The sequence below is a fragment of the Rhinoraja longicauda genome, chromosome 15, assembly GCF_053455715.1.
Source record: "Rhinoraja longicauda isolate Sanriku21f chromosome 15, sRhiLon1.1, whole genome shotgun sequence".
In the NCBI taxonomy this organism is placed as follows: domain Eukaryota; kingdom Metazoa; phylum Chordata; class Chondrichthyes; order Rajiformes; family Arhynchobatidae; genus Rhinoraja; species Rhinoraja longicauda.
Window position 1 is genome coordinate 28,814,784 of NC_135967.1, and position 288,358 is coordinate 29,103,141.

At 41.6% G+C, this 288,358-nt stretch overlaps 2 protein-coding genes across 8 annotated transcripts; one reads left to right on the plus strand and one right to left on the minus strand.

Moving 5' to 3' along the window:
* Positions 1 to 33,844: 33,844 nt before the first annotated feature.
* On the plus strand, positions 33,845 to 181,722 carry klf8 (Kruppel like factor 8). Of its 4 annotated transcripts, none has more exons than XM_078412387.1 (8): positions 33,845 to 34,113; positions 54,185 to 54,256; positions 82,316 to 82,417; positions 136,381 to 136,948; positions 157,064 to 157,196; positions 157,885 to 157,938; positions 171,545 to 171,696; positions 179,140 to 181,722. In XM_078412387.1, the coding sequence occupies exons 1-8, from the start codon at positions 34,093 to 34,095 to the stop codon at positions 179,319 to 179,321; spliced, it is 1,284 nt and encodes a 427-aa protein (XP_078268513.1). In that variant the 5' UTR covers positions 33,845 to 34,092; the 3' UTR covers positions 179,322 to 181,722. The 4 variants fall into 4 exon arrangements, with proteins under 4 accessions (XP_078268513.1, XP_078268514.1, XP_078268515.1 ...); XM_078412388.1 differs by lacking the exon at positions 33,845 to 34,113 and adding an exon at positions 44,472 to 44,571; XM_078412389.1 differs by lacking the exons at positions 33,845 to 34,113; positions 54,185 to 54,256 and adding an exon at positions 82,086 to 82,170.
* A 43,664-nt stretch (positions 181,723 to 225,386) lies between these two features.
* On the minus strand, positions 225,387 to 273,223 carry klf5l (Kruppel like factor 5 like). 4 transcript variants are annotated; one of them, XM_078411967.1, is made up of 5 exons: positions 273,056 to 273,223; positions 259,193 to 259,288; positions 254,392 to 255,262; positions 250,739 to 250,798; positions 225,387 to 225,645 (listed from the first exon to the last, which is right to left on the minus strand). In XM_078411967.1, the coding sequence occupies exons 1-5, from the start codon at positions 273,221 to 273,223 to the stop codon at positions 225,467 to 225,469; spliced, it is 1,374 nt and encodes a 457-aa protein (XP_078268093.1). In that variant the 3' UTR covers positions 225,387 to 225,466. The 4 variants fall into 4 exon arrangements, with proteins under 4 accessions (XP_078268093.1, XP_078268096.1, XP_078268095.1 ...); XM_078411970.1 differs by lacking the exon at positions 259,193 to 259,288 and adding an exon at positions 267,478 to 267,480 and having other exon boundaries at positions 273,056 to 273,208; XM_078411969.1 differs by lacking the exon at positions 259,193 to 259,288.
* Positions 273,224 to 288,358: the final 15,135 nt, after the last annotated feature.

The window sequence follows — 288,358 nt, forward strand, 5'->3', positions numbered from 1 at the left end:
GCCGGGATGGTTTCGTTCTATCACCGCTTCCTGCCGTCGGTAGCCGGAACTATGCGCCCACTCTTCCACCTCATGGCTGGTCGCCGCAAGGAGGTTGAGTGGGACGACGAAGCAGGAGCGGTGTTTGAGCAGGCTAAGGAGGCCCTGGCCAGGGCCACGATGCTCGTCCATCCCAAGGAGGATGCCCCAACCACCCTGACCGTGGACGCTTCTGAGGTGGCGGTCGGTGCGGTGCTAGAGCAGCACATCGACGGGTGTTGGCGGCCACTCGCCTTCTTTAGCAGGCACCTCAGCGGGGCCCAACGGCGTTACAGCGCGTTCGACCGGGAGCTCCTCGCCCTCTACCTCGCGGTACGCCGCTTTCGGTACTTCCTGGAGGGGAGACCCTTCACCGCGTTCACAGACCACAAGCCACTCACCTTTGCTTTCGCCAAGGTTTCGGATCCGTGGTCTGCGTGGCAACAAAGACAAAGGCATATGTGTCGGAGTACACCACCTCAATTCGGTTCGTGGAGGGAAAAAACAACAGGGTGGCCGATGCCCTGTCTAGACCCGCGATCCACGCCGTCCTACAAATGGCCGGGGGGATCGACTATTCCGCCCTAGCAGCCGCACAGCTGGGGGACGAGGAGATGGCCACCTATCGTACAGCCGTGTCCGACCTGCAGCTGGAGGACATTGTCTGTGGCCCCGGGGATACAACGCTGTTGTGCGACACCTCCACTGGCCTGCCGCGGCCCATCGTCCCTGTCGTCTGGCGTCGCAGGGTATTCGAGGTGCTCCACGGGCTGTCTCACCCTCTATTCGGGCGACGGTGGCCCTCGTAGCCTCCCGCTTCATGTGGCACGGGCTGCGTAAGCAGGTCGCACACTGGGCACGCACCTGCATCCCGTGCCAAACTGCAAAAATCCAGCAACACGTGTGTGCGCCTCTGCAGGAGTTTCGTGTCCCTCGGCAGCGCTTCGACCACATTCATGTGGACATCGTGGGGCCGCTGCCGCCGTCCCGGGGCATTACCCACCTCTTCACCGTGGTCGATCGCTTCACGCGGTGGCCGGAGGCCATTCCGCTGGCGGACACCTCGACGGCCACCTGCGAGCGGGCCTTGGCGGTGCACTGGATCGCCTGGTTCGGGGTTCCACTGGACATTACATCCGACCGGGGGCCACAGTTCACTTCGGAACTGTGGTCGGCCATGGCACGACTCTTGGGTGTCCGCCTACACCACACTACGGCGTACCATCCACAGTCGAACGGGTTGGTGGAACGCTTTCACCGCCAGCTGAAGGCTGCCCTGAAGGCTCGGCTCACGGGCCCAGACTGGGTGGACACCCTGCCGTGGGTTTTGCTGGGGATCCGCACCGCACCCAAGGAGGACTTGGCCTCCTCCTCCGCCGAGTTGGTGTACGGGGCCCCCTTGACGGTTCCCAGGGAGTTCATCCCACCGGCGCAGGGTCGAGTGGAGCAGCCTTCTGACGCCCTGCAACGTCTTCGGCAGACGGTGGGCAGGCTGGCACCTGTGCCCACGTCACGTCATGGGACCTTCCAGCCACACGTCCCTGCCGCTCTGGAGGACTGCCAGTTTGTGTTCCTGCGCAGGGACGCACACCGATTACCTCTCCAGCCGCCGTACGAGGGCCCCTTCCGGGTCCTGCAACACGGCTCGGCCACATTCGTTCTGGACATGGGGGGTCGCAGAGAGACTGTTTCGGTCGCACGGCTGAAGCCGGCACACGTGGACATTGATCGGCCGGTGCCGGTTGCGCAGCCCCACCCGCGCGGTCGCCCCCCGTCCACGTTACCCCCGCCAGTGTCTGCTACGACCCCTCCACCTGTCGGTCAGTCGCCGGTCCCTGCGCCGGTCATGGTGCGCACCCGGGCTGGTCGCCCTCCTATCCGTTTTGTACCTCCGGTTCTTGGAGGGGGGGGGGGGTCCTGTGGCGGATCAGGCCACTCCTTGGGTCAGCCCCCTCGTTACGTGACGGACAGGCGTAAGGGGTTAAAAGCCAGCCCATGGGGAGGCGTGGCTCATCCCTAGGTGGACTACGCTGTGGGCAGGAGCTCACAGCCTAATAAAGAACCTTACTTAAAACTGCCCGGCGTCTTGCCTTTTCTCTGGCCTCCGCCAGGCCACTACAATAACTTAATACTTGGCAACTGAACCATCACAGTACCAAACTGAAGAATGTAGTGTAACCAAAAAAAGTCCATGGTCGGTTGCTGAGGTAATGTTGTGGTTAGTGTTGTGCAGTATTCATGAGTCTGTAGGGCAGAAGTTGTTCTTGCACTCGGAGGTCACCATTTTCAGGGACTTGTACCTTCTTCATGAAGACTGTAGCTAGGTGAAAGCAGGATGGGATCAATTGATAGTAATCATTTAATATTTTACCTAATTTCACCCTCTAATACAGTGGTATCGACAGGGGTTAAATGTAAAATCTGCTTGGCTCAGCTTCTATGAACTCACTTTGCTATCAGATGAGGCAAGCAGCTTTTATTTATTATTATACCATTCCATTTCAGCAGCTTGGCTTGTATCCAAGTGGATTTGCTGGTCCTAGCCAGCAACATGCAGTGCCGTCAAAAATCCTGCAGAATATTGAAAAATACTACTCTTCAATGGTTCAGCAATTATTCAGCAATTATTCAGCCCAATGAATTAAAATTGTAAGAACTTCTAACGTTCAATAGTTTACACGTTTTGGAAAAAAAAAGTAACAGCACAAATTAACTACTCTGTTTCAAAGAAGTCCCCATGTAAAGTCAGGATGTGGCCAGGGATGGGCATTTCGTCTTTGGAAAAATAGATTGCTCTTATTAGTTGGGCCAAGCAGATATGAATTCACTGACAACAAGTGTTTTCATACTCACAAATCCTTAATTTTTCACTTGGAAACCAAATGCTTGAAATAAATTAATGAAAACAAAGCTTTGGTTAAGGGTATTGTATGCTCTTCTGGTTATTCCATTGCAGGAAAGACGTGGAGACTTTGTAAAGTGTGCAGAAGAGGTTTACCAGAATGCTGCCTGAATTAGAGGGTCTCAGCTAAAAAAGATAGGTTGGACAAACTTGGATTGTTTTCTCTGAAGAGTGAGAGGAGACCTGATAGAAGTGTATCAAATTATGTGAGGCGTAGATAGGATAGACAGTCAGAACATTTTTTCTAGGGTGGAAATATCCAAAGACCAGAGGAATTAGATTTAAGGTGAGGGGGCAAAATTTAAAGGAGACTAGACCTCCCTCCCTCCCCTCCTTCCTCCCCATCCCTCCTTCCTCCCCTCCCCTCCTTCCTCCCCTCCCCTCCCTCCCTCCCTCCCTCTGGCTGTAGTTCAGGAACAAGTGAACAAACGAGAGTTTTAGTATATCGATGTGTGGGGCAAGTTTTTTTTACACAGAGTGGTGGGTGCCTGGAATGCACTGTCAGGGGTGGTGGTCGAGGCAGATACAAAAGTGGCATTTAAGAGGATTTTAGATTGACACATGGGTATGCAAGGATTGGAGGATATGGATCACATACAGGCAGATGGGACGAGTTTAATCTGGCATAATTTTCAGCATGGACTTCTTGGGCCAAAGAGCCTGTTTCTCTACTGTACTGTTAGTTTTTTGTTTGTTTTGTTTTAGAGATACAGCACGGAAACAGGCCCTTCGGCCCACCGAGTCCGCACCAACCAGCGATCCCCACGCATTAACACTGTCCTACACACACTAGGGAGAATTTACAATTATACCAAACCAATTAACCAACAATTAACCTGTATGTCTTCGGAGTGTGGGAGGAAACCGAAGATCTCGGAGAAAACCTACACGATCAGGGGAAGAACGTACAAACTCCATACAGATAGCACCTGTGGTCAAGATCGAACCCGGGTCTCAGGTGCTGCAAGTGCTGTAAGGCAGTAACTCTACCGCTGCACCACCATGCTGCCCAGGGTGTTCTAATATCTGTGTTCTAAAGCAACTATTAAAGCCAGCTCTTCTCTGCAGAACACCAATTACATTTTTGTGTTGATACTCAACACTACAATTTACAAAGTTCTTGAAACATTGGGAGCAAGATAGTTAATTCAGGCTGTTATGTAAACAATGGAAACCCTTCATTTCACCTGCCTCATATGTGTGAATGGATGTTGCAGGGTGGCACATTGGTGCAGCTGGTAAAGTTGCTGCCTCACAGCTCCAGGGACCTGGATTCGAGCCTGACCTATGGAGTTTACATTTTCTCCCTTTGACCGTGTGGGTTTCCTCTGGGTCCTCTAGTTTCCTCCCACATCCTAAAGATGTGTGGGTTTGAAGGTTAATTGGCCTCTGAAAAATTGTCCCTGGTATGTATTGGATAAGAAAGTGAGATAACACAGAACTATATGGGTGATTGACAGTCGTCATGGACTTGGTGGAGCAAAAGGCCTGTTTCCCTGCTATATGTCTAACCTAAACACTGATCAGGGAGTAATTAGGTCTTATCTTTTGCCTGCGCTAAATTTTCTGACTTCATCTAAGAAACGATGGTGGTGAATAGCAGTCAACATCAGTAGCTTGCATGTTCACGGGTAAATGATATGATTCTTTTACAAATAGTGACATTAACTTGTATCATACCATACCCAGTTTCAAAGGTTTCAAAGGTCTTTTATTGTCACGTGTACCAATTAAGGTTCAGTGATATTCAAATTACCATGCAGTCATACTAATAAAAAGCAACAAGACACCCAACTACATAAAAGTTAACATAAACATCCACCACAGTGGATTCCCCACATTCCTCACTGTGATGGAAGACAATAAAGTCCAATCCTCTTCCCTCATTATTCTCTTGCGGTCGGGGCAGTCAAACCATCTGTCGGGATGATCGAAGCTCCCATAGGTGGCGGTTGAAGCTCCCGTGTTGGGGCGATAGAAGCTCCCGCATCAGGATGTTGAAGCTCCCGCGTCGCGGCCGTCGAAGCTCCTGCGGCTTCGAGCTCCCGAAGTCGGTCTCTAACCAGGGACCGCGAGCTCCACGATGTTAAGTCCCGCAGGCTCCCGCAGTTTGGAAATCCGAGGTCGATCCTTGGCAAAGGGACCGCCAGCTCCACGATGGTAGGTCCTGCAGGCTCCCGCAGTTGGAGCTCCCAAAATCGGTCTCCAGCAGATGCCTCCAGCTCCTCAATGATAGGCCGCAGTGCGGACGGGGATACAACGTGAATAAAAATCACATCTCCGTCGAGGTAAGAGATTAAAAAGGTTTCCCCCAAGCCCCCCACTTCCCCCCACATAAAACAAAGCTAAAGAACACTAAAAACATACATTAAACACATACTATTAAAACAACAAAAAAGGAAGGGACAGACAGTTTAAAATAAATTCAGCGGGAGAGTCACAAATAAGGAGATGTAGCTACAAAGTAAAGTATTAAAATTATTTCTTCTCTGAGAGGGAAGTGAATCTCTGGAATTCTCTGCCTTGCATGATGTTAGATATATTTAAAGCAGAGATAGATAATGATGTGAATGATTGAGGAATTGTTATGGGAAACTGACACAGAAGAATAGTCGATTCCATCATAGATCAGAAATTATCACCTTTAAAGGCGGAGAAGGCTGGAGGGGGCTGGTAGCTTGCTCTAGCCTTGTGTTCTTGTATGTGTTCAATCATTTTCTTCATGAAACGTTCACTGCATGCTCCAATCACCTGAATAGAGTGAAAATAAGAAATTGCAATACCAATGCATACAGGCTAAATGATTTGGAGATTTAAGTCTTGGCAAGATGCAGTTACTGTACAATATGAAACATTGAAACTGTCTGAAGTTAAAGGAAAACAAATCTGAAATCTTTCTGGCTCTTGGGGAGAACCTCAAATTGTCAAACTAAGAGATTTCATTCAGTGCTCTCAATGTGAAGTCAATGTCATGAAGATTAAACAATTTATTTTGATTATCCAGACAAACTTTGCAATTGAATGTAAATCCATCTCTGTGGCTGGAATGGAATAAACACATGAAATATCCTTACATCTTGTAATGTCCCGTCATATCTGTTAGTCTTGTGTCATGTTCTGTGTTTAGATTCTCATTTCAGGTCCCTTGACTTCCTGCCATTGTAATTGTCAGCCCCGCCTTGATTGTTTCCACCTGTGTGCCCTTACCTCATGTATATATAGTCCACGCCTCCCTTTGTCCTGTGCCAGTTCGTCTTGTGATTCATGTGCTCTGATTCATGTGCTCTCGGTCGTAGTATAGCTAGTAAGTAATTTTTGTAACTAATGTTTTTGTAGCTGAGTAAGTTTAGAGTTTTTGGTTCGAATCGCAGTGTTCTTTAATGTGAAAATTAAAGAACGCCTTTATTTTCTCCAAATTGACTCTTGTGGGTGAGTCGTGCGTTTGAGTCCAGTTCCTGTGTGCCCCAGAGCATAACAGAACAAACTGGCCATAATATGGACTCAGCCGACTCTAAGATTTGGAAATCAGCCCTTGCCAACCAGGGCACTAAGATCCAGCACCAGGAGGAGCAGCTGCGCTCAGTCAGTCACGGGGTGCGCGAGCTGAACGATAGACAAGGCGAGTTCCAGTCATCAGTGACGACCCAGATCAACCACCTCGCTGTACAACTCCATCAGGTTCTGGCTCGTCTCGACCCAACCTCGGCAGCTTCTCCACTGGCTCACGTTGAACCTTCAGCCGGCCATCCGCCTGCTGTTCCGGTCACGCCTGCGAACTCCACGCTGATTCTACGCCTGGCTTCACCAGATAAGTTCTCTGGAGGCTCGGAGAATTGTAGATCATTCCTTGTACAATGTGATCTCCACTTCAAGCATAACCCTGCACACTTCCCCTCAGACCAGGCCAGGGTAGCATTTATTGTGTCCCATTTGACGGGAGGAGCCGCAGCATGGGCCACTGCAGAGTGGTCTCGGGGCTCCACAGTCTGTCAGGATCTAGACCTCTTCCAAAGAACATTTAGCAGTATTTTTGATCACACTTCCTCTGCTAAGGAAGCTTCCCGAGTCTTACTGCAGCTAAAACAGAACACTCGCCCAGTGATAGACTATGCCATTGACTTCCGAACCCTTGCAACAGACAGTGGGTAGAATATGCCTGCACAAGTGGATGCATTCATGAATGGGTTGTCGGAGGCTATAAAGGACAGACTTTCACCTTTTGAGTTACCCAGTGATCTAGAGACATTAATTACCAGGGCTATTCGTGTCGATAACAGGATAAAGGAAAAGGAAAGACACCAGGCTGCTGATCGTCCTCCCAATCACCAGGGGCGCTCCTCCGGGTCCTTCACACCGAAGAAGTCATCATTCCCTGTCCATCGCTGGCCGGAGAAAACAGCGTTCTCTCAGCCGTCGGAGGAACCCATGCAGCTAGGATGAACCAGGCTGACTCCGGAGCAGCGACAGCGCCGCCTGAAGGACGGAGCCTGCTTTTACTGCGGTCAACAAGGACACCGTCTGGCCGACTGCTCGGTAAAAGGGGTGGCTCACCAGTGAAAAGGAGGACAATGGTGAGCCAATTCCCCGTTTCGGACTTACCTCCTCGACCACTAACACAGGCCACCCTCACTCTGAACCAGCAAATTGTGACTCGGGGGGTTTTGATCGACTCCGGAGCCGACGAGAGTCTCATGGACTGGACTCTAGCTCGATCGTGTAAGGTTAAATCTGTGCCCTTGTTGCAACCTATTGTGGCGAGCGCTTTAGATGGACGTCAGTTGTTTGAGATAACTTATCGTACAGAACCTGTCAAAGTCATGTTCAATGATAACCATGTGGAGATAATGTCTTTTCACTTGTTTGACTCAGCTCAACATCCCTTGGTCTTTGGTTTCCCTTGGCTGCAGAAACACAATCCTCAGATTGATTGGCGATCTGGTAAGATCAGACAATGGACGGTTGAGTGCACACAATCATGTCTTGTTGAACCAGTGAACAAAGGGGTGAGTTACGGGAAGATCGGGGCGGTTTTGGGAATAAATGTTCTTAAATCTGAAGAAATAAAGATTTCTAATGATGATGATGACTATCCCGATCTGTCGAAGGTTCCACCATGTTACCATGAACTGAAGGAGGTGTTCAACAAGTCCAGGGCCACCACCCTACCTCCTCATCGACCTTTCGACTGCGCTATCAACCTGCTGCCGGGGACCCCTATTCCCAAGGGGCGACTGTACTCCATATCCGGCCCCGAGAGGAAGGCGATGGATGAGTACATTGAGTCCTCCCTGAGGACGGGCATTATTCGCCCGTCCTCCTCGGCAGCAGGCGCGGGGTTTTTCTTTGTGGGCAAGAAAGATGGGTCACTTCGTCCCTGCATAGATTACAGCTTCCTAAACGAGATTACGATCAAGAATCGTTACCCACTTCCTTTGATGTCTTCTGCTTTTGAACTGTTGCACAAAGCCAAAGTATTCACTAAACTAGACTTAAGGAATGCATACCATCTAGTGAGAATCAGAGAGGGGGATGAGTGGAAAACTGGGTTTAACACCCCTAACGGGCACTACGAGTATTTGGTGATGCCGTTCGGGCTAACCAATGCCCCCGCAGTCTTCCAAGCTTTTATGAACGAGGTCCTCAGGGAATTTCTCAATGAGTGTGTTTTTGTCTACCTTGATGACATTCTTATCTTCTCTCCAGACATACAGTCTCATGAGCGTCATGTCAAGTGTGTGTTGCAGAAGCTCCTAGCTAACCGTCTGTATGTGAAGGCCGAGAAGTGCGACTTCCACGCAGACACAATGTCCTTTCTGGGCTACATTATATCGGCCGACCACATCCAGATGGACCCTGGTAAGGTCAGTGCGGTGGCCAATTGGCCCACCCCCACTAACAGAAAGAAGGTGCAACAGTTTCTCGGATTTGCAAACTTTTACAGACGTTTTATTAGAGACTTCAGTGCTGTTGCTGCTCCTCTGCACTCTCTCACGTCTTCCAAGACCCAGTTCCAGTGGAATCCTCAGGCCGAAGCCGCCTTCCAGCGCCTCAAAACATTGTTCACCAACGCTCCTGTTCTGACCATCCCAGATCCCCAGAGACAGTTCATTGTGGAGGTGGATGCCTCCAATGAGGGGATTGGGACGGTACTTTCCCAGAGAGCGGAGAAGGACAACCGGATTCATCCCTGCGCCTACCTGTCACGTAAGTTGACCCCCGCAGAAAAGAATTACGATGTCGGAAACAAAGAACTGCTGGCGGTCAGAGCCGCATTGGGGGAGTGGAGGCACTGGCTGGAGGGGGCCGAGCAGCCTTTTCTGGTATGGACAGATCACAAGAACCTGGAATACATCCGTAAAGCCAAGAGACTCAACTCACGTCAGGCCAGATGGACTCTGTTTTTCAGTAGGTTCAACTTTTCTCTGTCTTACAGGCCCGGTTCCCAGAACACAAAACCAGACGCCCTGTCCCGACTTTATGACCCTGAACCTGATACCAGAGAACCTGAACCCATCCTGTCACTTAACCGTGTGGTAGGAGCGGTGTCTTGGCAGATCGAAACAGATATGAAGCAGGCTAATGATGAGACTCCAGCACCGAGTGGCTGTCCTACTAACTGTTTGTTTGTTCCTGTGACATTGCGCCCCCAGGTAATCCACTGGGCTCACACGTCCCTGCTCACATGCCATCCAGGTGCCAAGAGAACTGTTTTTGTGGTTAAACAGCGTTTTTGGTGGCCTTCACTTGAGAAGGATGTAGCTGAATATGTGGCCGCCTGCCCTGTCTGTGCAAGGAGCAAGCCCTCCAGACAAGCCCAAGCGGGCCTGCTGCACCCACTTTCAGTCCCTCAGAGGCCCTGGTCCCACATCTCTATTGACTTTGTTACTGGGTTGCCGGCCTCCAAAGGTAACACAACTGTCCTGACGGTGGTAGACTGATTTTCAAAGATGGTACATTTTATCGCTGTGGCCAAGCTCCCCTCTGCCAAAGAGACGGCAGAGGTAATGATGTCTCACATTTTCCGTATCCATGGTTTCCCTACAGACATTGTCTCGGACCGAGGCCCTCAGTTTGTGTCCAAGTTTTGGAGTGAGTTTTGTTCCCTCATAGGTGCCACCGTCAGCCTGTCTTCTGGTTACCATCCGCAATCCAATGGCCAGACTGAGCGGATGAACCAGGAGCTCGAGACCTGCTTGCGCTGTCTGATCGCGCAGAACCAGACCACCTGGAGCGACCATCTCATCTGGGTCGAGTACGCACGCAACACGCTTCCTTCGGCTGCCACGGGACTCACACCCTTCCAGTGTGCCTACGGCTATCAGCCCCCCTTGTTCTTGGCTTATGAGGGTGAGGTGACGGTGCCTTCTGCCCACGCCATGATCCGACGCTGTCGCCGAATCTGGGACGGAGCTCGGAGGGTTCTACTCCGGGGTCAGTCCCGGATGAAAGCGGCAGCCGACCGCCACCGCAGATCCGCTCCGCATTATCGCCCAGGCCAGAAGGTATGGCTGTCTAGAAAGGACTTGCCACTTCACGTCCACGCCAGAAAGCTGGCTCCAAGGTTCGTGGGTCCATTTCCCATTTCGAAAGTCATTAACCCTGTTTCGGTCCGTCTACAACTCCCCAGGTCATTAAGGGTTCACCCTACATTCCACGTCAGCAAAATAAAACCGGTCAAGGAAAGTGCACTTGTGCCCGCCTCCAAGCCCCCTCCACCCCCCCGGCTCGTCGACGGTGGTCCGGTCTACACAGTTAAGGCACTTCTTGCAGTCCGCAAGAGAGGTCGCGGTCGCCAGTTTCTGGTCGACTGGGAAGGCTACGGTCCTGAGGAGAGGTGCTGGATTCCTGCCAGCTTCATTTTGGACAAAACTTTGATCAAGGACTTTGACAAGACTCATCCTGACCAGCCTGGACCGTCAGGAGTCGGTCCTAAAGGGGGGGGTACTGTAATGTCCCGTCATATCTGTTAGTCTTGTGTCATGTTCTGTGTTTAGATTCTCATTTCAGGTCCCTTGACTTCCTGCCATTGTAATTGTCAGCCCCGCCTTGATTGTTTCCACCTGTGTGCCCTTACCTCATGTATATATAGTCCACGCCTCCCTTTGTCCTGTGCCAGTTTGTCTTGTGATTCATGTGCTCTGATTCATGTGCTCTCGGTCGTAGTATAGCTAGTAAGTAATTTTTGTAACTAATGTTTTTGTAGCTGAGTAAGTTTAGAGTTTTTGGTTCGAATCGCAGTGTTCTTTAATGTGAAAATTAAAGAACGCCTTTATTTTCTCCAAATTGACTCTTGTGTGTGAGTCGTGCATTTGAGTCCAGTTCCTGTGTGCCCCAGAGCATAACACATCTTCAAAACATTTGAAATGTGTTACATGAAAATCAGGAGCTGAAAGGTCTTCCTAGCCGGGAAACATTCTAATTGAAATAAGGGAGCAGAAGAGATAGGAAATCCAATATGATCGTGATAGATGTCATCTGGAGCGAGATGGCATTTAGTGCAACCCAGCCCAGTCTGGAGATTGTCATTTGCTGAATGAACAAATTGGTGAATTTACTCGATTTTATTTACATCAAGGCATTCTTGTGAATAAACGTCCTCTACCAACCTTATAGCCTTCACTTCCTTACTTCTCTTATTCTTCCAAATCTGAGGTGCATGAAAACATAGTTCTGCAAAGAAGTTTCCGTTCCACACAAAGAGCTATGTTCTGAACACAAAACCACTCTGGCACCCATATCACCCATGATAACGGTGTTAAATAGGAAGAGGAAGGAGAAATATTTACATGGTGCCCTTTAAATTTTTAGGATGTGCCAAATTCCTTTACAGCCAATCGCGTATGTAAAGTATAAGCAATCTGTGTGTGTTTTAACCTCTGATGGAGTCCATCATTGATTTTACTGAAGTAGATGTAAGACACAAGGAGCTGAGACACCTTCGCTCAGTCCGCCTGAACCTACCTGATCTCCCGGTTGCTGGACACTTTAATTCTCCTTCCCATTCCCACACAGACCTTTCTATCCTAGGTCTCCTCCATTGTCAGAGTGAGGCTGATTGCAAATTGGAGGAACAGCATCTGATATTTCGCTTGGGCAGCTTACAGCCCAGTGGTATGAATATTGATTTCTCTCACTCAAGGTAGCCCCGGCATTCCCTCTCTCTCTATCCCTCCCCCAGCCAAGTTACACTAGCTTCTCATTTTCACCCTACAAACAGCTAACAATGGCCTGTTTCCTTTATCATCGTTACTTTTTATGCATATCTTTCATTCAATGTTCTTTATACCTCCACATCATCGTCTATATCTCTCGTTTCCCTTATCCCTAACCAGTCTGAAGCAGGGTCCCAACCCAAAACATCACCCATTCCTTCTCTCCAGAGATGCTGCCTGACCCGCTGTTACTCCAGCATTTCTTGTCTATCTTCGAGCTGAGACAAGGTTTGGCTTGTTTATTCAAAGAAACGACCCTGTGCCACAATATGTAATAAATGTGGGTGATATATAATTATGTTTACCTTTCTACAGTGCTTTCCTTACTTTAAAAGAAAAGCCAAAAATAATGCAGCTTAATTACAAATTTAGTGAGTCAATATCTGTGATCCTTGAAGTGGTACTGGTGCTTATCTAACTCATCAGATATTGTTGAACTTGGATCCTCATCGGGGCTCAGGGCCGGCATGGCCAGGGTCATGATCAGCCATGATCACATTGAATGGTGGTGCTGGCTCGAAGGGCCGAATGGCGTACTCCTGCACCAATTGTCTATTTTCTATTAGGTCACGTTAGCACGAGTGACATGAAAGCAGGTCTGGCAGGAAACCACACTACCGATGTAATGCAAATCATTCAGCACGTGCATAGTTTTAGAGCAGCAAAATGCTCTAATTGTAAAAAGCAAAGGCACAAAGATTCAAGATGCAGGTCTAAACATAGCCAAAGCATTGACAGTTAAACACTCAAAGCAGCAGACACCAGAAAATAAAGAGGAAAACTGTCATGGGGAGACCAATAAGCCCAAGGATGGCAGGAGGAACACTGAGGACAAGGCAGGTTGTTTAGACTTGACACCTTGATTTCATCAGGAATCCCTACCTCCTGTAGCGTCTTATCCATCGATACCTGAATTATTTTTGGCAATAATTTTACCTCCCACTATATTTTAGTTTTTTTTGTTGTTTTTTTTAATTAAAATTTTTTAATTTAAGTTTTAACAGAACTCATACATTTTACATTTCATAGTAAGCAATAATAACTACATTATAAATTCGATTATACACGTATTGTTCTGTATTATCTCCCCTCCCACCCCTCCCACCCCCCCCTTCCCCCCACCCCCCAGTTAAAAAGAAGGAAAAAGAAAAAGAAAAAGAAAGAGAAAGAAAGAAACCTGGAGTCCAGAAGGAGACACTTCCAGGTAATTTCTTATTAAATTCTTATTAAAGGTATCAAAACAATCCTAAATTTAAATATTTCCAATTCTTAATCCTAGCTTAATCCTAGTTTTTATATGTATACCTGGTTGTGGGTGCTGAGTAATGTTTGCTTTCACTGCCTACATTAAGATAGACACATATGTGGTTGAGCTGACACTGACCGTATCCATAGTCTCTCCGTCTTTCCCTCCGCTCTTCCCTATGTCCCACCTTGATGCATACCCATTTCTTCCTTTCACCTTTCCCATATCCCTTTCCACCAAAATCCCTTCCTTGGTTTTACATTTCACAACTCTTCGATCCTTAACTCACACTATTTATCTTTTAATTGCTGGTGTTGTCCAACCATCTACAGATCAACAACCCCCCACCTCGCTCACCTGTATCAACCTATCACTTGCTGGACTTTGTCCCACCCTCACCTCACTTCAATATCGGGAGCCCGACCACCCCGACGTGGCAAGTTCAACAGCCTGACCGTGGGAGAAGACGGCAGGGAAGAGAAAGACATTCTGGCCTTCCATCACAGTAAGGAAGTGACTGGAGGAGACTCACTGTGATGGATGTTTCTTTTTTTTGTTTTCGTGTTGGTTTGTGATTGTGTGTGTTATTGCTTTATTTCTATTGTTCTTATTGTTGGGCTGTGGGTAACGGAATTTCATCCAAAAGACTTGTTTTTTTGGATGACAATAAAGGCTATTCTGATTCCAACTTTCACCCCCACACCTTATCCCCCCCCCCCCCCCCCCCACTACAATCAGCCTGAAGAAGGATCCCAATGTAAAACATCACCTATTCATGTTCTCCAGAGATGCTACCTGAGCTGCTGAGTTACTCCAGCACTTTGTGTCTTTTTTTGGTAAACCAACATCTGCAGTTCCTTGTGTCTCAATGTTCATATTGCTGTCTTGATTATGGCGCAAAGAATTGCAGATGCTGGAATCTTGAGTAAAAGACTTAGCTGCAAGACCTTAGCGGGTCAGGCAGCATCTGGCAGGGAAGTCACAGGAATCATTCCCCCCTCAGATATTGCCTGATCCATTGAATTCCCCCAGTACTTTGTGTTCTGCTGTCTTGATTTCTTATCGGTAATTTTGAAACAGCTGATTTTTTATATCACTGCCTGTGATACAAATGCTGATTAAATAGACTCCCTCATTGCTCATTCTCCTTATTATTATTATATGGTTTTCTCTGGTAACTGTTTCACTCCTGTTGGGACACTGATTGAGTGTTGACTTCTGCCATTGCTTTTTACAATCAAAACATCTTGCTGCTCTGAACCTGCACACGTGCTGAATGATTTAGGATTTCATGCAGGACCTGCTTTCATGCCCCACATGCTTAGATGACCCCGGCTTGATATTGGGTCTATGACCATTGCTCCTGTCAAGGGCCTGTATACTATGTTTATATGGGTGTTCTGTGCAAGCCAAAATGTCTTTGCATAGAAACAAAGACATAAAAAAAATGTGCAGCAGTAGGCCATTCAGCCCTTTGAACCAGCACCACCATCCAATATGATCACGGCTGACCATCCAAAATCAGTGCCCCGTTCCTGCTTTTTCCCCATATCCCTTGATTCTGTTAGCCATTTCCATAGATATAGTTGCCTTGCATGCCTATAAAGCATCAGATCTAACCTGTTTAGTAGCTTGGACTCAATTTGTTTTTCAATTAGTCCACACACAAACGCATTTCACAGTATGCATTTGAAGAACTCGCCCAAGTTGCAATGTTATGACAGATTTATTTAGAAAAGCTATGTAATCACTAATGTGTAGGAAAATCACTGCAAATGCTGGTGCAAATCGAAGGTATCACAAAAATCGAGTAACTCAGCGGGTCAGGCAGCATCTCAGGAGAGAAGGTGACGTTTCGGGTCGAGACCCTTCTTCAGACTGATGTCAGGGAGGGGGCGGGACAAAGAAAGGATATAGTTGGAGACAGGAAGACAGTGGGATCATCTTTTATTTTCCCTGATTCCAATCTAGGACTGGACTGATATTTTACACTCTCTGCCTTCTGATAGTTACTAGCTCGTCATCATATTTTCCAACATATTTAACAAATCTTGCAGTCACTGCCCATTAGTTGTTGTCAGCTTTAAGTCGGCACCTTAGATTTGCTGTGATTCATAGTGGGCATCTTCGACTCACTAACGATGCAGTCACGAGTCACTCAAATCCCTAGAGAATTTGTCACCTTTAATATCCTCAATTCTTTGGTATCACATGTCACTAATTAAGGTTGTGTGTTCTCATTGAGTTTTAATCTCCAACAAAAATCAATTGCAAAGTGTACAGACTGACACATGAGATGTAACAAGCTTAATAAAGTGATTCTAATTCATTCCAAACAAATTCTAAATTTACAGGGCTAATCATGACAATTTGTACCTTTTTCTATTTATTTTCTGTATCTTGCCATTGATGGCAGGCATAACATTCATTGCCCGTCTCTTACGACGCTCAATTAGATTGTGGTAAACTGACGCATTTTACTCCTGCAGTCCTTCAGGTGAAGATATTCCCACAGTGATGTACGATTAATGTTGGCCTTGTCCTTGGTGGTGGAGTCTGTGGATTTGGGAAATACTGCCGGAGTAGTCATGTTAAGTACTGCAGTTGAGCTTAGTACCTCGTTAAGTACTGAATGTTGTCGATGGTGCAAATTGCAACCACTATAACATAATACATCATAAATGATATTTTCATTTCTATCTATCTATATCTATATCTAACCGTCACGAGTAATCCCAGCTCGGCTAGACCACAGCCGCCGCCGCGCTGCCCGCCCGGGTTTCCGGGCCCGGAGGCAGTGCCGGGAGGACTGGCGCCCATCCGGGCGTGCCCTGCCCCTAACCTTTCTCCCGTGGTGCAGCGCAGCAGCAGAGAGAAGGTGAAAGAAGATAGCTGCCTTGCGGCTGCTCACCTGCTGCTGGTCCCCACGATGGCCACCTAGGGCCAGGGTGAGTGGCTCCCTCTCCCCTTTCCTCTCCCCCCTCACCCGCCCCCACTGTCACAACGGGCAGCCAATGTGTCGTCTAGTATACTATAAAGTTCCTTTCACAGAATCATAAAATGTCACAGAATGGAAGTAGGCCTTTTGGCCCATCATATCTGCACCAGATGTAATATTATAGCAATCCAACGTTTCCTATTTCCTCACCCTTATGCATGGCCGTGCAAATCGTGAATTAGATTTGCTGTTATAATGTAAGAAACTTTAGTTTAGAGATACAGCACGGAACCAGGCTCTTCGGCCCACCGGGTCCGCACCAACCAGCGATCCCCGCATATTAACACTCTCCAACACACACGAGAGACAATTTTCACATTTACCAAGTCAATTTACCTACATACCTGTATGTCTGGAGTGTGGGAGGAAATCGAAGATCTCGGAGAAAACCCACGCAGGTCATGGGGAGAACGTACAAACTCCATACAGACAGCGCCCGTAGTAGGGATCGAACCCGGGTCTCCAGCGCTGCAAGCGCTGTAAGGCAGCAACTCTTCCGCTGCGCCACCGTGCCGCCCTTGGGCAGCCAATCTCTGGCCTGGATATTCAATTTCTGTGTAATAAACTTCCTAAAGCAGTAATTTGGTAATGACATTATAATCTGTCTTCTTTCGTGATGTGTGATCGATAATAGTCAGGGGACATGGAATGCATCTCCTGATTTCTTTCAAAAATAACATTCTGGAATCTTTAAAGTCCAACAAAAAAGTTCACCTCAGAATTAAACGCCCTGCGAGTATTCACGTGGAGTTTCAGCCCTGATCTTTGTGCTTGAACCCAAACCTGCCCATGGCTCAGACACAGCAAACAAACACTTTAGATATTAGACTGACCAATTACATTGTACTCTACAGACGATAAGCAAAATTATACACAAACTGAAACAAATTAAAGCTGCCTGAAGTCCTCTGAAATTAATAGATAACAAGTGTTTGTAAAGAGATCAAGTGGGGTCAAGGAGTGACAAAAGGAGGAAAATATTTTAGACTCGGAAACAAATGGAAATATTCCATGGAACATAGACATGGAAAAGTACAGCACATGACTTTGAAGTACAGCACTGTACTGCAATGTTTGTGCAGAACATGATGCCAAGTTACACTGACCTCATCTGCCATGATCCATGTCCCTCTGTTCCCTTTACTTCCATATGTTTATATAAAAGCCTCTTAAATGCCGTGCTACCATATCTAATTCCACCACCCCTGGCAATATGTTCCAGGCCCCCACCACTCTCTGTGTACAAAAACATACCCCGCACATTCCATTAAACTTTTCCCCTTCTCACCTTATAGCTAGGCCCTCTTGTGTTGTACATTTCCATGCTGGGAAAAAGGTTCTGACTGTCTCCCCTATCTACGCCTTTCATAATTTCATATACTTCTATCGTCTCACTTCCATCTCTGACATTCCAGGGAAAACAATTCAAGTTGATCCAACTTCTCCTTGTTGCTGCAACCCTCTAATCCCAGTAAAACTCATTTGAACCTTCTCCAAAGCCTTCACATCCTTCCTGTAATGGGACGACCAGAACTGCACGCATACAATGATTATCTGTATATATCAGAAAATATCCTGATCCTGGAGCCCTCCATTCAGTGCAGGGGATTTGAACTATGAAGCTTCTATTTTGCATAATTTGTATGTAGGAATTACTAATCCAATTTAAAGACAATGTAGTAAATAAACAAACTTCACCGATTGTTGCATACATTCCATGATATTTGCTAGATTTTATCCGGGTTTGATTGTATCATAGGATGTAATGTTAACTCAAATGTTAACTTTTTGTATCGTTTTCAGAAACCTCAAAATCACTCCATAATGTCCCGAAAATGGAACATTCCAGAGGGAGGGGGGAACGGGGGAGAGGGAGGGGAGGAGGGAAAGGGGGAGGAGGGGGAGGGGAAGGGGGTAGAGGGAGGGAGGTAGGGAGGGAGGTGGAGGGGGAAGGGGCAGGGGAAGGGAGGGGGAGGAGGGAGGAAGTGGGGAAGGGGAAGGGGAAGGGGAGGGGGAGGGGAAGGGGAGGGGTGGGGGAAGGGGAGGGAGGGGAGGAAGGGGGTTAGGGGGAGGGGGGAAGGGAGAGGGGGAGGGTGCTGCACCAATGCAGGAGAGGTTTGTGTCCAACCAGTCCACTTGGTCTAGTTTAATATTAGAGTGCACTACTGTTGCCTAGCAATGAAAAACCTTTACCAAATGCGCACCAAAGCTAAAAATGATAGACCTGACAAATAGCATTGTGGAATTTATTTCACTTTCTATGTGAAAATGATAATCTTAATGCTGAGGCTGATCAGTGGACTGGCCTGCTCTTTCTGCCTGACCAGAACTGAAGCAACAAGCAATATGAAAATAGTGGATTTCTAGCTTGTCTCTGCAAATACATGGTTTAAATTTAAAGGCTTGGGTTCTTTCATAAAATAGCAAGTAAGTTAGCAAGGCAGATTCGTTATCCATGCACAGAATATTGGACTAGTACAGGCCAAAATACCTGGAAGAATTTGATTCCAAAATGTTGTAAAGCTCAGCTTGAAATTTCAGTAATGCAGGACTGACAAATCTTCAAGAGACCAGAGAGTTTTGTTGTCATATGTCCCAAAATGGAACAATGAATTCCTTACTTGCAGCAGCACAACAGATATGTAAACATAGCACTCTGTGAATGTTATTCCAATTCATACTCTAACATACTTTTAATTTAGTTTCTTTTTAGATTTTACATGTTGCAGTGGATTAATAAATTTATCACGGAATCTTATAAGTTTCAAGGGAAAGCGCTTGAGAATGAAAAACCATTGAGAATATGAATAAAAATCACAATGGGGAGTTAATCTTCGTTCATTGCATTTGGCACTGGATCAAACACTGTTGACTTCATTTGGAGATGGGTGTGTGCAGCCATTGGTAACCATCCTCTTGAGTATCTACACACATCATTCAGGATCAAAGACTGAGAGGCCAGCACCAGAGGCTGCCCGCTTCAACTGACAGAAAAACAGAAAATGCAGTAAAAAGCAAGTTAAGCACCATTTGTGGAAAGAGAAATCGAGTAAAACATTTCAGGACCTAGACTGTTGAGAATAAAAATAGTTTTCAGTAGCAGGGAAGATGGGAGAGGGATGGATAGAACAAATGGATAGGGTGAGACAAAATTAGTTAATTTGGCAGTTAAAAGTAATTTATACTTTATGGTATGTGTTGCTAAACCAAGGCAGTGGAGCAAGCCTGGCAGGCCAGATTATACTAAGAGAAAAAGAACTGTTGAGCAATGATCACAGATGGTTCACGTAGAGTCAGAAAGAATAAGTTCCCTAAATTCAGAGAATCGATAGTCAATTCAGAAAACTCCAATGTGCTCAGACAAAGAGGTGTTTTACCGTAAGCTTGCATTGAGTTTATTGTGAGGTGACAGACTGATAGGCAACTGTGAAAGTGGGACTAAAGTAACTGGCACAAGGAAGCTCAGGCCCTGCAGACTGAATGCTGGGGCTGCACAAAGTGTTTACCCAATCTGATGAAGGGTCTTGAGCCTAAATGTCAACCATCCCCTTGCCTTTACAGAAGCTGCTTGATCTGCTGACTTCTTCCAGTAGTCAGTATTTTGCACCAGATCCCATCAGCTACAGTCTCCTCTATCTCAATTTGGATACCCAAATGTGTACAATTTCTCCAATGGAGAGATGACCATGTCATGAACAACCATTGCAATACACCAGACTAGAAGAAGAGCAAGTGAATCACTATACCTGGCAAGACCATTAGGATACTTAAATAGGAAGGGAAGTAGAGAAACAACAGGTGTTTCATCTCCTGCAGTTGCCTAAAAACAATTCAACTGGATGTTTATGCAATAATTATTTTCTCTTTGGTCTGGGAGGGCGATAGAAGTGGAAACTGAATCCACATTTAGAATGTATCTGGATGAGCACTTGAAGAGCCATAACCAACAACCAATGGACCAAGAGCAGAGTGGGGAATTTAACCTAAGTAAATTAATTATTAGCTGACATGGACATTATGGGTTGAATACCTTCTTTCTATGAAGTAATTGTCATTATTCTACAGCCCCTCAAAGGGAAAGTCTGCTGTGGCTGTAAGTCTGTCAGTCAATCATTCCTTTATTTTGAAATGACAATCATGGAGGAATAGCCCAACATCAGAGAGAGAAGGATCCAATGTAATCCTGGGCTGCTCTGGATGCAATGGTGGAAAGATGTGCTCAATCCACAGAGCAGGGAACTCCTCCAAACAAACTCTGAGAAGTCAATAGTATCAGTTAGCCGGGGATATCAAATCCAAAATGCAGAGCACTGTAAGCTCAATTACATTTAGTCAATATCAGCGAATGCATCTACAAATGTCATATCCTAAAAATGGCAACAGTAGTAGTAGACACTGCTCAAACACCACATTCACACAATCATCTACCAATAAACTTTATCAATCAAGTGACATATTTAACAGTTAGAATTGTTGCAAGACTCTTCTCACCCTCACACATTTGTAACCACAACCGGTCTCACTGTCATATCTCACGACCTGCACACACACACACGGACTATTCAAATGTGTCAACTACATAATCTGAATACATTTCACAATGCTTACTGAAGCATTTTTGTCTTTCTTTTGCAGGAAAAGTGGGGACAACTGCAGGCAGTAGAGAAATGGCATGCCTGCATCATTCAAAGTGGTGGAGGAATTTAATGGATCAGGCAAAATCTGGGGAAATCAGTGACGTTTCAGGATAGGGCTCTGCTGGAGACTGGGCTGAAAAAGGATCCGAGCATCTGCATTAGTAGGTTAATTGGTTTCCTCCCATATCTGGATTGGTAGGTCAATTGGCCAATGTGCCCAGTGCATAGTAAAGTGAGAGTGGTAAAATCACAGGGGGGAGGGGGGAGGGGGGGGCTGGCTAATGAGAAGGTGGGAAAAATAAAATATAGGATTAATATAGGATTAGTGTAAATGAGAGGTTGGTGGTCACATATTTGTTTGGCCAATGGGCATGTTTCACGTACCGAAAGAAGCTTTTATTATCCTCCTTTATATTCTTGGCTAGCTTGCTTCGTACCTCATCTTTTTTCCCCGTATTGCCTTGTTAGTTATCTTCTGATGCTCTTTAAAAGAATCCCAATCCTCTGGCTTCCCACTCATCTTTGCTATGTTATACTTCTTCTCTTTTATTTTTATACTGTCCTTGTCTTCCCTTGTCAGCCACGGTCGCCTCTTACTCCCCTTATGAGTGATCAATGGCGTCTTACACCATCTGGAAGTTTGCAATTTATGTAAAGCCAAGTGTTTGCTTGACCTGCTTTTTCCTGCAAGAGGGAATGAATAGTTGGTTCTCTGAAATCAGAGCATCAGTTAGTCAATCTGTTGGTGAGGGTTCTGGAAGAAGAGTTAAGGCTGCAATAAGTAGAAACAAGAACTGCAGATGCTGGTTAATACACAAAAGGACGGGGGCGTGGCTAGACACACAATGGAGTAGATGCAACATCAGACAGCTCTGCATATAACCGATTTAAAACATAGGTGTTTTTTTTCACTTTCTGACCTAAATTCTTACACAATAGCTCCTAAATCTATAACTGAGAAAACTACACCGAAAGGGACAACAGCAGACTCCTGTTTGGACGACGAAAAGTTTGGTGAGCTAGCTACAACCCACGAGGCTAATCCTGCAACTGTGGAGACGGGCTCTGCAACATCATCAAACAAACCCTCGCCATCAGATCTGCTTCTTGCAATCACAAATTTGAATAACAACAATAAATTTGTCAATTTAACAACTCATATTCAAAAGTTCCAGTCAGATGTCACGGAGACCAGAGAACAGCTGCAGTCACTTGAAACTGGCGTAAACAATCACAACGGCCGGATCGATGAACGAGTCACTTTGCAGCTCCCTCAAGACTAACAATATATATATGAAAGCAAAGCTGGAGGACCTGGAATCCAGGTCCAGACGTCAAAACATCCGAATCGTCGGGATTCCCGAGGGTGCCGAGAGAGGACGACCTACCGAGTTCATCACGGAGCTGATACCCACTGTGCTGGGAATGGAATAGAGGATTTCAAAGTCGACCGCACTCACTGTTCCCTCGCTGCCAGGCCCAGTGAGGGTGCTCCCCCGAGACCATTCATCGCCAGGCTACACTATCCACAATCTTGGGACATCATCTTGAGACTGGCCAGTGAGAACCATCATGACAACAAAAGGATCTCCTTCTTTCCGGACCTGACCCAAGCGACTGGGCCCCTTACGTAAACTATTCGACTCCGTTCAAGAGAAATGTAAAGCGGTTAAAATCCGCTACGAGTTTTTCCATCCAGCTCGCTTCAGGATGACGGTGGATGGCTCGTCCCGCACATTCACCGACCCTACTGAGGCCGAACGTTTCCTTGCCTCACAGCGTGAGTCTCCACACCAGTAATAGACTGCGCCTATGTGCTTTCTGTCAGATAGAACGATTTACATTCTATGTCATTCCCATGTGAGGGAAGTCTAAGTTCGCAGTCGTGAAAGTTAGAAATACAATCTGTTATCACTTCCTGGGAACAATATAACACATATTTGTTGTTATACTTACCAAAATACTTCCTGGGACTGAAAGTTATCTGTGTAGCCACCGTGTGTTATACCGTTATGCGGAGCTGGTTTACTTTAGAGCTGGTCTCTCTAGATTACTAGTGTATTAGTCACCCTAAGATTGTTCGTGTGGTAAGGTACTACGTCTGGGATAGTTACCTAGTCATGCTGGGGCTGTTATTTTTTGTTCGTTTTTTGCTTGGTTTCTTTTTCTTTTTCTTTGGCAACTTGTTTTTTCTAAACAACATGCTTTGTGATGTCTGAAGAAGGGTCTCGACCCGAAACGTCACCCATTCCTTCTCTCCTGAGATGCTGCCTGACCTGCTGAGTTACTCCAGCATTTGGTGAATAAATACCTTCGATTTGTACCAGCATCTGCAGTTATTTTCTCACATAAGATGCCAGTAAGTTAAACACATTGGGAGGGGTATAAAGTGGTGAGCTGGAACGTGAGCGGTCTAGGCCATATAATGAAACGTGCCAAAGTTTTTTCACATTTAAAAACATTGTCAGCAGACATACTGTTTCTACAAGAATCACATGTGAAACATAAATTTAAGGATAAATTAAAGGTCAACTGGATAGAGCAGATATACCAGTCTAACTTTAGTGCCAAAGCAAGGGGAGTGGCAATATTGTTTAGGAAAAATGTCTCTTTTATTCATTCATCCATGATTTCTGACCATGAAGGAAGGTTTCTTATCGTATCTGGCTCTTTAAACTCTGTACCAATTACACTTGTGAATGTACGTGGCCCTAACTTTGACAACCCAATCTTTTTTCAAAAGGTTTTCAATGCCATACCAAACTTTTCTGATAATATTGTGATTAGTGGAGATTTTAATTGTACAATGGATCCTCTCTTGGATAAACAATTTTCAAAAACGCTTCAACAATCAAACTCCAGCATTTGCCTAAATACACTGATGGAAAGTTTAAACTTCGTAGACATATGGAGGCTCTCACATCTGACTGACAGAGATTTTTCATTTTTCACTCCAGTCCACAAAACCTATTCCCGTATAGATTACTTTCTGTTAGATTCCTAACTGATTTCAATAGTTGATAAAATAGTGTATCACCCCATTCTAATATCAGACCATGCCCCACCATCCATGATGCTAAGGTTAGGTGAACAGAGACGTAAGAATAGTCAATGGTTTGATGCAATGCTGTTAAAAGATATGGAGTTTAAAACTTACCTAGACAAATACATTTCCCACTTCTTTTCTGAGAATGACACTGGAGATGTTAATGATTCAATCCTATGGGAATCACTGAAGGTCGTTACTAGGGGTCATATAATATCATACACAGCTAATAAAAAGAAAGAAGAGAATAATCGTCTTAAAGAAATAAACCTGGATCTAACAAATCTTGAAAATTCATATAAAGCAAACCCTGCTGATGCAACTTTAGAGGCAATTACCAATTTGAAATTTGAACACAATACCACGTCGACAAAAGCATGTTGGCTCTATGCTCCACAAGACACAACAAAAATATTTTGAGTTTGGAGATAAGCCACATAACCTATTAGCAAAACAACTAAGACTTACACAAGCCTCCCGCGCCATCCACACAATTAGAGATAAGAATGGCAAGTCAACAACGTCCCCAGGTTAGATTAATGAATGCTTTCTACCAAGAATTATATCAATCGAAATGTAGTGTCGACTCAGAAACTATCATTGAATTTCTAGCGAACAGTAAGCTTCCTACGCTGGATACTGAGGCAGTACAGGCTCTAGATGCCGAGATAACCCTAGAACAGGTCAAGACTGCTATTATGCAATTCCCAAATAACAAAGCCCCAGGTCCAGATGGGTTTAGCATTGAATTTTATAAATCATATCTGTCCAATATTGCCCCACTACTCCTACGGATGCTAAAACATTGGAAAGAAACCTTGGTCCTGCCATACTCCCTCTACCAGGCAAATATAGCCATTATGCTGAAAAAAGACAGGAACCCTTTAAATATGTCTTCTTACCGCCCCATATCTTTGCTCCAGATGGAAATAAAGCTCCTGAGCAAAGTGCTGTCCAACAGGTTATGTAATTACATTCATAAATTAATACACCCTGACCAATCAGGGTTTGTACCTGGCTGCCATATTTACTCTAATCTACGCCGTCTTTTGAATATAATGTATCACGAGCACAAAGAGGTATGTGTGGTCATCCCTTAGAGGCAGAGAAGGCATTTGACCATATGGAATGGAAATTCATGTTAGCCACCTTAAACCACTTCGGTTTTGTTAATACGTTTATAAATTGGATTAATATCATTTACACTCAATCCCAAGCCTCCATTATTACCAATGGGGAGATATCACAGCCATTCTATCTACATAGAGGCGTTTGACAAGGCTGCCCTTGTTCACCGCATTTATTTAATTTATGTATCAAAGTGCTTGCCAGTCAAATTAGAGTAAACCCAGATTATAAGCTTATTCAAATACATGAAACAAACCACCACCTATCACCTTTTGAGGATGATATAACATTGTATTTATCGCACCCTAAAATGTCTCTTCCCCCTTTTTTGCGTTTAATTGAAACTTTTGGTAGCCTTTCAGGATACACTATTAATTGGGAAAAGTGCAAATTGCTTCCAATATCGGATAAGATAGACCAAGAGTTTCTACGCACAATGCCCTTTAAGATTGTAGATAAGCAAATTAAGAGTTTAGATATTACTGCTACGCGTAAATACGGTAATCTCTTAAGGTCTAACTGGTAAAGCAAGACCCAACAGTTGTGCCATAATATTGAATTCTGGAATACGTTACCAATCTCTCTAGTTGGCTGCATTAATACCGTAAAAATGGTTACGCTCCCTAGATTCCTGTACATGTTTCACTGCCTACCGGTCCATATAACATTTACTACTTCAAGAAATTGGATTCTATCATCTCAACATTTATTTGGAACAATAAAGTGGTCAGAATATCAAAAAAACATCTATATAAGGATAAGTTAAAAGGTGGTTTTGGCCTCCTTCGGTTTCAATTTTATTACTGGGCTGCAAACTTAAGAATTTTGTCCCTCTGGCACAAAAGCCTATCAGCAGACCCCACTCTAATAACCAGACCCCACTGTAATAACCAGACCCCACTGTAATAACCAGACCCCACTCTAATAACCAGACCCCACTCTAATAACCACACCCCACTCCAATAACCAGACCCCACTGTAATAACCAGACCCCACTCTAATAACCCGACCCCACTCTAATAACCAGACCCCACTCTAATAACCAGACCCCACTCTAATAACCCGACCTCACTCTAATAACCAGACCCCACTCTAATAACCAGACCCCACTGTAATAACCAGACCCCACTGTAATAACCAGACCCCACTCTAATAACCAGACCCCACTCTAATAACCATGGATTCTTGGCTTCAGATTGAACAGGCGTACTGCGGGTATACATCTCTTCCTGCTCTTTTGAATAATCCCATCAAGGTAAAAATTCCATCATACATAACCAGCCCTGTTATTTTAAACTTGTTCAGAACATGGAGGCAAATTCAATCTTTCCTGAATTTGCCCAAAGTTTACATGGATAGTCCTATCTGCAAAAACCATGCTTTCCCTCCAGGTTTAGATGATTCCGTTTTCTCCGCCTGGAAAAATAAAAACATAGTCACAATCGGAGACTTATATTTTGAGGGTAACCTGTCATCCTTCCAACAATTGCAACAATCCTACAGCCTACCATCAACACACTTTTTTAGATACCACATTATGAAAATATGCCTGAACATACCATACTTGACAGCCTTGTTTGCCATGATCCTAACATTAAGGGGTCAATCTCTTTTCTCTATTCATTCTTGCAAGCCCATGTTGTACTGTCTGATGCCAAATTAAGGAACATGTGGGTAGAAGAGCTGGGTACTGAAATCACTGACGATACATGGAAGGCAATTCTTATTAAGATATACAACAGTTCCATAAATGTTAGATATAGACTTATACAATTCAAGATTGTACACAGACTCCACTACACAAAACCGAGGCTCAATGCTATATATCCTAACGTCTCTCCCCTCTGCGATAAGTGTAAACAGGACTAAGGCACGCTCGCGCATCACCTGTGGCTTTGCCCCAAGGTCCACTCCTTCTGGTCTCTTATATTTGATTATATATCAAAGGCTTATAGTACAACAATAACACCGGACCCCTTTCTCACGATATTTGGGTTACCTGTGAACTCTGTCTTAGATAATCTTACTACTCAGGCCATCTCACTCTGCACTCTGCTAGCGAAACGTCTCATTTTACAACAATTGAATTCTGAGTCTCGCCCCACATTCCACCAATGGCTGAGGGAGCTCGGAAATGTAATTCACATGGAAGGCCGACAAGGAAAATGTCTTCCTGAAAATCTGGAAACCGCTTCTCGACAAATGGTCAATAACTCAGCAGAAATGAACTGACTCACATACCTCATGTGCTTGACAGGATGAGATAAGGTCCTATTCATGGTGTATCACATCCACATATCTTTGAGCCCACACTTGTTGCCAATGTTAGTTTTTGTTTTGTTTTGTCTTCTGTTTTTTGTTTATTTCCTTCATTTCCTGAATAATATTTAGCATTGTAAAAAAATGTAACTTTTATTTTTTTTCTTCTTTGTTTGCTGTTTGTTCTATTATACTTTCTTTCAATCCTTATGCTTTGTTTTAACTGGACATTACTTTATCTATGTTTAACACTGAATGCTGCCATTGTAATTGTACACACTACCTGTCAAAAAATTCAATAAAATAAAATAAGACTTAAAAACCCTCCCAAAAAACAAAAAAAAAACACAAAAGGACTTAAAGTGCTGGAGTATCTCAACAGGGTGCATAGTGGCACGGTTGTAGAGTTGCTGCCTTACAGCATCAGAGACCCAGGTTTGATCCTGACTATGGGTGTTTCTGTGTGGAGTTTATATGTTCTCCCTGTGACTGTGTATGTTTTCTCTGGGTGTTCCGGTTTCCTCCCACATTCCAAAGATGTGCAGGGTTGTAGGTTATGTGGTTTCAGTAAATTATCCCTAGTAAGTGGGATAGAACTAGTGTATGGGTGATCACTGGCTGGCGTGGAGTTGGTGGGCCGAAGTGCTTGTTTTTACGCTGTATCTCTAAACTGAACAGATCATTCCTATCTGAGGAAGGGTCTCGACCTGAAACATCCTTCTCTTCCCGTTGCCTGTCCCGTTGAGTTACTCCAGAATTTTGTGTCTATCTTCGGTGTAAGCCCGCATCCGCAATTCCTTCGCAAGCATTTCTGGAGAACATGGATAGATGACATTTCGGGTTGAGACCCTTCTTCAGAACTAATTTATCTAATGCCTGGGAGGGACAGATTGTGCGGAGACCTTGAACATGTTTATTAAGTTGCTGGACCTATATCTAGAGGTGTGAAATGGTGATGTATTCAAATACCACCATAGCAGTTACGGATATTAAGTTCCAGCAATTAATTTGGAATAAGAAAACCAATATTGCTATTTGTTGTAGGGTGCCACGGTGGCGCAGCGGTAGAGTTGCTGCCTCACAGCGAATGCAGCGCCGGAGACTCAGGTTCGATCCTGACTACAGGTGCCGTCTGTACCGAGTTTGTACATTCTCCCCGTGACCTGCGTGGGTTTTCTCCGAGATCTTCGGTTTCCTCCCACACTCCAAAGATGTACAGGTATGTAGGTTAATTGACTGGGTAAATGTAAAAATTGTCTCTAGTGTGTGTAGGATAGTGTTAATGTGCGGGGATCGCTGGGCGGCGCGGACTCGGTGGGCCGAAGGGCCTGTTTCCGCGCTGTATCTCTAAATCTAAATAAAACTCATCCTGGTTCACTATCTCTCTTCAAGTAGGGAAATATGCCACCTTACCCAGTCTGCATTGTGGCTCACTCTGAATATTGGTCTACAATAAGGATTATGCATTGATTGCCAGCTAGAGTTTGCCACTAGTGGGTGTTAGATACATACCTGATAATGTCTTCACTCATGCAGTATACAGTATACATGCGCATTGGATGCTATAACTCCAAAGCAGTACGAGTACAAAGATAAAGCAAAACTAATTTTGTGGTGATACATATTTTTAGTGAATGCTTAGAATATATAACCTAAATAAAAACAGATAAATAGGGAATGTAATAATCAATGTTTTGTGCTCACCATCCAATCACATAATGCCTGAAATATATAGTGTAAACACTTCCAATGGGAAATCCAATACTAAATCACCTTGGAATGGCACTAAGATGTTAAATGACAAATTCTCCCAGATTATTCAGAACTTCCACCAGTCTCATTACTGCACATTTCTCTAACCTGTTTGTATTTTTTTTTGTGTGTTTTACTATTTTAAACCCCTCCAAATTTTGTATGATTTGCACAGATTTATTTCTGTCTCCAATTACAAATCACTTATGCACATCTTTTTAAGCAGTGGTCTTTGTAATCAACCCTATAATATCCGCTTCATTCTCAACCACAATTTGAATACACTTGAATTGTCAGTGCAGAGGGCCATGAGATTACTATAGGTGAGTGCAATGATTGGCGTGGATTTGATAGGCCAACTCAATGACAACTCTGAGTTTCTCCATTTTTCCATCTATTTCCCCTTAAATCAATTCATCACCTTATCTCCTGTTCCAGACCTTCATAATGTGGCCTAATCACTTGTTAAAGGTTCAAATCTAAATATAATGCAGTCACTGAAATTCTTTTGACCCACCTCTCTTAAATCCATTATGACTTTTTCGTTTATTGTGCTGTACCTAACCTCATGCCTCCTAAGCTACAATTTACATTCCTTCAGCGGAATTTACTGGACTATCTATAAACCATTTTTCAAATGTGGCTATTATGTTCATTCCCAGCCATTCCTTGGAGACTCATCTTTTTTGAAACAGTTCCCTGAAGGTGAATAATGTGAGTGAAATACATATTTTTGACCCATTTGATATATTGGATCAGTGTTAGTAACTTCAAGTAAGCCGTTCTCAGACCATTACACTTTTGTAAATTTATGATCAAAACAGATTACTTTTCTGATATTCCTCACTAAGTAATGCTCACTCCCAGCCAATTTATTTTTTGTTAGTTTGATTTCATAATCACGATCATCAAACATTCACAATTGTTTTCTTAGTTTATTTTCAAGGTTAATAAGCTGTTATGTCCATTTTCCTTCAATATTTTTCTTTCTTGGTGATAGGCCTGTGTATTTAGTGGGATGTATTTCCAAACATAATTTACTTTTCTTTTGTACTTTTTCTTTCCATCTCCTTGCTCAAATATAATCCCTTAAAGGCTTGTTCTTCTGAACCTTAATATTTCTATTTTATTCATTTTTGCCTGTCATGAGCCAAGTGCAATCTGAAAATCAAGAGGAGGTGGAATATACTTCTATACTAACCAGGACTAGTGTAGCAACATCACGGTACTATCTAACTTCTGTTCCCCCAATCTAGAATCTTTCTTTATAAACTGTAAACCCTTTTATTCTCTGATGGAATTTACCTCTTTTATTCTTGCTGGAGTTTACATCCCCCCCCCAAGCCTGCGTACGTGAGGCGCAAACGCAACCCGCTGACCAGGTATTGAGGGCAGAGAGTGACTTCCCAGACTCCATGGTCATTGTTTTGGGGGACTTTAACAAGGATAACCTCAGTCGTGATCTCCCAAAGTACAGACTTCATGTTACCTGCCCTACCAGAGGGAAGAGAACACTTGATCACTGTTACACTTCAATCAAGAACGCATATCGCTCTGTTCCCCGGACGGCTCTGGGTCTCTCTGATCATTGTTTAGTTCACCTTATTCCGACCTTCGGGCAGAAACTAAAATCTGCTAAGCCTGTGGTCAGAATAACGAAAAGGTGGACATGATTGGAATGTGTTCAGGGAAGCAACCACAAGCTTCAAAGAGTATAGACACTGTGACATCCTATGTCAGCTTTTGTGAGGACAGTTGCATTCCCACTAAGACCCGGATCTGGTTCACCAATGACAAGCCCTGGTGCACAGCAGAACTCAGACAGCTCCGCCAGTCAAAAGATGAGGCCGACAGGAGCGGGGATGCAGACCTCTACAGGCAGGCCAGGTACAAGCTGAGAAGAGGAATCAGAGCTGCCAAGGAAAGATACTCTAAGAAGCTGAGGAGTAAGTTTTCAGCTAATGACTCTACTTCAGTTTGGAAGGGCTTGCAAGAAATCACCAGGTACAAGAGGAACCCCCCCCCACCCCCGCTCCTTGGATAATCATCAGCTGACCAACGACCTGAACAAGTTCTACTGCAGGTTCGAGAATCAGAAACATATCCCTGGGACCCCCCCCTCCCGGATGACACAACCCTGATTGGACTGATCCAGGATGAGGACGAATCTACCTAGACAGGAAGTGACCCTGCTGGCATCCTGGTGCCATCGCAACAACCTGGAGCTCAATACTCTTGAGACAGTGGAACTGATTATAGACATTAGGAGAGTTCCCCCTCCCCTCCCCCCACTCACCATCAACAACACCACAGTCACATCTGTGGAGTCATTTAAGTTCCTTGGAACTATCATCTCCAAGGACCTGAAATGCAGGGCGCCCATCGACTCCACAGTCAAAAAGGCCCAACAGAGGATGTACTTCTTGCAGCAGCTGGGGAAACACAATCTGCCACAGGCAATGATTGTCGAATTCTATACTGCCATCGTTGTGTCCGTCCTCACCTTCTCCATCATGGTCTGGTTTGGCTCAGCCACCAAGCATGACATCCGGAGGCTGCAACGAATCATTCAATCAGCTGAGAAGGTTGTTGGCTGCAACCTTCCCCCCATTGACGAACTGTACACTGCAAGGGCCAGGAAGCGAGCGGCCAAGATCACCTCTGACCCCTCTCACCCTGGCCACAAACTCTTTGAAGCACCAGGCACAGCCAGACATAAAAAGTTTTTTTCCGCGAATAGTAGCTCTACTCAATAACCAAAAGTCTGTAGCCTCTATTTACTCTGGTTTATTTCACTCACATGTTTAAACCGTAAAGATGTATTCTTAATGTTTTAATGTTTTATGCTTATTCTTATTTGTTTACTGTATGTTCGTATTGTTACTTGCGAGAGGAGCACCAATGCACATTCCTTGTATGTGTACATACTTGGCCAATAAACTTATTCATTCATTCATTCATTCAACATATTGCAATCACTGTTTTAAAGGGTTCTTTTTATTATTTGTTGTTTATGATTAAATATTAGGTTTTAATTTGAATTTTAATACTAAAGGTGATTGTCAGAAATACTGAACATTTGAAGATGGAAGAAACCAACCTGGGCCTGAGAGTGAAATGACAGAGAAATTCAATAAATGTATGAAAATAACTGCGGATGCTGGTTCAAATCAAAGGTATTTATTCACAAAATGCTGGAGTAAATCAGCAGGTCAGGCAGTTCAGTCTGAAGAAGGGTCTCGACCCGAAACGTCACCCATTCCTTCTCTCCTGAGATGCTGAGATCAGTCTGAAGAAGGGTCTCGACCCGAAACGTCATCCATTCCTTCTCTCCTGAGATGCTGCTTGACCTGCTGAGTTACTCCAGCATTTTGTGGAGAAATTCAGTAAGATATTTTGCAATTTTTAACCAAAAAGGATGGGAATATATAACTCAGTCATATAAATACGTACAATGCAGCTGTTGGGTGAAGCTACTTCACAGGACACTAGCAAAAACACAGGAAAGCATCATGAACAAATGTTTTGTGTTAACCAAGAAAGTAATCCTGTTGGGGAAGATATCAGGCAAAAGTGTTTGTGTTATGAGTAAATTGTTGGGGTTTGTAATATGTGATAAAGATATAAATGGAAGTCATGCATAATTTAATTAGATTTCCTATTGCAGAATTCACAATTTGTTAAGGAATATGTTCTGCAAATATTTTGAAAACTTTTGATATATCAGGTAAGTAGTTGGTAAGAATATTAAGGCACGTGTTCCAAATAAAATTTTGCCAAATCCAAAAACAGAGCAAGCCACCACAAATCTCAGTGCGCTCTGCCCTCTGGGCAGTCCTTGTCACAACAACACAGGAGAAGAGAAATGGGCAGATGGGTGGCAGATGTCAGTCATTACTGAGAAATACAAAGTCAGACATTCTTCCTCCTGCGTGGGGATTTTAAAGAACATCCATTTAAATCACTCACAACTTTTTGCAGCAACATAAAGGGGGAAAAAACAGCTCGATGAAAAATGTATGGTTTAAGAAATCCTTTCAATAGGAGAATAAAGGCGAGAAGTTTTAGAAAATTAATAGTAGCTACTGAGGGTGAAACTGTAACAATCTTAATGGGAACTGGCTTATTAAAGCATATCAGGGCGTATATTTTAAGAATATTAAGATGAGAGGCATGAGGAAAAGGGGATTGACATGGATTGGTTCACCATTTTCCTACTATGTTGTAATTTTAATGTATAGTAGTCTTCCACTGCATGATGATACTATAGCATTAAAACGTAGCCCTTTCTTCGGTTGGAGTAGGGTTTCGGCACGTTGTGGCGCACCCCACCCTGTGCTCGGCAGTCAACGCCTGCCGCGAATCTGAAGGATGAGGACAGGTTGCTCGTGTTCGATGCTACGCTGCAGATTGAATTCAACCAGGGTGGAAAGCAGGGGTATTTTTATTTGGTGGGCAAAATAGATTTCAACGTTGCCATTTAGTACCGAAAGGTGCATTGCAACATTGGCATGTAGGTTGGGTTAAGAGAGACTCATGGGATCAGTGGGAATCAGACTCCGGCGCTGCCGCTTTGAGGCGGTGCCCGAGTGCGTGGTGCTGCACACAGCGACGGGGCGTTGCCGCAAGGGTGTGGTTAGGGGCAGGCTGCTGGTACCGACAGGCAACCGGGCAAGGTCGGCCTTTTCATTTATATATATTATATATATATATATATTTATTTGTACATTAAATCGACCCCCTGCCCACCTCCCCGCGCAAACACACACACCCAGTCCACGAGAACAAGCTCCCGCCAGGAAGCACAGTGAGAGAGGCAGCGACCGAGGGAGGAGGAGGAAGGCAGCGAGGAGCGGCCGCGGGCAGCCGAGCGACGCCAGCCAGCAGCAGCACCATGCACTCGGAGGTGGAGAAAGTAAGTGAGCCGCAGGCAGGGAGGCTGAGGGAGGGAAGGAAGGAGGGAGGGAGGGAGACCAACCCAACCCAACCCAACCCGTTCGTAGCCTGACTCTAGTCCCGTTGCCGGCTGTCGTCGCCGACAGTCCGCCCTCTCCCGGAGCTGCCGCCCGGCCGGGTGTGGTGTGGAGCGGGCGCGGCGCGGGGTGGGTCCCGGGCCGAGGGGCGGCTGCCGCCAGCGCCCGCCTCCGTCTCCGCGCTCACAAAGGCACGAGCTGGGGCTGCTCGGCTCGCTCAGTCCCCGACTCCGCGCTCGCGCTCCGGGCTCGCAGCGTGTCTTCAACGCGGCGCTGCAGAGTTGCCCAATGTGCAGAGTGCGGGAATGCATTCAGTAGCGCCCCCCCAAAAATACACCATTTTATTTTTGTACCCGCCAGAGAGTGCTACTAATGCTGACAATGCACCATTTAACCCTTTAAACAATCTGCGCGGATGGGGTGCCACGGCATTTGAAATCGCAATTTTCCTCACAAAAGGTTTAAATAATGTTGATTTTATTTTTTCCCATTTCTTTTTTTTTTGCCGTCAGTTTTAATGAGAAAACATAGGTTTAAGAGTAAACCTCCACAGTTGTGAAAGAGAACCAACTAAAAGAGAATTGAATTATATAACGCCTCTCTAATAGCGTCCAAACGGGACTGTCCAGCTGAATCCAACTGAACAATGACAGGGCTCTATGTACAGTACACCCCAAGAAGCTATGTTTGAGCAGCAAGTTGAAAGTTTTTCACATTTACGAAGTTTTCACTTTTTAAAAGGCCCACAACTTTGAAACGGGGAACTCCTCTCTTGTGTATATAATGGATAACTTTTATTTACTGCCTCACATGATGTCCATATTCTACTGGATATGCTGCATACAACAATGTTTGAAGATTCACGTCAAATATGAACAAAAGATTGAAACAATGGCAAAACAGCCAAGACCGTCCCAATAATTTATGCTGCAAAAACTAAAAAAGTGCCAATATTTGGCAGAAAAGAGCAAGGAAAATTTACTGTAATTGATGGTTACATTCAAATTTTCTCTACTGTGAGTAAGTATTTTAGTGAATAATGCACTCATTAATATAGCCCACCCTCATCCAAAATTGATTACAGCATAAATCTGCACGATTTTGACAGTTTAAAAAAAACCTGTCGTAAAGTTCTACTCAAGTTTATTTACACAGACTTCTATTGGGTTGAATCTCTTTTCAAACATACTGATAATTACAATAGAATTTTGTGGCCATATTTTCACAGACGCTGCCTGACCAGCTGAGTTCATCCAACTCTTTATGCTCTGTTGTGTAGGGTGTATTTGAGTTGAATTGAGTAGCCTGATAATAATTGGCTTATCCAAGGCAAAAATTGTAATGTTAAAACAAAGAATGAGGATATCCAACCATTATGGCCGTGAGGGTGTTTAATGAGACCAGCCAGTTAGTGGAGACCTAAGAGACTTGGTTCTAGTCAGTTGTTACATGATCTTTCACTACAGCTCTGTAAAAAATTTTCCCCTTTGGGTTCCTTTTTGCAAAGTGCTGTCGAATGTGTGTCTGATATCCTTCTGACAGTGAGTTTCAGATGACAAGGTGCTAAATTTATCAACAAAATCTTCAACTTTCCTCTCTTTTACTAATCACTTCAAATCTGTTGCCTTTAATTACTGACCTTTTTATTGTTGGAATCAGTTTCTTATTTTAATGCATTAAAACTCTTCATGATGTTGCATACCCTCTTGGAATCTCTTTACTGTTTCTGCGCTGAAGACAATCCCAGCTTCTTTAGTGTCCCCATGTAATGGAAGTTGCCTATCTCAGGTCCCACCTGTTCTGCACTCTGCCCACGACCACCGTGTGCAGCAGCAATAAGACCTTAGGCTTGTTTGCGGGAGTTTGTGCATTCAATAGACAATAGGTGCAGGAGTAGGCCATTCAGCCCTTCGAGCCAGCACCGCCATTCAATGCGATCATGGCTGATCACTCTCAATCAGTACCCCGTTCCTGCCTTCTCCCCATACCCCCTAACTCCGCTATCCTTAAGAGCTCTATCCAGCTCTCTCTTGAAAGTATCCAACGAACTGGCCTCCACTGCCTTCTGAGGCAGAGAATTCCACACCTTCACCACCCTCTGACTGAAAAAGTTCTTCCTCATCTCCGTTCTAAATGGCCTACCCCTTATTCTTAAACTGTGGCCCCTTGTTCTGGACTCCCCCAACATTGGGAACATGTTATCTGCCTCTAATGTGTCCAATCCCCTAATTATCTTATATGTTTCAATAAGATCCCCCCTCATCCTTCTAAATTCCAGTGTATACAAGCCCAATCGCTCCAGCCTTTCAACATACGACAGTCCCGCCATTCCGGGAATTAACCTAGTGAACCTACGCTGCACGCCCTCCATAGCAAGAATATCCTTCCTCAAATTTGGAGACCAAAACTGCACAGTACTCCAGGTGCGGTCTCACCAGGCCCCGGTACAACTGTAGAAGGACCTCTTTGCTCCTATACTCAACTCCTCTTGTTACGAAGGCCAACATTCCATTGGCTTTCTTCACTGCCTGCTGTACCTGCATGCTTCCTTTCATTGACTGATGCACTAGGACACCCAGATCTCGTTGAACTCCCCCTCCTCCTAACTTGACACCATTCAGATAATAATCTGCCTTTCTATTCTTACTTCCAAAGTGAATAACCTCACACTTACCTACATTAAACTGCATCTGCCATGTATCCGCCCACTCACACAACCTGTCCAAGTCACCCTGCAGCCTTATTGCATCTTCCTCACAATTCACACTACCCCCCAACTTAGTATCATCTGCAAATTTGCTAATGGTACTTTTAATCCCTTCGTCTAAGTCATTAATGTATATCGTAAATAGCTGGGGTCCCAGCACCGAACCTTGCGGTACCCCACTGGTCACTGCCTGCCATTCCGAAAGGGACTCATTTATCCCCACTCTTTGCTTTCTGTCTGTCAACCAATTTTCTATCCATGTCAGTACCCTACCCCCAATACCATGTGCCCTAATTCACCCTGTAGCCATGCAGATTTCTCCCATGTCCCAAATATGTGCCGGTAGGTTAATCGGCTAATACAGTGCCCTCGGTAATGTTTGGGACATAGACCCATCATTTATTTATTTGCCTCTGTACTCCACAATTTGAGATTTGTAATAGACAAAATCACATGTGGTTAAAGTGCACATTGTCAGATTTTATTAAAAGGTATTTTTATACATTTTGGTTTCACCATGTAGAAATTACAGCATACATAGTCCCCCCATTTCAGGGCACCATCATGTTTGGGACACATGGCTTCACAGGTGTGTGTAATTGCTCAGGTGTGTTTAATTGCCTCCTTCATGCAGGTATAAGAGAACTCTCAGCACCTAGTCTTTCCTCCAATCTTTCCATCACCTTTGGAAACATTTATTGCTGTTTATCAACATGAGGACCAAAGTTGTGCCAATGAAAGTCAAAGAAGCCATTATGAGACTAAGAAACAAGAATAAAACTGTTAGAGACATCAGCAAACAGGCTTACCAAAATCAACTGTTTGGGACATAATTAAGAAAGAAAGCACTGGTGAGCTTACTAATTGCAATGGGACTGGCAGGCCAAGGAAGACCTCCGCAGCTGATGACAGAAGAATTCTCTCTGACAAAAAAAAATCCCCAAACACCTGTCCGACAGATCAGAAACACTCTTCAGGAATCAGGTGTGGATTTGTCAATGACCACTGTCTGCAGAAGATCTCATGACCAGAAATACAGAGGCTGCACTACAAGATGCAAACCACTGGTTAGCTGCAAAAATAGGTGGCCAGGTTACAGTTTGCCAAGAAGTACTTAAAATAGCAACCACAGTTCTGGCTAAAGGTCTTGTGGACAGATGAGATGAAGATTAACTTATGCCAAGAGTAAAGTGTGGAGGAGAGAAGGAACTGCCCAAGATCCAAAGCATACCACCTCATCTGTGAAACACGGTGGTGGGGGTGTTATGGGTTGGGCGTGTATGGCTGCTGAAGGTACTGGCTCACTTATCTTCATTGATGATACATCTGCTGATGGTAGTAGCATAATGAATTCTGAAGTTAGACACATCCTATCTGCTCAAGTTCAAACAAATGCCTCAAAACTTATTGGCCGGTGGTTCATTCTACAGCAAGACAATGATTCCAAACATACTGCTAAAGCAACAAAGGAGTTTTTCAAAGCTAGAAAATGGCCAATTCTTGAGTGGCCAAGTCAATCACCCAATCTGAACCGAATTGAGCATGCCTTTTATATGCTGAAGATAAAACTGAAGGGGACTAGCCCCCAAAACAAGCATAAGCTAAAGATGGCTGCAATACAGGCGTGGCAGAGCATCACCAGAGAAGACAACTGATGATTTTCATGGATCGCAGACTTCAAGCAGTCATGATTGCATGCAAAGGATATGTAACAAAATACTAAACATGACTACTTTCATTTACATGACATTGCTGTGTCCCAAACATTATGGTGCCCTGAAATGGGGGGACTATGTATAAACATTGCTGTAATTTCTACACGGTGAAACCAAAATGTATAAAAATACCCTTTATTAAAATCTGACAATGTGCACTTGTGATTTTGTTTCTATTACACATCTCAAATTGTGGAGTACAGAGGCAAATAAATAAATGATGGGTCTTGTCCCAATCATTATGGAGGGCACTATCAATTGTACCTAGTTCCCATGTGGTGGTGGTGGTGGTGGTGGGGTGGGGTGGGGTGGGGGGGGGGGGGCAAGGGGAAGAGTTGATGTGTATGTTCTAGAATAGATTGTAGGAAGCTAAAGGAGGGTTGGCATAAATTTGCTGATCCAGTTTGTCCCCTTTTGTGTTTGGAAATATGAACTGATGTATCGTGGCCAGAGTAAGGGGTGTCTATTTAAATAGAGATGAGGGAGAATTTATTATGATTCTTTGGAATTCTCTACCCCAGGGAATTTGGAGAACTGTGGAGGCTGAGTTGCTGTGTATGTTTTAGGCAGTTTTAAAAATGTCATGTTTTCCTATGTGTTGCTGGAGAACATTCAAGAATTCCAGGCTTCATCTTTGATGAATTGTGGAATAGGTTTGAGGATCCATTTGGCCTATTCCTGCTTTTATTTCCTTTTTGGAATGGAATATAATATTTCAGCTGAGGTCTAATCAGTTCCGCTGTAGTTTTTTTCATTTTTTTTCATATATATACAGCCGGAAACAGGCCTTTTCGGCCCTCCAAGTCCGTGCCGCCCAGCGATCCCCGCACATTAACACTATCCTACACCCACTAGGGACAATTTTTATATTTACCCAGCCAATTAACCTACATACCTGTACGTCTTTGGAGTTCCAACTTAATATTGCTTAGCTGATTTCGGGTGTCTATTATGTTAAGACTTAAGACGTCAAAATCATTGTGATCTGTGTCTGAGGAACACTCAATAATCCGGTTCCAGCATGTACGAATAAAATGCTGAAAAAAACATTGTGGTTGAGCAGCACCTATAGAGGGAAACAGAATTCAAGATTTGCATCGATTTGATGATTTTTTCATAGGCATTTTGACTGTATTTTAAGCAGGCTCTAAAATAATTGCAGATATAAAACAGCTTTACGGAAATATTGATAAATATTGCATGTACTCAGCAGGGTTTGAAAGAAGCAGTTCTTGGCAAAGATCACCATAATTTGATTCGATTTGATAGGATAGTTGTTTGTTCATTGGGAAATTTACTTCTGGAAGTTTTTCCAAGCTTAAAAAGTAAAAATTTTGGTGGATGTAGTTGTAGCTGGCTATTTAAAAACAAAATGTAAATAAACTGCACAGCAGTTGTAAAATGGGTAGTTTCAGGTGGGAATACACATTAAAATTAATGGGAAATCCTATCGTATTAAAATCTTGACGTATTGTTAAAATTACTTAAGTGATCTGCCTCTTAAGTTGCAATAAATAACAACAGAACAACAGAGAATCAATATTCAATACCGTTAATGATGAGCAGGTTGAACTGGGGTAGGCCAAAGATTTTAGTACTAATTCTGCTTCTGTAGCTATTATTCAGGGATGAAGCAATATCAGTGCACTTATTTCTCATGCTTAAGTGAGCAAAATAAGAATTTTGCATGTGGTTAATAAATGCTACATTTAATGGTTACTGATTCTGGAGGGCACACCAACATAATTCATCATTTTTGGATGGATGTGCCAAAATTAAATTATTTGTTTTCAATCCTTTTATGAATGTTTATCAGATGTACATATTCAATACCCAGTGGTGAGATTCAAGACAGCACGCCTTTCACACAAGCACACAGCTCCAAACACTTCCTAACATGCTAACCTATGTAGGAAAATAACTGCAGATGCTGGTACAAATCGAAGGTATCACAAAATGCTGGGGTAACTCAGCGGGTCAGGCAGCATCTCTGGAGAGACCCTTCTTCAGTTACCGGGAAATCAGGCTGATCTCCCGGTGGTTGAACACTTCAACTCCCCCTCCCACTACCAGTCTGACCTTTCTGTCATGGGCCTCCTCCAGTGTCATAGTGAGACCCATCGCAAATTGGAGGAACAGCACCTCATATTTCGCTTGGGCAACTTACAGCCCAGCGGTATGAACATTGACTTCTCTAACTTTAGATAGTTCATCTGTCCCTCTCTTCCCCTCCCCCTTCCCAGTTCTCCCACTATCTTCCTGTCACCATCTATAATCTTCCTTTGTCCCGCCCTCCCTGACATCAGTCTGAAGAAGAGTCTTGCAATACTATTGGATTTACAATTTTTGACCAATAGGAAGTGGGAAGAAACACCTGCTTGGGTTTAGCTCTTTGATTGGTGGATTCCAGTGTCCTTGGCTGGGAAGTGATGCAATGCAGAAGGTAGAAAATTAGGCAAGTCCAGCTAATTGGCTTGCGCATAGTAATTTCTCTTTGACAATGGCTTTATTGAGACACCAAATCTACAGGTACAGCATTGAAATTGCTGTTACTATTGCAAATTGAAATTGATTACAGTTTAGATTTTCATGTGATACCTATGTCATTCTCAAAAGTTGGTTGTTGAGCCTTGAATTTGGTAATATACAAGATGAAGTGGCAAATATTTAAATGAAGTATGTTTCACAAAATTGTTAGCTTCATCTGAATTGACATCACTTGGAGGCATTTTGTAAGAAAACCAACAGACTATTTTGCAGAAATTTCTCTAAAATAATTTGTGAAGAATTATGAAAATTATTATTGATCTTCAAAATTTGCAAAATAATACTAATAGATATTGAAATTGGTGCTTTCATGCATTTGCAAAGCAGTAGTGATTTAATTAACAATACTTACAAGACAATAAGAGTAAATGAAGTGTGAAACTAAGATGAGTGAATATTACGGTGATTAATTATTATTATTAGTTATTAGGAAATTATAAATATTCTATTACTGAGAAACATCAATTTATTTACAATTATAAAAATTGCATGATGGCATATGCAAATTGAAAGATTTGGGCTATTTGCCCATAATTGCATTTGGTTGTGATGGAATTTATTATGTGTTGGAACAAACGTCAGATGGAAGGAAGCAGCAGAGTAAATCCGTGATTGACAGCATTTTACAGAAGATGGAATTGTGATCTATCGACATATTCCATTGCACAAGATCAGTGCAGTTTGAAATGCATCAAGGCTACACAAATGATGAATAATGATGATCCCTGAAGTTCTAAACTTCTCCTTTAAGGGACAAGCTATGCATGAAATCCCGTACAATTTGGGTGCAGAATTGGCCCATCTATTGAACATCTATTGGAGTGTGTTTCAGCATTACATTTTTTGAGAATTATGGCCAGTAAGATAATAGGTTGTGTAGGATGTCCCTGATAATATTTGTTCTTGCTTTTTGACAGAACTCTTTCCGGGAAAATTTTAATATTAGCAAATGTGAAAGATGTGGGTGCATTTAGCAGTGACTAGCAATTTTGGTAAAAGTTAACTATACACTTGACTGGCTCTGGTCTTGCCCTCTAAATGTACTGATTAGAAGTTTCTTCCTGCCCTCTGTGTCAGACTCATTTTACAAACGCTATATCTGCTCACTCATTGCAGAAGCTAGACTCTATTGAGAGTAACCACATCTCCATTATTGTCACATGTTAATGCACTGAAAAGACGAGGATTTTTTTGCCGTGCTAAAGTTACTATATAAATGGCAATTGTTAGAGTTTTAGCATGTTGAAACCATGTATTTCTGCCTCCTACCATTCATGCTTGAATTGGGTTGAAGGAGGTGTGTTGTGTTCACCACTCTAGCAGTGAGCTGGACTGATTTCGGGACAGACAGGAAAGTGTTGCACCCAGATAGAAGCCTTAAGAATAGTTGGAGCTCTGCTTTGGAGTTTTGTTTTAATGTACTGAACTACACTTGTATCTGTTTAGTGAAATGCTGTCTTAGCCTGTGCAAGAAAAGAATAAGTTGCAGGTGTTGTCATTTGTTGTATGGTTGGAGGCGATTGTTTTTGCAGTTGTTCACCTTTTTATCACCTTGGCTATCACCAGGGGAAATCAAGGTGAATAGGAGTCCAATTTGAAGATTTCTGATATAAATTATCCTTCTGATGAGATCTTGCACGTTGACTTGCAAGTAAAGAGAAGGTGAGAAACGTCTTTGTGAATTTTATGACAGAGGTATCCCTTGGCTGAATTTCTTGAGTCGTCGTAAGAGATCAATGAGCAGATGAGATTGCAATAAAAGGGGTTAGAAGATGTCCCACAAGGATCTGTGAAATGTTATATTGAAATGGTACATGCAAAACTTTGTGTGCAAACAACAATGCAGGGAGGGATAGTGGTTTGGTTTCTTTAAATGATGAATCCTTAAAATCAGAGAAAAATCCTTGTACGCCAAAGAAATGTGAGTGTGTATTGAGAAAGTGAAAGAAAGAATGGGAAGGATAAGAAGTGTGATTGGATGTGAATCGTACATTCATTCGCATTCCTTAGGTGTGGAATGAACTTCAAGGTCAATGAAGTTCAGTCTCCATCAGTCTGAAGAAGGGTCTCGACCCGAATTCCTTCTCTCCAGAGATGCTGCCTGACCCGCTGAGTTACTCCATAACACCCCCACCACCGTGTTTCACAGCATTTTGTGTCTACCTTCAAGGTCAATGAATCTCTTTCTGACAATTCTGGTGATAGTTGAAAATACAATAGGAACCTGTTATTTTTCTTTTGCTAACTTGCACCATTCCCTTTGGGGTTTTGCCTGTCCTCTCTGGCCTGCAGACCTGTCAACCTGGAATCCACCAAGAATCTCTGTACTCATTGGAAAATCTGGTCTCTTCTGTCTGTCACTGACATTTTTATAAGTGTGAAAAGTGTTATAAATAATTCCTTGCTATTCTTTGATTGGTTGAAACCTATTAAGGACTATACAGTGTTGTATATTTTTTCTATTTGTGTTAAACCAAAAAGGAAGCACATTTTCTTAACTATCCTAATGAGCCTATTTTCCTATTATTGGGATATTAGGACCACCCAATTCGAAAGTCATCACTGAGGAAAATCCAGCCGCAGAATTCGAGTCTCAATGGTCTCCATAAGACTGCAGTGAAAATGATTGAGTAATTAAATGTATTTCTTTTTAGAGATTACAGTTTAGTTCTGGGAAATTTGACAAGTTAGTATCCTGTTCACTAAATATATTGGAGGATCTAAACTAAACCTTGTCGATTTCATGATAAGCAACTGGCCAAAAGTGAAATAATTAATATTAACATAGGGGAAAAAGCTGATTGATGAACGTGTTAAAATATAGTTCGTACAAGACTAAGGATCATTAACCAGAAAAACTGACATTGTAGCCTTGAATGATTGGAGGGATAGTGTGCAAAGGGTCATATAAGGGTCATCTGCTAATATGACATAATTGACCATTTTGAAAAAATGAAGGGGATTTTTTTGCCCCTTGTGACAGTGACCAAGCAATCATTCAGTGGACATTTGTGGAGGATTTTGAACTTTATTCCTCAAAGCAATTATATTCATTTAAAGAGCCGAACAGACACAAATGGTGGGCCAACCCCCTGGTACAGATTCTGTTTTTTTATTTGTACAATTCCAGCTTTATATTTCATTTCAATTGTCACTTGATGTTTTTGTGTCACGTTTGTAGTTAGTCACAAGCCCCCCATTTCTACTGGCTGCAGATTCTGGGCACACTGTGGTTTGAAGCAGAGGAGAGTATTGTCTTGCTTCAGGAGACGTCCCACCCACTGACCAGCAGTGCGGTAAAGTCTCTCACGTGATCAGTGACGAATGCTGACAAGTGCTGTGGGCGGAAGAATAGACTAGGCTCAGAAAACCAGCTATGCAAGAACTTTCCTTTCACTATAAAAAAAATCCTGGACTATGTAGAATAGCAGGTCAGTGGATTCTGTTTGCATGTAAATGATCAGTGCTGTGATAGCTTCCTATGTCAAACAAAGGCATAGGGTGGCAAGAGTTTAACACACTGACTTTAACTAAGATTTCTGCTAGGCCCTTGAGGTTAACTATTTCAGGAAATGGTGTAGTTTTTCACCAGGCTTCAACAGCGCACTGCTGTTATGTCTCAGCACTCGCATCATTTTTTACTTTGAGTGTTAAGATCAGTCTTGTTTTACAGTTTATTTTTGTTTAGTGAAAAACCTAATCGTTTCCCTCTAAATTCCTTTCTCTTTTCTGAGCTGTATCCTCAGGCTATCATGTTGATTTTGTCTTGGTGGGGCTGTGCTTGAATCACACTTCTGTTTGACTGAAAAGCTCACTTATGCAGAAGGGGCAAGAGACACCTGCCCTCTGGACACTGAGTCATAATATTGGGCCTGGTTAAATATCTGCCAGTCCACCTCTGACTTTTGAGGAGGAGCACAGTTTGTGTTTCTATTTATAACTGTCCCGAATTGGAAGTTGATGGAGTAGATTTTGGAGATGAGGCAATAATTTGGTGGATACCTATACAATTTGTGGCTGGCAGAAACTGCTTTAGCTTGGTTCACCATTTTAATTGGTAACGAGCAATGAGGTCAGATGCAAAACCTTATTCTTCTGGATGAGACCTCATTGTGCATATGGCCCACATGTTAGTAGAGGACACAAAGTTTGGATGTAAATGGCAATCATTATGCAGGTTTAGTTAAGATAGTGAGTCCTTAAAGGAGAAGTGGTATTTATGATTGCTACAACATCATTTCCTCAAATGAGCATGCTCCACTTTTGAATTTGTAGGCAATGTCTATGAGAGTGTTTATATAAAAAAAAAGTGGCTTGTATTAGATTTGGATTACTTGCAACTATTTCCAGAGGTACAGTGCCCTCCATAATGTTTGGGACAAAGACCCATCATTTATGTATTTGCCTCTGTACTCCACAATTTGAGATTTGTAATAGAAAAAAATCACATGTGGTTAAGATTTTAATAAAGGGTATTTTTATACATTTTGGTTTCACCATGTAGAAATTACAGCAGTATTTATACATTGTCCCCCCATTTCAGGGCACCATAATGTTTGGGACACAGCAATGTCATGTAAATGAAAGTAGTCATGTTTAGTATTTTATTGCATATCCTTTGTATGCAATGACTGCTTAAAGTCTGTGATTCATGGACATTACCAGTAGCTGGGTGTCTTCTCTGGTGATGCTCTGCCAGGCCTGTATTGCAGCCATCTTTGGCTTATGCTTGTTTTGGGGGCTAGTCCCCTTCAGTTTTCTCTTCAGCATATAAAAGGCATGCTCAATTGGGTTCAAATCAGGTGATTGACTTGGCCACTGAAGAATTTACAATTTTTTAGTTTTGAAAAACTCTTGCGTTAGCAGTATGTTTGGGATCATTGTCTTGCTGTAGATTGAACCGCCAGCCAATGAGTTTTGAGGCATTTGTTTGAACTTGAGCAGATAGGATGTGTCGATACACTTCAGAATTCATTATGCTACTACCATCATCAATGAAGTAAGTGAGCCAGTACCTTCAGCAGCCATACATGCTCAGGCCATAACACCCCCACCACTGTGTTTCAGAGATGTGGTGGTATGCTTTGGATCTTGGGCAGTTCCTTCTCTCCTCCATACTTTGCTCTTGCCATCACTCTGATATGTTAATCTTCGTCTTATCTGTCCACAAGACTTTTTTTCAGAACTGTGGTTGCTCTTTTAAGTACTTCTTCGCAAACTGTAACCTGGCCATCCTATTTTTGCATCTAACCAGTGGTTTGCATCTTGCGGTATAGCCTCTACTTCTGTTCATGAAGTCTTCTGCAGACAGTGGTCATTGACAAATCCACACCTGACTCCTGAAGAATGTTTCTGATCGATCGGACAGGTATTTGGGGATTTTTCTTTATTGTAGAGAGAATTCTTCTGTCATCAGCTGTGGAGGTCGTCCTTGGCCTGCCAGTCCCTTTGCGATTAGTAAGCTCACCAATGCTCTTTTTCTTTTTAATGATGTTCCAAACAGTTGATTTTGGTAAGTCTAAGGTTTGGCTGATGTCTCTAACAGTTTTATTCTTGTTTCTCAGTCTCATAATGGCTTCTTTGACTTTCATTGGCACAACTTTGGTTTACATGTTAATAAACAGCAATAAAAGTTTCCAAAGGTGATGGAAAGACTGGAGGAAGACTAGGTGCTGAGTGCTCTCTTATACCTGCATTAAGGAGGCAATTAAACACACCTGAGCAAGTAAAAACACCTGTGAAGCCATGTATCCGAAACATTTTAGTGCCCTGAAATGGGGGACTATGTATGAACACAGCTCTAATTTCTGCATGGTGAAACCAAAATGTATAAAATTGGCCTTTATTAAAATCTGACAATGTGCACTGTAACCACATGTGATTTTTTTCTATTACAAATCTCAAATTGTGGAGTACCGAGGCAAATAAATAAATGATGGGTCTTTGTCCCACACATTATGGAGGGCACTGTAAATACACCGAAATAAAAGCTTGGGTCCTTCAGGTGATTTGCATGCAATGAGACTGGACATACAACAGTGAGAATAATATAGTTAATCTGTTTGTGGCAGTGGTCGATAGTTAAATATTGATCAGGATACCAAGGTTATTCTTAGTTGAACAATAACATGATATTTTTGGACTTGGTTGAATATTCTAATACAAAGAGAGTTAGAAAGAGAGCACCTCTTAAGAATGCAGCACTTAATTTAAGAACATGTGTTGTTTCCATGTCTGGAGCAGCTCAAAACTATTGTCCCGAACTGATATTTTGAATGTCCTCGCTAATTAGAGAGGCAATGTGACATGTACTTCAAACTAACATGCAGATAATCTCATCGCAAGGAGAAAACCTGTTGGTAACCATCAAGATTGCCATTGTCTCTGAACACTTTTGCTACAGACTCCCTGCAATCCTGTAAATATTCACTGTATAAATATACTACACTGTTGCCCTGGAATGCCTGAGACTTGCCTCCAATTCTACATTCTGTGGTTGACATTTAAAGGCTGTGAATGACCCAGCAAGAAATCCATTTGGAAAAGTAGAACCGCCACAAACTAACAGTTGATAAGGAAAACTTGCCAATCCTCTCTGGCAGCAGTGGGAAGGCTACCTGTTTTTACAGCACTGATGGCATCGAGGCAACAAATATGTTTTGTGTGTTTATATGTAAAAGAGGACAACAAGCTGAAGGTTTTTTCTTACTCGAGCAAATACTTCTACAATTTTCCAAATATATCTGCTTACTTTATTATCTCAGGATAAAAATTATGTTTATATAGCACCTTTTCCAAAGTCAGAATGATTGTTCTCAAAAGTATTTGAGGGGCAGCAAGGTGGCGCAGCGGTAGAGTTGCTGCCTTATCGTGCCAGAGACCCAGGTTCAATCCTGACTAGAGGTATTGTCTGTATGGAGTTTGTACGTTCGCCTCGTGACCGAATGGGTTTACTCCCACATTCCAAAGACATACAGGTTTGTAGGTTAATTGGCTTCGGTAAAAATTGTAAAGTGTATGGGGATCGCTGGTCAGTATAGACATTGTGAGCTGAAGGGCCTTTTTCTGCGCTGTATCTCTAAACTAAACTAAAGAAAAATGCAGGAAGAGCAGTGCAAGCCAGGGGAGGGAGGAGATTTTCAAAACGGTGTCCAAAGTCTGGTGGAAAATGTATCTTTTTAAAGGGGAGGGGTCAAAAAGGGTTAGGGGGATGTGGCGTGTGGGGGGCTTTATGTGTATGAATTCTGTGAATTTACCCGTTTGCAATTCCAGCGGGCGTTTGGATGAATTAAGATGCGTCAAATTGCAGTCCCGAGGAACTGCAGATGCTGGAATCTTGTGTAGAACATAAAGTGCTAGGGTAACTCAGTGGGTCAGGCAACATCTCTGGAGGACATGGGTAGGTGACATTTTGGGTTTGGATCCTTCAGTATGTTAAGCTTTGCCAATCATGGTTTTTTCTTTATCTCGGCTTTCCTCCTTTTCCCAGATGGCATTCCTAGTTTTGAGGTTACTGACAGTTGTTTTACTCTGGTAATTTTGGAGTTGACACTCTACACTGCACGAATCTCCAAGGTCTCTGTTTGAAAAACAGTTTAGTTTAATTTAGAAATACAGCATGGAAACAGGCCCTTCGGCCCACTGAGTCAACACCGACCATTGATCAGCCGTCCACACTAGTTCTCTGTTATCCCACTTTCTTATCCACCCCAAATGCATTAGGAGCAATTTGCAGAGGCCAGTTAACCTACAAATCCAAAATTGTGTCAGCATGTTGCTTTGAACCCCACGCCCCATGTGGCCTCCCCCAGCCAGCGGCCACGTGCTCCCGCTCCACCAGGCGGCCGCCATTGGTGGGGATCGGGAGCACGTGGCCGCTGGATGGGTGGGGTCGCGTGGGGCGCGGGGCAGTGACGTCACATTGTCCCGTATTTGGGAGTGAGGAAGTTGGCAACCCTAGTGACTTGTCTCCAAAGACGTACAGGTATGTAGGTTAATTGACTTGGTAAATGTAAAAATTGTCCCTAGTGTGTGTAGGATAGTGTTAATAGTGCGGGGATCGCTGGGCGGCGTGGACTTGGTGGGCCGAAAAGGCCTGTTTCCGCGCTGTATATATGAAATGAAAAAATGAAATGAAACTTGAATATCACTTGTCTGGATTGGCCAATGGTGTTCAATTTATGCAATGAAATTTTCTTCAATTCAATTAAAGTCTTTTTTTATGATGTAATTATAATTCTTGAAATTTGTAGAGATTTACTGTCCTAAAAAAGAATTTAATAAAAATTTGCAGCAAAATAAACTCTTTCACATGCTTTGTTCAACGGTAAAAGTCATTCTGAAAGGAGTGAAAGAATCTTTATCAGGTCGTAGGACAACCTACACTTCTGATGAATTGAAGTGTCTCCTTTTCGAACCATATTATTAGCCTTTTAATCCAGATTATTAACTGAATTTAAATTCCACAGCATCGCAGTGTATTTGACATTGTGTCACTGGAGCTGATACATCAGCCATTCCTTCTCTCCAGAGATGCTGCCTGTCCCTCCTGAGTTATTCCAACATTTTGTGTCAATCTTCGATGAAAACAAGCTCTTCAGCCTACCGAGTCCACACCAACCATTGATCAGCCGTTCATACAGGTTCTATGTTATTTCACTTTCACATTAAAGGCATTTTACAGAGGCCAATCAGTGGTTCAATTCACCTACAAATCCACCTACATGTGTATTTGTCATGTGGGAAGGAACCCACACAGTTACAGGGAGACTGTGCAAACTCCACACAGAAAGCACATGAGGTCACTATTGAACCTGGGTTTCTGGGGTTTTGAGGCAGAAACTATTAGCTGTGCCACAGCTGCCTTCCAATCTAGTGCATTGCATTTCGTGTTCACAAGGTAGTCACTCTTACATTGGTAGAACCGCTTTGCTGTATTCCCGCGTTCAAACTGAAGGGATAATCCTTAACTTCCCATTGCCTCCCACTTTATTTTTCCATGCCCCTTTCACTCTGACCAAATCTGAGGATTGGTCTGAGGATTGTAGCCTTCTCCACAGACTAGAGAGTCCCAACGCAAGCTTGAAGAACGGCACCTGATTTTTCGATTTGGCCATGTGGCAGCCTTTGGGACTCAAATCAATTTACATGGTTGTAGAATTTAATATTATCAGTCTGTATCTGGCATCCATCTGTAATATTAACTCAGCTCGTTTTGTTTCTCCCTTTTTCTACTCTGGGAGTGGAGGATATGCCCAGTCTGACCTGCCTAGGTTCTTTTGTCTAGGTTCTCGCCTTCCTGTTCATTCTCTGATTAGATAACCTTGACTACAGCTTATCCCCATGGTCACTGTGGTTCCACCCTGTCAGATACACCCCCCACTTCCCTGCTACCATTCTCCCTGCAGCTTTACTGGCAACCTTTGTCTCCTTTTCAGTTCTGATGAAGGGTCTCCAACCCAAAATGTTGACTGCTTCTCTTCCCACCCTCGCTGCTTGACCTGCTGAGTATTGCCAGCGTTTTCTGTTTTAGATTTCCAGCAGTTTTTTAAAAACATTTTTCAAGGGCAATTAATGGTGGTGGCACCACAAACCCCAAAGAAATGAAACCTAGAAATTAACATTGTCAAATCATGGGTATTTTTGTTTGATGTAGCCTAACAACTTGATCATCCCCTCAATTCTGCTAATATGTAATAAAAATGAACTGCAGATGCTGGTTTATACCAAAGATAGACATAAAATGCTGGGTCAGGATGCATCTCTGGAGAAACTGGATAGGTGACATTTCCGGTTGGGGCCCTTTGTTAATCTGAAGCGTCACCTATCCATTTTCTCCAGACCTGCTGAGTTACTTCAGCATTTTGTGCTGACCCTCAATTCTGCTACAAAGTATTCTCAAAATAAACCAGTTGTTTCTCTTTCATTCATAAGGCAAAATATTTGCCTTTCACCTAGTTATTCAAACAAGACTGTTATGGTATTAACAAAGTGTGCTAATTATGTTTTGTATGTTTGGGTTAAGTGAGTGGTTCCAGTTTCCTGTTTGCGTTAGTAATCAAGATTCTAAATGGAAGTCCTTGCACGTGAATTTTGGCTGATTGAATTCTTGATTTATATCTGAGAGTTTTATTTCATGATTATGTCACTTTAGTGCACACTAACTGTTGTTGCATGTATATTGGTTATCTAAGAAAGTAGTATTGGGTCGTATCAGGTACCGTGTGTAATTGAGGAGAAACCAGAGTGCTAGAGTAACTCAGTGGCTCAGGCAGCATCTGTGGAGGAAAATGGACAAATTACCTTTTGGAGACACAAGGAACTACAGAGGCTAGAACCTTGAGCAAATCACAAGGTACTGGAGCAATGCAACAGGCCAGGCAGCATCCCGACTCCATAGACAACGTTTTGGGTCGTGACCTGTCTGTTTTCCTCCACAGATGGGGTGAGGCAGCATGCTTGGGGAAAATGCCATTTCTGGAGTAAGCAATTTTAAGTCGGGACTACATTGGTATTGAAGATCGATAAGCATTTGTGATCCCACATCTGAGACTTTGAGAACTTTTACCTATATTTAGCGTTATAACGGAAAACAAGTGATGTTTTTGTCTAGTGCTTCTCTCTAGGCACATTGATTTATTTTCCTCCGAATTTCTTGAGGTCAGCATAAATTTATGTTTGCATACCAATCAGCTTAGAATATAGATTTGGTATGGTTTGCAAATCAGCTTCCATGCGAAATTAATAGTGATTCAAAATCAGGAATGTCGTATGCATCACATTCCCCAGTGATGCTCATTTCTATGTAATTTAAAGGGATCTCTGAACAGGTTGGTGCTGCAAACCTGACTGAGTCCCCATGAAAGGTCTGTACTCAGTGGCTTCTTCTGTTGAGCCCTTGACAGAACATCTCCCAACCCACCTCTTCCCTGACTTGTCTGATTTCCTTTGCCCATCTTGCATTGGTGAAATGTGTGATGGAAAAACCCTGAGTCTACAAAGCCTGTGCAAAAGCATGGGCAAGTGTGCTACCAAATGTCCTAATGGTGGCCAATTACAGTACACTTGCTGGCCTGTATTAAACTGATTACTTAAAATAGCTTTACAAATGCTAACCAATTTTAAGGCAGTCAACTTTGCTCCTTCTCTGTGGAAGCTTTAGACAATAGACAATAGATGCAGGAGGAGGCCATTTGGCCCTTCGAGCCAGCACCGCCATTCAATGTGATCATGGCTGATCATTCTCAATCAGTACCCCGTTCCTGCCTTCTCCCCATACCCCCTGACTCCGCTATCCTTAAGAGCTCTATCCAGCTCTCTCTTGAATGCATTCAGAGAATTGGTCTCCACTGCCTTCTGAGGCAGAGAATTCCACAGATTCACAACTCTCTGACTGAAAAAGTTTTTCCTCATCTCAGTTCTAAATGGCCTACCCCTTATTCTTAAACTGTGGCCCCTTGTTCTGGACTCCCCCAACATTGGGAACATGTTTCCTGCCTCTAACGTGTCCAACCCCTTAATAATCTTATACGTTTCGATAAGATCCCCTCTCATCCTTCTAAATTCCAGTGTATACAAGCCTTCATTGTGCATATACTGTAAGATCAAAGCATAACCACATACCTATTCCCTTTTATGATTTAGACTGTGTGGTATTCACCATAGATGAATACCTGCAACACAAAACCTGCTTTCATGGTCACATCTTTACTTGGTGAATGGCTTCAGCTTTGTCTTAATCTATGTGAATTCCAACTGAAATTCTAACCCGCACATTTCAGATACTTTCCTACAGCCAGCACAACCTCCACCACATGTGTTACACAGTCACACCTGGCGATCACGTTCCCTTTTGTTCTCTTGGCCAATCTCCTTTTTCTTCGCCTGTTTAAACTTCTGTTTTGCATTTGTAAGTTTTTCTAGTTTTTATGAAGGGTCATTTATGTAGAATGTGTAGGAGGGAACTGCAGATGTTGGTTTGCACCAAAGATAGATACAAAATGCTGGAGTAACTCCGGGTCAGGCAGCATCTCTGGAGAAAAGGAATAGATGGCGTTTCGGGTCGAGACCCTTCCTCAGACTGAGAATCAGGGGAGAAGAAACTAGAGGTATGAAAAGGTACAAAACAAATAAAAGCCAGTATGAAAATGTGCAGAACAAATGAGCTGGAATAGTTTCCCTCTTCCCAAAGTACATGGCCAGTAATTCCACTTGGTCAAATGAAAATAATACTTTTGAACAGTGAACAAATCCTAATTCCCACGTGGTGTCCTCTATGGGAGAAAACTGCTGGTTAGAATTTGCCTTGCTATTAGATATTAATCTGTTTCCTGACTGTCATTTGACAGTACTCATTTTAGCTGTGCCTTTGAAGTGCTTGGAGGTAATAATGCAAATAAAGTGGTGAATTTTTCAATTGGAATAAAAAAAGACTTTCACATATGCGTCACATTGACATTTTTTCCCTCAACATTTCAGTGCTTCTGTGGAGAAAAGGAATGGGGGACGTTTCGGGCTGCCTGAAGAAGGATGTCGCCCCAAAACGTCACCTATTCCTTTTCTCCTGCCTGACCTGCTGAGTTACTCCAGCATTTTGTGTCTATATCTCCAGTGTAAACCAGCATCTGCAATTCTTTCCTACACATTTCAAAGTGCTTGACAGCCAAGAAAATCACTGTCATTCTGCTTCCTCAAACATTACTGTGATACCATTTAGACAGTCTGTTTAGAAATAATGATTGCGTTCTAAATACCAGCTGGTTTGGCTGTGGAAACTCCATTCTTTTAAGAAAATATGCAGTGCGATATCTTATGTCCACTTGCAGCATCCAGGGCCTTATTTTCTATTTCAGCTGTTGCAGTCATCACACTCTGCTGGAGTGTGGCTGAATTTTGTTTTCTGGTCCCTTGGGCACGAGAATGATGATGCAAAACTCAATCATTCTAAAAAGAAAACTTGGGCATATTGGGAAAGGATAGGAGCAAAAGCAATTGGAGATTTGAAATTGGCATTCATTTGTTAAATCATTTTCTATTTGTTTACAGTTTTCCACAAATTCAACATCTATTCTTGAGTTGTATCGTTCAAATGGAGAAAATCTGGAGGAAAAGAGTGAGGTAATAAAACGTCAATAATGCTTAAACAGAATTGCAATTTGCTGTATGATGCATAAATATTTTCCCATATTATTTTAATTGAAGTGGTAAGTTGATATAAAGAGGGAAAAAATGAATACAATTGATATTTACAATTTTGAGCTTATGCTCGCTGTTCCAATGCATTACTCTGTTCAAAAACTACCACCGCCCAAGTTACTCTGCAGTTTGTTTAGTATTTTGTATTTCAAATGTGACTTGCTGTTCCAATATCATATCTAATTGCTCTTTCCTTTAAATGGGAAAGGTTTAATCTGTGTTTTGACTTCCAAGCATGCTGACGTATTACCTTCATACTTGCGACATTTCATTTTAATGCCTGGTCCCATGGGCATTTGCAGTTACTCATAATGTTTCACTCTTATTAGCCTAGGCACCAGGTATTAGTGTACTGTGGTGAATCAGGACCTAAAACTGATTTACAAAGAAAATTATTTTTAATAGGAGTTGCTGCTGATTTTGCTTGGAGCAATAAAGCTAATTTAAATACATGACTGAGTTTAGACTTTAGGGATACAGCATGGAAAGAGGCCCTTTGGCCCACCGAGTCTGTGCTGAACAGCGATCACCCTGTGCACTAGCACTATACCACAAACTAGGGACAATTTACAATCAACAGCAGCCAATTAACCTGTACGTCTTTGGAGTGTGGGAGGAATTCAAAGCACCCAGAGAAAAGCCACATGGTCACGGAGAACATGCAAACTCTGTACAGACAGCACCCATGGTTAAGATTACACCCAGGTCACTGGCGCTGTAAGGCAGCAACTCCATCACTGGGCCGCCCCTTGTTTAACATGCGTGGAAAACTGTTTGGACTCTTTTTGGGAGTGGAAGTCTGTGGAGTTTATTTTTAAGGAAATGCCACTATGTCCTATCCATCCTGTTTGATATGGGCATGTTTTGGGCTTTCCGATTTTTCATTAATTACAGTAGATGTTGCTTGTAGCATCCACCTTTATTGCTCATTCCCAATTGCCTTTTCCATTCTGTGGCTTTGGAGGGTAGTTGAGAGTTGACCACATAGTGATGAGCACCGGTCGCCCATAGACGAGCATTGGAACATAGACATAGAAAGTAGAACAGTACAGCACAGGAATGGGCAGTCTAGCCAATAATATTTGTGGCCAACATGGGGCCAAATTAAACTGATCTCGCCTGTTTCTATATGATCCATATCCCTCTGTTCCTTGCGCTCCCATGTGCTTAACTAAAAGCCTCTTGAATGCCAGTATCGTATTTAAATGTTATATGTTAATCTACCTGTAAAGCTGCAGCAAGTAAGAATTTTATTCTTCGAGTCTCAGTGCATATGACAACAAAGCATTCTTGTCTCTTGTTAAGAATGCTAGTTTTTGTGCTGTCTGGAGTTATAGTGACCAGATGGGTTTGGTATGGCAATCTGGTAGACCATTGCTAATAGACAATAGGTGCAGGAGGAGGCCATTCGGTCTTCGAGCCAGCACCGCCATTCAATGTGATCATGGCTGATCATTCTCAATCAGTACCCCGTTCCTCCCCATACCCCCTGACTCTATCCCCTACCCCCTATCCTTAAGAGTTCTATCTAGCTCTCTCTTGAATGCATTCAGAGAATTGGCCTCCACTGCCTTCTGAGGCAGAGAATTCCACAGATTCACAACTCTGACTGAAAAAGTTTTTCCTCATCTCAGTTCTAAATGGCCTACCCCTTATTCTTAAACTGTGGCCCCTTGTTCTGGACTCCCCCAACATTGGGAACATGTTTCCTGCCTCTAACGTGTCCAACCCCTTAATAATCTTATACGTTTCAATAAGATCTCCTCTCATCCTTCTAAATTCCAGTGTATACAAGCCTAGTCGCTCCAGTCTTTCAACATATGACAGTCCCGCCATTCCGGGAATTAACCTAGTAAACCTACGCTGCACGCCCTCAATAGCAAGAATATCCTTCCTCAAATTTGGAGACCAAAACTGCACACAGTACTCCAGGTGCGGTCTCACTAGGGCCCTGTACAACTGCAGAAGGACCTCTTTGCTCCTATACTCAACTCCCCTTGTTATGAAGGCCAACATTCCATTGGCTTTCTTCACTGCCTGCCGTACCTGCATGTTTCCTTTCTGCACTAGGACACCCGGATCTCGTTGGCTAATGCCAGGCTACTTCCATAAGCAACTTCACGGGAAATATTCAAACATGGTTTGATCAGTGACAGATACAGTATGTGCCACGCGAGAGTTCAAACCGCCACCCCTGGCTATTCAGTGTCATTACTGTTACTAAGATACTGCCATAGACATCCTGGGGATGCCACCCTTGACGCAGATACTAAACTCGACTAGCTGCCAAATGCTGTGACTGCAAGAACAGATCAGGACTGATCATCCTGCCGTGATTGACTGACTGGTTTCCTGATATTTCCCCAAAGCTATATTGCCATCAATGGGATACAAGGCAAGAATTATTTGAAGACGGTCTGGATGCGCATCTCCAATTGCAAACAGTGCCAATCATTCTGCTTCATTGACAACCCATCCACCACTCTAATATCCACTCCCTCCAGTACTCGCACACTGCGGCTATTATGTATAGCATTTGCAAAAAGTCCCGTAATTGCTTGCTGATGCTACGTTCTCAGGACCTCCCAAATTCCTGACTTCTGCCACCTAGCTCGACATGAGAAGCAAATGCATAAGCACAACTACTTGCAAATTCCTCTCAGATTGTACACCACAAGGCGCATTGTTGTTTCTTTTCAGTGACTGGATGTAACTAATGGAACTTCCTACCCAAGAGTATTGTGGAGTGATTTCACATCTACTGTAGTTTTCCAGGAGGATGGTTCACGACAGCCTTCTCAAGGATCAATGGAGATGGGCAGTCAACTCCTCCAAGCTCAGGGAACTGGGTCTCGGTGTATCCCTTTGCAACAGGGGCACCTCAAGGCTATGTGCTCAATCCCTTGCTCTACTCGCTCGATACCATGACTGTGTGGCCAGACCAAGTACCAACTCCACTTTAAATTTGCAGGAAACACCGCTGTTGTCCCCAGCTGTGACAGAAAATGGGTATGGCGTCTGGTGCTTGTTGACCACGGTGGCAGTTCCTCCAGTGCTCGAAAAACACCTGCCTGGAGTGGGATGTTTACATGATAATGGAGTTTAATTCCCTTGGGAGGTAGTTGTGAAATGAGAGTGTGGCCAGAATGGCGTGGGTCGTTGACATTGGCTGACTTTTTGCAGCAGTCCCTTCTATAGAAAGTTCGATGATGGGAAGGCCAGTACCTGTGATGGACCATTCGTAAAACTTAAATAAATGATTAGTAAAGACAAGTGAGGGCCATTTTAGGAGTATATCGGAGCACAGTTTAATATCGTGAATTTTGGCTCTGTAGAAAGCCTTTTAAAGTACCCTTATTTTCCAGTGGGAGATACAAAATTACATGTACATTTAACCCCTTTATGATTTGTTCAATTTCGATGAGGATCTTAGCTTCCATTTCCGGGTATCTGAAAGTTGTGGATGATGAGCTATTTGAAAAAGCCCAAATGACAAATATTTATATTAAAACATTGATGGAGAGTATTGACAGGCAGTTATTCGGTAAAAGATACTGCAGTCCATTGAGATGTTGACCTTCGTTGTTAGAAGCAGGGATGGCTGCATGGAAAATAGTGGCAGCAATTTTGTTTTACCTTTATTTCTTAATCCAGAAAATAGCTGTTTTCAATACTCTTTCTACATTCTTCCATAAAAAATGAGTGCCATTTGCTATTCTTTGTGAGTTGCATTTCATGACTTAATAGGGTTTTCAAAAGCTTGGAAAAACAAGCCGTTCTGTTCCATTGAATGTTTTGAGGTTTGCTTTTATCCTCAAGGTCCTGTGGATATATTCAGTCTTTTTGCTGTATCTTTCATTCATTTGTTCTATAGTGCCCTCCATAATGTTTGGGACAAAGACCCATCATTTATTTATTTGCCTCTGTACTCCACAACTTGAGATTTGTAATAGAAAAAATCACATGCGGTTAAAGCGCACATTGTCAGATTTTAATAAAGGCCATCTTTATACATTTTGGTTTCACCATGTATAAATTACAGCTGTGTTTATACGTAGTCCCCCCATTTCAGGGCAGCGTAGTGATTGGGATACAGCAATGCCAGGTAAATGATAGTAGTCATGTTTAGTATTTTGTTGCATATCCTTTGCATGCAATGACTGCTTGAAGTCTGTGATTCATGGACATCACCAGTTGCTGGGTGTCTTCTCTGATGATGCTCTGCCAGGCCTGTATTGCAGCTATCTTTAGCTTATGCTTGTTTTGGGGGCTAGTCCCCTTCAGTTTTCTCTTCAGCATTTTAAAGGCATACTCAATTGGGTTCAGATCGGGTGATTGACTTACACTCAAGAATTGACCATTTCTTAGCTTTGAAAAACTCCTTTGTTGCTTTAGCAGTATGTTTGGGATCATTGTCTTGCTGTAGAATAAACTGCCAGCCAATGAGTTTTGAGTCATTTGTTTGAACTTGAGCAGATAGGATGTGTCTACACACTTCAGAATTCATTATGGTACTACCATCAGCAGTTGTATCATCTATGAAGATAAGTGAGCCAGTACCTTCAGTAGCCATACATGCCCAGGCCATAACACCCCACCACCATGTTTCACAGATGAGGTGGTATGCTTTGGATCTTGGCCAGTTCCTTTCCGCCTCCACACTTTGCTCTTGCCATCACTCTGATATAAGTTAATCTTCATCTTATCTGTCCACAAGACCTTTTTCCAGAACTGTGGTTGCTCTTTTAAGTACTTCTTGGCAAACTGTAACCTGGCCATCCTATTTTTGCGGCTAACCAGTAGTTTGCACCTTGCAGTGTAGCCTCTGTATATTTGTTCATGAAGTCTGCGGACATTGGTCATTGACAAATCCACACCTGATTCCTGAAGAATGTTTCTGATCTGTCGGACAGGTGTTTGGGGATTTTTCTTTATTATACAGAGAATTCTTCTGTCATCATCTGTGGATGTCTTCCTTGGCCTGCCAGTCCCTTTGCGATTAGTAAGCTCACCAGTGCTTTCTTTCTTCTTAATGATGTTCCAAACAGTTGATTTTGGTAAGCCTATTTGGCTGATGTCTCCAACAGTTTTATTCTTGTTTCTCAGTCTCATAATGGCTTCTCTGACTTTCATTGGCACAACTTTGGTCCTCATGTTGATAAACAGCAATAAAAGTTTCCAAAGGTGATGGAAAGACTGGAGGAAAGACGGTGCTGAGAGCTGAGAGACGGTGCTTATACCTGCATTAAGGAGGCAATTAAACACACCTGAGCAATTACAAACACCCGTGAAGCCATGTGTCCCAAACATTAAGGTGCCCTGAAATGGGGGGGACTATGTATCTACACAGCTGTAATTTCTACATGGTGAAACCAAAATGTATAAATGTGGCCTTTATTAAAATCTGACAATGTGCACCTTAACCACATGTGATGTTTTTCTATTAATAATCTCAAATTGTAGAGTACCGAGGCAAATAAATAAACAATGGGTCTTTGTCCCAAACATTATTGAGGGCATTGTATATCTCTCTATATATCACCATCTATATTTCTTGTTTCCCTTTCCCCTGACTCTCAGTCTGAAGAAGGGTCTCGACCCGAAATGCCACCTATTCCTTTTCTCCAGAGATGCTGCCTCCCCAGATACCTTCCCCTGCAGGAGATGCAACACCTGTCCCTATACCTACTCCCTCAACTTTGTCCAGGGACCCTGACAGTCCTTTCAGTTTAAGCAGAGGTTCACTTGCGCCTCCGCCAACCTCATCTACTGTATCAGTTGTTCAAGTTGTGGACTCTTAGACATTGGGGAGACCAAACGTAGACTGGGCGATCGTTTTGCTGAACACCTTTGCTCAGTCCGCATGGACCTATCTGATCTTCCGATTGCCAAACACTTTAATTCCCCTTCCCATTCCCACACTGACCTTTCTGTCTTAGGCCTCCTCCATTGTCTGAGTGAGGCTATTTGCAAATTGGAGAAACAGCATCTTGTATTTTGCTTGGGCAGATTTCAGCCCAGTATTATCCCAATTTTGATTTCTCTAACTTCAGGCAAACCTGCATTCTCTCCCTCGCCATCCCTCCCCCACCCAAGTCACACCAGCTTCTCGTTCTCACCTAGTAAACAGCTAACGATGGCCTGTTTTTTTTTCTTTATTATTGTTACTTTTTTGCATACCTTTCATTCATTTGTTTTCTATCTCTCTACATCACTGTCTATATCTCTCTTTTCCTTTTCCCCTGACTCTAGTCTGAAGAAAGGGCTGATCCCGAAACATCACCCATTCCTTCTCTCCAGAGATGCTGCCTGTCTCGCTGAGTTACTCCAGCATTTTGTGTCTATCTATGCTGTCTGACCTGCTGAGTTACTCCAGCTTTTTGTGCCTATCTTACCCCAGTGTCAGATCCTTTGCTTCCCTCAGGAAGTTGATTGCAAATGTTGAGTTATTCAAAAAGCCTTTATTTTTTGTCTCTATAAAGTAAAGTAAACATGCTTTGGGCAGAAATTACTCATTTTAAGCTTTCTTCAATTCTGTGGAAAATGTTCCCAAATATATTGAGGATTTGTGTGTTTCAGTTGCTTGCATACTAAAAGCCTATTGGCGTGGTCGATAAAAGTGTGAAATTATGTCTCCATTAATAGTTCAGTCTCTTAATCTTTCCTTAATCATAAGAAGTCTGGAGGTTTTTATAAAAATGTAAGTTCTGATTACATGGGAGCCAGAGAAAGGGCGATGTGACTAGAGTCAAGACATTGCATCCACTTTAGTGTCTCTGAAGTGGATTTTCAAAATAGTGCATTATATTCCCAAGAATGTTCTTGACTAATTTATAACAAAATCGTAGTTATAACTATTGCCCCCTTTCAGATATTTACACACTGTTTCTCTATATGTTCAGTGCATACATCTCGGGGAAAAAACATTGTGCTTTTCCAATATTTTCAATATGTCTTTTTCTGTTTCCTCATTTCATATTATATACACTGTTCATATTTCACTGTACAATACCTTGCATTTAATTTCCTAGTTGTTTTCCAAGTTGCATAACTTAATAGGGCGGCACGGTAGTGCAGCGGTAGAGTTGCTGCTTTACAGCGAATGCAGCGCCGGAGACTCAGGTTCGATCCTGACTATGGGTGCTGCACTGTAAGGAGTTTGTACGTTCTCCCCGTGACCTGCGTGGGTTTTCTCCGAGAACTTCGGTTTCCTCCCACACTCCAAAGACGTACAGGTATGTAGGTTAATTGGCTGGGTAAATGTAAAAATTGTCCCTAGTGTGTGTAGGATAGTGTTAATGTACGGGGATCGCTGGGCGGCACGGACTTGGTGGGCCGAAAAGGCCTGTTTCCGGCTGTATGTGTATGGTATGGTATGGTAATAGGCATGTATTTGGGGAATAACCCCTCTGAGCCTAATTCTCTCCCTAATTTTATTGCAAGCTGCAAATGTAAATCATTTATTGTGGGGATTCTTGCTATCCTTTTATTTTAACACTCTGCTTATCTAGCCCCAATTACTATTCCTGGATTTTCATGCTGTTCAGTTTTTTTACGAGTCTTTCATGTGGTTCCTAATCAAAGACCTTTGGAAAGTTTAAATAAATTACATAGGGAGTTCCACTCACATCTGACGTTTCATGGTTAAGCAAAACGTTTCTCAATTCAAATTGGCTGTTTCCTATTAAAAAGTATAAGATGTATGGTGGTTACTCCATCCAGCAATTCAATAGGATTGCATTTACTTTTCATAGTTAAGTAGTCCAGATTGTGCCCTAGTTTAGTTGTGGTATTTTGTTGGCTTGTCTCCAGTATTGTAGAGCGTTCCTAACGCCCAATACGTCTGTCGTATATTTCCCCATTCGTCTCTTCCAGTTCCCTAAAAATATGACAAAGAGCCCAAAGGATTTGCTGCTACTCAAAAAAAAAAAAGTGGATTTTCAGTTTTGTTTTCTTCGTGATGTTAACTATTCACATCAATATGTAAAAGAAGAACTGGTGGTATTTAATTTCCTTCCCTGTTTCCATGACTTTCACATTTTCCCTTGATTATACAGCCAGCTGAGAGTTCTGGCTGAGTTTAGCACGGCGGCAAAATGTTTATGGTCCCAGAGTAATGTTTTCTAGGGATCTTTACATGATATTGTGCAGAGCTGGAATTTGGCAACGCTCCAGTATTGGGTGTGGATGCTGTCCCAAAGATGATGTCAGCTTGGAAACAGATGGGTGTGTTGTATGGATTGCAGGTCCTTCCCTTGTTTTTCTGCAAATCCCTCCACCCTCCTTCTCCCACCCAGCCTCCTTGCACACCCCTGAGCAAATTAAATGTCATGCCACTTTGAAACATTGTCAATGCTTCAGTCAGAATGGGGATGATATCACTGTTACTGTTCACTGCCACCGTGCCTCAGCTGTACATACAAGCCAACATTTGGTTCCAACCCATTGGTTCCTTTGCTTTCATATACAATTTTTTTATACAGTTAGAGGGTATATTTTAGCTCGCCACAGTGATGGAGACCATTTGAAACAAACCTTTAAAATAGAAAGAAATAACTATTTCCCAAATTCCCCCCCGCCATCTTTTTTCTATTGTCTATTTACCTATATAGGGTATCTTCTACCTTGCAGGAACGGGGTACTGATTGAGAATGATCAGCCATGATCACATTGAATGGCGGTGCTGGCTCGAAGGGCCGAATGGCCTCCTCCTGCACCTATTGTCTATTATTGTCTATTGTCTAGTTTTAGTTAGAATACAGATTCCATATTGCTTTTACTGAAATAAACTTGTGCAAGTTCTTTCTTTTGATTTGTTCTTAAAGTAATTCTGAAATGGGTGACCCTTACCCTCTAATTCTAATCTCAGCATTTATTGCTCTATTGTGGTTGAGAGTTCCCCATATTATCTTGTGAATTCTGTTGTTATTTTTGATGGCTGACAAGCACAACTCTTGACATTTCTTTACTTGTTACCCCTATGTCCACTTCTGAACTTCTGCTAACTGTGTTCAGGCCTGCATAATACGTTGAGCAACCAGGAAAGCTGCTGCCTCACAGTTCCAGCAACGAGAGTTCAATCCTGCAATCTTCCACTGTGTGGAGTTTGCACATTGTCTCTGTGACTGCATGGATTTCTCTACGGTACTCTGGTTATCCCTAATTCCTGAAAGATATGCTAGTGAATGGGTTAATTGGCTACTATAAATCGCCCCTGGTGTAATTGGTAGATTCTTGGTGGTGGAGGTGGGCGGGATGTGAATGTGGGGAGAATAAAATGGGATTGGTGGAAATAGATGCTTAATTTCCACAATGGATTTAGTGTGCCAAAGGGCATATTTCCATGCTGTATATCTGTATGATTCTACAGTCATTATGCCAATCTCACCCTATCTGGATCCTGGAAATGTATCATGGCTGGGTCTAAATATTGGAGCTCCTCACAAAGAGAGTGAGCAGAAATGAAATTTCGCTGAGCTGATGAAGCCTTGATGGGCTGAAATAGCCCCATTTGGCTTTAACATGTTCAATTAGCTTCAGTATCTTCAATCCACTTCTGAGCTCGCCTGTCTGGTGTTGGCTTTTACCAGAGCACTACTGAAGGAAACAAAGGACACAAAGTATTGGAGTATCTCAGCCGATCAGGCAGCATCGTTGGAGAACATGGATAGGTGACGTTTTGTATCAGGACCCTCCTTCAGACTCAATCTATCCACCTTTCCATGTTCTCCAGAGATGCTACCTGACCCCCTGAGTTACTCCAGCACTTTGTGTCCTTTTATTTTGTAAACCAGCACCTGTGGATCCTTGTTGCGACACTATTGCAGGAAGTTGCTTAACGCTTGTTTTCTCCGTCTTTTATATTCTATATTAAGCAGGGAATCTCCAGCAGTGGTGTCTCATATTGCCTCTTCATTCTTTCATACACTTTGGAGTCACTAGCATGTTTGCCCTGGGTTGCTTTGTCTACGTTCAGCCTTGGAGCAGCAGTTGGTTTGTTTCCATGTGTGTGCCAATGACAAGTAACCCAGCCCCTGTCCTGAATTCCTTCATTTGAGGCAAGGGAATGGGGAGGGTGGTGAGATGGCGAAAAGGGCACAAATCCAAGCCTAGAAAATGAATTCCAACTCCCACCCACCCTCACCATATTCACCATATTTGTGCCCTAAGCATGTCTTGTATGCAGCGCTAATTCCTTATTGAGAGTCACCAAGATCGAAACATGATATTGGGACATTTGTCACTTTGAGAGTTCTGTTTCCTTTTCTCTCTTAAAATGCCTGTGTGTTCTCAGATGCTCAGCAAGCAACTGCCTTGTAATGAATGCATTGACCTATGCTGCGTCTGTTCCAATCTCCTCTCAATGGCTGATCCCTGATCCCACTCTCCCTTACCTGTGACAATAGTTAGGGTCAACTTTGTGTTGTGAGTGGCCCCCATCCATTGAGATCCATTCTCCTGTGCTTCATGCATGGCTAGTGGTTCAGGCAATTGCATTTTCATTAGAATGTAAAATGACTGGCTAGGTATTTTTAAGTCTAAAACAAATGAGCAGTAGGAACATTTTTTAAATTGTAAATAGGCAAATGTTGGAGTAACTCAGCAGGACAGGCAGCATCTCTGGAGAGAAGGAATGCGTGATGTTTTGGGTTGACACCCTTCTTTAGACTGAGAGTTGGGGAGTGAGAAACTGGAGGTATGGAAGGGTACAAAGAGCATGTAACGTGTGAAAGTTGCATCTTATTCCTGACTTTATGTGATTTATTTTTTCATTTAATTGTCTTGAGTGAAAAACAAATGTTCCAGTTCAGGACCTTTTGGAATGAGCTCTGCGCACATTTGTTAAGTCATCCATCTCGTGTGTGAAATGGAGCAGTGGAGTGATGCTAGCAATAGGATGAATCACATCAGGTGTTCATTCATTTTCCTGATGCCTGAAATGGATGCAATCATCATTTTTTTAAAAGCAATGCTTTTCAGTGCAAACCTATTTTCCTCTAATCCAATGTCTGATGCAGATCAAAATATCATGGGAACCCAGCAGCTTTGTTGTTGAACTCTGATAGCCTGCAACAGTGATAAACGTAATGGCACTTAGGGAAGGTTGTCGTGAACAAGTCCAGCGGAGGAAACCAGAGTAAAAATGGCTGCTCATGATAAGCGTGGAGGTGTAAGCATTGTTTGCCTAAAAATTGGATGAGGGTTTAAGGTCAAGGGTAAGGGAAAGAGTTTACATTTAACTGGTTTTGAAAAGGCAGGTATAGTGGGATAACTACAGTAGAAACCTCCAAACACTGAAGAAATTCTGCCAGTGTAAAATTCCTCAGATCCATTAGTTGGATTGGCAAACTAGTGTCTCTTCATTCTCCCAGACTTGCAATCCTAGTATCGAGGCCCTAATCACATTCAAGTGGCTCCAGGAGTTGGGCCACATTGTCTGCATGCCTGCGTCAGACTCCCAAAGTGTCCACTCCAAGCACCAAAGAGGCATTTGATTCCTTGAAGGAAACTGAAATTATTTAAAAAAAGTATCTTTGTGTGGATCCTGCACAGATCATTTCAATAACTTTAATATGATTAGAACGGTGGTGGAAGTGAGATATCTTCAACCTAAGGGGCTGTCTAAAATGCACTGGTAATATACACCGATGAGCCAAAACATTATGACCACTGACAGGTGAAGTGAATAACTTTGATTGTCTTGCTACAATGGCACTTGTCAAGGGGTGGGATATATTAGGCAGCAAGTGAACAGTCAGTTCTTGAAGTTGATGTGTTGGATGCAGGAGAAATGGGCAGGAGTAAAGACCTGAGCGACTTTGACAAGGGCCAAATTGTTTGGTCAGACGACTGGGTCAGAGCATCTGTGAAACGGTGAGGCTTGTGGGCTGCTCCCAGTCAGCAGTGGTGAGTACCTGCTGACAGTGTTCCGATGAGGGACAAACCACAAACTGGCGACAGGGTGTTGGGCGCCCAAGGCTCATCGATACGCGAGGGCAACGAAGGCTATCCGGTCTGGTCCGAACTGACAGAGGGTCCACTGTGGCACAAGTCACAGAAAATTTTAATGGTAGTCACGGGAGGAATGTGTCACAATACACAGTGCATCGCACCCTGCTGCATACGGGGCTGCGTAGCCCCAGACTGGTCAGAGTGCCCATGATGACCCCTGTCCACTGTCGAAAGTGCCTACATTGGGCAGGTGAGCGTCGGAACTGGACCTTGGAGCAGTGGAAGAAGGTCTCCTGGTCCGATGAGTCCCGTTTTCTTTTAGATCACATGGACGGCCGTGTACGTGTGCGCTATTTACCTGAGGAAGTGATGTTACCAGGATGCACTGTGGGAAGACGACAAGCTGGTGGAGGGAGTGTGATGCTCTGGGCAATGTTCAGCTGGGAAACCCTTGGCCCTGCCATTCATGTGGACGTCAATTTGACACGTGTCACCTACCTAAACATCGTTGCAGACCAGGTACACCCCTTCATGGCAATGGTATTCCCTGATTGCAGTGGCCTCCTTCAGCAGGACAATGCGCCTTGCCACACTGCACACATTGTTCGGGAATGGTTTGAGGAACATAAAGTGTTCACGGTGTTGCCCTGGCCTCCAAATTCTCTAATCTCAATCCGATTGAGCATCTGTGGGATGTGCTGGATCGACAAGTCCGATCCACGGCTCCACCATGCAACTTACAGGACGTGAAGGATCTGCTGCTAATGCTTTGGTGCCAAATATAGGACACCTTCGGGGTCTTCTGGAGTCCATGCCTCGGCGGGTCTATGCTGTTTTGGCGGCACATGGAGGACCAGCAGCATAATAGGCAGGTGGTCATAATGTTTTGGCTCATCAGTGTATACCAAAGATAGACAAAATGCTGGAATAACTTAGTGGAACAGGCAGCATCTCTGGATAGGGGGAATGGGTGGCGTTTCGTGTCGAGACCCTTCTTCAGACTGAAAGTCAGATGAGAGGGAGGCAGAGATAAGGATACCACTTGCACATAGTTTAAGTTGCAATAACAGAGAATGGGACATGGAACTTGAATCTTTCAGGAGGCTGGAGCTAAACTTTTCATTGGAATGAATCAGTAATATAGAGTTGAAACCTTCAGGATAGTTATTAGGGAAAAATATGTTTAATGTATTTCTGTTTGTTGATACTGGTCCACTTCAGTTAAAATATCAGCTGAACTGCTGCATCACTGTGACACTTGGTGGCCGGCATCAGCAATTGCATGCAAATATGGCCTGGCTTTTGAATATGCTTTTTCTGATTTATGTGAATCCAATTTAGGAAAATAATCCTATCTCAGCACCAACTGCATCCAAGCTTTAACTCTTTAACATAGGCTTTGTCATGGAGGGGTCCTGACTTAGTGTTTTTTTGAAAGGATTTTGGGGTACACCCGTGTGGTCACCTACAGTCGTGCTCCAAGGACGTAGGTCATCATTAAATATCTTGTGCTTTTTGATTTGCAGTAAAAAGCTTTTTCTAATAAAAGCTTTAATTTTTATTTTTTTTCAACCAAGATATCAGTGGTTTGAAAATAACTGTGATTGGTTCAAAGTATGAATGGGGGCTTGAGTACTTTCAGGAAGACTGTGCTTGAATGTTAACAGAGCAATCATTCTTTAATGCCCAGAATGGCAGTGTTCAGAATCCACAGTAATTCCACTCCTGTTAGGTTTTTGTTACAGAAGACCTGGTCACTCTGCCCCCTTGGAATGGGCAGGAGAGTGGAGCTGAAGCAATGATTTTTACTGAATGGTCGAGCGGCATTGAAAAGCCCTATGGCCTTTTCCTGCTACTTTTCTTTATCACAATTTAGCCTGATGTAAGCCTGTACATCATATGTCTGTGTATGCAGTTTCCAGCAGGAGATTATAAAACGCACAGGGTTTGCACATGTATATTGCACTGCGATCAAGATCCCTGAGTGATGGTACTTTTCCTACCCTCCCCAAATGGCCCTCTGGCTAGTTACTGTGCCTGCAACGTTGCAGCAGCTGATATCCACTAGTGGCAAGGAAGTGCTGGACTGTGAGACTTGCTGATTTGCATGGTTCACTAGACTGTCATCCATTAAAAAGACCAATTTTTATTACTGCCATGGAAAGCAGAATTAAGCCATGTTATTTTGTGAGACCAGAGTCGTTCAAGAGGAAGTTGTCCTCTCCTACTGCATATGTTGTTACTTGAATGGAAGTGAATCTATTTTAATAATTAGCATATGTGATTTCTGGACAATTGCATTTTATGGGAGGAAGAAAAAATAATGGCTTTACAGAAGCTGAATTGAAGGTTACTGCTGCAGCAGAATACTGATGGTTAAATATGTTTCTTTGAAACTAAATGTGGGTCCAAATCTACAGGTCATCTTTGCAGTACATGCGATTGTATTGGTGTTTCCTCTCATCCCAGGCACTCCTATTAAACCACACCCTTATCCTGCACAAACTGCTGCAGTCATACTGACCGCCATTGCATTCCTGACATTCGGGTGTGGTTAATATTGGTTTATGTATTTTAATTCAGAGTGAGCCACTCCCTGTCTCATGGAGCTTGTACAGAACACGTAGTCTATTTCGCATCCGTTAGAGTTGTGGCTTTTTCCCCAGTTTGGTTTGCAGGCAAATTTGTTTTCTTTTTAAAACACAAACTCATCACAGACCTTATTTTACACAGGATGGAAACATATCCATTGACTTTTTAAAATTTAACAAAGGTGCTTTTATGAAATCTAGAAAAATGAAAAAATATGACCTACAGTATTTTTTATTCATTATTGCTTCTAGAGTTGTGAACAAGGAGTGTTAGCTGGAGCAGATGGTACTTCCCAAAATCAGCTAGAAAAATGTGGTATCGGAGCTTTTCAAAGCATGTTGATCCTTAACATTTCAGAATCCTTCAAAGCCAGCTGATTTGAAGTCCAGTATATTTTATTTTGAATGTACCATTTATTAAAAACCTATATTGTTTCTGTCTCCATTACTTCCCAGTGTGGATGAGAGCCCTCAGAGGTCCCAATATTGACCTCTATCTGCCTGAGGGCTGATATTACAACTGAGAAGCTCTAACAATCTGGGGGAAAAAAGAGACTGCCTCTCTCCTCCAGAGAAGGTTAAGTGGTGAACCTGCTAGAAGTCTCCTTAAAATTTATGAAATTTTATGACTGGCATAAATAAAACAATATCGCCTACACTATGCAATTGAAGGCGAATTATCCCTACAAAATACAATATTCTAAATACAATAAAGATTTTGAAGGAAATATTTTCCTCTGTAAAAATGCTGCAGAATTGCAAACACAATTGATGAATGATAGTAATGCTAGATATAGGGCAATGCAATAGAAATATGTCTGCTGTGTAAGATGAAGGTTTGTTGATCTATTTTTGTTCTGTAATTATTTGTAAGCCAGGTGACAGAGTAGGGAGTTTGGAGGAGATTTGACAGCATTTCTGCTCGAGATTGCTTCGTGGGGATAGATATTATTGAGCTTTAGGTGGAATGAGCTTGATTCCCACGTTTCCCTCTTCCCCCACCCTTGCCCAGCCCACGGCTGAATTACTTGCTGCCACTCCCTGCCTTAACTCGCACGCGAAGAACGATCACTGGCACGTGTGCACATGCAGCCCGATGTGACTGTTCAGAAATGAAATGTCTTCCTCAAATCAAGGGCTGGCGTGTGGGTGAAGAATTAGAGGTGCATTGGGTAAATGGTAGGAAATAAAAAAGGCACTTGAAGCCCCTTGTTGACAACCAAAACCTTCCTGATTCAAGTTAGCTATGGGTTTTTAATTGGATACCCTGTGTTGCCATTGAAAATATTTGCCTTTGCGTCTTGGTTGGAATATTCATCTGCAACCTGTGTACATCCTCTGCATCTTGGACTAATTGTACCAAGCCGTAAAAGGTTCATCATTAATCAGAGGTTCTTAGAAATGAGTCATTGCTGTATTTGTAGGCAGTCATCTGTTGCACCCAGTCTCAATCTCTTTCCTCTCTAACTCCTCTTCCAGCACTGGTAGAATTTTGAATCCTGATATCTCACTTTTTCCCTGAACATTATCATGGAAACAGAACATTTGAAGAGGACTAATAGACAAATTAAGAATTGAATCTGGAATGTTGTGGCCCCATCTCAACCAATGCTTTGTCCTACCTGGGTCCTGGGAACTCTCAAAGTCAGATTTTTGTATCATGTTTAATATTGTTTGTAGTTGCCTTATTTATTTTGGTGTACCTTGACTTTTTATTACCCAAACTGTCCAATTGATAGAGCTGAACAAACCTCCTGTGGGTTTGTGTGGGTGATGGGTGAACTTTGTTAAAATGTTAGAAACAGGATTGTCTGGTATTGTGCAGAGAAGTCATAGAGTCATAGAGTGATACAGTGAGGAAACAGGCCCTTTGGCCCAACTCGCCAACAATGTCCCAGCTACCCTAGTCCCACTTGCCTGCACTTGGTCCATAACCCTCCAAACCTGTCCTATCCATGCACCTGCCCAACTGTTTCTTAAATGATGGGATAGTCCCAGCCTCAACTACCTCCTCTGGCAGCTTGTTCCTTACACCCACCACCTTTTGTGTGAAAAAGTTACCCCTCGGAATCCTATTAAATCTTTTCCCCTTCACCTTGAACCTTTGTCCTCTGGTCCTCGATCCCCCTACTTTGGGTAAAAGACTCTGTGCATGTACCCGAATTATTCCTCTCATGATTTTGTATACCTCTACAAGATCTCCCTTCATCCTCCTACGCTCCATGGAATTAAAGACCCAGCCTACCTACTCAACCTCTCCCTTTAGCTCACACCCTCTAGACCTGTCAACATCCTTGTAAATCCTCGTACAAGTAATTTCCAATTGAAATAAAAAGTGAAAAAGCACGGCAGGTCCATACTGGAAAAAAGTCTCAAACATAACCTTAATCACTTTTTCCTTGATAGCACTAGAGCTCTGGTATATTTGTACAATGTTATGGTTTATACCTAATGTCAGTGCAATGTTAATAAATTGAATCAACACCATTCGACTTTATCTTCTTTCAACATTGTTAGAGTCTCAAAGACTGGATTACCTTGTGGTAACTGGTTAAGGCCGACATTGTATTCTGCTCTTGTCATCCACTGGAGCTTAAATTTTATTGAGTCAAAAAGTTACTACCACTGTGAAAACGTTTTACTGGTCTCATCTTGGTTTACGATAGCCCTCTGACTCAGTTTGGATTGGCAATCTTGTGATCGAAGTATATAATTTGAGCGTAAGTGCCATACGTGGAATGCAGACCTACTGGGGATGATGTCTTTCCAATACGTAATTAATTCTTTTTTTATATTTGCTGTTTTGAGTGGACTTAATCCCATTGCATTCTTATGAAGAGCAGGGCACTTACCCCATTGTCCTGATGTATATTTATTCCTCAAACATTACTAATAATATTTGGTTAGGGCTGTGTATGGGAACTTGCAGTGCCAAAAGTTGTTTTAGGGCCTAAAGCCAATGAAATACTCTTCATACTAATGTAGTTTGGGATTTCTTGACCTTTTGAAATAATAAACTAATATCTTTCCTCAAGGTGATCTAAAATCATACCCTATATGCACCACAAAACGAATCAATTTTGGGATCCCACTACCGGCCACATCTTCCCCTCTCCACCCCTTTCTGCTTTCCGCAGAGATCGTTCCCTCCACAACTCCCTGGCCAACTCGTCCCTTCCCACTCAAACCACCCCCTCTCCAGGTACTTTCTCCTGCAACCACAGGAGATGCAACACCTGTCCCTTTACCTCCCCCCTTGACTCCATCCAAGGACCCCAACAGTTTTTTCAGGTGAGGCAGAGGTTCACTTGCACATCCTCCAACCTCATCTACTGTATCCGCTGTTCCAGGTGTCAACTTTTGTACATCGTGAGACTAAGCAAAGGCTCGTGATCGTTTCGCTGAACACCTCCGCTCAGTCTGTCTTAACCTACCTGATCTCCTGATTGCTCAGCACTTTAAATCCCCCTCCCATTCCCAATCTGACCTTTCTATCCTGGGCCTCCTCCATAGTCAGAGTGAGGCCCAGCGCAAATTGGAGGAACAGCGCCTCGTATTTAGCTTGGTATGAACATCTCTAACTTCAAATAGCCCTTGCTTTCTCTCTCTCTCTCTCTCCATCCCCTCCCCTTCCCAGTTCTCCCACCAGTGTCTTACTGTCTCCGATTACATTCTATCTCTGACCTGTCCACTGCCCTGACATCTGAAGAAGGGGCTCGACTCGAAACGTCACCCATTCCTTCTCCACAGAGATGCTGCCTGTCCTGCTGAGTTTCTCCAGCATTTTGTGTCTACCTTCAAGTTTGTTAATGTCCTCTTAGAGAAAGAAATCTGTTGCCTTCCCAAACTCGTCCATTCCTGACTGCCTCTGGAAATTACTCTGGTCCGAGTAAACAGGATGTGCGAAAAGTGTGATCTTGCCTGTGACACCCAAGTCCCATGAATGTATTAGAAATAAGTGGATATTCTTGATCCGGGCATCCACTGCATTCAATCAACCAGCTTTCATCCAAAATTATGGTTACTGAAGGCTCCTATTTTCCAGGGTCAGACTTTGGATGAGGTACTTGTATCTCCAGGTGCAGTGTGCCACTCATTTCCTCCCCTCTCCTTACCACCCAGCAAAATCCCCACTTCACAAAACTCATTCCAGACAGTTGAACAGTTCTGTCAGTGAGCAAATGGTGCTTGACAGCCTTGCCGAATTTATGGTCTCGCATTTTGATATCATGACGCATTGGAACAATGGGAAGGTAACTGGAAAGAATCTGAATGATCTGCCAAGAAAACAAAATCAATCAAAATGTCGAACTGAACTCCAATATAGCATCCCTGTTTATTCCACGCTATTTGTCAGTGCACAGTACTCTGTGCCATTACTGCTATGCCAGACTGATAGTGCATTATTTATAGAATGTGTGACTGACTGCTTCAATGGTGTGATATTGCATATGTGTCATTGGCTGCACTTTGGTTTTGCATTGATACTGTTTATGTCCAACTTTTAGAACATTGACTATGAAACAGATTTTTAGCCTCTCCAGATTTAGCAATTTACATTTCTTTTGGCAATACTTTGCTGTGCTGTCATCTGGCAATTCCCTGCATTTTGTTTGGGAAATGGTCAGCAGACTTGAAACAAAGGAAAACAAAAATTAATGGAAAACCAAAGAGTTGGGTTTCAGCCATTGATTTTCCTGTTAACAAGTTATGATGGAAAAGCTCATCCAAAATATTCATGTTGACTCCATTGAAGCTGACTAACCTGAGCATTTCCAGTAATTTTGTTGTTACTTCTGTTATTCACCTCTACCCTCTATATATGTGGAAAATGCAAATTATACCTTGCAGTTTTGACAGAATAAAATGTCCACAGTGCACTGGGGTTTAAAAGACTTTTTTAAAAAAAACAGGGTGTGGTGAAATTTCCCCAAGGGCTTTCTGGCTCACTGTAACTTTAAGAGAGCTTCAGAAACCTCAGATAATCCATGCACTTTAGCAGGGTTTTTGCAGCTTTGCAGCTGAATGTATGAGAGATAAACAGAAGCTCCTGAGAAAAACAGATCTCTGCAGTTGAATGGCCCTCCCTGCTCAAGTAAACATAGTGTGAAGGTTCACACTCCCACTTGATATGAACATTCTGATAATAACTTTAGATTTGTGTGGATTTTGTATGTTAATATCTGGCGGAAGTTGAAGGAATGTTTGAAATCTACAAAGAAGAATGGATAAATTCAGTAGCGTATCTAACATTAAATTCGACAGGCTTCTGTCTGGAGGAAGCTTCAATTAGTGCTGTAAATGGAAATGTGCTGCACTGTATCACAGAGGTTTTACCGGGCAGCAATTCTGAATTGAGTGCTGCTGGAAGGCCATTCTGAGCTCACTTCAATGTTTCTAGGCAACAGCTTTTACCAAAGAAATGCCTCTCCCACCATTTGTTTGCAACTTGTTGATAGCCTTATGCTCTTATCTGTGTTTGGCCAATGCAGCTGATGCACTGAGCAGGGGATATCAATGTCTCCTGATCTCTGCATTCCCAGTGCAAACAGCAATGGAGTTGCTTCACGTGCCAATCCACTGAAGAAAATCAAAAACTTCACTTGCTGGAAATTTGAAGTAAACCATTAAATCTGGACTTGATCATCTGTTCTCAATGGAAGTCTTTGACCCAAAACTGTACTTCTCTCTCCTCGGATGCCGTGTGAGCTTTTAAGTGTTTCCAGCATTTTTAAAATTTCAAGCATGTAGAACATAGAGTACAGCACGAGAACAGGCCCTTCGGCTCACAATGTCCATGCTGAACAAGATAATGACAAGGTAAACTACTCTGATCTGCCTACACATGATCCATACTCCATTCCTAGCATATCCCATGTGTCTAAAAGCTTTTAAAATGCCACAATCATATCTTGTCTCCATCACCACCTCTGGTAGCAATTATAGGCACAAACCATTCTGTGCAAAAAAAGAAGCTTGATCTGCGTGTCTCTTTTGAGTTTTACTCTTCTCTCCTTGTCTGAAGACATTGTCTACATGGACTTCAACAAGGAATTTGACAAGGTTCCGCATGGTAGGCTCCTCTGGAAGGTTGGACCGCACGGGATCCAGGGAGAGCTATCCGACTGGATGGAGAATTGGCTTCATGGAAAGAAGCAGAGGGTGATGGTGGAAGGTTGCTTTTCGGACTGGAGTCCAATGACCAGTGCGTGCATCAGGGCTACTTGTGGTTTATATCGATGATTTGGATGAGAATGTAGAAGGCATGATTAGTAAGTTTGTAGATGACAGCAGAATGGATGGTATCATAGATAGCGAAAATGGTTATCAAAAATTACTACAGAATCTTGATCAATTGGGCAAGTGGGAGGAGGAATGGTTAATGGAATTAAATGCAGATAAATATGAGGTGTTGCATTTTGGGAAGTCAAACCAGGGTCGGACCTTCACAGTGAATGGCAGGGCCCTGGGGATAAATGGTGACACCTTGAAAGTGGTGTTACAGGTAGATGGGGTGGTCAAGAAGGCTTTTGACACATTAGCCATCAGTCAGGGTATTGAGTATAGAGGTTAGGATGTTATGTTACAGTTATACGAGATATTGGTGAGAACACATTGGAGTATTTGGGCAACCTGCTATAGTAAGGAGTGCAGAGAAGATTTTGAGGATGTTGCCAGGACTTCAGGCCTGAGCTATAGAGGGAGGTTGGACAGGCTAGGACTTTAATAGAGTGAATGCAGAGAGTATTCTACCCAGAGTTAGTGAATCAAAAAATAGGATTTAAGGGAAACATTTATAAGGAACTTAAGGGACAACTTTTTCCACATAGAGGGTGATGGGTGAATCCTTTCATCTTTGAAAAAAATATAGGATTTCTTCAGGATTCATGAGAAAAATGGTTAGAGAAGCATTTGTTCTGCCTTTTATTGAAAAATCTTTATCCCCTCCTCCCTCAAATCCTGAGATTTTGAGTCTCCCCAAGTTCTCCAAATCTTAAGGGAAGGAAAGAAAGAGTGTTCTGCTTTGTTGTGGACAATGTGAACTGTTTGAGAATTATTGTTCTCTGCAGTCTCCAAGGTGAGATGTTGAGTCATCCATAGTGATGGAAATGGGTTTTAGGAACTAGGGGTACTCTAAGGTCAGTGAGGCTAAGGTTGAGAAGGAAGGGGGGGGGGATTTTTTTATTTGCGGTCATACCCATGTAAGAGTACAAGAATGCATAACTTGTTTATTGTGTATTTATAATATCGTTTATTGTGTATTATATGTCATAGCTGCTTTCTGGCATCGCTCTCTCTCTCTCTCTCTGTCTCTCTCTCTCTCTGTTTACATTACAAAATGTTCCATAATGGCATGTAATCTCCATTTTTTTTCTGTCACCACCTCTTTCTTTCTGCATGCTGTTTCTTCAGCACGCCTTCTGCCACTAAGAAGCCATGTTCTCACATATTCTTCGGGGTTGAATTTTGACAGAGGAGGTCCCACCAACTTAATAAATAGAAGAGTTGAGAGATGATCAGTTTGAAGTCTTGCATGTTGCGGTGACATGCATAAATTCTTGCCACTGAGGTTTCTTTCACATTCTGCTGTTGATACCGGAATTGTATTTACAGCCGTTACCAGCTGCTGAAAATCTGCAGAAACTATCTTCCCTTTAGATTCCTTGAATTCTCTAAAGGCTCTGACACAAAGCCGACCATTTAAGCCAAATTGTTCTGCCATTTCTTCTACATCATTATCCCCAAAGGTAAAAAGTGAATCTTCTGGAATATTGTTAATATCTAAATATTTTGACTTGTTAATTAACTTTTTACATTTATCATTGGAAGCTGTTGTAGATTCAAGCAGCCTGGATTTCATATTATTGACCAAACTCCTCAAAAACTGTTGTCTATGTATATATAGTAGGTACTTTACCAGCTCTCAAATTTATTCCATTAAATATCATCTGGCTTGTTGCTTTCTCCACTCGAGTATAAAATTTTCCTGTCTTCTCTATTTGACATTCAAGAACCCTTATAGTTTGTTTAATTTCCTCATGTGCTTTACTAAGTGTACAATTTCGGTTCTGCAGTTCAAGTGACAGTTCAGACAACTCTAGCAAACTGTCCATCAAGAAGCCCAAATTATTTACGAAAGCTGATGATTCTAATACGTTTTTCAGCTCTCTCTGCACTAGATCTTGAAGCATCACAACGTGCTTTTTCAAAATGCTCCCAAATAGCTTTATAAGACTGCCACATTGCCTTTACAGTTCGGTAAGACGATGCAACCCATCTCACACTGAAAACACGACCAATTTTCAACAGTTGACAGTGAAGAGCCTCAGCACATGCAGTTAACTCATCCTAATTCTTAGGAGACCTATGATATAAGGAATACAATTTATCACAAAATATCTGAAAATGATTCAAACCTGCAACTTAATTTATAGCATCACCTACACTGAGTTCAAGCCTGTGACTGGCACAGTGCCAAACAGTTGCATTAGGGAAATCATCAAGAAATAGTTTTGCAACCCCTGCATTTCGTCCTAACATTACTGATGCACCATCAGTTACAAGTGATATCACATTTTCTTTTAGGTACTGTATTGAAAAAACACCTCTTTGTAAGCAACTTAGAAGCCCATCATATATAGATTATATTTTCCACCAGTGTCTTTCGCATCTGGTTCCCTATGTGGTGAGAAACATCTGCACACGACTTACGAGAGTGTAGAACATACCCTAAGTCGATGCCGTTTCTTTCTTGCAGTTCAATATCAGAAGACATATCTGTGTAGGGCCTACCTTTGTGTTCAATATTATATACAGTTCTAAAAACTTGACCTGTTTTTGCTTCGTCCTTTTTCAGCGACATATACACAACATTTTCGATTGCTTTTTTTTCAGCTGTTTCATTGAATTTTTGGCATCTGATACGAGCTTCACTATTTTTGTGCTTAAAAATCTTTTTTTGTAAACTCATTAACTAACACTGCACCACTCATCAGATAAATGAACTCCTTGTGTTTGTTCAAGTCCAAGATGACACTTGCTGCATACACTACATCCTAGTTTTCTGTTTTTAACAATTAGCCAGGGATATTCTTTCTTTTTGTTTAAGTACATTTCTAGTGTCAAACAATCTGGAAGATCACATTTTTCAATATCTTTTGAAATGTCTTCACATGCAGCATCAGGTGAAACAGCTGCATCAGTTACATTATCATTTTCAAGTAATTTTGCCTTTTCTGGCTGAGTGTTTTCATTATCATTTATTTCTTCATCGATCTGAAGACGCTGTCTTTCAAAGTATGCTCATTTTCACAGGGGTACACAAAATCTGAAATTTATAGTGATTTGATAGTGATATATAATAAAATTTGATAGTGATATATAATAAAATATTTCCGCTTGGACTATTGTTTTGCTAAATAAAACCACCCACAATAAAATATTCACCACTCGCGATTTAGGCTGGAAAAAACTATTGGTACTACTTATTTAATTTTCTCCCCATCCATTCTAATTTAACTGAAACAACTGAGGCACAGCGGCAGAGCGGCAAATAAAATAACGTGGAATAATAAAATAACGTGACTTTACCTGAGCCCTGACAGTGAGTTTAAGAAATTCTCCCTTGAATTTTATTCAAAGGAACGCGGTGTCATTAATACATGGTCAAAACACAATTACATTTACTGAGGAATGTGGATCGATGTATTGATGACACATTGTATAACTACTACCTGTTAACTACTGCCTGTTAACAAGTGCTAACAGTGGCAGTTAACAAATAGTTTTCGTCTGAGTTGAATAAAGTGATAAACTACTCGAATCTTTCTGCAGTACTCATTAAACCCGAGCTGGAAATTGAAAACTAGGGGAACGCTGTCCCCCTGCGTACCCCCCCATTTCCATCACTGGTCATCCATCATTGTCCTGGCTTGAACTTTTTTTATGTTAGAGAATATTTTGAAGGAGTTTAAACTACACTAGAGCAGAGAGATTAGTTCCTGTCTTGGTTTTACAGCCATAATGCTGAAATGGTTGGTCCAGTTAAGAACCTGGTAATGGTGATTAGCAGATGATAAACATGAGCACACGCACCCACACACACAACTCCTCATAACTCTTGGGAAGTATCTAGTTGAGCACATGAGCAACCAATGCATGTTCCTCGGTTCTCGGAACAGAAGAAGGCAATTTGGCCCCTTAAAGTCTACTCTACCATTCAATCATGGCTGATTTATATTTCCCTCTCAACCCCATTCTCCTGTTTCACTCCATAACCCTTGACACTCTTGCCAATCAAGAATCTACACAGAAAGTCACAGAACAAAAGGTGGAAAATGGGATTAGTAGATGTGGGCACAAGTTATAGACATAGAATTAGGCCATTTGGCCCATTGAGTCCACTCTGCCATTCAATCATGGCTGATCTCTGCCTCCTAATCCCATTTTACTGCCTTTTCCCCATAACCCTTGACACCCGTTCTAATCAAGAATTTGTCTATCTCTGCCTTAGAAATCTCCACTGACTTGGCCTCCACAGCCCTCTGTGGCAATGTTTCACAAATTAACCCACCCTCTGACTAAATAAATTCCTCCTCACCTCCTTTCTAAAAGAGTGCCCTTTAATTCTGAAGCTGTGACCCTTGTTCTGAGACTCTCCAACCAGTGGAAACATCCTTTTCATATCCACACTCTGCCTTTCATTATTCTGTAAGTTTCAATGAGGTCCCCCCTCAACTTTATAAACTCCAGCGAGTAGAGGTCCAGTGCTGTCAAACGCTCATCATATGCTAACCCTCTCATTCCTGGAATCATTCTTGTAAACCTCCTCTAGACCCGCTCCAGAGCCAGCACATCCTTCCTCAGCTATGGTACATGATGGTTGGATAGACATGGTCGGTGGAAGGATCTGTTTTGTCAGTTATAGGAGTGGAATTACGCCATTCAGCCCATCAAGTCTACTCTGCCATTCAATCATGGCTGGTCTGTGTTTCCCTTTCAACCCCATTCACTTGCCTTCTCCCCATAACTCCTGACCCCCGCACTAATCAAGAACCTGGGCGATACGATTCTTGTAAGGCGTGAAAGCACAAATAATTAGCCTTTATTCTGAATGTGCACAAAATCTTGAATAATGTGCACAAAATGGCAGGAAGTGGGTGTGAGAGGAAATCCTTGCATTACACCCAGATCTCACCAGTCACTGATGCTTTTGCGGAAGATTGGTTGTAATTGGCAGTTATATCTAGCAAGAATTGGGTGATCCTGGTCTGTAGGTTTTGGAATTTGATATGCAGTTCTGCAGAAGTCTGAAAAGTTGAAGCATTTGAATAATCAAGCAGGCAACTTGCAGTAGTTTGTACTAAACTCGGCAACAGTTCAGAAAAATTAGTTCCAGTATTTGTTGGATAAGGAGAAAGAGATATGTCAGACAGGAAAAAGTTACAAGATGGTTGGTACACTGATATGTGCATTGTATGAGTAAGTATAAGAAAATAACTGCAGATGTTGGTACAAATCGAAGGTATTTATTCACAAAATGCTGGAGTAACTCAGCAGGTCAGGCAGCATCTCAGGAGAGAAGGAATGGGTGACGTTTCGGGTCGAGACCCTTCAGACTGATGTCAGGGGGGCGGGACAAAGGAAGGATATAGGTGGAGACAGGAAGATAGATGGAGATCTGGGAAGGGGGAGGGGAAGAGACGGACAGAGGAACTATCTAAAGTTGGAGAAGTCGATGTTCATACCACTGGGTATGAGTAAGTGGACTGTTAAGAGATACAGTCTGAATAAGGGTCCCAACCTGAAACATCACCTATCTATGTTCTTTAGAGATGCTGCCTGACCCGCAGTGTTACACCAACACTTTGTGTCTTTCCTTGAGTTGTGTATTACAGCAACATAGTATAACAGGCCAGAAGGGGAGTGTCTTTATGGGTTAGTTCAGAGCCTGTCCTTAATCTTAATCTAAATGTCATTGCAGGGTACCTTTGAGCATATTGTTCTTCCCAGCTGAGGCGGGCCTTTCTGACCAGAGGGGAATGCTTGGATAGATATTATGATTTAAACACACACTAACCTAGGAAGCCACAAGATCCTAAAATTCAGTGCCCAGATCTGAAACATTAACTGATTCTTTTTGCACAGTTGCTGCCTAACTTGCTGTGCGTTTCCAGCATTTTCTGTTTTAATGCAACAATATTTTGTGTTGCAAAATCTTCCATACTTGATACCTCAATGTTAAAGAAGGTCTGATCCAGTTTAATTCTTGGATCTTGTTTTAACATAGATTTATCTTGTGCTGCTTCTTTTGTTGCATTTTTACCACAATTGTTTAAATTCACAAGAAATTACTTTTACACTTGAATTTTCATGATTACATTTCCAAGTCCTGATTTTATGCGACATTCAAGAATCAAATCAAGTCAAGCCAGTACTTAATGAGCTTTCTTGCCAACAGCTTTGCCTGAGATTGCACTGTGGAAAGACCAAATCTCTAGCAATAAAGCAAAGAGTTAAATTTGAGAAACGGCATTGGAATTTCCTCCTGAAATTTATTTTCCAGTGCTGCCATTATGGGATATGATTCTACATTGTAGATTTCCAGGAAATCTTCTCTTCCTTGCAATGTTTGTGCATTCCATACATTTTGGAAACGGTAAGACACGTGTATTCAAAAACTGTCAACTGCTTCAGTGTGTTGCATTTAAAAACATTAAAAGACAGTAAGATGACTTCCATGAATGATGCAGTTACATTTCTGCTGCTAAATGACCAGAATATGTGTTTTGTCAGATAAGTTTGGACCATCAGTGTTTACTGGAGAAGAGTCCTGAGAAATGGGTGTCAACCAAAATAATTACAATGTCTTAAAAGCATCCTACTGACAGAATTTTAAAATTAGAGCTTGCATATCCTTATTTGGAAAGAGGGTGGGGCAGGAGGGTTGGGTTGGGGGGGGGAGGGGTAGGAATTCTACCTTTTTATTCATCCCTCATTGCCTGTGAACAACACAGCTTGAGGGAATGAGGCCTCCCTTTATTTCCACTCTGTTGGAGCACCAGTGTTCTGTTTGCACAGGGCAGGGAGGCAGCTCTTCCTAGCAATTTGTGTAACAGCTGGACCTCTTCTGCCCTGGAGTAGTAAATTAACTGCCTGCACTCCACCCTAAAGGAGGGTGGAGCCTGCAAACCTTCAGCGTCAACACCTAGGGTTTGGGAGCTGTTCTGTTTTTAAAAAAAAATCAGAATGGGCTGTGTATCAATTTGTGTGCTGTGAACTTCACAAGGAAAGGTATTCTTTTCATTTTTGTTTACCATTTATAACTTGCTATTTTCATCTTTGTTTCTGAGTGGAAGAAGCTGTTTGTGAGTTCAGGGAATAAAACTGTTCTGATGGCCTGTTTCTCACCCCTCCCCCCCATTCTCTCCCTCTGCAGAGCTCTGTAGGCACTGGCGATGTGGAGTACAGCAGTATGCTAATGCTTGAAGGAATGCCAGCTATACAAATCAAAATCGAGTCGGTGGAACCTGGGCAAGGGGTAAGTCCAACTCTCTAGACACTTCACTAATTGCTTCCAGACCTCAGGAATGTCAGGAACAAACCACCATCGTCTGAAGATGATGGAAGAAAAATATTTCTATCCTTGGAATAAAGCAACATTTTTAAGGCTTGTAAAACGCAGTCTCTAATGTCATCTTTTGTTTTACTTGCCTTTTTAGACAGTTTAATTATAATCATTCAATAATATGGCATACATTTAATTATTTTATAATTGACAGAGCTATTAACCTTTTGAAGTAAATAATTCTCACCTGTTTCTGATTTTTTTTGCTTTTCTAATTCACATTGTTTAAAATATCTATTTCCTAATGTAACCCCTTTCTTCACTTGAAAATGTGGTGAAATGGGGGCGGGGATAGGGTGGGGGTGGGAAGGGAGGAAATAGTCATAAGGACAACCTTCGGTGTTAGACTTGCATAGGAAGCTGAAAGATTAACTCCTTCTTTCACCCCGGTCGGTCGCAGATTGCTAGAAATCTGCATTAATACATAGGTTTCATGTTTCTAATTTTCTGGGACCTGAATTTCAATACCAGTTTTTTTTAGTTTAACTTAACGGTTTTTTTAAAGAGAGGTTGGTGGTAAAGACTCATTTATTTGAATGCACTTAACACAAACACAAGCTGATATATTTTTAAACCCCAGGTTGTCCCTGAAGATACAAGCCACAGCCCTGAACCACTCCCGGTTTTTTTCCCTCCAGTAGTTTCCACGTCACCAGTAACATAGATGGAACAGAAAATAAATCTAGCAGGTTTATAAAATTTAGGTGAATGCAATTTAGAGAGTGCTGATAATTTAAACCTTTCTGATTTATCGTGTTGTGGGGTAAGGTTTTTTGATTTCTTTATAAAATGTTCAAAAATGTGTGACTGTTTAGTTTTGAAATCTGAAAATTTTAATTTATTACTTGCTAAATGTAAATTTGAAAAAGCAGCTGAGTTAATTTCTTGTGACGATTGGTTTAGCACATTTGGTGTTTGTGCCTTTCAATGGGGGATGGGTGAGGGGGATGTTGATGGGGGGAAATGGAATTCATCAGAACCCTGGATCTTGAATGCTATCCAGAAACCACACTTCGAAAGTGGATGCATGGACAAGAACCAATAAACTCACTCATGTGATGCCATTAGGCAATATAACCCATCAAAATGCTTTGCTGCAGCTTTTCTTTCCTTTGTAAAAGTTTAGACAAGTTTAGACAATTTAATATCTCCTGTGTCTGTGGTGGGTGTTCTTTAGGTTCCAGGTGGAAGAACAAGGATGATAGTCAGGTGATATCGAAGGCTATTGTCTCGCATTGATGTCCATCCCATTCTCAACTGGAAGAGGATCAAAGCCATAGATAGACACAAAATGCTAGAGTAACTCAGAGGGTCAGACAGCATCTGGAGAAAAGGAGTAGGTAACATGTTGGGTCGAGACTCTTCATCAGCCTAAGAGTAAGGGAGGGCGACTCTGGAGATCTCAGAGCCATAGGATGTTTTGATAAATATCAGTCTGCAGCAGTCTTTCCAAAATAGGTGACTACTTGGTAGTTCCTTGACACGATCAATGGTAATTTGACATTAATGGTTGTGTCTCTTCATGAGATTTCTAGTCTTTGAAATTGGGTATGGTATTTTTATGGGATTGCAGGAGTTTCATCTCCAAGCAGAGAATCTTACAGCCCTTCGGCCCTACTTATTCTGGCTGACCAAGATGCCCCCATCAGAGCTAGTCCCATTTACTTGTGTTTGGCCCATATCCCTCTGATCTATTTTTAAAGGTGTAGCTGCCAGATGTTTCTTATTGTACTACCATTTCAACTACTACTACTGGCTGCTCGCTCTATATACCCACCACCCTCGGCGTGGAAAAAGCTGCCTCTCGGGTTCCTGACAATTATTTTTTTTCACCTCAAACCTAGTTCTTGATTCCCTTAGCCTAGGAAAAAGACACTCTAAATTCAACCTATCTACTCCCCTCCTGATTTTATACACTTCTGTAATGCCACCCCTAGCCTGCCCAACGTCTCTATAGCCCAAGCCCTCAAGTCCTGGCAACAAAATCTTCTCTTCTCTTGCCTTCAGGCTTTGGAGGTTGTGGGGAATATTCCTCTGCTCACTGTGTTATGGAATCATAGTGTTTTCATTGATCATATTGAGGAAGGTTCTGATATGTGGAGGCAAGATTTGTGCTGGATTTTAAAAAAAACAATTGCCAATGGCAGTTGAATGTCCCTGGTGGTATGTGTGTTGTGGGTCAAGAAGTATGGGATAACTACTTGTGAGCTTACACTGATTCAGAATTCAGCTGCAGAATGCTCCAAAAATATCTTTGTGGTTTGGAAGATCCAAGGATTGGAGCTTCTTAAAGGTTGCACCTGAAGAATGGTCACTTGGGTGGAGCATCAAAGGTGTGGTTAACCGATGCAGTCATGTTCCAACTCGCATAGACTGACGACGTGTTCGATTCAGTACTTTGTTCTTTCATATAATGGATGCCTCAAATGATTTGACTTGCTTTCGGGTTCAGATTTAATATTGTAGCCCTTGCTGTTTCTAAATTATTGAGGTGGCCGTATCAATTTTTTCCTCCGTGCTCTTCCATCTTTACTAAATTATTTTGTTATGGTGTGATTATATTGCTGTGATAATTCAATGGTTTGATGTGTTACTTTTTGCCCACATTTATTTGTTTGTAGTTTTCAAAGATTCATGTTCATCATAGTATTGCTTGCATAGCAGATGTTCTGATTAAAATCAAAGTGACCTTGCTATTGCAACACTGTTTAGAGTATTTCACTTGGAAGATAAAACTGTTTCATGAGAGTATCTTTTTGGTGAACTCATTTAAGTTTATAAATGAACGGGTCCTATAGAACAGCTGGGGTCGTGAGATGTAACCACTGAGATGGTGTTGAATGTGTTCAAATGATGGGTATTTAAAAAAAAAAACATAATTTCATTAAGGTCTCCAGAATCAATTTTGTTAAATGATTAACAGGTAACATTGAGTCAGAGTATAGGAGGGAGATTGAAAAGCTGATTGAATGTTGCCAACAAGATTCTTGTTCTTAACGTTAGCAAGACCATGTAGCTGATTTCAGGAGGGGAAAGCTGAGGATCCATGAACCTGTTTTTATTAACGGGATGCTGATGGAGAGAGCGAACAGCTTCAAGTTCTAAGGCATGTATACCTCTGAAGATCTGTCCTTCGATGATCTTTCTTTATAATTGCATCGAAGTATCTACCTCCTTTGGTATGTTGATGAGTACTTTCTTGAACGTCTACAGGTGTACGGTAGAGAGTATACTGATTTGCTGCATCACCACTTGGTTCATCAACTCAACGCTCAAGGGATAGGAGACAAAACAGAGTTGTAGATACGGCCCGATCCATCTTCAAAATGACCTCCCCTCCAAAAGGTGCTGTCTTGAAAAAGGGGATTATAAAGATGAGGAAAGATCGCCTTTGTCTTAAAGAGGCAACCAATATCATCAAAGAGCCATACCCACCCTGGCCCATTCTTATTTCGACACTACCACAAGATGGTACAAGTGCCTTCAAACTGTGACCTCCAGCTTCAAGAACAATTTCTTCCCAACATCAGTAAGACTCTTGAAAACTGCACAACAATAACTCAGCAACTATGATTTTCTATGGACTGTCTTTGGTTGCACTACAGACTTTTTTTTGCACAATTATGGGTACCTAGTATAATGGTTATTAATATATTGTATTTTTGATTATTATATGGTATGTGCTTTTGCAGTTACGGGCCTGTTGAGCTGCAACAAGTAAGAATTTCATTGTTCAGTTGGCAGTACTTATGACAATTAAACATTCTTGACTCTTGATTGTATGGAGATACAATAGCCATTGTGGGAGAGTCTCTGATGCTGAGTCGCATAGTGGTGCAACAGTTAGTACTGCTTCCTTGCGGCTGCAATGATTCAGGCTCAGTGTTGACCCCATGGACTGTTGTATGGAAGTCTACATCCTTCTTGTCAGTACATGGGTTTGCTCCAAAGGCCTTGTTTCAAGATTTCAAGTTACTCCAGCTTTTTGTGTCTATCCACATGAGAGAGAAAATGAGTGTGGAAATAGGATTGCTTTGGAAACTAGTGGTGGCTTGATGGGCTGTCATGAAGAATTATTCAGAAATATTACAACTTGAGGCAGGCGGTTATATTCAGCTGGGGAGTGCAAAAGAGATGTTGGTGGAGAATGATGTAGTGAATCATGTCAAAGACCACTGAGTGCTTCAAAGACAGATAAGTGGACAATAGGTGCAGGAGTAGGCCATTTGGCCCTTCGAGCCAGCACCATCATTCAATGTGATCATGGCTGATCATCCACAATCAGTACCCCATTCCTGCCTTCTCCACTTATCCCTTGATTCCGCTAGCCCTAAGAGCTCTATCTAACTCTCTTTTAAATGCTTCCAGTGAATCAGCCTCCACTGCCTTCTGTGGCAGAGAATTCCACAAATTCACAACTCTCTGTGTGAAAAAGGTTTTCCTCATCTCAGTTCTAAATGGCCTACCCCTTATTCTTAAACTGTGGCCTCTGGTTCTAGACTCCTCCAACATTGGGAACATGTTCCCTGCATCTAGCGTGTCCGATCCCTTAATGATTTTATGTTTCAATAAGATTCCCTCTCATCCTTCTAAATTCCAGTGAATACAAGCCCAGTCGCTCCATTCTTTCATCATATGACAGTTCCGCCATCCTAGGAATTAACCTCGTGAACCTACGCTGCACTCCCTCAATAGCAAGAATGTCCTTCCTCAAATTAGGAGACCAAAACTGCACACAATACAATATTCAACTGCAGAAGGACCTCTTTGCTCTTCTTCTCAGCTCCTCTCGTTATGAAGGCCAACATGTCATGAGCTTTCTTCATTGCCTGCTGTACCTGCAAGCTTACTTTCAGTGACTGATGTACAAGGACACCCAGGTCTCGTTGTACTTTCCCTTTTCCTCACATGACACCATTCAGGTAATAATCTGGCTTCCTGTTCTTGCCACTAAAGTGGATAACCTCACATTTATCCACACGATAGAAAATCATGGTCACAGACATACGGAAAGCCATTTGTGATGTTCTTTTTTAATGTACGTCCTTTCTATGATGTGGCATTGTGATAAATCCATTCAGAGGCTGAAACACCTGTGAGGCAAATAAGGTATAAATTGAGAAACTACACAATATACAAGAACTGAAGAAAGTTGAGGGAAAGGGGTGAGACAATAGAATCAAATGTCTTTTGAGGAAGTAGTGATGGTAATAGTTTTGAAAGGCAAGGTAGAAGCTGAGGTGGGGATGGGCAGTGAATATGGGTGCTAATTTAAAGCTAAATGTTTGTGACTTTCTGCAGTAGATGGAAGGAAGTGCACAATCACATGTTTGAAAGTCTATTTGCTTCGACTCAAGTTTGTATGATAGGACTATAACTGCAGCATTGGAGGAGTGCCATGCAATGGCAACTTAATGTATTATAACGTCTATGGTACATATCCTTAATTTCTCCTAACTGTGATCTGTAGAAGTAGGACATTGAGCCTTTGGCAATTAACGAGAGCAATTTGATTAATCTTATCACTTGCTTCTTTTCTCATAACCCAGTACAATTGTATGATCTTAAAATTATCCAGTATCCTCTCACTAACCTTGACTTTTCCTAGAGTAAGGCATCCAAATCTAGGCGCATTCAACCTGTCCATATGGTTTTATTATTATCCTCTTCTGTTGTGCTCTGTAGCTCAATTTATCAAATTTTGGATTTTACCATTTATTACAGGTTGTTGCGGTAATGTGTTTTTGATAAGATGCTGGATGTTGTTGTCAACTAATTTAAGACTTTTGTGTACGAGCACCTCTTAAAAACCCTTGAAATATGGCCTAACCACAATCCTTTTGATTAATGGTGTGCTGGAAATCAATATTATAAATAATAAATATCTTTGTTCCAACTGATGCACAAATGTTTTTTCTATCATTTATATCTGGCCAACGGCAGTGTATAATAACTCCCAATTCTAGTGCTAGGTGAAGTCCGAAACCAATATAGTCCAGAAGAGGCACAAGGAACTGCAGGTGCTGGAATTTTGAGCAAAACACAAGGTGCTGGAGGAACTCAGTGGGTCAGGCAGCATCTGTGGAGAGAATGGACAGAGGGCATTTAAGGTTGGGACCTTTCTTCAAACTGATTGGAGTTGGGGGAGTGAAGGTTGGAAAAGAGAAGTGGGGTCAGGACAAAGACTGGTCAGTAATGGGTGGTTACAGGTAGGAGAGGTGGTTGATTGACAGGTGGGTGGAGTTAATGGCAAAGGAGACAGAGACTTCAGTTGTTACTTCAGTATTTATCACAGCACAGAAAACCCCTAGTTTTAAGCTCCTTTGCTGTCGTGTCTGGGCTTGTGCATGAAGAATGGTCAGTTGCAGAGTGCTGCCATCAGTCTAACTCCCCAATAATTGCAGCATTCAGAAGAGTGTGGCCGGGGGTGGGGGGGGGGGGGGGGGGGGGGGAAGGAGAGACTGTTGTAACTGTAGAACATTTCTGTTGGATTATACTGTGTAAATTACATGAGGAAAGACTTTTTAACATCTATCTAAACTAGCTTTGTTCTATCGAAAATCAGACCACAGCAGATGCTTGGTTCAATGTTGAATAAGACCAATTATTTTATGCATCTGTGTTCAATTCTTTTGTCTGTAATGCCTTGAATCGTGTTGTTGCCTGTCCATTATAAATTCCTGTAGCCCGTGTGAATTTTCAATGTTGGAATTTAATTCTACCAGTACTGTGGTGCCTCACATTTGCGTTTTCCTATCGTTGACCCGAATGGCAGGAAAATTCCTCTGCTCTGGATTAGTGGGGCAGTAGCTAAGTGCTGCCTTGTCACTTCATGTAGTTTTGCTTTCTATGACGTGGGAATCAAAAAATTGCTATTTACTGATGAACCTTAAGTTGATTTTAATGTATTAAATATTTATTTGCTGTCCTAGCATTCTAGTTATAGAAACAAATGATCTAAAAAAAAAAAAAATCCTTGCATTGACCACTTGCCTGGTCTTTGCCACCAGTGAATTTGGGTCTTCTGATCATAATATGCAGTCTGTACTCTCAAGGACTGTGCAAAAGCTGTCAGAAAACTGGGTTCCAGTCATCTGATCATTTGTTACTAACAATACAGCAAGATAAAATCTCTCAAGAGTGACGTATATAATTTTATTTTCAGAGGAACACTATCTGGTCATTCATGGCACTAGTTCAGTTGGAAAATTGTTTTTGATATGTTTGCTGAATTTTTATTTATTCGTGTCATCACACAACTGTTTGCCAATAGCGAGCAAATTTTAGTGCCACGTCGTTGGCTTCTGCAAGATCCTTTACAGTGCATGTGTCATGCAGCATGTCACAGCTCAGTAGATGTTCCATAGTCTGGAGGCCCCGTCTGCACCCGTAGTCTGCCACATCTTCAGTATATCCCCACTTCAGCATGTTCGATTTGCTCCTCCCCATGCCTGTCCGCAGTCTGTTGAGACTGCGCCAGGTTATCCACGGTTGGATGGAACCTGGTGGGAGTTTCTCAGGGAGATCGATTGCCATGTGAATGTCTTCTGGAGATTAGTCTCTCTTCCCAGAGTTTGAGCCTTCTGGACGATGCACAGCAGTCCAGGGGATGGACAGAAGAGAGGAAACTTCTGTGTGATTTCAAATGCTGAGGTAGCAAAGGGGGGTCATTAGGGGGTGTCTTTCATCCTCTGATTGTCTGAGGCATTCTTTTTGACTGGCTACAGTTCTGATTCCAGGAGATGCAATGCCAGCGAGTACGTAGATGTTGTCAGTCTTGGTAGGTTTCATGCATCCACTGATGCAGCGACAGCTTGTGTTGAGCACAGGATCAATCTTCCTTGCATGAGCTGAGCGCTCCCATACTGCGCAGCCATACTCGGCAGTGGAGAAGCAGAGAGCCAGAGCTGTTGATCGAAAGGTTTTAGAATTTGCTCCCTATTTTGAGGTACTCGGCTTGCTAAGAAGAGCATTTCTGGAACTGACTTTTCCTTTAAGCTTGGTGATATGTGCTTTGTAGGTCAGAGATTGATCAAGAGCCACACCGAGATAGATTGGACTGTCACAGTGCTCCAAACTGTCTCCATTCCATATGATCTTCAACCTTCGATTTGCATACTTATTCTTCAAGTGGAAGGCGCAGACTTGGGTTTTAGATGGATTGGCTCTCAGGTGATTCTGTGGTATGAGGACAGGTTGACTAAAGCCTCACACAGAATAGCTTCTGCCTCAAGGAAGTCAGCACTTTGGGTTGTAATACAAAGGTCATCTGCATAAATGAAACTCCTGGTGTTGGGATGGATAGGCTGGTCGTTGGCATAGATATTGAACAAGCTGGGTGCCAGGACACTTCCTTGAGGGAGGCCGTTTTTCTGCCTGCGCCAGTGACTTTTCTTGCCTGACAGCTCGACAAAGAAGCGTCTGTTTTCGACCAGAGTCTTCACCAGGTTGGTTAGATGCAAGTTGTGTGTCAAATTAAGTACTTTGGGTAACAGTCGGCGATGGTTTACTGTATCATAAGTGGCTGAAAGGTCTACAAAAACAGCACCTATGATAACACCTTCCCGAAAGCCCTCTATGTTTTGGGTGAGATTGAGAAGCTGACCTGTGCAGGACTTCCCAGGCCGGATCCCTGCCTGCTCCTTTATTAGGGATGGCTCTATCACCTGGCTGAGACGAGTCAAGATGAGTCAGTCAAACAGCTTGTAGGTGTGACAAAGAAGTGATATTGGCCTGTAGCTCTTTGTTGCTGAAGGATTTTTGCCTGGCTTCAGCAATGCTATGACATGTGCGTGACGCCAGATCTTTGGGATATGACATCTCTCCATGCAGGTGTTAAACATGGCCAGCAACCACTGTTTTGCAGATAGTCCAAGGTGCTTGACCTGTTCAGTCATGACGTTATCCAGACCTGCAGCTTTACCTATTTTGGCTGTGCAGATAGCAGCATCTCGGTCTTTCACTTTGAAAGGCTGACACAGTTGTGGGTTATCAGAGTTACCTTCATAGCACTGCTGGGGTTTCAACTTTGTCACTGGTGAGTCAGCTTTGCCATTGAGTAGGAGTTGGTGTACTACTTGATTTATCATATCATATCATATCATATATATACAGCCGGAAACAGGCCTTTTCGGCCCTCCAAGTCCGTGCCGCCCAGCGATCCCCGTACATTAACACTATCCTACACCCACTAGGGACAATTTTTTACATTTACCCAGCCAATTAACCTACATACCTGTACGTCTTTGGAGTGTGGGAGGAAACCGAAGATCTCGGAGAAAACCCACGCAGGTCACGGGGAGAACGTACAAACTCCTTACAGTGCAGCACCCGTAGTCAGGATCGAACCTGAGTCTCCGGCGCTGCATTCGCTGTAAAGCAGCAACTCTACCGCTGCGCTACCGTGCCGCCCCAGATTTAGCAGTAGGCCGGTCAGTATGGAGTGACTTGGTCTTCTTTGGGTCCTTGTTAATCCGATTGAGTGTGGCCCAAGCCTTCTTGCTGCTGTGTGTCATATCCACGGATTCATCAGATCCTGCCACGACTTGCGCCGATCAGATGCGATAGCTGCAGTAAGAGCTTCCCCGGTGGCAATAGTATCAGCAGAAAAGGGGTTGGCTTCATACTTCTCTTTGTATAAGGCATATATGGCAGCAGAATCTGGGGAAAGGCCAGGTACATATTCCGTGCGGCCATAGCAGGAGCGTTCTCGTCATGGTCCCTGTCGGATTCTACAAGTATCTGCAAATCCTGCATTTCACACCACACACTGTATCCATCGCTACCAACTACTATTCCCCGATCCAAAGGCAATGTTTGCTGAATTGATATTCCTATTCATCCAGCTTTCTGTGTCTCTCTTCCAGCTTTCTCCCCTCCCCCACTATAATCAGCCTGAGGAAGGGTCCCAACCCAAAATGCCCCCTATCAATGTTTACCAGAGATGCTGCCTGGCCCACTAAGTTACTCCATTCATATTTTATAAACAAGTGTCTGCAGTTCCTTGTGTCTATATTTGGAAATCTTGATGGTTTGGCGTCTGGCAAGAAGGTGCTAGTTCCCTTACTTGCTCTAGACCTGCAGTCTACACTAGAAAATGTATTATTCTACTTTGTAATATATTAAAGTGAGCTAAAAGTCCTGGGGAATTAATAGAATTACATACAAAAGTCTAGAAAATATGCACCGAGGCTCAAGCATACCAGATTACTTCTTGTGTACTCAAAAGTTATGGAATCGGCAAATAAATTGATCAACCTTTGGAAAAATAGTTACTTGCATTGCAATTTATGTCAAAGTCCACCAAAAATGAGAATGGAATAGAATTCAATTAATAGATCCAGAGTATTCAGAAGTGAAGTGTTGTCATCAATTGAGAGCTTCAGACTTTTCCAAAACTGGAATTTCACTTGTGTCGCAATCCTCCTTTTACAGTTGCATTTCCGTGCTGTAGAAACATGTCCTTTTTGCCATTCATTGGTCCTGACCTCTTTCCCTGGCTCAGAGTCCAGCTTTGTTTGAGAACACATTTATACCAGATAATGTGATTTCAGCAACAACACATCTTGGGGGTCCCTAACTGTGTTCTCAAACAAAACATTTATAGATTGTTAGATTGTGTTCTCATAAAAGCATAAATGATAGTTATACCTATTTTAGGTATGAGCCCTTGATAATCAAGGTTTGCTGGGGCCAAATGCCATTAAGTAATATCCCCTAAGCAAGCAGCATAAGGTAAATGTCATCACGTGTTTTCAGAAATCATTGTCGATTGGCACTGACAAAAAAAAGGCATAAGGCACTTCGAACGTTGCAGGGATATGAGAGTAGTGCATGTTCAGATTACAGATGATGCTAATACTGAAATCTGTATGCTGATTTTGCTGTCGTTTGAGTTGGATGTTGGACGAGTGCAGGAGGCAGTAATGTTGACTTCTGTTGTGGGAAAATGTTCACCAACTTGTTGGGATATTCTTTGCCCATGCACTGTCTCTGTGCTGAAAGGTTGCATGTAAATGACAGACACCAAAAGAGCTTTGGTGCAGATTGTTAGAACTGCACCCTGGAATCTCCCATGTATGTGCAGATGCTCCGTTGCTGTTTTGCCTGCGTGATCTGCTGGTCTTACTGATAGAAATTCCCCTTTCTACCTTAAGTCCTTGTGCACTGATTTTGGGTGCAAATTTTGTTACAAAATGGATTCCAATAATCACAAGCAAATTTTCATCAGGAGTTGTATCAGATGCTACATGTGTGCTCACACATAGTTGGGGATGGGCAGTGAATGGAGGAAACCACAGATAGCCTTGGAAATATGGTCTGGGACTTTAAATCCCGCTTTTATAGACAATAGACAATAGGTGCAGGAGTAGGCCATTCAGCCCTTCGAGCCAGCACCGCCATTCAATGCGATCATGGCTGATCACTCTCAATCAGTACCCCGTTCCTGCCTTCTCCCCATACCCCCTCACTCCGCTATCCTTAAGAGCTCTATCCAGCTCTCTCGAACTGGCCTCCACTGCCTTCTGAGGCAGAGAATTCCACACCTTCACCACCCTCTGACTGAAAAAGTTCTTCCTCATCTCCGTTCTAAATGGCCTACCCCTTATTCTCAAACTGTGGCCCCTTGTTCTGGACTCCCCCAACATTGGGAACATGTTATCTGCCTCTAATGTGTCCAATCCCCTAATTATCTTATATGTTTCAATAAGATCCCCCCTCATCCTTCTAAATTCCAGTGTATACAAGCCCAATCGCTCCAGCCTTTCAACATACGACAGTCCCGCCATTCCGGGAATTAACCTAGTGAACCTACGCTGCACGCCCTCCATAGCAAGAATATCCTTCCTCAAATTTGGAGACCAAAACTGCACACAGTACTCCAGGTGCGGTCTCACCAGGGCCCGGTACAACTGTAGAAGGACCTCTTTGCTCCTATACTCAACTCCTCTTGTTACGAAGGGCAACATTCCATTGGCTTTCTTCACTGCCTGCTGAACCTGCATGCTTCCTTTCATTGACTGATGCACTAGGACACCCAGATCTCGTTGAACTCCCCCTCCTCCTAACTTGACACCATTCAGATAATAATCTGCCTTTCTATTCTTACTTCCAAAGTGAATAACCTCACACTTACCTACATTAAACTGCATCTGCCATGTATCCGCCCACTCACACAACCTGTCCAAGTCACCCTGCAGCCTTATTGCATCTTCCTCACAATTCACACTACCCCCCAACTTAGTATCATCTGCAAATTTGCTAATGGTACTTTTAATCCCTTCGTCTAAGTCATTAATGTATATCGTAAATAGCTGGGGTCCCAGCACCGAACCTTGCGGTACCCCACTGGTCACTGCCTGCCATTCCGAAAGGGACCCATTTTGAATGCACTAACTCAGAATTAACTGGCAGGAATCAATGTTGTACAGGCCCACTATGCTTCAGTCCTTGCAGACACCCAGTTATTTCAGCCTGATTTATTTCAGGCAATCCAAGCAATAATGTGACAATCAGTGGTTTAAAATGAATGGCTGGCAGTGGGTTCTAAGAATATTCTCGGGCCAGAGGGACAAATATGCTGCATGAAGAGGGTTTTCTTCAAAGCAAAAATGATTTTACCAGGAAAATTCCTAGCATTTTTTTGTGGTGGGCTGTAGTGGGAATTGGAGTTTATGTTAACCATCAATGTTAACCTTGAGTACATTTGCTATATTGTTTGTAATGGGATCGTATTTAGACCAAAACACTTTAATGTTCACTACTATATTACTCTTGATGACCCTGAATGACTACGATTACAAGTGACCAAATGACCAACATTTTACCTTATTGCTTAGCTTGAGACATATTCTGCAGACACACCCCAGTTATGAAAGGTTAGTGCTATCATTTGGTTTTGTCAAGTGTTTTTGTTTGAGTTTACTGTTTATAATATGAAGCTTTCCACATGAGCAATGATAGAGTTTATTGGAATTTGTGATTATTGGGTGTGTTTCCATCGATTGTTTGAAAGCAGTATTTCGTTATATAATGAAATTGAGGAGGTGTGATGAACAAGTCATATCACCTGTCAATGAGTCAATTGAATAAGCTGCCCAACACAGTTTGTATTCTAGAAGATAATACCACACAGTGAACACGTATCCTTATGGTGGTGCAGTGAGGAACTAGGGGAGCAAGGAAGTTAACTGCGGACGCTGAAATCTTGAGCAAAAAAAAACTGAACTGCTGTAGGAACTCAGGCAACAACCTCCCCCTCTAATGTTGAATAATCTGTCCTCTTTACCTATTGTATCCCTATGCCAACACCTCAAGGAGTTCTGAGCATATCATAATGTCAAGCTCTTTTTATTGCCTCCACCTCCATGCCTATTTCTGTGGCAAGGAGTCCTCTCCCCGACATCCATCCTCCCTCACCCCCAGTGACAACCTGTTCTCCTGTCTCCAACACTTCCTTCTCCTGGGCTGCTCGCATTGGTCTTCTACCTGCTCTCCACCTTCATCTCCAACTGCTGCTGCATCATCATCGATGCACTTGACCTCCCATCTCCTTATCCACTCCAATTTCACCCCCTCCAAGTGCGCAGCCCTTTGCTCACTCAGTAACTATCCTAATATTGTCATCAAACCCGCTGACCAGGGAGCATCTATTGTAGACTGACAGACTATGACTGCCCTGCTGAGGCCAGGTGTCGGCTCTCAAACATCTCCTTGTACCTATTCTTTGACCATTGGAGGTTGTTGTCAGAGAAGCTATGAAGTGTCTGTCAGTCTGAAGAAGGGTCTTGATCCAAAACGTCTTCTGTCCATTCTTTCCACAGATGCTGCCTGACCCGCTGTGTTCTTCCAGCAGTTTATTTTTTGCTAAAGCAAGGAAGGCTTGAGCATCCACATGCTCAACATGAAAAGCCAACGTTACTACATTTAATAATGTGTACGGTGTGCTTTTAAGCTGCAGTAACTTTATTGTTTGAAAACTATTGCCTGGCCTTGGCATTTATTTAAAAATTGATCATACTGAAAATTTATCTTAAAAAATGTAAACTAGCAATCTGTCAAATAATAACTGTGCACCATTTCTTGGAGGAGATAGATAGGCTAAGGATTTAGTGGGCTGGTAAGCCAAACATTAATCCTCCTTTCTACCAATACTGTGATAATCAACATGTAAATGTAGTCTTTCCATCAATCTATTTTGGAAATGTTTCTGAAACGATAACTGCTTGTGATTGTGACTCTCAGTCATACGGCGGATGATTTAAAAGAAAAAAAAAGATCTTGGTAAAATTAAATGCCATTTACTGTAGGTACGTCACCAATTGAATGACCAGTCCTGAATTCCCATGTGAAGTAATGTAGGTTGGAAATTGTACTGATTCCTATTTGGGGCTTCAAGATCAGGTTGAATTTCTAGCTGCAGCAGTAAGGCAGTCATTGGTTTCGGGCTGGGACAAGTTGAATGTTGAAAAAAGACTGCACACATGATTGCTAGTTTAAGGAGCATTGAAGAGCAGTTGTAAAAAGGTGTCTTGAGATTTGATAATACACTGCAGTGTAATTGAAAGTGGTCTTTCTTGGAGCAAAGCATGATAATGACAATTTCCAGGACATTTCATTTGGCTCTGGTAATTTGCCAAAGTCCTTTATGGCATGAGTTGAATCTGACACACATCATATGATGTTATCCTCTGTGCAACCCTTTTGGGAAATGAGTTCATATCATGGAATACTCCTGGGACTCCTAAATTAAATGTTGTGCTGGACTGGGACCTTATTACTATTATGCTTACTCTCATATGTACATCCTTTTCTGACCTCATCTCCCTGACTTATTTGATACCTTGGCCTTATTCTTTTTCCATTGCCACTTCCCCAAAACCCCACACTGTCTGCTGATCACTCGGATGCCACTTCACCCTTCAAGGTGCAAGTCTCTGGCCAGATGAACCTATGCCCTCACTGGATTCCCTTAGACAACAAAGTCCAATCAGGCCTCTAAATGCAAAAATACTCTGTCCACCACACATACCTCATCTAGACACAAAACCAGACTTCTACTTTTCCATCTACCCTGGGGAGCAAGGAACGGATCACAGATATTTACTGCCATGGCAGGCCTCTTTCTTGGCCATTACAGACTGTATTCAAAATATGTCTTTATTAGTGGGAAGGGACTGTGCTCTTGCAACAAGCATTTTGTGGCTGAGCATCAGGTGATTTTATTTTTTCAATTCTTCCCTCCACAGTATATATACATTGTAGGTGGTCTTGATTCCAGAATTGATCTGTGCATGTGACAGTGCATCACCATAAATCCCCTGCAACTGAGAATGCTGGCAATGTACCGCTTGACATCTGTACACGTTTGGTTACCACTGATTAAATGTATCAGAAGGATGAGGTCATGCTGAAGCAAAGGACACCCACTGCCACATTTACAGGAGAAGTGAATTCATTGAAGACTGAAATCTCCATGACTGTCTTATGATCGAGAATGTGCCTGATTGCAAATTTTAACCAAACATCTATGACATACATTGTATGCCACAGTAAGAGTTCTTATAATGTTATGAACCTTATGCTCGCTGAGTCTTGCATGGCGTGGCACAAGTGTCATTTAGGTATTGAACCCTTCATGATGTTTATAGGTGAATGGAATCTGAATGCATGTGCAATGTTGGTAACTGCACTAAAGATGATTGTATTGGATGGCATATGTGTCAAGATTTGTGCTGATGTGATTGTGCTGATACAGGATTATGGCACTTTCCCCTTGAAAGCCCAGTTCATTGTGAAGAGTGTAATGATAAATGAATCACTGCAGTGTTGCAATGTATAAAAATGTGATATTTAGAGTCCCCATTTGTTTAAATGAACTTCAGTGGACTTTAATGATAGCTGTGGAACACAGTTGGATAATTTAATATCCACGGATTCAATGTTGGACTGAGGTGTGAAGGCTCAAGTTTTTGAGAATGGTTGGAATTGAATTTTCTTAATGACAGAAAACTTTCTACAGCTAGAGACCACAATAAATCACATCTGGCTGATCTATTTTTTCTGCCGAGGTTTCATCTGCCCATGGACTCTCATCAAAATGCCAGCCTCCTCTATAAACTCTATGTAAGTTTAGATAATTCTTTGCCTGAACCGTCTCCACATACCCCTGCAAAATTGTTGCTTTCAGATTCTTACCTGTTAGCAAATTTGCAAATGATACAAAGCTGGGTGGCAGTGTGAACTGTGAGGAAGATGCTATGAGGTTGCAGGGTGACTTGGACAGGTTGTGTGAGTGGGCGGATGCTTGGCAGATGCAGTTTAATGTGGATAAGTGTGAGCTTATCCACTTTGGTGGTAAGAATAGGAAGGCAGATTATTATCTGAATGGTGTCAAGTTAGGAAAAGGGGACGTACAACGTGATCTGGGTGTCCTAGTGCATCAATCACTGAAAGGAAGCATGCGGGTACAGCAGGCAGTGAAGAAAGCCAATGGAATGTTGGCTCCATAAAGGGGCGTGGCTGTGTTCTGCAGCTGCGGCTCACCGGCAGTCTCTCCGTTTTTTTTTGGTGTTTTTTGTCATTGTTGATGTTAAATGTACGTTTTGTTTTATTTTTAATTCTGTGTATGTAGGGGGGTGGTGGGGGGGTTGGGGGAAACCTTTTTTAAAATCTCCTCCTCAACGGAGATGCGACCTTTACCGTGTCGTATCTCCGTTCGCGCAACGGCCTAACATCGTGGAGTCGGCGGCCTCCAGCTGGGATCGACCTTGAAGACTCCGGTCGCAGGGCCTGGACTTACCATCTCGGAGGCTTCGGCCGTGGGCCCTGCAGACCGCAACATCGGGAGTTCGCAGGTCCCTGGCTGGCGACCGGCTTTTGGGAGCTCCAGCCGTAGCAGCTTCGACCGCCCCGAAGCACGAGGCACGATCAACCCGCCCGCAGGCCCTTCATCACCCTGCGTGGCCTGGCCGCGGCACTTTACATCGTCCGGTGGGGGCTCAGGACTCTCATCGCCCTGCGTGGCTCGGCCGCGGCATTTTCCATCGCCCGGTGGGGGCTCAGGACTTTCTTCGGCCTGCTCGGCTCGACCCTGGGACTTTCCATCGCCCGGTGGGGGCTTCAAGGGGTTGGGAGCCTCGATCGCCTCGTGGCGCCACGGGAGAAGAACGAGGAGGAGATAAGACTTTGCCTTCCATCACAGTGAGGGTATGCCTAGAGCAATCACTGTGATGGCTGTTTTGTGTAAAAAATTGTATCTGTGTGTCTTGTGTTCTTTAATGTCTACTGCTGGACCCTGACGTGAGAGGACGCTGGCGTTGATTATTCGCCGCTTTTCCGTCAGGATAGTTTGTCTGTTTGTCTGTTTGTTTCTATGTTAATTGTATTTGTAAAGCGCTTTGTGCATGTGTTAAGGCGCTATATAAAATAAATATATTATTATTATTATTATTATAACTAGAGGAGTTGAGTATAGGAGCAAAGAGGTCCTTCTGCAGTTGTACAGGGCCCTAGTGAGACCGCACCTGGAGTACTGTGTGCAGTTTTGGTCTCCAAATTTATGGAAGGATATTCTTGCTATTGAGGGCATGCAGCGTAGGTTTACTAGGTTAATTCCCGGAATGGCGGGACTGTCATATGTTGAAAGACTGGAGCGACTAGGCTTGTATACATTGGAATCTAGAAGGATGAGAGGGGATCTTATCGAAACGTATAAGATTATTAAGAGGTTGGACACATTAGAGGCAGGAAACATGTTCCCAATGTTGGGGGAGTCCAGAACCAGGGGCCACAGTTTAAGAATAAGGGGTAGGCCATTTAGAACAGAGATGAGGAAAAACTTTTTCAGTCAGAGTTGTGAATCTGTAGAATTCTCTGCCTCAGAGGGCAGTGGAGGTCAATTCTCTGAATACATTCAAGAGAGAGCTAGATAGAGCTCTTAAGGATAGTGGAGTCAGGGGGTATGGGGAGAAAGCAGGAACGGGGTACTGATTGAGAATGATCAGCCATGATCATATTGAATGGCGGTGCTGGCTCGAAGGGCCGAATGGCCTCCTGCACCTATTGTCTATTGTCTATTGTTTCCTTTTGAAAATGAACACTACTACTGCTCCTGATGCTATACCAGATGCTAACTAATTACTGCATTATAAAAATATGTTCTTATTTGCCAATACGTTTCATATCTTTATTCTTGACCCATGTGCCTGTAGGAGCAGTTTATCTTGTCTATCTGAACCCTTCTGATTTTGCAAACCTCGATCAGATCCCTTTCCAATCTTCTCTGTTCCAAGGTAAGCAACTCCAGCTTTAACCTACCATGCTGAAGTTGTTGTCCAAACTTTCTCCTAGCATGGTATACAGTTGTGACTAAGCCAGTGTTTTAATAAAGTAATTGTGATCTCCTCACTCTTGTACTCTCTGGCACAATTTACACAACAAGGTGTGCTTTTTCAAACCACCTTTCAACCAACCCATCCACTATGTATGTATACCCCCTGATCTGTAAATTCTTGCAGCCCTTTTTAATCCATGCCCTCTGCTTCATTGTGCCTCCTCATAGTTTCATATTTTCTATATGACATGAAGGAATGCCATTTGCCAATTGAGATCCTGTCATTTCTTGGAGAAATCCCATTCACCCTCATTGTCCCTTAATCTCCATTCTCACACATGGCCATTGACATCATCCTTGGCAGGGGGGTGTAATCCAATGCAGTGGTGAGGCTGGTGGGAGGATGATATGGAAGCGAGTGACCGCAAGTTCATCAGACACAATTAGTAGGAGTACGGCAAGGAGCAAGAAAAGGGATTTAGATATAAATGTATTTATTTAAATGGTAGAGGCCTGACAGGTGAGTCACATGAACTCTGGGTGTGGACAGGTACGTGTGACACAGATATTATAACCTGAAAGCTTGGCTAAGGGAGGGACAGGACTGGCATCTTATTATTCCAGGGTGCAGATGCCACAGGCCAGATAGAGGTGGGGATAAAAGAGAAAGGGGAGTTACTTTAATGATTAAGGAGAACATCATGCAATGGTATGAGATGACATTACTAAAATATTGTCCAGTAATGTTATATGTGCAGAGCTGAGAAATAAAAAGAAATAAATTATCACATTGTTGGAATTGTGCTTTTGGGGCCCCAAATAGCCAGTGGGAATCAGAGGAACAAATATGCCACGTGTTTGAATATGGTTGCAAGACTAATAGGGTTGTCATTGTAGGGTATTTTAACTTGCTCAAAATAGACAAGGATATCCATAGTGCCGAGGGCTTAGATGAAGTGGAATTTGTCAAGTGTGTTGAGGAACATTTCCTGGGGCAATATGTAGAGGGCCATTCAAGGGAGATGACAAGGCATGATCTTCTCTTGGTGAATTGGTCGGGGCAAGTGACTGAAGAATCTGTGGGTGAGCCTTTTGGGGCCACTGATCACAGTCCTCCTATCAGCTGTAAGATGGCTATGGATAAAGACAAGGCTGGTCTTCAAGTTAAAGCTCTAAACTGGGGAAAGGCCAACTTTTATTGTATTGGACAAGAGCTTGCAAAAGTTGATTGCAATAGATTGTTCACGGGCAAAGGGGCAAACGAAAAGTGGGATGCTTTTAAAAGCATGATAGTGAGAGTTCAAGGTATGCTTGTTTCTGTTAGAATGAAGGGTAAGGCAGATAGGAATAATGAACCCATAATGACAAGAAAAATTGAGGCACTCGTTATGAAAATGTATGCGTGCGTCAGGTAGAGGCAGCTGGGATCAAATTTATCCCAGTATGGGGGATTGAGGAACAAACCTAAAGAGGAAATCAGAAGATTATAAAGGGAGCTTTAATTTGTTTACCTCTATCCACATTGTAATTTCCTCCAACAACAGAGGTCGGAATTGAATGCCACCTTTGGTAATCTGGTGCTGGGAAAGCGATACAGCCACTCCACTGTAGCTAGGTTTCTTCCTTTGTCTGAGTGAGCCCACACAACTTGGAGGAACAACACCTCGTATTTTGCTTGGGCAGCTTACAACCTAGCGGTACGAAAGTTGATGGCTCCAATTTCAAGCAGCACTCCAACATCTGCAGCAAGATGCTACAGATGTTCTACCATTCGGTGGTAGCCAGTGCCATCTTCTTTGCTGTTGTGTGCTGGAGCAGAAGAGCAAAGGCCACGGAAGCCAACAGGATTAACAAGTTCATCAGGAAGGCTGGTTTCTTCCAGGGGGTGGTTGGATTCATGGGAGGTGGTCTTGGAGGGGAGGATGCTCCTCAAACTGTGGAGCATCTTGCACAATACAGCTCACCCCTTCCACGACACACGCCAACCTGAAGAGTGCCTTCAGCACAGACTGTTTCCACTAAGATGCAGTCCAGAACGCCACAGGAGATGCTTTTTCCCTGTGACTATCAAACTACAACTCCTCCTCTTCTGTTGTGGGGTAGACTGACTCTCCTCTCCCCCCTCTCCCACCCCCACCCCCCCAAATCTTTGCACATCCCAAATAATTTCCATTCAACACTTTAATTTCATGTTTCATGTATCTTGTGTTTTATGACTATTGACAGATCAATTTCCCTCCTGGGATAAATAAAGTTCTATTGCATCGTATCATTCCCTCCCCCACTCTAGGCACCCTACTAGTTCCACTGTTCACATCCTTGTATCCCTCTCGTTAGCACATCTTCCCCAGCCAACAATGGACTCCACCCTTCCTGAGATAATCTATTGCAGGCTCTGATTTGTTCTGGCCTTTTCTCGCCTCCAGTTTCCCGCCTTTCCCCCATTTCCATCTTTCAGTCTGAAGAAGGGTTCCAACTCAAAACATCACTTGTTCTTTTTCTCCAAAGATGCTGCACGACCTGTTACTCCAGCATTTTGTGTATCTTCTACTGGACATACTGACCTGGGAGAGAACACTGAGAGAAGTCAGAGTGAGGCTCAGTGCAAATTGGAGGAACAGCACCTCATATTTTGCTTGGGTAGCTTACACCCCCAGCTGTATGAAGATTGACTTCTCTAACTTCAAATAACCCTTGCTTTCCCTCTCTCCCCATCCCCTCCCCCTTCCCAGTTCTCCCACACTGTCTCCGACTACGTTCTATCGTTCTATCTCTGTCCCGCCCACTCCCCTGACATCAGTCTGAAGAAGGGTCTCGACCCGAAATGTCACCCATTCCTTCCCTCCAGAGATGCTGCCTGTCCCGCTGAGTTACTCCAGAATTTTGTGTCTACCTTTGAGGGAACACTGATTGAACTAGAAGGGAAACATGATTTGCTTATCATTGGAGGATTTTGTGGAAATATTGTTGATTTCTCCATTGCTTTGAGGTATCTGTAGTAGATGGTTCATCTACTTGCTAGACCATGTATTTAGTGCCAAGTCTGAGACCATGATCTTCAAGAGCCCCTTTCCTCAATTGACCGAAGGCTGCACAGGCAATTGATGAATTGTATCATCATTGCCCGCTTTCACCAAGTAGAGGCCCTGGATGTAGAGGTACATGTTTTCCAGTCCCTGAGAACCTTAATTTTCAGCGGGCAGCAGGGGCAGACTGATAAGACCCTACCTGTTGCAGATATTGAGGGTAAGACCCATCTTCTTGTTTGTTTCAGTTTAGTGAAACACCAGAAAAAATATGGAGATAATGACCTCATAAGATCCTGGTTCATAATTTCTTTTTTTTTAACTTCGTAAAATCTGCCTGCGGAATCTCATCTATTTTTCTAACTATGTCATTTGCACCAATATAGGCCACAACCTTTAGTGCAATCCTTGATTCAGTGTGCCACCAAGGTGATAACCTGCATCGTCCTATAAATTCCCCGTCCTATAAATTCTGCAGCCCGTCCACTCCACTAATTATAGAATCCACTATCACTTTCATCTTGACTTTTCTCCATCAACTCAACACAATTGATTCACCTGTGGCATTGCGGCCTTGACTCCCAATGCTTCCCAGGGGAAATCTCTCTCCGAATGTTATCCAGAACTGAAAACGTGTTTGAGCTTTGGTCCTTTGCAGTTAAGGAGGGGGAAAATTACACTTCCTTTATGTCTAAAAATTTGTGATTGTAAATTTAGATTATGAGTGGGGCAAAATTAAATTCTGCAACAGTGCAGTCTTTGGTAAAAACCTAGCCAGTGTTAGCAGCCCTGATGAGAGTTGGTATTTTGGGTGGGGCAACAGTGGATTTTGGAGTTGTTGGTGCCTGTGTAATTGTATCCCAGTGTGAAAACCATCTCAGTAGAAGATGTCTGCTTTTTTAAAAAGAAAAATATTGGCAATGTCTTCAAACCAACTATCTAATCTTGGCAAAATCTGGAAGCGTAGGAAGTTAAAATAGCCCGTGTCTGATTTGATCTCTCTTTGACTCCCCTTTGTAGCAAACAAGGAGGCTGTAGATGCTTTAAAAGGCAGATCGATCTCTGATGTCGCAAGTAAATAATTGAAACCAAAAGGAATTTTAACCCATTACACAAAGCAAACGGGTGGGGAAATAAGCAGATGGGTGTAGAGGCAAACATGTTTTAAAGAGCTTTAGGCAGGGTTAAAAGCTTAGAGCAGAAGCAATGGCAAAGGGTAAATGGATATTGAAATGCGACTTGACAAAAGACATGCAATGAAAACATACGGGGATATTTATTCCAGGGAAAGATTCAGAAGCAAGGATTTGGGGAGTTTTAATAAATGAAGGGGAAGGACTGTGTAAGTGATTTTTTTTTTAAAAAGGAAAAGAAAAACCCAGTTTAGCAAGGAGAACTGCCTAAGCCTGTGACACAGCAGGGTGTGGTTTTAAACATGCCTCGTGGAAGAGACATATTTGGAACTGAATTCTTCAGAGAGTAAATGAACTTGATAAGACATTGAACAGAAGGATTGGGAGAGAGCAAGGGGGAGAGGGAATGTTGCAAAAGGAAACAAACAATCCATGGTGATTACCAAGGAAAAGACTGGAAAAAGAAAGGAAGTATTTTGATGCTGAACATAAAAAGAAAACCATTAATAATTTACTTTGAGGATTAAATGTTACAAGTATTTGTTACTTAAGTAGGACTTGAAAATTGCATTGTTATTTTAATGGGCATGGGTTGCAATTTTGCATTGATGGCAATGGCAATGGCAATGGCAAAAATAATTTTTTAAAAAACATGTTTTTTTGAAGTTTAATGTTTCATCACTGAAACAACAGTGAAGGCCCAGCTCTCATAGCTGGAAGTGCTTTAAGGTGAGGATGTCTTGATTCTGCCTTTCTTTTTGGGATCCCTCTGTTTGTGGAGGCTTTGACATAACAATGAGACCTGAGTGTTCCTATAAATGCTGGATTTCAGAAATAATAAATAGAAAATGTTGAAAATGCATTGATTCTGACAAAAGGTCATAGTGGAAATATTGCCCTCCTCGGTCTTTCAGATGCTAATTAGCTCACTGCTGCCCATTGTGAGCAAGTAGGTTTTTGAATTTTGGGCGTAGCCCTTGTCCATAATTGCTAGTTGTGTGCGCTCTGAAACAATAATTTGCTTTCCTATTAAAAAAATATGTCCAATGTACAGTGCCCTCTATAATGCAGACACTACAGTGCCGTCCATAATGTTTGGGACAAAGACCCATCATTTATTTATTTGCCTCTGTACTCCACAATTTAACATTTGTAATAGAAAAAATCACATGTGGTTAAAGTGCACATTGTCAGATTTTATTAAAGGCCATTTTAATACATTTTGGTTTCACCATGTAGAAATTACAGCTGTGTTTATAGAAAGTCCCCCCATTTCAGGGCACTATAATGTTTGGGGCACAGCAATGTCATGTAAATGAAAGTAGTCGTGCTTAGTATTTTGTTGCATATCTTTTGCATGCAATGACTGCTTGCAGTTTGCAATTCATGGATATCACCAGTTGCTGGGTGTCTTCTCCGGTGATCCTCTGCCAGGCCTGTATTGCAGCCATCTTTAGCTTAGGCTAGTTTTGGGGGCTAGTCCCCTTCAGTTTTCTCTTCCGCTTATAAAAGGCATGCTCAATTAGGTTCAGATCGGGTGATTGACTTTGCCACTCAAGAATTGACCATTTTTAGCTTTGAAAAACTCCTTTGTTGCTTTAACAGTATGTTTGGGATCATTGTCGCTGTAGAATGAACTGCCGGCCAATTAGACCGTGGACCGAGGTGCCCTTTCGTTTCATGTCGTGACCCACATCCCATATCTACCTGTATTTATAACATATTGTGTAAAAGTATTATAGAAATTATATCTGAAACTTGTCAAGAAAAAAACCTGCACATTTTTAAAATATGGAAAAAACCTCAAATCTTGTCAATTTTCCGAGTAGTAATTGTCCAATCAAAGCACGTTTGTCATTGAGTCGGACGCCAATTGACCAATCATGCGCTTTGTTTCAGGCTGGCTAGGCAGGGAGCCCACGTGTCGCTGTTCCTTCACTGTTGATGGGTCAAAGTCCTGCAGTAAATCCTGGCAAAACCCTGCAGTGCCTGTTCAGAATTCTCTCTCTCAGCTCCCAGAAAGCCAGAGAAATGATATCAACAAACTTCTTTAAGAGCCACTGAATACACCCTTAAGAGTTATATGCTGGTGTAATGTTTTCTTATAGTGTTTACGTTTCTAATTTAAGTTTACTTTAGAGATGACTTCAGAGTGTAAACATGAGGGATACTGTCACAAATAAGCTGGTGTCTATATTGTTCTCTCAGTCTGCTCTGCCATTCACTAGTACCGTGCCTCATGCTGTATTTGAAATCTCTTTCAGTCCCTAAACCCTAGGTGCTATCAATCTAATCTTGTCCTTGAATATATTCACTGATCGAGAATCTATGATGGGGTAGAAATCTGCTTGGATGAAGAAATGTCTGCTTTGTGATGTGCCTGACCAACTAACCTGGCATGTTTTAGTTTCCTCGACACAGTAAACAATTAGTAACAGCTGTCTATCTGAAATTAAAACAATGTTTAAAATATTTTGGTCAGGAGTGTTCAGAATTCCACGGAGAATCCTGGACTAGAGCAGGCCAGAGCGGGATCTCGTGGATCGTCAGGACCCGCGGCTGACGGAGCCTGGGTCGGTGGAACCCAAGGTGGACGGAGCCTGGGTCGACGGAGTTAATCTTCGTCTCATCTGTCCACAAGACCTTTTTCCAGAACTGTGGTTGCTCTTTTAAGTACTTCTTGGCAAACTGTAACCTGGCCATCCTATTTTTATGACTAACCAGTGGTTTCCATCTTGCAGTGTAGCCTCTGCATTTCTGTTCATGAAGTCTTCTGCGGCCAATGGTCATTGACAAATCCACACCTGACTCCTGAAGAGTGTTTCTGATCTGTCGGACGAGTGTTTGGGGACTTTTTTAAATTATAGAGAGAATTCTTCTGTCATCAGCTGTGGAGGTCTTCCTTGGCCTGCACGTCCCTTTACGATTAGTAAGCTCACCAGTGCTCTCTTTCTTCTTAATGATGTTCCAAACAGTTGATTTTGGTAAGCCTAAGGTTTGGCTGATGTCTCTTAACAGTTTTATTCTTGTTTCTCACTCATAATGGCTTCTTTGACTTTCATTGGCACAACTTTGGTCCTCATGTTGATAAACAGCAATAAACGTTTCCAAAGGTGATGGAAAGACTGGGGGAAAGACTGCGTGTTGAGAGCTCTCTTATACCTGCATGAAGGAGGCAATTAAACATACCTGAGCAATTACAAACACCTGTGAAGCCATGTGTCCCAAACATTATGGTGCCCTGAAATGGGGGGACTATGTATAAATACTGCTGTAATTTCTACATGATGAAACCAAAATGTCTAAAAATGGCCTTTATTAAAATCTGACAATGTACACCTTTAACCGCATGTGATTTTTTTTTTCTATTACAAATCTCAAATTGTGGAGTACAGAGGCAAATAAATAAATGATGTGTCTTTGTCCCAAACATTATGGACGGCACTGTAGTGTCTGCATGGTGACATTGACAATGTGCATATTTAATTTTACCTCAATTCTTTACCTAGTTTCACTGTTGTATGTCTTGTATTACCATCTCAGCCAGGCCCAGTTTCAACAGCAGCAATGCAATATTGATGCTGTCTCTGCAAAGCTCAGTTGTATAGGTTAACTATTGCATTTCTACTTGCTATGTCTTTCCCTGTCCACTTTCGGAGTAGGAATGAAAGCAGCTGTCAGATGTGCAGGTGTAGTCTTGAGTTTGTGCTGTTATTTATCCTTGCTACTTAATCCGTCCTGCAGTATAAATGGGATGCATTCTACAGGATTGGAAAATTCTGCATATTAAAGGGCTCCAAATGAAGTGTGATTGCAACTCTACGATTGAGAGGACATTTGTTGTTTATAGGAGAAAGCACACTTGTCACATAACTTCAGTCCTTTACAGTCACGGGGGACAGAATAAGGCGTAGTCGGTTTTTTTTAAATTGAAAAACTGCAAAGAAACTTTTAACGATTTTAAACTTATCTTGGAGAAGCTGGGAGACTGGGCTCTGCATAAAATTGCTGTAATCAGAGGGAACCTCCGTTTCATTGCTGTATTGTAGTGCCGCTGGCTGCTAGTGTGGTGTTCAGGGAGTGAAGTAGGGAAAACCAACCTGCAGAGCCCTAGTCCTACCTCAGCAATGGAACGTTATGGACCACCTTTTGCATTACCATGGACATGTTTACTAATTGTGTTTTTCACTAATGTCTTTTTGCAGTCTTTTGCTTTCACTGAATGTGTAATTTGTTTTTGTGTGTGTAGATCAATGTCTGGTTTTACTGTTGTGCATCTGGTCCATAATCCAGGCCGGGTTTTGTACTGCATTATCCTGCGTTATACTGGTGTTAGTTAGGAGACTATCCTGAGGGCTGGAGGTAACGGTAGCCAGCATCTGTACTGCCAATGATCTGCTAATAAAGGACTTGTATACACCGGAGTGCCTCTGAATGTACCCACTCACAAACATGGTGTCAGACGTGGGTACACAAGGATCTCTTCAGCGACGAACTGGGCGGGCTGCCTGTCACATACTCAATGACTATTGACCCGGATGTGAGACCCGTGGTCCGCCCTGCTCATCGCATCCCAGTCGCCATGCGAGACCAGGTTAAGGCAGAGCTCCTGTTACGGAGCCCACTGGAATTTAGAAGGATGAGGGGGGATCTTATTGAAACATATAAGATAATTAGGGGATTGGACACATTAGAGGCAGATAACATGTTCCCAATGTTGGGGGAGTCCAGAACAAGGGGCCACAGTTTGAGAATAAGGGGTAGGCCATTTAGAACGGAGATGAGGAAGAACTTTTTCAGTCAGAGGGTGGTGAAGGTGTGGAATTCTCTGCCTCAGAAGGCAGTGGAGGCCAGTTCGTTGGATGCTTTCAAGAGAGAGCTGGATAGAGCTCTTAAGGATAGCGGAGTGAGGGGGTATGGGGAGAAGGCAGGAACGGGGTACTGATTGAGAGTGATCAGCCATGATCGCATTGAATGGCGGTGCTGGCTCGAAGGGCTGAATGGCCTACTCCTGCACCTATTGTCTATTGTCTATTGTCTATTGACTGGGTGTCCTCGATGGTGGCCGCCACAAAAAAGAACAAGCAGGAGATACGTATATACATCAACCCGAGGGATTTAAACACTGCACTCAAGCGACCTCATCACCCAATGCGCACAGTGGAGGAGGTGGCCGCACACATGTTCTCCGTTCTCGACGCCAAGACCTCGTTCTGGGAAATTCCCCTGGACCACAAATCATCTCTGCTCACTACTTTCAGCACATCCTTCGGACGGTACAGATTCTTGCGGATGCCGTTCGGGATTAACACGGCCAGTGAAGTGTTTCAACGCTCTATGGAGCAGCTCTTTGACAGATACCCCTGTGCGATTGTTGTTGATGACATTATCGTGGCGGGTAAGGACGTGCAGGAGCACGATGTTAACTTAAGGAAGGTACTCAATCGTGCCTGGGAGGTACATTTAAAACTCAACCCCAACAAGTGCAGGTTCCGTGTCAACAAGGCTGATCCTGAGAAGACAGCAGCCATCAGTGAGATGGCAGTACTGACTGATGTCACCAGCCTGCAGAGGTTCCTGGGCATGGTGAACTATCTTGGCAAGTTTATTCCTCACTTTAGCGAACTCTCCGCTCCACTGCGACAGCTTATTCACAAAGACATTGCATGGATGTGGCATGAGCACCAACAGCGAGCTTTTGACACACTCAGACACTTGATGTCGTGTCCTCCCACCCTAGCATATCTTGACGTCAAATGACCAGTTACGCTGACCTGCGACGCATCCCAGTATGGCCTCGGTGCTGCGCGCCTGCACTGCAGGATGGCCAGCCCATTGCTTATGCCTCAAGGACCATGACGGACGCAGGGACATGCTACGCACAAATGGAGAAAGAACTGTTGGCAGTTGTCTTCACGTGCGAAAAGTTCAATGACTACATTTTCGGCAAGACTGCCATTGTGGAGACATCACCAACCTCTGATTTCCATACTGAACAAACCACTCCATGCTGCCCTGGCGAGACTGCAACGGATGCTGCTGCGTCTCCAAAAATATGACATTGCACTAATTTACAAAGCCGGCAAGGACATGCACCTGGCTGACACCCTGTCCCGTGTGCCCAGGAAGACCTATAACCAGCATGCTGCTGAGAAGGATTGTTTTGACGTAATGATGGTCGATCGTCTCCCCTCGTCTTGTCTGGACATGTTAGTGGCACACACGGCGGAGGACGACACTTTGCAGTCGCTCGCGTCCGTCATTCGACACGGTTGGCCGGGCAAGTTGCATATGTTACCACTCTCTGTACAGCCGTACTTCCCCGTTGGAGATCAGCTGGTTATCGAGAACGGGGTCATTATGAAAGGCCACAAAGCGGTGATTCCTGCCTCACTACGGCAGCAATACCTCGACGCAATACACAGGGGCCATCCTGGCGCTGAGGCAACGGTTCAGCGAGCGAAAAGTACGTTTTTCTGGCCTGCTATGTCTGACTACGTGCGCCAGAGGGTGCAATTATGTGCAGTATGTAACAACTTGGCCCCACATCAGCAAATGGAACTGCTTTTGCTGCACCCGGTTCCTGATTTACCCTGGTCCTCTGTGGCCACTGACATTTTTGAGTGGCGTGGCAATCAATATCTGGTCCTGGTGGTTTGAGATCGATTTGCTCCGCACAATTTCCTCAGCGGCGATAATTCAAAAACTGGCAAAAACTGGCAAGACATTTCTCGGTCCATGGGTTTCCTCACACCCTCATGTCGGATAATGCCGGTCAATTTACCAGTCAGTGTTTCAAGGACTTTGCTATGCGCTGGGATTTTAAACACATCACCAGCAGCCCGGAGTATCCACAGTTGAACGGGCCAGCCGAGAGGGCTGTCCGTATTGCCAAACAGGTCATGGAGAGATCCAGAAGAGCCGGGCCCTCCTCAATCTCCGTAACGTTTCACGTGACCCGGTGTTGGGTTCGCCGGCCCAACGTTTGATGTCCAGACAAACTCGTACCACCCTTCCTGTTGCAAGACACCTGCTGCAGCCCCGTGTTCACGAGCCCCAATCTGTTCATGCTCAGCTGCAACATAAACGGCAGATCCAGAAGACGTATTACGACAGGTCTAGCCGTCCTCTCCAGCCTTTGTCGGTGGGTCAGATGGTCCGTCTGCAGACCCTGAAGGGTCATGATCGTCTGGGCGTAGTTAGTGGGACCTGCCAGGAGCCAAGGTCCTATCTTGTCCAATCGGAAGGAGGAACCTACCGGCGGAAGAGAAAACACCTTCTACCGGTGAATGAGCCGGTGCCATCTCAGCCGCGTCCGCATGGCTACACGGAGGTCGCAGATGGCAGGTTACAGACCGATGGAGGCCAGGCGTCGGCAGACTGCAACCTGGTCTTTGTACCAACAAAGGAGTCGCTGGTGCTGGTGATGGAATCACCCATAAAATCGCCTATACAGTCACCCGTTACGTCACCGGTGCAGTCTCCTGTGCAAAAGGCTGTTGCGAGACCAGTGCCATTTGAATCACCATCTACAGTGCTGCCACCTACAATGGGCACGGCGGAGGGCCTGTATCGTACTCGGGGAGGACGGGTCTGTAAGCCCAATCCCAAGTACCAAGACTGTGGCTAGACACTTATTATGGATTCTGATTAATTACTGTCCTTACCGTTCCCTTTCATTTATCTTACTCAATTTGTATCCTCCTCTGCTTAGCGTTTGTCGTAGTTGCTGTTTTCATCCCTTATATTAGGATGTCGGTAGGCTGTAGTTTTTCATATTGTAGTGGCTTTATATACTCTTATCTAGTTTGGGGGCTTATGCTTAAGAAGGGGGTTGTAGATCCATGTCTGGTTTTACTGTTGTGCATCCGGTCCATAATCCAGGCCGGGTTTTGTACTGCGTTATCCTGCGTCATCCTGGTATTAGTTAGGAGACTATCCTGAGGGCTGGAGGTAACGGTAGCCAGCATCTGTACTGCCAATGATCTGCTAATAAAGGACTTCTATACACCGGAGTGCCTCTGAATGTACCCACTCACAAACAGTGTGTGCCCTAAGTCTATGTACTTGTGATGTTGCTGTAAGCAAGATTTCCATTGTACCTGTACCACACTGCGTTTGTGATATGGTAATAAAGTCAACTTGGCTTTGAGTAATAATAATTTCCAAATTTCAGTGAACCACTGGAATCAATTGTCAAGTTGATTTGCATGGTTTAATTTTTTTTTAATCCCTTGGGTCCATACTATGGGATTGAGAATAGGAATTATGAGCTCGGGTGAATTTGAATGCTGGCCTGCTGAAAGGAAGCAAATTTTTCTCCCAGTATGAATTGTTGTGGAAAGCAAAGGGTGTGGTGAACCTCCCTGAGCAGATGTGTGAAGGCACAGTTTTGTGCAACGTGGAACTGATGAGTTCATGACTGGTGTTTACTTCATTTATAAATAAGTTTGAATTTGAATTGGAGCACCCCTCCCTTTCGCCAATTTCTCCACCCATTGCACCCCTCCCAGCCTAAAAGAGCTGGGTTCGTTCAATCAGAACAAAGCACAGCAGAGCTTCTTGACAGTTTTGTTTTTCTCTTTTCCCCAGTGATGGAAAAGGTGGAAATTTGGAGCTGCGCCAGTCTTTTTTCATGCGACAGTGGAGGAGGAGAACAGATCCTGCTCTCGGAGTAGATTATCTTGTGCCGTTGTAGAATGTCACAATCTTCTCATCTCTGCTATACCCTCCCCAGAACACACAAACACATTGTCCATGGCCAGGTGCGAGTGGTTTCTGCTTTCATTTGGCAAGTGTGCAGGTTGAAGAATGGGGTGGAATTGGTTATGTGGTGTTTTTATTTTTGGTTTTCTTTTCAGGAAACCCAATTGTCTTTGTAATTTCAGCAAAGTTTGATGGTGGACTTGTCTTCTATAAAGTAATTCAACAATCTTAATTGTTATATTACTTGACTTTGCATTGGTAAATGTATATCTGGGGTAGAGTTAACCTTCCAGGATTATCCTGAAGCCCCTAAAAATGTAACCAAATAAGCACATGGAAGTAGGTCCAATCAACCCATGAGAAGCATGTAGATGGTGGTACAGAGGAGGAAAACAACTGCACAAGAGGGCACAGTGGTGGAAGGATGCTCTCTTTACTGATGGTGAAACTTCCAAGAACATGTCTAGCAAGAGTAGAGTCAGGACCAGAAAGCTCCATTATCTTATTCTTTATAACAGTTTCAACCTTGATAACTATAATGTTCTATTGACTGCTCAGTGAACCCTGTTTACGATAATTAATTTGTTTTGAAGTTTGTAGTGAAAATTGGATTAGGTTTATTAGCCAGTAAACTATTATCCAGATGAGTCCACTGGCAGACAAGGTTAGTTTGCAGTGAATCGATAGAACTTATGTTACATCTACCTAGAGCCTCAAATATTAAGGAGAAAGCTGGCCTAGTATTAATCATTTATTGGAGAATGCAATCTGAGCTGTTTGGCTTTGGGATGTTGGTGATCTGGAGGTAAGTAATCAACAAATTCATTGCCAGAGAGGATTTAAGAACTGCAGAGAATAAAGAAAGATGATGCACTTACACTGCGTTAGCACATCTTTGAATGCTCCTATGAGTTTCAGTCAACAAATTAATGTTGAAGTGCAGATATTATTATTTTGTAGCAAATTAGAGCAGGAGGTTTATGCGCAGATATTCTATAAACAGCAAAGAAGATGGTAAACCAACTGGCTAGTTAAATTGTTTTTGTGGTGGTGGCTCAGGGATATACAGATACAGATATATATGCCAAGGCACTGGGACGTATTCTTCACATGGGCCTGGGAATTTGTTTCCATTTGAACAAGCTTTCATAAAACAACTGCCAAATAATTCCCCTCAAAGTGTTGATCTGAAATATAGTGGCTTCAACATGAGCTTGACGATCTTGAAGTCCCCTCCGATCAAGTGTGCCTGCAGAAGGACTTGCAAGAGCTTGTCCAGGTGAGGGCACATGGAAACCCAAGAGGCAGGAACCAAGCGTTGATATGAAAACTTATGGAAACAGGTAAAGAAATAATCTGGGCAAAACCTAAGATGGTGTGAAAAAAAGAAATCATACATATATAGATATATAGATAGATATATCTATCTATCTCTCTGTAGACTAAATGTCTGTAGACTAAATGCAGTGGACCACGTTCAATGGCTGAAGGAAACTGCTACAAATAAATATGACCCTTTATCCCATTCAGTTGTCTGATGGAAAAGTAGGAAGTCTGATTAATCCCATTCTCTTAATGTGGAAGGAATGGCATTCTTGCCCTCAAATCTGCACAGGTTCATTGCACATTCTGAGCGTAACCACAGTGCAGTGCAGCAACTTCACTGCCCTTTCCTTTCATCAATAGACTGAAATATGACAGAGGCCAATGATCCAGGTGGGGAAGATGAAAATATCCATAATCTTGATCTTCACAGCCAAGACAGTTGAGAATGTGCCTGGGATCATAAAACACAGGAGACATGAAGAGTACAATTTGAATGTTGGCTGTTTAAATAGCAGAGTTTCAGAGGAAACCAAGTTAGTAAAACCTAATGTAGGTAGGCAAGGTCATAAGTAAGAGGAGAAGAATTTCGGTCCATCAAGTCTACTCCACCATTCAATCATGGCTGATCTATCTCTCCCTCCAAACCTCATTCTCTTGCCTTCTCCCAATATCCCCTGACACCCGTACTAATCAAGAATCTATCTGCTTTCAAAATATCCACTGATGGCCTCCACAGCCTTCTGTGGCAAAGAATTTCACAGATTCACCACACTTTGACTAAAGAAATGCCTTCTCATCTCCTTCCTAAAGGAATTTCCTTTTATTCTGAGGCTATAACCTCTAGTCCTAGACTCTGCCGCTATTGGCAACATCCAAATCCACTCTATCCTAGCCTTTCACTATTTTGTATGTTTCAATGAGGCCCTCCCTCATTCTTCTAAGCTCCAGCGAGTATAGGCCCAGTGCTGTCAAACACTCATAAGTTAACCCACTCATTCCTGGGATCATTCTTGTAAATCTCTTCTGGATCCTCTCCAGGGCCAGCACATCCTTGCTAAGATATGGTGCCCAGTATTGCTCACAATGTTCCAAATGCAACCTGACTAGCCCCTCATAGAGCTTCAGCATTACATCCCTGTTTTTGTATTTTAGCCCTCTTGATATAAATGCTCGGCAAGAAATGTCTTTCTTTTGCTCAGAACATTGAGGTTCAAAATCTCACCACAGACTGCAGATAATATCATTTGCTTGCTTTATATCTGGGAGAAATGGTGACAGGGCAGGAAACATTAACTGCTGAGAAGCCGGGAGTTGAATTTGCTGATCGTCATAAAGGGACTTGGAACTGGCACAGTATTGTTATAAGCCAATTTGTGGAAGGTACTGTCCAGTTTTATGTTTTGGTGGTGTGCAAAGGAATTTTTGTAATGTTTTGGTTTGACAGTTGAAGGCTCTCCATGCAAATAATCACATTAAGGGAAAGCCAATAATGGTTTAAGTTCTTTGTGCTACTAAAGCTTTTACAGTGGTGCTCATTACAGCAATGGCTGGAGGTGGCACTGGAGTGAGAAGCCAAGTGAGGTATCGCCAAGAATCCATTGTCTATCTGTTAGATCGTGTGGCCCCAGAAGTATATTGAGAAGCTGGAATGATGTAAGAATGTGGGGATCGTGCAATCTCCCAGCATATATCGTGTTGACCATGTAGAACCACGAACCATGTCGACCAAGACCTGAATGTTGTGGAAGCCCTTGTGTTTCATGAACAGCTCTTGATTTGGACAAGAATTCTGACTGGAATTCATGAAAAGTTGAACCTCGGGAAAGCCTCCAGCCATAGAAAATCCACTTGTTGGTATCTCTGATGAAGGGAAAATATTTGAAGCGACCAAGAGGAAAGGGAACACCAGTGACCTCAGTCACGTGGAGCTGAGCAGTAAACACGGAGACTCGACATTGATCAACAGTAACCTCCTGGAGTGATGGAGTTGGTGATCTTGTCCTCAATTGGGAGACATCGAGGCATAGGTGTGAACCTATAGTTCATCGATTTCTGTACGGTGAACCTTATCGCTGTTCTTGGAGACTCTGGGACAGAATAAGATCTCTAAAAGTGAACCCTTCTTTGCCTCCTCTCCCAGGGTCCCTGTTGATACCTCTGATGCTTGTGTTACATTTCGAAGTCACAGCAAATCCAGTGAGAATACTTTGTTAGAAATATCTAAATTCCAAGCTGGCAAAAGATAGTAGTAGAATTTTCAGTGGTATTTAGTAGGTTTCAGAATAAACAGTTGGTGAGTGAGAAAGTGAGTGGCCCTTTAAGTTGTCAGGCAGACAACTTAAGAGAGCAGACAGCGTTATGCAAAGTCAATTGGTTTGAGTAACCAGTGAGAAGCAATTTTTAGAAAAAATCCACAAAACAATATTTTTTAAAGAAAAAAATATGTGCACTTTTTGAATTATATCTCTGGTGCCAGAAATGTGTAATCTTTGTAAATGTGTACTGGAAACAGGTAAAGGCTACGTTCCCATGAACCTGTTTAACTAATGCATGAGATCATGGCTTGAGGCCATATACCCCCACTGCCCTTTGGTTAGCTTGCTTCTTTATCTTTCTGACCACCTCCTACCATTTTGGGTTATCTCAACAAACTCTTTCTCATTTGGTTTGGCATCCTGACGTCCATGTGCATGTTTTTACAATGTAAATTCATATTGTTGTAGCACTACCACAAAGAACGCAAAGTAATCGAATGCAGCAACACAATACCATTATTTCTTTAAGAAGAAACTTTATTTGGCTCAACGATCTGCAGTATGCCGAGGTCATATTGCATTTGATAAAATGATTAAAGCATTTCCTTCATCAGTCGAGCCTGGCAACCTTTGCAGTGATCCATGTTGCCATGGTTATATATTTAGAGCAGTCACTACACTTTGAGCTGTCAGAAAGCCAAATGCAGTTGTACAGGGTGGGAAGTCTTGCAGCTGGCACAGTTTTGACATGTGGCTTGATATGCAAGTAGTTTTTAAAAGCCCCTTGTGCCAAAAAATTACTTTGGTAAAGTATATTTGCTACATTAATTGTTGGGCAGTTGTTGATGTCTGCATCTGACAATTTCAAATCCAGCTGCAAAGTAAATAGTGAATCATTTGTTTTTTATACCAGCGAGGCTTGAGTATAGCATGGTCACCCTGTCTCACAGATTTCGCTTTGTCTCGTCCTCAACTTGTCAGATGTACAATTGATTTCTCTACATTTACACGGTGGTGCAGCAGCAGAGTTGCTGCCTTACAGCGCCATAGAACTTGGTTCAAACCTGACTACGGGTGCTTTCTGTATGGAGTTTGTATGTTCTCCCCATGACTGTGGGTTTTCTCCAGATGCCCCCGGTTTCCTCCCACACTCAGACGTACAAGTTTGTAGGTTAATTGGCTTTGATAACATTGTAAATTGTCCCCAGTGGGTAGGATCGTGCTGGTGTACAGGGAATCGCTGGTCGGCACACATTTGGTGGGCCGAAGGGCCTATTTCTGCGCTGTATCTCTAAACTAAACTGCCTACTGATCAAATTAGTAGCACTTTGAAACCATCTGGCAAGAAGCAAGCAAATCAGGGGTCTCAAAGTCTACCTTACTTTATAGCTTTTAATATTTTCAGTGCTACTTGCTGAATGGTACCAAATTACTTATTATTCAATTGAACCAATATTGGAATTGCTGACTGCTATCCCAACTGGTAGGTAATATAGAAACATAGCAAATAGGTGCAGGAGTACTGCATTCAGCCCTTCGACCCAGCACTGCCATTCAATATGATCATTGCTGAACATCCAGAATCAGTACCCTGTTCCTGCTTTCTCCCCATATCCCTTGATTCCGTTAACCCTAAGAGCTATATCTAACTCTCTCTTGAATACATCAAGACTGATAGACTGTAGACTGGTAGCAAACAGGTAGACTGGCAGACTGTAATAAACTACTCTTGATATTGAAAGGCCTAGATAGGGTGGATGTGGGAGGATGTTTCCAGTAGTGGGAGGGTCTAGGACCAGAGGGCATAGTCTCAGAATAAAAGGACATACCTTTAGATTGATCAGGAGGAATTTCTTTAGCCAGAGGGAGGTGAATCTGTGGAATTCATTGACACAAACGGAGGTGGCAGCTAAGTCATTGGGTATTTTTAAAGCAGAGATTGACAGGTTCTTGATTAGTGAGGGCATCAAAGGTTATGGGGAGAAGGCAGGAGAATGAGATTGAAAGGGGAAAATTAGATAGCCATGATCGAATGGGAGAGTGGACTAAGTGAGCCGATTGACCTAGTTCTGCTCCTATGTCTTGTGGTCTTTATGAGCCAAGCGTTTATGTGAAATGGGGTTTGCTCTTGTTAATAATGCATTTATTTATTTGTATTCACCATTATAATGTTTTCTGTCTTTGCTGGTACTGTGGAAACAGCAGAGTCTCTGTTGCTCAGACCAGAGTGAGGCCAAGTCCCCTAGGTCAAAAGAGCAGCAACATGTATTACAGAGCAGCTTTAATATAGGGTTTCAATATATTTGAGGTGTATAAAGGAGCATTATCAAACAATTTCAGAGGCACAAACCAAGAAACTAGGATGGAGAGTTTTAAGCTTGACCGAAGGTTTGCAGAGCAGTGAGAGGCTTAAATTAGATCAATCCACTTTCTGTTGATTAAAACGCATGGGACTGGAAATTTCGCGGGAAAACAGCATTTTCCTGTTGAAAATGACCAAAACACTGAATGGAGCAATTTTGCGCTGATTTTGAGTTTTAGTGCCTGCTTTCAAATTGGTCTCCTGATTGTTCAGCGGGATTTCATTTGCTCTCATGCCTTTTTTTCTCCTGCTGTGCAATACACCCAGCAAATGACATCGATGGCATTGAAACACAAAAAGTCTCTCAGTGGCAAATTACCTCTTACACAAAGAACCTGCTTCCTGCAGGCAGTGTTCTTCATCTGCCTGTATAGGCCCCTGTGACTTCCTGGGTGCACTCTCTCGCCTCCTCCCATAATTGCAGCACCATTCATTGTCCTTTCATGTGCTGTAGAGTAAGGGGGTTGCTTCTACAATAAGATGTCTGTGGAGATTCCACCTGCAACCAGAGTTATGAGAACTTGTAACCGTTGGACAGCGATAGAGTTGCTGCCTTACAGCGCTTGCAGTGCCGGAGACCGGGTTCGATCCTGACTATGGGTGCTGTCTGTACGGAGTTTGCCCCATGGACTTCACAATTAAATCCTTGAATTTTGTGACTTTCAAAACAGCACTGAATATCCCGCAACACAGTCTTAAAGTGGAATGTGAATCAGCATTAAGCTGCCAAAGTGTGACAGTGATGCTACCAGCGAAACAGTTGCTCTGTTGGGTAATGTGATGCTACCAGTGATACAGTTGCTCGGAAATGCAAGGAGACAAAAGTGGTGATCTGATGAGTCCAGCATTGTTTTGGCCACAAGTCTGTTGGAGTGGTTTGCCTTGTCGTTATTTGCTGTTTTCTATAGGAAATTGGAACACAATTTAAAAGAGAAAAACTTGGAAAACTCTCATTTGGAGAACAAATTCCTTGATGTCAATTCTAAAAGGTCTACATATTGTATGTGTATGGGCATACGTATGTGGCTAACCGTTAGTATGTCCATATGTGTAAATGTGTGTCACAATATGAGCCTAGTTGCTAGTTAAATATATGGCTTTGCAGCCTAAAGAGTGGGATATATGATGGGTTGCAAAGGAACCAGAGTGATTGTTGAGAATATATTTTCTCCCAGGAAGTTGCAGCTTAGAATGACATACCGAATGATTATGGAGGTCAAATTCATTAGTAACGTTCAAAGAGCAATTGGACGTGTACGTGAAAGGAATTATTTGCACGTCTATGGAACAAATGCACAGTGCATTCAGAAAATATTCAGACTCCTTCACCTTTTCCACATTTTGTTACATCACAGTCTTATTTTAAAATTGATTAAATTCATTTTTTTAATCATCAATCTACACACAATACCCCATAATAAAAAAGCAAAAACAGGTGTTTAGAAATTTTTGCAAAGTAATTAAAAAGAAATAACTGAACTATCACATTTACATAAGTATTCAGACCCTTTACTCAGTACTTTATTGAGGCACCTTTGGCAGCGATTACAGCCTCAAGTCTTCTTGGGTATGACGCTACAAGCTGTATTTGGGTAATTTCTCCCATTCTTCTCTGCAGATCCTCTCAAGTGCTGTCAGGTTGGATGGGGAGCATCGATGCACAGCTATTTTCAGGTCCCTCCAGAGATGTTCGATCGGATTCAAGTCCAGGCTCTGGCTGGGCAACTCAAGGACATTCACAGACTTTTCACAAAGCCACTCCTGCATTGTCTTGGCTGCGTGCTTAATGTAATTGTCCTGTTGGAAGGTGAACCTCCGCCCCAGTCTGAGGTCCAGAACACTCTGGAGCAGGTTTTCATCAAGGATCTCTCTGTATTTTGCTCCGTTCATCTTTCCCTCGATCCTGACTAGTCTCCCAGTTCCTGCCACTGAAAAACATCCCCACAGTATGATGCTGCCACCACCATGCTTCACCGTAGGTATGGTATTGACCAGGTGATGGTTTCCTCCAGACGTGACGCTTGGCATTCAGGCCAAATAATTCAATCTTGGTTTCATCAGACCAGAGAATCTTTTTTCTCATGGTCTGAGTGTCCTTTAGGTGCTTTTTGGTAAACTCCAAGCGGGCTGTCATGTGCCTTTTACTGAGGAGTGGCTTCCGTCTGGCCACTCTACCATAAAGGCCTGATTGGTGGAGTGCTGCAGATATAGTTGTCCTTGTGGAAGGTTCTCCCATCTTCACAGAGGGACTCTGGAGCTCTGTCAGAGTGACCATCAGGTTCTTGGTCACCTTCCTGACCAAGGCTCTTCTCCCCCGATTGCTCAGTTTGGCTGGACGGCCAGCTCTGTGAAGAGTCCTGGTGGTTCCAAAGTTCTTCCATTGAAGAATGACGGAGGCTATGGTGCTCTTCGGGACCTGTAATGCTGCAGAAATTGTTTTGTACCCTTCCCCAGATCTGTGTCTCGACACAATCCTGTCTCGAAGGTTTACGGACAATTCCTTTGTCTTCATGGTTTGGTTTTTGTCCTGACATGCACTGTCAACTGTGGGACCTTATGTAGACAGGTGTGTGTCTTTCCAAATCATGTCCAATCAATTTAATTTACAACTGGTGGACTCCAAACAAGTTGTAGAAACATCTCAAGAATAATCAATGGAAACAGGATGAACCTAAACTTAATTTTGAGTGTCAAAGCAAAGGGTCTGAATACTTATGTAAATGTGATGTTTCAGTTATTTCTTTTCAATTAATTTGCAAAAGTTTCTAAACACCTGTTTTCACTTCTTCATTCTAGGGGATTGTGTGTAGATTGATGTTAATAAAAAAAAGAATTTAATTCATTTTTAAATAAGACAGTAACGTAACAAGATGTGGAAAAAGTGAAGGGGTCTGAATGCTTTCTGAATGCACTGTAGGGAAATGGAACCCATTGTGTTGCTTTTTCAAAGACCTAACATGGGTATAATGAGCTGAGTGACTACTTAAAGGGCTTTAAGATCCTGTTTTGTTTTTTTCATGCATCCTGAAATAGCTCCATTCCAAATGGGTTGGAACTTCAGATCCGCCTGACCCCACCAAAATGTGCGGGAAAATATTCTTGAACGGCATGTAATTTGGTTTCCTGGGTTTGGGCGGCTCCCGGAGAGATCTGAAGTCACGCTTCCTCCCTGTAATTTTACAGTGGAGACTTTCCAGGACACTCCCTCTAATAATTGTGCTAGTTTAGCCTGAGAGGGACCAATGGTTGGGAATAGGTTTCCATCTTGCCAATAATACTGATATGTTCATGGTTGGCAATTATTTAAAAACAAATAAAATTATGTACTTCCAGGATAAAAAGAAAACCCTTAAAATGGATCATCAAGGAACTTTTTATTAAATCATTTTTCGAGTCCATAAATGCAAATGCTAATAAATTTATTAAATTTATCATTATTTTGATATAAATTTTTAACTTGTTCATAGTGACAATACTGGTATAATAATAATAATAATGCGTTACATTTATATAGCGCTTTTCAAACACTCAAAGCCGCTTTACAGGGATTACTAGAACATGGAGAAGAAAATAAATAGATAAATAAGTAAACAAACAGAAAAAGGAGACAGAAGGTGAGGTGACGGTCAGTGGTTGAAGGCAGTGCTGAACAGGTGAGACTTCAGTGATGTTTTGAATGTGGTGAGTGAGGAGGAGTCTCTGACGGTTTGGGGTAGTGAGTTCCAGAGGGTGGGAGCAGCGATGGAGAAAGTCCTGTCCCCCCAGGATCTGAGTTTGGTCCGGATGGGGGGGGACAGGAGGTTGGCAGCAACAGAGCGGAGCGTGCAGGTGGGAGTGTGCCTGTGGAGGAGGTCAGTCAGGTAGGATGGGGCCAGGTTATGGAGGGCTTTGTAGGTCATGAGGAGGATTTTGTACTGGATTCTCTGGGGGATGGGGAGCCAGTGGAGCTTGTAAAGGACGGGGGTGATATGGTCACGGATCGGGGAGTGGGTGAGCAGATGGGCAGCGGAGTTTTGAATGTATTGAAGTTTACTGATGATTTTTGAGGGTGAGCCATAGAGGAGGCTGTTGCAGTAGTCCAGACGGGAGGTGATGAAGGCGTGGATGAGGGTTTCTGCAGCTGTGGAGGAGAGGGATGGACGGAGACGGGCGATGTTTTTGAGGTGGAAGAAGGCTGTCTTTGTGATGTGTTTGATGTGTTTGTCGAAGGAGAGGGTTTGATCAAAGATGATTCCAAGATTCCGGATGTGAGGGGAGGTGGATACTGGGAGACCATCAATATTGAGGATGAAGTTTTGGGTGGATTTGGTGAACGTTTTTGGACCAATGATGATGATTTCAGATTTGTTGCAGTTGAGTTTGAGGAAATTTGATTGAAGCCAAGATTTTATTTCAGTGATGCAGTTTGTCAGTGTAGAGTGTGTGGTGGTGGAGATTGACTTGGTGGAGATGAGGAGCTGGATATCATCGGCGAAGCAGTGGAAGTTGAGACCATGACGGCGGATTAATTGACCAAGGGGGAACAGGTAGAGGATGAAGAGGAGGGGGCCAAGGACTGAGCCTTGGGGGACACCTTGGGGGAGGGGAGCGGTGGGGGATTTACAGTTGTTAATGGAGATGAACTGGTGCCTATAATTCCAAGCGGTGACACAGTGGTGCAGTTGTTAGAGCTGCTGTCTCAGCACCAGAGACCTGGGTACGATCCTGACCTTGGGTGGTGTTTGCGTGTAGTGTGCACGTTCTCCCTGTGACCTTGTCATTCTTTATCAGCTAATCAATCAATTTGATCAAAACTATTATTTCAATTGCCCGGATCTCCATCTGACGACTTGCTAAGACGCATTTATCTGGGAAGATGTGGGATTCCCAATGAGGTGAACAAGCTGCAATGCAACTGATCACTGTTGCACCTGGCTATTGGACGGTATCATGGAGCCATGTGGAGGAGTGGAAATCTGCCCATTATCCACCAGGCCCAAATTCATCAAGGGAAATGGCTGCGGACAGACAGTCAACTACAAATTAATTTCTAGTTTGATTTAATACCGAATTGATTTAAATGGTTTTAATTGTTTTCCGGTATTCTAATTTGTTTCATATATTTTAATTTAATAAAATGATCAATCTATTTGACTTCTGATAAGCTGAGGATAGGGCTTTACCAACACATGAAGCAATTCTTGGGTGCTGAGGCTGTCCATTACATTTGGAGTGTTACTGCATTGCACTGGGCTTTGTCTATCAACTGGGAGCCAGCTTGCCCAAGGAAGACTGCTCCTGGAAACATACTTTGTGTAAGAGCGTGATTCATGGATGGTTCAGATTCGGATTAGTTTATTGTCAAACGCCAGGGTGCTCTGAAATTCCATGTTCACATGAAGCTCTCAGTGTAAACAGTATTCATACAGTAAATAATAAATAAAAGTATAAAAAGGCGCAATGGTACAAAAATGTTGTGCAAAAGTATTAAAGTATGGAATAACCGAATAAGGTAGAGTTAAGAGTACATAGCAGCACCTCCAGGAATGGGCTGTAAAAGAGGTGATTGGTTCAGATGTTGGATAGCAGTGGGGAAGAAGCTGATCTTAAGTCTGGATATCTGAGCTTTCAAATTAAAATGCCCTTTTTTAAAAAAAAAGTGCTTTAATTAAATGGAATTATTTTTCTCTAAGTTTGATGTTCCGCCAACTTAGTGTTTACTGACAAGCTTCCATTTGCTACATGTAGTTGAATCTTTCGTCCCATCTGATTGCTGTCCCTTATGTGGGAATATCAGAGGGATGTTATTGAAGTACAGCTCATGATCCAAGTCACCCACCACATCATTTGTTGTGAAAACCTGCTTAAAACTTGAGTTATTGTTATAAGTAGGGTAGTTTCCAGTAATAACATTTTTCACTTGGGTGAGATATTTGCCGCACCGTGGCAATCTTTTAAAAATGTATCGAATAGCTGACTGTTCCAGAAGGCCATGCTGCAGTTGGCTGATTGTACTGACGGGGATCTACAGAGAGGTCTTTGTGCAGTGCCTGATGCACCGGCAGGCTGCTATTGATGGGGAAAGCTGGAACGAGGCTTCACGTTTTCATAGCAGAAAATATATTTGTTTCTGTGTACGACGTGAATAGTTCGGGCTGATATTATCTCTCTGATTTGAGCTGTTCCACTAGTTGAATTTGAATTTTTTTCTTTTAAGATCCACACCCTCTTCTGCAGTACCTGTGAAAGGCATACGGTGCTAATTTTCTGTCCTCCCACAGGAAGTTCATGCCCTGCTCTTGTTACCGTGGCAACTATTGGCTCATTGTCAAATGAGAAAATGATCCATGGGATTGGACACCAAATCTGACCTCGGTTACAGGAGAAGTGCTGTATGTTTGGAAATTAGTACAGTGTATGTTCTTGAATTAGTGGAATTCTCTGCCACAGAGGGCAGTGGAAGCCAAATCACTGGATGGATTTAAGAGCGAGTTAGATAGAGCTCTAGGGGCTAGTGGAATCAATGGATATGGGGAGAAGGCAGGCACGGGGTATTGATTGGAGACGATCAGCTATGATCACAATGAATGGCGGTGCTGGCTCGAAGGGCCGATTGGCCTCCTCCTGCACCTATTTTCTATGTTTCTATGAGGCAGGAGAGGAGAGTATGCCTGATGCGTGTGTGTAGAGGCAGGGAGAATAAAGCAGGGTAGTGTGTTCAGAGAAATGTGTAGAATATTTTTGGGTTGTATTGATGCAGAGGCAAAATATGTAGGAATGGAAGCATAGAACGTGCTTTGATAGCACAAGTGCTTGATAATATCTAATATTCAATGTGCAGGCATTGGAGGGAACAAGATTTGAAATGCAATACACTCAAGCGTTACCGTTTGGAAGAAAATGTTACTCTTTATTGCTTTATAGTACATTCTAACTGGTGATAACACCTATTCCATTTTTGTCAGCTGGAGAAATTGGAATCTTGGGAAAAGCGTGATAAAGTGATACAAGGTCTGCTGCTGTTTTTGGAAAACTTTTTTTAAAAATCTGCACGGGTATTATTGGGGGCTTAGAAATGCACAGAACATGACCTCGTGCTGTGGTTCCTGTTGACCAGTACAGGTTTTAGATGTTGTAATGCTGGGCTCTTTTGATAGTTATCTCCATGATGAGTGCTCCCTTGCTGTGAATATTCTGTTCCACTGCATGACTCTTAATCAGGGAATGTAACACTCTTGATACTCGCAGTTTGTAATCTTTGTGTAATTTAGTAAAACAGAGCTGCTGTTGTCAGTTGTGTCGGAAAAAAAACTGCAGACGCTGGTTTAAATCGAAGGTAGACACAAAAAGCTGGAGTAACTCAGCAGGTCAGGCAGCATCTCGGGAGAGAAGGAATGGGTGATTTTTTCGGGTCGAAACCCTCGTTCAGACTGATGTCAGGGGAGGGGGCGGGACAGATAGGATGTTGTAGGAGACAGGAAGACTAGTGGGAGAACTGGGAAGGGGAGGGGGAAGGGAGGGTCAGAGAAACTATCTGAAGTTGGAGAAGTCAATGTTCATACCGCTGGGATGTAAACTGGCACAAGCGAAATATGCTCTTGTAGGTTGTGACATTTATTTATTACTAGAAATTTCTCCGGAGTATGTGATTTAATTGTGTTCTAAATCCTCTTTTGACTTAAATATATTATTGACTCTTGTGTAGGAAGGAACTTAAGATACTGATTTATACCGAAGACAGAAACAAAATGTTCGAGTAACTCAGCTGGTGAGGCAGCATCTTTGGAGAACAGGAATAGGTGATGTTTTGAGTCGAGACCCTTCTTCATACTCTTGGTTATGATCCATTGACCCAGAGAGTTCTCTGGTTGTATGTCCAGTGGGCATTTCTGAAATGGGCAGTCCCTGCTTTTTATGCACTGGTCCCCTAATTCTAGTTGAAAGTAAAACTTACTTGTATGTTGATCCCTTGCACATCTGTTAGTGTAGGTTTCGCCACAATTAATTGAACTTGGGCTAGATCTATCTAAAATGTTGTTAAGTTTATATTGTCATGTGTACTAAGGCACAGTGAGAAGCTATGTGCTATGCAGTCAAAGAAAAAGTTATACATGATTGCCGTATGTCCAAAGAAAGTGATTTTATGTCTCCAAAAATGTCACTATTTGGCACTAAGCCAAGCTTGATGCACCTTTAACAAATGCACCTAACTGTTTCCTGTGATTTTCCATTGCTTCTTTTCACTTATCTCATAACTTTGTGGCTAAAGATTTATAAGCAAAGACCTCTGAAAAGATCAGGAAAGTAATTCAATGTGCCAATGAGTCATAAAAAAACTTTTAACATCTAGACTTTTAAAGTCTACTCCGCCATTCAATCATGGCTGATCTATCTTCTTCCTAACCTCATTCTCCTGCCTTCTCCCCATAACCCCTGACACCTGTATTAATCAGGAATCTACTTATCGCTGTCTTAAATATATCCACTGACTTTGTCTCCACAGCTTTCTGTGGCAAAGAATTCCACAGATTCACCACCCTCCGTACAAAGAAATTCCTCCTCATCTTCCTAAAAGAACGTCCTTTAATTCTGAGGATATGACCTCCAGTCCTAGACTCTCCCACTAGTGGAAACATGTAGAAACATCTAGAAGTTAAGAGATCCCCTCATTTTCCAGTCCCTGCAGTTGGGAGACTCCAGCAGTTTCCTAAAATTCCAGTTTTACTGACTGCACCATCTCAGAGCTTGAAGTGATGGAGAGGTTCCTTATTTTATCCAGCACAGTGAGTGCTAGAGGATGAAAATCTGTGTAGTGCAGAGATCCTCTTTGGGCATACTATTGGGAACATACACCGATCAACCAAAACATTATGACCACTGACAGGGGAAGTGAATAACATTGATTATCTTGTTACAATGGCACCTGTCAAGGGGTGGGATATATTAGGCAGCAAGTGAACAGTCAGTTCTTGAAGTTGATGTGATGGATGCAGGAGAAATGGGCAGGAGTAAAGACCTGAGCGACGTTGACAAGGGCCAAATTGTTATGGCCAGACGACTGGGTCAGAGCATCTCTGAAACGGCGAGGCTTGTGGGGTGCTCCCGGTCAGCCGTGGTGAGTACCTACAGACAGTGGTCCGAGGAGGGACAAACCACAAACAGGGTGTTGGGCACCCAAGGCTCATCGATGCGCGAGGGCAGCGAAGGCTATCCCGTCTAGTCCGAACTGACATGGTCTACTGTGGCACAAGTCACAGAAAATTGTAATGGTGGTCACGGGAGGAATGTGTCACAATACACAGTGCATCGCACCCTGCTGCATATGGGGGCTGCACACGGAGGACCAACAGCTTATTAGACAGGTGGTCATAATGTTTTGGCTGATCGGTTTATAAATCCATCCAATTTCCTGAAAACCTTTACTTCATCTGCACCCTCTCCTGTCATGCACATCTGCCAGTATGGAATGAAGGGGTTATGCACATAACTCCTTATAATTGGGCAAGCATTCATGGCAAGAGGTCATTGTAATATGGTTCTCCTTCTGTTTGACTCTGGATCTCATGTAGAAGCTTTCCAAGGACTTTTGTCCACAGAGAAATGTTTAAGCAGAACACAGAACCCACGACATGACTGATAGATGCGGCATAACAAGACCCCGAGGTGAAGGAAACATAAACATTGTAGGTGTACATAGACTTTCCTATTTTCCAAAATTTTCATTACTTTACGGGCTCAATAGTGAAGGTACATCATATTGATTGAGCATGAAACCAAATCAGTTTCCCCATTACAGCTGATTATGGGGATCAATCAGCATAGACAGCATTATTTTATTTCAATTAAGTGCATTCATTAAAGACCTTTTCAGGCACTCGTATTGATAGATGTACCAGCAATTGCAATTCACAGTGATGTAATTGCCAACAAGACAAATCGCAATAATTTTTTTCATTGTTTGAATTACACAAAGCTCTCACTATAATGGTGAAGTGCTTACCCAGTTAATGGGACTATATATGCAAAGACCTCTATTAGTGAAGGTATCTGATGGGAGCAAGAGCTGATAATCTTGATGAGTGGATGCGTGGCACAGTAGCACAGCTGTTAGAGCTGTTGCCTCATAGCACCAGGGATGTGGGTTTGATCCGGACTTCATATGCTGTCTGTGAGGAGTTTTCACGTACTCCCTGTGATGGCATGGGTTCCTCTGGGTGCTCTAGTTTCCTCCCACATCCCAAAGACATGCAGGTTTGTAGGTTAATTGCCCTCTGTAAAATTGCCGCTTATGAGTAAGGAATGAATGAGAAAATAAGATCACAAAACTTGATGGTCGGAGTGTGCTCAATGGGCCTTAGGGCCTATTTCCATATTGTATCTTTAAACTGTACTAAAATAAAGTGGCATATTTTGAATTTATAAATTGGTATTGACATAAAAACCACCACATACATGCCTGATATTGTATCTAAGTCATCAAATTAACAGAACAAAATGGCAAAAGATCTGAATAAACACATTCCTTAAGAAACTCGACGATATTTGAAGATGACCCCTCTGATATAGATCAACATTGGATTCTGTCCATGTTCTCTATGCTATGACGGGAGATGGTTTTAGCTAGAAAAAGAGTTATGCTGGCCACCTGACACAGCGTTTGAAGTACCATGATCATTCAACTGTGTTTTAATAGACAATAGACAATAGGTGCAGGAGCCTTTGTCTCGCCCCCCTGATATCAGTCTGAAGAAGGGTCTCGACCCGAAACGTCACCCATTCCTTCTCTCCTGAGATGCTGCCTGACCTGCTGAGTTACTCCAGCATTTTGGGAATAAATACCTTCGATTTGTACCAGCATCTGCAGTTATTTTCTAACACATAGGTGCAGGAGTAGGCCATTCGGCCCTTCGAGCTGATCATTCTCAATCAGTGCCCCGTTCCTGCCTTCTCCCATACCCCCTGCAGAATAATGGGCCATGGTGTCTCACATTATGGGGGCAAATAAGGCTTACAAATGTGAATGCAGTTGTGGAGGGGGCAGAGATTGCAGTGGAGATTGGGAGCTCCAGGAGCGAGTGAAAGAGACCTGGCATTCTCATCAACTACTCACAATATACGTCAATGATTTGGATGAATTAGGGTCTTGACCCAAAACGTCACCCATTCTTTCTCTCCAGAGATTCTGCCTGACCCACTGAGTTACTCCAGGATTTTGTGATATCTTCGATTTGTACTAGCATCTGCAGTTATTTTCCTACACAATGATTTGGATGAGAGAAACTAATGTAATATTTCTAAGTTTACTGATGACACAAAACTGGGTGGGGTTGAGGGGGGAAACAATAAGGCTTCAAAGAAATGTAAACAAGTTGGGAAGTGAGTACTACATGGTAAATGCAGAATAGTGTAGTAAAGGTGAAATTATTCATTTTAGTAGGCAAAACATAAAGGTGGAGCCTTATCTATCTGAGCTGGTGACGATCGTCCAGACTCATAGATTTAGATCTTTGTTTCAGGCATTACAGTAATGAAAAAAGATAAAAGCTGGCAATATTTAGCAGGTCAGGCAGCTTCTATGTAGAGGGAAGTAGGGTTAACATTTTGAGTTGATGACTTTTCACCAGAATTGGGAAAAGATAGAAATGTAAAAAAGCTCAAACTTGTAGAGATATTGGGGGAGGAGCAGTGGGAATAAAAGGAAAGGTGTTTAATTGGGTCTACAACAGGCATCTAATTTATACCTTCTCCTTTGTTCTCTCTACCCAACCTGCTCCCACTTCCCTTCCCTTCCCTTCCCACCCCTACCTACCTTCCCCTGAAACTTAAACTTTGTTTCATTTCTCACTTTTCCTGGAGTTTGAATCAGACAGATGGTGATAACGTCAGATGAAGGTGAGCTTTGAGCTATTAGACCATAGAATGGGAATTGGACCCATTCCTGCTTTGTTCTTTACCATTTCAAAAGCTTCTCTTGCAGCAATGGTGAGAATTCATAGAAAGGAAGCTTTTTAGGTCTGCAGCCCTGGTAGCATGAAATTTCTTCAGAAGGCCATTTAGGAAAGCCCCTGACTGTCTAGACTGTGCAGCCATGCCAAAATAAAAAAAATATGAGTGAACATGCTGACTGGTTTATGATAATAGACCTGCAGATTTGACTGCAAGTGAAAGAATCATGTTCGAATTGTGATCGAAAATGGTGATTGTAATGCACTGAAAGTGTTGCCATGGTAAACCTTACAATGAAATACATGCTCAATTATGGAGCAGTTAAAAATTGCAGTGGGAGGCCAGTTGTATATAAATTGTGCACAAAAATCAGTTTGTCATTTACTGTCATAGGCTCATCAGGATTGACTGACTGGAATTACAAAATTATTTCCACTCCCTCTCACATTGTGCTACCTTTCTCAAAAGGTCAAGAGAAGGAAACTTCTGTTGATGAGTGAGGGATGCTGGTAAACTCTAATCTTAACCCCTGATACATAACCAGCAATGCAACTATTTCTAGAAAAGCACCACAGATCAATTTTCACCCATCCCTATTCTTTCATCTATTACATTCAAGAGTATCTGAATGAGTACTTGAACAGCCATATCTGCAGCCTTGATTATGGACCAAGAGCAGGGAGGTGGGATGAACCAGCAGGGCCAAGTGCCAAATAATAATTTTGACATTTGTTACGACTTCAGACAGTTTTTGGTGACAGTTTTTAAAACTAAAACCATTGTTTACAGTCAAATTCGCAGATACCCTTTCACTGTTCTGTCTGCTTGGACACTATGTACAATACTCCTGTACCAATTAAGAAATTGTTACCATTACCATCTACAGGGGTTCTTGCAGAATTCTGAAATTCCGTCAGAAGGCCATTTAGGAAAGGCCCTGCCTCTCTGGACAGTGCAGCCATGCCAAAATATAGGTTCTATGCCTTTTCCCCCACATTGTGCCCCAGAGGGCGGTGCAGTGGTAGAGCTGCTGCCTCATAGCACCAGAGACCCAGCTTCAATCCTGACTATGGGTGCTGTCTGTACGGGGTTTTTGTCCGTTCTCCCTGTGACTGCGTTGGTTTCCTGCAGGTGCTCCTGTTTCCTCCCACATTCCAAAGATTAGGTTAATTAGCTTTTGTAAATTGTTCGTAGTGTATAGGACAGACCCAGTGAACGGGTGATTGCTGGTCGACGAGGACTCGGTGGGCTGAAGGGCCTGCTACCATGCTGTATCTCTAAACTAAACTAAACATGATAATTTTGATATTGAAAATCAACTAAGGTTTTCTCTCACTGCTGATCAGAAATAATAAATTTAGTTTGTGAAGTGGACTAGAACCAGCAATGCAACTATTTCTAGAAAAGCACCACAGATCGATTTTCACCCATCACTATTCTTCCATCTATTACATTCAAGAGTATCTGAATGAGTACTTGAACAGCCATGTCTGCAGCCTTGACTATGGACCAAGAGCAGGGAGGTGGGATGAACCAGCAGGGCCAAGTGCCAAATAATGGACCAAGAACCAGTTTCAGCGTGACTTGCTATCCCTGGAGTCAACCTCACATGGTTCTGTCAAAAACAACTGTGATTAATGATCACTGTGAAAGATATTGAAGCATGAAATTCTTCCGTGGGACAGAGGTTTATCAATAAATTTTAACGTTATCTGGAGAGGAGAAGCAAAAGGGGAGTGATTCAGGTAGCGTAGATTCTTTCTGTTCTGGAGTGCTGTGGTATCTGGAAACGATTTTGTCCAACACAATTCAACCGATTTTGTCCAACGCAAGTGCAATTGATGTATGGTAGTAGCAGAGAGATTTAAATCAGAATAACTAAAATATAACAGAATTGCAAAGTAGCAGCTGGGAAGTATTCAAAAATAGTATCCACCCAGTTAATAATTGATAATTCCCCACTCCAATTTGATGTTTGTAGAAAGGACCGGAGTTTGTTGCAGGTACTCTATGTTGGGATCTTTCATTACCAGCTATGTACTTCTGAAGTAGATCTGGCCATTACACTGTAGTTTCCACTCCTGTGCTATAACCAGAACTATACTATGGAAGTACATATAGACTGTGGGCTGAGGTGCATTTTCGTTTCATGTCGTGACCCACGTCCCATATCTACATGTATTTATAGTATATTGTGTAAAATTATTATAAAAATTATATCTGAAACTTGTCAAGAACAAAACCTGCACATATTTTTTAAATATGGAAAAAAACTCCCAATTCTTGTCAATTTTCCGAGTAGTAATTGTCCAATCAAAGCACGTTCGTCATTGAGTCGGACGCCAATTGACCAATCACGCGCTTTATTTCAGGCTAGCTAGGCAGGGAGCCCACTGGCATCATGGCCGAGAGTATTTCGACTATCTTTGGTTTAAACCAGCATCTTCTGCTCCTTCCTACACACTAGCACAAAGGAAGATGGTTGTGGTGACTGGAGGTCATCTCAGCCACAGAACATCTCTGCAGGAGTTCCTCAGCTTCGTGTCCAGGACTCAGCCACATTCAGCTGCTTCATCAATTACCTTTCTTCAGTCGTAAGCTCAGAAGAAGGGATGTGCGCTGATGATTGCACAATGTTCAGCACCATTTATGACTCCGCACATACTGATGCCATTCTACGTCCAAATGCCGAAAGACCTGAACCATGTCTAACAATAGGCTGATAGGCGGCAAGTAAGATTCACCCCCACAAGTGCCAGGCTGTGACAATAACAAACGAGAAAATCCAACTAACATCTCCTGACATTCACTGGGATTTACTTAACCAAATCCATAATATAGATATCTGGGGGTTATCATTAACCAGAAACTGAACTAGATTAGCTATTTACACAAAGTGGCTAAAAGAGCAGGTTAGGAGCTAGTAATCTTACAGCAAGCAGGGTGGCATGGTGGCACAGCAGTAGAGTTGCTGCCTTACAGCACTTGCACTGCCAGAGACCCAGGTTCAATCAACTATGGGTACTGTCTGTACGGGGTTTGTATGTTCTCCCCGTGACCTGTGTAGGGTTTCTCTGAGATCTTTGGTTCCTTCCCACACTCCAAAGATATACAGTTTGTAGATTAATTGGCTTGGTATAAATGTAAATTGTCCCTAGTTTGTGTAGGATGGTGTTGAGGAGTGGGAATCGCCTGTTTCCACACTGTATCTCTAAACTAAACTAAACTAAAGCAAGCAACTCCCCTCCTCACTCCCCAAAACCTGTCCCCCATCAACAAAGCTCAAACCAGGAGCGTGATGGAATACTCTCCATTTGTCCAGATGAGCACATCTTCAACAATACTCAAGAGCCTTGATACCAAACAGGACACAGTGGTTCTCTTAATTGACACCCATTCACATTCATCCACTCACCCCACCCCTAACACAGAGTGGCAGCAGTTTGCACCATCTACAGGATGCTCTGGAGCAAGTCATTGAAACTTTTGAGGAGGCACCTTCCAAATCCATAAGAAGGACTAAGGCAGCCAAAGCATAGGGACACCACCACCTGGACGTTGCCCTGCGAGCCAGACACCATCCCCACTTGGAAACGTGTCGCTATTCCTTCACTGTTGATGGGTCAAAGTCCTGGAACTCACTCACAACACAAGGATTGCGATTCAAGAAGGCAGCTCACCTGCACCTTCTCAAGAGCATCTCGAGATGAGTAATTCAATGCTGGCACAGCCTGTGATGCTCACATCCCTTGAATGAATGTTTTAAATAAAGAGTGCATTCACCGATACCAATTTAAGAACGCGAATTCACAGATTAAGAAGTTCTCTGTCCGATTTAGTTTTCATATCAACACAAACAGAATATCTCTGCAGTAAATCCTGGCAAAACACTGCAGTGCGTGTTCAGAATTCTCTGAGCTCCCGGAAAGCTGCGGAGAAGCCGGGACCAGAGCGGGGTCTCGCGGATCGACAGAGCCCGCGGCTGATTTTTTCTAATTAGCTTAATTAATTAGTGTGCAACATTTTGCACTGACGAGTTATGAATTCCTTCTCAATTATGTTTTATCTAAATCTGTGCCGAATTTCAAGTAGATACCAGAGATGGGTCACGTAAATCAAAATCTAGACACATTTTCAATGTTCGACCCGCAGTCTAATACCTAGTCCTTTGAAAACACTGCACTAAGCGGAGGGGCAAACCTCTGTGTTGAGTTAAATTTCAGGTCTCCTGTCCTATTGAGATGAGAGGCAGTCTGAACACCATTGACAAATATTCATGCATTAATTGTAACACCAGCATAGTTGAATAAACTTCCACCAACTAATCCACCCTGTATGTGTACCAAGGTACAGTGAAAAGCTTTTGTTGCAATGCTAACCAGTCAGCAGAAAGACAATACATGATTACAATCGATCCATTTACAGTGTATAGAAGATACATGATAAGGAGATGAAGTTTAGTGCAAGGTAAAGCCAGCAAAGTCTGATCAAGGATAGTCCAAGGGTCACCAAAGAGGTAGATAGTAGTTCAGTTTCAAGGATGAATATCTCGCATTGTCTAACGAACGGTACTGTGATCTTTCATCGTTTAGTCATTTCCATAATATTTATAATATTTACTGTTCTATTTTTGAGAGCAATGGTAAAGCCACAAAGTTAACATTTATTTCTTTTTTAATAAGTATTTTAAATGCTTGAAGAAAAGCGTACAATTCAATTTGCACACAGTATAATGTAACTAAACAAAATAATAAATGGGAAAGTTTCACATTTGCAAACACTTTAAAAATAAATCTTTTCTCTTTACAGGCAGTCCCAGCTTCTGAATGTGAGCGGACGGAATCAGTCCCCATGTTGATAAATGATGTGAAAATGGAATCGTCTATGTTGCTTGGTGATCTGAAGAAAGATGCACCGGTGTTACTCAGCAACATTAAAATGGAACCACCAGAGGAACTGCTTTCAAATGATGATAACCAGCCACAGACAGAACCAGTTGATTTGTCCTTAAATAAATCTAGGACCTCACCCGTAATACCACTAGTTACATCGTCATTTCCGGTTATAGCAGCAACCTCTTCGTTTTCTTCTTTGGACATCTCATCTATGGGATCAGTCAACATTACTTCAGCCATCCCAGCAGTGTTATCGCCAGGTTCCATCTTGGCCTCCTCCCAGGGGGTTGGTGGCCAGCAGATTCTGCACGTCATACACACTGTGCCCTCAATCAGTTTACCCAGGAAAATGGGCAACCTCCAACATCTGCCTGTGGTCGTCCAGTCATTGCCTGTGGTCTACACTGCCACGCAATCCGATGGCATCATGTCATCAATCACTGTCCCTCTCATCGGGGATGATGGAAAAAGTGAAGGTGCAGGTAAGAAAATTGATTTGATTTCAGATTGATTCTTAAATTGCTTAGATAGCATGCAACTTTTCATGCAATGAACTCGTGCTCTCTGGTGACCATATTGATTTAGCAATTGGTTATTTTTCCATACGCAGAGCGGTGTGATCTTGCTGTGGTTTCCTAGCCTTGAGGCATCAGTCAGTTCAGCTGGAGATTTAGGTAAAGCATATTAACTCATGTCTACAGGTTTAGCTGAAATTGCAACTTTGAGTTACATTAAATTGTTAAGACATTTTGGAAATCAATCTATTTGGAATACTGGAACTCATTTCTGTTGTGTGTGGTTTTTTTAAAAACATGTTTTTGAACAAATCTCAATGTAAGAGAGAAGTGGTCAAGTTGTCAATCATCATTTATGTTGCAGTGAGTGCTGAGCAGTGTAAAGATGGCCTCTGAGTCTTGGTTTTGTCTGCTGGTACTATAAGTATATTGTGCTCCCTCTAAGCATGATAATCCTAATACACATTTGCCTCAGTTTACTGTCTAAGCTACTAAATAAATGCTTTGCTACCCTGCTAAGGGTTGACAACATCTAGCAAAACTGAAACATTGTCTATTGACCTAATGGCATCTTTTTTTGATGATGGTATGGGAATAACTATTCAGACTGTTGCCCAACCTGGTTACTGGTGTAGATGCAACCATTATTGTATGCAAGAAAAAACAGTGGTACAGCTGGCTGAGCTGCTGCATCACAGCGCCGGGTTCGATCCTGACCTGCATATTCGCCTTGTGACCACATGGGTTTCCTCTGGATGTTCTGGTTCTTCCCATGTCCCAGTGACGTAGTTTGTAGTTAATTGACCTCTGTATATTGCCCCTAGTGTGTAAGGAGTTGATGCAAAAGAGGGATGACATAGAACTAGGGTGAACAGGTGATTGATGGCCTTAGTGGGCTGAAAGCCCTGTTTCCATGCTGTATATCTTTCTTTTTCTAAAAAAACAATTTGCACAAAAGATCAACTTTTAAAATGGTGATATACATTATTGTGTAACCACGTAAGAACAAATAGTCTTTCTCTGATCGATAGCCAGTGAACAATTAGCACTACTTCCCTGACAGCATAGCAAATGTATTCAGTGAACAGTGCTTTCATGTGGGTTAATAAGGTACCAATTTCAAATCCCAAACTGTTTTTTAATCTTAGTAACTATGCTGATTGGTTTCTGCAAATCGGCTAACAGTCATGGATCAGGGAGACAAATCGATTGCCATGGTTTCTGTTGTGAGATTGGATTAGTCTTGTAGTAGCTGAATACCTTCCTGCAGTTCAGTCAAGAGGAAACGTTGAAGAATTTAAAAATCTGTTATCAATAAAAGTGTCCATCAAGCTATTGAAATATAGTAAACCCCAATGGATTTTAGGAAAACTTCAAAGTAACTAAAATGTATTCTGGCACCTTCCATGGTTCCAGGTTTAGAGGCAACATGGTGCATCTAGTCACTGTTGGAACAAATACATATACGAAGCTCAGATGAAGCTGCGTAAGGATATTATAACTGAGACATGAAACCGTGCCTATATGTGACTCCAGTCCCACACCATCTTGTTTGATTGAACCGGCAAGATGTTCAATTAAATCTGAACCAGCTGTAAGTGGTTGTTGAAGTAACACACACATCCCGAGAGCAATTGTACGGTGCCAGATATTAGAAGTCTTACCTAGGGAATTATTCCACTACGGAATTAGAGTTTTCAGGGAGGGAAGGATGAAAATTTATGTGCTTTGATGCAAAAAAAAAAGTTTCTTGAAGTCTTGACAGTTTGTTTTAGTTTCATTTAACTAACTTGCATTACCCGCTATCAAGTCCACACCAGGAAATACATTCACCTCTGTGGTCCTCCTAACTCAACATAAACAGCTAAATCAATGATCATCAATCACCAAGTTGTGGAGGCCAAATGTTTGCTATTTTCCAGTCTAATTATTTAAATATTTACATTAGCTTTCTGAAATTTCGTGTTAGCCAAGCTAAATGCTTAAAACTTATTCCAAGTTTGGATTCGACTGGAACCAAAATGTTTACATATATGTATTTATATATAAATTGCATAAAAGTATCAGGGCAGTGTTTTTTTTATGAGGCAGATTCCAGATTTGCATGTTTTTTTTCGTGCTGTGATCTTTGCTTCTTTTTCCCTTCCCCAGTTTCGCCTCTGGTTAGAGCAGGTGGTCTGATCCTAGCCCACAAGAAGGGGGAGCAGCTCACTAAAAATTTGTAATCCAGAGCAAAAGCCAGTATAGGAGCCAAGGTCACTTGGAAAGGAGGTTTTAAAATTATTGAGACCAAAATAACTATTTTTGAGGTTTGTCTTCTAACTTAGACAAATAACTGACTTTTTGTAAATATGCCCATCCCTAAGAGTAAAGCTAATGGACTGATACCCATGTAGTGGAATAATTTAAATACTTCCAACACCGAACAGATTAGAGTGTGATGGAAACATTTTGTGAATGCCCTGCAGACTAAAAAACAAGACTTCCATGTCTTTCGCAAATCGAACTGCAGAGTCAGTATATAGTTTTTAAAACAGAGACTGTACGTATCTCTTAGGAGTTCGCATTGATTATGGTGAATGTAGCAACTTTGCAAAGCTTTTCCGTAGCCTTTATATACAGTACCTTCCATAATGGTTGGAACAAAGACCCATCATTTATTTATTTACCTCTGTACTCCACAATATGAGATTTGTAATAGAAAAAAATCACATGTGGTTAAAGTGTACACTGGCAGATTTTAATAAAGGCCATTTTTATACGTTTTGGTTTCACCATGCAGAAATTACAGCAGTGTTTATACAAAGTCCTATTTCAGGGCACCTTAATGTTTGGGACACAGCAATGTCATGTAAATGAAAGTAGTCATGTTTAGTATTTTGTTGCATTTCCTTTGCATGCAATGACTGCTTGAAGTTTGCGATTCCTGGACATCACCAGTTGCTGGGTGTCTTCTGTGGTGATGCTCTGCCAGGCCTGTATTGCAGCCATCTTTAGCTTATGCTTGTTTTGGGGGCGAGTCCCCATCAGTTTTATCTTCAGCATATAACAGGCATGCTCAATTGGGTTTAGATCGGGTGATTGACTTGGCCACTCAAGAACTGACCATTTTTTAGCTTTGAAAAACTCCTTTGTTGCTTTAGCAGTATGTTTGGGATCATTGTCTTGCTGTAGAATGAACTGCCGGCCAATGAGTTTTGAGGCATTTGTTTGAACTTGAGCAGATAGGATGCGTCTATACACTTCAGAATTCATTATGCTACTACCATCAGCAGTTGTATCATCAATGACGATAAGTGAACCAGTACCTTCAGCACCCACACATGCCCAGGCAATAGCACCCCCACCACCGTGTTTCACAGATGAGGCGGTATGCTTTGGTTCTTGGGCAGTTTCTTCTCTCCTCCATGCTTTGCTCTTGCCATCACTCTGATATAAGTGAACCTTCGTCTCATCTGTTCACAAGACCTTTTTCCAGAACTGTGATTGCTCTTTTAAGTGCTTCTTGGCAAATTGGAACCTGGTCATCCTATTTTTGCAGCTGACCAGTGGTTTGCATCTTGCAGTGTACCTCTGCATTTCTGTTCATGAAGTCTTCTGTGGGCAGTGGTCATTGACAAATCCACACCTGACTCCTGAAGAGTGTTTCTGATCTGTCGGACTGGTGTTTGGGGAATTTTTCTTTGTTATAGAGAGAATTCTTCTGTCATCAGCTGTGGAGGTCTTCCTTGGCCTGCTAGTTCCTTTGCGATTAGTATGCTCACCAGTGTTCTCTTTCTTCTAGATGTTTCAAACAGTTGATTTTGGTAAGCCTGACGTCTCTAACAGCTTTATTCTTTTTTCTCAATCTGGTGAAACCAAAATGTATAAAAATGGCCTTTAATAAAATCTGACAATGTGCACTTTATCCGTATGTGATTTTTTCTATTACAAATCTCAAATTGTGGAGTACAGAGGCAAATAAATAAATGATGGGTCTTTGTCCCAAACATTATGGAGGGCACGGTAACTATGCACCTGAAGTCCTAATTTGAGGTGTTTTGAATTGTGTTAACCTGGGTGTCCTTGTACATCAGTCACTGAAAGTAAGCATGCAGCTACAGCAGGCAGTGAAGAAAGCAAATGGCATGTTGGCCTTCTTAGCGAGAGGATTTGAGTATTGGAACAAGGAGGTCTTACTGCAGTTGTACAGGGCTCTGGTGAGACCACACCTGGAGTATTACGTGCAGTTTTGGTCTCCAAATTTGAGGAAGGACAGTCTTGCTATTGAGGGAGTGCAGCGTACGTTCACGAGGTTAATTCCCAGGATGACTGGACTGACATATGATGAAAGAATGGGTCGACTGGGCTTATATTCACTGGAATTTAGAAGGATGAGAGGGAATCTTATAGATACATATAATATTCTTAAGGGATTGGACAGGCTAGATGCAGGAAAAATGTTCCTGACTTTGAGAGAGTCCCGAACCAGGGGTCACACTTTAAGAATAAGGGGAGGCTATTTAGGACTGAGATGAGGACTATTTTTTTCACCCAGAGAGTTGTGAATCTGGAATTCTCTGCCACAGAAAGGAGGGGAGGCCAATACACTGGATGTATTCAAGAGAGAGTTAGATATAGCTCTATAACTCGCAGAATCAAGAGATATGGGGAAAAAGCAGGAATGGGGTACTGATTTTAGATGATCAGCTACGATCATATTGAATGGCGGTTCGGGCTCGGAGGGCCTAATGGCCTACTCCTGCACCTATCTATTTTCTATGTTTCTATTGTCCTGAGGCTACTATCTGCTGTTAAAATAGCAATGCTGACCACCCTCTTACCTTTAAATTGTTCTTGAAACAAAAACATTTGTTACCTTCTATTTGAAAACCGTTATTGTGCTCTCTTGTGGAACTGCAGCCTGTTCAGGAACAAGCGTCAACAGCAGATTTTCTGTTGTTAGGTGCTAGACAAGACAGAAGTAGCAAAATAGACCCCAGAAAACTGAGCCAAGGCAGGATCACAGTCACCACACATTGGGGTGGCTTCAGCAGGTTTCCCCTGCAAGGATCCATGGCCAAAAACCCCAGGAGACTTTCAAAAACAGAAGTGGATCTTATAGTCATCGTCAGAAATAGGAGAAGAACTTCTGACAAATTAGATGGCACCTAAAGTCTTCCTCACCCAGGGAGGTACCCTCTAATTAACACTTCTTGCAGGATGAATAATTATGCAGATGGTGCTCACTCACATTTGTAACCTCAGAACATTATGAGCACAACTCGTACAAATGCTTGCCCAGGTCTGAAAGTCAGTGCCAGGGATACTGTCACTCTCAAACATTTTACCTCGGGATCCTTGCTGGTTTTTCCTTCGATATCTGTCGCATAAGGTGCTTACTCGTCTCATTTCTGCCTTTCACGAAGCTAAAAATACTCATTTTGCAAAGCGGCTAGCCTTTCCCTTGTGATAACTGTGTCTTCCACTCATCGCTGGAAAGGGCATTTTGTCCATTGCAACATTTATGGAAGCCACACATGCCGTTGCGTTTAACTTTCAGACACCTTTCTGCCACGAGAGCCTTTTGTAGAGGGAGGCAACATCTTGGGCTTATTGTTCTTCGGTTTCTCTGGAAGCAGCCTTGTTTCATTGCAGCATGTACTCATTTTTTTGGAAATGCTCTCTTGTTGTTGAAATAGTGCCGGATGTATTGTGTTGTAACCTTTTATGGTATTCCTCCTGAGGCTCTGTGGAAAACTGGGATAGGTTTTGCTATAATCTATGCAATCAGATGTTTTATTAACAACTGGCAATAAATCCCATTAAAACTATGTATGTGGAACTTTAAAATACTTCATATGACTAATGATGTAAAAATCCATCCCACTATTCAAGGGAGAACTGTTCTGATCTTGCCCTCAGTTTCTTCCCTAACCGTGACATTTATTTGTTGCTATTTGTTGGATCTTTTTGTGTATATTCATACATGGAGAATGAAGATGGTTGTTGTTGATGGAGGTCCATCAAACCAAACCCCAGGCCTTTACAACAGGATTTCTTTGTGATGGTGTCCCAAGGCCCAACCATCTTCAGCTTGTTGACTTGCGTTCTTTCTTAAGGTCAGATTGTTGATGGTTACATCTTCTTAGAAAATGAGATAGTCCTCACCTGCATGCAACAAGACTTTAGAGATACAGCGTGGAAATAGGCCCTTCGGCCCATTGAGTCTGGGCTGGCCAGCGATCGACTCGCACTATGTTACACACCAAGGACAATTTATAATTTACAAAAGCCAATTAACCTACAAACCTGTATGCCTTTAGAGTCTGGGAGGAAACTGGAGCACCCGGAGAAAACTCACCCATCACAGGGAGAGTGTACAAACTCTGTACAGACAGCACCCGTAGTTAGGATCGAACCTGGGTGTCTGGTGCTGTGAGACAGCATCTCTTCTGTTGCACCACTGTGCCGCCCTTGAGAATATGTGATTATGGTCTGATAAGTGGCAAATAATGAAAGTGCCAGAGAATTATCATCTCCAACCAGCAAATCTAACCATTTACTAGTGTAGTATCGTCATCCCAGCCTTGGGTTATCTGCTCCTTCTGCCTTCATCCATTCTTTTAACCACCTAAGCTAAAGCTTTCTGCTGCACTTGTACCTGGACCCTCATTTTCTACTCTTCAAAACTCCTGTTCAGTCAATACTCCCTGATCTGTATCGCAACTTGCACCAGGTTCTTTTTGCTCATGACACCCCACTCACTGTCCGATTGCCTTGGATACAAGTACAACAGCAGCTTGATTTTAAAATTCTTACATTTTTCACATTTCCTGTGGCCCTTCTTTCCTACCTGTACAGACTTCACTATCTGTACAATTCTCCAAGATATCAGCACTCACCTAGTCTGAAGGTATCCCAGTTTTAATTGTTCTGTCTGAGGCAATAATCCTTTCATAGAGTGGATGCATAAAAGGCCCTTCATCTAACCTGTCTATGCTTACCAAGATGTCCCATTTAGACTACTCCTATTTGCCCACATTTGGCCCATATTCCTCTAAAGCTTTTCTATCCATGTACCTGTTTAGATGTGAAGCACTGGAAATCCCACCCCAAAAAAGCACTTCCCTTCTTTTCCTGTAGTATATCCTCTAAACCTATCCACTGTGCGTAAGCTATTGATCTTTTGGCCCGATAATATCTTACGTGAATTAAGGTCTGGTAATGAATGTTCCCAGGCCTTGATTTGTTTCATTGATTTAAAAGAACTATTAAATGCATGTTTCTTTCACCATATTCCAGCACAATGGTGCATTGCTGCAAAGGAGATGTCGTATTAAATATTTGTTGGTATGGAAAGGTCAATTACAATGTGTTGCTTTGATTCTCAGTCTGAAAATTGCAATGATGTGTTCTCCCGAAGGAAGAGACAGGAACGGTACAAATAACAATGCCGTAGGAACAATAGACAATAGGTGCAGGAGTAGGCTATTCGGCCCTTCGAGCCAGCACCACCATTCAATTTGATCATGGCAGATCATTCTCAATCAGTACCCCGTTCCTGCCTTCTCCCCATACCGGCCTTCTCCCCATACCCCCTGACTCCGCCATTCTTAAGAGCTATATCTAGCTCTCTCTTGAATGCATTCAGAGAATTGGCCTCCATTGCCTTCTGAGGCAGAGAATTCCACAGATTTACAACTCTGACTGAAAAGATTTTTCCTCATCTCCGTTCTAAATGGCCTACCCCTTATTCTTAAACTGTGGCCCCTGGTTCTGGACTCGCCCAACATTGGGAACATGTTTCCTGCCTCTAACATGTTCAACCCCTTAATAATCTTATATGTTTCGATAAGATCCCCTCTCATCCTTCTAAATTCCAGTGTATACAAGCCTAGTCGCTCCAGTCCTTTCAACATATGACAGTCCCGCCATTCCGGGAATTAACCTAGTAAACCTATGCTGCACGCCCTCAATAGCAAGAATATCCTTCCTCAAATTTGGAGACCAGAACTGCACACAGTACTCCAGGTGCGATCTCTCTAGGGCCCTGTACAACTCCAGAAGGACCTCTTTGCTCCTATACTCAACTCCTCTTGTTATGAAGGCCAACATTCCATTGGCTTTCTTCACTGCCTGCTGTACCTGCATGCTTCCTTTCAGTGACTGATGCACGAGGACACCCAGATCTCGTTGTATGGCCCCTTTTCCTAACTTGACACCATTCAGATAATAATCTGCCTTCCTATTCTTCCACCAAAGTGGATAACCTCACACTTGTCCACATTAAACTGCATCTGCCATGCATCCGCCCACTCACACAACCTGTCCAAGTCACCCTGCAACCTCAGAGCATCTTCCTCACAGTTCACACTACCACCCAGCTTTGTATCATCTGCAAATTTGCTAATGGTACTTTTAATCCCTTCATCCAAGTCATTAATGTATATTGTAAATAGCTGCGGTCCCAGCACCGAGCCTTGCGGTACCCCACTAGTTACTGCCTGCCATTCTGAAAGGGACCCATTTTTCCCCACTCTTTGCTTTCTGTCTGCCAACCACTTTTCTATCCATGTCAGTACCCTACCTCCAATACCATGTGCTCTAATTTTGCCCACTAATCTCCTATGTGGGACCTTGTCGAAGGCTTTCTGAAAGTCGAGATACACCACATCCACTGGCTCTCCCCTGTCAATTTTCATAGTTACATCCTCAAAAAATTCCAGAAGATTAGTCAAGCATGATTTCCCCTTCGTAAATCCATGCTGACTCGGAACGATCCTGTTACTGCTATCCAAATGCTCCGCAATTTCGTCTTTTATAATTGACTCCAGCACTGATGTCAGACTAACGGGTCTATAATTTCCCATTTTCTCTCTCCCTCCCTTCTTAAAAAGTGGGAATCTATAGAACATTGGAAAATGATTACCAATGCGTTCACAATTTCTAGAGCCACCTCCTCAAGTACCCTGGGATGCAGACCATCAGGCCCTGGGGATTTATCAGCCTTCAGTCCCATCAGTCTACCCAACATAATTTCCTGCCTAATGTGGATTTCCTTCAGTTCCTCCATCACCCTAGGATCTCTGGCCACTAGAACATCTGTGAGATTGTTTGTATCTTCCTTAGTGAAGACAGATCCAAAGTACCGGTTCAACTCGTCTGCCATTTCCTTGTTCCCCATAATAAATTCCCCTGCTTCTGTCTTCAAGGGACCCACATTTGCCTTGACTATTTTTTTCCTCTTCACATACCTAAAAAAGCTTTTACTATCCTCCTTTATATTATTGGCTAGCTTACCTTCATACCTCATCTTTTCTCCCCGTATTGTCTTTTTAGTTATCTTCTGTTGCTCTTTAAAAGAGTCCCAATCCTCTGGCTTCCCACTCTTCTTTGCTATGTTATACTTCTTCTCTTTTATTTTTATGCTGTCCTTGACTTCCCTTGTCAGCCACGGGTGCGTCTTAGAATCTTTCCACCTCTTTGGGACAAATTGATCCTGCAACTTTTGCATTATTCCCAGGAATACCTGCCATTGCTGTTCCACCGTCTGCCCTGCTAGGGCCTCCTTCCAGTCAAATCTGGCCAGCTCCTGCCTCATGCCTCTGTAATAATCCCCTTTGCTATACTGTAATACTGACACTTCCGATTTTTCCTTCTCCCTCTCAATTTGTAGAGTAAAACTTATCATATTGTGATCACTGCCTCCTAATGGCCCTTTCACCTCAAATCCCCTTATCAGATCAGGTTCATTACACAACACTAAATCCAGAATTGCCTTCTCCCTGGTAGGCTCCAGTACAAGCAGTTCAAAAAATCATCTCGGGGGCACTACATTTGCGACATACCAATTTTAGCTCTTGATTCAACTTGCACCCTAAGTCGAGGCTACTGTTTGGGGGCCTATAGATAACTCCCATTATGGTCTTACAATTCCTCATTTCTCTCCATACTGATTCTACAACTCCTACTTCTATGTCACCCCTTGCAAGAGTGAATATCATTCCTTACCAACAGAGCGACCCCACCCCCTCTGCCCACCTGTCTGTCTTTTCTATACGTTGTGTACCCTTGAATATTCAGTTCCCAGCCCTGGTCCTCTTGTAGCCATGTCTCTGTGATTCCCACAACATCATACTTGCCAATGTCTAATTGAGCCTCAAGTTCATCCACTTTATTTTTTATACTTCTCGCATTTAAATACAACACTTTAACTTCGGTATTCACCTCCCCTCTCACACCGGTCACAATTGGCCCTGGCCTCACTCCCTTATTCCTTCTAGAACTTCCCTTCCCATTTATTCGAGAGTCCTTTGCAATTTCTCCTGTATTCACTTCCCCTTTAACTCCATCTTCATATTCCCAATTTGTCAACCCCTTCCCCCCACTACTTAGTTTAAAGCCACACGTGTAGCACTAGCAAACCTGCCTGCCAGAATGTTGGTCCCCCTGCTGGTAAGGTGTAACCCGTCCCTTTTTTACAGGTCCGGCAGCATCTCGGGAGAGAAGGAGTGGGTGACGTTTCGGGTCGAGACCCTTCTTCAGACAGAAAGGTCTCGACCCGAAACGTCACCCATTCCTTCTCTTCTGAGATGCTGCCCGACCTGCTGAGTTACTCCAGCATTTTGTGAATAAATCGATTTGTACCAGCATCTGCAGTTATTTTCTTATACCTTTTTTACAGGTCACCCCCTACCCCAGAAGAGATTACCGTGGTCTAGAAATCTAAATCCCTGCTCCCTGCACCAGCCCCTTAGCCATACATTTATATCCCCGATATCTCTGTTCCTGCCCTCACCAGCACGAGGTACGGGTAACAGTCCAGAAATAACCACCCTTGACGACCTACTTCTCAGTCTTCTTCCTAACTCTCTAAACTCACGTTGCAGTATCGCCTTCCTCTTCCTCCCGACGTCGTTCGTGCCCACGTGCACAACTACTTCCGGTTGATCGCCTTCCCTCGCTAGGATGTTCTGAAGCCGGTCTGTGATGTCTTGAACCCTGGCAACAGGGAGGCAACAGACCATCCTCAAGTCCTGCCTGCCACCACAGAATCTACTGTCCGCACCTCGGACAATGGAGTCACCCACTACTATGGCTCTTCCTGACTTCGGTATCCCCAGTCGAGTCTCCTTGCCCGGATTAGAGCCACCAACCTGTCCGCCGCTTGGACTGGAAGTGTCTTCTGCCCCAAGTGGGTGTACCTATTTGTAATAGGCACAGCCACCGAGATCTCCTGTAGTCCACGTGCACTCCTCTTTGAAACAGTCTCCCACCTTCGCTCGACCTGGACCCTTGGCGTGACAGCCTCACAGTAGGTCCTGTCCAGGAAACTCTCGCATTCCTGGATGGCCCTGAGGTCATCCAGCTGCTTTTCCAACTCCATCACACATCCATTCAGGAGCCGCACCTGGACACAGTTCTTGCAGGTGTAGCTCCCAGAAGATTCAGCGGTGTCCCTACCTTCCCACATCCTGCAGGAAACACACTGCACCAACTTGGCCGCCATTACTTTAGTGTTAAAAAGCAAATCAGGCTTAAAAACAAGTGTAACCTCCTCACCTAAGACTCACAGCCAAAGACTCTCACTTTTCTCACAGGGAACTTCCCCCAACAGGGCTGCACCCATTGTGCAAGCCTTATTTATATCAGCCACTAAATTGACTAATTGGCCAATTTACCAAACTTCTAATTGAGCATCCGGGTGCTGCCTGACCCATTGAGTTCCTCCAGTATTTTATTTTTTTCCTCCAGATTCCAGCATCTGCAGTCTCTTGTGTCTTCACAAGGACGGTGCAGTTGGACAACAGCTATCAGTGCCTTTCAACACTACATCCTATGTGAATATTAAGCGAACAGCTAAAACCATGTTTCTGTGGATGGTATATGTCTAAAATTGTGCCGTATAATTATTTCAGCAGCTTTTCTAATAATCACTTTCTCTTCGATTTGCCACCTTTCATGCTCGGATTGATAAATACAGAAGTTTTTGTACACTCGCTAGTTTTTGATGACAACCATTAGCCTAAAGACTACACCAGGGGCGGCACGGTAGCGCAGCGGTAGAGTTGCTGCTTTACAGCGAATGCAGCGCCGGAGACTCAGGTTCGATCCTGACTACGGGTGCTGCACTGTAAGGAGTTTGTACGTTCCCCCCGTGACCTTCGTGGGTTTTCTCCGAGATCTTCGGTTTCCTCCCACACTCCAAAGACGTACAGGTATGTAGGTTAATTGGCTGGGTAAATATAAAAATTGTCCCTAGTGTGTGAAGGATAGTGTTAATGTACGGGGATCGCTGGGCGGCACGGACTTGGAGGGCCGAAAAGGCCTGTTTCCGGCTGTATATATATGATATGATATGATTTTACAGGTGATACATTATCCCCATGTCTCTGGTGTGTGTTAGAACATAAAACATTGAACAGTGCAACACAGGGATGGGCCCTTTGTCCCACAATGTCAAGTTAAACTGATCTCATCTACCTGTACATGATCCATATCTGCAAATAACAAGACATTAGTGCACAAATTCATTTAGAAAAAAAACATGTCCACAATGGTGCAAGAAATGTGCTACAGTGTTCGGTTGTTGATGTAGGATTAGAGTTGTGTTCAAGAACCTGATCGTTATAGAAAAGTGACTGTACTGAATCTGATGGTGTGGGACCAGGCTTCTGTATCTCCTATCCGATGGTAGCAATGAGAAGAGGGCAAGGCACGGATAATGGGGAGCTTGATGATGGAAGCCGCCACTTTGAGGCAGTGCCTCATGTGGATGTTTTCAGTGGAAGGGAGGGCTGTGTGTGATGGATCAGGCTGAGTACACCACTCAATGTAGCCTCTTACCCTCCTGTGCATTTGAATTGCCGTACAATCATGCAACCAATCAGGTAATTCTGATTTTGAGTTTACCGGAACTTGGTTAATTGTTTTGCACTTTTAGTTCTTAAAAGTTTTGCTTGCTGGTGATGGACTAGGTTGGAAACAGTAACCATCTGAACAAAGATTAAAAATCAGTACTGGCAAATGAAGGAGGTTCAAGTCAAGAGTGTTTTATTGTCATATGTCCCAAAATGGAACAATTAAATTCTTACATGCAGCAGCACAATAGATATGTAAACATAGTACATTGTAAACATCATAATAAATGACAAAACAAATTCAGTATATCTACACACGCACATACATACACATGTGCACGCAAGCACACACGCACATGGACATGCACACACCTACAATATATATGAGACAAACAAACAAACAATAATAGTGCAAAGACAGAAACTATATCCCCAAGTCTGTGTTGTTTTGAGCTTAGTTTAGAGGTTGTAGTGTTTAATAACCTGATGACAGTAGAGAAGAAGCTGATCCTGAACCTGGATGTTATAGTTTCCAGGCTCCTATACCATTCATTGTATAGTAGGTATTTCATATTTCATATTTATTATTTCATATTTCAGATACAGCGCGGAAACAGGCCTTTTTGGCCCACCAAGTCCGCACCTCCCAGCGATCCCCGCACATTAACACTATCCTACACACACTAGGGACAATTTTTACATTTACACAGTCAATTAACCTACATACCTGTACGTCTTTGGAGTATACAGGTGCATCGTTTTCCCATTTAACAAAAAACTGTCAAAAAAAGAAAATTTTAAATTTTCCTGTTGAAAAAGAAAACTTTTCTTCAGAAGACCTCAACACACTTGATTTATGACTATTATGTACCTGAAGTATAAGAAGATAACTGCAGATGCTGGTACAAATCGAAGGTATTCACAAAATGCTGGAGTAACTCAGCAGGTCAGGCAGCATCTCGGGAGAGAAGGAATGGGTGACGTTTCGGGTCGAGACCGTTCTTCAGACTGAAGAAGGGTCATCAGTCTGAAGAAGGGTCTCGACCCGAAACGTCACCCATTCCTTCTCTCCCGAGATGCTGCCTGACCTGCTGAGTTACTCCAGCATTTTGTGGATATTATGTACCTGATGCAGCTCTGAAGCATGTCTGCCAATTGTCCAGGTGTGTAAATATTAGTGCCAATTGTATGTTCATCACCTGCAAATGTTGGACTTGAATCATCTTATACTATTAAAACTCAGATCTTGTATATATGTACCTATCTTTCTATCACAGCTGCTATTGGGTGTTTAGAGGTTTTAAATTTACATGTACCTATCTTTCTATCACTGATTTCGGCTGATTTCGGCTGATTACGGCAAAACGGTAAACCGCAGCGCCACAATTTTTGCACCGCCTTAATCACACCGCTGGACGTTTGCCGAAAATGATATTTTTATTTAATTTGGTCATGTATTTTTTAAGTTACAGAGGTTTAAAAGTCAAAACTTTTTTTCTCTCAGTTATTTTGGCCGATTTCGGTAAAAACGCTGAACCGTAGCGCCACTATTTTTGCACCGCCTTAATCACCATGCTGAACGCTGCTGGAAAATGATATTTTTATTTCATTCGGTCGTGTATTTTTTAAGTTACGGAGGTTTTAGTAAAAAAAATTAATCCAGCCGTTTTTTCCATTGTCTTCAGCGTGTGACGTCAAAATGCCCATGTGACAAGAGCTCGCCCTTGTAACAATGATGCTAAGAGTGTGCGGGGGGTCTGAGAATGGGGACTGGGGAGTGGGACAACAGGGGTCGTGCGGAGGGGACTTGGTGGTGGGGGAAAGAGGGGTACTGGGAAAAGGGGAGGTCCCCCTCCCTCCCCTCTCCCCCCTCCCTCCCTCCTCACCTCCCCCCTTCCCCCCCTCTCTCCCTCCCCCCTCCACACCTCCCCCCCCACACCTCCCCCCCATCTCTCCTCACCCTCCCCCCCCTCCCTCCCCCCTCCCTCCTCCACACCTCCCTCCCTGGTGTGGGGAAAGTAAGAGTGGGGCTGGGGGAGGAGAGAATGGGGGGTGTGGGGACGGGCCCAACGGGAAAGGGAGGTCCCCCTCCCTCTCCCCCCTCCCTCCCCCCCCCTCTCTCCCCCCCCCCCCCTCCCCCCTCCACACCTCCCCCCCCCTCCACACCTCCCCCCCCATCTCTCCTCACCCTCCCCCAATCCCTCCACACCTCCCTCCCTGGTGTGGGGAGAGTAAGAGTGGGGCTGGGGGAGGAGAGAATGGGGGGTGTGGGGTCGGGCCCAACGGGCCCGCTTTGCTAGTCATAGATAATTCTCGTGACGGAAACAATGAATGAAAAGTAAATGAAGAATATCGAGAAGTGTGGAGGAACAAAGGATCATTCAGTTGTACGACCAGTTCCTTAAGATGGCAGGAGGTCAATAAAATGTTTTAAAATGCCTGCAGGATTCCTTTTTTTAGCTGAAGCTTGGAAGACGAGAGCATGGAGATCACTGAGCTGTGCATCATGCTAGTTTGACCACTGAATACTGCAAGCTGTTCTGATCACCACATTACAGGAAAGATGCATTTGCATTGGGGAAGTTGCACAGGGGATTTGATGATGTTTTCAACCCTCAGATTTTAGCTGGAAAGCACAAGTAGACAAGCTCAGTTTATTTCCAAAGCACGAGACATGGTTTTATATGCCTCATTTATGAAGAGACTGAACTGAGTAAATGGAAAAGAAAAACCGGAGGCACTGGTTTAAAGTAATTAGTACAAAGATTAAAGGAGATAGACACAAAATGCAGGCGTAACTCAGCGGTTCAGGCAGCATCTCATAGAAAATAGGTGCAGGAAGAGGCCACTTGGCCCTTCAAGACAGCACCGCTTATATTCCTGCTTGTTTTTGCCGCCAAAGTGGATAACCTCACATTTATCTATATTATACTGCATCTGCCACGCATCTGCCCACTCACTCAACCTGTCCAGGTCACCCTACTCACTATCCCGCGGTCTAGGCTTAAGCTCAGGGGTGACTGCGCTTTTGCGGTGGCAGCTCCTAGACTGTGGAACAGCATCCCTCTCCCCATCAGAACTGCCCCCTCCATCGACTCCTTTAAGTCCAGGCTCAAAACCTATTTCTACTCCCTAGCGTTTGAGGCTCATTGAGGAGGCGCTGTGAACTGTTTGCGTGCTACTGTATGTTTCATTTTTTTTTCCTTAGTACCTAATCAGATGTACAGCACTTTGGTCAACGTGGGTTGTTTTTAAATGTGCTATACAAATAAAATTGACTTGACTTGACCCTGCAACCTCCTAACATCCTCTTCACAGTTCACACTGCCATCCAGCTTTGTGTCATCTGCAAACTTGCTAGTGTTGCTTCTCAGGAGAGAAGGAATGGCTGACATTTCGGGTCGAGACCCTTCTTCAGACTGATGTCAGGGAAGGGGGTGGGACAAAGATAGGATGTAGTAGGAGACCGGAAGACAGTGGGAGAACTGGGAAGGAGAGGGACAGAGCAACTATCTGAAGTTAGAGCTTAATGTTCATACCGCTGGGGTGTAAACTGGCCAAGCGATATATGAGATGCTGTTCCTCCAATTTGCGCTGGACCTCACTATGACAATGGAGGAGGCCCATGACAGAAAGGTTAGACTGGGAGTGGGAAGGGGAGATGTGCTGAGCCACCAGGAGGTCAGGTTGGTTAAGGCGGACTGAGCGAAGGTGTTGAGCGAAACGATCGCCGAGCCTGTGTTTGGTCTCGCTGATGTAGAGAAGTTGACATCTGGAACAGCGGATACAATAGATGAGGTTGGAGGAGGTGCAGGTGAACCTCTGCCTCACCTGGAAAGACTGTTTGGGTCCTTGGATGGAGTCGAGGGGGGAGGTAAAGGGACAGATGTTGCATCTCCTGCGGTTGCAGGGGAAAGTACCTGGGGAGGGGGTGGTTTGGGTGGGAAGGGACGAGTGGACCAGGGAACGGTCTCTGCGGAAAGCAGAAAACGGTGGAGATGGGAAGATGTGGCCAGTAGTGGGATCCCGTTGGAGGTGACAGAAATGTTGGATAATTTGTTGTATACGACGGCTGGTGGGGTGGAAGGTGAGGACAAGGGGGACTCTATCCTTGTTACGAATGGGGAGAGAGGGAGCAAGGGCGGAGCTGCAGGATATAGAGGAGACCCTAGTGAGAGTCTTATCTATAATGGAAGAGGGGAACCCTCGTTTCCCATAGAATGAGGACATCCCTGATGCCCTAGTATGAAACACCTCATCCTGGGCGCAGATGCGGCGTAGACATAGGAATTGGCAGTAGGGGATAGTTTTTACAGGAAACAGGGTGTGAAGAAGTGTAGTCAAGATAGCTGTGGGAGTCAGTAGGTTTGTAGTAGATGTCAGTCACTAGTCTGTCTCCTATGATGGAGATGGTGAGAATCCAGAAACGGTAGGGAGATGTCGGAGATGGTCCAAGTATATTTAAGAGCAGGATGGAAATTAGCGGAGACATATATGAAGTCAGTGAGTTCTGTATGGGTACAAGAAGTAGCACCAATGCAGACGTCAATATAGCGGAGGTAGAGTTCAGGGATGGGGCCAGTGTACGCCTGGAACTGGGATTGTTCGACATACCCTATAAAGAGGCAGGCATAGCTAGGGCCCATGCGAGTGCCCATAGCTACGCCTCGGATTTGGAGGAAGTGGGAGGAGTCAAAGGAGAAGTTTTTGAGGTTAAAAACCAGCTAGGAGGAGGAGAGTATTGGTAGATGGAGATTGGCTGGTTCTGCGGTCGAGGAAGAAACGGAGGGCTTCAAGACCATCCTGGTGGGGGATGGAGGTGTAGAGTGACTGGACATCCATGGTAAAGATGAGGGAGCGGGGGCCTGAAAACTGGAAGTTATTGAGGAGTGGGGGCCTGGAAACCGGAAGTTATTGAGGAGTGGGGGAGCGGGGGCCAAGGAGAGATCTGATAGATCTTTATCAACAGGGTGGCAAGGCCTATCTAAAGGCTTGATAAAGGAAGAAACTATCGTCACGTTTAGAAAGTACTTGTCTGTACAGCTCAAGAACACATAAAATAGCAGCAGGAGTTGTCCAACTAGCCCTTCATGATAATGGCTGATTTGTTCAAGACCTTAAGCCCTCTTCTGTGCCAGTCCCACATTGTCTTCAATTCCCCAATCACTCAAACATTCACCTGCGGCGTTTTTTAAATAGCTTCAGTGATCTCAGCCCCACAGCATTTCAGGGTAGAGAATTCCAGAGATTGACCACCAATTATGAGGAAAAATCCTGATGCACTTCTGTTTTAAATGACTGACCACTGACTTTGTAAATCATGTCCCCTCACTTGCACCTCTCCCTCTTGTGGAACGATTTCAACAACTACCCCATTATGTCAGTTCAGGATCTTGCGCTTTCAATTAGATCACCCCTATTTTTTTCTAAACTCCAAAGAATACAATTTTTTTTTTTTTTGGCTATTCATGGCATGACCACACTGTCATCTCAAGAATTAGCATGCCTAATCTCTTCTGATCTGCATTCAATGCTAGTATATCATTCAACTAGGGAGACCAAAACTACACAGAACTCCAGGTGTGGCCGCACCACACCCTGTGTAATTTAAAATTACAAATTAAACCACAAAGTACTTCTGCTACAACTCCAGGATAAGCATTCAGGGAAGAAAACCAAGCCCAAAACCAAAGTAGTATCTAACTAAATACACCAACTTACAATAAATGACTCCATATGCAAAAAAACCCCACAAAACAGCTACCTACATATTAATTAGCTCTTAAAAAAAACCTAATCCTGTAGATATAAGTATATCATTGGGGTTATCAATTGGTAACCTTCCTTCATTGGTGTTTTTTTTTAGTTGGGCCCATGACACCTCGGGAAGGCCCAACAGGTGTTGGTTCTGGTGTCCCAGAACAACCCCCCCCCCCCCCGACTAACTGACCATAACACTATATCAGGCCTCAAACTAGTAGTGATTATTTCCTGCGGAACAAGAAGCTTTCCTCCTTAATCTACCTGCATCTCCCAATCATTGACTCCCAATCAGTAACTGGCCTGACTCATACCTTGCTGCAAACTTCCTTCCTCTACCTTTCTCTCACTCACGGACAAAATGAATCGCTCTACTCCCAGTCCTGATGCCTACTGAATTCATCTGTACTCTCCTCATCGCAATTGCTGCAGCTATACACTTCAATACCTGGTTATGCCGCCAGGTATACCGACTCTGAGAAAGACTAGTCCAACATCCTGATAAAATATGCCTCAACGTTGCCACCTCTGAACACAACGGAAACGCCGGGTCCCCACCGACCCATTGTTTGAGGTTCTGCAGAACTTTAACATCCATGCAATAAAGATCACGGTGCTATTTGCCTCTTAGCTACTTGCTGCACTTGTCGAATAAAACTTGCATCATTCAAAACAAGATTCAGCTATACTCCAAATATTCGCAATCTCTTTCCATTTAGATAAGTCTGTTTTTTTACTCTTCCTACTGATACACATAATGACACACTTTTCTCCATTAAACTCAGTTGCCAAGTTTTCACTGGTGTTATCATGTTGCAGAGTCCCAATATATTTGCATCTGACCCTCCCTCTCACTGCAACCATAAGTTGCAGGGCTACTGACCAAGTGCTGGAAAGTGGGATTACGCTCGACATTTTCAAAAGCCGCAGACACAATGGACCTCTTGCGTAGTAGATTTTCAATGGGATGATCATCCTGCTCTTTAGAAGCCACATAGCCATTGAAAGTAATGACCTTTCAACGTAGGATTAGGATTAAATGTAGGATCACCGTCACTACAGTTCAGTGGACTATCAAATGGAAATGACAGGAATGACACCAAGCGAATTTAGGAAGTAGGGTGTAGTTGATGGAAAGTTTATTTTTGAAAAATTTGAAAGGAAAGGAAAGCTGAATAAAATGGAAAATGTCGTGGTTCTGGGAAAAATGGAACCAGCTGATTCTTCCGAAGAAGTCTGCAGAAGGGTCTCGACCCGAAACGTCACCCATTCCTTCTCTCCTGAGATGCCGCCTGACCTGCTGAGTTACTCCAGTATGTTGTGAATAAATACCTTCGATTTGTACCAGCATCTGCAGTTATTTTCTTACACTCTCTCTTCCCTGTGATCATTCTGGGCCTCTGAAAATGTAAAGCAAATAAGTGGGTTGTATCTATTCAGTTATTCAGAATAATTGTTTCATTGTATTTTATTTTTGCAGTGAGAATCGATCAGAGTCCCATGTCCCCCATGGAGACTAAAACTGACAGTGAGGAAGACGATGACTCCCCCAACATATCCTTTGACGGCGCTCATGAAAGCAACTCTACCATTGTGGCGGGGGCAATGAGAGAGTAAGTATTCACATGGCTGCAGCCTTTTACTTTATAGATGTAATGGGTACTGGATGTCAACTGCCAACACGTGAGACCAATGCTTCCAGAAGTATCCATGGTCACGGCACTCCTTTTGAAGATATTGCACTGTCTGAATTAATTTGTACGCACTGCCATGCAGTCTAGGCCATCATAAAACATAGAACAGTACAGCGCACGGAAACTAGCCATTCGGCCTACGATGTCTGTGCTAAATATGATGCCAAATAAACTAATCGTTGCTGCCTGCACATGATACGTGCCTCTCTATTCCCTGTGTATTCACGTGCCCATCTAAACAACACTTGAAAATTATTATCATACCATCGCCAACCCTGGCAGCACAGTTCAGGCACCTTGCACTCTCTGTCTAACAAACAACTTGCCCAACACATCTCTTTTAAACTTTGCCCTGTTCATTAATTTGTACTTTCCATCAGCTGGGCAGTGCATTGTTCTTGGGTCTGAAAGTATCTATTGGCATGGTTTACTAACCAGAGAAAATAAAGTGTCCCACCTCGTATTGAGTCCAAAAATGCAACAAACCTTTTGAGTATAGCTGGCTTGGAAACACAGTAAGTTTGTTTTTGCGAGTTTACTGTGCACCGATGGGTTGGTAACTATAATTGAAATGACAGATTGGTGTTATTTGCTTCCTCTTCTTCAGGGAGGACTCGGTTTGGCCTATTGATCCGGCCCGGCTGCTGGAGGATCCGTATGGGTGAGTGTTTAAGCCAGATTGTGAAGGGAACGACGAAGGGTGGTGGGTGTTTTGTTGTGTCTCTGTCTGTAATAAACATGTGACCTGTGACAGTCACTAAAGGTGGATCATTGATTGTCAGATTTTGTCAACTGGGTCTCATGATTGACCTGGGCAAACTCATTGTAGTAAGTGTACCCATGTGTAACTTTTTATTTGGAGCCTGTTCACCTGAACCTGCCCGAGGCATTCTAAATCTGTCCTTGGTCTTGGGTCAGGTTCAGACAGGCTGTGGTTGGGTCAGGTTTTATTGTTTTATACCCAGGCAGGTCTCTAGTCCTTGCCACTTTTTATCGTAGCAGTGAAATAATGCGTAGGGACAAATCTGGGAAGGCACCAACACTAGAAATTTGGGCACCACCAGAGAAGATCAAATAACTGAGAGTTGTAGAGTTTATAGATTAATGTGGCACAGAAACAGGCCTTTTGGTCCATCATGTCCATGCTGAACATTCTACGTATACGAGTTTCATTTAGCTGCAGAAAGGACATTGGTGTTTGACCACAATCTGCCTCAAATTATTCCTGGCTTTGGCAAACGGGGGGGACCAGCTGTTTGTAATTTGCAGCATCTCTGCTTCTGAGACGTTTAGAAGAGTTGGGGTTCTTGTTCTTGCACGTCGCTGTGGGCAGAGTTCAGGCAAGGATGAGAATGGTTGGCCTATTATGTCTTGGAAACCAGGTGACATTGCTTGGAATCGCTGTAGTGGTTACTGCGCAGGAGGATGCAAGATCGCAATTTACATGTCTAGAACCATGTCTGAGCAAGGAATCAGCATTTCTGGAACAGAAATAAATAAAACTGGGGCAAAGATGATAAAATAATGAGGCTTCATTGCATTAGTACATTGCTCTTGGCAATGTTGAGTCCTAATTTTAAAAGCATGAATTATACCTGAATATTCTTTAGAAAAATTATTTTTTTATTGGATTAGTCACATCTTTGAGTTTTTTGTCACTTGGACCTCTCATGGTGACTGTACGGAGTTTGAATGTTCTCCCCGTGACCTGCGTGAGTTTTCTCCGAGATCTTCGGTTTCCTCCCACACTCCAAAGATGTACAAGTTTGTAGTTTAATTGGCTTGGTAAATGTAAAAATTGTCCCTAGTGGGTATAGGATGGTGTTAATGTGTGGGGATCGCTGGTTGGCGGGGACCCACCCGGTGGGCCGAAAGGGCCTGTTTCTGCGCTGTATCTCTAAACTAAACTAAAGTGCTTAAATTGAATTTAGTTTTGTTTAGAAATACAGCGTGGAAACAGGTCCTTTGGCCCACTGAGTCCATGCCAACCATGCAAATCATTTATACACTAGTTCTATCATACACACTAGGGCCGATTTACAGAAGCCAATTAACCTACAAACCTGCAGTGGAGTGTGGGAAGGAACCGGAGCACCCGAAGAAACCCATGCGGTCACAGGGAGAACGTACAAACTCCGTAGACAAAGGAACCATAGTCAGGACAGAACTTGGGTCTCTGGCGGTGCAAGGCAGCAACTCTACCGCTGTGCCACTGTGCAGCTATGTTGAACTGATTCATTAATACCATACTATTCAGTGGCACTAGTTCTGTTGCAGTGAAATTATTGCAGCTTCACTAATATATTACTGAGACCGTAAGACAATAGACAATAGACAATAGGTGCAGGAGTAGGCCATTCAGCCCTTCGAGCCAGCACCGCCATTCAATGCGATCATGGCTGATCACTCTCAATCAGTACCCCGTTCCTGCCTTCTTCCCATATCCCCTCACTCCGCTATCCTTAAGAGCTCTATCCAGCTCTCTCTTGAAAGCATCCAACGAACTGGCCTCCACTGCCTTCTGAGGCAGAGAATTCCACAACTTCACCACCCTCTGACTGAAAAAGTTCTTCCTCATCTCCGTTCTAAATGGCCTACCCCTTATTCTTAAACTGTGGCCCCTTGTTCTGGACTCCCCCATCATTGGGAACATGTTATCTGCCTCTAATGTGTCCAATCCCCTAATTATCTTATATGTTTCAATAAGATCCCCCCTCATCCTTCTAAATTCCAGTGTATACAAGCCCAATCGCTCCAGCCTTTCAACATACGACAGTCCCGCCATTCCGGGAATTAACCTAGTGAACCTACGCTGCACGCCCTCCATAGCAAGAATATCCTTCCTCAAATTTGGAGACCAAAACTGCACACAGTACTCGAGGTGCGGTCTCACCAGGGCCCGGTACAACTGTAGAAGGACCTCTTTGCTCCTACACTCAACTCCTCTTGTTACGAAGGCCAACATTCCATTGGCTTTCTTTACTGCCTGCTGTACCTGCATGCTTCCTTTCATTGACTGATGCACTAGGACACCCAGATCTCGTTGAACTCCCCCTCCTCCTAACTTGACACCATTCAGATAATAATCTGCCTTTCCATTCTTACTTCCAAAGTGAATAACCTCACACTTGTCTACATTAAACTGCATCTGCCATGTATCCGCCCACTCACACAACCTGTCCAAGTCACCCTGCAGCCTTATTGCATCTTCCTCACAATTCACACTACCCCCCAACTTAGTATCATCTGCAAATTTGCTAATGGTACTTTTAATCCCTTCGTCTAAGTCATTAATGTATATCGTAAATAGCTGGGGTCCCAGCACCGAACCTTGCGGTACCCCACTGGTCACTGCCTGCCATTCCGAAAGGGACCCATTTATCCCCACTCTTTGCTTTCTGTCTGTCAACCAATTTTCTATCCATGTCAGTACCCTACCCCCAATACCATGTGCCCTAATTTTGCCCACTAATCTCCTATGTGGGACCTTGTCGAAGGCTTTCTGAAAGTCGAGGTACACCACATCCACTGACTCTCCCTTGTCAATTTTCCTAGTTACATCCTCAAAAAATTCCAGTAGATTCGTCAAGCATGATTTCCCCTTCGTAAATCCATGCTGACTCGGAATGATCCCGTTACTGCTATCCAAATGCTCAGCAATTTCGTCTTTTATAATTGACTCCAGCATCTTCCCCACCACTGATGTCAGACTAACTGGTCTATAATTACCCGTTTTCTCTCTCCCTCCTTTCTTAAAAAGTGGGATAACATTTGCTTTCCTCCAATCCACAGGAACTGATCCTGAATCTATAGAACATTGAAAAATGATCTCCAATGCTTCCACTATTTCTAGAGCCACCTCCTTAAGTACTCTGTGAAGAAGTGTTTTCTAACCTCTGTCCTGTCCATCCAGCTTTGCAGTTACGTTGAATTTACCTTTCCCCAACTCTCCCCCAATTAAGTTACAGAGCTGACTAAAGATTGCTGTATAAATACCAGAGGGTAGCATTTCATTTAACCTCCACACATTTCTATTGAGGATTGTAAATTGTGATTTTGCAATAAATTTACAAATTTGAATTAGAATAAAACATCTCATCAATGTAGAGTTAGCCTCCTTGGGATTGTTGTGATTGTATCAGCCCGCTCACTAGGTGGTTAATCGTTGAGAGCTGTTGCCCGGTTTCTGCAGCGAGTCTGCACGCGGTGCTGCTTGCATTATCCCGTTGATCAATGCTGGCTTGCCACGCCTTGCAACCATATAACAAGCCTCCATTATGAAGGCACAGTGTACCACACCCACTTGTTGAACCAGGTCACAGAGCAGCACAGTTGTTCAGAAAGCCGTGTCACATTGCACTGCATGTCTGAGAATAATGTACGCACTTGTGTCAAAGGCCACAAAGCCAAAGCTGCAGTTTAAGCCAAATATAACTGAAAACACTAGTGAATGGGTTCCTTGAGAGTTCAATAATGGTTCAGAGCTACTTCTTGATAACTCATTATTTCAAATTTTAGTGTTAGACAACAATTCTTCAGTCTCTACTAAACTATCTCCATTTTTAATTATATCTGGTATCTGCACATTTCAGGCGAAAGTTTAACTTTTTCGAGATAATATTTGTGGGTGAAGGTGGCGTGCACGTTGGTTTTTTTAACTTGTAAATGGAAGTAAAATTGAAACCGGTTCTTGGGTTGACAAACTGTCCAACCTAGTAGAGAATGAGGAGAGGCTGTGTTAGCGAACCCCTCCCAAATGACAAAACCTTCCTGGGTTAATGGGTCACGCAAGCATCCATCTGTATTAAACTTTACCTCTGAACACCAAAACATCAGGAGGCATTTTCTGGGCCAATTTGCTTCATAAGGAAGTTACTGTCTTTGCCAATTGTACCCAGGAGTTGATTTACTCATATCCTGTAGTGTGTACTAAAACATTTCCCATAGGAAAACATCTCACTGCCCCCTGTTGGTGGTGTCATTTCAGGTCAGCATAGACTGATTTTATAAATGTCTTGCAACTGCATTGCACAGGTTTTTGATGCAACAGATCCTTTCTAGATTTAGCACTATTACCCAATTAGCCAAGGATCTGAATTAATTGGTTTACATACATCATTGAGTGCTAAAAGCAGGATCTGTGTGAATCATAATGGATTGTCTCCTGATATTTTGCATTTCCCTTTGCTTTGTGGTGCTGCAGTCAGAGGAGTGTGCTAGCCCTTAGAGGTACACTCCCCTTGGCAGCCACACAACTGCAACAGATCAACTGAACAAGTCAATACCTTGTTGGTGGCATTCTTACTCCTGTTTCTCCTACCCCTTCAGCTCATCTGGCTCGACTTTGGAGTTGCAGTCTCCTTGTTGCTCTTCCTTCATCAAACATCATGAAGCAAATGTCAGTGAAGTTTCCACATCTGCCAACAAGACATTCCCAGACTGCCACAGCCAAGAAAATCTCATCATTGAGAGACCAATGGCATTCTCAACCATGATCCTAATTCTTGCATGGTTCTTGTGGTATACATAAGGAGAACATTGATTGCACATACAATGATCTGCAAACAATCAGCTGCTTGGTTGGAGAGTGCAAGATGTGAGAAGCCCTGGAGATAGAGAATAGCCTTTATTCTCCAGAAACCGACCTGGCTGCTTTAAAGTTCAGCAGTCTCAACTCCTTGAGATGAAGGAGATGTGTGGTTCCTGGAAACATGGAATTTGTTCATAAGGAAATTGTTCTCATGATCCACAAAGTCCTTCACTTTGAGAAAGTGGAAATCCTACCTATTCAAAGATTGTTCTTTGTCTCTCCACATCACCGTCTATATCTCTTGTTTCCCTTATCCCTACCAGTCTGAAGAAGGGTCTCGACCCAAAACGTCACCCATTCCTTCTCTCCAGAGATGCTGCCTGTCCCGCTGAGTTACTCCAGGTTTTTGTGTCTATCTTCTGTTCAAAGATTAGTTAGGGTTATTAAAGAGCATTGTTTTGGTGATGTGCATGCAGTCAGTAACTGCCTATGGTCGTGGGAAAGCAATGATGCTGGCAAATCCCAGTGTTCTACCTGTTCCTCACTGAAATCAGAGAAAATCATTGCTTCATGTATGCAATATCTGAGTGATATTGACTTAGCAAAGGATCCAGCAAATTGGAACGCAGCAGAGTGCTGAGGAAGTTAAGCATCAATATGACATTGACCTTCATGTAGAGAGCATTCCTGGTAAAAGATGATGCTGAAGCTCTTCCTAGATAAAGCTTGGTAAAACTTTGATTGTGACAGCTTTGAAAAACTGAGCTTGCACATACATTGTTCATGAGAGAAGTCCAGAGAGGTGTGTGTCTGAAGGCTATCTGACTCTTCACATATGGGGATGTCTACCCTGAGATCCCCAACTTAACTTGAGTGCTCACTCATGGCCATTATGATGCCTTTGTAATGCTGTACTGCCAGAAATATAATTGAAATTGTTCTACAATTGGGATATAATTAGGTTTGTTCTATAGATTGGGATCGTTCTTCAGTCTGAAAAAGGGTGCTGACCTGAAACGTCACCTATTCATGTTCCCCAGAGAATCTGCCGAACCCGCTGAGTTACTCCAGCACTTTTGAGCATTTCTAATATGTTGTGTTCTTACTTCAGGAGCTTTAGCACTCTTATTATGAACTATATATATATTTTTAAATCTCTGTGTTTGAGTGGCCTTTGATGCCATTGTTGCAGACAGGCAGAAATGCACATCCAATACTCGAGGCCCAAGTGGCCTTTTGTAAAAAATGGTTGGAGAAATCCTTCTTCAAGAACATTGTTTCAGAGAACAAAGATAGATAAAGTGTATGAGAAGCCACTTAGTGATGTGTTCACACAATTGTTGAAACAAAATCTTAAAGCTGCGGAACAAATGATTTATGGTCGGGCTTCTAGCCTATCCTCATAGGTGCCTCTACACATGCAAGGGTTCATCTGGGACTGTAAGTTATCAAGATTAATCTCTGTCTTGTTTGTGACAATGATCCTTTGTTTTCTTTCCGTTTCCTACTTGTTTATTTGGATTTCTACAAAATGCACAGTTCTGTTCTTTGGCACACTGTAAAATCTGCTTTAGCACATTTTGGGGGATCTGCCTGTTTTTTTAATTGTTAATCATTTCAAGGTATTCTTCTGTCTACTAGTTTACCTGCCCAACACTCTAGATTGCAAGACAGCTGAAAAAGGTTGCAAGAATAGTTTTGAAAATAGAACACAAACAATTGAATAGTGAAACAACGCCTCCATTAAGAAATAGGTTGATTTTGCAATTTTTTGTAATCTCTGTGATTGTTTCTTTAATCTCAATGATCATTAATTTCTACTACACTCCCAAATCATTTAACCTCTCTTGATAGGACAATCCTCTTATCCCAGGAATTTAACTGCTGAGTCTTCTTTGGACTATCTCCAATTTTACTATATAGTTTTGTAGGTAAGGGAGCAAAACTGTGCACAATATTCCTTTTCAGGCTGGAGAGGTCAATGGTACTTTATTGTCACAGTGGAGCTCTTTTTTTCAGCAAACAGTTCCGTAAAGTATTGCCATTCCTATGCACAACCCCCAATTAATAAAATGTACAGAAATAGTCCACCGAGACCGCATGCAAGAGGTGCCAGATTTTGGCGCCAATCCAAAGTCCGGTACACATTTTAGGTCTTATGGAGCGGAACCCTATCCAGGCAAGCCCCAGGTGTAGCCAACACCCTGTATAGATGTGCAAAACATCCATATTCTCGTTAACTCCAATCCCTTTGTGAAAAAGGTCAACATGTTTTTTACTTCTTATCAACTTGCTGGGACCTGCCTGTTAACATTTTGTGAATCTTGCACTAAAACACATGATTCCTTTGAACAAATTATTTGCGGCCTCTCCATTAAAGTCCTCTTACTGGTGCACATGCTCTCACTTCCCCACATTGAACTCCATTTGCCAGGTTTTCATCCATTTACTCAATCTACAGTGCCCTGTATAATGTTTGGGACAAAGACCCATCATTTATTTATTTGCCTCTGTACTCCACAATTTGAGATTTGTAATAGAAAAAATCACATGTGGTTCAAGTGCACATTGTCAGATTTTAATAAAGGCCATTTTTATACATTTTGATTTCACCATGTAGAAATTACAGCAGTGTTTATAGATAGTCCCTCCATTTCAGGGCACCATAATGTTTGGAACACAACAATGTAATGTAAATCAAAGTAGTCATGTTTAGTATTTTGTTGCATTTCGTTTGCATGCAATGACTGCTTGAAGTCTGCGATTCCTAGACATCACCAGTTGCTGGGTGTCTTCTCTGGTGATGCTCTGCCAGGCCTGTATTGCAGCCATCATCATCATATCATCATCATATATATACAGCCGGAAACAGGCCTTTTCGGCCCACCAAGTCCGTGCCGCCCAACGATCCCCGTACATTAACACTATCCTACACCCACTAGGGACAATTTTTACATTTACCCAGCCAATTAACCTACATACCTGTACGTCTTTAGGTTATGCTTGTTTTGGGGGCGAGTCCCCTTCAGTTTTCTCTTCAGCATATAGAAGGCATGCTCAATTGGGTTTAGATCGGGTGATTGACTTGGCCACTCAAGAATTGACCATTTTTTAGCTTTGAAAACCTCCTTTGTTGCTTTGGCAATATGTTTGGGATCATTAGTAGGAAAAAAAACTGCAGATGCTTGTTTAAATCGAAGGTAGACACATAATGCTGGAGTAACTCAGCGGGTCAGGCAGCATCTCAGGAGAGAAGGAATGGGTGACGTTTCAGGTCGAGACCCTTCAGACTGATGTCAGCGGAGGGGGCGGGACAAAGATAGGATATAGTCAGAGACAGGAAGAATGGTGGGAGAACTCGGAAGGAGGAGGGGATAGAGAGGGGAAGCAGTGACTACCTGAAGTGAGAGAAGTGAATGTTCGTACCGCTGGGGTGTAAACTGCCCAAGCGAAATATGAGGTGCTGTTCCTCCAATTTGCACTGGGCCTCACTCTGACAATGGAGGAGGCCCAGGACACAGTCAGATTGGGAATGGGAGGGTTGAAGTGTTGAGCCACCGGGAGATCAGGTTGGTTGAATCGGACTGAGCGGAGGTGTTCAGCGAAACAATCGCCGAGCCTGCGCTTGGTCTCGCCGATGTAGAGAAGTTGACATCTGGAACAGCGGATACAATAGATGAGGTTGGAGGAGGTGCAAGTGAATCTCTGCCTCACCTGGAAAGACTGTTTGGGTCCTGGAGTCGAGGGGGGAGGTAAAGGGACAGGTGTTGCATCTCCTGCGGTTGCAGAGGAAAGTACCTGGGGAGGGGGTGGTTTGGGTGGGAAGGGACGAGTGGACCAGGGAGTTACGGAGGGAATGGTCTCTGCGGAAAGCAGAAAGGGGTGGGGATGGGAAGATGTTGTCAGTAGTGGGATCCCGTTGGAGGTGGCAGAAATGTTGGAGGATGATTTGTTGTATGCGACGGCTGATGGGGTGGAAGGTGAGGACAAGGGGGACTCTATATCCCTTGTTACGAATGGGGGGAGGGGGAGCAAGAGCGGAGCTGTGGGATATTGAGGAGACCCTAGTGAGAGCCTCATCGATAATGGAAGAGGGCAACCCCCGTTTCCTAAAGAATGAGAACATCTCCGATGTACTAGTATGGAACACCTCATCCTGGGCGCAGATGCGGCACAGACGGAGGAATTGGGAGTAAGGGATAAAGATTTTACAGGAAACAGGGTGGGAAGAAGTGTAGTCAAGATAGCTATTGGAGTCAGTTTGGAATCATTGTCTTGTTGCAGAATGAACCGCTGTCCAATGAGTTTCTAGGCATTTATTTGAACTTGAGCAGATAGGATGTGTCTATACACTTCAGAATTCATTATGCTACTACCATCAGTAGTTGTATGATCAATGAAGATAAGTGAACCAGTACCTTCAGCAGTCATACATGCCCAGGCCAGAACACTCCCACCCCTGTGTTTCACAGATGAGGTGGTATGCTTTGGATCTTGGGCAGTTCCTTCTCTCCTGCATACTTTGTTCTTGCCATCACTCTGATATAAATTAATCTTCATCTCATCTGTCCACAAGACCTTTTTCCAGAACTGTGGTTGCTCTTTTAAATATTTCTTGGCAAATTGGAACCTGGCCATCCTATTTTTGCGGCTGACCAGTGGTTTGCATCTTGCAGTGTAGCCTCTGGTTTTCTGTTTATGAAGGCTTCTGCGAACAGTGGCCATTGACAAATCCACACCTGACGCCTGAAGAGTGTTTCTGATCTGTTGGACAGGTGTTTGGGGATTTTTCTTTATTACAGAGAGAGAATTCTTCTGTCATCAGCTGTGGAGGTCTTCCTTGGTCTGCCAGTCCCTTTGCGATTAATAAGCTCACCTGTGCTCTCTTTCTTCTTAATGATGTTCCAAACAGTTGATTTTGGTAAGCCTAAGGTTTGGCTGATGTCTCTAACAGTTTTATTCTTGTTTCTCAGTCTCTTAATGGCTTCTTTGACTTTCATTGGCACAACTTTGGTCCTCATGTTGATAAACAGCTATAAAAGTTTCCAAAGGTGATGGAAAGACTGGAGGAAAGACTAGGTGCTGAGAGCTCTCTTACACCTGCATTAAGGAGCCACTTAAACACACCTGAGCAATTACAAACACCTGTGAAGCCATGTGTCCCAAACATTATGATGCCCTGAAATGGGGGGACTATGTATAAACACAGCTATATTTTCTACATGGTGAAACCAAAATGTTTAAAAATATCCTTTAATACAATCTGACCATGCGCACTTTAACCGCGTGCTATTTTTTCTATTACATATCTCAAATTGTGGAGTACAGAGGCAAATAAATAAATGATGGGTCTTTGTCCTAAACATTATGGAGGGCACTGTATCGCTATCCCATTGCAGAATCCCTATGTCATCATCACAACTTGACTTCCCTCTTGTTTTTACTTCATCAGCAACTTGGAAACTTTACATTCTGTTCCCTCCTACAGGTCATTTATGTAAATAGTAAACAATTGAGGACCACAAATTGATCTCTGCGGCACTCCACTATTAAAACCTCTCCAGCCTATAAAGGATGATTTTGTTCCAACTTATTCTTTTCTATATGGCAACCAGTTCCTAATCCATACTAACACACTTCTTCCAATACCCTTGGCTCTTAATTTATAGCAGTTCATCAAATGCCGTTTGGAATTCTAAATACAGTAGATCTGCAACCTCCATTCTATCAACACATCCTCAAAGTATTTACCAAATTTCTCAAAGGTGCTTTATCTTACATTAAACCATGTTGACCAATTTGATTACATTCAGCTTTCTTAAATAATTAGTTGTTTCCTCCTTAATTATCAGTACTGGCATCTTGCCAATAGTAGATATTAAACTGACGGGCCTTTAATTCGCTGTCTTCTATCTTTCTCTCTTTTTGAACAAATGGGTCACATTGGCTATTTTCCAAACCTCTGCAATTTAGGGAGTTTTGCAAAATTTCAGCTTTTAATCCTCTATCTCTGCAGCAACTTAACTTTAAAATGCTTGGGTTCAGGGATATTTGTCGTAACCTCCACCCAAAAGAATGATGCATAAAGTTAGTTTACAATATCTACCATTTTCTTGTTTCCTATCATTAATTCACCAGCCTCATTCGTAAGAGGTCCTACACCTATCTTGGCTGCCTTTTTCTTGAATATATATCCATTGAAATTCTTATTGTTGGTTTTGATATTAAACGCAAACTTTCTCTCAAAATCAGTTTTCTCCCTTGAAAGATTTTTTTTGTCTTTTACTTGGATCCTACTGTCTTTCCAATCCTCTGCCCAGCGCCTGATTGTATGTTCTACTCTCCATTTTAACATTATCCTGACCACCCTTTGTTATCCTGACCACCACAGCTTATGCCTCTTTTTCATGAAATCGTTCTTTATAACTGGGATCAGTTCATAGCCCTTTCCTCTGGCTGGTTAGCACACAACAAAAGCTTTTCACTGTACCTCAGTACATGTGACAATAAATTAAACTGAACTGAACAGCTGTTTGATTATCTGCCACAGTTCATCTAGTGACCTTCGTAATTCATAAATTCAGAAGTTATGGGTGCAGGATTCGGCCATATAGCCCATCATGTCTACTCAACCGTTCAATCATGGCCAATCTATCTTTCCCTATCAACCCCATTCTCATGCATTCACCCCATAATCCCTGACACCCTTACTAATAAAGAATCTGTCAATCTCCACCTTAAAAATATCCATTGATTTGACCTCCACAGCCGTCTATGGCAATGAATTCCACAGATTCACCACCTTCTGACTAAAGATATTCCACCTCATCTCCTTTCTAATTCTGAGGCTATGGCCTCTGGACCTAGACTCTCTCACTAGTGGAAACATTCTCTCCACATCCAGTCTATACAGGCCTTTCACTCTTTGCATGTTTCAATGAGTTCCCCCCTCATATTTCTAAACCTCAGCAAGTACAGGCCCAGTGCTATCATACGCTCATCATATGTTAGCCCAATCATTCCCAATTAGCCCTGTCTCTTAGTTTATTTTCCCAGTCCACCTGAGACTATCTTCATAGCATTATAATTACTCTTATTTAAATTCAAGGCAGTGGTTTTGATCATCCATTCACACGCATTCAATGTTCCCACTTCCACATTCAATCCCATCACACCAGGGGCAATTCACAAAGTGCAATTAACCTACAAACCTGCATGTCTCTGGGAGTTGAAAGGAAACCAGAGCACCCAGAGGAAATCCACTCAGTTACAGAGAGAAAGTGCAAACTCCACACAGGCAGCACCTAAGGTCAGGATCCACTCAGGTCTCTCTGTAAAGGCTATTAGATCCCACTTACAGGTTGCTACCTGTGCTGTCAGCTTTTCCTTCTTATTGCAAATGCTACATGCGCGGTTGTACATTCTCCCTCTGACCTTGTGGGTTTTCTCTGGGTCCTCTGGTTTCCTCCCACATCCCAAAGATGTACAGGTTTGTAGGTTAATAGGCTTCGGTAAAAATTGTAAATTGTCTCTAGTTTGTAGGATAGTGCTAGTGTACAGGTGACTGCTGGTCGGCACAGACTCGGTGGGCCAAAGGGTCTGTCTCCGTACTATATCTCTAAACTAAACCAAACCAAACTAAATAAAAACTGTGTAGGAAAGAACTACAGATGCTGGTTTAAATTGAAGGTAGACACAAAATGCTAGAGTAACTCAGACCGAAGAAGGGTCTCGATCCGAAACGTCACCCATTCCTTCTCTCCGAGATGCTGCCTGTCCCGCTGAGTTACTCCAGCATTTTGTGATACCTTATGTTCCTTGTAGAGTCAGTTAAATCTTCATAACTAAAGTCATTCTCTGCTACATTATTCACTGTTCAGCCTTGATTTTTTATTTACAGCTTTTTACTAACTCTGGATTTGCTCTGAGTTGAAGACTTCTGTTTGTATTTTCTGCCCCAGCCTGACACACTTTGCTGGTCAATGTCCCCGTCATTATCTAATACCACATCTCTCTTTTCCTCGATTTATTAAACATTCTATTTTTGGAAGCTCTCACACTTATTTATTTTAAAGCCCTGTCCACAGCCCTATGTGATTCACTAGGACACTGGTCCCAGTATGATCCAAGTGAAGCCTATCCCAAAGAAGCAGCTCTCTCCCCCCCATTGCTGGTGCTACGGTCCCATTCCTACCACATCGGGTTTTAAACCAAGCATTTACCTCCCTAATCCTGTTTACCCTTTACCAATTTGCATGTGGCTCAGGTAATAATCTGCTCGTATTGATAGTGCAAGAATGATTAATTTTCTTTTACCATCAGCATCACTGCTTGGAGGAATGCTGGTGCTACAGTAACCTTGCCCGAGTTCAGTGACCCAAAATTAAGACAATGTTCATTCTCCTCATTTGCCTGTAAATAGGAAAAGCCCGTTTCTCAGCTGTCAGTGAGTGGCAAAAATAACAAACACCGTTTAGATATTTATCTCCTAAACTACAGCTGCTGATAGGAATGCTCAAGAGACTTTAAGGAGCCTTCCACATACAATACTATCATTCATAGCAGATTTTACTGGTGCTCCAGGGAAAACAGTATTCGGAAGCATGGCCTGATGTGGGGGTGTTAGTGCATTCACTGGATAATTTGTACTTTTATTTAAATTGATTTAAAAAAAAAGATTGTAGTCATGTGTATATATGTTTAAATATTTCTAACATGTAACCTCTGCTTCTCCTAGTGCCCAGACTTTGCATGGAATACGACGATTATTACCGAGGTCTGAGTCACCTGATGGAAAAAGGAGGCGTGTCCATCAGTGCGACTTTGAGGGATGTAATAAAGTGTATACGAAGAGCTCTCACTTAAAGGCACACCGACGGATCCATACGGGTAGGTGCCACCCCCAGGGTTCAGGGCAGGTTTGTTTATCATTCGTGGACCTACTGTGTTCTCTGGCAAGGACAGGGCTCTTGCAGATGGCACGTCAGTGGGAGCACAGCCAACATGAGACCCACACGGTAGTGCATTTAAAGAATATGGATAGGGTGATAGATACTGAGAAAGACAGCATTGAAGATAGTTATGTATTCTCTGTATTCATCGTTGCAAGCTCTTTTCATTGTAAATTGACGAATGTAAAAATCTGCAAGTGAAAAGATAAGCAAGCTCCCTCTGCAGTAAACATCTGAATCATTCACCAAGGGTACCTTGCTATTGATCTGAACTTAAGAAGCCACTTGCTGGTTAAAACTGGTATTAATTTAGTGCATTTGAACATCTATGCTGCTTTCAATAATTATAACCTCATCAGGCTTATCGAGTTTTTTTAAAGATTGTTCAAGATTTTATCGGGTTATGGTTCATGTCAAGTAATTTTTATAATGAAATCAATTTAAACCTCTTCTTTGGCATTATATACGGTGTCCCAGTGGGAGTCTGTCTCTGCATGGTTAACCTCTAGCCAGCTAGGAAATAACAGCCAGTTTTAACAGAGAAATAGCATTGTTTTATACAGCACTTTTTAATAGTGAGGCTGTGATGTATTTCATTGACAAGGGCTCTCTCATTGTGAACCTGGGAGCTTCCTTCCATCTCCCTGTGAGGCAGCTGCAGTCTGGTTGCCATGGGGAATGAGTTTTGTGAGCCAGAGCCCCTTCTCACATTTCTGTGCATCAGGCAGCTGAGTCCCACTGAGCACGGTCCAGTCCTGAACTGCGAAGGTCTTGTATTAGTACTTCCTTAGCATGACAACTTCTGAATTCTTTCTAACCCATTTGGACCAAATGTTATGGCTTTTTTTAAGGGGAACCTGACATGGTTTGAGGACTGAACGCAATGATTTTTTAGTGTGTTTGAAATATGTGAAATCCATGATAAAGCCTCTGATGGCCACAAGAGGGCACTGGAAACCAGAAGAATCACAGACCTATCACTTTTGTGTATTGCTGATTATTTTGTGTTACGCAAGTGAGGATTGGATTCACCCTGGGTGAATGTAATTGCGGCTATTCTTGCATCATTTTCTGCTACCTCAGAAATTCGACCTGGGATTTTCTGTGTTAATAAAGCCCTGTGCACTGGCTGCAATTTCAGCTTTAGATATCACTCTCCAGGCAACACTGATTTTGGAACATTGTGAGGGGAATTCAACCAAGTTGTCCTGAAAGTGACCATCATGGGCACTTCTGCGATGAATTGCTTTTGCATAATAATGCTGAATTGGGATACTAATATGCTCCATACTCGGCACGCAATCCCTATCTCCCGACATCTCCTTCCCGGCCCTCTTATTCCCTCGATTCCCTCGATTCAGACCACCCCAATTGCACCAGGCTTGTGATCTTAAGACACTCACATTGCTGCTCCACTGCAATGGCCCAGTCAGTGCTGTTGCCTCTGCCTCTGAAAGAACAAAACACTGCAATAACGTTTTGAAGGGTGCATCTGAACTTTGCATCAGTGGACCACAGCGGGCGAGAATTTCTAAGCCTCAGTGTTTTGGTGTAATGGGTAGTTTCCTGCGTGTTACACGGATCAATATTTACTCCAGTTCAAGAAGTAAAAAAATCTATTTGTTTTTCTCAAAAGAAGTATATTATGTTTTATAATGTGGAAAATTTAAGATTTTTCATTTAAGTAAGTTGGATAGAGTAACTGAATTTTTTTTCAATGGGGTGAGCACTTGTTAAATGTTGATATTAATTGGGATTACAAAGCCATGAAGAATACCAAGAGAAAAGGGAGAATCCCAGAATAACCACCCATTCACCCATCGATTGTGGAAAGGCTTGCATGCTATAACGGGCTATAAAGTGAAGTCAGGCAGTTGTTGCAGGCAACAACTGATGAGCTCAACGCATGTTATGGTCATTTTGAGCAGAAGGTCAGTGGAATCACATCACCAGCCCCGACTGCCTTAGCCCTAGAGTAAACACGCAGACAGCAACTAGCCTGATGGAGTTCTTGGCCATGTGTTCAGGAGCTGCATGGACCAACTAGCAGGAGTATTCACAGACATTTTTAACCTCTCTTACTCCAGTCTGAGGTTCCCACCTGATTTATGAAGACCACTATCATTGCGGTGACAAAGAAAAGCCAAATAGCGTGCCTTAATGACTATCGTACACTGGCTCAGACATCCACCGTCATGAAGTGCTTCGAGATGCTGGTCATGCCGCACATTAACTTCTGCCTCCGAGAGAGCCTTGACCTACTGCACTTCGCCAATTACTGCACGGTCGACAGCAGACACCATCTTTCTGGACTTACGCTTATCCCTGGAACATCTAACTCCCATTTATTGATTAGCGCACTGCCTCTTACACCATAATTCCAACAAAACTTCTGGACCAAGGAGTCAGCAGCTTCCTCTGCAACAAGATAGATACTTGATTTAATGACCTAGTGATCATATTCGAAAGTGTTTGATAGCCATATGTACTGAAACAGAACAATTAAATTCTTACTGCAGCAGCATAACAGCTTTGTAAACACAGCAAGGAAGGTAACAAACATCCTCCATGATAATTTTCAACACCGGTGCCCCTCAAAAAATGTGTTCCTAGCCTCTTGCTACACTCCCTCTCCACTCAATGGATGCTAAAGTTGGAGTGTTAACCCTGTAATTGAAAGATTCATGCCTGGCTGCAAGGTAAGACGGCAAATAAAGGCATTCATTCAATCAGAACTTTAAGACAAATTTCCATTTCTAGTTACAAGAATTATATAAAAGTATTGCTGCATCAGTGTTAAACTGATAAATTTAAGAGTAAATGCAACTTAATTTTTCTTGTTAACAAGTTGTCTGAACTGTACTTGAAAAACAAATCTTGATACTGCAACATGTAAAGGGTTACAACTGACATCCGAAAGCAAAAGAGCATGCTTGGAAAAGACAGTGGAGCTTCTTGTGAACCTGGGTGCACAAACTGTCAGCTCTCGTTGTAGAATATAAATACACCCTAATGGTCAGAAAATCAGTTTCCCTCACTAGTCAGAAGTTGCCAGTAGAATACCAAATGGGTGCTGCTCTTTAATTACGAAATCAAAGAGGGAATTTAGATTAAAGGAAAGATACTTCTTTGAGAATGCAGAACACAATGCTATGTGGAATAATGAGGTGCGTGGCTATTAAACATTAACATCAGGGAGATCAGGATTGTTTAGCCTGATAGAAACAGATGAGGAAGATTTGAGGGGTGAGGGGGGGAATGTAACCTCTGGATTGCAGTTAATGGCCTGCTTCACTGTGTATTTTGTGTTATTAGTAGAATATTTGCTGTATTTCTTTTCATTTCTGACTGAAAGTATAAAGAATACCGTTCATTAGCGACTGAGAGAATAACATCAATACACTGGAGCCCAGAAATCCATACAGAGGTTGACATTTCAAAGTCATTTGTGGTATTTAAATCTTGGAGTCACTGAGGATCATCTTAATGATGACTGATGGTGCAAATTACTAATTCGGGCCTGGAGCATCACATTGGGTGAACATTATTCATATGCTGCTCAGCAAGATTAACATAAAGTAAGAGCTGGTGTTTCTGGATGGTGCAGTGAACTGCAGTTATGGAATCGTAGAGAAATTAGGCACAGAATCAGACCCTTCAGCCCACTGAGTCCATACAAACCATCAATCAATCACCGATTTATATTAATCTCACATTAATCTTACTTTTTATTATGGTAGACAATCAGATCCTTTCCCCCAGGGTGTAAACATCAAAGACTAGAGGGCATAGCTTTAAGGTGAGAGGGGCAATGTTTAAAGGAGATGTGCTGAGCACGTGTTTACAGTGAGAATGGTGGGTACCTGCTTGGTGTTGCCAGGGGTGGTGAAGGAAGCAGATACGATAGTGGCAATTAAGGGGCTTTTGGATATACACGTGGATATGAAGGGAATCAGGGGATATGAATTATGTGTAAGCAGATGATATTAGTATATTTGGATCATGTTCCGCACAGACATTGTGGGCCAAAGGGCCTGTTCCAGTGCTATATTTTTCAATTTTCTATGATTCTTCTAGACCCCCAGATTCTTCTAGTCACCTACACACACGTAACAATTGATAGTGTCCAATTAATCTAGAGACCCACATGCTTTTGAGGAAACCAGAACACCAGGGGTATCCCACACATTCACTGAGACAACATGCAAACTCCACACCGACCAAACATGGAATATGGAAAATACATGGAATATGGAAAATACATGGAAACGTGTATTGTGCCTGACATCTATGTTCAATTAGGCACTACCATGTGTTAACAGGTCATGCATGAAATTGGGCGTGTACAACTTATTGTGTTGGTTCACTTTACCATTTTAGGCCTGAATTGCTCACTAGTAGTTAGAGGAGAGATGGGAGAAATGGTTAATCCAGTGGATAACTGCTGGATGTATCCTGCACAGCTTGGGAGCTGTAGGGTCCTAATCTCTTGGTTTGGAGCAGATACAATAGTGTCATTCGAGAGGCTTTTGGATAGATACGTGGATACGCAGGGAATGGAGGGATATGAATTACGTGCAAGCAGGTGAGATGAGTTTATTTTGACATCATGTTCGGCGCAGACCTAGTGGGCTGACGGGCCTGTTCCAGTGTTGTACTTTTCAATTACAGGGAAGGGAAGAGTGAAAATCCTTCTTCACGTGTTACATCGATGCGAGAGCCAATGTGCAAAAGATGATGGAATAATTTGCATAGCCTCACAGAGGCTTTGTTGTATAAACAAATGATGATAGCATAAAGAGTATTAACTAACACCTGTACATCTGTCCTGACTGGTTTCTTGTTTCCCTGAGCGTAATGTGGGAACTTCAGTACCAGTATCTGTACTGAGAGGATGGTTACTCATCACCTTGCTTGAGTGATCACCGTTGTGATTTTTGAAACAGTTCTTGGCGGGGGCAGTGAGTGTTGATGCAATGCACCACACTCTTCTCCCATATAAACAGGAAGATTTGCATTTAGGTATCAGATTTCACACGTTCTTACTCAGTTATGAAGAGAGACTCAATAGTCTGTTTTTTTCCATAGACAGAGGGGGGACCTGAAAGGGGTTTACAAACATATGAGTGGGCAGCGATAGAGTAGATACTGGGAAACTCTACCTCATGGTGGAGGTATCTAAAACTAGAGGGCAAAGTTTGGGGTGAGAGGTTTAGGGGGGATCAAAGGAAAATAATCTATTTACGCTGCTGGGATCAGTGCACAGTGCCTACTGCAGCAGGCAGACATGCCTGAGTGGGTGGTGGAGGCAAGAATTCTCAACATTTAAGACGTATTGTGGCAAGCACCTGAATCACCAAGGCATAGAAGTCTACTGACTAAGTGTTGGTAAATGGGATTACTATAAATAGGTATGTGATGGTCAGCAAGGACAAAGTGAGTTAAAGGGTCAATTTCTCGGAATCTATGGACATCTGCTGCACTCTACATCCATTGAAATGCTTTTGATATGCTGTTACCATTGTAACATAGGAAAGTTGGTGGCCATTTTATGCCCAGCAGGGTTTATCACTTGTAGCAATGTGATTGACCAAATCATCATTGTTTCTCAGCTTTTTATTGAGAGAGAAGTATTGACTAGGACACTGGCGATAAGTTCTCTGTTTGTTCTGATAGTGGTAGTAGATCGTTTATATCTACTAAGAGGTGCAGATTGGCTCTTTGTTTAATATCACGTTGAAAAATTGTACCTTTTTATAAAAGCCCTTTATCAACCTATTACCTGCCAGACTTTGTTCTGCCCCCTCTTTCAGCTTTCTTTCCCCCCCGTACACTCATTCCGAAGAAGGGTCATGACTCAAAACATCACCTATCCATGTTCTCCAGACCCTGCCTGACCCAGCTGAGTTACTCCAGTACTTTGTGTCTTCTTATTAAAATGTCAGCTCTGCAAATTCTTTCATTCCCCAATTAAAATGGGACTCGTGTTACTGGACCTGTTAATTGATGTAGTATTTGTTATCCTTTGGGCATAAATTTACTAACTCCCTCAACACTGGCTTACAAATCCCTCAACATATAAAAGGTGGTAGTTCCAAGCCTTTCGATCTAGATTGATGCTGTAGGAAATGTTATGCTGCTGGAATTGCCATGTTTTATTTGCATTTGCTTTAGATCTTAAGAGAATCTTTGAAGGAAAGCAAGTAAATGCTGCTATCCCAGCCCAGCCAACATTTATCTTTCGGTCTGGATCCGAAGACAGATTACCAGTGATAGGGGTAGGAAGGAACTGCAGATGCTGGTTTAAACCGAAGATAGACACAAAAAGCTGGAGTAACTCAGCGGGACAGGCAGCATGTCTGGAGAGAAGCAATGGGTGACGTTTCGAGACTCTTCTTCAGATTAATTAGGGAAAGGGGAAACGAGATGTATAGACGAAGATGTAGAGAGATAAAGAACAATGAATGAAAGGTATGCAACAAAGTTACAATGTCAAATGAAACAGGCCATTATTAGCTGTTTGTTGGGTGAAAACGAGAAGCTGGTGCGACGGGGGGGGGAGGGATGGAGAGAGAGGGAATGCCGGGGTTACTTGAAGTTAGAGGAATCAATATTCATACCACTGGGCTGTAAGCTGCCCAGGCGAAATATGAGATGCTGTTCCTCCAATTTGCATTTAGCCTCATTCTGACAATGGAGGAGACAATGGAGGTCTTCTCCATTGTCAGAGTGAGGCTAAATGCAAATTGGAGGTGGTGTTTCTTAACCTCTTTATTTCATATTTTCAAGCTAAGCTGAGGAGAAGTTGGAACTTTATCAATCATAGAGTCATAGAGCACAGAAACAGGCACTTCTGTCCAACTCATCCATGCCCAATAACGTGCCCCATCCACGCTAGCTCCATTTGCCCGTATTTGTCCCTCTAAACTTTTCCTTTTCTTGTAGTTGTCCAAGTGTTTTTTTTAAATGCTGTTATAGTTTTAAGTTTTAACTTTTAATTTCAAGTTTTCGGGTACTTTGTGTATTGTGACTGCTGGCAGACCAATTTCCCTCCGGGGATGAATAAAGTTTTATCGTATCGTATCGTACCTGCCTCAACTACCTACTCTGGCACCTCATTCCACATACCCACCACCCACTGTGTGAAAAAGTTTCCCCTCAGGTTCCTATTAAATCTTTTCCCTCTCAGCTTAAACCTGAAGTCCTCTGGATCATGATTTCCCTTCACTGGGTAAAAGACTGTGCATTAACACTATCCCACTCATCATCCATTTTGATAAATTGATTCTGCCCTGCAGCCTTGGAATGCCAGATCTAGAGAATCCAAGAGGAGGTGTTGTGTGGTCTGCACACCATTAACAGTTTTGTTCTATTTTCCTAGGAGAGAAACCCTACCGATGCACCTGGGAAGGATGTACATGGAAGTTTGCACGCTCCGATGAGCTGACGAGGCATTTCCGCAAGCACACTGGCATAAAGCCTTTCAAATGCGTGAACTGTGACCGCAGCTTTTCCCGCTCGGACCACCTTGCACTGCACCGTAGAAGACACTTGATGTTGTGAAGGTACTTTAAGGCCAGCTTCACATCAGAGTCCGAGCTCTGCCTCCATCTAATTATTCAGCATTGCTGAATTCTGACAGCGCCTGCTGCAAGATGGCACCTGTGGATGCCAATTCAGAGAGAGAGAAAGAGAGCCCACCTGCCCTCAAAGACTGTGAAACTGTTCAAACCAGCTTTCCTTTTGATGTTAAGTACTGACTGCGTTTATGTAATTTAAACTCGACCTGTCATTTTGTCATGAATTTTTCTTCTTGCTTACGTTAACACAGGGCATAAAAAAAAGCAGGCAGCTTCTTATTCACTGCCCAAATCATGTTAAAATACAATGACAACCTTGTTGGCTTATGAATAACTCAAGTTTGTGTAAAAGCAGAATTGAGGATGGTATGAATCATTGGTGTTGTGTCTTTTAAAGAACAAAATATTATTTTCACATTGTATCATATTTTCCATTTAATGTGAACGATTTAAACAGTGGGAACTCCTAACATTTTGACTGATTTTAATATTCTGTTTTTAACTGCTCAGTGCTGAGGTGCATAAATTTTACTGATACAAAGTGATTTTCTTTCCTATGTTTCAGCTGTGCATTGCACATGGAAATGTTAGGCAGATCTACTTCACGAATGATAAACAGCTTTCCTTCCCCTGGTAGCAATCTTCCTGGCGAATGAAATAAAAACACAGTTGTGATATAAAGCTGTGGAATATATCTTTGATCGCTGTCCCCCCCCCCCCCCCCCCCTCCTTCTTCTCAAAGTAATATCTAAATCTGGCTGCTCAGTATGATTTCCTGTAATCAACCCCTCTTCGTTTTATTTCGGCTTGTGGGAGGACGTTGACAAGCCTTTGTTTTCTATCCATTAGTTGGTCCAGTTCTATGATGGTATTTGTGATCGCAGTACCTGTTGATATTGTTTTCACCGTTACAGCTCCTTCTGCAACAGGGACAAAGGCTGGTGCTGGCACCTACACGGCCTTTGGCCATCACTCTTACCAACTGATGCATCTTCTTAATAGCCTTAGTTGCCTACTGTGAATTTTTCAGCTTGTTACAACATGAAACCATGCAGGAGTTAAGTGGTATAAATAAAGAGCTTATGTACATTGGTAATTAAAAGTTAACTATGAATGCTTCAATATTAATAAATGGACTTAAGATTAAGATTTTACTATTCACCCCATTAATTTTTGTTCAGTTTGATGAACTGTGAAGCTAGATGCAGAGATTTAGAGCTTTCCAAGGGCATCTGGTATCTATGAGTTAACACATATAAAAAAGTGGCAGGGTAGGGTGAAGACCTGCAGCACTGAACAGCCTGCCACCAGGCGAGGTTAAAGTTGCAGCTCTCGTAGATTGCTAATGTATGACCCGTCTGCCATATTGTTCTGTTTTTACTGCCCTGTGAGGTATTGGTTTGATTGTGTAATCTATTTATCTTGCGTGGTAGTTTGTAGATTTAAATAAAACTCAGCCAGACCAGCAAATCACAACTTAATCAGAGTATATGAGAGTTTCTCAAATGGTCTCCAAGCTTTTGTTGGTGTAAGAGCGATCCCTAGACTTCATTAATAAATGACTAATGCTGATCAAAAACCAACATGCACATGTTTAATTATCTTTTCGATATCTAGCTTGAGTGTACTGACCAGGATCGGAAACTTAAAGATGCTTTTACCGTTCATTGGGAATTTGTAATGACATTACATTGATAACAGATACACAGTGGAACCTCATAAACACAGTTATGGTCTGCACAATTTTAAAATAAAAATCTAATTCCAGGAGCTCCTTTAAACTAATTCTAATTTTTTTATTCCTATCTTTTTAAAATTTGAAATGGGGCTGCTTTGATCACGTTTTCAGGAGGGCAGTTACTGGCTGTACAATGTCATTGAGTCCAGTATTGGGAAAACTGATTTGATCCACAGGGTAACTGGAAACAACCTGAACAAGATCTTTATCCAATCAGTAAGAACAAGGAACTGCAGATGCTGGATGACCAAAGAAAGACACAAACTACTGGAGTAACTCGGTAGGTCAGGCAACATGCAGGTACCTATCCATGTTCTCCAGAAATGCTGCATGACCCGCTGAGTTACTCCAGCACTTTGTGTCTTTTTTCTGTATCTAATCAGTGTTCGTTTCGATTATTTATCTTGGCCAGTTTTCCCAATACGTTGCCACTTGATATTTAAACAATAAATTATGGCATTTGTGGGAGAAAAATCCATTCTTTCTGACTGTGTTTAAGTGGTGCTAACAGTGAGATGCTCTTGATGTAAACAGCAAAATTAAAATGGAAATTGTATCACAATCCGTATTTATGGTGGGTTGGATGTCCACTGAAAAGAACTGTTGTGTTAAGGTACAATTCGTGTAATAAATGTTGCATCTTTCCAATTTTTGCATTCAATCTTTCATAAAGTAGATAACGTTTCCAATAGATGTGTTGCTGTGTGGTTTCAAACTATCTCCAGCACCTGGGCACCCAATAATATCTATCAATTAACATCTATCAATTATCGATTATCTCTTTGCTGGAGGAGTCCTTGCACTGTGACCTCCTCTCTCACATTTATTTGTGGTTTTCTCATTATTACAGAAACCATCAGGGTGTAATGGGGCCAGTCTTACAGAAGTGATGATGGGCTATCTCCTTTATTTTAAACCTTCGCTTTTGACTGCTAACCATTTTCAGAAGGAAATGTGAATGAGATGCAAAAAAAAGGGTTGGACAAATTGCTGCAGAGTTGCTGCAACTTGCAAATAAGATAAACCAGTGTTTGATGTTTCTAAGCTGTATTTATTTTTAAAAAGCAGTGAATTCAAACTCTTATTTTTTGCTATGGTGATTTTCAAAGTTAATCTCTACCATAAAAAGTGGAGAAGATGCTAAAGGTCAACAATGAAGTATTTTGATTTAATTGATTGTCCTCTTAATGTTACTAACAGGTGAGTTTCAAAAAACAAATATGTACCACACTTTTACAGAGCACACTGGGGGCAACTTACAGAAGGCAATTAACCTACAAACCTGCATGTCTTTACAGCGCGGGAGGAAACCGGAGCACCCGGAGAAGATCCGCACGGTTGCAGAGAGAATGTACAAACTTCACACAGATAGCACCCGTAGTCAGGATCGACCCCGGGTCTCTGGCACTGTGAAGAGCGGCTCTACCTTTGTGCCACCATAAGCACTCCTTTAAAAATTAATGCCTCTGAGTCGAGTATAACTCTTAGAAACATGTAAAATTATAAAAGGACTGGACAAGCTAGATGCAGGAAAAATGTTCCCAATGTTGGACGAGTCCAGAACCAGGGGTCACAGTCTTAGAATAAAGGGGAGGCCATTTAAAACTGAGGAGAGAAAAAAAAAATTCACCCAGAGAGTTGTGAATTTGTGGAATTCTCTGCCACAGAGGGCAGTGGAAGCCAAATCGCTGGATGGATTTAAGAGAGAGTTAGATAGAGCTCTAGGGGCTAGTGGAATCAAGGGATATGGCGAGAAGGCAGGCACGGGTTATTGATTGGGGACGATCGGCCATGATCACAATGAATTGCGGTGCTGGCTCGAAGGGCTGAATGGCCTCCTCCTGCACCTATTTTCTATTAACTATAATGCTCTTGCGACCCCACTGCTATCCCACACATCCTTCTTTGTAATCCAATGGCTTGTTTTGGGATTTATCCACCAGGACCTGCCTAGCTTGCAAACACCTGGCTTATATAGTCCATACATACGAACAAGTGTTTGCCGGCTGCTGCAAATCCAGAATTATTATGGATTTATTATTATTCATAATTAATCAATTGATTCAGGTTTATTTTGAATGAACAAAGTGTTTCATCTTCAATTGATGTTCCCAAATGTAATCACTCATTTCAAGTAACGTAAAAGCTTCACTTGTTAACTTGAATGGGCCTCAATGAACTGAGCAGATCAAACCTAATTAGAAATCAGATGGAAGGCTACATCAGACAAAGTTGAGGGCAACAATTGACTTTTCATTAATTAAACATACTTAAATTTCTATTTTAGATTGAGGTATTAAGCTGAGGTCTCATCTGCTTTCGTTGTGCCCATGAAAAAAAATAATGAAACGGGAGATATCTAATGACCGGTCACTTACTCAACCGAAGTACATGGCAAAGCATGTACAGATATCATCTATAGCTGCCGCCTGATCTGTTAACCGTTTCAATGTATTTTGTTTTAACACAAGCGTAAACTTTGGGCTGTGTTGAACAAGCTATTGGAGGTGGAAAACAGTAGGATACACAGTTGTTCTGCAAGATTATTGATGTTCTAGAAGCTCAAGAATAAATTGTGGAGTCTGATTAAAATATTATTTTATTTAAAGACCAATAGTTAGAATAAAATGATTAAAAGGGCGGCACAGTTGCACAGCAGTAGAGATGCGGGTTCAATCCTGACTACGATGCTGTCTGTACGGAGTTTGCACGTTCTCCCGGTGATCACATGGATTTACCCCAGGTGCTCTGGTTTCCTCCCCACATTTCAAAGACATGCAGGTTTGTAGGGTTAATTGGCTTCTGTAAATTGTCCTTAGTGTGTAGGATAGAACTAGTGCACGGGTGATCGTTGGACTTGGTGGGCCGAAGGGCCTGTTTCCATGCCTGCTTCTATTTGTATAGGAAAAAAACTGCAGATGCTGTTTTAAATCGAAGATAGACACAAAATGCTGGAGTAACTCAGCGGGTCAGGCAGCATCTCGGGAGAGAAGGAATGGGTGACGTTTCGGGTCGAAGAAAGGTCTCGACCCGAAACGTCACCCATTCTTGAAAATGGATGAAAAGTCAACCCTTTGGTATATCCGCTGAGAATGCCCAGTGGTGCTATTCACAGAGAGACTGGACTCTGCCATTGGACTCCATGTGGAAATCATTGACTTTGGCCAACATGGATGTGGTGGTGGGGGTTGAAGGGTGAGAAGCATTATCCCATGTCAAAAGGTGTCAAAGGACACAAAGTGTTGGAGTAACTCAGTTGATCTGGCAGCATCTCTGGCGAACAGGGATAGATGCCATTTCAGGACAGGCAACGGTTCCATCCTGAAATGTCACCTATCCATGTTCTCCAGAGATGCTGCTTGACCCGCTCAGTTACCCCATCACTTTGTGTCCTTTTTTGTAAACCAGTACCTATAAATCTTTGTTTCTACATTATCACATGTCAGTTGTCCAGTTCTTGGTTGAATATTTTTTTGCCTTGCCTATTTTCTCTCACATGCTTCTCAAATTCTCTGGCCTCCAGCAGACGTTCAACATTTTGAGGTATGATTTCATGGTTGCAGAGAATTCACTATGAGTTTTGTACATGATGATGTTGATAGTGAAGATAGAAATTTAGTGTATGCAGGAATTTTTGTTTTTTGGGAACTTTTCAACAGATTTGTGTTCAGATAACTGCAAATGAATCAACTTCCTCAGGTCACTAAGTATTAATTAAGAGTAGGGACCCTGAGCAACTGAGACTAATTAAAAAAAAATAGGTAGTGATAAAAGCTGCACTAACTCTGCCTGAAACCATTTTATCTTGTTCCTTGTTTTTGTTACAGTATTTGTTGCTCCTCATCAGTCTGAGCTACAATCATCACATGGCCTGTGGAATGTTGGGTGAGAAGAGAGTGACCACCATTGAGAACATGACATGGAGCTCTCCAGCACAAGAGTCAAGGAAAAGGAGAAGCACCAAATGGATTGTTGGTTTCCTTTTGAAGCCCAAGGACCTCTCCTACTTCAAAGAAACCATTGTCATGAGAACTTTCTGTCTCCATGAGAGGCCCTGATATAGCTGATGTTGACTTTGTTGGTTGTGGCTGTAATGTGTGCAATTTACACACTCCAAGATTTAAATCAAAATCCTTTGTGTTCCTAGACCCGAAATTCAAACAGTAATGGCGATCAAAGGATAATACTCAGCATTGATAAGAATACTGAGGTGAGGTTCTTATTACAGGTTTAAACTGTTTATGCATTCACTTTGTGTTAGAAAGAGTTTAAAATTGGCTTATAGAGTTTTCCATGTACTGTCCTGTTAGCAATTACTAGACACGTTTTGTCATTTGGCCGTTTGAGTGAAAGAATTATGCTAAATATTTTTGCTTACCATTCCTGTCATTTTTAGCAAATAAATATCGGGTCAGTCTCCCAAATATCAATCAAGATGAATTTTATTGAAATGTTGCAAGCTGAGGGCGATAAACCCCCCTAAATGTCTTAAGCAAATCTTTGCAACTTATTGGTACAATACATACTTTGAATAATGTATGCCGCAGTGCACAGAGCTCACACGGTGGAGAGTTCAACATGCAGGGAAAGCATACATTGGCTGAGTTTACATTGAAGCATTGATAGAGTAGGTGTAGTACTTGCAGCACCTCCGTATCCATGCTGCTGTTACCTGCAATATTACAGTGGTAAATTGGCTAACATTTTGTGTTTATGTAGAATGTTTTGTAATCGTATGCATTTATTTGAATTTCATCATAAAATGTGGCATTTTATATGTACTGAATTGTGGAGAACAATTTAAAAAGTAATACTGTTAGTTCTGTAAAATGATCAATGTGAATGCATGTTGGTTTTACAATTCTGATTACAAAATTGTATATAGATTTACTATACGATTTGAAATCTGGTTACCAATTCAGAAGTCATGTATGTAACTGTTCAGATTGTCAAACACATGGCTGTTCACAAAAAGACTAAAATATTTTGAAGCCTTTTTAACTTAGTAAGCTGTGGGAAAAATAGAAAAAAAATTAACTGAGTCTCTTCCAACTGTTACCATCTATTAAAGTCAATGGGGGAAACATTCCACTGTTCCTGGCATTGATCTTGGGCACAGTTCCCTCTCTTGAGTGCAGGGCAATTAGTCAACTTCTGGCTCTTTTGTTCAGTTGAATGGCTGAGTACAGACGACAGGCTCCCAACAAGAGCACCTCTGGCTTCCTGCCAATGGATAAGCATGCAGGAGCACCAGGGCTCAAGCCAATTTGATTTAAGTTTATTGTCATATGCACAAGTCTGATTTGGTACAGGTACAATGCAGCAGCATCACAAGCACATGGACTCAGCTGCTGTTAGTTCCACAAAATTATGATGACACAAACGATATGATACGATAATACTTTATTGTCAGATCAAGTCTAAATTTTTTCTTGCACCTCAGCAGCTCCACTTGCAACATCAACAAAGACAAAGAATGTAAGACAAGAAACGAGGATACATATATTCACCATAACATTACAATCACAAATGACGACACATTCAAGACCATTCAACGTACATTTGATCTGGGATTAAGTTCTATGTTTAGTTTCAGGATTGACTGGTGCACAAAAGAGTGCTTCAGTCTAACCTTATTAAATCTTGGTACCCTGTACCTCCAATTTGATGGTAACAATTCGTATTCACTGTTCAGGACATGGTCGGGGTCAGAGACAATGTTGTTGGCCAACCATAGCATGTCATTGTGGTAGGCTGATTCATAGAGTTTCTCAAGGGGTTGACCGACGATCTTTGAGCAGAAATGCATATATATATATATATATATATATATATATATATATCATTCCTCCATCAAATATATATGTAGTTACTGTGAATTCTGCCATTAAGCTAAATTGCTTCTTTGCAGAAAATGGCTGCATCCAAATGGTGGTTGTTTTCACAGCACTCGCTGAGAGACCATTCCAGTTATTGAGTGCTGCCAGTTTTTACTGTGAGTTATAGAGTCATGCACATTATTTATATTCAGCAAATAATGCCACACTTCTTTGACATTTTCATGTGTTTATTGGAGAGTATCGGTATGTGTTTCCTGCTGCTGGGGTTCACAATAACGAAAAAAATTATTTAGTTAGAAAGAACATCAAGTTACATTGTGCCTTCCAGTGGTTGTAAATGGATTTGTTGCAAAGCATAGCACATGATTTACTTTTGCTCCATGTTATTCCTTCTTTATGAAAACAAGGTACACATAGAAAAAAAAAGTTACTGAAAGCCATAATAATCTTTTCTTTATTAGCACAGTTAAGTGAATCTAGGCTTATGCGAACTTTACATCTGGAACTATTGGAAAATCTTGAACAAAACACAAAGTACCAAAGGAACTCAATGGGCAGAGATGATCTGTGGAGGGAATAGACAGATGAAGTTTTGGCTCAGGATCCTTTTTCAGACTGATTCGACTAGTGGGCAGAAAATTGTAAAAGAGAGGCGAGGGCAGGACAAAGCCTGGCAAGTAATAGGTTGAAACAGGCGAGGGAGGATTTTATTGGCAGATGGGTGGAGTAAGTGACAAAGGCTGGGGGTGAAAAGGAGACAAATAGGTGTCTGTTGAGGAGAGAAGAGGAGGAATGAAATGTAAAGCTGGATGGAGGGATATACATGGGAGACAGGGGGAGGGAAAGAGTGGGGATAAAAAGGGCATGAAGGAATAGTGAACGAAGGAGGGAAAGGACCAGGTACAGTTTTCAGGCTCCTGTTCCTTCTTTCGAATGGCATGAGTGAAATGAAAGTATAGCCAGGATGTTGTGGGTCCCTGATAATGCTGGCTGCATTTTGAGGCAGCACCTCCTGTAGATACCTGTGATGGTGGGAATGCCAGTACCTGTGATGGATTGGGCAATGTTCACCACTTTTTGCAATTTTCATTATTCCTGGGCATTTGAATTCATAAGCTCATAAGGTCGTAAGTGATAGGAGTAGAATTAGGTCAATCGGTCCATTAAGTCTACTCCGCCATTCAATCATGGCTGATCTATCCCTCCTAACCCCATTCTCCTGCCTTCTCCCCATAACCTCTGACACCTGTACCTCATTCTCCTGCCTTCTCCCCATAACCTCATTCTCCTGCCTTCTCCCCATAACGTCTGACACCTGTACCTCATTCTCCTAAACTCCAGTGAGTGCATGCCCAGTGCCAACAAAATGCTCATCATAGGTTAGCCTACTCATTCCTGGGATCATTCTAGTACAGTTCTAGACCCTCTCCAGAGCCAGCACATCATTCCTCAGATATGGTGCCCAAAATGGCTCACAATATTCCAAATGTGGCCTTACCAGCGCCTCAGCATTACATGCCTGTTTTTGTATACAAGCCCTCTTGAAATAAATGCTAGCATTTAGTTTGCTTTCTCTGAACCAGGCCATGATGCAACCAGTCTATAAGCTCTCCACCGTACACCTATAGAAGTTCAAGAGAGTGTTCGTCGACATATCAAATCTCCTCAATCTTCAAAGGAAGTAGAAGTGTTGATGGGCTTTCTTTACGATTACAATCATTTGATGGGTCCAGGACAGATCTTCAGGGATAAGCACCCTTTGGAATTTGATGTTTTTGACTCACTCCACCACCGCCTCATTGATGAAGACAGGTTTGTGGATCCCTGGTCTTCCTCTTCAAAAATAAATAATCAGTTCCTTGGTTTTATTGGCGTTGAGAGCAAGGTTGCTGTTGTTGCACTATTCAGTCAGTCAGTCGCTCTCCCACCTATACACTGACTCATCATTATCCATTATTCGTCCAACAACAGTGAATTTGCCAGAGCGTCAGAGAATTTGAAGATGGAGTTGGAAATGTGTCCAGCTACACCGTCATGGGTATAGAGTGAGTAGAGCAGGGGGCTGAGCACGCAGCCTTGAGGTGCCCCTGTGCTGATGGTTGTCAGGGAGGAGGTGTTGCTGCCCATTCATACTAATTGTGTTCTGTTGATGAGGACGTCGAGGATCCAGTTTCAGATGGATGTGCAGGGACTCCTTACGTGCCTACATTAATATTCCCATTCAATACTTATTTTCCCAGTCTGAGATGCGCATACTAAAATCTCAAACCTGCCTGTTCCTTCATAATTGGGTAAGATGGAACTGCAGATGCTGGTTTAAACTGAAGATAGACACAAAGCTGGAGTAACTCAACGGGACAGGCAGCATCTTTGGAGAGAAGGAATGGGTGACATTTTGGGTCGAGACCCTTCAGACTGGTTGGGGATAAGGGAAATTAGGGATATAGATGGTGATGTGGAGAGATATAGAACAATGAATGAAAGATATGCAAAAATGTAACGGAGAAAGGAAACAGGCCATTGTTGGCTGTTTGGTGAAAATGAGTAGCTAGTGCGAAATGGGTGGGGGAGGGATAGAGAGAGAGGGAATGCCGGGGCTACTTGAAGTGAGAGAAATCAATATTCATACCACTGAGCTGTAAGCTGCCCAAGCGAAATATGAGATGCTGTTCCTCCAATTTGCGTTTCGCCTCACTTTGACAATGGAGGAGACCGAGGACAGAAAGGTCTGTGTAGGAATGGGAAGGAGAATTAAAGTGTCCAGCAACCGGGAGATCAGGTTGGTTCACGCGGGCTGAGCGAAGGTGTTCCGTGAAACGATCACCCAGTCTGCTTTTGGTCTCGCCGATGTATAAGAGTCCACAGCTTGAATAACGGATTCAGTAGTTTAGGTTGGAGGAGGTGCAAGTGAACCTCTGCCTAACCTGAAAGGACTGTTGGGGTCCCTGGACAGAGTCGAGTGAAGAGGTATAGCAACAGGTGTTTCATCTTCTTTGTTTGCTGGGGAAGGTACCTGTGGAGGGGGTGGGAAATGTGGGAAGGGATGAGTTAACCAGGAAGTTGCGGAGGGAACTGTCTGCGGAAGGCGGAAAGGGGTGGTAATGGGAAAATGTGGCTAGTGGTGGGATCCCGTTGGAGGTGGCGGAAGTTGTGGAGGATTATGTGTTGTATTCCTTCATAATTATTTGTCAACCTGTTAGGTCCAAACCTTTTTTCAGTAAAACCAAAACCAAAATGTTACAAATGATCAAAATCTGAAATAAAAGCTGGAAATGCTGAAAATACTCAGGAGATCAGACTGCATCCATGAAGAGAGAAGCAGAGTAAGCATTTCTGATCAATGATCTTCAATCAGAACTAAAAAATGATTGAAGATAAAAACAAGTTTAAGGAATCAGTGAAAGGGAAGGAGAGAGGGGCAGCAGGCTGGCACAGCAGTAGAGTTGCTGCCTTACAGCGCCAGAGACCAAGGTTTGATATTGACTATGGGTGCTGTCTGTTCGGAGTTTGTATGTTCTTCTTGTGACCTTGTGGATTTTTTCCGGGTGCTCCCGTTTCCTCCCACATTCTAAAGACGTGCAGGTTTGTAGGTTAATTGGCTTCTGTAAATTGTCACTAGTGTGTAGCATAGTGTTAGTGTACGGGTGGACTCAAAGGATGGACTCAAAGGATGGAAGCACCTGTTTCCACGCTGTATCTCTAAACTAAAAAGCTTCCTGCTTCCAAAGATAAAATAGGACTGATGCAAAGTGTATACTTCAAACATTATTTGTCCACCTCACTTGAAGGAGAACATGGAAAGTGTATCAATGTCACGGTGACATTTGTTGAACATTAAGTGGAGCCTCCTGTCTTTAAATGTTTGAGATTTATTACCCAGTTTGCAGTTATGGAGATAATAACTAACTTCAGCAGTGAGCTCAGCTGACAGTTTAATGAATAGATGTTCTCACAAAGACTACTTTGTGCAATAATTGCACCATACATGAACAAATTATATTAGTAACTGCCACCATCTCATAGTAATACCTTAGCTCAACTTAGCTCAAGTATGGAACTACCTAAAAAAAACTTTTGATACTAGAAAAAATCTTTGTTTTTTTTCCCAATCCTTCTTTCATCTGGTTTTGCATATTTGGTCTTTAGCATATATAATGATATTTCAAATGTACAGCTGAATGAGCCACAGAGTTGTAGTGCTGCTTTACATTTAAGAATATTTATAAATTATTAATTCCTCCATAATTAATAAAGTTTATGCAAATTTTGCCTTCATCAGATCCTAAATCATTCTGCAATGGAAACAGTATTTCTTAAGTTTCTACAATGAAGAGAATTAAAAGAAGAGAAAATGTGAAGTCAAAGTACTTGGAAAAGAGTTTGAGGGTTGACAGGAAACTATTCAAATCAAATCCATCTTCCAGTAATTAAAGAACAAATTTGCATTGATATAACACCATTCATAATCTCAGTACACCCCAAGCACAGGAGTAAGTGATTAGCAAATTACAAGTTTTGAATTAATTGTGTTTAGTTAAATGTTTATAATTGTTTAAAAATGTTTATGTATTTTATTGTTTGTTTAAAGACAACCTTTAATTTTTTTCATAATTTTATAATTTGTGAAATTCAGAAATATTTTTCAATGACTGACAAGTTTGACAGCCAGCCAAACAGGACTTTGTCATTGAGAGACTGCACGGTACATAGCAGCAAGTTAGCTTGGTTTAGTTTATTATTGACGTGTATACCGAGGTACAGTGATAATCTTATTCATTGCGTGATGTCCTGTCAGTGAAAAGACTATACATAATTACAATCAAGTCGTCCACAGTGTAAAGTCCAGTAGAGTCTGATTAAAGATTCGAACTTCTGTACCTCTTGCCCGATGGGGGAGGGGAGAAGAGGGAGTGAACGGGGTGAGACTGATCCTTGGTTATGTTGGTGGCTTTGCCGAGGCAGCATGGTGCAGATGGAGTCAATGGAAGGGAGGTTGAATTGCATGTTGATCTGGGCTACATCTACACACTGTTGCAATTTCTTATGGGTTTTAGATAGAGCTGTTGGAGTTAAGTATTGAATGAGGTGTGGTTTGGTACTGGCAGCAAATTCTAGCCCAATATATATTGAAGCATTTGGTAAGTTCCTGAGCTCTGGAATTTTTCTCAAACTGGGAAGAGTACACGTAAGCCAAACAGTTTGCAAGTCGGAAATGCGGCCACCCGATAAAAAGTTTGAATTAAAAAACATAGGCCAACAAAGGACAACATGGATTTAGACGAGGGAGTTTAACTCAACCCTTCAGATATTGCCACTACTGAGTTCCCACATGGTGGAACATGCCAATAACCCCCCCCATTGGTTGGCAAATCAATCCTGCTGGTCCCCCACTCTTTTGTATATGTGGGCTGGACATAAACTGGGTGCTCATAACCTGGGAAGGACCTGTAGTACATTTGGAACCATTAAATGCATAATATGGAATTTATGTAAAAAACAATATACTACTACTATTTATTTGCAAACAAATCTACAGTGAAAATTAGACAGATGAGCCTGCCCCATTTATCAATGCAGATCCGTATTGTGGGGACAGAGAAACGTGATAAGCAGAATGCAGGCTATCCTGATTACAGGAAACATGCCTCTTGGTTTTGAACATGTTGTAACTATTTGATTCCTGGAGAAGATGTGGTTAATGTGACATTTTGAAAGTGAAACTGACTGGGTATCTGTCCAGTACCCTCTGCTGAAGAAAATGAAGCAGGGTAAAACAGGCTCCTGATTTGCTATCAGTGCACTAGCATTAATGCATGATCCCTGACTTTAGCAACCTCCTGTCATTTGGTCTGCTTCATCACCCTTGAAAATTGAATGGGCCTGCTAATGGTTGGGAAGAGGGATTTTTTGCATGTAAAACGGAAACTGATTTAAAAAAACCCAACGAGGCTCAAGGAACAGAAGACATTCCCTCTTTTAATGGTTGAACATTATTCACCTTTATTGAACCATCTCCCACTTGTTATTTGGTTTGGTGGACAGAGTGGCCAGCGGCAAGAGGCATCACCACTGGTAGAAGGCTTCAGACGTGATAATGTGTTGAAGGTACTGGAGGACAGGTTGAAAAGACCAATAACTAATGGAGAAAGAGGTGGACGTGTGATGTTAATGAGTGTGGGAGGCTTATGATTAGCAATGAGCGGAGGGGTGAAGGATAATGATTGGAGTTGGGTGGTTGAAGGATTCCTTCAGGTAATCTGGAGGGGAAACCTCCCTTGGCACTTCCTGGCTGACTTCTCCTGCCTTCCTTTTCCTGTCAATCCTGAGGATGCCAGCAAGAATAAAGAGCAGTGTGCTCCCAATTGCAATGTGGAAGTATGATTTGTGATATACTATTTAAGCATTCCATCTCGCATTAAACTTTTGTACAGATGTTTCTTGTTGGCGGGCTGGAGTTGGCTGTCATAAAAGGTAAGGGAGGAGTCGACATTGAGGTCAATGATTTTCTCAGCACTAATTTGTTCAATTGGAGCTCAAGGTCTCTGAAAGCAACCATTCATTCCTACGATCGCTGGCTGAGCAAAGGTGCAAGAGGTGATTTAACCCACTTGTGCTCAAACTCAAGCATTGAGCACTGTGCTCAAGCATTAGCATTAGTAGATGGTTCCAGATCACATTGTCCAACCTGCTGTTTAATGAGCTTGTAGTGTTTGTCTCCATTGCTTGAGCAGTGTGTGCATTCCATATTACTTACTTCTGCAAGGAATTTCCTTTTGACTTCAGCTCAGTTTTCTCTGACACCAGTTTGAAACTTTGACCCCCATGTCCACTGTCAAGTAGAAAGTAAAAGCCAATTACACTCTTTTTTTGTGTACCACCTCTATTCATTTTAACTTAAAAAGTTGCAACTTTTCTCTTGTTCCAATGTTTATTTTTTGGAATCTGGCAAAATGTTTTATTTTACTCTACTAAATCTTGTGAAACAATGATGGCTTTGATATTTGTAGCTGTTCACAGAGCCAATTTTTTTTACAGCTTTGGTGCAGCTTTTAACAATCGATATCTTTGTGTTTTACAGAGAGGATTGTGAAAAACAGAAAATAAGCATGAGAGATCACAATGACGATGACAGAAAACATCTCATATTTGCCACGTTATGCATGCAAATTTATTTCAGTACCCACAAGAGGCTTAAATAGAGTTTATTTGGACAAGGAAGTATCCTCTCTCCTGATTTTATCTCTGTGGATTTGAGTTTTAACGGCATTTATTGCAAGCATCAAGGCAGTGCATGCAAATTATTTGACTGCTGGATTATGCCAACGGGGAAGAAACTAACATGTTGGATTAGTGATAAAAAGTAAGAAACTGAATTTCCTGGAATTTAACTCTCCAAAGAAATCAAGTTAAAGCTAAATGACAGAGCACTCTGGATGGTTGCGGATATTATTACACTTACCATGTCAGGTTAGGCTGGAGTTGATGACTCATTTTGGACATTTTCCTGGAGCTTTTTTTAATCACAGCGTCTAATGCCTGCGTCTTTCAGTTTGTCTTTCCTTCTCCAATAGTTCAATGTTGGTTCATTGTCACATGTATCTAGGTACAGGGATTTTTTTTTGCATACTTTTCATTAATAATCTTACTATACATTAGGCACAATCCTACTTAAGTTTAAGAAACATTTAGACAGGTACATGGATTGGATAGGTTTAGAGTGATATGGGCCAAACGCAGGCAGGTGGGACTACTGTAGATGGGATATGTTGGTGGTTGTTGGCAAGATGGGTTGATGGGGCCTGTTTCCACACTGTTTGACTCTATGTCTCTTAGTACGAGTGTTAGAAAGTAGTTCAAGAGTTGCCATGCTTCCAGTGCCATCATGTCCACTTCAAGTTTAGAGTTGTTGAAAATGCTAGAGTTTTAACAGCCATAAAGGCCCTTGTTCTGGCAGCGGCACTAGGTCGTAGTTGCCGGGGTTGGCCTGGCCAGATGATTGTCGATGTCCTCCACTGCTGCTCTGTGCCGCTGCAGGCCACGGCTGATCCACTAGCTCAGCCACTGGCACCCAATCTAATCCAGCCCCAGGCTGCTGCAGGGCCTTCAGCGGCCCACTCTGCCGACACCTCAATCCGGACACATTGACCTGTGAACACGCTGTCCCTCGCCTCACATGGCCACTGCTCAGTCTCCCTGCCCTGGGCTTCTCCCACATCCAGAGTGCTTCCGTGGGTGTGGGAGTTAAGGCCCCAGCTCACTCTCCAGAAATATTTTTTTCCATCCACTGCCACCGCCATGGATCAGTACTTTCCCACACTCTATTTAGATTCTTCATTACCCAGTGAGGTGTTCTTGATTCCCAATTCCAAAAGCCTTTTCCCCAAACACAAATGTTCAAAGAAATGATTTTAAAAGCAGACCTTTTCATTCCTCAATTACCTTTGCTGCTCTAAATTAGTGTTTGATGCCTAAAAGCTCCAGGAAAATTCTGAAAGGCTGCAGGTCCTAGCCAGACTCATACTGAGTTTAAGTTCAGGCCTCTCACTAAGGCATGAAGTTAAAGCGTTTTTGTTCTTGGAAGCTGAGACCAGCGGCCTTCTGACTTAGGGTGGGATTTGGGGAAAGAACAAGTGGTCAGTCTGATTCCCTGGAATCTTTGGATAATTTTGGGTCAGAATGAGGCCTTTCGTCCCATCTAGTCCATGCCAGAACTGTGTGGTCCAGACTGTCGTATTTGCTGCTCTCTCCCCTTAGCCTCCATAATAATTTCCTTTATTTAATAATCACATTTCCTTTCAAAAGCTTCCACCACTGTTACAGGCATTGAGTTCCAGATCAAAACCATTCTCTGCTTAAGGAAAGCCTTTTCTTTCATTTCCCCATCCTCCATACTTGCACCCCACCTTAAAATTCATGTATCACTTTAAAGCCCTCTCAAGGTCCTTAAACCGACAATTTATTTTTATTTCTGCTCGCTAAGGCTGTCATAATCTTGTTCTTCTCCTTCTTCAGTCCTTTTTGATCGAGTATGACTTGCCTCCATTCCAGTTTTGTGGGTTCTGAGGTGGCTGCTGAGGCCAATATGGGATCCTCCTGCAGCCTCTTCCACAGATGGCAGTGGAGGTGTCCAGTGAGGCAGAGTGGGTAGTTTGCGATGTGGTGCACTCCTGCTGCTTAGGGGTGGCTCTCGTATGCTCCCACTGCTTACCATCAAGTTTAATTCTTCTCTCAAATCCCCTCATAAACTACTCTCTCCAAGAGCAACAACCCCAGTTTCTCCAGTCTCCAGTCTGTTCTCCAAACAGTTTGCTCGATCTCACTGTGACTGTGTGAGTTTCCTCTGGTTGCTCCAGTTTGCCAGTTTCTCTTCTGTATCTCTAAACTAAATTTCAAGTCAGAATGCTTCAACAGAACAGATGTCCAGAAGCCTTGTCCTTCCTTTGTTCCTTGATGCATCATTCTTCAATGCAGCCCAAGCCTAGATTCACTTTTAAAACAACCACTAGCTCTACTTCCAGCCACAAACAGTTCCCCTTTTTGGCTGCAATGTGACTTTATTTATAGAGTCTAGCATTAATTGAGGCCCCTGCTGAAATGTGCAGGCATTTAACACTAAACTTATTGCCGTCTGCCACTGAAATGATTGAAAAGCAGGAAGCATGGTGAGGACACTTCCCAGAAGGCTGTGGAGAAGCCGAGCAGCGAAGCCTGCCTGGGTCGGTAGAGCCTCGGTGGCGGCGGTGGAGCCTCACGACCAAAGGAGCCTTGCAGAGATGATGCCGACGCCTCCCAGGAGGCCGCGGAGAAGCCAGGGCCGGAGCATCGCGGGTCGGAGCAGGGGCCTCCCGAGTTGGAGTCCAGTGTCTGACAAAGCCTGGGTCGGCAGAGCCTGCATCTGAGGTCTGGGGGTCAGTGCCACGGAGGTGTCAGGAGGGGACTCGGCGACAATAGTGGAGAGGTTGATGCGGCGGTCGATGGGGGCGCCGAACGATGGATGAGGACGAACCACGTGGGAGTGAGGACGTCGCTGCCGGGTGGAAGAACAATGGAGGAACCGGCATGGGGGGACCGCCGTGAGGGGGGGGGGAGAACAAAGAAGGACCTGGCGCGAGATGCTTGTAACTTTGTTGGCGCCCTTTATATGGCGACTGTTGTATATCTCGGGTATGCAGGCAAGGAATTTCACTGTGACTTGTCACACGTGACAATAACGTATTCATTCATTCAAGTGCCCATCCTGTCCGACAATCCTGGTGGTCCAATTAACAGTGCTACTCATCCCCTTGCAGCCCTTTTTGCAGTCACTATGTAGTTGCAAGTATGAGCCATTAGATGGCATCCTGAGTCAGTTTTTCATAATTTCTTAATTCTCTCTTTCAAATCTGTCATTACCTTTGGTGGGCTTATTTTAGTATATTTTATTTTAGTTATTTTAGTTTTTAAGTTTTGGATCTTAAAAGGAGCACATTAGCCTCTTGTCCCTTTTGAAGAGCCCATCACATTATATTGCCATAGATTTTGGGACCAGGTCAGTTTTGGGTTGGCTTTGTTTTTTGTGTACTATTCTTTCTCTCTCTGCTTCAGTCTCTGGAACCCTGTCTCTTCTGTAATAACCCACACATGCAAGCCTTGCCGTCAACTGATATCCAATCCCCTCACAGTCCAAACATTCTTCACTTTTGCAAGCAGCTTAATCCCCGTGTTGGTGTGCTCATTGCTCCAATTCTCGCTGTTCTGCAATTCTTATATTACTAATTAATTTATTTCCATGCCTGTGGTTATCCTTGATGTTTTAAAATTAAGTGGTTGCACCTTCTCTGATTGATTTAGAAAAGATTGATCAGGCTGTGCCTGCTGGAGTGAGAGGAGACTTCCCTGAAACACATAAGATCCTGAGAGATCTTAACATAGAAACATAGAAAATAGGCGCAGGAGGAGGCCATGCTGAAAGGCTGGATGTAAAGAAAATGCTTCCTTTTTGTGTGAGCAGCTAGAACTAGTTTAGTTTAGTTTGGTATTGTCACTTGTGCGAAGGTACAGTGAAAAGCTATCCAGTCAGAGAAAATGCTATACATGAACTAGGGACCAGGGTTTAAAATGAAGGTGTAAGAAGGAATTGCAGATGCTGGTTTAAACCGATGATAGACACAAAAAGCTGGAGTAACTCAGCGGGACAGGCAGCATCTCTGGAGAGAAGGAATGGGTGATGTTTCAGGTCGAGACACTTTTAAAATGAAGGTTGTCTCTTTAAAATAGAGATGAGTTGAATTTCTTTTCTTTCTCAGAGGATCGTGAATCTTTGAAACTCTATTCTTCAAAGGGCAGTAGAAGCAAAAACTGAATATTTACAAAGCAGAGATTGATAGCTTCTTGGTAAGCTAAAAGGTAGATGGGAATATGAAGTCAGTACGGCAATTGTATCTGGCAATGATCTAATGAAAAGTACAGTGCGAGATCATACAACCTAATGCTGCTCCTAATTTGTTTGATTCTATATTTACATGTCCTTGTTCACTGCTGTATGAATATATTGATTCTTTGATCCCAGCAGATTCTTTAATGAAATAACACACCAGTACTTAGTTATGTTGTAATGGTCACCAATATTCTTTTGTTTTCAGTGAGGTATGCTGTGAATGATTTACACAGGCCTCTGTGAGTCAAACAAAGTAATTCTAAATTAAGTTTGCCCGTTTATGCCATTGTTTAAAAAACCTTGTGCAGTTGCAGCAATAGCTCTTGCTGCTAAGTGTTTTAGGCTGCATTGCCATCATAGGAATATTAAGATAAAACATTTTAGCATTCCCCATGCAAAATTGATGGACATTTACACTGAATGATATTTAAAGAGTCATTCAGCTCACTGCCTTGCGCCAGTTCTATGAAAAAGCTTCTGCTTTATCTCTCTTTCCTACTCTTTATTTACCCGTTTTGCTTATGTACATGCTTTTTGTCTCCAGAGTGTATTGCTGTTCTGCTGCCTCATGCTTCGGGTACCCCACCTGTGTGTGCTAACATTTCATTTTTTGGTTATATATTCACAAAACAAGACCGATTAATGACTGAATGGAGTGGGAGTTTATGAATTATGAGGAAAGCCAGTAGAAAAACTATCAATGACCCTCCACCCTGGATACCTGAAGGCAACTACTACAGCTCAAGTCAGCAAAAGCTGATGAAGAGAATGAGGGAGTCATTCAAATGCTATAACTGGTTTTGTTCCAATGATTTTCTGTGATTTGTGGCGCATTCAAAATTATTTATCAAAAAATTGATGGCTCATCCCTGACAGAGTAACATTTCATTGTCTTGATATTTGCCTAATAATATACTTGATTTGAAACCTGACGCTGTCTGGAAAATATAGACCTGGGGTTCCAATGCGTTTACAGAAGCATTACACTCCACAAAAGAAAGTTGACAAGACTTCAGATGCCAGTGTGTAGTTATGCTTACAACTCTCCAAATGTCTCTATGAATTACATTCATTTTGGCAGCTTGATACATTTTGGTTGTCAGTGGAAAGGGAATGCTAAACTTATTGGGCCTGCCTGTTCATTTAACATTCAAAGTTACTCCTCCGCAGTTTATTTATTTGACAGTTTAATTTTTAAAACCGCGACACGTAAGTGATACAATGCACCAAATTATCCACCAGTTCAGTTTAGTTTAGAGATACAGCGTAGAAACAGGTTCTTCGGCCCATTGATTCCACGCCGACCAATAATCACCCATATACATTATGCTCGGGGCAATTTTTTTACAGAGGCCAATTAACCTAGAAACCTGTACATCTTTGGAGTGTGGGAGGAAACCGAAGAATCTGGAGAAAACCCATGTGATTACAGGGAGAATGTGCAAACTCCATGCAGACAGCATCCGTAGTCAGGATTGAACCTGGGTCTCTGGTGCAGTAAGGCAGCAACTCCACCACTGTGCCACTCTGCTGCCCTATTTCTAGAAATATATTTATTTATCTATTTTCCAGCAACAAATTAAAAGGCCACTTCATTGTTTCAATGCCTATCCCACAAATATCTATTGGGTAGTTACATGAGTTGGAATATGATTTGCTCTTGCTCCAGTTCTATGGGTTCTGAGGTGGCTGTCTAGGCCAGTGCAGGCCCTATGTTGGTTGTTGAGTGGGAGGGTGTGTGATATAGCTGATGGGTGTGCAGTTTGGGAGATGATGTACTCCCTCTGCTGTTCACCTTGGCCTTGTGAACCAACAAATGAATTCAAGGTTAGAATCAGCCCACCAAACACCCAATGATTCCATTATCAGTCTCATAGTCCAACATCTCCCCTCACATTCGACCACACCTTTTAATATAGTTTCATTTATTATTGTCACATGTATCAAGATACAGTGAAAAGCTTTTTGTACACTTTACAGTAGCCAGTTTACAGTAGCCAGTTAAACTACCAACGTAGACTCCTTTGGGAGGCGGGGGGAAAGTAGAGCAGCAAGATGAGGCTCATACACTCACAGGGAAAATGAGAAAACTGCACACAGGTCAAGATTGAACCAGGTGACTGAATGTGTGAGACAGCAGCTCTCTTAGCTGTGACTGTGCCACCCTACAGTTCTCAAAACCATGCTAACTGCTCCTTCCCCATTCCGAATGGTCAGGGATTCACATATGTTGGTGTGACTGATATTTTTTGAATATCCTTGAATTATTTCCTTCATCCACCCAGTAATCTCTTACCATGATGGAACTCACAATAGGGTGCCTGTTCCAAGAGTCCAGTTTGGTTACATGTATCCTCTGAAATGCCATGAGCAATATCTCGGTAGTTTACAAAATTGCCTCACCTTCTTGGAAGGCATTTAATGATGAAATTGCCAATGATACTTACATCTTCAATTTAAATGAGGGCAAGATCTGTCAATACATGAACTTTTTCAGTGGGTGACTAAGAAGTTGTATTTTTCATGAATAGATATTTTCTGAGTAAAATGTTAATATACATTTTTACACATAATAACTTCCGGTTGCCAAGGTATGTCCGGTCCATACCTTCTTGGTCTATGCCCCATCATACGCCAAGTAAAATGATGTTAGTACTAACACTTGCAACTCACTTGCCAGTTCACAGGCAAGTTCATTTAATGTTCTCGAATACAATGCAAGAATCAATAAGAGTAATTAGCAATCTACCAAACTGTAAAATAAATCTCTCTTTTTGGCTCTTACCTTTCATGGAATAAAGTCTGCTATTCTTACTTGGCCTATGTCTTCAGGCCATAAGCAATAGGATTGATTCCTGAATGCCTTTGCCTAGCCAGAGAGTCAATGTGTCAAAGATCTATGCCAAAAACACTGAATAATGCCAGACAAACTACTTGGCATATGAATATATGAGGGGAAGACCATATGACAGCTCGAGCCTGTGTTGCCACTCAGTCAGATTGTGGCCGATCCAATCTTGGCTTTAGAACCATTTTCCCATGCACTGCATTACCTCTTGACTCCCTTATAATTCGAATGTCTGTCAGCCTCCACCTTGTAAATATTTAATGACTCTCCACGAAAGAATTCCATGACTTTCTCAGGGTACAATACAATACAATACAATATATCTTTATTGTCATTGTACCCAGGGGTACAACGAGATTGGGAATGCGCCTCCCATACGATGCAATAATTTAGGTAATTTAGACAGCAGCAACCCAACGAAACGAAACAGTTGTAACAGTTTTGGACAGGGTAAAGTGCAAGTTGATCTATGCGTTGTGGCCATCCGGCTCAGCAGGACCGGTTCATAGCAGCTATGGCCCTGGGGATGAAGCTGTTCCTGAGTCTGGAGGTGCGGGCATAGAAGGCCTTGTATCGTCTGCCCGATGGAAGGAGTTCGAACAGACTGTTGCAGGGGTGTGAAGAGTCTTTGTGGATGCTGGTGGCTTTTCTGAGGCATCGTGTGTTGTAGATGCCCTCCAAGTCTGGTAGCTGTGTTCCGATGGCCCTCTGAGCTCTATGGACTACCCGCTGTAGAGCTTTCCTTTCTGCCTCCGTGCAGCTGAGGTACCACACAGGGATGCCATGCGTTAGGATGCTCTCTATGGTGCAGCGGTAGAAGGTCGTCAGCAGCTGTTGGGGTAGACCAGACTTTTTCAGTATTCTTAAGTAGAACAGTCTTTGTTGTGCCTTCTTGACCAGCGCAGCAGTGTTATTGGACCATGTTAGGTCCTCCGAAATGTGAGTGCCCAGAAACTTGAAGCTGGACACTCTCTGGACACTCAGTAGAAACTGCTTCTCTGTTCTATCTTAAACAATCCTTCATCCTGAAACCATGGCATCTACTTCTGGACTTAGGTTTAGTTTTATTATTGTCACATGCAGTGCAGTGACAAGCTTTGTTTTGCATGTTATCCAAACAGATCAGATACAAATAGATTTTGGGCGGCACGGTGGCACAGCAGTAGAGTTGGTGCCTTACAGCTCCAGAGACTGGGTTTGTTCCAGACTACGGGTGTTGTCCATATGGAGTTTGTGGTTTCACCCCGTGACCGCATGGGTTTTCACCGGGTGCCCCTGTTTCCTCCCCCACTCCAAAGACGTACAGGTTTGTCAGTTAATTGGCTTTGGTAAAGATTGTAAGTAGTCAGTAGTGTGTAAGATAGTGCCAGTGTATGGGGATTGCTGGTCTGCAGGGACTCGGTGGGCCGAAGGGCCTGTTTCCATGCTGTAACTCCCAACTATGATATACTACACGTAAATACAATCAAATCAAACTCAAGTACAATGGAGCAAAGGGGGAGATACAAAGAGCAGAATATAGTTCTCAGCCTTGTAACGCATCACTTCTATAAACAAAATAAGGCACAAAATGCTGGAGTAACACAACGGGTCAGGCAGCACCTCTGGAGAACATGGATAGGTGATGATTCAGGTTGAGACTCTTCTTCAGACTGATTCCTCTTCTGAAGAAGATTCTGAGTGAGAACTCTAAGATCCAGGGAATATTGGAAGATCCTGTGTGAGTGTTTCATGGTGGAGGACAAGGGGAATTACATTGTCAGGAGGAGGCTCCAAGCAAATCCTCAGCCATGGGAGAAACTGGCTGGCAAGCACCAAAGAGCTGCCTGCAATTTGTGCAACCATCTTCAGTCAGATCTTCAGCCGAGAAATGATTCAGTGTAGCCTCTTCATTATCACAGGGACCATTTGGTGTTTTGTCCATGATACCAAATAAATGTTAAGGGCACTGGATACAGCAAAGGTGAAGGAAAAATCGAGTTGGATAAGCTATGCTGCTGACAAATTATTCCAGTGTAGTTTTAACACCAGCAGCTATCTGGCAATGTGGAGTCTTGCCCAGTTATGTTGGTATCTCAAAAAGCAGGACAAACCAAATCTAATTTAAATTTAGTTCAGAGATACGGCAGGGAAACAGGCCTTTCAGCCCAACGGGTTCTTGCCAACCATTGATTACCCTAGTTCTATGTTCTCCCACTTTCCCTTCAAGCGGGGCAATTTCAAGAGTCCTATTAACCTACAGACCTAGATGTCTTTGGAATATGGGAGGAAACCAGAGTACCTGGAGGAAGTCTCAGGGAGAAAGTGCAAACTCCACACAGACAGCACCCGAGGTCAGGATCGAACCTAGGTCTCTGGCACTGTGAGGCAGCAGTTCTACCCGCTGCACCACTGCTCCGTCGTTTTAGGTTCAAACATCAGCAAAGTGATGGAAGTTATCACTAACAATTCTATCAAGTGACATTTACTCACCAATTACCGAACAGGTTTTGGCCATGCTGCTTTATTCAAAACATTTCAGTCAGAGAGTTGTAAATCTGTGGAATTCTCTGCCTCAGAAGGCAGTGGAGGCCAATTCTCTGAATGCATTCAAGAGAGAGCTAGATAGAGCTCTTAAGGATAGCAGAGTCAGGGGGTATGGGGAGAAGGCAGGAATGGGGTACTGATTGAGAATGATCAGCCATGATCACATTGAATGGTGGTGCTGGCTCGAAGGGCCGAATGGCCTACTCCTGCACCTATTGTCTATTGTCTATTGTCGTAGCCTTGGTTCAAACATGGACAAAGCAGTGTGATAATTCAAAATGCCAGTAAATCTGAAGTTAAAGGGAATCAATGAAAAATCACACTAATAATAGGAGTCATATCTCACATAACAGAAAAAATGGTTGTAATTCTTAAGGTCAACCATTCTATCTTCAGACAATAATGTTGGAGTTGCGCTGGGCAAAGTGCCAGGCCAACCATCGCAACTGATTCATCAATGACCTTCTTTCCATCATAAGGTGAGAAATGGGGATGTTCACTGATGGTTATATAATATTCAATTCTATTTTCAGCTTTTCAAAAAGTGGTGCAGTTTTAAGAAGGCCTGCTCAACATTCATGTGTGGATTGACAAGTGATGGGCAGCATTTGGAGCAAAAAGTGCCAGGTAAGAACTACCTCCAATACAGAAGTCTAATCAATACCACTGCAGTACTGCCATCGAGTCCTCCTTAGGGGACCAGGAACTTAACCAATCAGGTCCCTGAGGTCCAAATAAATCTGAAACCTCTAACCTTTGGCTCACACTCTCCAGCGATGCCCACATCCAGGCTGGACCCTGGCCAATTAATTTTCCACAAGTTGAGAAAGTAAGTAGACACACAGCTTGAACACAGGTGTAGGAAGAGTTCCGGTTCCATCAGACTGGGCATGGTGCATTACACAATACCTTTCATTGCATTCACCAGAGCAATGCCAATCTTAAATGCTCCTGGCACAGATGTAATATCAGGGTTCCAGCTTCAGGTAATGTAACAGTGAAAGGCAATAAAACTGCCCTCCAGTCTCACTCCTTGGGGCTAACAATATAAGGAGTGTTCAGGATGGTGTGAAGCTGGCAGTAAAAGTAGTCAGAGATCTGGATAGTGTCTTGAACATTGTGAGGTAACTGCCACTCTGCTTATTCTCGGAAATCAGCATATGATTGTCATGTAAAGCACCTATTTACAGCTGCATAACGTGCCACATGGGCCAAGCTCTGAACTCTATGGCTACCTGTCTTTGACAGGTTATGAAATACAATGGTTACCTTAATAATAAACAGATGCACTGGCCACTCATCAATTGTTTGTGATTGTACTCTTTTCTTCTTTAGCACATATAACACGTTTATGCACTTATTCACGTTATTTCATCTTTAACATGCTCCTGTTATTGTTCTTTGTTTAGAGATACGGTGCAGAAACAGGCCCTTCGGCCCACCGAGTCCACACCGACCAGCGATCCCCGCACATTAACACTATCCTACACACATTCGGGACAATTTACACATATACCAAGCCAATTAACCTACAAACCTGTACGTCTTTGGAGTGTGGGAGGAAACCGAAGATCTCGGAGAAAACCCACGCGGTCACGGGGAGAACGTACAAAATCTGTACAGACAGCACCCGTAGTCAGGATCGAACACGGTTCGACAGCGCTGCAAGTGCTGTAAGGCAGCAACTCTACTGCTGCGTCACCATGGCCGTTCTTGGTGCTCAGGCATCCAAAGCCATGTGATTGGAAAATATCCCAAGGGCAGTTTCACTTCCTTTTCCCAGATGTGATAAAGGTTGGTAAAGTTCATTCCTTGTGAACATTCAAAGAGATTTCAAGTTGAATCATAGTCACTGCACACATAGATAGGGTTGTTTATTTTTGATATTAGTTAAAGTTAGCTGCTACCTTGACATTTTTAGTGACCTATTTAAAATGCAATTAAATTAATCACTGGCTTTCGTAAATTGCTAATTATATTTATTTTACAAGTATTGACCTTTGGACCAAGAAGAATGAACTAGGAGCCATTTTTACTTCTGTGACATTAATAATTAATAAATATGGGTTGGTGGTGCATCAGGAAATTTTCAAGGCTGGTAATCTAGAGGTCAGGTGTAAATCCAGAGATCTCACTTCAACTCCTATCATGGCAGCTGTGGAATTTAAATTCAGTTAATAATCTGGAATGTGAAAAGAAAAGCAGCAACTAGTCTGAGTAACAATGATCACAAATTGTTGTAAAATCCCATTTTATCCACAAGTATCTTATAGGGGTTGATCCTTACCTGTTCTGACCCACAAAACAGCCTGTGTCGTTAACACTTATACACCTGCTGAAATGGTCTTGCAAGCCACTCAGTTTTATCATTACACCAACATTGAAATAAAGAATAAAATTGGAAAAAACACTTGGTATTGGCCCGGGCACCAGATCTGAACAGGGTAAGGTTTGCAAAGCTTTCCTCACAACATCTAAGATCTTGGGTTTAAGTTGGGAGAGCTATCCCACAGAATAGACAAGCATAGACTGACATAACTGTACTCACAGAATATATCTTGAATACTGCATTATAGACTCCTTCATCACAACTTCTGGGTACATCTTGTCCGATCCACAGGCAAGACACACCAGGGATAGCAGCACAGTGATGTACAAAAAGGGAAAGAGTATTCTCGTGAACCCTCAATGTTGACTGCAGACTGGAATTTCAATGCATCAAATCAAATATGGGCAAGGAAACCTTCTGATTACCAGAAACCATCGCTCAACTGCTGATTTGGTGTTTTTCTATGTGACATCTAGAGATGGCTGAGAGCATTGAATACAACAAAAACAAAGGGACCAGGCATCATCCTTGCTGTGTTATTTCAGATCTGTGCTCAAGAACTAGCTGTGCCTCTAGATGAGCTGTTCCAATACTGTTACAATACTGACATTGACCTGACAATGGCGAGAATGTCCTATTCACAATAAAAGCAAAAGGTTACTGATTAATCAGTCTAGTTTCAAGTATCAACAAAGGGAAGTAAAGTATCGCCAACAGTGCTATCAAGCAATTCTTACTCATGAAGAACCTACTCTTTGAAGCCACGTTTGGATTTTACAGAGCCATTCACCTCTAGATCTCATTACAGCCTTGGTTAAAAATGACCATCAAAGAGTTGAGTTCCAAGGGCGAGACAAGAGTGATGGCCTTGGCATCAAGGCAGCATTTGAATGAATGTGGTATCAAGGCACCCTGGTGAAACTGGTAAATGGGCTTTAACAGGAAAATATGCCAATGGTTGGAGGCATATCACAGTGAAAATAAAATTGTTATGTTGAAAGTCCATCATTGAAGCTCCAGAACTTCACAGCAGGAGTCCTGTGGGCAGTTACTTGTGTCCAACCATCTTCAGTTGCATTGATGACCTTTCTTTAATGAATTTCAATTTCTTCAAAGACTTGGGATGCCCTTTGACATTGGTCATATCAAAGTATGGAAAATATAATGCAGGGAATGCTGACATGGTTCATTTGGTTTTTGTTGTCAAATTTGCAATACGTTTAAGAATGGTGTGCACTTTATGATACATTACCATATCAGCCACTGCTGAGGGTTGAAGATTGATGTTCTTCAATAACGAATATTCATTTGTTGATCTGCCCCCTTTATTTAAACTGTGTTATTAAATTGAGTATTCATGTTTTCTCTTTTCGCTCATATACTGCTTGTCTTTATTCCATGCATGTGCAAGATCACCTTAAGGACCAGAGAGCTATGATCCACTGGGGAGATGTGTACAAGATGGTGTGAGTGTAGCTGGAGAAGGAATGTGATCTTGGGCGACTGTTAATTGAATCTGGATTGGGGATTGAGCGAAAATCCTGTCTTTCACAAGTGTTGACTCCAGCAACATGCCAGAAAAGCGACTACTCAGATTTACTTAACTCACCTGTAATTAATTTGCTACATGTGTATAATATGAATCCAGCAAGTATTTCTATTCCACACCATGAGCTGAACTTTAACATTTAAATACGAAAATTAGGAGTTTGGGGATAAATCTGATGTAATGATGGTGCATCAGAAAACCACCTCCAAGTGAATTTAATCCAAGTGCATGGAGCCTTGCACTGAAGAGGTATGTTCCTAATTTCAAATGCCAATAATCTTTTGAGTAATACTGCCAGCAATGTAGGTAGAATGTTGAAGAAAGCTTTTGGCATATTGCATTCATCAGTTAGTGAATTGATCATCTGAAGAAGGGTCTCGACCCAAAACGTCACCTATTCCTTTTCTCCAGAGATGCTGTCTGACCCGCTGAGTTACTCCAGGTTTTTGTGTCTATCTTCGGATTAAACCAGCATTTGCACATCCTTCATATACATAGAAGTTGGGACGTTATTTTACAATTTCACAAGATGTTGGGGAGGCCACACTTTAACCTGCCATAGGAAATATGCCATTAAGATGGAAAGAGTACAGAGAAGATTTACAAGCATGTTGCCAGGACTCGAGGGCAACATTCTACAGGGAGAAGTTGGGAAGGCTAGGACTTTATTCCTTGGAGTGCAGAAAGGCTGAAGGGTGATCTTATAGAGGTGTGTAAAATCATAAGTTGAAAAAATAGGATGAATGCACAGTCTTTTTCTCAGGCCAAGGGAATCAAGAACTGGAGAGCATTGGTTTAAGGTGAGAGGGGAATGATTTTAATAGGAACCTGAGGGGCAACTTTTTCACACAGTGGTGGCTATATGAAATGAACTGCCAGAGGAAGACACTGAAGCAGTACAATGGCAACATTTAAAAGACATTTGGACAGATACTTGGATAGGTCAGGTTTGGAGTGATTATGCAGATAAATGGGACAAGCTTAAATGGGGAATTACATTGGCACAGACAAGTTGGGCCAAAGCCCTGTTTCCTCTTTGACTCTAATGTACAGATCACTTTCTAAAGACATTACAGAAAAAAATGTTCCTGAGCAATAATCTGGCAACAATCAGTGTTTTTGTCAGTTTTAATTGTGAAATGACTCTCTGCTTATTGCTTCTAGCACAAGAGGCAGACTTGAAATAACTTGCTGATGTGGAAAGTAATTCATTTTCCATTATGTTAAGAAGAGGGCTGGACTTCACCGTTTGGCTTTTAAACGTCATTGCAGAGACAAACCTTTGGTTTATTTCCTGTCAGTAGCAGACCTTTCACATAGAGTCAGAAATAATGGTGCTTTTACTGCTTTAACTGAAACACTAAAGTTAATGTGCTCAAAGTCTACACCATAATCTTTATAACCTGGTGGTTTGTTAGACATTCCTATGTAATGTAATTATGTGAAGCCTGATGAATTTAAAGAGAATGTTGCACTGTTAATGTAGATTTATTGAGTTTGTTTCAAACCGTGGGACTAAACATGATTTGAAAGCTGCTGGAACATTGGACAACGTTTTGTGTTTGGAGTCAAGTTTGAATAACTACGAGAAAATAGTTCAGTTATTTCTTCCATTGATTAGTTTTTTTATTCAAGCTCCAAGTTCAAATTCAAACTAATCGGGCTTTCTAATGCTGTAGCAGAGCTTATGGATAGAGAATGAGGAGTGGACTACATGAATTGCTCTTGCTTTGTGCTGGTATGGACTTGATGGGCCAAATGGCCTCCTTCCATGCTGTGGCCCTCCTGTGATTCTGTGATTTCATTAACTTGCATCTTTCAGTGTCTCTGCTGTGTTAATTCAATTAAAATAAAATAAGATATCTGAATTATTTATTTATGCAAATGAAGATGATTCCTATTAGATAAATGAAGTGGCGTTTTGCATTTGAGAATTTAACCCACTGTTGCATCCGACAGCATCTCTTGATTTGCACATCCTTGGAATACTCCATTCTGTTGCTCAATATTAGAATATATTCAAAGCTGAATATTGTTAGGGAATATTACAATGAATGAAATAGTTCTGACAGGATTCTGGATTAGTGGGAGAGAACTGATAATGATAATTCAGTGTGGGAGAGCACAATTGAAGAGTCTGACAAAGGATCTGAACCCAAAACAGCATCTATCTGTGATCTCCAGAGATGCTACCTGACCTGCTGAGTTGCTCCAGCACTTTGTGTCCTTTTGACAATTGAAGACCTCTGATTTACCCCTGCTTTCATTTCTTATCACTTTGCTACCGTTGATTTGGGGTAGCACAGTGGCGTACTGGTAGAGTTGCTGCCTTAAAGTTCCAGAAACCTGGGTTTGATCCCGGCTACGGGTGCTGTCTGTACGGAGTTTGTACATTCTCCCAGTGACTGCGTGGGTTTTATCCCGGCGGATAGTGCTGGAGTACAGGGTCATCGTTGGTCGGTGTGAATTTAATGGGCCAAAGGACCTATTTCCAAGTTGTATCTCTAAACTACATCTCACCTAATGCTATGGCATGTTACATATTCTGCCTACTAAGTTGGGAATCCTTTCTGCATTGTATGTGTCACTCTTTGTGAATTTGATCTAAGATTAATGCTACTGGGAACAAATGAAACTGAGGACATAGCTGGACTGTATGATCACTGCTCTGGTGGCTGAATGAGTTTCTCATGTGATCTTTAAAGTAAATTATAATTGTGGCGAGGGTCATTTAAACAATCAGAATAAAAATTAACTTTTTTTTTTCAGTTTGGAACTGGAAATCTCATAAATGTCTATTCTATTTTCCTTCAATGTGGACTAAATGATCTTATCCTCTTTGTAATTCCTCCATGTTTAAATGGGGAGATGGAAGAGATTAATGAGCTAAAAGTTGTTCCAGCATTGTTCAATTCTTGTTAAAACCCTGTGCATTAATTTCTTAGAAACTGAGTCAGAATAGAAGTAAGTCAAAGAGCAAGAGTTCTGTTTAGTACTTGTAAAGCAAATACTAACCCTCCCATGCACACTCCCACCTTATCAGAATTCAATCCTCAGGATATTGTGAAATTGCCCCATGGAAACTAATTGACTATCCAGCATACAAAATGAAAAACAATCTATCTGAGTTATTTCACTGATAACTATCAAATACAATGTCGAACTGCAAAGAAAAATGCATCCTAGTGAAATCTATTCATCAGATGATGTTGTTCATATTTTTACATCCCAGTTCTGTTTCAGAGCAATTTGTTTTCCTCTCAAAATCTCAATATCACAAGAGGAAGTGAAATACAATAAGTTAAGGTCTAGAAAAGTTCACAAGAATGGCTGATTCTAGAGATCATGAGAGGGAACAAGATAAATCCTAGTTAAGTCTGTGAGAGATACTGTAGCTAGAGTGGGAGTGGCCATCTCGGAAGTGGCCATTTTGAGAGTAGCCATTTTGAGATGGGCCATTAGGTTTCACATCCACTCCCTGCTCTCTTCTCCAGCCATGATTTTGAGGACTGAGGTTTGGTGTTGAGGATTGTTTTGATGGGTCCACAGTGGTGTCAGCTTCACATCTGAGTCTAGGCCCAGTTGCATTGGTTGGAGAACATTGCAGATATATTAATATATAAAATGAGTGAGATTAACTCTAATTTTGTAGGTCCCGAGGTGGCTAATGAAGCTAATGAAGAAAGTGCAGACTCTTCCACATATGGGGCCGGGGGACTGAGCGTCCACTTTGTAAGTTTGATGTTGTCTAAGTGAACAATGTGTCCTGTCCCACCAGAGCTGGAAACTGGAAGGTCTCACCACTGCTGATATCTGAGTACATACACTTTCCTTTAGACAAAATTGATCAGTCACTGTATACACATTGCCATATTGAACTTTGTTGTTTACTTATTTCTGTATACTTACCATTGTATACATTTTGTTGTTGTTATAGTTATAGAGTCCGCCATACTGTACTACAATCTCACTCATTTTATATATTAGGAGAAGCAAGTCATCCTCAATCCAGCGAGATTGAAGATGAAAACAGAGGCAATGACAAAGACAGCGACTGAAGTGAATGTATGGTGATTGATTACATTAAAAAATAGTTGATAACACAGTAATACTCCTAATTCCCTACTGAGCTGTTCAAGAACGAGTACATATAAATTCAGATAACAAAGTTGACATTGCAAACATCGAGTATGCTGTTCGAATTAGGAGAGATGTCCCTGGGTCCAATACAATCCCTGGGTATGTCTTATCTCACTGGTGGGACTGCCCCACCATAGGTGGCTGCATAATGGTATACAGCTGTGGAGGAATAATCCTTTGAGTCCTCAACATTTCATCTCTCATGGCATCATAAAGGCTCATGGCATCAGTTCAAACCTCTAATTACCACCTTCTGTTCTCCTTCAATGATAAATCAGTTCCCTTTCATGCTGAACAACATTTGGTAGAAAAACTGAAAGTAGCAAGGATGCAAAATGTACTGTGCTAAATACTTTACTAAGATTACCTTGGTAACACCACCTGGCTGAGGCCTGAAGTAAATAGCTGCCACACTGGGTCTTTGGCATGTAGTGGGTACACCAACATGAGGGATAAACTTACTTGATCTTGTTCTTATCAGTCTATCTGTGGTAGATGCATCCCACAGATAGACTGAGTGGATTGGCAGGTAACCAATGCATGTTCCTTGTTTCCGTCACCTCCAACGGGATCCCACTACTGGCCACATCTTCACATCTCCTCCCCTTTCTGCTTTCCGCAGAGACCATTCCCTCCATAACTCCCTGGTCCACTCGTCCCTTCCTACCCAAACCACCCCCTCCCCAGGCACTTTCCCCAGCAACCGCAGGAGATGCAACACCTGCCCCTTTACCTCCCCCCTCGACTCCATCCAAGGGCCCAAACAGTCCTTCCAGGTGAGGCAGAGGTTCACCTGCACCTTCTCCAACCTCATCTATTGTATCCGCTGTTCCAGATGTCAACTTCTCTACATCGGCGAGACCAAACGCAGGCTCAGCGATCGTTTCGCTCAACACCTTCGTTCAGTCTGCCTTAACCAACCTGATCTCCCGGTGGCTGAGCACTTCAACTCCCCCTCCCACTCCCAGTCTGACCTTTCTGTCATGGGCCTCCTCCAGTGTCATAGTGAGGCCCACCACAAATTGTAGGAACAGCACCTCATATTTCGCTTGGGCAGCTTACAGCCCAGCGGTATGAACATTGACTTCTCTAACTTTAGATAGCTCCTCTGTCCCTCCCTTCCCCTCCCCCTTCCCAGTTCTCCCACTGTCTTCCTGTCTCCACCTATATCCTATATCCATTCACTGAGGAATGCAGGAGTGTTAATGGGAGCAGCAGCAGGCATAACTAAAAGTGTTGAGGTGGCAGCCTTGTGAAACTGGAATATAGGTACTCTTGCATGCTAAGTGATCTCAGAAACAATGGACCAGCTCAAAGTTCTACCGTATGGCCACGTTTAGTCAAGAGTGGAAGTGGACAATTAAACAGCTAGCAGAATGAGGAGGCTCCAAGGACATGACAAGGTCCAGCATGTGAATGTTAAAAGAAAAACACTCATTATCATGTTCAGTTCCGAATAATTGATCCATCTCCGTTTCCTCCTGAGATCCACATCATCACAGAAGCCAGCTTGATTCAACTCACATTTCAAGAATGTGAAAGCACTGGATTAAGCAGTTTACAAGACCAGACAACATCCCAGATGTCGTAATGAAGACCAGCACTACAGAATGAGCTGTTACTCTAATCAAGCCGTGTCAGTACAGTTGCGATACTAGAATGTAAAATTCCACTCAAAAATGTGAAAAATTGCTCTGTTATGTAAAAAAAAAATCAGAATAAATCCAACCTCTTTGATTATCGCCCATTCAGTTAACTGCCAATGATCTGCAAAGTGATGGAAGATCTTTTATTGATTGCATTGTCAAGGCACTTACTCACAAATAACCAACTCACCAATGCCCAGTTTGAGTTTTGCCAGGACCACAGGCTACTAACCTTACCACAACCACAACCTTTGTCCAAACATGGATCATGGAGCTGAATTTCAGAGATAAGGTGAGAGTGATTAATGTTTAGAGGGAAGTGCCATTTGTGGTAATTACAAAGGGTTATCTCTTCCAGTTGCCACATGGGAAGTCATCCCAAGTATCTACTTCTACTGCTCTCTCCCAATTGATGAAAAACATTCAGGCTCACAATGCTGTTTCTGTCTGTTATTAGATTCAAGGGACATGATATTCACCACCACCATGATATTCACAATGCCACACATCAAGCTGAAATATAAACGACAGCACCAATCCTTGTCAACTGCATAAAAGCTTTTGACTTCATGAGTGGGACTCATTAATCCCACTAATGAGTGGGATTAGGCAATCGGGGCTTTCAAATACAACATCATCCCAACAAGTAAAGACTGTTATAGGTATTCACTGTACCTTGCGTATTTTTAAAGTAGAGATTGAAAGGTTCTTGATTAGGAAAGACTTCCTAGGTTATGGGGAGAAGGTAGATGAATGGTATTGAAAGGGAAAAATAGATCAACCATGATCGAATGGCAGAGCTGACTTGATGGGTCGAATGGCCTAATTCTGCTCCTTTGTCTTATGATCTTGTTAAGATCTTCTTGCTCAGAAATGATGGTGAAATGAGAAGATCATGGGTGGCAGGATGATTTGATGTGAGAATGCTGTCAGCTTCACTGATCTCTATGTTATTCCTGGCCATGGACACTGCAGTAGCTACTCCATATTTGATTACACTCTCTCCTCTAGCTGATAGATATGGTCATACCCCAGCTGCAACTATGTTAATGAGGATCTTGTGAAGTTCTTGGTTGAATAACTGTGAGTATCTATAAACCAACAAGTGCAGGCAAGTGTGTGCATATATGGTAAGTATATGATCACGTGCTTTGGCACATGATTAGTTGATACTAATCGTGATTGGCAGGTATTGCTGTCAGGTGAGAGATGAAGCAGTAAGGCTATCGAGGGATGGACTTTGATCTATGTTTATATCACTGACCTTGAACATGTTTGTGAAACTATTAACCTTTATTTGATTGGTCTCTATTCCTGGTATTGGTTTATTGTCATGTGTACCGAGAGAACAGTGATAAACTTTGTTTTGCGTGCTATCTAGGTAAAACAAAATCATGCCATACATGGGCACAATCAAAACCTATACAAGAGAACAACCACTTGTGTAAAGAGAAAGGAAAGTGAGTGCAGAGAAAGTGCAGATAAAAAAGTGCAACGTTCGCAACAAAGTAAATTGGGGGGTGGGGGTGGGGAGGGGAGTAATCCCAGATTCCTAAATGTCACTGTATTCTGAATTCTGTCACAGCAAGAGATTACAGGTGAACAAAGGAAACCATTCAAGAGATGTGCTCAATGTTTCAGTGAGAAATTGTGAAAAGCTCATCAACTTGCACAAATACTGGCTTGTGAACAATTATAATGGAGATGGAACTCTAGATGGCTTTGATAATCTTGAATCTATTTGTCAGGAACACATAGAAGACCAGACTGAAATAGTGGAAGGGGTACACCACCACTGAAGCTATCCATCCATCTGCCCCATCTCCTGCTCCATCTGTGGCAGAGTCTGCAGGCCCCACTTTGACCTCCTCACCTACCCCAGTAGTCAGCGAAAGGTAGTGGAAGCAAGTCATCCTGGATCCTGAGGAACTGTCTAAGCAGAGGGAAATTGGTGACTGTATAATGAGCCATTCTCATGTTTAACTTGTTAGATTTATATAGTACTGCAGAGCTCACAGGAATTCCAAGCAACCATGCTCGGTTTTTTTTCAGGTTCAATATATTTAGCATGCCACACTTGTTTTACTGGTTACTGTGACCTCAGACTAGTATGGGCACACAATGCACAGAATATCATGTGCCTGGTACAATGAAGAATACTTCTCATAATGAATTCTTGTTTGCTGCATGTACCACAACACAAGGTTTTGCTGCAGATCAGCTGGTTATCCAAAACATTATTGACAGGCAGTTTGATAAACAGAATAACCAACTGGCAGAACAAGTGCCAGGTTCAATTTAGTCACCTTTATATGATGACATAAACCAGCGTTTTATATTAAATGGGCTAGCTATGTTACATTTCAGAAAGTTTGCTACATTTTGTTTATAGACAGATATTAAAATGTTTTATGGTTGAATGAAATTGTTTCCATAAAACTGTGAAGTAAATTCTATTGCTCCTTGGAGTTCAGGAATGTCTGATGAATTTTCATCCTTTCACAGAAATGAATTGATCTTTCTTACATGTGTCTGGCAAATAGTATGAAGACCCATTTAACAGGCTCCCACACTCCACATATACTACAGGTAGTTTCCAAGGGCGTTTAACTTCAGTTGTGCCATAGTCTAACAGAAATAGTTGAGAGCTTATTTTCTATAATTAATCTATTGTCTTCACAAGGGTAAGATTAACTGTAGCAACACTTAGAAAGTGAAAGGCTGTTTACCTTATCCACCTAAAATATTCTACTCTTTTTCGGAAGGACACCAATATCAAAATTCACATAGATAGACACTTAAAGCTGGAGTAACTCAGCGGGTCAGGCAGCATCTTTGAAGAAAAGGAATACGTGACGTTTTGGATCGAGACCCTTCTTCAGACATAATGGGTTAGCATTCAAACCGCCGCCCAGCGATCCCCGTACATTAACACTATCCTGCACACATTAGGGACAATCTTTACATATTACCCAGTCAATTAACCTACATACCTGTACGTCTTTTGGAGTGTGGGAGGAAACCGAAGATCTCGGAGAAAACCCACGCAGGTCACGGGGAGAACGTACAAACTCCGTACAGATGGCGCCCGTAGTCAGGATCGAACCTGAGTCTCCGGCGCTGCATTCGCTGTAAGGCAGCAACTCTACTGCTGCGCCACCGTGCCGCACGCACTTATAGAATCATACAGCATGGAAACGTTGGCCCTTTGGCCCAAGCTGCACACACCGACCAACATGTCCCATCTGTACTAGTCCCACCTGCCTGTGTTTGGCCCATATCCCTCTAAACCTGTCCTATCCATGTACCTGTCTAAATGTTTCTTAAACATTGCGATACGACCTGCCTCAACTACTTCCTCCGGCAGGTTGTCCCATACACCCACCACTCTTTGTGTGAAAAGGTTACCCCTCAGATTCCTATTAAATCTTTCCCCCTTCACCTTAAACCTATGTCCTCTGGTTTTCGATTACCCTACTCTGGGCAAGAAACTCTGTGCGTCTACTATTGCAATCTATTTTGCAATACTTTGCTGCAATCTCATTTTGCATGAACAGAAATGTCTGTAGACACAAGGAACTGCTAATTCCAAAAAAAGACGTAAAGTGCTGGAGTAACTCAATGGGTCAGGCAGCACCTCTGGAGAACATGGATAGGTGATGTTGTGAGTTGGCACCCCTCTCTTGACTCCTCTGAAATTCTCTGCATTTGTTCATGACAGATGCATAATTACAAGCTGAATTCTGATGGCTCCTAATAAAATCTTATGATCTTAAAATAAAATCCTATACCTTGCATAAGTAGGCATTCTTCATTTGTAAGCCTAGTCAGTCAACAGGGTATTTCCCAAGTTAAGATGGGGAATGCTGGAGGCTGTGATGCTTCCAGATGCTCGTGCTCTAAAAGAAATGTATTTTCATAGTTAAATTTTAAAATATTTTCAGTGACTTGGAGTATTGTGACCTTTTGTCAAAAACGCCCATTATGAAGCATGTAATTTGTAAATCTCTAACACTTTTATTTGGTATAAAAGCAGGTTTGGTCAGTGCTTGAATCTTTCAAGGTAATCTTTTTCTTCCCATGATTTTCTGTTTTATTTGAATGCCAATCTGATGAGGTTTATCATAGCTCTGCAATAAATTGCAAGGCATTGCAAATAGAGTTTGTTAACAATAAAATGAGGAAACCTACTCAACTCTGGCAATGGGTAATTTGATAACTAAGAAAATACAGTCATGTTGGATTAATGGAAGTAAATAACAAATGTGTTATGTAAACCATTTCACAAGATCAACTTACAGATGTATTATATTCTCACGACGAATTATATTTATTTTGTCTTTGGGTGTCTGCGCTTTTATCAATCTTTGCTTTATCGTGGGTTGGATTTGGGATTACAAAGGATAAAATCCTACCTTAAACCATGATTTGATAAAGAGCCAATAACTTTGACAGCATTCACCTTTTACATCCTTAACTGTGGGTGCCTGAATAGGAGGGACACACTTGGAAACATTTGCAGTTAGTTAAACCCAATATCTTTCAGGCTATTTACTCCAATGAGATACAAACTCACTGGCAACAACGGTTGGGAGAATGCAGCTTTAGAGGAGGGGCTTTGACCTAGAGCTAGTTCTGAAGTCTCCAGAGTCCTTCAACTCTCATAAACTAATGGGGACGGTAGGTCAAGCCTGAAGAGATGCAGGTGCAGTGGAAAATATATTATGAATTTGGGTCAAAACTCATGAAACACCATACAAAGAGGTGACATTTCTAAAAAGAAATACAGTTGAACACAGCCCGAAGAAAAATGTTCATGCCCAAAGCTACCATTTTATTATTAATGGTATTATGTTTGATTTCAGGAATTGTATTCTGGTTTTAGAGCTGTAGTCTGCAACAATGTTAATGTTTCTGTTACAGTTCAATCTTAATAGTTTCATAGATGACCCACGATTCTCCTATTGTTCAACCTGATTTACTGTACATAGATCATGCAGTGTTGGTTGCACAGATGTAGCCCATTGGAGCAGAATTATTTAATTGATTGAAATTAAATTCTCTACCTTGATTGCTAATCAGTAAATTATGCCACCAAATGTCAATATACTTAAACTTTCCCAATTTTATCATGGGATATAAAAGAAAAATAAGCTATGAACCTCTAGAAAAAACAATAAAATAGTTCCATTAAGTGTTTTATGTTCACCAAACATATCAGAACTTCAGTTCAATGCTGATCTGAAAGAAAGCATTGGCCAAGCAGCCCTCCAGCAGTGTTGCACTAATTTGCTCATCCAGATTATGTACTGAAATCCTGTAGTGGGACTTGAACCTACAACTTTCTGACTCATGCCTCCATCAATAAATCTGGGAAGTAATTGACAGACAGATTATTAGTGGTTATTTGTGTATTGACTTAATTTGCAGTGAGTAGTTAACTATGTCAGAAAGTAATGATGTTACAAAAAAGGGTAAAATTACTGAGCTGAATGTAGAAACGTCTTCTTGCAACCTCGCCGAAGAAACTTGAATATAACACTTAACAATACATCTAAATAGGTGCAGTCTTCTATAATGCATTGGATTTCAGGCTTCTAGGATGCCACAATGTGATCCATTTAGATACCAGGCTAAATGACTCCTTGTAGGTTAAATATTCCCAGGATTTTCTAATTAGATACTGACATGACCTGTATTATGTGGAGAAGAAAGTTTAAAAATTAAGTTGCTACATCTAAATGAGGTGAATAAACCCTAGCCAGCTGAGAGACTTTTGTTAACAACAAAAGTATCAGATTTATTATCATTGTATTAATTGCCAGTAACCTGATAAAAATATATAATTTTCTTTCAGATAATGTTCCAGTTCCTCTTTATTATTAACTTGCTTTTGTGTTGGTTCATTTTGTAAATATATAGTGCTGACCAACTTAACTCCAGGTGAAGAATTAACTCCGAAGTTTCAATTTAACAATCATGTTCATTGAATAATAATCATCTAATAACATACTTGGCTTTCATCTTGTTTGCTTTTAATTTTCAGAGCTAGGCTAAGGGGTGCAGATTTGAGTCGTTAATCCGAAAACTTTAACAGCAGATGACGCGGATAAATGGCAGAGCAGATGTCACAAGGAAAGTTAAATTGAAAGAAGATAGGCACAAAGTGCTGGTGTAACTTAATAGGTCAGGTAGCATCTCTGGAGAAAATGGATGGGTGATGTTTTGAGTCAGAACCCTTCTTCAGACTGAAAGTAGGGGAGGGCGAATTGCAGGTAGGAAAAGGCCAGAACAAATCAGGGCCGGCAGCGGATGATCGAGGGTGAAGCCCATAATGGCCCATTGTTGGCTGGGAAAGAGGGGATAATGACTGGATGCAGGGATGTGAACAGTGGAACTGTTAGGATGACTAGGGTGGGAGAGTGGGGGGTGGGGTGGGGGTGGAAGAGAGGGAATGCATGAAATAGTTGAGATTAGAGAAATCAATGTTCATACTTGCTTATTTGTAAGAGTTCAATAAAGATCAATAGCTCGTCCTACATAAAAAAAATAGCTGCTCCTGGAAATCAAGGTTCTCTGGAGCAGCAATGCTGCTGGTACCTTCCTGAGCCTATAGAAACAGCTCAGTTGTGTCCACACAAACAAACTAGACAAACACTGTGCAATCAGACTCCTAATCATTCATAAAACAACACTGTTCACTCGCATGTTCAGTTTGGGTTCTGATGAATTCTGACATCAAAGGGTTCATATCATAGTGGAAGAAAGTGATGAATGTCTCAACAAAGGTGATGGTAGCTTAATTGAACATAATAGCAGGACTTGACCCAAGGAGTAAGATGCGATTATCGGAGATTTGCTATTGCATATGGTAAAGGAAGATTTGCAAAAATACTGAGAAAGGGCCAGTGGGTGGAAATGGAGAATCACTCTGGCGATGAGGTGTGGATGAGGCGACTGAATCTCCTCCTGTGCTTTAACCATTCTATGATTTTATGAATCGAAGCCTGGATTTTAAATTTATTTCTTCATGGGATGTGATCATTCCTGGGGCCCTCTAATTCTCCATGAATTGTTGCCTGTTTGGCCATTCTAGAGCAAGTGAAACGCACTTGAAATCAGAAAAAGGTCAGACTTGGCAAGAGTGGGAGATATCCTTTACTGACGCAAAGTCCATAGTTTCATGGTGACCGTAACTTTGCTAGCTTTACCTTTCATTTTAATACTTGGATTTAAATCCTCCAGCTGACATGCTGGTATTCAAACTCCACCATCTGGATTCTAATCAAACAATTAGTCCAAGTGTCCCCCAGCAATACTTTGGCTATCAAAGTAATACAGGGGATAGGTATGCATGATGGCGGGGAGCAGCGCACAAGGTGGGAGTGTTCCGGGGAGCCGTGCGTGCCCGATCTACCCACCGAACAACCTCGCCGCAGACGACTGGAGCGACCACCGACGACTGGAACCATGTCCAAACTCAACAGCCTAGGAATCAGCACCCAACTCTGCCACTGGATCCTCTACTTTCGGAACCACAAATGTGTTCTCAATCAGTAAATTCATCTATGGGTTTGCAGAGGACACCACTGTAGTGGGACGAATCATGAACAATAACGAGACTGAACTTTGTAACGAGGTGTCAGGATAACAATCTCAGCAAAAGAAAGGAGCTGGTTATCGACTCCAGGAAATGTGGTAGAGTACATCAGCATCAATGGTGCCCAAGTGGAAATGGTTGAGAGTGGCCAGTTGCGTGGCATTAATATTACGAATGTCATGGACCAACCATGTTGATGTGACAGCAAAGAAGACACACCAACAACTCTACTTCCTGAAGAAACTGAGGAAATTCAGCATGTCTCCAGTATCTCTTACAAACTTCTATGCATGCATCATAAAAAAGTATACTGTCTGTTTGCCTCACAGCCTAGTTTGGGAACAGCTCTGCCCAAGTCCACAAGAAATTGCAGAGAGTTGTAGATGTAGCGCAAAATTATCACATAGACCAGATCCCCCACCGCCGACTCCTCGGAGAAGCATCTAAAATAATCAGTGACTTGTCCCATCACAGTCAGGTGTATTGTCCAAAGTGTAACATTTTAAGTACTCTGATATATGCCATTTGCTTCTAATTTTATTAACTCCCATAGAAACATCAACACAGAATAAATGACTCAAAAACTAATTGACAGATCACAGTTCAAACTATAAACAGTTTTTATTTTGTTCCTTTTCTCATATTATACAATATAGTTCTTAACAAAATCCCAAATCACTGTATATAAGATTTATTTAGAAACATTAATTCTTTTGATTTTGTCTTCAAATTTGTGAAATGCTACATTATAAAAAATACGTGATAACAGAGTAAAACTACCACCATTTTCTTCCCCTTTGTTCTGAATATAAACATTATTTTAACAACTTAAAAAAATTATATACAATGCAAAATATCCCAATATTTACATGCCATTGTTTCTCTGGGCACTTGATTGAAAAAACAAATGATAAATGCTGTTCCACAAGTTAGTGTAAACCTTTCATCCAACAGTACACAACTCAACACAGTAATAATCACGCTGCATGCTTCTTGTGTAACATCGAATTAATGTGGATTTAGTTGGCTAATTATACTTAATTAAGTGCCCCCAAATTTCATCTTTTGCAATCTTTCATAAGGGTTGAGGAATCTTTGCATTTTTCTCCCTCACAGTGTAAATCCAGCTTCTCTATGCTAATCATCTTAATTGAAAGTAATCCAACCAGCTGATCATTCAATTAACAGTATTGTTACTAATGTTGAGGACTATCTCAACTATCACTTTCTCTGTAAGTTGATTCATTAAAATTCTCTTTTTAGAATTTTTATATGGCTGAAATTGATATGTTTCTTCTATAATTATCTAATTTCCTGGCCTGAAAATCTGACCTTACACAGGGATAGAGTCCCTTACTTGGCAGTCGCCCTTAGATAACTCATCGAAAGAGCCATTTTTCATGTCCAGGCCAAAAGTAGCTAAATTGCCTCAGAATCAACTTCCTTTATTATGGGTCCATTTGGGATTGGGAAGGGTAAAGGTGAATGAAAACAGGTCTTTTCACTCTCATTCCCCAAGAAGTGCAAAATCCCTCCATTTTGATTCTCACTTTCATACAATCTCATCTACACTCTTCGCGCTTTCAGAAACTTTCATAACTGCAGTATGCTACACATTTACATTTACAAACATGATCAACAATGTGTGTACTTTAAAAAAAATACAGTGATACAAGCACGTCATTCATTTATTTTCTGTTTACTTACGGCAATTTATTAGATATCCATATAGTATATAATTTCTAATATTTTCCATTATGATTTTTTTTTGAGAAATGAAGTGCTGAAAAATATTAGGGATATGTCCACAGGGACATAAATTATGTATATATGAGCATCCATTTAAACCTGTTTAAAGCAGTGTCGCGATTACCTGAGGGGCAGATGTGTAATTTTGCGAGTGAGTACCTTTATTAATCATGATGCTGATCAGTTCAGTGTCATGATAAACTTCAAAAGATCAATGTTAAAGCTAACTAACTGGTATTTAAAATAGCAGGAACATTTAAAGAGATCAAATTATCCTTGAACAAAATCAGAATGTAGAAATGATTTAAAATCTTTAACAATATTACAATGGTCAGCATAGGAAATAGTTGAATGCAAATCCCACATGGTGCTTCAATTCATGAGGTTACAATAGTTTGATTAGCCAATGGCCATTAGTAGTTATAATAAAAAGCAATTTCTAGCAGGCATTATATCCAATGCTTTTTAAAAATTACGTATCCCACAATCAGTAGAGGACATGTGTATTTAAGGCAAATTGTCTATATGCAAATGCCCCTTGTCAATGCAGTTAATATTCAGCAATTCATATACACCAAAATAATAAAAAAAAGTAACATCATACTTTAAGCAAGAGTCTTGGCACAAAATATAGAGCTAATATTTAGCAGGAATTAATCCAGGAATTAAGTTGTTAACTGTGACATCTTTCTCAACTTTTACCACAATAATAATTGTTGGAGCAACTCAATAACTTTACTTTCTAAAATATAAGCAAGGAATTAAGTCTCAGGTGTGATGTAAAGCCTGGAATATGCACTGCCATTCAAATCTCTTGAAAGAATGCAGAGTTTGAAAAGAAGCTCTCCTGAATCAACCCATTGTACATTAGTTGCAGGCTAACCATGTCGATGCGAGCAATGCCGTTATCTAAAATGAGGTGCCTTACCTTTGACTTTATGAATGACATCTGATTTTATTTATCTTCCCTGATGTCCTTAAAATATTGTTTTAGTCCAAATACGCCAAGAAATGGCTAAATTATGCCATTACATTAAAGTTTTATTAACTGTTCAGGGGCAATTCTGTAGTCCAGTGCTCTGTGTGGTGACAGTGTAAGCTATGGATATAGTTACAATTTTTTGGCATAGATTCTCTAAGCAGAGCTCCCTTCGGGCCAGGCCATTCACCCGGGGAGGGGCAGATGTCTGTCCAAACATCTTAACATCTTCATATTAGATAAATAGAAAACAGGAGCAGGCTACTCAATCTTTCCAGTCTCCTCTGCCATTGAATATGATCATTGCGATCATCCTAATGTAGTACCCGTTTTGAGCTTTCTTCCCATATGCCTCAATCCCTCTTGCCCGATAAACAATATCTAACTCCTCACTGTTATAGAGTCGTAGAGCATGGAACCAGGCCGGTTGGCCCAACGTATCCATGCCAACTAAGCTGTCCCATCTAATCTAGTCCCATTTCCCCATGTTTGGCCCATATCCCTCTAAACCTTTCTCATCCATGTACCTGTATATACACTCTGTATAACTCCTCGCTGGATATATTTAATGTTTTGATTTCAATTATTTTCTGTTGCAGAAAACTTTGCATTGGGAGAATCCTGTGAAGAGGACGTTTCTTATTGCAGTCCAAAGTGGCTTAACTCCTTAACCTTAGATTGTGATCCCCAGACTGCTATTGGGAGCATCTTTCTTGCAATCTAATCTGTCCAAAATTGTTTGAATTGTGTCGGTTTCTATAAGATTCCCTCTCATTCTACTAAACTCTAGTGGACCCATTCTTCATTTGTCAGCCCTAGCGTCCCAGGAATCAGACTGGTAAACATTTGCTGAACCGTCTGCATTGAAAGAACATCCTTCCTCAGATAAGTAGTCCAAAACTGCACACAAATATCATCTCACCAAGGCTCTATACAATTGTAGCAGGATGTCACTGGTCCTATACTCAAATCCTCTCACAATGAAGTCGTCATCATAATCGCCTGCTGCACCTGCAAGCTTACTTCAGCAAATGGTACTGAAAATATTCCGAGCTCATTATACTACCACCTTTCCAAATCTAGCGTTATTCAGATAATAACGTTATCTAGCGTTATTCAGATAATCTGCTTTTGTGTTTTGCCACCAAATTGGATAAGATCATAGTGATCAATATTACACAGCATCTGCCACTTATTTAACCACTCTTTCAACCTGTCCAATTCAACCTGGAGCTTCTCTGTATCTTTCTCATTAAACTCCTCTCTTCACTGGATGACAATTTATTTTCAAAACAATTAATCTCTTCAGTTAATAAAAAGTGGAGGGGATGCTAAGGTCAGATTGTTGTATGATAACACTGCTCTCTGTAATTTACAGGCTGTAGGTGCAACGGATGCTGACCCATCCCTTAATTATCTGGCTATTTAACCATGACTATTAGCTAATCAAATTCCAAGTTCACATTCCAACTTAATTTAATTCATACATTGAATAGAAATGTATTGCTATTCTTCAACATACTCATGTTTTCTAAAACATTTCAGGCTTGTTTTCAGGAAATACAAAATAAATAATACAAAATTTACTTTTTCTGTGAATTGAATGCTTTCAATAATCATTTTCCAGTTAAACAACTTTTTGCTACTAACAATATATCGTTTAAAAAATATGCAGCTATTTATCTCCGGTGTTTCTACGTGTGAAATGGCAGTACTTTGTTCATCTGTACATTTCAGAAATCAGTCAGTCACACTTGTGTCACTTGGTCTAGTTCTGGTGTCGCTTCATGTGAAGAGCCAAGTGATCTGAACGTGAAAAGCAACGACCACAGGCAATACACTTGAAAGGTTTAGCTCCCGTGTGCTTTCTGTAGTGTCTTGTAAGTTCATCAGAACGAGCAAAGCGCCAATCGCAGCCATCCCATGTACACTTGTATGGTTTTTCACCTGCAATTGAAACAGATAGATGTGAATATATTGCCTCCTATACAGGGCCGCAACACTTTAAAAATCCACATTCTCAAGAAAAGCAGCATCTACCAAAATTCTACTGATAATTACTATATTACCTATATCACATGCATAAAACCAGTGACTGATTAACAAACTGTGGACAAAAACAGAAGGTTTCTGTCTGAACAATCTACTGATTAGCCCAAATATTTGGGGACAGGATTGACAATATCATTGACAAACTGTTAACATTGTGCTGGCTCTTCAAAAATCTGTTCAGGTGTGAGTTAATTTATTATTATTTTAGTAACCCTTTAAGAATTATTTGGTATGTTGACCAATTCCTAATACTAATGGAGAGATCATTCATGACTCACCAGTGCCTCAAAATTTGTGTTGCAATTGATTATTGTCGTAATTGATTATTAATTAGAATTTAGATCCCGTACGAAACATGGTTGCCTGAGCAGCTAATGAAATCAACCATAAAAGTGGCAACGGATAGGAAAGGGAATGATTATACTCTGCAACTTTTGGAGAGCTAGTATCCCATGCCATTGATGATAAGTGCTACAATTGTTCTCATAATTATATTAGAAATATGATTGTTTCTATATTTAATTAATATGCTTAAAATTGGATGACTAAACTATAATTTGGGACATTTTGGTAGTGGTACCAATAATTGATAACACCCCTTAAAGATAAACATTTCCTCATGCCAGTATAGCTGTAATCAATCATCATTCTTTGTAATGGATGTGCATTCTTTTTACTCCAAAGGAATTGCAGATGTGAATTGGAGTCTGTTATCCAGCTTCCCGTTGGCTTTAACATTGTGATGACATTAAAACTATTTTTCAATGGCATGCAGGAAGGGTTAATGATAAATTGGCAGTTAATTTTATAGACTCAAATGATTTTTGCCCGTGGTATAAAATGTACTTCTCATTCATTATTACATTGAGAGTGATCAGCCATGATCGCATTGAATGGCGGTGCTGGCTCGAAGGGCTGAATGGCCTACTCCTGCACCTATTGTCTATTGTCTATTGTCTATTGTCTATACCATGCCACCAACACAGAACAATTTCACTCACTACTCTTCCCCTGCACATTTTGCAAAAAGGTGTGCCAGGAATTACTGATATGGTTGTTAGCGACAGTTAATCACTTTGGCATGTATCCTCTGAAGCAACACCACTAAAAGCCCAAGATGTTGAGTTTGAATACATCCAACATTATGATTCATCAGGCCATAACATGGTTTCGTCATCCATTGTTCCTGCAACCTTATCTTCCATTAAAAAAGGAACTTTTGCATATGTTAATCATCTACTAACTACTGGCTGTGGACTTGAAGCCCCATAGTTAATTATAACACCACAAAGAAGCTCATTCTGCTTAACATTTCTCCTGATCCTTCTACTCTTCTTGTTCATGTCTGGAAATTAATCATGGAATGAAGCAAGAAGAGTGCTCCATGCCACACACCCAACATTGGACATGATCACTGGTAGCTACTAGTCTTCAAATCAAAGCATTAACCCATTATGTTGGAAAGATTAGTTGTAATGAACTACTTCAGAGTGGGAATTTATCTCAGTTTCACCAATTTTGTTCAACAGGAGAAACAAATCATTAACACGTAAAGCCTAAAAACAATAATGTACCCATTTAAATTTTGCCAGCAGGTGTTGTCAAGTAACCAGACTGTTTGGATGTGTTAGATCCTATCATTCACCAATATCAATGGGTATGCATTTTCAGGCATTGCAGTCTCGCGATTGGACACAATATTCCCTAACCAACGTCTTTTTTTTTGTTTAAAGACAATACAAACAAATTGTACAATTTTTAACAGTGCTAGGCTGAAATGAATTAAATCTGCACAAACCACAGTATGAACCTATGGTGTTGTGTTCACATGGAACAGATACATTTCTTCGATGCATTCAAAATACATTAAAAAATTGACTTTAGACATAACACAAACAAACAAGATTTGAATACTGGTCGATTTGTATGATATAGAAAAAAAAGTCTGCCTATTCCATTTATTGATTTGAAGATAGACACATAAAGCTGGAGTAACTCAATGGCAATTTATTGATTTGGCAGATTGACTCGCTGAGGTGCGTATGGCATTTAAACCAGCCAAAGCCAACCAGTATGTGCTGGCCCAGTGTTAGTCCACTGATGTCAAGTGAGGATGTGCTAAACTGCCTATGTTATATTTCAGATAATACAACAACACTTGTTCAGTATTGTTAAGTACACTTCCTGATAGGAAAATTGTAACTGAAATGTAATTCATTTTATGGAGGACAATAACAAGTAGTGATTGGACAGGAAAGCATACACAGTTGACTTCTCTGTTGGAGGAAGGAACTAGAGATGGATTATCAAGTAAACTGATGGTTGAATAATTATTGCTGAATACCATCTTGAAGGATAAAATTCTACTGAAAATTATCAGACAAGAATACTGGAGGCTAAACACATCAGTGAAGTAAAGGGAAATGTTTGCCATTCAGATTAGAAAGCCTTTGGCTTAATTCCTAGTCTGTGTAGATCTTGATTAAACCAGAGTGACCATGTAGTATTTGTTTGCCATTAGATGTCGTTCAGTGGTGGAACACTGAAGATTGTAGATTCTAATCTCACTCCAGTACAAAAACAAGTCTGGCCAGTGCAACATTGTGGGGCTGCTACATTGATTGAGAAGAAACATCAAACTGAAACTACATTTGCACGTTGAGTTTGATGTGGAATCCTTTTGAGTTGATGAGATCCTCTCATCCTTGACTAAATTTTGTCTCCATCAATATTACTAAAATAAATTCTGGTTATTATTTAATTGTTGATCATGAGGCTTTGCTGAGCACATATTGGAGATCATGTCCCATACATGACATCATGACCTAAATGCCAGAGCACATCCTTTGCTGCATTAGAAGAGCTGTTTCCTCTACATTACAACAGAAACTCTACACAATCATTAGTGCTTAATTGGCTATAAAGAACTTGATGTTCTCTTAAAGTTATGGCAAATGCTGCAAAAATGGAAGTCCTTCTTCCTTTCAAGGTGATGCAATGAAGGGAAATTGTGATGGGAATTTAAAAAATGTATAGACTTACATTATTTCTAAACAGTACAAACAATGAAAATCAATGAACTGAGGACATAGAAGGTCACTGGATATGATTGGACTAATAAGGATAAAAGAGGGAGATTGATGAACCATGTTTTCCATTGCTAATGACATTACGCATTGGCACATCTGAAGATTTTTAATAGATCAGAGCTGAAATGCCTTTTAATTTTGTGTTGTTCTAAGTGACACATTTCTGTGATAACATTCTTAATACATATTTGTTGGTAATATTGTGAAGATGAAGAGTTCATTGCCGAACTTTTGTAAGTGTTCCTTTGCAATGGAGGGGAGCAAATGTGATCCCATTGAGAAAAGAGGGAGAGAGAAAACAGGGAACCACTGACCAGTTACCCTAATATTAGTGGTTGGAAAAATGGTGGAACACATAATGAAGGTTGTGAGAACAGAGCACCTTTTAAGGAATTATGGGAATGAGCAGAATCAGTATTCGTTTAAGAATGGAAAATCATGTTTGAATAATATTCAGAGGATGTAACTTTGAAGGAACTACTGAATATGTTGCATCTGGATTTTCAGATGGCTTTTAGTAAGGTGTCACATGAGGAAATGGTTAACAAGGCTGGGGTACACACATTGTAACCAATATACCGACATAGATTGAGAACTGGTATTGCACAGAAAGCACAAATGGGAATAAACGGATCTTCAGCAGGCTGTGCTCAATGAGATATTGGAGGGATCGGCACTTTTGACAAACGAGAGACTATCAGACTATCAAGAACAAAATGTCATGTTTCTAAGTTTGCGAATGAAACTAACATACTGTGGAAATAATTGGCGAAGTCCTGATTAGAAATATGAATATTGAAAAAATAATTTCAGATTGTTTCAGGGTTTGATGGATTTGTTTTATACCAATCAAATTTATTCAGCACTTATACAGTATGTGCACACTTACTTTTCAGGCAAATGCAAATATTTCTAAATAATAGATAACAAAAGCGAATTAAATTATTACTAGTGACACTGTTATATACCATTTGAAAGAAAGGGAAGGAGAGATTCTTCAGGATGATATCTGTGTACACCCTAGCTGGTAGATAGTGCATCACACTCAGTTATTAAAAATAGTAATTCTGTGGTATGGATAGTCTTCATACCAAGGACAGCCATTTGTCTCAGGTAGTGTTAGAAACTGAGCTGACTGCTTATTATATACAATGCAGTTATATATTTTGCACTCATTGTAATTAAATATTGGATGCTCAGGAAGCAGGTGTTTGGTGCGATGTCACCCATTTCCCATCACTGCCCTGTATACATTTCTACCATGAAGAAGCATAAGAATATCACTTTGACTATATGTATAAATTACGTATTTGTATGTGTCTACAAATAGGGGATTGCAAAATTAATTAGCATTCTATGTTTTAAAATAGGTTGATGTTTAATTTAGCACCACTTTTCTTTCTCTCACTTTCTCAGATATCACACATAGAAACGCTTGTATTTGCAGCTTGGATAGGCTATTAATCTCCTTTGACATAGTTAGATTTCCCCATTCATCACATTTGTTTGTGCCACCTAAGCACTGAGGTAGAAATTCCTGACAACAGAACAATAGCAAGTAAATCTATCTGGCTTCTCTGCCTCCTACTTAGAGGGGCCACTACACACGGGTCAGATAATCAGTCTCTTTGCAAAAGGTTCTGCACAAGTTAACAAATACTTTATCAGTGGGAGAATTTGCCAGGCTGAATGGATTCTTGCACCAGGGTGTGGTCCAAATATTAGCACACTTTCTCTGATAGTAGAAATATAAAGCCGAGTGAATAAAATTCAGAGATACTTTGACCTCAAATATTTGCTTTTTTTGTTGACTTATTTAAAAATGCCCTTTGAATCATATCCTTTATTAAAAGAATATCTTTTTCAATATGTACCATAGAATTTTAAAAAAAATTAACCTCTTGGTGATATAAATAGCTGCAGAGCAGTGTCTGCGTTCTCAGGTGAAACACAAAAATATGGCAAAAATCAGCGGTACAGTCACTTGCAATCACATGCCATTTTTAGCTCTCACCATGGCTTACCTGAGGCAAAACATTAGTGTGGCCCCAGATTTGCAGACAGTGCTTCCTGGGATAAGAAGGGAGGAGATGGTGGGGTGAAGAGTGGAGGAAAGTCATCAGCACTCTTGTTGCTGAGCATTTCGCCACAAGCAAATGTTAACACATAAATGGTATTTATGAGTGTGTAGAAAGGAACTACAGATGCTGGTTTATACAGAAGATAGTATCTCAGCGGGACAGGCAGCATCTCTGGAGAAAAGGAATAGGTGACATTTCAGGTCAGAACCATTTTTCAGACTTTTCTCCAGAGATGTTACCTGACCCGCTGAGTTACTCCAGCATTTTGTGTCTATTTAATGGCATTTCTAAACCTGGGCAAGGCTCTTCTTGCTGCGAGAAGTCCTCAAGATTTAGGGCTTACGATCATTTCATTTTTAGTTCATTGTCTTTAATCTCAGATACATGATTTTACATAAGTTGAGCAGCTAAGTTAAATGGAAGTGCATCTGTTGTGGGACAAAAAATGAAAGCCTAACCAGAGCTAAATGATAAAATAGAATAAAATTGGAAAGTGTTGATTTTGCTACCACACTGTAAAACAGTTGAGTAGAGTTTATTGTTATCTGCACAAGTATGGTCAGACACAGGTACAATTAAAATCTTGCTTGCAACAGCATCACAGACGCATACATTCAGACAAACACACAGAAACAAATTATACATAAATCACACATAACATTACGTAAAAAGAACAAAAGACTGAAGACAAGCAAGACATTACAAACTCATTAAATATTAAGATGCTTATAATGTCACAAACTGTTTTGCTTAGTTTATTTTTTTTAAAATCAATTGATCTGGAGGCGAGAAGTATTGATTTTCCCCAAACTCCATGGGTCAAATACAAGCAAATGGGACTACCTCAAACTATCTTGGACGAGATTGGCCAAAGGGCCTGTTTCTGTGCTGTCTGTCTATGATTCATGAAAGTTTAACAATTATTTTTTAATCCTGTTCCTTATTAGAGGTATTTTCCTTTCTTTCCAGTCTCTGAATACTTTTATAACTTTATTTCAATTACTTCCTTTTTAACATAAGGAATATATGTATTTATTCAACCTCAAAATATATCTCCTTAAACTGCTGACTTAAGTGCCATGCAAATCAAGTTAATCTTGTCTGAGTTTTTTAATCCAGCAGAAAATTCAATTTACTAAGATGTGACTTCAAGCTCCTGAATTAACTGCAACTTCAGACACCAGATTCTTAATAAGCTGAACTATTAACTTTGAACAGAAATTGTTTATGTGCTTGAAGTCTTTTGGGGATGGCTGGTGTGTTACTAAGGTTGACAATGCTTTCAGCTGTAAAGATATCTCCAGAAATGATAGATGACACTCAGGCATTTTTATTATCAAACTAATAGAAATGTAGTACTTTGTACTTACATATAACCTTTGCCAACTTAATAATAAAATAATAAAAGTTATAGAAGTTCCTTTATGATAAATGCAATCAATTATAGATCTTTAAACAAGAATGACTTGCACTTTATTGGTACTTTTGACATCCCTTTCATGTCATGTCGCACAAATTACATTTGAAATATCATCACTGATGTAATTGTCAAACTGTCACATTTCTGTATGTGGGAAGTGCTGTGTATAAATTTGCAGCTCTGACTGTGACAATGAGCAGATGAGTTGTTGTTTCAGCCATGTTGAATGAGAATTAAATGCTTTAACATCACATCCGAGAACATCTCTAAATGTGTTTCAATTCCTCAGTATTGCACTGGTGTGTCAGCTGTGAATTTTGTGTTTTAGTCACTGAAGTAGGACCTTGAGCTACAGCCTTCTGACAGTAGTGAGAGGAATGAAAAATATGGACATGGATATTATTTATTAATTGGGAAAGCTCAATGTAATCAAACACCACTCTGCTCCTCCCTATCCAACGCGATATTCGACTTTCTCATCAGCAGACCTCAATCAGTAAAGAAGGGCCACAACATCTCCTTCTTGCTGATCATTAGTGCTAGACTGGGCACTCTAGGTCTCCATGCTAAGTCACCTGCTCTGCACAATCTATATCCAGCTCCGTATATCCAGAAACAGTTCCAATGCAATGCTCATGCATTTTAAATTCTAATGTCATTCTTAAATTCACCAACGATAACACTGTCATTGGATAAATAACAGGCAATGATGTCAGAGGACAGGAGGGAGATTGATAACCTGCTTGAGTAGTGGCTATTTTGCTCTTTGATTGTTAACTTCAGGAAAGGAAAGCTAAATGACCATGGACTTGTCTTCATTTGCAGGATGGGGTCAACACCTTCAAAATCCTGGATAATGAATTCCACAGATTCACTACCCTCTGGATAAAGAAATTCCTGAGGTATGCCCTTTTATTTGGAGGCTGTACCTTCTGGTCCTACACTCTCCCACTAATGGAAATATGCTCTCCACATCCACTCCATCTAGACCTTTCATTAATTGGTAGATATCAATGAGATCCCTCCTCATCCTTCCAAACTTGTCTAAGTACATGCCCAGAGCCATCAAATGCTTTTCGTACATTAACCAAAATATTCCAAAGGTGGTGCGACCAGTGCCTTATAATGCCTCAGCATTACATCCTTGCTTTTATTTTCTAGTCCTCTTGAAATGAATGCTAACATTGCATTTCATCAAAATTTCCATCTAAATTTTACATGAATGGTGGAGAGCATACTGACAGGTGGTATCATGCTTCGGTTGGAAAATTTGAATGCTAAAAACAAAAGAGATTGCAGAAAGAGGTGAATATTGTCCAGTCCACCAAAGATATTGACCTCTCCACCATGAAAAGGATCTACAGGGGGCGCTCCCTCAGGAAGGCAGCTAATATCAACAAAGATCCACACTACCATGGCTACTCTCTCTTCCTATTGGTATCATTGGGAAGAAGGTATATAAGTCTGACAACTGTTCCTTCTATGTTGAAGAATAGCTTATCAGAATAACTAATTATATATTTATTGTTGGTGCGGTAACATCTAATGTGCCTACAAAGTTGCAGGAAGAAAGAATTTCATTGCTCCAGTTCATATCCATTGCATTTGATAAACACTCTTGACCTTTGAAATATCACACACTCAGTCCTGCACTCTATGCCTGATCAGATTTGGCAAGCTCGCCCATCAGGCAACCATAATTATTAATGGAGCTGGGATTCCCAGACAGTAATGTTCAAACAGTTGTCCATCCAATTGTCTGCACTTCGACCCCAAGGTTGATATATGGATCTTTGATCTAAAGCAGATTCCCAAATTGTTGTACAATCAAAGCACTAAATTTTTAAAAAGAGAGTAATGTTTCTGTCCTCTGGACTGTTGCCAGAAGAAATTAATTAGTTAATGACCTTCCCCCAGACAAATCTTGGAACTTGAATCCCCTTATTTGTTCCTCTGACATAGGTTTTACGCAGAACAATGGGTCTGCGGTGTGTTCCTCTTCATTGTTATTTGGTACATCCAAAAGACCAAAAAACAGGTCAACAGTGAGAGAAAAAAAAAGCCCAAATATTGAGCGAGGTTAAATTCAAAATGAGAAGGAAGCAAACAAGAACCTGTTAAAACATACACAATCAATATGAACTCTAACTAACTGGTATGAAGCATGTATAGTTAAATAGAGGGTTGATTTCCAAGTGTTTGAATAGCTCAAGGTCATTCACAGAACTAATCTAAGAGAATACCTTTATACTATTACATCATTTATCGTTATATTTTTAAAACAGTGTTTTGTCCAGTATTCATTCACTCAGGGATGTGATAATTAACTAATTTCTTTAGAACTTTAACAACACAGATAAGCATTCATTCGTTTTGTGTTGGATTCTATACAATTATGATGTTGGTATTTATGGAACTTTTCATGAGATCAAAAACTTTATAAGCATTTCACATCAACTATTCGTGTAATTACTATTATAGTATCCCATATGCATCCAGCTCTTCTGTGAATGAATCTCTGTCTGCTCTTCATACAGACAACAAATCCAGGATGGTTCATCAGAAAGTGCAAATTCACCACATGTTAGCATTAATAATGATGGATGAATGCCTTTGCAATATTTATTCCTAATTAATCTATGGCGAGAGTATAAAATAAGATGGCCCAAGGTTAACTCAATTTTTCTTTCATTCCAGTACTTAGCTTTCCACCTCTATAATGCTATTCTCAACTTTGCGAAATTTAACATGAACCGATTGCTTTCACCCATTTCCTGGTTCCTCTGAAACCTCTACAGTAAAATATTCTATCTTGTGTTAACCATATAGAATCAAGAGACCATGTTTCATCCCTGAGACAACACAAGTGGGTTGGTTGGTTGGTAGTGGGACTAGCCTAAGTATTTCACTGTACTGTGACAATAAAGTACCATTGAATCACATCAGTGGTTGTACTTTGCTTCTATCATAGTTACAGACTCATGTAAAAAAACATCTTTGTCCCCACCAAATCTACGCTGACCATTAACATTAATCTATACGAATTCCAATTTATTCTTGCCACATTCCCATCAACTCCCCCAGTTATCACCATTCACATACACACTGCAACCAATTGGCAGTGGTCAATTAACCTACCAACCCACCTTGGTTAGGGACAGTAGTCAATTAACCTACCAACCCACCTAGCTGTCAATGTGGGAGGAAATTATTTGATCTGCTTGGATAGCATGCAAAACAAAGCTTTTCACTGTACTTTGGTACACGTGACCACAATAAAGCTAAATGTAAATCAAAGCATCTGGACGAAATATACACGGTTCTAGAGAGAATCTGCAAACTTTACACAATTGGCATCAGAGATCAGGATTGAATCCAAGTCACTGAAGCTGTGAGGCATCAGCTCTACTACCTAATGGAATGAATTCTAGATGGATGAGTTGAATAGCCTGATGAGACTATATGCAATTCTGAACATTATTAACTGGGAGTAAGTTTTCAGCCACTTGTTTTTGGTTTCAATCCAGTGATGCTCTCCTGGAAAATGCATGGCTGTGGACATGATGATCTGGCGAGGTTACGATATCCTTAATATCATCTTTCACTGATCTTGCTGACACATGACTGTCCATTAAATTTTGACGGGTTACTGATATTTAAGAAGCAGTTGCTCACCATGAGCAAACATTAAATTTGCATTTGGCAACACATGTAGGAGAATAGTAATGTTAGTAATTAGAGACAAACTGATACATGTGTTTAGCAGCAGATGGGGCATGAAGTGTGGCCTCTGGAGTTAGCACAAACTGTACCAAATTATTCATGGATTCTTCTCTACGATCAGAATGTGTTGATGAGGTATAAAGAGGTCTTTAATACTTCAGCAATAAGTTATCAAGGCATGACTAAATCAGCTCTTAAATCATCAGAGAGATAAGCCCTTCACAAGACCCAAGTGTAACACACTGGTCAGTATGGCTCAGCATTGCCCAACACTTAAAGCTTATCAGCAAAAAAGCAAACAGAACCAGATAAGTAAGTATGGAATGAGGGAAAAATAAACTTGTTTTTTTCTTTCTGTTTGTTGGGCTTGCAACTAATTTGGATAGGTTGTCAGACTGGTACGAGTGCTTGATATGAGCACTTCAGGGCAAAACTGTTTCCATGCAATTTGATTTCAGCAATGCAAGTGCTGATTTATCCAACAATACATTAACAGTCTAGAATATTTATAGTAATATATCCCAGAATGAGATACATTAAGAAAAATTAAATAAAATTTGAAAAACTCTTAATTACTCAAAAACTCAGTGCAGGTGAATGGCACACCAGGAATCCACACTGTATTTGTTGAAGCGAACTCTGCAATTAGTTGAAAGTCACAAACTTTCACTTTCTGACTTCCCCAGCAGGAGCTGTGAATGTAACATTTCTAGTTTGTGTAAGGCAATTCAATTGTACCACCATGAGTTTCCAAAACAGATTTGTCAAATGAGGTACCAGGGCTGTGAGAGATGCAAAAAAACCCCAACTGGTTGAGCTGAATGACCATCAAATGCACAGAGACAAATCATATTGCTGTGGCCAATGATTTAGAAGGGAACTACCTGTATTCAGCTGCTCCCCAATAAGTAAATGTTGGACTTGCATGAGCTCCCTGTATTGCTGAATGATGGATGGTGGCACTCAGGTCACTCCACTCCATTACTGAGCTCCATTTGTAGTACAGAGAGGAAGTATGACCATGCTAGGATTTCCACCAGACTTGGCATGGAATTAAAACTTCTTCTTTGAATGGGTATGTCCAACTGAAGATTAGGGGGAAGAGTTATTTTTTTCCCTTTCTTATTTTGTTTCAAATAATTTTAAAAAAACATTTTATTTTTTAGGTTTGAATACTTTTGAATAGCTTAAAAATTATTTACTTAAAATTAATTGCAAATTAATTTATATATCTGTGAATATAAAACCAAACCTTCAAAAACTTTTAACCAGGATGTTCCCAGATTTGAGAGGAGACGAAGTTCTGTCACAAGTCTCATCTCCTGTCAAAGACTGTGAGGACATTGCAGGGCCATTATGGTAGAGGTTTACTCACCATTGAGTCCCTACTATATTTTGCAGCCCCCTCCTGGGGGTGCACATGACGAGGAGAATCCAGCTCGCCTCAGCTCCTCTATATTCCTCCATTTACCATGAAAGAACCACTGATGACCAAATCTATAGGTAGTTATTTCATTATCAACAAACCTATTCATTATTTCACATCTAATTCTGAAACTTCTTACTTTGTCCAGCTGCATTTACGTGCTTACCAGTGTGAAATATGTTATTTTAATGCATGATTGTAGCAGAGCAGTCATACAAATTAAATATGAATTGTCTTAATATATATTTGTGGTGGTGGAAGTCCTATTCCAATCATGTATAATTAATTATGTTCTCCTAGCATTAGTAATAATGCAAATATTAAACAACAAAACAATTAAGATTTATAGCACTAATTTCAAGATCTTTATGACTGATGTGGTTTGAAGTGGCTCTAAACTTTTTTCTTTGTGGATCAGATAGATCCGTGACATGGAATCTTAAGTGCTCGCTGTTTTCATTAAATTGTGCTTAATTTGTAAGCATAGATGGATTGGAGTAGTTGGTATTTACGTTTGATTACCAAACCTTGGGGCCGCAGGCTGGTCATCCTCCTTAAAAAGCCATAGGTATCCCTTCCTTTCATTTCTAACCGATGGTTTTGCTACATTAGCAGGAGGTGCAGCTCCTATTAAATTAAATGAGAATTTATTGGCTATGAAATTCTTGCTGAGGAGATATGACTGTTTAATTATAGGGAGTAGAAACCCTGATTCCGTGGTATTAAACTAAACAAGAATGCTCTTGTTCCTGCAGCATTGCCATAGAATTAACTCATTTTATTTCCAGGGGACAATTTAAAGAACAGAGAAATTAATATAACAAAGTGCGACTGCCAGCCTCTTGGACCCAATCCTGCCAAATACCAAGTTCTGTCTGCCTGTCTCTCTCTTCCCATCTCTCTGACAACTTCAAGAGCTGGTCTCTTACCCCCACCTCTTGCTGCAGCTTAGGCACGTGGCTGCTGGCATCTTGAGCACGGCCTCAGAAAAAGGTTATTTACCGAATATTTTCATTCTTTTTTTTACTCAAGGCCTTGAGAATGGATGTCTTCAGTGGAGGACTAACGACCCAAATGATCATTGGTACCTTGCTGTTGCTCCATTGCTCAAGACAATCCATTGGGAAAAAAAGTACACCATAAATTTAATCTGTTGAGAAAATTTCAAATGTACAATGTGGTTTGAAACTTATACAAGGAATTAGTGCAGTTGAAGACAGCTGCTCGAAATGCCATCTGATCTTCAGTATGTGGGCTCAAGTTGAGAAGAGCAACCTGATTCAGGTAGGTCTGCTTTAAGCTGTTTACTGTCTTGTGGGGCCCCATACCTAATTAGTGACATTTTATCCAGACCACTTGGCACACCACCTACATTCAATCCCACTCCGATGTTCATCGATCTCACATCTAGTGATCTTACTCCGTAACGATTGATCGTACATCTCTACTCAACCTTCGTTTACCCCATCCCAACTACTGATCTGACCCCAACCGTCCTAATGCACCCACCCTATCGGCTGAACCATTTATATTTGTCAGGTTCACGCATGCTTTGGAATGGAAACGACTAACAAAAATTTGAATTGTCATTTTATGGTGAGAATGTATCTCATAATTGATCTTCCCAAATAGTTTTACCTAAAACTTAATTTTTACGTAAAACCATTTGGGAAGATTAAATATGTCAATTCTCACAACAAAATGTCTAGTCGAATTTTTATTTTTTTTAAGGTTTGCACATATGCTTAGACCTTGAATGGCGTAACAAATGATTTGGGTGAAACATTACTAATCAGGCATGGGGCCCACAAGACATTAGGCAGATTAAAGTGGAACTACCCTATCATGTTCTTAGTGTCAATCTGGGACTGGCTTGGAGTCACACCTGTAAATCACATCAGAGCAAAATTCATGGGCTTCTTCTGCATAAATGACCCAGAGTTCTTGAGCATCACAGTATTTGATGTCTCCCATGCATTAGTATTAGACGCAGAGAGGAACTGGAATATATATTTATTAAATTGCAGACTTTGTGCAATCTCACACGAGATCCGAGTTTTAGTAACATTTCAGTTTTCATTGAAATTGGATCACACAGCACACAAAAAACATTCCACATGATCCAGTTTCCAGGCCATGCTCGTTGCTTTGTGTAAGTTAGTAAGTCATAGCTGTCCATTTCATTCAGACCTTTGTATAATGCACCAATAAATTAGTTCCATGAGATCAGACCTGAGCAGCCCAGGTAATTTTTTTTGGAAAATGATATTCTGAACCTTGAATATGAAACTAATCTAGACTTGTTTTGGATTACGATAGAACAAAAGCACACTGTTGTGACCATCATAATTGCCATCTTTGTAACGGGTACAAAACACCTTCTTGTTTACGTCCTGTCCCAATTCTACAACATTTTACAAATTGATCAGTTTCATGTTTATATAATGTTATGTGCAAAGTAATATCAATTTCTCCTACTCAACTGAATAATCTGTTTGAAAGATAATTATGGATGGCTTCTAATCTCACTGCGCTAATTTGTAGGGCAGGAACCACCGGTCTGTTTATATGCTGGAGGCTCCTGCTGTAACTATCTTAATTTCAAGTCAGAAGATGGATGGATCGGCTAAGTTTCGGGGATCGACTATGCTAAGTACAGAATGTTGAACTGCCGGTCTACTCACTATATACCAGTGGCACAATGGGCCCCTCACATCAGCACACAACCTTTGCTTCCAGTGTTACTGAAATCTTTCAATGCATCCTCATCATTGAATGGATGAAGGCTCACAACTGAGTGGGATTCTGGAAGGGAATAGTTGCTGTGGCACAGCCGAGGTCCCAGGGCCATGGAAGAATTTTAATTTTAGCACCTTCCAACCTCTGATTTCTTGGAAAAGAAAATACATGCTCTTCATTAAATCCAATTTACAGTGCAACTCTGAATGCCCTTCTCTTTGTGATCTTCTGGGAGAAATACCAAATCTTCACAAATCTTTCCGATTTCCTTAATCAAGAAAGGTTTTGAGGTTGTCCAATAGAGAATATTTCTACTATCCAGCTAGTAATGCTCTATAATTGCAAGTTATCTCTTCAGATGCCTTACGTGCCAACATAGCCTACACTGCATGGGGTTTTCTGGTAGGAAGACTTCAAACGTCTATTGGGTGCTTGGAAGATTTAGTAAGGGATTACCAAGTGGCACACACTGTACTAAGTACCACTGTACCACATTACCGAGTGTGCCCAGCCCATAACTGAAGGTACGTATAATCCGATCAATAAGCAACCGCAAGTCTGGTTATTTTTTTTTATATGACTCTTCCTTGCCACGCTCTCTCTTATTATTACTTGTAAAAAATGAGGCAAGTTTCATTTGTACATTTCTGAACATTTCTGTACATTTCATGGTTTTTTAAAGTAATTTTCATACAAGGTTTCATCCATTTTTGACGTGTTACGGCAATTATTACTGCAACAATAAATAATGATAAAAATGGCTAACAAAAGGTCGAAGACAGCTTTTGTACTGTTTATATGTGCTAGGTCAGATGGAAAGGTTTAAAGGACTCATCCAAACAGATTACATAAACAGTTGTCAAGCAGACAAAGTAACACATGGGCTGACTGATCAGTAGTGACTGTGGCCTCACCAATCCTCCATAATACCATACCACATGTTCCACCAATGGAGACCCATGCCAATGGTGGCCTCTTGCTACTGATATGGGCAGTGTTCCTACTTTCCTCTCATTCCTCTACTCCCTTATCTTCTGGCATTCCATATTTTACCCAAGAACTGTTAAGATTCACCTAATATCAGCAATTTTCTTTTTAATCTCTTGTTGAAGTTAAATTCCTAACTTTATATTAACAAGCTATTCCACTGCACCAAAGTGAGATTGAAACAGTTGTGTTTCAAAGTCACGTTGCATCTAACAAATTGTGTACTTACAAAGGAAACATTAGAGTATGATAAAATTTGATTATGATAAACTTTAGAGCATGATAAAATTTGTAATAGCTTCGTAGCACAAGGTATTCCAGAGCAAAATCATTTTGTAGTTGCAACCGTAACTCTTTGAACTCAACATTGTTTCTTATGTTGATTCTATTGCATTGAACTACAATGGGATAATTATAGAGTACAGGTGCTCCTCAATTTACGATGGGGTTATGTTCCGAAACACATCGGAAACTGAAAATATCGTAAGTTGAAATGCATTGAATACACATGATCACATGGCCAGAAGCGAGCTGCGGCTCACTATGGGTTGCTGCTGTTTGCACCATCTCAAAGTCGAAATATTGTAAGTCGAATAATCATTAGTCGGGGAGCATCTGTACAACCTAAGGGGAAAAGTATTGCAAAGAAGAGATTCCTTTATTATCTCTTGGGGTCTTGCTCTATCGGTGTGATTAAGAGCTGTTCATTCACTTCAGCAGGCTTCATTAAAGCTTCATTAGGTGCTTACAAAACCATAACCAACCTCCATTCTTTCGGGAATTCCTTGGACTAATTAGACCTCTTGTTTCTTTTGACAGGTCTGTTGATAATAACTAGAAGTACACCCTCTAGACAGACAATCAAAAATGTTTTGAAATTTGATTGTTAACCACACAATTAATGATTCTTCAGCTTATTAAGTAATTTACTGTTCGAAACCACAACAATTCTTGAGCCTAGAATTGGGTTAATTCCTCACTTCTACTTTTCAAAGATTAGATGTGTATTGACAAACTCTCAGAAAAGGAAAAGTGGCAATATTCTTTCACCATGAATTCAAAATCAGATTAGAGGTAGAAATTGGGAAATTTCCCAAACTTGTTACGCATTGGTATTAAGATTACAGCATGCATAATCTTGGGAGATTTCCCCAATTCCCCCAGGTAGTTTACATTTTTAGGATAAAAGCCAATTATAATTTTTACACTGTTATTACAGTCAAAATTTTAGCTAAGGTCATGGTCAAGCTCCAGTGACTAATATAATATTTTGTGTTATATATCTCTAATTTCACTAACTGTAAAATGCTTTCAAAATACTAAATATTTTTTGACTTGAAGGGATATTTTCAAAGTATTCCGTGTAATACATTTTCAATGTTCATGCCCTGAAAGAGTGTTTTATTCTGCACATATGCCTATGTAATATTACAGTAACGTATCTGTAATTAGAGAACTGTTTAATATTCCTCGCTGGAAATACGTTTGTGTATATACCCATCCAATTGGGAAAAAGTCAACTTCCACCTGAAATTATCTAGCATGAATCCAAGCCATTTTGGAAGTCCAGTGTAATTGGAAAGCTCCATCATGTTTCCATGAAAATTCTGAGGATTGCATGTAAAAAGAGATAAAACTATACTTCCCCACCATTGTGAAGATTTTCTATGAGAAAGGAAGTGCTTGGTCATAGAGACTTTGCAAGGGGATCTCCCTTGGTTTGTAGAAAGAATGGAAGATAAAGTTCGGGAGGCCAGCAGCTGTTGCTACAAGGAAAAGGAACAGGAGAAAGAGAGGAAGGTGAGAATGTTTATCCATCTGCACCACCAAAATATACGTTTTTTCTCAGCTAAACCCTCTCTACCAGGATTCTCAGTGCCCAAGAACCTGAGCTTTTTCTCCCTCAGTCCTTGAAGAATCTTATAACATCATGTTGAAATCAGGTAGCACACTACACATCTCCAACAGAAATGATATGCAGAGGAAAACCATACCCCATTATGCACACCAATATTTGTTTAATTTTAAATGTTAATGTATTGCACTCAATATTTGTTTGCAGTCTGAGTCAACAACTAATTGTGAATTGGATGCTAATGAAGCTTTATGCATTTTCTTTAATGAAAAGCAAACTGGGCATATAAAGTACACATTGTACATCCCCATAAAATTGAAGGTTTCACCAAATGACCCTTTATTTTTTATTCACAAAATGCTGGAGTAACTCAGCAGGTCAGGCAGCATCCCAGGAGAGAAGGAATGGGTGACGTTTCGGGTCAAGACCCTTCTTCAGTCTGAAGATGGGTTTCGACCCAAAAGGTCACCCATTCCTTCTCTCCTGAGATGCTGCCTGACCTGCTGAGTAACTCCAGCATTTTGTGAATAAATACCTTCGATTTGTACCAGCATCTGCAGTTATTTTCTTACACTTTATTTTTTATTAATTTCTTACTGCATCTATTTATTAGTTGCCAGAGATGAGAAATTACACACTTCTCGTCGGACTGTTTTTTCCTGTGTACATGTATTCCATCAGTTTTCTCCACCTTTTATGTTTAATTTCTGTAGAAAATAAATCGAAATGCATCTGTTTCCACCACAGATGCTGACTGTTCTTGTGCATACTTCCAATGTTCTCTATGTTTGCTGTAATTTATCTGAGAGCTGTTACATGAGAGGTGACTTCCTAATTCCAAAGGTATAAACTCATGTCTTGTTCTCAAAGTTTGTATTCAGGGTTAACTGTGCAGGAATTCTTCCCATTAAAATCTCTCATTTCACTATGTTTTACAACAAACAGAACACTGTGTGATCAATGGAAATTGTGAACATCTAAAGTTTCCAAAGAGGGATTTTCTTTCCCTTCAACTACTCACTCACCACTACAATTGCAAAAGTAAGGTGTTTCTCCAGGTTTACTGCAATGTTACTCCCTTAAGGTTTTCCACTTTCTATTTATTTATGAGAGATTATCAGACTGGAATCCGAGGTATTGTGAAAGTAATTTATACTCAATGCGTCAATAGTTCATTAAATTGCCCGATTATTGCAGATCTATTTTTCAACCAACATTTCTGCTTTGACTATGTACGAAAAGAAAGCAGCACACTGAGACCAGGTTAAAAACAGAATAAAATGTGAGGTAATCAGTGCCTCTATTCCCAGGTGAGTTGGAGTTTCCACAAAGCGCAACCACTTCTGTTACTTCAGTGCCAACAGTTCACTGACATTGCAGCATTGCCTGAAATAACATGAATGGGGCAAAATGAAATCTGGTTTAGCAGGTTTCTGACACAAATTTCAACAGCACACTGAAGAAGTGAGTTCTGGTCTGATTGTCAGGTGGTATTTACTGTTTTAATTAAAATAAACCTGTTGGACATTTTAAAGTGAGGCCTGCCAGTTTGTCTGACATGGTATAAGATATTGGCATCAGACTAAAGGGGACGTGATTATTACTCCAGGACTGAAACTGCAACCCGAAACTGACCATTCATTTAAATCAACTCCAAGTAATATTGTTTTAACTGTTTGTCACAAATGCATCCCGACTTTAACCAGTACTGTAAAGCCTAGACAGTTTAATGATGCCGTACATGAAGTCAAGACAGTTTCTTCTTTTGTCCTGCATGTCACTTATTTGAACTGAAGGATGATGGTAAAATAATTAATATGCCAGCCTGACTGAAATGCTCTACTGGCCTAAATTTTGCTGCTGATGTTTAACATGTAATCATCATTGCTGGTCAAAGGTACTGGCTAAAAAAACTAGGATCAACTTTGCCAAATGTACGGATACGGTTCAAAAAGGCTTATCACCAGCACCACCATGATTTCAATTTAGGGCAAATGCAGATGTGCAATAAATATTGCTTGGTAGACAACGTTTGCACCTAAGACCAAATAAGTAATGTCAGAAATGGCAGCAGGGCATTCACAATTGAAGTACAAGGAAGGCAAATTGACAAGGTGGATGAGTTGATTCATTATTCTTGCCTTTTTACTTGACTGGCTGTACACATGGATGTGACAACTAACAGGAACATATCATGGTTAGTTTCTGGGTTGCCTTTCCAATTTGATTAATGACTCCTGGTCATGTCATCAGTGTAACATACAGCAAGGTATCAGAAAAGAGAGGGTTCACCACACTTAGCTGCTTGACGCAGTTTCAAATTACTTAACATGTGACAATCTGTTTGTAATTGCACTTGCAATTCACAACAGTTTTAACGTGACTTGTGTTTTGTCGCTAATGGAATAGAGTTGTACCACTTTCATTATACATGCAGTGAAGAGATTTGATATCATCCAGGAAAAAGTAATCTATTTGATTGGTTTCCTCATTAAACACCCCAAACATTCCACACAGCACCAGCAAATCCATTGCAAACTTTTATGGCAACATCTGAAAGTCCATGCCCTCCGTCAAGAGGAAAACGACAATAATTACATGGGTACATCAGCATTTGCAGCAACTTTGTCTATGGCACATGTCACTGACAAAGCATACACACATGTTCCAGGCTTAGAAAAATATATCCTTGCTTTTATTCCTTGTTGCCTGGTCAGGATTTACAAAATTGATCTTTTGTCACAACCGCTGCAGCACACCAAGAACCCGTTACTCTCTTTTCAATGACAACAAGGCACAATCAGAAAGCAGTGGCCCATGACAGAAACTCACACCAGGAGTGAATAAAGATAACTACAAAAAAGGTTTCTCACCACAGTTACCATTTTATTTCCCTTCTGCAGATGCTTATCTTAGCATCTGACAACCATCCAAGAACCTATCAAATCAATGTTCCAAATCCTACTTATATATTCAGTCCTGATCAAATGCCTATAAATTTTAAATGTGTATTAGTGGATAGCCTTAAAGACTTTTTTTGTTTTCCTACTCCAAGACAGCATTCCCCCAATGGCTGCAGTCAGATTGATGAAATACTCCTTACATGCAGGGGAAATTATTGCAGATGTCAATATCAAGCAGCTCTCAGGTTCGGTAGTCAAGTTTTGATTGTACCATCATGTAATGGGTGGTTATGTTATGGATCAATTGAACAATTGCAAGGATATTTGTGAAGCAGTAGTGTAGGAATATTAATGTTGATAGCCGGAGAGAGGATGAGAGTCAATGGCGGTTAATCTGATCCTGCTAATCTGTGGGGAAATATGGTTTCTGGAATGCAGAAACATTGTCAAAGCCCCTTTGAATACTAATTCTCACTGGAAAATGCACACTACCATACAACTTCTGGGCTGTAGTGGAAAATGAGACCTCTATTTCAGGGGAATGCAGAGTTATGTGAATGGCAGTAGCAAACTGCAAAAGAGTGCAACATCATTCACTTCGGTACAAGAACAGAAACAGATAATAGTTTTGAAATAATGAGAGATTGAAAAGTGTTTGTCATTCAGAGGTACCCAAGTTTCCTGAAGGTTAATGTGCAGTTATAGCAAGGATCGTGATAGGCAAATGGTATGTTGGTCTTTATTGCAAAAGGATTTGAGTACCAAAGAAAAGACATCTTGCTCCAAATACAGTTTACCATGGTGAATCTGGGGTAATTTGCACAAGTCTATTTGTCCTACCCAAGAAATGATATGCTTGTAAATGTAAAATTGCAGTAATGAATCACCATATTGATTCAGGGATGGTGCATTTGTTGTACAAAGAGAGGTTAAGTAAACTTAGGGCGGCACGGTGGTGCAGTAGTAGAGTTGCTGCCTTACAGTGCTTACAGCACCAGAGACCTGGGCTCGATCCTGACTATGGGTTCTGTCTGCACGGAGTTTGTACATTCTCCCCGTATCCTCGTGGGTTTTCTCCGAGATCTTCAGTTCCCTCCCACACTCCAAAGAGACATCCAGGTTTGTAGGTTAATTGGCTTGGTATAAATGTAAAATTGTCCCTAGTGTGTGTAGGATAGCGTTAATGAGCGGGGATCGTTAGTCGGTGCGGACTTGGTGGGCCGAAAGGCCAGTTTCCGCGCTGTATCACTAAACTAAACTAACTGAACATATACAATCGAGTTTAGAAGAGTGGGAAATTATCTCATTGATGCCGCAAACATTAATGCAGCAAGCATGTGGTCATACAGAAATATAGGCCCATACACATTTAACATATACCTTCTACATTTCTGTTTGCATATCCTTACAGAACTGTTTATGAATTTTTACTACATTATGCATTTCTCCATGAATGTAGCACCTTTCAAATTTTCTAGCCTCCAATGATGTAGTTATTTCTTAAGGAATCTTCATATAAATTGATGTGTTTATTAAGCAAATTGCTTTCCACCGAATATCTACATTTATATTATATTTGAAGCCCAATTGCCAAAAAATAAAATCAAAGATAAAATACAATGAAATTAGGTTTAAAAAGCTTTTTCTACGACCTGCTTGTGTCAGTCATGCTTGTTAGGATTTGAATGGTGTTTACGTGGGTGGCCTTGTTTATCTAGCATTGGAGAGCAAGCTCAGACACGTGAAGACTTTGAGGGCAGATGCGGTCAAAGGATTATGTGTTGTGCCTTAATACTAGTAAAAACACTCCAGTATAAAACTATGAAGTTACAAATATGATTTATGAATAATCTTTTGGCACAGCCAGAACTGGCTTTTGGCTTGTATAACAATAGGAAGAATGTCATCTTGCCTTGACCGTTGAACGCCTATTGATCCAATTTTAAATAAGGACTGTATGACAATTTCCATTAAACACTGGATATCCTTATGTTTACTGTAATATTGATCGGGATATTGGCAGTAAATTTATCTTCTGATACCCATTTCCTTGGCATTTCATTACACATTCTCTCAGCTATTTTTATTGTTAAATATCAGGGAATAGGACAGGGCAAATAATCCTGGACATCAGCAAAACTGAACAAAGTGCATTCGGTAAAAAAGATGAGGTATGATAATGTTTGGCTTGGATCTTTAAAAACATGCAAGAGGAAGGAAATATTCTAGGGTAACTAAGAGTTAAATGTTTTAAAAGCCAGGGGAAAAAAGTCAAACATACAATGAAAAGGAAAAATGCAAAAGACAAATAATTTAGAGATTAGAAGGAACAAGGGAACTTGTCCAGAATTCAGAATTACATAGCTAAGTAGTTCATTCAATCTGCTTTAAGCAATATGATATCTAGATCTATCAGCCAAATGCCATTTGTTTAGAAAATCTGCTGTGCCACAGGCAGTTCTCCTTGGTTTCTAAAAACATGTAACACTAAAGGATTGTTACAATATGGTCCTAAAAGATTGCAGTGGAAACAAAGGCAAGATTAAAATAAGTGAGTTAGTGCCGCTGTTAAAATAGCAGAGTGCAAAAATTTCAGACAATTATGTTAAGTGCTTGTAACTTTGTAGCTAATTTCCTACTGGTGAACACTGATGCATACACTAGTTGAAGAATTGCTTTGTTAAATTCATATACAATATCAGGTGCTAATGATATTGTAATGAAAGCCAGAGCTATATGTGATTAAAATATATGCAATTGAATATTAAATATTCAGGTATGTTTATCAGCTACGTTTGAATTATAACTCTGAGATGGAATGTCTGAAAATATGAGGTCTAATGAGTGTATTAGTTGACCTGATTTTCTAAACAGGTGCCACACAGTTAAAATCACGGGTATCCTCTCCAAATATAATTTTCTAAATGAGCAAATTACTTTTGCAGCATAAAACAAAAAAACTGGCCATTTTATTTCTTGTTTGCTATTCAAGATGGATTTCCAAACAGAATTCGAAAGAAGAGTTTCAGGTTTCAAGTATCCTACAAATAGTGAACGGAGGAATCCTTTAGCTCGTCTTTTGATAAAGCAAATTGTACTTCCAAATAGTCGAATTGTGTTAAATGATGAATTTTATATGCCCTGCCTGATAATACAAACTGAGTTGGATTTTTTCACCATATAATACTTAGAGTTTTCAACAATCAATCCACTTCCAAGATCTGTTTTTAAAATCTGTTTTTATAGAATATTTATTTTGTTTTCTGCTTTTTCTGCTTTTTCAATGGTCAGACAGCTGACACACTTCTTTACTGTAACCTGCAAACAGGGTCTGAGATCTAAATTGATCAGAAGTGACATACATATATATATTTTAAAAGTCTAAGAAAACAACCGAGTCATTGTGCCGAATTATACCATGGTATTAAAAGGCCAGAATACGATCAAGATCCACATTCAGCCAAATTAGATATCCAATGTTTTACACTTTATACCAGAGATAATCTCAGTTAGAAAGAGACTAGACCAAGTGGAGCTCCCTCTATCTTCCTCCCAGAGCTCCCTCTATCTTCACCTCCTTCCCAGAGCTCCCTCTATCTTCCTGTCTCCACCTATATCCTTCCTTTGTCCCACCCCTGACATCAGTCTGAAGAAGGGTCTCGACCCGAAACGTCACCCATTCCTTCTCTCCCGAGATGCTGCCTGACCTGCTGAGTTGCTCCAGCATTTTGTGAATAGACCAAGTGGACCTGTTGGGCCCTTCCTCGTAGAGGGGGGGGGGCAGGGAAGGGGAGAGGGTGTGACTGAGCAGGCCACTCTCTCCTCCCCCACCCCCACTCTCACACTTCCCCACCTCCCCTTTCCCCACCACGCCCACTCTCTCTTCCCCCCACCCCCGTTCTCTCCTCCCCACCCCCATTCTCCCCGACCCCCCTTTCCCCACCACCCCCCTTTCCCCCACTCTCTCTTCCCCCCACCCCCCATTCTCTCCTCCCCAGCCCCACTCTTACTCTCCCCCACCCCCTTAGAAATGAGAGTTTTAAACTTTCAAATGTCTGTAACTTAAAAAATATAAGACCAATTTAAATTAAACTTGTTATAAACAGTTGCCAGGAGAGTGGTGATTAAGGTGGCGCAAAAATTGTGGAACTATGGTTTACCGTTTTGGCTGCAGGTCCACATGTCACATGTCTCTCAGAGAGATATACATACATACAAATATTATATATATATATATATATATATATATACACACAAGATATGAGTTTTAGTAGTATAATATATACAGATAGATAGATATCGGAATTGAGTGCATGTATGTGTTACCTTATTTTTGTTCATGCGACAAATTGGCAAACAAAAAGATTCAATAAGATGCATTCTGTATTAAAGTATGAAAGTTTACAGCAGACTAATTGGCAATTTGACCCATCAGGTTTATGCCAAAATTTGCTAGAGCATGTTGTAACATGTTAAATTATTCAGTCAAATGTTTCATATTCTTATTTATTACTGCAGTTCTCCGATTCTATCGGTTACACAGGCTAGTATTAAAAAGTGCTGAAATACTAAATGCATAGCAATTTAAATGTAGAAATAGCAAGGAATAATCTTGTAACATGCTGAGAGTTGATCTATTTTCGTGAACACATTCTTAAATACTGAGTGGCTCGATCTAATTTATTGCATCGTGCACACTCATTTTGCTGGTATAAATACATTAATTGTGGACACTGCTATATGATAGCCAAGCAAAACAGAATACCTGTGTGGGTTCTTTGATGGGCTTTCAAATGAGAACTCTTGGTATAAACTTTAACACAACCTGCAAAAATAATTTAAAATGTAAGTTGGATTATTTCAGATTCCCATCCTGGATGCTGAAAAAAAAACTAAATGTATTCATTTCCGTGTGATGAGTAACCTCAAAACATGGAACAGTGAGTTTTTGGACTGCTTTAAACAGTCGTTGCAAGGACCCAAGGTATTAATTTCCAGATCATTAAAAATCTGTGGGATCAGTACTTCTTGTTTCAATTAAAAAGCATCTCTTTATATGTGTACATTTGAGCTTTTTACAATTGTTTACAAATTGTGATGCATACCTGGATTTAATAAATCAGATCAGATTGGCTATGTATTACTGAGAAACTCCAGTCAAAAATAAACCTATGACAACATGCTGCTTAAAAAATATCTGCTCTTAACAAACCATTTGAGTACTACAAACTTTCTAACGTAATAAATTTGTGAATATAGAAAATACAGAATCTCTGGAAGGAATTTAGCATAGGTCTGCTGGTGACTTAGGTATTGGAACTGTGGAAACCTCAAAACTAATGTTGATGCCATTTTTATGGATTTTCCATAGGTCGTTCACTAAAGCCACAACAGGCAAGTAAATAACTCCATCTAAAGATTTTATATAAATTTTCCATATAAACAATGTTTCACTTGTGAGGAAGTTGACTTTCAAAACATTGAAGCAAATTTCTCTTTTTATGACGAATAACATTATTACAAACATATTAATACTTGTTTCTAAGGCAAAATAACATAGCAATATAACTGTTCACAAAAAGTATGGAAGGGCAAGTTGTGATCAGGATATTGTGAATCAGCAATGGGATGTGGCTATATTGTACGAGTGGTTCAAAATTTGGTAAATAGAGTTTAATGTGGAAAGTGCAAGATCAGTTTATCCAAGAGGAAAAGGAGTGTAAATAAAGGATTTGGGTGTTCCTGTGCATGAATCACAAAACATTATCAGGTAGATGCAACAAGGTGGTTACCAGAGCAAATTGCCCTTATTGTAAAGGTTTGTTTAAAAATAGGCAAATTTTATTTCATCTCTGTGGAGTGTTGGTAAAGTCACACTTGGAGTATTGGATTTTGGGATTACTTTGGTCCCCTTACCGAAGAAAGGATATAGCTGTATTTCTAAGCAGTCAATAGATTCCAAACTAATTCCAGGGAAAAGAAGATTGTTCAAAGGAGAGAGGCCAAAAGGGTTGGGCCTTTATAATTGGAAGAATAAAGGATGATCTTATTGAAACACGGAAGAGTCTAAGGAGGCATGGCAGGATAGTTGTTGAGATATTGAGATAATTTCATCATCTCAAATGATAGAACATAGTTTAAAGATAAGGGGGTGTTCATTTAAAACAGAGCAATGTAGAAATTTCTTCTCATAGAGGGTAGTGAATCTCTAGAAATCTTTGCTCCAGTGTTGTGGATGCTAGCTCACTGGAAATATTTGAAGTAGAGGTAGATACATTTTTTGAAATATCACGATATGGAGGTTAATTGGGATGTAGCATAGGGGAAGATTTGAAGGAAGGGGTAGACCGACCAGTCATGATAACAATGAAGGGTGGGGCATGTTTGAGGGGCTGATTGGCCTACTTCTGCTCCTATTTTCATGTTCATGTGTCCAAGACTTGTGAATAACAAATGGACTAATTATTTCAGAATGGTTTGTTAAATTGTCTCAAAAGAGAATGGCTGGCTATACCAGCTGGCTACTGGCAAATTGATAAGCAGACAGCTGCTCTGGTCACTTGCAAAGTTACAACTATTGTCATGAAACTTGCCAGAGGTTGGCTCATGATTGAAGTCATTGACAATGTAAACTCTATGCACATCAAGAAAACAGTTACATTTCTTCAACCTAAAGACTAAATAAACTTTATAGGTTGCTGAAAAAGTGCAAAAAAGTAATCATACCATACTCCTAACTATGATCCTCTCCTGAAAAGGTACAACTGTCAATTGGTTTAGTGTGCATCGTATTCCGTTCTACATAGAAAGTTGACCGAGAGTGGGACAGAACTAATCTGATGGAAAACAGTACAACTGGATTGTGGATAGATTTGAGAGAATTTACAAAAATAAGTCAATGAGAGCAGTGAGCAGTTACCAAATAAACAAAGGGAGAAAACAAAATTGAAAATGTGGCATTGTAGTCAATAGAGAGTAATTTTTGCAAGTATTTACCTTAATGATGGGATTTTAGGTGCTTGAAGCAATTATCGGTTGAATAGTATTTTAAGGGTTAATGTTTAATGATTTGGATTGCATTTTGGTGTTGCATTGATATTTAAATAGGTCCAAAATTAAAAGAGACCTTTAAATAGATTTTCAATTTTTAATATGGAAGACATGGCAGAGCAGGGCACATACTATAAAAAAACATTTGGCTAACTTGAGTGTGTAAAGAAACAAGTAGGTTTAAAATACTTTATAATTGACAAAGGGCAAGAGGTCTACCTGCCAAAAGAAGCCATCTGTAGCCAAAAAGTTAAGGTTGATATAAACCAAGTACAACAATGCAGAAACCAGCTCAGGTCCTGGCAACTCTGGTTGAAATTAAATTAATGATTTATAATATTAGATAAGAGGGTCACCTCCTTAAACTAGTAACAATGATTTTTTTAATGTCAAACAGGAATATGCCAAAATCTTTGAAAGATGACAAAAACAGTTTGTGGGGTTTATATGAAAGCAACTTTTAAAAGTTTAAAGTAAGAAACCTAACAAAGTTACAGTCATGGAATTAAAAGTTAATAACCTAGAGGAAATTGAGAGATAGGTGAAAAGAGTACAAGAGCAGATTGTCTAATTGGCAGATGGTGTCTTACAAGGACGTTTATTGGGGCTTCAGCTAATTATTATATTTATTAATGATTTATTGGATGTTGAATTGAATGACCAAATCTGTTGCTAGGCACGGTTAAAACAGGAGCAAAGAATTACAAACACACATGGAATGGCAACTAGAACACAATTTTCAAAAATGTGATGTAATGTTAAAAGTTATTTAAAGCTCTGGAGTCCTATCTGCAGTTTTTGGACATCACAACTTAGGAAAGATACACCAAACTTGGAGATAGTGCCAAATAGATATATTAGAACGATATCTGGATTTCAAAACTTTAAATTATGACAAGAAATTGGAAAAACTAGAATTGTGTTTCTTGGAATTTAGATTAAAGGGTGATTTAAATCGTCTTCAAACCATGAATGCAAACTGATAAGATAGCTGGAGAATGGCTACTTCTGCTATTTGAAGAACCTACAACCAAGTGGCAGAGTCTAGAAATTACAGTCAAGAGTGAAATTGGGAAATATTTTATATGAGAAATGTTGTTGGGGATATGGGGCAAATGTGTCAGGTTGTCAGTCACCATCTTGCTAAGTGGCAAAGTAGAAACAAAAGGGGACAATGGTCCATTCTTACTCTCAAAAAAAGACTTCAAATCTTAATCTGAAGCATGGCCACATGGGCAACATATAGAAGAATGTGTTTCAGCTTGTAAGAGGAAGTAGAGAAAACAAATTAAATGGCAACAAATTTAAAGGCACAATATGCATTCTCCTATACATTATAGCAAAAGAAGCTTTAATAAAGACAAGCACCTGGAAAATCACAGTGATGAATGCGTCTCTTCTCCAACTCAGGGTTGTTACGTCGACTGTATTTTGCTTGCTGGAAGTTAGATTGGCAGGTCTGCAAAGTAGTCGGAAGATTATGAATCTGTGAATGATGAATCTTTGATGCCACTGATGCAGCATATGATGGTGGTGGCGAGAGTGTATTGATAAGATCAGGCTGGTTTTCTGGGCTGCCAGGTTGGGAGTTTGGTGGTGAGGGTGGCAAGTATGAAGTCTGCTGCTGATAATAATGGGCTGGCACAACATAGCCATTTGGTGTGGTTACAACGGGTTGAAAATGTTTAATTGAAGACGAAGAACACAGGTTGTTTGGTCTACCCATGCCTGTTGACATGGTAACACTGTTACGACTATGAATAACTGTAGTGTTGCCAAGTGACTGGGTAGAGCTCAAAGGCATGTTGACAACATCTGTGTTCATTGGCATTTGGTACATCTGGGGTTGATGTGAACTGACAGGGAGCGGTAGTTCTGGGGAAGGGGCTTCTTGCTTGATGAAGATATTATTCACAGGAACTGACTGTGGCACATTGAACACACTGGTGAATTCAGGCAGGGCATTTGTCGTACTGGATGTCCACGACTGGGTGAAGTTATTGGCCTGTTCTGTCTTTACTTGTGGGAGAACTTGTTTTGAAGATCTGTAAAGGCCTGTCCTCAGGTGTGTGATATCAGGCAGAAATAGGTTGATATTCAAGCTGTACGGTGATGTAATTTGGTCCTCAAAGAACTCATCTATTACTGAGGCACTCTCTCTTCGGTACTTCTTCTGGTCCAGAATTGTCAAAGCTGGTGGAATTGGCGGTGTCAGATACTTGTCCATTTCCGATTTTACCTTAAAAACAAAATCAAGAGGTATTTGTTCTGAGTATGCTGACAAACAAGCAAGGATGCTGTCTGGTCCAAACTTTCTAATTCTGTAGAGACATAGCTCAAAACTTTGTTTTATTTGGAATTTTCAATTTAACATTAAATAGCTCTTAATGCTGAAAATCAAAGATTTCAAAATCCATCCCAAAATAAAAATCATTAATTATTCCCTTTTAATTGCATAATATGTACCACTGAGGGTTTTTAGCAAGAGAACTTGGTCATTACCTGTGAGTGTAGAATGCATTACCCAACATATCTACCTCTACAGGGAAGCACAAATAGGAACTTTCCTAACGATTTAAATATATCAATCACTAAAGTGATCGCTCAATGCTGTTCTTTATTTTTGTTGAAAATTCCTCTTCCAGGTGCTTAAAGATGACTTTTTCGCTTAACTAGTTGGGTACTGCGGTATGTCCTGTCTCAGACAGAATAAAAAATACAGCTTGCCATCGTGCCCTCAGCAGGACTGCAACGATGGAAATTGCCCATGCATTTAATTTGCAGCATATTTATCACTTTTGAGGAGGAAAGTGATTATTGAATAACATGTTTAATTCTCACTGTACCCAAGTACATTAAACCTTGTGTTCTAATTTCTCAGTTTTGTCTGACAGTGCAAAAAAATAGTGCAAGAGACACTGTTGTTTAGCATGCTGCTTCATGACATCAAGAAAAACAATGGTTTATTGAAGTGCATTTTCATCAATAAATGGCAGTATATATTTAACTAAATGTATATATCAAATCAAGATTACATTTAACTTCAGCAGGCAAAGTCTGCTGCTGTGGTCCTAACTGACTATGTATTGCTTGACTCATTCAGAATTGTGGTTTCTGCAAGGGAAATATTAGATATTCTTCTAAAATTCTAATTCATATTTCAAAAGTACAGGCAGTCTTCATTTGACAGCTATGCTTTATTTTAATAGCTTCTGTGCATTGGGAGTAATTCAAGGATTTCACTGTTACATTTCTTGGATCTCATTCAGTTTTTACCAGGCTTAACTAACAACTCAATGGAAGGGAGTTTAAGGTCATCTGGTGGTCGTACCAAGAGCCCACAGTTACAGCGCCATACCACAAATACCTCTATAAATAATGAGATTATGCTATTGAATAAAAACAATTGAGCAAGTTATATGTTTTCTAACAAGCTGTGACAATTTCTTTTAATGCTCATTTACAATTGATAGGCTTTTCTTCCTTTAAACCAGGGAAGGGTATAGTTACTCCTTTCTGAAGTAATATATTCTCCGTGATTCATGCCGACAATCCAATTTTTGCTGCATAATACCATTGCTCAAGAAATCCAAAACAAATGATCAGTTATTATTATTACCATCATTATTAACATGATATGTTGCATCATTATTCATTTGAGTTCTGTAGTTTAATATTGGGTGGTGGAGGGAGGACAGTTTTCAATTATTTTTCTGCTTTTACATGTGATAATTTATTACTAACCTCAAGTTACAAACTTGATGGCAGTTTTAACCAGCCCCTCTCCTTACAGCCCAACCTGGGTGATAGGTGTTGCCTCTGCAAAATATCTACGCTCACAAACAATGCAGTGGGATAGCCCCACTATCAGAAGCAACACAAACTTTAGTTTAGTTTGCAGTGTGAAAACAGGCTATTTGGCCCACCGGGTCTGTACCGACCAGCAATCCCCACACACCAACACTATCCTACACACACTAGGGACAATTTATATTTATACCAAGCCAATTAGCCTACAAACCTGTACTTCTTGGGATGGTGGGAGGAAATTGGAGCTTCCCAGAGAAAACGCACTTAGGTCACGGGGAGAACGTACAAACTCTGTACAGATAGCACCCGTAGTCAGGATCGATCTCCGGTCTCTTGCGCTATGAGGCAGCAATTCTCTGGCTGCACCACCTTGCGGTTCCATTTTGTTGAGGGATACCATCTTCATTTTATATCGTAAACTTAACATAATAAAACTTAATTACTTTAAAAATCAAAGAACATTGGTATTACAAATTGTTAATACACATTTATATTTTTAGCAGGTGTTAGTAAGGTTATTCAGCAGTAAGCACAACTTAAAATATTAAAAGCTCAGTTAAACCTCATTCAGCATATTAATGCTTTTAAGGTGGTTTGCAATGAGAAAAGAGTAATGCTAATCAATTTCACAAAGAATCACTAATTTTATATTAATCTGGTAGGTGCAGAATGCAACATGGAATCCTGCAGAGGATGCTGGTATCATCCCCAGCAATTTCTGCATTAAATTATACCATCCCATGCAGATGGGAGAAGTGATGGCCAGCAAAGCAGAATGATTTCTTAGAAGATTGAGATTTGGTATGTTGAACTTCTACAGGTGTATACTTTTATTTTAATTCACCAGAATGAATCGAAGGAGGGCTTCAATCATGCACCTTCTGATTCCAGATTTGATATCCATAGGTCTCCTTGATTCATTTAGGATGTGTTACGCTGTCAAGAATGGTCAAAGTCTGCATTATATCATGTATTATAGACCAGATTCCAACCCTGTGCAGTAGAGACCGGCGCATCACTACTTATCATTGACCAGTTGATCAGATGATACATTTCTTCATTATGAATTCAATTATTTAGCAAAAATTATGTTATTAATTTTGATCCATTCATTAAACACAGAGATCCTACACACAAAAATATAAACTAAATAAATATTGTACTGCATTAAGCAAAATAAAACTGCCCAGGCATCACTGAATGAGAACTGTCGTAGCAGTGTCACAAAATGAATTTCATATTTATTGAACTCAATAGTTCCCACAAGATTCAAACTGTTAGATCTGATCCTTTGAAAAGTTCATTCAACACTGGTAGATTTTCTGAGAAACTGAAGACAGGGAGAAAATTTAAATCAACTTTAATCCACTCACTATGAAAAGAATAAATAAGGGTTCATAAACAGTCTGATGCTGCCCTCCAGTTCAAGAACAATCAACAGGCAGTTGTGTTTTCCACAGTCAACAATCAATGACTGTACTTAACACATAACAAAAACCATCAAGTACATAGTGACACAGCAAAACAGCCGAAATATCTGTTCATGAGCCTGGCTCTCATTGGAAAATAACACAAGAACTGCAGAGATATGCACACAGTCAACAAATTCTTATTACAATTGACAAATACATTTATCATCACAAACTATTTGAAAGGCTATTTCCTTTTCTCCGAAGTAAACTACAATGATTCAATAACATGAATTATTCAATTCTGAAGTTGGCACTCGTTCAATTATAAATGTTAGTTTAGTTTAGTTTAGAGATACAGCGTGGAAACAGGCCCTTCAGCACACCGAGTCCATGCCGACCAGCAATCCCTGTACACTAGCACTATCCTACACATGGGACAATTTACTTTTCTTCCAAGCCAATTAACCTACGTCTTTGGACTGTGGGAGGAAATTGGACTCCCAGAGAAACCCACGCAGTCACAGGGAGAACGTACAAACTCCGTACACACAGCACCCGGGATCAAGATTGAACACGGGTCTCTGGCAATGTAAGGCAGTTACTCTACCGTTGCACCATTGTGCTGCCCCCTATGAAAGGATAATTTTATTAAATTATTCCAAACTCAATTGGTAATTGCTGAAAGAAATATAATGGCACAAATTAACTCTGTGTCTTTGGTTTTATCCTCTTATCATTTGTAAACATTTCTGATTCATTTCCTTTTTCTCATATGTATGTTATTTTGTCTTTGAGCTGAACACTGAATAAATTGATGCAAGACCATTAGGTCAAAGTGGGTGGAACTCTATGTCTTATCAATTTCATAAACTGAGTCAGATATATTTAGCAATGTGAGCGTTTTCTATGTGTATCTAATAACTAACATAAAAAAGGCTTAAACTTACTTGACTTGGAGATGTAATTGGTTGCAGCAGTTGCAATAAATGTGATTTCAGTAAGCCTGTTGACTTAATGGTATCTTCTCCCCGATATATATTGGCCTATAGATAAAAGAAAAAGGATATTTAAATACAAGTTTTATTTTTTGAGATACCATGTTTAAAAAAAAAAGATTTTGTTCACCAAGAAAAGACATAAATGCTCAGGATCATTCCTATGTACCTCTCATTGGCCTCTCAGTACCCCATGCTAGAAACAAGCCACAGACAGACCTTTCCAGCTAAGAGACATAGCAATTGGTCGAGTGTAGACTTTTCATACTTCAATTTAACATTGACTGTCCCCTTCCTCTGGTCACTTTCCTTGTTGTACTGCATGCTTCAGACCAGAAGTTGAAGACCAATGAGCTGAGGCCCTCATCATGTAGGTCAATGACCTGGCTCATAGAAGGCAATATCATTTTTCCAAATCTTGGTTTGAAACTACAATAGTTTCCATGATTTATGGCTTACATGTAAATCAAAGCTTATATGATTATACGCTTACACCAAAGGGGGAGACGTTTTCAGCAAATTGTATCATTGTACCACTGATTGCTTTTGATTAAACAATGCAAATTAATCTATCCATTACCCTATATTGCATCCTATTTTATTGTTTACGAATTTTAAAAAAAAGATGAAATAGTTTGTACACTAGTTATGCACAAGCCAATTTAACCTTCTTTTCCTATTCATTCAATCAAAATCCTTCATATTTTTAAAATGCTATAACATCCCCTATTTTATTTGCCCCAATAACAGTAATCTCTGTTGGATTTCACAATCTTTGATTGTTTTGTAGTGCTGTACATTTATCATCAGTACCCTAGTTTATATATGTGCCTTTTAATATTGTCAAAACAACATTCTCTAATTACTTCATCCGAATATTTCCATTCAAACTTCTCCACTGAGCACAGTACCAGTACAAAACTTACCACTTAACATCATAGACTATGTCAAGGATAAATTATTCCTTCTTCAACTGGCTGCACAGTTGACCAAACCAACCTCCTCCCAAACCATTCCACAGTCACGCAGCCAGTTGGAATCTCACTCACATGGTTTCATTCTCATCTGTACAATCAGGTCCAGAGAATGACTGTGAATCTCTTCCTGTACCTGAAACTTTTATGCATCACTTACATATTCCAGTCAAAGCACATCAATCACTGGAAATTTTCTCCAATAAATTTTGGAATGACAATACTATTAAATTTGGTCCCTGTCACAAAGTTTGTCCCTTCATTCCCAATTGCTTTGATCTGGGTTAATAAAGATCATGCAGTGGTTGATGCTGCTCCTTTCATTACTTGAGATCTGTTGATCAGTGAAGATCATGGTCATGGCCATGACTGCAACCCTTAAGATTTCCTGCCATGCCCTCCTTGTCCCACAGAAGAGCCTATGAACTTTCATTTCAAGTTCATCTCCATGAAGTGTTAACATTTCCACAGGCTTATCGTCTGCAGCTGAAGCTGATGTTTTTCTTTTGGACTTCCTGTCAGTCTGGATTGGGGTAGTCAGTTTGATTTGCGACTGTTAAGAACACTCCTGAAAAGGAATATTTGGGAAAATTCAGAGTTTGTTGAAATGTTCCTTCCAGAGAATCCGACTCAAATTTTGCTGCCCACAGAAATCTGTCTTCATCCTTTGACTTCATGTTCTACATGATCGCATGCAAGCTATGATCAACGCATCGAGAAAATAGCAAAGATAGATACAAATGATTGAGTAACTCAATGGGACAGGCAGCATCTCTGGAGAGAAGGAATGATTGACATTTTGGATCGAAACCCTTCTTCAGAAGAAAATACCAAATCTCTATGCAGGCCAGCGTCAAGCAAGACTGCATCATCATACCAACAGTTTTCTCAATTATATTCGCTGTTACACTGCACCACTCACAATTAAAATCCTGTTGGAGTGATGCTAATCTCTAGGACAAATGGGACTGATCAATCCAAGGTGCCTCCACTCCAAGACTAAGATCAGTCCAACTTCAAAATATATAGATATATATCTATATATTCGTTTATTCGTCCCACACTGGGGAAATTTACAGTGTTACAGCAGCAAAGTGGATAGCAAGCGATCATTCATTATAAATAAAAGTAAAGGCAAGGATAAATTGTCATCAGTTTTCTGTGTTCTTAACTGTTACTATTGACTCATCTTTTGGGAGCAGTGTTGGTTGTGCAGTCTCACAGCAGCGGGAAGGAAGGACCTCCTATATCTCTCCTTCACGCACTTGGGGTAAAGGAGTCTGTCACTGAAGGAGCTACTCAGTGCAGTGACAGTGTCCTGCTTGGGGTGGTTGTCCAACAGCGATGTTAACTTTGCCATCATCCTCCTCTCTCCCACCACCTGCACTGAGTCGAGGAGGCAATCCAGGACATAGCTGGTCTTCCTGACCAGCTTGTTGAGTCTCTTCCCTTCCGCCGCTGAGATGCTGCTGCTCCAGCAGACCACTCCATAGAAAATGGCTGATGCAACCACTGTGATGTAGAAGGTCCTTAGGAGTGCCCCCTGCACTCCAAAAGACCCGAGTCTCCTTAGCAGATAAAGTCTGCTCTGGCCCTTTCTGTATAGCGCACTGGTGTTTTCGGTCCAGTCCAATTTATTATTGAGGTAGACACCCAGGTACTTATAAGAATCCACCCTCTCGATGCATTGCAGTATGTGCACAAAGCTCACATATGCACAGGTCAATTTGATCACTAACGTGCATGAGTATAGACCTCACATTAAGCATCCACATAACAAAGATCTCCCAAACTGCTGCTGAACAACAAGAACAGCAACCTCCTCTGACAAGATTACACCTAGAAAATGTGGACCACTTCCCATATGTGTCCCACCCATCTGTGGGGACAGACAGCGATAGAGAAATTCATAATTGCCATCACCATGCCAGGAGTCTCTGGCTATCTAAAGAAAAAACATCTGAAGATCCAGACCTCAAACCCAACACAAAGGACATGGTCTACCAGACAGCAGTGATCTTTGTCTTCGCGCTTGCTTCTGAAACATGGGCCATATCCAACAAGAACCTCAGTGTTGAAATATATCAGCAACATGTCTCAGCAAAAATGCTCAAATGGACAAGCAAACCTATGTCAGTATCCTCTTCCAGGCTAACAAACCCAATATCAAACTGTTACTTACAATCATTCTAATTATGGGAAGGCCACATCATCTGCATGCCTGGCAACACATTCCCCCAAAAGTTATTCTATTCCTTATTAGGTCATTGCAAGAGATTGATTGAAGAACAGAAGAATTGATTCAAGGATGTTTTCAAAGTCTGTTAAAAAAAAAGCTAACATATCCAACAACATGTGGGAAAGTCTGGCCCATGATTTCTCGAAGAGGAGCAAAATCATTCAGGATGGCACAGAAAACCTCAAGTCCCATTGTCCTGTGATTTTGTGAGTTCTTCCAGTTTGACATTTGTCCTGTGATTTTGTGAGTTCTTCCAGTTGCTCTGCTTTCCACCCACATTCCAAAGACATGCAGGTTGTTAGGTTAAAAACCTTCTGGAAATTGCCCCTTAGGTTATTAGTGCAAGAATCTGGAGGAGTTGAAGAGAATGTGTTAAAAACAAAACTGGGATTAATGTTGGGATTAGAATTAATGGGTAGTTTGTGTTGGTGCAGACTTGGTCGGCTATAGGGCCTGCTTCTATGCCGTATATTTCTATGACAAATATCTCAGTTCATCCTGAACTGTACCTATTTTACATAGTAAAATGTACAGCTTGTTTTAGAAGCTAGTGAAAGAAACAACTTGCTCTATGTACAATTGAACTGAAATCGTCAGTGTTTCACTCAAAAAGTACAGTAATTTCAGAGAACTGCAAATAAGATCTCGTACAGGGTATAGTGGCATTCCGAGATAAAAATTTAACAGATGGGAAATTAGTTCCACCATGAAAATGTAATCGGCTTTGTAACAAATGATAAAAAAAACCCAGACAGTCTCTCAGCATTCAGATGTCACGAAGTACTCAAAAATGTCTGCCATATTTGGAGCCGCCATGGGCCAGAAGTCTCAACAGACAGGGGGTTGTTGCATGTAGAAAATGGATAGGTGACGTTTTGGGTTGGGACCCTTCTTCATAGTTTTATAGGCTACAACATCACCTCTATTGTCATAATTTTTAACAGCAATGATGGGATTGTTGCCGAGTGAACGGAAGGTTGTGTGTTCAGAGATGATGAGATTGGAGTGGCTAAGGGCAGCAGAGAAGTCAAACGGTTAACATTGCGCAAGAAGTTGGAAATCAATTTATTCCATGTCTGAAGAAGGGTTGCGACCCGAAACGTCTCCTATCTATGTTATCCAGGGATGCTGCCTGGCCCACTGAGTTACTCTAGCACTTTGCAGTAGAGTGTATGTGTTTCAGAAATCTGGTGTTGCATGTGGGAATGACATAGCCAGTCCATTGAAACCAACTGAGTGTAACCAAGGCCATCACGCAAGGGAAGGGAGATATTGATTTACTTATTGCTTCGAGGGAATTTTGAGGATTTTAACAGTGCTGGTTGTGTTTTTCCAAAGGATTTAGTTGCCTTTGTAAGTAGTCACATCTCAAAAGCCTCCAAATTAGTTATGTGTCAGATCTGATCTTCTGACACCCATTTCCCCAAGATGAACAAAGGCTGTGCTGTGTATTGAAGGCTATAGAAGAGGTATGACAAGTGGAAGAGGATTATACCTTCTGATGGATTTACACTTGGAAGTTGCTTGGGGAAAGTATGACTCCTGGGTCCTGGGCAGGGTATAACTGGACAATTTTGCACATTGACAGCAGCACTTCAGCAGCTTGGACAGAGGTGCAGCTACTTCTGCAACTCAAGTTTACAGCATTATATCAGCATGATTCCTTTCCTAGAACCTCTGCTTTATCCAGTGTGCACCATTTCCTGATATCACATGGAACAAATTGATTTTTAATGAAGATTGTTTGCCGTAATCACAGGGATTAATGGATTCATTTTTAGCTGTCACCATTAGAATTCAAAATTCAAGAAACCACAAATGCAATAATGAAACAACTATACACAAATTCAGGTGACCTCACCAAATGGGCAGTGTGTTAGACATTAATGTCTAATGTATATTCCAGTTTTCATCTGTTAAAAAATTATTGAGCAAGGATAGTTGCCTGCAAATAATTAACATAAAATTTAAAAAACCTTGGCTGTCATTTCAACCATCTTCAAGAAATACAAGCTAAATGTAATTATGATGTAATAATAAAGGCATTGAAGTAAAATCTCTCTTTGAGCTAGAGGGAAGAAGTACCAAGTCATATTCCCCTCTAATCAGTTACCTCTGTAATTATTGGAACATGGATGCTAAATTGACAATACCTTCCTACGAGTGGCTACAATAAATTTACAAAAGACTGAGTGAACTTCAGTTTAAAAAATTTCAAAGTGCATTTACAAGGCTGGAAGACAAGTATAAGTAGAAAGAGAAGACATTGCTGCAGCCTATCTAGTTCAATCCAAAGCCAAATCAAAATCTATTAAACCAGTAATTCATTGCAGAAACATTGATTTATATTACTGGAAAACCAAGTACTAAACAAAAACAATATAACTGGACTGTTTCTGAAGTGACAAGTAAAAAATAATGCTCCAGAGTTTACGGCCAAGATAAAGTGACAGCGCTTCTGGTTAATCTAGAAAAACATTCCTACATGAAAACAAAGTGAGCTCTGGCTCAAACTTCTCCTTTCTACTGTCAAGCCTCACTCAGTTCAGGGATATCCCTGCCCCCAACAACTCTGATGCCATTAAGGTAATGGAGCAAAACAATTGTTCTAAAGGTTTAATTCCAATAGGAAACAAGGAAATACTTTTTAAGTAATCTTTCATATGTCAACTAGAATGCTACATAGAACCCAAAATACGTTGGAAGCAGAAAATGAAAGATCTTAAATAATGCAGTTAGTTCTTATTTTAAAGAAATCCTAATATTTTGAAACGTTAATGCAAGAAAATGAAAATAAATGAAATAAAGAGTGAAACAGCAGAGTGCATAAGTAGCTTAAAATCATGTTACTTCATGATGTACGGCTTGATTGTGATTAAAAAAGGCTGCAAATAGCACAGCCTGTGAGGACACGTTAGAATTATGACAGCAGCACTTAGTTTCAGCATTAAACTACATGTGCATATAAATTCCAACGTTGTTGTCATTTTCACTGAATAAAGATTGTAACCAGACTTTTTCCCGCAATTATTTCATCTTTCAAAATCTGGATGTGGTCAGCTGTTACATTAGGACATTTTTTTTCTACCAAATGCATAAACATTCAAAAATGTAATATATGACAGCCTTAAAATCATTTTGTGGTGCATATATTTTAATATTGATAGAAATACCTAGAAATTATATTTTAGAATCAATCAAGGTACATGGTACTAACAGCCACGGTAACTGCACTGTTTGAGCAAAGTATTTGCACTCAGTGTGCTGGCTTATTCAAAAATAGACGAGCAATGTACATGAATCATCTGACACAATCTAATTGCAACAGGAGAGAGAGAGCAAACTACATTTAATGGTACAAAATAATCACATTGTAGGGAGGTCTCTCGGTACACCTCAACAGGAAAACGCCATTATCAATGAGTCCTGTCATATAATCAGTTTGAATATGCCATTCAGTGCCTTTCAAAATACTACATTTGGGTAAATTATGGGGGGATTTTGTGACATACAGCCAGTTTGGCACATTCAACACGAGTTAAATTGTGATTCAGAACAGCAAATTTATGATCTATTATAAGAATAAGTCCAGTGGCAAAGCAGTTATTTGTGAACTCGCTCGGGCATCACACAACATCAAATGGTTTATTCAATGTAAATTAGGTTATCTTTTGAATAAAATAACCACTAGTTGCCAGCAAAACCAGTTTATATTTTATGCCGACAATGGAATCTTGTAGAGCAGTTAAACAAAAACAGTGAAGAAATATCATGTGTACCAAACATTTTCCCGCTCAAACCATGCTAATAAAATATTACTCTCTTTCAAGGATGGAGAATCACATAGAAACATAGAAAATAGGTGCAGGAGGAGGCCATTTGGCCCTTGGAGCCAGCACCGCCATTCATTGTTATCATGGCTGATCATCCACAATCAGTAACCCGTACTTGCCTTCTCCACATATCCCTTGATTCCACTAGCCCCTAGAGCTCTATCTAATTCTCTTTTATATCCATCCAGTGAATTGGCCTCCACTGCCTTCTGTGACAGTGAATTCCACAAATTCACAACTCTTGAGTGAAAAAGTTTTTTCTCATCTCCGTTTTAAATGACCTCCCCTTTATTCTTAGACTGTGGCCCCTGGTTCTGGACTCCCCCAACATTGGGAACATTTTTCCTGCATCTAGCTTGTCCAGTCCTTTTATAATTTTATACGTTTCTATAAGATCCCCTCTCATCCTTCTAAATCCCAGTGAATACAAGCCCTGTCTTTCCAATCTTTCCTCATATGACAGTCCCGCCATCCTGGGGATTAACCTCGTGAACCCACGCTGCACTGCCTCAAAGCAAGGATGTTCTTCCTCAGATTAGGAGACCAAAACCACACAATACTCCAGATGTGGTCTCACCAAGGTCCTGTACAACTGCAGAAGGACCTCTTTACTCCGAAACTCAAATCCTCTTATTAATGAAGGTCAACATGCCATTAGCTTTCTGCATGTTTACTTTCAGTGACTGGTGTACAAGGACACCCAGGTCTCGTTGCACTTCCCTTTTTCCTAATCTGACACCATTGACATAATAATTTGACTCCTTGTTCTTGCCACCAAAGTGGATAACCTCATATTTATCTACATTATACTTCATCTGCCATGCATCTGCCCACTCACTCAACCTGTCCAAGTCACCCTGCAACCTCCTAGCATCCTCTTCGCAGTTCACACTGCCACCCAGCTTTGTGTCATCTGCAAATTTGCTAGTGCTACTTTTAATTCCATCATCTAAACTATTAATATATATTGTAAATAGTTGCGGCCCCTGCACTGAGCCTTGCAGCACTCCACTCGCCACTGCCTGCCATTTTGACAGAGACCCGTTTATTCCTACTGTTTCCTGTCTGCCAACCAATTCGCTATCGTGTCAATACCCTACCCCCAATACCATGTGCTCTAATTTTGCCCACTAATCTCCTGTGTGGGACCTTATCAAAGGCTTTCTGAAAGTCCAGATGCACTACATCCACGTGCTCACCTTCGTCCATTTTACTTGTCACATCCTCAAAAAATTCCGGATTAGTCAAGCAGGATTTCCCCTTCATAAATCCATGTTGACTTGGATCAATCCTTTTACTGCTATCCAAATGCGCCGTTATTACTTCTTTAATAATTGACTCCAGCATCTTCCCCTCCACCGACGTCAGGCTAACTGGTTTGTAATTCCCCGTTTGCTCTCTCGCTCCTTTCTTCAAAAGTGGGATAACATTAGCTACCCTCCAATCCACAGGAACTGATCCTGAATCTATAGAACATTGGAAAATGATCACCCATTCCTTCTCTCCTGAGATGCTGCCTGACCTGCTGAGTTACTCCAGCATTTTGTGAATAAATACCTTCGATTTGTACCAGCATCTGCAGTTATTTTCTTACACCAATGTGTCCACGATTTCTAGAGCCACCTCCTTGAGTACCATCAGGCCCTGAGGATTTATCAGCCTTCAGACCCATCAGTCTTCCCAATACTATTTATCGCCTAATGCAAATTTCTTTCACTTCCTGTCTCCTAGATCCTCTGTCCTCTAGTGCATCTGGGAGATTGTGTTTTCCTTAGTGAAGACAGAACCAAACAAAGTAGCTGTTCAACTCTTCTGCCATTTCCTTGTTCCCCATAATAATTTCACCCATTTCTGCCTTCAAGGGACCCACATTTGTCTTTACTAATCTTTTTCTCTTAACATACCTAAAGAAGCTTTTACTATCCTTCTTTATATGCTTGGCCAGCTTACCCTCGTACTTCATCTTTCCAGTCCGTATTCCCTTTTTTTAACCTTCTGTTGTCCTTTGAAAGTTTCCCAATCCTCTGGCTTCCCACTCTTTGCTATGTTATACACCTTTTCTTTTAGTTTTATTCCATCCCTAACTTCCCTTGTCAGCCACGGTTGCCTCTTACTCCCCTAAGAATCTTCCTCTTTGGAATGAAATGATCCTACATCTTCTGGATTATGCCCTGTAATTCTTGCCATTGCTGTTTCACCGTCATTCCTACTAGGATCCTTTTCCAGTTGACCTTGGCCAGCTCCTCTCTCATTCCTTCATAGTCCCCTTTGTTCAACTACAACACTACAACATTGACACTTCTAATTTAACCTTCTCTCTCTCAAATTGCAGATTAAAACTTATCATATTATGGTCACTACCTCCTGGCAGTTCCTTTACGTTGAGTTCCCTGATTAAATCTGGTTCATTGGACAACACTAAATCCAGAATTGCCTTCTTTCCGGTACCAGGGACCACAGTCCAAGAATAAAGGGGAGGTATTTTTGAAACTGAGGTGAGAAGAAACTTTTTCACCCAGAAAGTTGTGAATTTGTGGAATTCTCTGCCACAGAAGGCAGTGGAGGCCAATTCACTGGATGAATTTAAAAGAGAGTTAGATTGAGCTCTAGGGACTAGTGGAATCAAGGTATATAGGGAGAAGGCAGGAACAGGTTACTGATTATGGATGATCAATTGATCAGCCATGATCACAATGAATGGTGGTGCTGGCTCGAAGGGCCAAATGGCCTCCTCCTGCACCTTTTTCCTGTTTCTATGCTTCCAAGCTGCTCTAAGAATCCATCTCGGAGGCATTCTACAAACTCCCTTTCTTGGGGTCCAGAACCAACTTGATTTTCCCAGTCTACTTGCATATCACGTCTCTTTCTAGTCGCCAGCGTTTTATACAGTTAATTTTCAATACGTTTAAGCCCTCTGAATGCTCAATATTTTCATTAAGATTAGATGCAGTAGAAAGAAAATAATTAGCAGCAGTAGCATCTGATGGTACAGCACACAAAAAAAAACCATGGAAATTTCACGGTTACAAAATGGCCTATCATTACAAACGAATCATTTAAAAGCAACACATGAAACCATCGATCTCTCAAAAATCAATTTAATACATTATAAATATTTGGTGAACATCAACATAAGCCCAAATCCAAACATTTGCATCATCTTCAGTTTATACCCAATTATCACTTACATAAAAGATTTATCGAATACTTATCTTTTGAAATTGAAACTATATAAATATTGGTTGGATCTGATTGGAAGGGAATAGAAAAAAATGGCCAATAGAAATCCAACAGAGAACGACTCAATTATTGTCATCTATATCTGGAGCCAGGAATAATGATGGCTGTAGTGGTAGTGGAGAGGGGGAAGTTCAAAAATATTAGCGATTATTTTATTCACAAAATAAAATAACTTTTTTGTTGACAGAAAGTGATGACTATTTATCTATTTCAGGCATTTAGGACATAAAAGCACAAACAAACACATAAGTGTGGAAATTATATTATTTGCAGTTGCATTAAGAAATTTAACTTTAATTCAATTAAAGTCCTAAAATTATAAATTAAGTGTAAAATAGTCAACATATTAATACTACAGCATATTACTGTTAGCATTTACTTTGATTACATTCTATATATTTTTAAATCTTTCATGAAACAATAAGGCAAAAGGGAATTGAAATAGTCCTGTGTTTTGATATCTCAAAACAACTTGGATTTGACTGCCCACTATTTTTCCTACTACTAAATACAGGCATCGGAGGATACCAGTATTCTTTCTTCTGAATCTGGCATCTATAAAGTTATAAACAATCAATCAAAAGGATTAATGGAAGGGGTTTTTAAGAAGAATATTGCACTTTGCATGGAAAGGTTGTTTTTACACTGATGAAGATATTCCAAAGGATATTATAGGACAAAATTTAAAAATATGTCCTATCCTCAATGCTTAAGGGCAAGTCTGCACAAAAGGTAACTGCTCCATCAAGTGTTGATAATACAGAACAACTCAAATCCAAAGTTATCTGCATTAACATCGATAAGAACACCTTAATGTTAGGTTTAATTTTAGAATTAGTTTTGTAGTTCTATTTCCATTGAATATTCAGTTGAAACATTTATTGCTCAATACTTTTCCATAAAGTGCAAAAGATAAAAGGCTCTTCATTTTCAACAAAGAATTAAATCGAAAACTAAATTGTATTTTTATACCACAAATTTTCAATACAAGGTTTGCTGATGAAATTGTGTAAATGAAGGATTTTTGATTGGAAATTAACGGATTTTGTAGTTTAAATATTATCCACAAAGAAAATATGCTAATTTAAATGAAACTTTAAATTAACTGAAGCATATTCTTAAGTAATTATTCACTATATTTTTATAACTATGGTCTGATTAACAGTAGATGAATATGACACTTGACCAGAAAAATACTAAAGAACATCATTAAATGCCCCACTCCCATTTACCATCCAGCTTTTTACCTTTGCGGTATCATGCTTAATTCAAACAAAAAGGTTTGCTATTATGAATTTCTTCAAGGTGACTTCTTTATTATCATTAATTTACAGAAGTGTTTACGCACAAAATGAATGTGTATACATGACACATTTAACAGGTGCATGTGCACACAGATATAAACATATAAAATTAAAAGTAGTATACACGAAAAATGGTAAATACAAAAATACTGTACTTTCGTTGAAAGTTTCTGACTTTGTGCTAAAAGAATCTTTCTTTTTTCAATGTATTATTGTGTCCAGGAAATTATTTCATATGATCCAGTTATCAAATAAAGATGCACAATTCACGTTCAATAGCTCTCAACTTTAATGAAACCTGAAAAACCATTCAATCTATACAAATCCTCCTGAATATTATTTTATCCCTTTGATACAATAAAGAAAAACAGATATTTATCCTTATTATTAGGAAATCTGGTGTAAGGCAACGCAATTAAAAAAAATCCAAAAAAATTCCCCAAAAAACTTTTTTTTTAACCTTCTTGTTTAAATTGATGTTCTTCCATATAATATTTCACAAAAAAAACACTGGATCAAATGAACGATTGAAAACTTTGACAGTGGTTTTGTTTATAGATCTGGCCCCTGTCAGTGCGTGTTCCTCAAATAATGAACCATAACAACTGGGTCTATGACTATAGAGGAATTTAAGTAATGGAGCATTCTGTTACCTTAAAAAAAATCCCAGTTGGATAGACTGTCCATTCCCGAGCACGGGAAATATACAATCTTAAATTTTGAAGAGCAGTTTAACATTGTAGGAAGGATGTACTCATCAAAACACAAGAACTAACACAAATAACTAGATATACAAGGCAGCTGTAAATATTGATTGCTTGCTGTTTCTTTTTCAATATAATAACAACATTCATGAGTTACATTCAGCAAATGCAAATTGGACAGCAGGTAGATTGTAGAACAATCCATTGTATTAATTCAATTCATTCTACTACATTCATCAAGATCAATTTAGCAGTATGTTTTTAACCATTCAGTTCAAAATTTGAAACTTCCATCACAAATTGTCGTAAAATCTGAAATTGTTGGACACAAATCTTTTCATATTTATTATTATTCTGAGCCATGAGAGTGGAGGATAAGGATCACTTTTTAATTAAAAATAAAATGGCTTTCATAGTCTAAAACTTCCCTGATCCTATGCTAATTATATGAAATGCTCAACGGACTTCAAGAGTTGACACAAACTTTTGAAGTCATTAATGCTTCCCACCTGAATGCCTGCAGCAGGGAGATAAGAAGTCTAGACAGAGCCAGAGACTTAAACCTTCCAAAATCGTATATTCTTCAAAACGTATTTCTTTGTTTTGTTTTCTTTTATTGAACAATGTTCAATTCATATTCGATCATTTCCTAGTATTCGAGATAAGGCTTCATGTGAAGTTTCCAACTGAATCTTATCAGTTCGGAACTGATAGCTTTAAACTACAAAATGTTAATAAAGTACGAAAATACCTATAGTGTGGATAATAAATGGCAGAATAAGCAACCCCCTTCAATAATCTGTTTATAAATATCTGGCTGACCTCCTTTCGATTACTTCCTCCCTTTGACAGAACACAATCAAAGTATCAAATCTCATTCCATGCAAATAAAAAGAGGGAGAAAACTCCCAACAACTCCGATTGAATTAGCCCGAATACAAATTGCCACGAGGTTTAAAACAAAAACACGGAACAGAGACAATTGGAGAACTTCATATAGAAACGAAAAATAAAACCCGTGGATGGCGAACCAGTTTGCACAGCCCTTCAGGTGTTTTGTTTTTGCAGTCAACCGACGTTGCGTTTTACTTGGCAGCACGCATTGACGCTGTCACTGTCTCCAATGTCCCGGTGTCGGCGCTGGGTTGAAAGGCCGCCTTCTCCCTTGTCCCGGTTTTAGAGAGCGTGTCCCGCGATTTGAAAGCCTTCTTAACCTGTGATGTTTCCCTTGCATTGGGGGGTGAATCTGCCTCTCGCCTCTCTCTCCTCTCCCACCCCCCTTCCTTCCTCACCTCGATACCATGAATGCCAAACGCACTGGACCGCATCACTGCCGCCACCGGACGAAAAGTGAACTGACCTTTAACTTAACTTAAAACAACAAAAACTCGCACAGATCCCCCTTCTCACTATATAAATAATGAGACTGTTTTGAAATGAGCCTTGGTCAGGTGTGCACAAGTTGGACATGTTTTATGCAGGACGAACAACAACAGGTCAGCCGATTGCTCGAGTTCTTACCTGGCCCATTCCGTGCTGAGTCTCCGTCATCCTGACCGGTGGTTTGATGTCTTCAAACACCGACTGCTCCTCGGAGGCGCCGACGGCCATGGCCACTGGCTTGAGTTGGGCAAAAACAGCGAATTCTTCAGCGTGGGGGACGCTGATGGCTAGCCCGCTGCTCGACATCACTGAATTGAAATGGTGCTCTACACCTTGACTTACTTTCTATATTTGTGTGTGTGTATGTGTGTGTGTATGTGTGTGCGTGCGTTTGCAATTCGCGTTAAAAGAATGAATAAAAAGGCAAATATAAAAAAATCAAGTGAAATCCAAACTTCCCCGCAGCGACGCCACGCGCGCGCTACTCGCCCAGGTTGCGATCTGGGCTCATCTGTCACTCACCTGAACTATACCTGGGCTGCCGGCGGCTGATGGACAGCGCGCTGTTCAATGGTGGCCCGGGTTAGGCGGGCTCGGCTCAGGTAGGCGGAGCAAGGGCGCTTCGCTCCCATTACTCCTTGAGCAATTCCGGTCCTTGCGAAACTGGAGCCCTTCACTTCTTTTTTTCGGAACGAAATCCTTTTAAAAAAACAAAAACTTTTTGGAATATATACACAAAAAGCTGGAGTCACTCGGCGGGACAGGCAGCATCTCCGGTGAGAAGGGATAGGTGACGTTTCGGGGTCGACACCCATCTTCAGACTGAGAGTCAGGGGAGAGGGAGACGAGAAATACAGACGGTGATATGGAACAAATGAATGAAAGATATGCAAGAAAAGTAACAATTTTTTGGCATCGTTATAAGTCTTACATTATTTTTCTCTGGAGCTAGCCGAACCACGAAAGCTGATCAGTCTAAACTGAAATCTCACTGGCTCATCATAAATAATGTGCTTTGAAATCTCAACAACAATCTATAACTGCAAAAGTTTTGTCTGACTGAAAGAGCTAAAGTATAGGGTTCGACTCTGTAACCACACTAAAAACATAAAAAGGTGATTAAACAGAATTCTCCTGGATATTCACGACTTTCGTCATATATTTACACTGTTTTCATTTAAAAAACACAATAAGCACTAACCTATTAGGGGAAGTGGTATTTCAATTTTTAATTGTATTGGAAATGTCTGAAGATTGTATCCCATTCACTTCAAACAACAGTGATATGATTGATGAGATATGCCTCATTAGAGGCGGATTAGATACAATTCTATTAAAGTACTCAACAGAAAAAAGTCTGCATGTTTTCCTATTCCACGTGGATTTATTCTGAAAGCTCCAGTTTCCTCCTGCATCCCAAAGACGTGCGGGTCCGTAGGTTGATTGGCTATTGCAAATTGCCTCTTGTGTAGGTGAGTTGTGGAATTTAAGATGAAGATTTAGATTTTTTTTAGATTTAGAGATACAGCGCGGAAACAGGCCCTTCAGCCCACCAGGTCCGCGCCGCCCAGCGATCCCCGCACATTAACACTATCCTACACACACTAGGGACAATTTTTACATATTACCCAGTCAATTAACCTACATACCTGTACGTCTTTGGAATTTAAGATAACTGGGATTAATATAACATTGGTGTGAAATGGTTGTTGATGATTGGAGTAGACTCCATGGGTAAAGAGCCTGTTTCTGTGTTGTCTTTAGTCATTGGCTCAAAAGAAACATCAGTGGAAAGCAAAGGGTATGGGAAAAACAAACCATAGCATCATTAAGGAAATAGAAATTGAAGTATTTTGAAGAATTGAAGAATTGCTTTGATAAGAATTGTGTACCTGCATTTCCCCACAATAACGTCTCAGTCATACAGTCATACAGCATCGAAATGGGCCATTAGCCCACCATGTCCATGCTAACCTTTTCCCCCAGCTGCATTAATTTAATTTGTCTGCATTAGTTCCATACCCTTTCACCATCTGTCTTCTTTAAATGCCTCTAATTGATTGTTTCACCTTCTCTGATAGCACATTCTAGATATCACTGTGCAGAAAACCTTTCCCTCAAAATCCTCCTGTAAAATTCCTTCCTCTCACCTTAAACCTATGCGTTCTTGTTTTGGATATGATTACCATGGGAAATAAACTCTGACCATCTACCCCATGTACACCACTCATAATTTTATTTACCTCTATCAGGTCACCCCTCGGACTCAACAAGCCTTTTTGACTAATTTCTTTTTTTTTTAAGGGGAAAATTTTGAAAAGCTATCTGTTTCTCTCTCCATAGATGTTGAATGTTCTGCAAACTATCTTCAGCACTTCTGTTTTCAGTCATACAACACCTGCAGTATTTTGCTTTTGGATATTATAGAAAGTTTTTGCTTTCGTTCACTTAATGCAATGAAAGCTGAACTGGGAGAGGGAACTTCAGCTTAAAATATGAGTAATTACATCTTTAGCATTGCACTGAATTGCAAGTTATAATCCTCTGTTCAAGTATGGGAGTGAGGCTTGAAACTATTATCTTTTGACTCAAAGATGAGAATATTAATTTCACGGATTTGCACCAACAAAGAGAATTTTAGAATTCAAGCCTAACTGACCCATCTCCTGCCTCTCATTGAATCTTGCCAATGGGCATGTTGGCAAACCTCCATTTAAAATAATAAGCAGGAGAACCTAATCCATTCAGGTTAGCTGTGGTCATATTACGTTCAAGTTCATCACCATTTTTGCAGAGACAAGAGAAAAACTGATTTTTTTTTTAAAGGTGATATGTCAAGCTCAAAACAAATAAATCCACAGCTTTGAGCACAAACCAGCAGTCAGTAAAGTTAATGCCAGATTTGTGCCTTCAATAAACTTGTCAGTGTGTTATGGAGAGACCAAAATCATCAGATCTCCTGAAATAAGGAAGTCTGAACGGGCGGTTCTGAAGCGGACAAAAAATGTACTAATATCTGTGTTGAAATTTTTTTAGAAGTGGTATCATTTACAAAACAGGTTTGACTGGTGTGTTTAACTATCAGCAGCTACATCTGCATTGACGAAGAATCTCTGCTTTAGAAGCCTATTCAACAACAAAGTTAACTCTTGTTATGCAAGTTCAATTTGCACTGCAAAAAAATTGCTTATTTTAGGAATTTGCTTCTTTTTAATTTATGGAATAAACATAGCATGGAATCTTAAGCAAAGGCAATAGTTGAAAGATTGTCTCCCTCATCAAAGATGCAAATTGGAGGGAACTGAGTCAGTGGATGGCAGAAAGTCATCGGTTTTTGGACTCACTTGTTATCATTAACTGAAGCACTTATGAAAAAAGAATATAATGAAACACCTCTTAAACTTCCAAGTTTCTTGTTCTCATCCCAACTGTGCAATGAAACATTTGAGGAAACATGGAATTTTTTGAGGATGTAACTTCTTCTGGAATGTTTTGAGGATGTAACTGGTAGAATGGGTAAGGGAGAACGAATGGATGTTGTGTGCCTAGACTTTCAAAAAGCCCTTGACAAGGTCCCACACAAGAGATTAGTGTACAAAATTAGATCACATGCAATTGGGGGTGGGGTATTGACATGGATATTGACAGAGAACTGTATGGCAGATAGGAAGCAAAGAGTAGGAATTAATGGGTCCTTTTCAAAATTGCAAGCAGTGACTAGTGGGGTGCCGCAAGGCTCGGTGCTGGGACCCCAGTTATTTACAATATATATTAACGATTTAGACGAGGGAATTAAATGTCCAAGTTTGCGAATGACACAATGTTTGGTGGCAGTGTGAGCTGCGAGGAGGATGCTATGATGCTGCAGGGTGACTTGGATAGTTTGGGTGAGTGGGCAGATGCATGGCAGATACAGTAATGTGAATAAATGTGAGGTTATTCACTTTGGTGGCAAGAACAAGAAGGCATATTATTATCTGAATGGTGTCAGATTAGTAAAAGGGGAGTTGCAATGAGACCTGGGTGTGCTTGTACATCGGTCACTGAAAGTAAGCATGCAGGTGCAACAGGCAGTGAAGAAAGTTGATGGCATGTGGGCCTTCCTTGTGAGAGGATTTGAGTTTAGGAGCAAGGAGGTCCTATTGCATTTGTACAGGGCCCTGGTGAGACCGCACCTGGAGTATTGTGTGCAATTTTGGTCTCCTAATTGAGGATGGACATTAATGCTATTGAGAGAGTGCAGCGTAGGTTCACGAGGTTAATTCCCGGGACTGACAAATGATGAAAGAATAGGTCGCTGGGCTTGTATTCACTGGAATTTAGAAGGATGAGAGGGGATCTTATAAAAACATATAAAATTCTTAAACGATTGGACAGACTAGATGCAGGAAAAATGTTCTCGATGTTGGGGCAGTCCAGAACCAGAGGTCACAATTTATGAATAAGAGGTAGGCCATTTAGAACTGAGATGAGGAAAAACTCTTTTACCCAGAGAGTTGTGAATCTGTGGATTTCTCGGCCACAGAAGGCAGTGGTGGCCAATTCACTGGATATTTTCAAAAGAGATTTAGATTTAGTTCTTAGGGCTAAAGGAATCAAGGGACATGGGGATAAAGCAGGAACGGGATACTGATTTTAGATGATCAGCTGAATGGCCTACTCCTCCATCTATTTTTCTGTTTAGGTGAAACTTTTTTTGCTTTAGCTATTTCATTACAAGATACGATCAATGTTCTTGACAGGATTTTACACCAGGTCAATAAGTGTCAGGTAGTTCTAATTATTCCATAAATAATATAATATAACCCAATCTTAACAGTGATGGAAAAAAAACCTCTCATGGTCGCTTATCCAGCAAGGAAACTACTGCACTCTACCACATTGAGATATACACACTTAGTACACACACTTGGTTTGGATCCAAGTGATCTCTTCCCTCAAACTTTATATGTCTGCATCCTTCCAGGTTAGCATAGAATGTTTTTGTTACATCTGGCTGCAAATATATTAAACAAATCATTGAGAAGTTATTGAGCAAGAATAGTTTTTCATCATGTTCCTTCGGACCAAAATGCTATATTGATCTATGTGTAAGAAGGAACTGCAGATGCTGGTTTATACCGAAGATAGTCACAAAATGTTGGAGTAACTCAGCGGGTCAGGCAGCATCTCTGGAGAAAAGGAATAGGTGACGTTTCGGGTCGGAACCCTTCTTCAGACTGAAAAATAGATGTGGCGGGTGGAGGGAAAAACTGGAAGTGAGAAAAGGCCAGACCAAATTAGGGCCGGCAACAGATATGAATATAACATAATAATGTAAGACAATAGACAACAGACAATAGGTGCAGGAGGATGCCATTCGGCCCTTCGAGCCAGCACCACCATTCAATGTGATCATGGCTGATCATTCTCAATCAGTACCCCGTTCCTGCTTTCTCCCCATACCCCCTGACTCCGCTATCCTTAAGAGCTCTATTTAGCTCTCTCTTGAATGTATTCAGAGAATTGGCCTCCACTGCCCTCTGAGGCAGAGAATTCCACAGATTCACAACTCTCTGACTGAAAGAATTGAAACAAGAATTATACATTTGACCCCTGTATCCATGCTCTATCAATCAGTAAAGTCATGGCCGATCTTTTACCTAAGTGGCATTTTCCTGCACTTACTTCCATACCCTTTGTACTCTCTATATCTAAAACTCTATTCTCTTCACGTTGAATGTACTCAGCAACAGAGCCCCTGCAGCATTCTTGGGTAGAGAATTCCACAATACTTTGGATGAAGAAATGTCTTCTCTTTTTAGTTCTGAATGGCCTATCTCTTATTTGAGATTGTGAATACTGTTTCTGGGTGGGATGAATGTGGGGGAGACATCATCCCTGCATCTACCCTGTCAAGCCCGAAGAATTGTGTATCATTCCATGAGATCACATATTCTTTTAAATCCAAAAGAATATAAACCTAATCGAAGGAAGAAAAATTCTAAGGGGAGTAGGAGGCAACCGTGGCTGACAAGGGAAGTTAGGGATGGAATAAAACTAAAAGAAAAAATGTATAGCAAAGAGTAGCCGGAAGCCAGAGGATTGGGAAACTTTCATAGGACAACAGAAGGTAACAAAATGGGCAATACGGGCTGAAAAGATGAAGTACGAGGGGAAGCTGGCAAAGAATATAAAGAAGGACAGTAAAAATGTCTGTAGATATGTTAAGAGAAAAAGAGTAGCAAAGTCAAATGTGGGTCCCTTGAAGGCAGACACGGGTAAAATTATTATGGGTAACAAGGAAATTGCGGAAGAGTTGAACAGGTACTTCGGATCTGTCTTCACTAAGGAAGACACAAACAATCTCCCAGATGTACTGGAGGACAGAGGATCTAGGGGGGTAGAGGAACTGAAAGAAAATGGGTTCTTTTCAGAATGGCAGGCAGTGGCGAGTGGAGTGCCGCAAGGCTCGGTGTTGGGGCCACAACTGTTTACCATATATATTAATGATTTGGAAGAGGGAATTAGAAGCAACACTAGCAAGTTTGCAGATGACACAAAGCTGGGTGGCAGTGTAAACTATGAAGAGGATGTTAGGAGGTTGCAGGGTGACCTGGACAGGTTGAGTGAGTGGGCAGATGCGTGGCAGATGCAGTATAATATAGATAAATGTAAGGTTATCCACTTTGGCGGCAGAAACAAGGAGGCAGATTATTATCTCAATGGAGTTAGGTTAGGTAAGGGGGAGATCCAGCGAGACCTGGGTGTCCTTGTACACCAGTCACTGAAAGTTGGCGTGCAGGTACAGCAGGCAGTGAAGAAAGCTAATGGAATGTTGGCTGTCATAACAAGAGGATTTCAGTATAGGAGTAAAGAGGTTCTTCTGCAGTTGTATAGGGCCCTGGTAAGATGACATCTGGAGTATTGTGTACAGTTTTGGTCTAATTTGAGGAAGGACATCCTTGTAATTGAGGCAGTGCAGCGTAGGTTCACAAGATTGATCCCTGGGATGGCGGGACTGACATATGAGGAAAGATTAAAAAGACTAGGCTTGTATTCACTGGCGTTTAGAAGGATGAGAGGGGATCTTAAAGAAACATATAAAAATTATAAAAGGACTGGACAAGTTAGATACAGGAAAAATGTTCCCAATGTTGGGCGAGTCCAGAACCAGGGGCCACAGTATTAGAATAAAGGGGAGGCCATTTAAAACTGAGGTGAGAAAAAACTTTTTCACCCAGGGAGTTGTGAATTTGTGGAATTCTCTGCCACAGAGGGCAGTGGAAGCCAAATCACTGGATGGATTTAAGAGAGATTTAGATAGAGCTCTAGGGGCTAGTGTAATCAAGGGATATGGGGAGAAGGCACGGGTTATTGATTGGGGACGATCAGCCATGATCAGAATGAATGGCAGTGCTGGCTCGAAGGGCCGAATGGCCTCCTCCTGCACCTATTTTCTATGTTTCTATGTTTCTCTCAATTGCTGCTTAATCTATTTTTTGAATGCTGCATATATGGAAATATATCATCCTTACTCATTGGAATATTTTAAGTTATTAGTAAAGCTCAAATATATTCTGTACTATCCATGACTAAAGAGTGATTTACTGGTAACAATGTGAAACAAAGGCATGGGTTTAATTTTGTAGACAAGGCATATTATATATGTTGTATACATGCCAAGTGGTTTCAGTTTCACGCTAAAATAAATGTTGTAGTGAATTTAAACAATGATTTCTCTATACAATAAGAATGCTGCTAATAGTGGGAGATCTGGCTGTATGCCATTGAGCATACAGGTACATCTCCCTTATCTTGATGATATCACAGACCCACTAAAAGTGTAGGCACATGAATGTGCTGTTCATAAAGCATAAATGATAATAGAACTGGACTTAACAATGCAGTCAGTTAACAGATCAACGAGGGCAAAGGCGTCTCTCAATCTGGTTAAGAGCAATTAAACAGATTGGTTGATAAGCTAAATGCAATGAGAACCTTGGGAGCTGGGACTACAATATGGACTTTATGATTCAACAACAAGGTAAAAAGTTAATAGAAAAACGGAAAGACTAGACTGGATTAGATAGATGAAGAGCGTGATAACTAAAATCGACACATTAGACTGCAAATATATATATTTTAAATGATGTTAATATTCAGTAAAAGCATACAATATGAAATAGTAAGAAAATAGAAAGGACATTAAAATTGAGATGATCAAAGGTATCAGGAATAAAAATAAAAATATATCAATAAAAGCTGTGAGATGTACAGTTATTAAAAAGAAAACTCTTAAAGGTAAAGTGCATCTCCTGAATGAAGGATGTTTTTATTGTATTTAATTCACAAGGGAAGAAGAATCCAGAAAGTTATCTGCATTTTCTTGTGCAACACCCTCACTCACCCAATCCTGCCTTTTAGCTCTTTTAAATTATCCAAAATTTTCCTTGAGAAAATTGCAATTATTTACCTCCTAATTATTCTGCTAATTATTAAAGAAGTTAAGAGAATGCATGTTGCAATAGGAAAAGGCATTTTAGGTTGTATCTCAAAATGTGTGGTGTATAAATGCACATTTTGCCCTGTTATTGTTTTTAATCTATTGCAATAAACATACATTTTGCTGAGTTAAAGATTAGGAGAGTTATGATTTTATTCAAGGAATCAACTAGCAATTTCTGCACAATGCTATAACAGAGTTGTATAACATGATGAACTCCTGTTCTTTAACCTTCTGTCCACTTATTTATATTATACTATTTCTGTTTTGAAAATGAAATCGAAATATGCACTTAGCTAATTTATATAACTTACAAAGTAAACTGCTTACATATATGAAATTATCCAGTCAGTTACAAAAACAGAAATGTTGGAAGAACTCAGCCAGTAAAGCAGCATCAAACAAGGAACCAATTAACGTTTCAGGTCAAAGACTCTTTGTTTCAGATTTCAGTGTCTGCAGTTTTATTAGTTTTCCTATACAGTCAGTTAACTATTTAACAATATGAGTAAATGTAATTCTACCAGTCCACTTACTATTCTGGCCACTGCGATTCTCTCAACTGCACAGTTGTATCTATCACTACTGAAGTGTGCACTCCAGATTTTACTGCCCTGATGAATCTTTTTTTGCAGTGGGTTATGTGCCATACACTTTTGTATGTGCATATAATGCATGTTGACTTGTGTTGACAAGTGTTCTACTGCTGGGTTGGCATAGCGGCGCAGTGGTAGATTTGCTGCCTTACAGCACCAGAGACCCAGGTTTGATCCAGACTACGGGTACTGTCTGTATGGAGTATGTAAGTCCTTGCTGTGACCGCGTGGGTTGTCTCCTGGTGTTCCACTTTCCTCCCACACTCCAAAGACGTATAGGTTTGTAGGTTTGGTGTTATGATATATCATATGCATGTAATGTATGCTACGAGAGATTGAACTTTATAAAGTCCACGCTGGTGCGTGAGTTTCCTTATGTTGAAAAACATGTCTCCAAACATGGCGGGAGCGGTGGTGGCTTAGAAAATTGCATTTTCTGCCGCAACCTGAAAGTCCTGGCTAGGATAGTTTGCAGCTAAGGACTAGCGCAATTGTCAAGCGCCGATGGATAGGTGCGTGAGCAGGATTCAAGGCAAAGAAAGAGTCATTCCAGCCACAAAATGATATGACCACACCAGGGGAAGTGCAGATGACCATTCAGCAGCACGCTGAGATGGGTGCTAGGGACACGGGGACGGGTGACCAGCAGCCTACGCAGCTAGCAACCGGTCGCACTCCACAGCATGCTACCGTCCACGGTGAGCCGTATACGACCACCGACCACATTGATCATCAATCTCGGAGTGATTGAGGGTTGCAAAACATGGTGATAGAAATGGACAAACTACAACTACAGCTAGACAGGCAAACCTCAGCCTACCAGACGGCATTGTTTCTCCATACAATTGGCCCGTCAGGACTTGAGATTCACAACAGTTTTGTGTTCACCAGTGACGAGGAGAGCCATCAACTGGCCAAGATCATTCACGCGTTCGAGAGCTATGCCATTGGCAAGAAGAATGAGACTTATGAACGGTACCTCTTCAACAAGAGACAGCAAAAAGCAGGTGAAAACTTTGAATCGTTTCTCTTGCCAAAGTGTGTAGAAAGAGGAAAGTGCACAATGTGGACGACCAGGTTGGCAGTGAGACGAGCACTGAGTTCATCGATAATATCACGCTCACAATTAACACTGCAGCCTAGAGATGATGACTACGCATCGATGATTGGCAATGGGAAGCAGGTCGACTTCCAAGTGGACAGAGGAGCGAGCGTGAAAATCTTGCCACGCAGATATTTCCACAGCGTAGATCACACACTTGCCCCATATCAAAAGAAGACAATGATGTCGAATAAGACTATGAAGGACACGGAAGGAGTTTGCTGGGTTAAGCTGCTCAACCCCCAGGACAAACCGCAAGTATTCTGTTAAATTCATTGTGGTCAGTGATGACTTCACGCCGCTGCTCGGGAGCAGAGCTAGTCAGTGAATGAATTTGATCACTGTGAATGATGACAGTTTTCACCGTGTACACACATCATCTGTCGTAAAGGAGAAAGGGTGTAAGGCTGAAGAACGCTATGCAGAGGTGTTTGACGGTGCACTGGGAGAGCTGCTCAGTGAAGCCCACCTGCAGATTGATGAGGAAGCGCAACCCACAGTCTTACTGCCACGACGCTTACCTCACGCAATAAAACAGAAGGTGAAGACGGAGCTAGAGCACAAGGTAGAGCATCACGTGATCGCACCAGTTCACGAGCCGACGAGTTGGGTCAGGCAACTCGTGGTCATGGAGAAAAAGATTGGCGATCTCCGTGTGTGCTACTCCACCTACAAAGCTATGATTTCGACATCAGCTACTGTCAGGGAAAGCTCTGGTATCTTGCAGATACACTGTCGCATGCAGTTAACGGTACTCCGAGCAGAGGGCAAGCATTCGAGGACGTCAACATGGTATCACACTTGCCAATTCGTGATGAGCGTCTCGAACAAATTTGCGATGAAACAGCGAAAGAAGACACGTTGCAGATGCTGAAACGCGCCATCATCAGTGGTTGGCCTAGTGAACGCGATATGTTACCAGAGCAGCTCACGCCTTATTACAGCTGTAGGGATGAGCTCGCAGTCCAAGATGGTTTGATCTTCAAGGGCGAGCGCGTGATCATACCGTTAAGCTTAACACAGAGACATAAAAGAAAAGATACACTCGTCACATCTGGGCATCAAAGGCTACCTACGATGAGCACACGAATGCCTATTCTGGCCTGGCTTGAGTAGCGACATCAAGCAGTATATCGCGACAAGTGATGCACCTATGAAGTGAGCCAGCAAAAATAGTCGCTTATGAGTCATGAGCTATCGACTAGGCCATGGGAGAAAGTCGGCACAGATCTCTTCTCATGGGACGGGAAAGATTATCTCGTCACTGTCGACTACCATAGCAACTTCTTCGAAGTAGACTGGCTGAGAGACACGAGCAGTCCAACAGTAATTCGCAAGTTGAAAGCTCATTTCACGAGGTACGGTAGCCCAACACAAGTTGTGAGTGATAACGGACCGCAGTTCACATCGATCGCATTTCGCCAGTTCACGAGATAATTGGATTTTGAGCACCTGTGCAGCAGTCCCAGTAATAGCAAAGCGAACGGGAAAGCAGAATCAGCCGTCAAAACAGCAATGCGAATCATGACGAAGAGCAACAAATCGCGACTACGTAACGATGTTGGATCATCATAATATGCCTTCGCAAGGGCTGAGCACAAGTCCTGCTTCCGTACACTTCTGTCTATGATAGCAAGCCTACTCGAACCCAGAGCAGTACACGATCACGAACGCTTGAAGCAGCGCGTTCAGCAGCAAGCTGACAATTACAACAAGTCAGCTAAATACCTATCCCCACTTCACAAAGGGGATACAGTGCAAATACAACCCTTCGTACAAGGAAAGTTGGGAGAAAGCCATTGTTTCTCACCAGCTTGATGAGCGTTCATATGTTGTTCAGACCCCTTCTGGCATCTACCGTTGCAATCGCACACATCTCCGCAAGACCCGTGAAAATCCACCAGACGAGCTAGTCGCACGCCAACATGCGAAGCACTGCCAGACCATCAATGACCAGAGCGCGTCTACAACACCGATCCCAACTAACGCGACACAGGCGTTTAAACAACAGCCAGCGCTTACTGAAGAGAAAACAGCTACAAAGCAAGCTGACAAAAACAATGACATGAACAAAACAATGAAAACTCATTCAGGTCACACAGTGAGTCTGCCAAAGTATCTCAAAAACTTTGTGACATATTGATTTTGTCATTATCAATTGTTATATTTGATGATGCATGTTTTATAAATGACTAAATGAAATGGTCATGGAAAAGGAAAGGTACTTTTACTTTAAAAAAAAAGTTTTTTTCTCACTGGACAGATATATGCCAAGCGAGCACACATTGTACATCTGACAGTTTTTCTCTTTTGGAAAAAGGGGGGATGATATGATATATCATATGCATGTAATGTATGCGACGAGAGATTGAATGACTTAATAAAGTCCATGATTGCGCGTGAGTTTTCTTATATTGAAAAATATGTCTCCAAACATTTGGTAAAATTGTAAATTGTCCCTAGTGTGTAGGATAGTGTTAGTGTACGAGGATTTCTGGTTGGGGTGAACCCGGTTGGCTGAAGGACTTGTTCCCACATTGTATCCCTATAGTCTAAAGTCTTAAGTGTGGCATTACTGTAATTTGACATTACTGGAATAGTTCAAACAGTCTTTCCAGGTGAGACAGAGGTTCACCTGCACCTCCTCCAACCTCATCTATTCTATCCGCTGCTCTAGATGTCAACTTCTTTACCGGCGAAAGCAAACGCAGGCGATCATTTCGCTCAACACCTTCGCTCAGTCCGCCTTAACCAACCTTATCTCCCAGTGGCTGAGCACTTCAAATCCCCTTCCGACTCCCAGTCTGATCTTTCTGTCATGGGCCTCCTCCAGTGCTATAGTGAGGCCCACCGGAAATTGGAGGAACAACACCTCATATTTCGCTTGGGCAGCTTGCAGCCCAGCGGTATGAACATTGACTTCTCCAACTTTTTAGATAGTTCCTCTGTCCCTCTCTTCCCCTCCCCCTTCCCAGTTCTCCCTCTATCTTCCTGTCTCCACCTATATCCTTCCTTTGTCCCACCCCCCTGACATCAGTCTGAAGAAGTGTCTCGACCCGAAACGTCACCCATTCCTTCTCTCCTGAGATGCTGTCTGACCTGCTGAGTTACTCCAGCATTTTGTAATACCTTCGATTTGTACCAGCATCTGCAGTTATTTTCCTACATTACTGGAATGGTTGATTGGTCTAAAACTTACCAACAACTGATTATCACGGGCAACTAAAGTGAGGCTTGGCCACCAGGGATCACTCTATATTGATCTGTGTGTAGCTTTTTTTTCACTGGAAATGAGAGTTCAGGAAGCATCTGCAATTAGTGGCTCATACCTCAATACCATGACATTGGTAATGATGATGTCCAACCCATAGCTGGAGGATTTTGCAAATTGCAAAGGACAAGAAAATAATCATTGCTGACTGTAATTCTATACCGTTTTCATGACCTATTTTGCTCTTTACATCAGTGCTGGAGCTCCTATCCATGTAATAATTTGCAAAGTAAGTTGTGGGCATGCACAAAGGAAACTTCAAGTGAAGAATCCTGATGGACTGAAACTTGCTGTTGCTCGTCTGTGCTCCTGAGTTCAATACAGTCACTAACTTTTCTTATGCCTGCCTTTAAAAATTCTTATCAAATTTGAAGCTCAGACACACAAATTAAGGCTGCCTTGTGTTACACTTGTTCCATTTCAGATCAAGATTGTTTTTCTAATCTGTTGAGAACATTGTTCACTTTCAAATATTGTGTGGGCCATTTCAAACTGTCGTAGATGGGCTATTTTCACGACCTACTCGTCCATGCTGACCAAATATTGTGTGGCAATTACTATGTTATCTGGTTAAATAAACGCCTCCAGATCTCATGCAGTAGTGTTTCATTTACCAACTGTGAGATTGTTAGGGGTGATGCTTTATGATAGCTTTCTCTAAGAATTTATATACTAATCATGAAATAGCTCTGTGTCTATATTCAATGCATACAATCATCAGATGTGGGACTTGCTAAAGTATCAAGAGTCTGACAATTCTGGAAATAATTTTGAATTTAATAATATTATGAGTGTTTGGTCATTTGTAGGGGTAAGCATGTTAGGCATCTGGAGGCTGCGGGAGCGGCGGCAACTCGCCTTAGGCTCGGGCCGCTGCGGACCATCCGGCGCGGCCTGCAACCACAACAGCCTGACTGCGGGAGAAGACGGCAGGAGAAGGGAAAGACATTGTGGCCTTCCATCACAGTGAGGAGAGGACTGGAGGAGACTCACTGTGATGGATGTTTCTTTGATGGATGTTTCTTTTTTTGTGTGTTTTTGTGGTTGTGTAATTTTAATGCCTATTTAGCGCTTTTGTTGTTGGACTGTGGGTGACTGAATTTCGTCCAATTTGGATGACAAATAAAGCTATCTTGAATCTTGAATCTCTTGAATGACCTGAATGTTCATAAATATGTTTATCTCAAAGAAGTGCAAGGCCATGAAAATAGCCCATCTAAGACAGTTTGAAATGGCCCTTTGGAAGTCAATGTCTTTCGAATTTTGAACGACTCACAAACACAAAACATGAGAAACTTGATTGTAAGACATTGCACGGATTTCTTTCATCTGCTGTAAAGTGGATAGTTGGTGATATTAATCTTTGTTCAATGTTTATTTGATGCCATGTCCGCCAAATTGCTCAGAAATGTTCCAGCTAATCACACTTTTGAAACCTGGCATTTAGCTGCCAGAAAAAGTAATTCTCCGCAACATCAGCACATGTTATGTGGAGACCCTTAATATTTTCAGCAGAATTTCAGTTAGGTCACCAGAACACTGTTGGCAAAACCCTTGAAGGGTAAAGCATGCTTTTCTGCTGTCTGCTCACAAAGTGAACCACAATGATCGCAAAAAAGAAAAAGGTTTTCAGTTCTTTCATTGAGCCAGACGAGATAGGGGGAGGTTCTTACCAAAATGCTAAGAGAGCACAGAAGCTATCTGCACCACCAAGAGGACCAACATGTGTGGAATCTCAGCTTATCCATGGAGGTGGCGATCCATGGAGGTGACATTCTATAGACCGAGCAGCAATTTCCAAACTGCCCAGATGACTCTGGCAATGGCTGTCAAAGCCACAGATGGTTTTCTTTGACTCTGGTTCTTACTAACTGGAGCTGGCAGTGATAATAATGCCTCTCAGTATGAAGCCTATTGCTGCATCAAGAATGTTAATGCAAAGCTAATTAATCTCTTCTGGTGTACATTAAGTGGGCAGCTTGATTAC

Excerpts from the sequence above, each read along its gene's own strand:
- klf5l (XM_078411967.1), bottom strand. The coding sequence starts at position 273,223 with ATGTCGAGCAGCGGGCTAGCCATCAGCGTCCCCCACGCTGAAGAATTC. Across the intron at positions 259,289-273,055 it reads CTCAGCACGGAATGGGCCAG|GCCAATATATATCGGGGAGA; the intron begins GTAAGAACTCGA and ends TTTTATCTATAG. Across the intron at positions 250,799-254,391 it reads TCATCACTGTGATTTTCCAG|GTTGTGTTAAAGTTTATACC; the intron begins GTGCTTGTCTTT and ends TTATTTTTGCAG.
- klf8 (XM_078412387.1), top strand. The coding sequence starts at position 34,093 with ATGCACTCGGAGGTGGAGAAA. Across the intron at positions 82,418-136,380 it reads CGGTGGAACCTGGGCAAGGG|GCAGTCCCAGCTTCTGAATG; the intron begins GTAAGTCCAACT and ends TTCTCTTTACAG. Across the intron at positions 171,697-179,139 it reads ACACCGACGGATCCATACGG|GAGAGAAACCCTACCGATGC; the intron begins GTAGGTGCCACC and ends CTATTTTCCTAG.